The sequence below is a fragment of the Gnatocerus cornutus genome, chromosome 6 (genome assembly GCF_029298725.1).
Source record: "Gnatocerus cornutus isolate USDA-ARS CGAHR chromosome 6, icGnaCorn1.1, whole genome shotgun sequence".
Lineage (NCBI taxonomy): Eukaryota > Metazoa > Arthropoda > Insecta > Coleoptera > Tenebrionidae > Gnatocerus > Gnatocerus cornutus.
The window spans coordinates 15963564-16249673 of NC_142238.1; the positions used below are offsets into that span (position 1 = coordinate 15963564).

At 31.7% G+C, this 286110-nt stretch overlaps 22 protein-coding genes and 1 pseudogene across 29 annotated transcripts in view; 8 read left to right on the plus strand and 15 right to left on the minus strand.

Moving 5' to 3' along the window:
* Positions 1-234: 234 nt before the first annotated feature.
* LOC148173399 (uncharacterized) lies at positions 235-743 on the minus strand. Its single transcript, XM_088039931.1, has 3 exons — positions 577-743; positions 421-531; positions 235-374 (listed from the first exon to the last, which is right to left on the minus strand). Exons 1-3 carry the CDS (start codon positions 629-631, stop codon positions 235-237), a joined length of 306 nt encoding a protein of 101 aa, XP_087896057.1. The 5' UTR covers positions 632-743.
* A 27288-nt stretch (positions 744-28031) lies between these two features.
* On the plus strand, positions 28032-46851 carry LOC148173400 (uncharacterized). 6 transcript variants are annotated; one of them, XM_088038946.1, is made up of 5 exons: positions 28032-28190; positions 42039-42170; positions 45804-45989; positions 46202-46394; positions 46468-46851. In XM_088038946.1, the coding sequence occupies exons 2-4, from the start codon at positions 42077-42079 to the stop codon at positions 46360-46362; spliced, it is 441 nt and encodes a 146-aa protein (XP_087895072.1). In that variant the 5' UTR covers positions 28032-28190; positions 42039-42076; the 3' UTR covers positions 46363-46394; positions 46468-46851. The 6 variants fall into 6 exon arrangements, with proteins under 6 accessions (XP_087895072.1, XP_087895071.1, XP_087895073.1 ...); XM_088038945.1 differs by having other exon boundaries at positions 46478-46851; XM_088038947.1 differs by having other exon boundaries at positions 46202-46368; positions 46478-46851.
* Positions 46852-48408: 1557 nt separating this feature from the next.
* LOC148173401 (mitochondrial import inner membrane translocase subunit Tim17-B-like) lies at positions 48409-49505 on the minus strand. Its single transcript, XM_088038767.1, has 3 exons — positions 49205-49505; positions 49001-49152; positions 48409-48952 (listed from the first exon to the last, which is right to left on the minus strand). The coding sequence occupies exons 2-3, from the start codon at positions 49142-49144 to the stop codon at positions 48599-48601; spliced, it is 498 nt and encodes a 165-aa protein (XP_087894893.1). The 5' UTR covers positions 49145-49152; positions 49205-49505; the 3' UTR covers positions 48409-48598.
* A 191-nt stretch (positions 49506-49696) lies between these two features.
* Positions 49697-50701, plus strand: LOC148173402 (uncharacterized). Its single transcript, XM_088038254.1, has 3 exons — positions 49697-49806; positions 49854-49943; positions 49990-50701. The coding sequence occupies exons 1-3, from the start codon at positions 49774-49776 to the stop codon at positions 50605-50607; spliced, it is 741 nt and encodes a 246-aa protein (XP_087894380.1). The 5' UTR covers positions 49697-49773; the 3' UTR covers positions 50608-50701.
* Positions 50702-50727: 26 nt separating this feature from the next.
* On the plus strand, positions 50728-52484 carry LOC148173403 (uncharacterized). The gene is made up of 3 exons (XM_088038253.1): positions 50728-50820; positions 50868-50951; positions 50998-52484. The coding sequence occupies exons 1-3, from the start codon at positions 50782-50784 to the stop codon at positions 52342-52344; spliced, it is 1470 nt and encodes a 489-aa protein (XP_087894379.1). The 5' UTR covers positions 50728-50781; the 3' UTR covers positions 52345-52484.
* On the minus strand, positions 52427-62847 carry Myo95E (Myosin 95E). The gene is made up of 17 exons (XM_088038255.1): positions 62364-62847; positions 62247-62317; positions 62021-62196; positions 61912-61975; positions 61841-61854; positions 58558-58642; positions 58253-58510; positions 58011-58207; positions 57757-57965; positions 57543-57707; positions 56801-57494; positions 53876-53962; positions 53586-53830; positions 53404-53539; positions 53207-53359; positions 52959-53149; positions 52427-52913 (listed from the first exon to the last, which is right to left on the minus strand). The coding sequence occupies exons 1-17, from the start codon at positions 62591-62593 to the stop codon at positions 52790-52792; spliced, it is 3099 nt and encodes a 1032-aa protein (XP_087894381.1). The 5' UTR covers positions 62594-62847; the 3' UTR covers positions 52427-52789.
* A 538-nt stretch (positions 62848-63385) lies between these two features.
* Positions 63386-66032, minus strand: insc (spindle orientation adaptor protein inscuteable). 2 transcript variants are annotated; one of them, XM_088038609.1, is made up of 5 exons: positions 65831-66032; positions 65048-65638; positions 64793-65002; positions 63651-64740; positions 63386-63594 (listed from the first exon to the last, which is right to left on the minus strand). In XM_088038609.1, the coding sequence occupies exons 1-5, from the start codon at positions 65878-65880 to the stop codon at positions 63463-63465; spliced, it is 2073 nt and encodes a 690-aa protein (XP_087894735.1). In that variant the 5' UTR covers positions 65881-66032; the 3' UTR covers positions 63386-63462. The 2 variants fall into 2 exon arrangements, with proteins under 2 accessions (XP_087894735.1, XP_087894733.1); XM_088038607.1 differs by lacking the exons at positions 65048-65638; positions 65831-66032 and having other exon boundaries at positions 64793-65018.
* Positions 66033-75607: 9575 nt separating this feature from the next.
* Positions 75608-81362, plus strand: LOC148173406 (myosin light chain kinase family member 4-like). Its single transcript, XM_088038610.1, has 7 exons — positions 75608-75797; positions 76038-76075; positions 76490-76580; positions 76627-76830; positions 76870-77211; positions 80018-80170; positions 80277-81362. The coding sequence occupies exons 2-7, from the start codon at positions 76042-76044 to the stop codon at positions 81187-81189; spliced, it is 1737 nt and encodes a 578-aa protein (XP_087894736.1). The 5' UTR covers positions 75608-75797; positions 76038-76041; the 3' UTR covers positions 81190-81362.
* A 2528-nt stretch (positions 81363-83890) lies between these two features.
* Positions 83891-84790, minus strand: RpS16 (ribosomal protein S16). The gene is made up of 5 exons (XM_088038847.1): positions 84704-84790; positions 84598-84642; positions 84413-84544; positions 84145-84259; positions 83891-84094 (listed from the first exon to the last, which is right to left on the minus strand). Exons 1-5 carry the CDS (start codon positions 84722-84724, stop codon positions 83949-83951), a joined length of 459 nt encoding a protein of 152 aa, XP_087894973.1. The 5' UTR covers positions 84725-84790; the 3' UTR covers positions 83891-83948.
* A 212-nt stretch (positions 84791-85002) lies between these two features.
* Positions 85003-87043, minus strand: Sqor (Sulfide quinone oxidoreductase). Its single transcript, XM_088038936.1, has 6 exons — positions 86765-87043; positions 86491-86567; positions 86116-86446; positions 85668-86075; positions 85439-85625; positions 85003-85389 (listed from the first exon to the last, which is right to left on the minus strand). Exons 2-6 carry the CDS (start codon positions 86553-86555, stop codon positions 85085-85087), a joined length of 1296 nt encoding a protein of 431 aa, XP_087895062.1. The 5' UTR covers positions 86556-86567; positions 86765-87043; the 3' UTR covers positions 85003-85084.
* Positions 87044-87058: 15 nt separating this feature from the next.
* CCT2 (chaperonin containing TCP1 subunit 2) lies at positions 87059-89067 on the plus strand. Its single transcript, XM_088038935.1, has 3 exons — positions 87059-87173; positions 87326-87635; positions 87686-89067. Exons 1-3 carry the CDS (start codon positions 87171-87173, stop codon positions 88975-88977), a joined length of 1605 nt encoding a protein of 534 aa, XP_087895061.1. The 5' UTR covers positions 87059-87170; the 3' UTR covers positions 88978-89067.
* Positions 89068-92388: 3321 nt separating this feature from the next.
* Positions 92389-96960, minus strand: LOC148173410 (venom acid phosphatase Acph-1-like). Its single transcript, XM_088039363.1, has 5 exons — positions 96734-96960; positions 96450-96689; positions 93264-93452; positions 92891-93217; positions 92389-92712 (listed from the first exon to the last, which is right to left on the minus strand). Exons 1-5 carry the CDS (start codon positions 96926-96928, stop codon positions 92527-92529), a joined length of 1137 nt encoding a protein of 378 aa, XP_087895489.1. The 5' UTR covers positions 96929-96960; the 3' UTR covers positions 92389-92526.
* A 17969-nt stretch (positions 96961-114929) lies between these two features.
* Positions 114930-116796, plus strand: LOC148173411 (beta-1,4-glucuronyltransferase 1). The gene is made up of 4 exons (XM_088038773.1): positions 114930-115210; positions 115331-116250; positions 116299-116452; positions 116508-116796. The coding sequence occupies exons 1-4, from the start codon at positions 115202-115204 to the stop codon at positions 116715-116717; spliced, it is 1293 nt and encodes a 430-aa protein (XP_087894899.1). The 5' UTR covers positions 114930-115201; the 3' UTR covers positions 116718-116796.
* A 4909-nt stretch (positions 116797-121705) lies between these two features.
* On the minus strand, positions 121706-122592 carry LOC148173412 (trypsin-7-like). The gene is made up of 4 exons (XM_088039873.1): positions 122547-122592; positions 122335-122497; positions 121902-122280; positions 121706-121852 (listed from the first exon to the last, which is right to left on the minus strand). The coding sequence occupies exons 1-4, from the start codon at positions 122590-122592 to the stop codon at positions 121706-121708; spliced, it is 735 nt and encodes a 244-aa protein (XP_087895999.1).
* A 3221-nt stretch (positions 122593-125813) lies between these two features.
* LOC148173413 (trypsin-4-like) lies at positions 125814-127865 on the minus strand. The gene is made up of 4 exons (XM_088040118.1): positions 127819-127865; positions 126591-126756; positions 126143-126539; positions 125814-126097 (listed from the first exon to the last, which is right to left on the minus strand). The coding sequence occupies exons 1-4, from the start codon at positions 127859-127861 to the stop codon at positions 125951-125953; spliced, it is 753 nt and encodes a 250-aa protein (XP_087896244.1). The 5' UTR covers positions 127862-127865; the 3' UTR covers positions 125814-125950.
* Positions 127866-129094: 1229 nt separating this feature from the next.
* Positions 129095-130001, minus strand: LOC148173414 (mite allergen Der p 3-like). Its single transcript, XM_088039874.1, has 4 exons — positions 129959-130001; positions 129741-129903; positions 129287-129692; positions 129095-129241 (listed from the first exon to the last, which is right to left on the minus strand). The coding sequence occupies exons 1-4, from the start codon at positions 129999-130001 to the stop codon at positions 129095-129097; spliced, it is 759 nt and encodes a 252-aa protein (XP_087896000.1).
* A 2114-nt stretch (positions 130002-132115) lies between these two features.
* On the minus strand, positions 132116-136886 carry LOC148173415 (uncharacterized). Its single transcript, XM_088039875.1, has 7 exons — positions 136844-136886; positions 136627-136789; positions 136172-136574; positions 133975-134106; positions 133162-133406; positions 132719-133112; positions 132116-132667 (listed from the first exon to the last, which is right to left on the minus strand). Exons 1-7 carry the CDS (start codon positions 136884-136886, stop codon positions 132521-132523), a joined length of 1527 nt encoding a protein of 508 aa, XP_087896001.1. The 3' UTR covers positions 132116-132520.
* A 99-nt stretch (positions 136887-136985) lies between these two features.
* Positions 136986-145337, minus strand: LOC148173416 (trypsin-7-like). 2 transcript variants are annotated; one of them, XM_088040116.1, is made up of 4 exons: positions 145207-145337; positions 141488-141656; positions 141030-141429; positions 140799-140973 (listed from the first exon to the last, which is right to left on the minus strand). In XM_088040116.1, the coding sequence occupies exons 1-4, from the start codon at positions 145250-145252 to the stop codon at positions 140830-140832; spliced, it is 759 nt and encodes a 252-aa protein (XP_087896242.1). In that variant the 5' UTR covers positions 145253-145337; the 3' UTR covers positions 140799-140829. The 2 variants fall into 2 exon arrangements, with proteins under 2 accessions (XP_087896243.1, XP_087896242.1); XM_088040117.1 differs by lacking the exons at positions 140799-140973; positions 141030-141429; positions 141488-141656 and adding exons at positions 136986-137566; positions 137609-137768.
* A 3355-nt stretch (positions 145338-148692) lies between these two features.
* LOC148173417 (trypsin-3-like) lies at positions 148693-152603 on the minus strand. The gene is made up of 3 exons (XM_088039877.1): positions 152567-152603; positions 149446-149677; positions 148693-149396 (listed from the first exon to the last, which is right to left on the minus strand). Exons 1-3 carry the CDS (start codon positions 152601-152603, stop codon positions 148853-148855), a joined length of 813 nt encoding a protein of 270 aa, XP_087896003.1. The 3' UTR covers positions 148693-148852.
* Positions 152604-152608: 5 nt separating this feature from the next.
* On the minus strand, positions 152609-158232 carry LOC148173418 (trypsin-1-like). Its single transcript, XM_088039878.1, has 5 exons — positions 158221-158232; positions 156655-156830; positions 156459-156600; positions 156295-156408; positions 152609-152902 (listed from the first exon to the last, which is right to left on the minus strand). The coding sequence occupies exons 1-5, from the start codon at positions 158230-158232 to the stop codon at positions 152609-152611; spliced, it is 738 nt and encodes a 245-aa protein (XP_087896004.1).
* A 1976-nt stretch (positions 158233-160208) lies between these two features.
* On the minus strand, positions 160209-161321 carry LOC148173419 (trypsin delta-like). The gene is made up of 6 exons (XM_088040115.1): positions 161211-161321; positions 160982-161162; positions 160803-160935; positions 160649-160756; positions 160444-160602; positions 160209-160395 (listed from the first exon to the last, which is right to left on the minus strand). The coding sequence occupies exons 1-6, from the start codon at positions 161257-161259 to the stop codon at positions 160249-160251; spliced, it is 777 nt and encodes a 258-aa protein (XP_087896241.1). The 5' UTR covers positions 161260-161321; the 3' UTR covers positions 160209-160248.
* A 31260-nt stretch (positions 161322-192581) lies between these two features.
* On the plus strand, positions 192582-193023 carry LOC148173420 (larval cuticle protein A2B pseudogene; annotated as a pseudogene).
* Positions 193024-208341: 15318 nt separating this feature from the next.
* The window catches only part of LOC148173421 (protein O-mannosyl-transferase TMTC1-like), a 256948-nt gene continuing 179179 nt past the window's right edge, over positions 208342-286110 (plus strand). The window contains exon 1 of the mRNA XM_088038718.1: positions 208342-208562. The gene's annotated coding sequence lies outside the window, so the exon portion shown is untranslated. The remainder of the gene's footprint in view (positions 208563-286110) is intronic.

Here is a 286110-nt window from a genome sequence, read left to right on the forward strand (position 1 = left end):
TAAACGTAAAGAAGAGATTAACTCGATTTAGCCTTCTTTTATTGAAAAACTATAAAACGGCTCGTTAAAGGGATGTAAAGCGCGGGTAATTACTAATTGCCATCTTTATAGTTCCACATTGCGCTTTTTTAGCGCATTATTTGAATGTCCCAGTTCTCACGCGTCCTTTTTTCTTAATCATTATTCTTAACTTTAACCGTTTTCTTTGTTTGTGTTCACGCAACATAACAGATTTTAATTCAGGTTCATTTTTATTAAATCCTCGAAATTACACAAATCTTCGTTGCACAAATAACAGGCGCCTTCAGGTGCGTAAAGTTGGCATTTCTGGATCCAGATGGTGATATTAGCAGTGCCCACACAAGTTTTGGTAACTTCGGAAAAACTATTAAAAATCCAAACGTTTAGAGGAATTAATACCTGAATTTCCGGCGGCCATGGAGGCACAAAGAGAATGCGGATCTTCACAGATTTCGATTTGAGTTTTGCAAGGATCACATTGTCGCTGGTAGCAGTATTTGACGGCGTGAACTAAAAATAACGTTACAAAAAGAAGGAAATTGAGAAAGCGCTCACGTTCTTGTGCCAAGAAGCAAAAAACTAAAGCTGATAAAATTGTCGAAGGATGCATGTTGGATAGTGACTGCTTTAAAGAAGGCTATATATAGGTTGTAACGATATGTAAATTGAAATTCCGCGGAATTCAATTGCCGCAATTGGGCATGTTATGGGTTTCCTAAAATCAATTGCGGTGAACCGATGCAACCTTAATTAAATTTTTATAATTTCGAGAAATGCGCGTTTAGTGTTAATTAAATAAACTTGGCTGTGTTTTCACAGCGGGCGACAATAAATTTGATTACATCTAGTTCTGCTGCAAAAAGTTAATTAACAAAATTTTTAATTTCAGAGCACAGCTAGAAGATTCATTGCGCACTCAGGTCGTAAATTAATGTTTTTCAAAACAAACAAAAGCAGGGGCGGGTGAAGGAGGGCCCCGCAAAGGCTCCTTTGGTATACTTAGCAAGCACGAGATGTTTCTTATGTGGGCCAAAAATTAAAACTATGGAGCCAAAATTGAAGATTTTCTGAAATTTGAAATAATCTAAAATTTCCAATAATTTTTGTCATCTTTAAAATTTTGTACGTTTAATAGGTTTAAGCTGCTTTTTATGTGAAGAAAAAAAAATTATAGACCCAAAATAAAAAAAATACCTAAAATTTTTGTATTGATATTTGAGTGCCATAAGTTAGCTTCAGTTGGTTTTTAATTTTGAAAAAATTCAAAATCATAGACACAAAATTGCCAATTTTAGAAAATTTTAAGTTTTCAAGAAGACGAAATTTCCATTAATTTTCTTCACTTTGATGTCTTGATGGTTTTTTGCTTAATATAAACACTTAATATGTTTCTCACTTGAGCAAAAATTAAAATTTTTGATCCTAAATTGCAGATTTTAGAAAATTTTATTAAAAAATACCTACAATTTTTTTATTTATTTTTCTGAGTACCATAACTCCAGTAAACCTCCAGTAAATCTATTTCTTTGAAATTTGGTGCAATTACTAAGCTTGAATTAGATTTTAATTTGGAAAAAATTCAAATTTATGGGCACAAAATTGACAATTTTAAAAAAATTTAAGTTTCAAGAACACAAAATTTCTACTATTATTCTTTACTTCAATATCTTTGGTAATTGTTGTTCTTTATCATCGAAATTTGGTATATTTAATAAGTTTGGTCTGTTTTTTATCTGAGCAAAAAATGAAAATTTTAGAAAATTTTGTTATTCTTTTTTTTTATTTTACTGTTTATTATTATTTTATTATTATTTATCCGCTATTGCTCCGGCATTTTAGGGTCTTCTTTTTTGATATTTGCCACACTTGATAAGCTAAAGTTATTTGTTAAATGAGCAAAAATTCAACAGTGTAAGCCTAAAATTATATATTTTTTAAAAAATAAAAATATTTGATAAATCAGTACCATAACATATTATTTCCATTTTTTTTCAAATTTACTGCAGTTAATAAGCAAAAATTACAAATTTTTAGGAAACTAGAATCTTAAAAAGGACCTTAAAAGGTTTCAAAAAATCCTTAAAAATTTCCATTAGTTAAATCCCAGAAAATTCTGTAGGATCTTAAAATGATCGAATTTAACTTTACAAAATATCAAAAAGTTATAAGATTCCGCAGAATGTCGACTCCCAGAAGATTCTTTAAAGATTGTTAGAAATTCGCGATGAAAAAAAAACAGAATATCACTAAATTCCAGAATAAAATTATATAGTATCCCATAGGATTTCAGGGAATCCTGGAGCATCCTAAAAATGCTAAACACTCCGAAAATTGTTAAGAATCAGATAATTTCAGATCAAGAATGTAAAAAATATCTAACCGAAATTTACAATTAATGGAGTTTAAAAAAAACAAATTAATAAAGCAAATCTAGAGAACTTAAACAAAACGAAGAAAGCCATCCAAATCGCGCTTAATCCGCCTCTGGACAAACCTAAACCGATGTCCCAACATTTTTAGATACTTTGATGTGTCTAAAACCTTCAGTGACAAACCCGCATTTACATTTTATGCCTTCCCTTGAAATACGAGGTCATAAATAGGTTGATGCCTCGTGTAAAACAAGCTCATCAAAATTAATATGACGGTGATAACCCGCCGATTTATCACCGCAGCGGAGGTCGTACAACGAATCGCTTTTTTTTGTTGCAAGAGCAGTGAAATGATTACCCAATTTCTCAGTGGGATGCAAATTCAGGAGGTGCTTGATACTCTTGATTAAATTGGATCTGGTTATCCTCAAGTGGCCCCGGACAAAGGTCTCCATCTAAATTGTTTCTCGTATTTCTCCGGTCGTCTTATATCGATGATCTCTCCAATTTCTGCTCTATGAAAGCTTGGGTAAAAAGAAGAGGACAATGCAGGGAATGTTAGATTTATTATCGCGTGTGGTGGTATCATTTAACTACCTAAAATTATATGGGTGGGATTTGAAGCAAATGGAGATAATTGGACGCTTTGTTCTGGATCGGAGACGTTATCTGAGAGACAAGCTATCCGGACATTAATCTCCAAGAGTTAGATACAGCTTACCTTGCTTGCGTGCAAATATGCAAATGCGAAGGAAAAATTTATAAGAGCGAAAAGGACATTTTTCTAACGGAAGTCTGGCAATTTGCAGATAACATCAATTATCAAAATCAAAATCATCGTAATTATTGGATCTGCCCGTGTAGCTCAACAATAATTAAAATTATATTCACGTAAAGAAAAACAAATAAATCTTCTTTTTTAAGGTCTGTAATTCTGACAAATTCTACGCCATTTTATCTAAATTTGGAGAGATTTCTAAATTAGACCTGAAATTCCAAAATTTTAGAACGTACTAGACAATTTTTGGGAATTTTTGTTCTGTAGTGAACCAAAAATTTGCAATTTATTTCATTCAATTTTTTAGTTCTGTGAATTTTAACGCCGAAGCAATCAAATTTGAGAAGGTTACTAATTTAGGCTTGTTTATTAACTAAGCCAAATTTCAAAATTCTAGAGCAAACGAGGCAATTTTTGGAAATTTTTATTTTGTAGTGAACCGAAAATCTGTAGATTTTTTAATAACTTTGGTGGCTCTGTAAATTTTAACGTCAAAACAATCAAATTTAGGGATGTTACTCGCTTTTTAATCGTACTAAATTGCAAAATTATAGATCGAAAGAGACAAATTTTGGAATTTTTAATTTTAAGGCTGAACCGAAAACTTTTGAAAAAATATGTTGAGGGCTGTAACTCTGGCAATTTCAACACCATATTAACTAAATTTGCGAAGGTTACTAATTTAGACTTGGTTATTAACTGTACCAAATTTCAAAATTCTAGAGGAAACGAGAAAATTTTTGGAAATTTTAATTCAGCAGTCAAACGAAAATTTGTAAAAATTTTAATTAAATTTTCTAGTTCTGTAAATGTTAACGTCAAAACAACAAAATTTGGAGAGGCTACTATTAATTGGGCCTAACTTCAAAATGATTGACCAAAAGACACAAATTTTAGATTTTTTTTATTTTAAGGCTGAACCAAAAACTTTTGAAAAAATATATTGAGGGCTGTAGCTCTGGCAGTTTCAACACCACTTTAACTAAATTTGCAAAGGTTACTAATTTAGACTTGTTTATTAAGTGAGCCAAATTTCAAAATTTTAGAGCGTACGAGACAATTTTTGGAAATTTTAATTCTGTTGTGAACCGAAAATTTCTAAAATTTAAATTTAATTTTCTAGCTTTGTTGAAAGTCAACGCCAAAACAATAAAATTTGGGAAGGTTACTATTAATTGGGGCAAATTTCAAAATTATAGACCAAAAGAGACAAATTTTGGAATTTTTTATTTTAAAGATATTTTTTTTGGTAATTTTTGGTAAGATTTGGTAATTTCAACGCCATTTTAACTAAATTTTAAGAGGTTACTAATTAAGACTTGGTTATTAACTGTACCAAATTTCAAAATTCTAGAGGAAACGAGAAAATTTTTGGAAATTTTAATTCAGCAGTGAAACGAAAATTTGTAAAAATTTTAATTAAATTTTCTAGTTCTGTAAATTTTAACGTCAAAACAACAAAATTTGGAGCGGCTACTATTAATTGGGCCTAACTTCAAAATGATTGACCAAAAAACACAAATTTTAGTTTTTTTTTATTTTAAGGCTGAACCAAAAACTTTTGAAAAAATATGTTGAGGGCTGTAGCTCTGGCAGTTTCAACACCACTTTAACCAAATTTGCAGAGGTTACTAATTTAGACTTGTTTATTAAGTGAGCCAAATTTCAAAATTTTAGAGCGTACGAGACAATTTTTGGAAATTTTAATTCTGTTGTGAACCGAAAATTTCTAAAAAATTTAATTTAATTTTCTTTTCTAGCTTTGTTGAATTTTAACGCTAAAACAATAAAATTTGGGAAGGTTACTATTAATTGGGCCAAATTTCAAAATTATAAACCAAAAGAGACAAATTTTGGAATTTTTTATTTGAAAGAAATTTTTTTGGTAATTTTTGGTAAGATTTGGTAATTTCAATGCCATTTTAACTAAATTTTGAGAGGTTACTAATTAAGACTTGGTTATTAACTGTACCAAATTTCAAAATTCTAGAGGAAACGAGACAATTTTTGTAAATGTTTATTCTAGAGTAAACTGAAAATTTACATTTTTTTTTTATTAAATCTTCTAGTTCTGGGAATTTTAACGCCAAAGGAATCAAATTTAGGCTACTAATTTAGACTCGCTTATTAATTGCAACATCAGTTATCAAAATCATCGTAATAATTGAACCTGCCCGTGTAGCTCATCAATATTCAAAATTATATCCACTTGGGCATAAAATAATTGATTTTGATTTATACAAGCTGATCACACCCATTATCGAAACTATGCCGATCACACAAACCGGAGCTCCACTTGTAATTAAACAATTCCGTTGTAAATCCTCCTGGATTAGTGCCAGCACGTCCCAACCCCCAAGACGAAAATTTGCAAAAAGTCCTCCAACAAAGTACGATGAATCCGTGCGCATTGTGGTGCAATTAAGGGCGCATTTGCATAAAACCATAAATATGTAGCAGCTGTGAGGCTACACTAGATCATCTTTACCATTAACATGGACGTGGAGGCGCTCAGGTGGAAACTTGATGCAATTTGATCAAAGACTAAATAAACTTCATGTTCTTAACAGTGTTATGAAAGTTGGGTCGAAATTTCATAAATCACCGAAGAGCTTTCGTGTAATTGGCGTTAATCCGGACTGTTTAACAGTGAGGGTAATTTCTTCGATGCCATCGGCCACTCATAAATTCCGGAGGTAAAACAATAATGAAAGAGCTATTTTTAGCACCGCGACTCGCATTAATCGTAATCAGAAATTGGCTGTAGCTAATACAATGCCCACCTAATTTACCTTCAAGGTCTCCACTATTGTGTGCCAGTTCTTGTTGTGGGAAGTCGTTGCCACACAACTAGACTAGAAAATTATGGGGGTTTATTAACTGCTAATTTGATGGCCGGTCTCGGGGCACTTTTCACGTCTCTTGCATAAACACATCTTCATTAGATTAGATTTACGTGGCAGTTCCGCATCTCACGAAGATTGATTTATTTAGAATGACTCGAATTTCTTCTTTACGGGAATTAACGATTCCTCGCATGAAAATTTAATGAAGACGCAACTTGTTCATAACAAAAACAAAAATTCATTTGCGGCTGATATAAGAAAAGCAAAGTTATTAAGGAGTTTCCGGGTGTTTTCTTTGCTCGTCAAAACGACACGAGGAATTCGGATTCCGTTGGAGCGAACAGGAGAAAATTATTACTTGCACAGTTGTTGGCGATTTTGTGGATTTTTACTACTAAAATCACAAGTTTGTCTGCCTCTTATTGGCTTTTGGATTTGTCTGTTTGATTACTTCGAGTTGCTTCAACGTTTTGATTAGACACTGGTGAGCGCATTGTTGCAAAGATGCTTGCCTACATTTTACAATGTAATCAACTTTCTTTAGTCTGAAAAAAATAAGAAAATTTAGATCATCTAAGAAAGATTACGCCGAATCTAAAGTAAATCTAAATAATAGAACTAAAAATATAAAAAAAAATGTTTTTTAATAAAAACAAATTGTCAAAAATATCCAAAAAGCTGGTTAATCGAAAGATGCTTGCAATAGGTAAAGAGAATCGAAAGAATCTTCTATCTTTAGCGCCTGTAATTCTGGCAATTTTAACGCTATTTTATATAAATTTGAGGGGGTTACTAAAGTAGACCTGTCTATTAATTGTGCCAAATTTCAAAATTCTAGAGCGTACGAAAAAATTTTTGGGAATTTTTATTATGAAATGAACCGAAAACCGTAAATTTCTTCATTAAATTCTCTAGTTATGGGAATTTTAACGCCAAAGTAATCAAATTTAGGGAGATTACTAATTTAGAGTTGCTTATTAATTGTACTAAATTGCAAAATTATAGACCAAAAAAGACAAGTTTTGGAATTTTTTAATTTAAGGCCAAAAACCAAAAACTTTTCGAAAAATATGTTGTGGCTGTGGCCCTGGCAATTTCAACGCTTTTTTAACGAAATTTGAGGAGGTTACTAATTTAAACTTGTTTATTAATTGTGCCAAATTTCAAAATTCTAGAGCGTACGGGACAATTTTTGAACAATTTTTATTTTGTAGTGAACCGAAAATTTGTAATTTTTCTCATTAAATCTTCTAGCCCTGGTAATTTTAACGCAAAGACAATCAAGCTTAGGCAAATTACTAATTTAAACTTGCCTATTAATTGTGCCAAATTACAAAATTATAGACCAAAAGATACAAATTTTCGATTTTTTTTATTTTAAGTATGAAGCAGAATCTTTTGAAAATAGATGTTAAGGCTTTAACTCTGGCAGTTTAACTTACAGGGATGTTACTAATTTAGATTTGTTTATTAACTGGGCCAAATTTCAAAATTCAAGAGCGTACGGGGCAATTTTTGGAAATTTTTATTCTGCAGTGAACCGAAACTTTGCATTTTTTTTCATTAAATTTTATAGCTTTGTGAATTTTAACGCCAAAACAATCACATTTGGGCAAAATACTAATTTAGACTTGCCGATTAATCGTGCCAAATTATAAAATTATAAACCGAAAGAAACAAATTTTGGAATTTTTTATTTTAAAAATAGATAAACCAAATTTTCTAACTAAATTTTGGGTCTCAACCGTACTTAAACCTCCCCTGTTCCTCTATTCTATTTTTCTTTCTTAATGCGCTTCCATTTTTATTCTTCTTTTTGCACCGTCTTGCAGTTCCCAGAGTTCATTTTTCTGAATTCTTTTTCTTCGCAATTCGCAATTCCTCTTTACCGCGAAATAAATCCACGTCCGCAACTGCAGACGCGCTTTCCGGCCAGTTCAAAAGCTCATTTTTTCTTTCCGCTGACTCAGTTAATTTATAAATTATGTAAATGCTCTCTCTATTATCAGATACACGTTTACACTGCAATAAATTTCCATTTTTTGTCGCGATATTATCTTCCCAGAATTTCGAGAAATCGTTTAAACATAATAAACAACTTTTTACATTATGCGTCTAATTTATAATCTGCGAAATCCAGTAGATTCGCGTAATTCCGCGCGCTGTGATTTATGCCGCGGTTGTAATCTTTTAATTATGGCTTTTTTAATGGTAAATAAGAGTGAGCAGTAACAATGCGAAAAACTGTAATCGCAAACATCGTATTAATTAAAAGCAACACTCTCACGGAACTGCGGCAATTACGGAATAATTGATCAGCATTGTCGAATCGGAAGTTTGAAATACAAGCCAAACAACGGTTTTAAAGCCACTTTTTCATCATAACGGTTAGTTTAAGTAACGTTAATTTGAGCCGAAAATGTTTTATTTAATTACGAAATTTTGCGTGCATTCCGCACATAAACTGCACAATTTTGGTGATTAATTAGAGTGAAATGTGAGGCTTTTAGTCAAATTAATACAATTAGTTTCATATTGAGAACAGAGGCGGATTAAGGTCGGATGAGACTTCTGAGGTCGATATCTTGCTTGTTTTTGAGCAAGCTCATTTTACGCAGAATTTGTAATGTTAAAGCTTTGTAATGTTCGAAATCGGAAATTTTGAAATTTTTATTTTAAGGCCAAACCAAAAACTTTAAAAAAAATTATTGCGGGCTGTAGCTCTGGCAATTTGAACGTCATTTTAACGAATTCTGGGAAGGTTACTAATTTAGACTTATTTATTCACTGGGCTAAATTTAAAAATTTTAGAAAGTACGAAACAATTTTTGGAAATTTTTATTCTGTAGCAAACCTAAAGTTTGTAAATTTGTCCTTAAAATATTCTAGCTTTGTCAAAACAATGAATTTTGGGGAGGTTACTAATTTAGACTTGATTATTAATCGTAATAAATTACAAAAGTATAGACCAGAACAGAATTTTGATTTTTTTTATTTTAAGGCTGAACCAAAAACTTTTGAAAAAATATGTGGAGTGCTGCAGCTCTTGTAATTTCAACCCCATTTTAACCAAATTTTGGAAGGTTACTAACTTAGACCTGTTGATTAACTGGGCTAAATTCCGAAATTTTAGAGGGTACGAGATATTTTTTGGAATTTTTCATTTTGTAGTGAACTAAAAATTTGTAATTTCTGTTATTAAATTTTCTAGTTCTGTGAATTTTAACTTCAAAATATCAAATTTAGGGAGGTTTCTATTTAGACTCGCACGTTATTCGTACTAAATTGCAAAATTATAGACCAAAAGAGACAAATTTTGAAATTTTTATTTTAAGGCCGAACCAAAAACTTTTGAAAAAATTTATTGCGGGCTGTAACTCTGGCAATTTGAACGTCCTTTTAACGAATTCTGGGAAGGTTACTAATTTAGACTTGTTTATTTACTGGGCTAAATTTAAAAATTTTAGAAAGTACGAGACAATTTTTGGAAATTTTTATTCTGTAGCGAACCTAAAGTTTGTAAATTTGTCCTTAAAATAGTCAAAACAATGAAATTTGGGGAGGTTACTAATTTAGACTTGATTATTAATCGTAATAAATTACAAAAGTATAGACCAGAACAGAATTTTGATTTTTTTTATTTTAAGGCTGAACCAAAAACTTTTGAAAAAATATGTGGAGTGCTGCAGCTCTTGTAATTTCAACCCCATTTTAACCAAATTTTGGAAGGTTAGTAACTTAGACCTGTTGATTAACTGGGCTAAATTCCGAAATTTTAGAGGGTACGAGATATTTTTTGGAATTTTTCATTTTGTAGTGAACTAAAAATTTGTAATTTCTGTTATTAAATTTTCTAGTTCTGTGAATTTTAACTTCAAAACATCAAATTTAGGGAGGTTTCTATTTAGACTCGCACGTTATTCGTACTAAATTGCAAAATTATAGACCAAAAGAGACAAATTTTGAAATTTTTATTTTAAGGCCGAACCAAAAACTTTTGAAAAAATTTATTGCGGGCTGTAACTCTGGCAATTTGAACGTCCTTTTAACGAATTCTGGGAAGGTTACTAATTTAGACTTGTTTATTTACTGGGCTAAATTTAAAAATTTTAGAAAGTACGAGACAATTTTTGGAAATTTTTATTCTGTAGCGAACCTAAAGTTTGTAAATTTGTCCTTAAAATATTCTAGCTCTGTCAAAACAATGAAATTTGGGGAGGTTACTAATTTAGACTTGATTATTAATCGTAATAAATTACAAAAGTATAGACCAGAACAGAATTTTGATTTTTTTTATTTTAAGGCTGAACCAAAAACTTTTGAAAAAATATGTGGAGTGCTGCAGCTCTTGTAATTTCAACCCCATTTTAACCAAATTTTGGAAGGTTAGTAACTTAGACCTGTTGATTAACTGGGCTAAATTCCGAAATTTTAGAGGGTACGAGATATTTTTTGGAATTTTTCATTTTGTAGTGAACTAAAAATTTGTAATTTCTGTTATTAAATTTTCTAGTTCTGTGAATTTTAACTTCAAAACATCAAATTTAGGGAGGTTTCTATTTAGACTCGCACGTTATTCGTACTAAATTGCAAAATTATAGACCAAAAGAGACAAATTTTGAAATTTTTATTTTAAGGCCGAACCAAAAACTTTTGAAAAAATTTATTGCGGGCTGTAACTCTGGCAATTTGAACGTCCTTTTAACGAATTCTGGGAAGGTTACTAATTTAGACTTGTTTATTTACTGGGCTAAATTTAAAAATTTTAGAAAGTACGAGACAATTTTTGGAAATTTTTATTCTGTAGCAAACCTAAAGTTTGTAAATTTGTCCTTAAAATATTCTAGCTCTGTCAAAACAATGAAATTTGGGGAGGTTACTAATTTAGACTTGATTATTAATCGTAATAAATTACAAAAGTATAGACCAGAACAGAATTTTGATTTTTTTTATTTTAAGGCTGAACCAAAAACTTTTGAAAAAATATGTGGAGTGCTGCAGCTCTTGTAATTTCAACCCCATTTTAACCAAATTTTGGAAGGTTACTAACTTAGACCTGTTGATTAACTGGGCTAAATTCCGAAATTTTAGAGGGTACGAGATATTTTTTGAAATTTTTCATTTTGTAGTGAACTAAAAATTTGTAATTTCTGTTATTAAATTTTCTAGTTCTGTGAATTTTAACTTCAAAACATCAAATTTAGGGAGGTTTCTATTTAGACTCGCACGTTATTCGTACTAAATTGCAAAATTATAGACCAAAAGAGACAAATTTTGAAATTTTTATTTTAAGGCCGCACCAAAAACTTTTGAAAAAATTTATTGCGGGCTGTAGCTCTGGCAATTTGAACGTTCTTTTAACGAATTCTGGGGAGGTTACTAATTTAGACTTGTTTATTCACTGGGCTAAATTTAAAAATTTTAGAAAGTACGAGACAATTTTTGGAAATTTTTATTCTGTAGCAAACCTAAAGTTTGTAAATTTGTCCTTAAAATATTCTAGCTCTGTCAAAACAATGAATTTTGGGGAGGTTACTAATTTAGACTTGATTATTAATCGTAATAAATTACAAAAGTATAGACCAGAACAGAATTTTGATTTTTTTTATTTTAAGGCTGAACCAAAAACTTTTGAAAAAATATGTGGAGTGCTGCAGCTCTTGTAATTTCAACCCCATTTTAACCAAATTTTGGAAGGTTAGTAACTTAGACCTGTTGATTAACTGGGCTAAATTCCGAAATTTTAGAGGGTACGAGATATTTTTTGGAATTTTTCATTTTGTAGTGAACTAAAAATTTGTAATTTCTTTTGTTAAATTTTCTAGTTCTGTGAATTTTAACTTCAAAACATCAAATTTAGGGAGGTTTCTATTTAGACTCGCACGTTATTCGAGACTACTAATTTACTAATTTACTAAGTTACTAATTTAGACTTGCTTATTCACTGGGCCAAATTTTAAAATTTTAGAAAGTACCAAAAAATTTTAGGAAATCTTTGTTCTGTGGTGAACCAAAAATTTATAATTTTTTTCTTAAAATCTTCTAGCTCTGTGAATTTTAACGTCAAAACAAACAAATTTTGGGAGGTTACTAATTTACACTCGCTTATTAATTGTGGCAAATTTCAAATTTCTAGACCAAAAGAGACAAATTTTGGAATTTGTTATTTTAAGGCTGAACCAAAAACTTTTGAAGAAATGTGTTGAAAGCTGTAGTTCTGGCAATTTCTACGCTATTTTAACTAAATTTAGGGAGGTTACTAATTTAGACCTATTTATTAACTGGGCCAAATTTCAAAATTTTAAAGCGTACGAGACAATTTTCGTTACTTTTTATTCTGTAGTGAAGCGAAAATTTGCAGTTTTTTTCATTAAATTTTCTAGCTCTGTAAATTTGGGAAAATTACTAATTAGACTCGCTTGTTAATCGTACTAAATTGCAAAATTATAGACCAAAAGAGACAAATTTTGAAATTTTTATTTTAAGGCCAAACCAAAAACTTTTGAAAAAATTTATTGCGGGCTGTAGCTCTGGCAATTTGAAAGTCCTTTTAACGAATTCTGGGGAGGTTACTAACTTAGACTTGTTTATTCACTGGGCTAAATTTAAAAATTTTAGAAAGTACGAGACAATTTTTGGAAATTTTTATTCTGTAGCGAACCTAAAGTTTGTAAATTTGTCCTTAAAATATTCTAGCTTTGTCAAAACAATGAAATTTGGGGAGGTTACTAATTTAGACTTGATTATTAATCGTAATAAATTACAAAAGTATAGACCAGAACAGAATTTTGACTTTTTTTATTTTAAGGCTGAACCAAAAACTTTTGAAAAAATATGTGGAGTGCTGCAGCTCTTGTAATTTCAACCCCATTTTAACCAAATTTTGGAAGGTTACTAACTTAGACCTGTTGATTAACTGGGCTAAATTCCGAAATTTTAGAGGGTACGAGATATTTTTTGGAATTTTTCATTTTGTAGTGAACTAAAAATTTGTAATTTCTTTTGTTAAATTTTCTAGTTCTGTGAATTTTAACTTCAGAACATCAGATTTAGGGAGGTTTCTATTTAGACTCGCACGTTATTCGTACTAAATTGCAAAATTATAGACCAAAAGAGACAAATTTTTATTTTAAGGCCGAACCAAAAACTTTTGAAAAAATTTATTGCGGGCTGTAGCTCTGGCAATTTGACCGTCATTTTAACGAATTCTGGGGAGGTTACTAATTTAGACTTGTTTATTCACTGGGCCAAATTTTAAAATTTTAGAAAGTACCAAAAAATTTTAGGAAATTTTTGTTCTGTGGTGAACCAAAAATTTGTAATTTTTTTCTTAAAATCTTCTAGCTCTGTGAATTTTAACGTCAAAACAAACAAATTTTGGGAGGTTACTAATTTACACTAGCTTATTAATTGTGGCAAATTTCAAATTTATAGACCAAAAGAGACAAATTTTGGAATTTGTTATTTTAAGGCTGAACCAAAAACTTTTGAAGAAATGTGTTGAAAGCTGTAGTTCTGGCAATTTCTACGCCATTTTAACTAAATTTTGGGAGGTTACTAATTTAGACCCATTTATTAACAGGGCCGAATTTCAAAATTTTAAAGAGTACGAGACAATTTTCGTTACTTTTTATTCTGTAGTGAAGCGAAAATTTGCAGTTTTTTTCATTAAATTTTCTAGCTCTGTAAATTTTAACGTCAAAACAATCAAATTTGGGAAAATTACTAATTAGACTCGCTTGTTAATCGTACTAAATTGCAAAATTATAGACCGAATAAGACGAAAATTTGAGAATTTTTTATTTAAAATTTTTTATTCATTAGTTTTGAGAAGCTTTGCAGCGTTCCAATTCTTTGAAGTTTCCTGACTCCGAATGTATATTTTTATTAATAAAATCTTCTAGACTTTTTTATTGTTTGAAATGGAAATGTGATTACAAAAGTCTCTTTGAGAGCTTTGATTCAAAAAGAAAATGCGCAACATAATAACTGCCAACATTCAGTTTGCACATATCCCATGTATGCATCCCGAATGTGTCTGTTGATTTGTGCTGCAAGCCATGCGACCTACATGTCCCTGAAAATCCAATTAGCAACGACATGTTGGCTAATTTTCAGTATATTGTTTCGGATGGAGGAGACAGTCCGGTTTTGCTATCATCACCTCATCAGCATTCCGGAAAAATAACTCGTAACGTTCGCCAGACGAGATTTCGCCACGGATAATGGATATACGATGTATAAGTTTTAATAGAGATGATGAGAAATAATGGGAGCGCATATTACGGACCCAAATAAAAAGAAACCGTTTTTGCCCTCCAACAAATCAAATAGAGCAAGAAACGTGACTGAGCGAGGTCTGGAGAAATTATTTAATCGTGATTTCAAGCGATTTATTATGTCTGCATGAGGGTCACTAAGAAATATCGCCAAGGAGGATTTATTTCGGGAAACGGATAGTCAAATTTGTCAAGATTACTTAGATAGAGTAATTAACATGGGAAATTTGATAGCAAATACCACCGACACTCCTAGTTCGTATCGATTGCGTGCTCGCTGTTAATAATCTAAATTAGACGTGAACAGCGGCTTCATAGAAAATTCCAAGAAAATCGCGGGAAAGTTGAGAGGATTTCCTCCTGAAAACGAAAACCAACAATGTGTTCTAGAACACCCCTCTTTCAAAAGAAGTCAAATTGTAAATCATCGTAGGTTGAATTACTTACATTTTGAAAATTTATGTTTCAATAATTGCATTTTTTTTTTTTAAATTTTGATGGTATAATTGGTTAAAATTCTATAATCGACAACAGAATATGTGCTACTCTAAAACCAAGTCAACTGGGTAAAAAATTCCAATAACCTAGTTGGCAAAATTTTATAACTACACTGCGCCGCTAAATTAACGCAAACTTTAAAAATTTTTTTTTTTAAATGGACAAATTTTTTCTACAAAATTAAGTGGGAATCGCTGTGATTTTTACCTCGAGTTTTACAGTTGGCCTCGACAGACTTCTTATCTAACGATTTTTTGTCACATTTGTGTTAAATCTGTTAAAGAAACTGTTTAGTTCTGAATGCATTGCAAAAGTTTAATATGCACTTTTGAATTGTCCTATAAATATTCCATCAAATTAAAATAATGGTAAGTTGGTGTGAATTGTCAATAATTTTTTTAAAGCCATTTTAAAATTAATAGACCAATTTTGCGTTAATTTTGCTGGGTAGTGATGTACATACAGTCCCGCTCAAAACTGTTTGCCCTCTAACATTTTTTTAAATACATAAGTCTAAAATAATTTATTTCTTCCGCTTTTGTTTGGCGGTTTTTGTTTTCATGTTTATATACCTCATTGATGCTAACAGCAATTTTTTTCTTTTTTTGATGTTTTAGAAAATATCAATTTTTTTATTTTTTAATGTACTTTTAGAAATTTTGAAAAAGTTATCGTTTCACATATTTTCACAATCCATCAGTCTATAAATGTAAATACGAAAGTGTTGATTGACGATTACCGTTTTTTTTTAAATCATGAAGGTGTTTGACAACAGAACTTCTTTAATTTGTGGTTGCGAAAGTTTATTGTTCTTGAAGTTTTTCTCAAAAAATTAGTGACAGTTTTGTACAGAAATGGTGAAGAAAGTTAAGTTAGATGTGGAAACGCGTCCAATGATTATCGCTTACCACAGAATCAGCAGAAATAACCTCGAAATCGCAAAAGAATTAATAATATTTTTAAGTGAGCAACTATTTTTGAGCGGCAGTGTAATTAAAATCTCTAGAATGTGCTCTCTTTTCTCAATAATTTCCAATTTGCTAAAGTTAATGTACGAATAGAAAGTAGAAAATTCCCCAATTTTCATAACTGTAACACAAAAATTACTAAAATTACAATGTCAGAACATTTTGCTTCCTCTTGAAAATTAAAATTTCCAAATATTGTGTTTTTTGCTCTACGATTTTGCAATTTGGTTGAATTAATACACGGCTCAAAAGTAGTAGTTTTCCCAAAGTTCATGCTGAAGCAATAAAACTACCGAAATTTTAATAGGATGTCGGAAATTTTTGCATCGTTTTTAAAATAAAATTTTTAAAGTTTTTGTCTTCCGTTCTAAACTTTTGTAATTTATTAAAATTACTACATAACTCATAGCTAGTAACTCAAAAAAATTGAGTCTTTTGCTCTACAGTTTTGCAATTTGCTATAGTTAATTGACGGCTCATAAGTTATATTTTCCCGAAATTTTATAGCCGTAGCACTAAAATTACCAAAAGTATTATAAAACTAGTTATGACATTTGATAACCACGTTATTGCAATTTCTTATCCATCTGCCTTGGTTTTAGAGTTGTAAGACATACATGCTTTCACATCTCTGCTTTTCACAGCAAACATACTGTTGTCGATTATAGAATTTAAACGGCTAAGCCATCAAAAGTTTTAAAAATGAGGAAAAATAAATTTTCATAATTTTCCAAAATAAAAGTAATTCAACCTACGACGATTTAAAATTTGACTTCTTTAAAAATAGAATAGAATACATTGTTGGTTCTCGTTTTTATAAGCAATTTTTTTCGAATAAAATTGTGTCCGCTAAAGGCTCAAATGACCTCACGCATCGTAAAATGGTGGATGCGCCGGGCAATTTTATTGTCCTTCGTGTTTATTTTTAGTTCGTTTTCCCAACCCCGCACTAGCGTCACAATTTGTTTTCAAATTAACAAATCATTATATGACTTCTAGAGTAGTTAATTCCCACTCGAATTCATGAAATTATCGCTTCTCCGCTTCCAAATTGCACTTATTCAAATTGGCATATCTGCAGAAACCACGCTGCTCCTCTAATTGAATGTAATCCCTAATTATTTCTGATAAAGTACAAACTTGGAACAGAAGGTCGCAAAAGTACCGCAGTAATTATTTAGGATTAGAGCAACCGTGCTCGGAAGAATTTCGGGAAGTTCTGTCAGAGTTGTCTAGAAGTAATAACGACTTATTTTGAAACACAAACAAGAGCTCACTTCGGTTCTTGCTCTCATTTGAATTTTAATTGAGGGCGCGAGTGTTCTCAAACTGTATTAAAGCTTGTTAGGTATTTAGTGCGTTGTATCGGAAAATTAAGTTTTTCACTTCGGTACAATGCTATAAATTAATACCTGTCACGTTTAAACGCTGCGAGATTTATTGTGATGGTGCTCTAATTAAAGGAAATATCGACCGAGGGAGATCATTTTCAAGAAGCTATTTTGGGGCGAAAACTGGGGTTAGTTTCATTGAATTATATATCGATCGAAAGAGCAGATCGAGATCTATCAACTGGCTAAATTTAAGATCGATAGGGCAAGTAGTTTAGGAGGGGCGATCAAAAAACCAACCAAAAATTTAGAATATTTACATTTTTGACATCTTTTAATTTTTTCTTTTGTGGATTTTTAGAAATTTTTTATTTATAGAAACAACTTAAAATCATTTTTTTTTAGAAAATTCTGTAAATTCGACAATTTCGACGCTAAAGCAATCAAATTTGGTAAAAATATTTATTAGAGGTTGCTTATTAAGTGCCCTAAATTACAGATTTTTAGACCAAGAAGTATGATTTTTAGAAAATTTTATTTTTAGAACAAACTCAAAATCTGTTGTTTTTATAAAATTTTTTAAATTTGTAAATTCAACAATTTCGTTGCTAAAGTTATGAAAATTGACAAAAATGTTTATTCAAGGCTGTTTATTAAGCGTTCTAAATTAGAGAACTTTAGAGCAAAAGGTACAATTTTTAGAAATTTTTTATTTATAGGACAAACTCAAAATTATTTTTTTTATAAAATTTTATAAATTTGACAATTTTGACGCTAAAGCAATACATTTTGGTGGAAATGTTTATTAAAAGTCACTTATTAAGTGTCCTAAATCACAGATTTTTAAAGCAAGCGATACGATTTTTAGATAATTTTTAATTTGAAGACGAACTCAAAATCTATTTTTGTTTGAAAAATTCTGTAAATTCGACAATTTCGACGCTAAAGCTATGAAATTTGGCATACATGTTTACTAAAAGCTGCTTATTAATGTCCTAAATTACTGATTTTTAGGGCAAGAGGAACAATTTTTAAAAAAAAATTATCTTAAGGACAAACTCAAAATTCTTTTTTTATAAAATTTTGTAAATTTGACAATTTCTACGCTAAAGCTATAAAATTTAACAGAAATGTTTATTAAAGGCTGCTTATTAAGTGTCCTAAATCACAGATTTTTAGAGCAAGAGGTACAATTTTTAGAAACTTTTCATTTATAGGATGAACTCAAAATATATTTTTTTTATAAAATTTTATAGATTTGACAATTTTGACGCTAAAGCAATACATTTTGGTGGAAATGTTTATTAAAAGTCACTTATTAAGTGTCCTAAATCACAGATTTTTAGAGCAAGCGATACGATTTTTAGATAATTTTTAATTTGAAGACGAACTCAAAATCTATTTTTGTTTGAAAAATTCTGTAAATTCGACAATTTCGACGCTAAAGCTATGAAATTTGGCATACATGTTTATTCAAAGCTGCTTATTAGTGTCCTAAATTACTGATTTTTAGGGCAAGAGGAACAATTTTTAAAAAAAAATTATTTTAAGGACAAACTCAAAATTCTTTTTTTATAAAATTTTGTAAATTTGACGCTAAAGCTATAAAATTTAACAGAAATGTTTATTAAAGGCTGCTTATTAAGTGTCCTAAATCACAGATTTTTAGAGCAAGAGGTACAATTTTTAGAAACTTTTCATTTATAGGATGAACTCAAAATATATATTTTTTTATAAAATTCTGTAAATTCAACAATTTTGACGTTAATACAATAAAATTTGTTAAAAATGTTTAATAAGGCCGCTTACTAAGTGTCCTAAATTGCAGACCTTCAGAACCATAGGTACGATTTTAGAAAATTTTTCATTTCTAGGACGAACACAAAATCTAATTTTTGTATATAAAAGTCTGTAAATTCGACACTTTTGACGCTCAAGCTATGAAATTTGGCATAAATGTTTACTAAAGGCTGCTTATTAAGTGTCCTAAATTACTGATATTTAGGGCAAAAGAAACAATTTTTAAAAAATTTTTATTTTCAAGACGAACTCAAAATCAATTTTGTTCTTATAAAATTTTCTATATTCGAGAATTTCGACGGTGATACAATGAAATTTAGTAGAAATGTTAATTAAAAGCTGTTTATTAAGTGTCCTAAATTACAGATTTTTAGGGCAAGAAGTACGATTTTTAGAAATTTTTCATTTTAAGGAAAAACTCAAAATAATTTTTTTTTTATAAAAATTTGTATATTCGACAATTTCTACGCTAAAGCTATGAAATTTGGCAGAAATGTTTACTAAAGGCTGCTTATTAAGTGTCCTAAACTACTGATTTTTAGGACAAGAGAAACATTTTTAAAAATTTTTTATTTTTAAGACGAACTCAAAATCAATTTTGTTCTTATAAAATTTTCTATATACGGGAATTTCGACGGTAATACAATGAAATTTGATAAAAATGTTAATTAAATGTTGCTTATTAAGTGTCCTGAATTACAGATTTTTAGGGCAAGAGGTACAATTTTTAAAAAATTTTCATTTTAAGGACAAACTCAAAATCATTTTTTTTATTAAATTTTGTAAATTCGACCATTTTTACGCTAAAGCTATGAAATTTGGCAGAAATGTTTATCAAAACCTACTTATTAAGTGTCCTAAATCACAGATTTTTAGAGTAAGAGGTACAATTTTTAGAAACTTTTTATTTTTAGGATAAACATTTTGAAATTGTTTATCGATTAAGTTAAGTTTCGGTCTTTATTTTAGACTCGGTCGGTATCTCGCTTATTTATGAAGCAATCTTAAAGTATTAGTGCTCATTTTACGCAGAAACCAAAAACGTGAGATTCGTTGAGATCGGCCTACAAATAACTGGATTATGAGCAATCAAAGTTTCGGATACTGGATTTTGAGTAGAAAATTTTTCAAAGCTCAATATATCCGAAACTAGGAAAAATTTTGAGAAACGCTTTTCACCATCGTTTTTCTCGGCTTATTCTACTTAAAATATTGTCCTCAAAAGTCCAAAATTCGATGGTTAATTTTTTGGGCAAAAAATTTTTGCGACTCAATCGTTGAAAAATTTTCAATTTTTCGTTTTTTGATCGCCCCTCGTAAAGTATTAGCCCTATAGATTTGAGATTTGTCCAGTTGATAGATCTCAAGCTGCTCTTTCGCTATATATAATTCAACAGCGTCTTGAAAATGACCCTAAAACCACCCCCTGAAAATCCAGTGCATTAAATCGACTTCCCAATAACTCACTATGTCTTAATCCCACGAGTAGTGTACAACTTGGACTTAAAAGTTCCTCGACTCTTTAAATATAATATTTTATGACTAGGAACAAAGTTCTTTTTTAGCGTTAATAAAAGACGTTGGCTTTTACAATAAATCTTGGAAACTAACGCCGAGTTTGCAGGATTTCGTTTCAATGCTTGTCTGGAGACCTGACCCTTCCGGGTGTCCACTCTATTCAGATTACAATTGATTTTTATAGGAGGAAACAGGTACATGGTTGGAGGACATTCAGGGCGATGTCGTATAATTAATGTAGTCTCACGGTCCATTTAGATTCAGTGAAACATCTAGTTTGCTTATCCTTTATCTAATCTCATTCTATGTGTGTATCAACAGGAATAATTTGCACAGGGGAATCAATAATAAGCACCGCTTGTCTAAGTCTACGCAATCGCTGGAGACGAATAAACAAAGCTTGAGAATTTTGCTTGTGGCTCGTTAACAGGGGCGGAAAAAAATGGAAAATTTTATTAATGAAATTGAAAAATTTTCAATATTTGTAGCTACTGTTCTAAAGGTCTGTAATTTAAGACGCTTAATAAACATATCTACCAAATTTTATTGTTTTAGCGTCGAAATTGTAGAATTTACAGACTTAAAAAAAATAGATTTTGAGTTCGTCCTGAAAATAAAAAAATTCCAAAATTTGTACCTATTGTTCTAAAAGTCTGTAATTTAGGACATTTGATAAGCTCCCTTTAATAAACATTTCCACCAAATTTCATTGCTTTGGCGTCGAAATTGTCGAATTTACAAATCTTAATTAATACTCCTACATTCAAAGGACAGTGGCTGAAGTTTTTGTGTGAAATTTGGTGGATACGCCGGGCAAGATTAATAGCAAACTTGCATAATTTATAATATTGGACGTGAATAATATACCTAATTTAAAATTGAGTTGTAGCTATACATTGTGTCAACTTTCCTAAAATTTCTTGCCCTAAAAATCGGTAAATTATGACACTTTATAGGCAGTCTTTAATAAACATTTCTACCGAGTTTTATTGCTTTAGTGTCAAAAAATTGGATTTTGTGTTCGTCCTAGAAATGAAAAATTTTCTAAAATCGTACCTATGGTTCTAATGGTCTACAATTTAGGACAATGAATAAGCGACCTTAATTAAATATTTTTAACAAATTTCATTGCATTAACGTCAAAATTCTTGAATTTACCGAATTTTATAAAAAAAAATATATTTTGAGTTCAACCTACAAATAAAAAGTTTTTAAAAATTGTACCTCTTGCTCTAAAAATCTGTGATTTAGGACACTTAATAAGCAGCCTTTAATAAACATTTCTGCCAAACATAGCTTTAGTGTAGAAATTGTCAAATTTACAAAATTTTATAAAAAAAATTGATTTTGAGTTTGTCCTTAAAATGAAAAATTTCTAAAAATCGTACCTCTTGCCCTAAAAATCTGTGATTTAGGACACTTAATAAGCAGCCTTTAATAAACATTTCTGCCAAACATAGCTTTAGCGTAGAAATTGTCAAATTTACAAAATTTTATAAAAAAAATTGATTTTGAGTTTGTCCTTAAAATGAAAAATTTCTAAAAATCGTACTTCTTGCCCTAAAAATCTGTGATTTAGGACACTTAATAAGCAGCCTTTAATAAAGATTTCTGCCAAACATAGCTTTAGCGTAGAAATTGTCAAATTTACAAAATTTTATAAAAAAAATTGATTTTGAGTTTGTCCTTAAAATGAAAAATTTCTAAAATTCGTACCTCTTGCCCTAAAAATCTGTAATTTAGAACACTTAATAAGCAGCTTTTAATTAACATTTATACCAAATTTCATTGCATTACCGTCGAAATTCTCAAATTTACAAAATTTTATAGGAAAAAATTGATTTTGAGTTTGTCTTAAAATTGAAATTTTTTTAAAAATTGTATCTCTTGCCCTAAAAATCTGTAATTTAGGACACTTAATAAGCAGCCTTTAGTAAACATTTATGCCAAATTTCATAGCTTTAGCGTCAAAATTTTCGAATTTACAGAATTTTTCAACCGAAAATAGATTTTGAGTTCGTCTTCAAATCAAAAATTTTCTAAAAATCGTATCGCTTCCTCTAAAAATCTGTGATTTAGGACACTTAATAAGCAACCTCTAATAAATATTTCTACCAAATTTCATTGTTTTAGCGTCGAAATTGTCGAATTTACAGAATTTTTTAACCGATAATAGATTTTGAGTTCGTCTTCAAATCAAAAATTATCTAAAAATTGTATCGCTTCCTCTAAAAGTCTGTTATTTAGGACACTTAATAAATGATTTTTAATAAACATTGCCACCAAATTTTATTGCTTTAGTGTCAAAATTGTCGAATTTATAAAATTTTATAAAAAAAAAACATTTTGAGTTTGTCCTATAAATAAAAAAATTATAAAAATTGTACCTTTTGCTCTAAAGGTCTGTAATTTAGAACGCCTAATAAACAGCCTTGAATAAACATTTCTGTCAAATTTCATAACTTTAGCAACGAAATTGTCGAATTTACAAATTTACAAAATTTTATAAAAACAACAGATTTTGAGTTCGTTCTAAAAATAAAAATTTCTAAAAATCAGACCTCTTGATCTGAAAATCTGTAATTTAGGGCACTTAATAAGCAACCTCTAACAAATATTTCTACCAAATTTCATTGCTTTAGCGTCGAAATTGTCGAATTTACAAAATTTTCTAAAAAAAAAATGATTCTAAGATGTTTCTATAAATGAAGAATTTCTAAAAATCTACAAAAGAAAAAATTAATAGATGTAAAAAATGTAAATGCTCTAAATTTTGAAGAAATGCGGACATAACCCAAAAAATTCAAGTATAAATGAAACGACTTAGAAAAAATCTCAAATTTTACAAGCTTGAATTCAAAAATTCGAAAATTATCGAGAAAAAAAATATACTGAAAAAAATCTATATCAGAATACTTTAAAAATACTTAGGAAGAGAATAATATGGAAAAAAATGTATAGAAAATTTATAGCATTTCTAGAGAAAATCTGACGATTTCAATTAAACTTAACAATCAAGACAAAAATCTAAATAAAAATCTAGAGTGAATCTAAAGTTTAAAAAATTCGAAAAAGGACAAGAAATTAAAAGAATCAATAAAAATATCAATAAAAGAGTCTAAAGACGATTTAGAAAAAACTTCCACCATAATAAGGTGTTCCTTTTTTAAAGGAGCCCATAATATAACCGCTCTTAAACCGCCCCTGCTCGTCGAGCACTTAATCCAATAGGTACAGCCGTCTAACTTTCTAAATCCTCTTGTCTTTATCCAGTAAGGCAAATCATATCTGCTTCCACTTACATTTTGCTACTAGTTATACGAGTAATTTAAGCATGAAATCTCATTCCCGGACATGAACATTAATGCATTTAAAGAGTTATTAGAAGTTTTTCGCTCTGGAGTTTCGAAAGTTTCTAAATAAAGGACTTGGGCTGTGTATTCTGTAATATCAATATTTGTTTTGTTGTGGCACATCAAAACTCCCGACACGACAGGATTTTTGGTGGGGACGTAATGAGAAGGTTAACCCACAAAGAGAATTGGAGACAAAGGTGAATTTCGCTTTTCTTTAGCTATTACGTGATGGGGATCTTTGAAAGAGCGACGGCTTGAGGATGGAAGACGGATATTACAAAAATTACACAATTGACAGCAGCCTAAAGTTATTTCTCACAATTTATCTCCTCTTAAGAGAAATTTCACGTGACGAGATATAAAAACTTTGACTCTAAAACCAGTTGCGGTTCCGGCTCCAATTAAACTAGTAATTTTCCAGACGTATTCCCAATGAAGCACAAAATGTAACAAAGTTACCACTTTACATGTGTAACGCCTTGGTTAAACTTTACACCTTACATGTCTTCGAATTTATGCGTTTAACTATGTTAAAACTTCACCCCTCGAATGTTATAATCTGCAGTTCTAGTTTGACCTTACACCAAACGCTTGAGGGTGGAAACTCGGATTATCCCTGTTTATTAATGTTTTTAGTCCTTTTACTCCACCACCGGCGAAAAGATCTCAATTTTATTCCATTTCCTACAAAATTATGAACCAAATTTTGATTAGCTTAGCTCAAATGTGGACTATTGTTTCCGCTGGTACGAAATGATGAAGAATTGAATAATTAACTTATGTTTAGCGTGCACTCCAGTGCTTCAGGGATATTTTCCCGCGTGCTTTCCCCTTTTTTTTCGTTCTTTAATTTATCACAACTATGTGTGCTTTCATTTCAGAATTCAAAAAAAAAACAAGAAAAATATGTAAATTGATACAGCAGACTGGTGAAATGTTCACGTTGCGTTGATAAGCACCAAATTAAAAAGTTTGGATCTCTGGAATTGGCTCAATGCTGTTTTATTTATTAACTTTTAAAATTGGTTTTGGTTTTTGTCGGTGGATAGATGGGCTGAAAGTGGGGCGTCAAAATGATTGTTTTTTTTGAATAAATTAGTCGTAAATATTGTTTTAGACAAATACAGTTTTTACGTTCGTCCAACAAATAAAAAATTGTACCATTTGTACCTGTTGTTCTAAAATTCTGCAATTTAAAACTCTCAATTAAAATTGCTGAGTAACAAGTATTTTTTATTGCTTTAGCGTTAAAATTGCCAAATTTACAAAATTTTATGGAAAAAAATGGATTTTGATCTTGTCCTACAAATAAAATATTTCTCAAACTTTTACCTATTGTTCTGAAAGCATGTAATTCAAGACACTTGTTAAGCGGCTTTTAATAAACATTTGCACTAATTTTTATTGTTAAAATTACAATTTTTTCCCAAACACCAAATTTTTACAAAAAATGCTGACGCGCGTTTCGATAGCAATGCTATCATCATCAACTCAGTTTAATCATCGCTCTGATGATGATAGCATTGCTATCGAAACGCGCGTCAGCATTTTTTGTAAAAATTTGGTGTTTGGGAAAAAATTGTAATTTTAATAATTTGTCAACACCAAGAATTGATCCAATAAATTTTCTTTAATTTTTATTGATTTAGCATCGAAATTGTCAAATTTACAGAATTTAAAAAAAAAGAAATGGATTTTGAGTTTGTCTTAAAAATAAAAAGATTCTAAAATTCGTACCTCTTGCTCTAAAAATCTGTAATTTATGACACTTAATAAGCAGCCTTTAATAAACGTTTTTACCAATTTTTATTGCTTTAGCATCAAAATTGTCGGCTTTATAGATTTTTTTAACCAAAAATTGGCTCTTGACTTCGTAACAAAAATAAAAAATTTCCAAAATTTGTACCTATAAAAATCTGTAATTTAGGACACTTAATAAGCAGCCTTTAGTAAACATTTATGCCAAATTTCATAGCCTTAGCGTCAAAATTGTCAAATTTACAGAATTTTTCAACCGAAAATAGATTTTGAGTTCGTCTTCAAATCAAAAATTTTCTAAAAATCGTATCGCTTTTTCTAAAAATCTGTGATTTAGGACTCTTAATAAATGACTTTTAATAAACATTTCCACCAAATTTTATTGCTTTAGTGTCAAAATTGTCGAATTTATAAAATTTTATAAAAAAAAATCATTTTGAGTTTGTCCTATAAATAAAAAAATTATAAAAATTGTACCTTTTGCTCTAAAGGTCTGTAATTTAGAACGCCAAATAAACAGCCTTGAATAAACATTTCTGTCAAATTTCATAACTTTACCAACGAAATTGTCGAATTTACAAATTTACAAAATTTTATAAAAACAACAGATTTTGAGTTCGTTCTAAAAATAAAAATTTCTAAAAATCAGACCTTTTGATCTGAAAATCTGTAATTTAGGGCACTTAATAAGCAACCTCTAATAAATATTTCTACCAAATCTCATTGTTTTAGCGTCGAAATTGTCGAATTTACAAAATTTTCTAAAAAAAAATTGATTTTAAGATGTTTCTATAAATGAAGAATTTCTAAAAATCTACAAAAGAAAAAATTAAAAGATGAAAAAATGTAAATGATCTAATAAGAGTAAGAATTGATCCAATAAATTTTCTTTAATTTTTATTGATTTAGCATCGAAATTGTCAAATTTACAGAATTTAAAAAAAAAAGAAATGGATTTTGAGTTCGTCTTAAAAATAAAAAGATTCTAAAATTCGTACCTCTTGCTCTAAAAATCTGTAATTTATGACACTTAATAAGCAGCCTTTAATAAACATTTTTACCAATCTTTATTGCTTTAGCATCAAAATTGTCGGCTTTACAGAATTTTTTAACCAAAAATTGGCTTTTGACTTCGTCCCACAAATGAAAAATTTGTACCTATAGTTCTAAAAGTCTGTAATTTAGAACACTTAATAAATGCCTCTTAGTAAGCTATTTCCATTAATTTTTATTGCTTTAGAGTAGAAACTGTCAAATTTACAGAATTTTATAAAAAAAAATTGATTTTGAGTTCGTCCTAAAAATGAAAAATTTCTAAAAATTGTACCTCTTGCTCTAAAAATCTGTAATTTATGACACTTAATAAGCAGCCTTTAATAAACATTTCTACTACATTTCATTGTTTTAACGTCTAAATTAACGAATTTACAGAATTTTTTAACTAAAAATTGGATTTTGAGTTTGTCCTACAAATGAAAAATTTCCAAAATTTGTACCTATAGTTCTAAAGGTCTGCAATTTAGGACACTTAATAAGCGGTCTTTAATAAACATTTTCACTAAATTTCATTGCTTTAGAGTAGAAATTGTCAAATTTACAGAACCTAATTAATACTCCTGCATTCAAAGGACAGTGGCTGAAGTTTTTGTGCAAAATTTGGTGGATGCGCCGGGCAAGATTAATAGCAATCTTGCATAATTTATAATATTGGACCTAAAATAATACAACTAATTTAAAATTGAGTTGTAGCTATACATTGTGCCAACTTTCGTAAAATTTTAATTTCCAGCCACAGACCTCTTTTCCGTTCTATTAAATTTTCATCGCGACTTCCTGAAAGCTCTAAATTAATGAGCCTGAATATGAACATATTCGAGCCATAAATTAAAGTCTAATAACGTGAAAAGGACGTTCCATTTCTTTAACTCGATTTAATTTAAATTCTACGTTTTCAGAATTCAAATAACTCAAATGAATGAGAAAGTTACAGGTGTCCGTGCCAAAACCTGAATTCGTTTTATTTACTTTTTCTTTATCATTTTTGTAGAGTTTTTCCGGTGAGACAACCAAACTGGTGATTGCGTCGGACTAATCAGCAAATTCATTATTCCCTCGGTTTATAATTTCAATCAGTTATTTTATTAAGGGAAGTTTTAATGAAGATAATTACACGGAGACGCTGCGATTGTAAAATTTAATTTAAATTCGAAAATGATAAGTTTGATGCGGGTTTGTCTTAACTATCTCGAACTAAAAAGTCGCTTCCCGCGGTTTTAATAAACAAAACAAGATGATTACGGCCATTTTGTGAAACTTGAGACTATAAAAAACCCACAAACGACTGTTGGAAGTTTAAAGTGCTAATCTGAAGCTGAGAGAGCTTTAAAATAAAGTCAGAGGAAATTTAATGAAAATGTGTGCTTTTATTTTTAGTGTATGGATGTTGAAATTGGTGTCTCATATTCAAATCATGAGAGATTAAAGCGCATGAGCTTTTAGTGGACATATGTAGATCTGTGGAAAAGAGAAAGAGCGAAAGTTGCGAGTGCTTTCGCGCTTGGGTTCAGTTAGCGCCAAGTTTTCGAAGAGAGCGCGTGTCTTTCGCGGGTGCTTAAACCTCCGAAGATCTTCCAGAAGTGGGTTTTACTCCAGCGAGTCGAGCGAGGTGAGTTTTGCAAAAAAAAATGATGGAAAACATGGAAACGTTCGAAATCATCAATTTTTTTGTACATTTCCATTTCGACAACAAAACAGAGCTATTTTGCTTGCAATACCGGAAGTGGCGTGAAATTTGCAATAACACAATGGAGCCGAAATTGAGTTGCGGCGCCAAATGTTACTACTTTTCCCCCATTTAATATTTCAATGTGTGCTTTTGTGGTTCCCCCATCCGGAAAAAAAACTTTTGTTTCAAAAGGGACCAACCGGATATAAACTTTTTACCGCAAAAATTCTGTGTAATATTCCCACGATGTTTCTTTCATTTTCGGGAACGCGCTTGGGATCTGCTTTTCGCATTATTAAAATTTCAGCGTCTGAGCTTAAAAGTTCTCGCCCCGAAAACTGTGTTTAATGAGACTGAATATGAACGTATTCAGAGCCATAAATCAAATTCTAGTAACATAGAAATAGCAAAATATACTCGTAGCTCCGGATTTTGTCCGCTCGGCTACGTTTCATTCCGTGGTACCTATTAAATATCTATTAAATATCTATTAAATATCTGGCAATATTACCTTGAAAGAGCTGGAGTCGGTCTAATTAAAATTCGATTCCACGAGCCTGCAAAAAATAGCCTGTGAAGGAAATACAATGTATTTTAATCGACCCACTGCCAATTTATATCCTGATTAAAATTCCGCGTCTATTCCGATGACAACATGAAAAACGTTCGAACTCGGCTTTTTTCTCATTGAGGGGCTATTTTTAGACAAGTAGATAAAAATATACAACTGCGACGCCGTTATTTTCCGCACGATATTACTTCCCTTGTTTGTTTGCGTTTGTTTTCTTTCAGAGGGACAAAAAGTGAAGTCGATTATGTTTCATGAACTAAGCGCCGATACAGTCGAGTCGGGTTATAACGAACGTTATAACAAATAAAATTTTATGAAAGCTGTTTGTTCCGTCTCACAATTGTACCGAATGCATAAACATGTTCAAATTAGTAAAGTTTCCAACTTTTTATTTTTCTAGCTTTAAAGCCTTCAGAATTGCAGTTTGCAGTTGTTAAAATTTCAAAAACCTGTCCTTCTCGCACTACAATTTTCTAATTTGGTGAAGTTGATAAACATGTTTTCAATAGTAAAATCCCCAAATTTTGTGACTATGGCATTAAAAATACCAGAAATACAAATTTTTATTTCAAATATGGAAAATTTTAGTACGTTTGCAAAGAAAAATTTCTAAAAACTGTCCCTTTACCACTACAATTTTCTAATTTGGTGGAGTATATAAACATGCCATTTCCATGTCGTTAAAATTACTAGAATTGTGGATTTTTGTCCTCAAGAATTCGAATTTTTCTGTTCGCTGCCAAAATAAAGAAATCTATATTCTTTTTTTTTTGTTTTCTATTTTCTAAATTGGCTGAGGCAATAAACATGTTCAAACTAATAAACTGCCGAAATTTTATTCCCATAGCGTTAAAATTACTAGAACTGTGAAATTTTATTTTCAAAAATTTGAAATTTTCTAATTTCATAGTTGTAATGACCATGTTCCTACTAGTAAAATCCTCAAATTTTATTGCATTAGCATTAAAATTACCAGAAATACTATTTTTTTTTCAAAAATTTGAAATTTTGTGTTTTTTTGCACTACAATTTTCTAATTGGGTGGAAGTAAAGATTATGTTTAGACTAATAAACTGCCAAAATTTTATCGCCATAACGTTAAAATTACTAGAATTGGGATTTTTATGCTCAAAAAAGATTTTTTGTTCCTTCAAAAATAAAAAAATTCTAAAAATTGTCTGTTTTGGTCTACAATTTTCTAATTTGGTGGAGATAATAAACATGCTTACACTAGTATAATACCTAAATTTTGTTGCTATGGCATTAGAATTACAAGAAATACAAATTTTTATTTCAAAAATTTGAAATTTTCTGTTTATTTAAATAATTAAAATTTCTAAAATCTGTCTCTTTGGCACTTCGATTTTCTAATTTGGTGGAGTTGATAATCATGTTTAAACTAATTAACTGCCGCGATTTCAATGCTTTCACGTTAAAATTACTAGAATTGTTGATTTTTATCCTCAAAAATTCGAAATTTTTGATTCGTTCACAAAATAAAAATTTCTAAATACCCTTTGACCTTACAATTTTCTAATGTGGCGAAGATAATAAACATGTTTACACTAGTAAAATCTCCAAATTTTGGTGCATTGGCGTTAAAACTACCAGAAATACAAATTTTTATTTCAAAAATTTGGAAATTCTGTTTGTTAAATAAAAATAAATAAAAATATTTTTTTTTAAAAACTGTCTTTTTAGCACTACAATTTTCTAATTTGGTTAAGTTAATAAATATGTTTTCACTAAAACAATCCTTAAATTTTGTAACTATGGCATTAAAATTACCCGAAATACAAATTTTTATTTCAAAAATTTAAAATTTTATCTTTGTTCTCAAAATAAAAATTTCTAAAAACTGTCCCTTTTGCCTACAATTTTCCTATTTGGTGGAATTAATAAACATGTTTAGACTAATAAACTGCCAAAATGTTATCGCCATAACGTTAAAATTACTAGAATTGAGATTTTTATGCTCAAAAAAGATTTTTTGTTCGTTCAGAAATAAAAAATTCTAAAAATTGTCTGTTTTGGTCTACAATTTTCTAGTTTGGTGGAGATAATAAACATGCTTGCACTAGTATAATACCTAAATTTTGTTGCTATGGCATTAGAATTACAAGAAATACAAATTTGTATTTCAAAAATTTGAAATTTTCTGTTTATTAAATAATTAAAATTTCTAAAATCTGTCTCTTTGGCACTACGATTTTCTAATTTAGTGGAGTTGATAATCATGTTTAAACTAATTAACTGCCGCGATTTCAATGCTTTCACGTTAAAATTACTAGAATTGTTGATTTTTATCCTCAAAAATTCGAAATTTTTGATTCGTTCACAAAATAAAAATTTCTAAATACCCTTTGACCTTACAATTTTCTAATGTGGCGAAGATAATAAACATGTTTACACTAGTAAAATCTCCAAATTTTGGTGCATTGGCGTTAAAACTACCAGAAATACAAATTTTTATTTCAAAAATTTGGAAATTCTGTTTGTTAAATAAAAATAAATAAAAATATTTTTTTTTAAAAACTGTCTTTTTAGCACTACAATTTTCTAATTTGGTTAAGTTAATAAATATGTTTTCACTAAAACAATCCTTAAATTTTGTAACTATGGCATTAAAATTACCCGAAATACAAATTTTTATTTCAAAAATTTAAAATTTTATCTTTGTTCTCAAAATAAAAATTTCTAAAAACTGTCCCTTTTGCCTACAATTTTCCTATTTGGTGGAGTTAATAAACATGTTTAGACTAATAAACTGCCAAAATGTTATCGCCATAACGTTAAAATTACTAGAATTGAGATTTTTATGCTCAAAAAAGATTTTTTGTTCGTTCAGAAATAAAAAATTCTAAAAATTGTCTGTTTTGGTCTACAATTTTCTAGTTTGGTGGAGATAATAAACATGCTTGCACTAGTATAATACCTAAATTTTGTTACTATGGCATTAGAATTACAAGAAATACATATTTTTATTTCAAAAATTTGAAATTTTCTGTTTATTTAAATAATTAAAATTTCTAAAATCTGTTTCTTTGGCACTACGATTTTCTAATTTGGTGGAGTTGATAATCATGTTTAAACTAATTAACTGCCGAGATTTCAATGCTTTCACGTTAAAATTACGAGAATTGTTGATTTTTATTCTCAAAAATTCGAAATTTTTGATTCGTTCACAAAATAAAAATTTCTAAAAACCCTTTAACCTTACAATTTTCTAATGTGGCGAAGATAATAAACATGTTTACACTAGTAAAATCTCCAAAAATTATTATTATTATTTCAAAAATTTGGAAATTCTGTTTGTTAAATAAAAATAAATAAAAATAATTTTTTTTAAAAACTGTTTTTTTAGCACTACAATTTTCTAATTTGGTTAAGTTAATAAACATGTTTTCACTAGAACAATCCATAAATTTTGTAACTATGGCATTAAAATTACCCGAAATACAAATTTTTATTTCATAAATTTAAAATTTTATCTTTGTTCTCAAAATAAAAATTTCAAAAAACTGTCCCTTTTGCACTACAATTTTCCTATTTGGTGGAGTTAATAAACATGTTTAAGCTAATAAACTGTCAAAATTTTATTGCCATGGCGTTAAAATTACTAGAATTGTGGATTTTATGCTCAAAAATTTGAAATTTTTTGTTTCTTCACAAAATCAAAAATTTTAAACACTGTCTTTATTTGTCTACAATTTTCTAATTTGGCGAAGATAATAAACAAGTTTACATTAGTAAAATCCACAAATTTTGTTGCTAAAACATTAACATTACAAGAAATACAAATTTTTATTTCAAAAATTTGAAATTTTCTGTTCAACACCAAAATAAAAATTTCTAAAAACTGTTTCTTTAACACTACAATTTTCCAACTTGGCAGAGGTAATAAACATGTTTATACTAGTCAAATCCCCGAATTTTGTTGCCATGACAATAAAATTATCAGAAATACAAATTTTTATTTCAAAAATTTGAAATTTTCTGTTTATTCACAAAATAAAAATTTCTAAAAACTGGCCTTTTAGCACTACAATTTTCTAATTTTGCGGAAGTAATAAACATGTTCACACTAGTAAAATCCGCAAATTTTGTTGCAATGACATTAAAATTACCAAAATTACAAAAAAATGTGCACAAAATAAAAATTCCTAAGAATATCTAACGATTTTTTATGATTTTTAAAGATATACAAAGAGTGTTTCTCTTTTGTCGTTTTCTTGCTTCCATCTTTTAAAACACATTCTTATCTAAAGGAGTTATATATTTATAGTTTCAGCGGAAGTTTAAGAATTTATAAGAATTTTTATAATCTCCAAGGTGCTTTAAGGACCTTAGAGAATCTTTAAGGATCTACATACATTTTAAAGAACGTTTAAGTATCTCACTAAACCTCTAACGACGTAAAATACCCATAAAAATCTTATAAAAGATTTCTAATAATTACCAAACACTTTCGAGTTATAAATATAAAATCTATTTTGGATGTCAATATGCACGTTTTGCGGCTTTTAGTTGTGGAGCTCAAATTCAGAAGAGAAAACAATTGGAAATTGGTACATGTCTACTTTTTCATTTTTTCAGGTAAACATAAAAACTTGTTCAATGTTTTAAGAAATTATAACGAATCAATAAAGGGGTCACATGGTTCGTTATAACCGGTTTCGACTGTACGTTTAATATATTCCGGGAGCGATTTTATGCATATGTAACGACGCAACAGTCTAAGTTTGACGGAGATTAATTTAAATGAGACACAAAATCGATGAGGTGCTGTAATTGTGTACTTTTAGGCTCACACGTTATTAATGTTCATCTGCAATCCGAACAGTACAAAATAAACACAACTGCGATAACTAGAACAAAACTACATACATTTAGCTCTAACTGCGGATTTAATAGAACTAGCTACGTTTATTGTATCTTTAATGGAGGAAGTTTTATCTTCAACACCATCGATGTAACCACACATTTTTTATCGCTCTTTTTTGTTGTCAGCTCGATTCAGTGTTCATCAGCGAATTTCCTTTGCCGCTATTATACCGAGTCAACGAGCACCAAATTATCTATCCAAACCGATATAAAGCACTGAGCGCTCCCATTTTAAAAATCGTGCAAACTCGAAGGAATTCTGTTAGTTTTCCTGAACAGATTAACGAAAGTTTTTGCTCGAATTTTCGAGATCTACACGGAAAACGACAGTGACATACAGATCCTATTAACTGTGAAAAACTTCGGACCAGGGCGACAAAACTTGGCTAACTCGTGATTGATTTAGGAACGAGTAACTTCATTGAAATCGCCCCCTAATTGAACACTACAAAAACAGTTTGTTTTTATTAGTGTTTTATTATTAACTCGTGCTTTTAGAGCGAGGCATTTAATATTGAAGGCATTAACTTTATCTCGTCTGGGATTATTAAATTTAATCCGGGAAAAATTTCAGTATGCGGGCTTACACTGTTTAAATTATCAATTCATGCGGCAAAGTAAACAAACATTGCGTTTAGACATTTTTCATTTAAATTCCACGACGACAAAACCGGCGGGATTAGTTCGGGAACAGTAAGAAAATAAGCGCTTTTGCTGATAAATCGATTGCTTGTCACGCTTGATTAATCTTATCGCGCAAAGCCACACATTCCAATTAAAAAAATATAATTGTGGGTTTTAGAGAGAATTAAACTGTTTGATCATCAATATTAGAACCGACGCTTTAAATTGTTGCGTTTTCAAATGTTGAATTTTCACCTGTTAAAAAATTCAATCGAAGCGGGTTCAATACTGCCAATTAATTAAATGCTTCACTTTCAATCACGCGCAATAAAAATTTAAATTAAACCATCAAAAGAGGAAAGTTTACACACGTGCAAATAAACTGATTAATTAATACCGAATTTTCTGACCGCTGAGGAAATCCAATTATGAGGAACTAGCTTGATACTACATTTTTAGCAATTTTCTCCAAAGTTGGAGATTTCTTGACTTTCTTGACTAAACAATTTTAAGATCTGTACAACTTTGCAAGCCACGGTTAACTTTATAAACACGAAAAAGAAGAAAAACAAGTTCATTTCAAGTAATCATAATTTAATCCAAACTTCCCCCCGTCAATCCCATTAAAAACAACAAAGTACAATCCAATCTTAGATTAAGTTGTTTTGACGACGAAATTTAGTTTAGTCAATACTTACAAATCCGTACATAAATTGCTTCATTTCCCGCAATGGAGAATCTAATTCTGTTCTGATTACTCTGAATTTTTTATTCTGAAGAATTTTTTTCATGTTTAGCTTCTTTTTTTAATTTCGACAAAAAATTGCTAAAGAAATACAAATTTTTATTTAAAATTTGAAATTTTCTGTTTATTTAAAAATAATTTTTTTTAAAATCTGTCCCTTTGGCACTATAATTTTCTAATTTGGTGGAGTTGATAAACATGTTTAGAGTAATTAACTGCCAAAATTTTATTGCCATAGCGTTAAAATTACGAGAATTGTAGATTTTTAGTCTCAAAAATTCCAATTTTTTGGTTCGATCACAAAATAAAAAATTCTAAAAACTGTCCTTTTTGCACTAAAATTTTCTAATTTGGCAGAGGTGATAAATAAAGCCACACTAGTAAAATCCTTAAATTTCGTTGCTAAAGCATTAAAATTACTATAAATACAAATTTTTATTTCAAAAATTTGAATTTTTCTGTTTGACACCAAAATACATTATTTTAAAAACTGTCCCTTTCGCACTATAAGTTTCTAATTTAATGAAGTGAATAAACATGTTCAAACTAAAAAATTGTCAAAATTCTATTGCCATAGCGTTAAAATTACTAGAATTGTAGATTTTTATTCTCAAAAATTCCAATTTTTTGGTTCGATCACAAAATAAAAAATTCTAAAAACTGTCCCTTTTGCACTAGAATTTTCTAATTTGGCAGAGGTAATAAATAAGCCCTCAGTAGTAAAATCTTTAAATTTTTTTGCATAAGTACAAATTTTTATTTCAAAAATGTGAAAATTTCTGTCTGTCACTAAAATAAAAATTTTTAAAATCTGTTCCTTTGGCACTATAATTTGGTGGAGTTAATAAACATGTTTAAAGTAATTAACTGCCAAAATTTTATTGCCGTAGCGCTAAAATTACTAGAATTGTGGATTTTTATTCTCAAAAATTCGAATTTTTTGATTTGATCACAACATAAAAAATTCTAAAAACTCCTTTTTGCACTACAATTTTCTAATTTGGCGGACGTAATAAATAAGTCCACACTAGTAAAATCCCTAAATTTCGTTGCTATAACATTAAAATTACCGTAAATACAAATTTTTATTTCAAAAATTTGAAATTATCTGTTTGTCACCGAAATAATTTTTTTTAAAACTGTCCCTTTTTCGCACAATTTTCTAATTTAGTGGAGTTAATAAACATGTTCAAACTAAAAAACTGTCAAAATTATATTGCCATAGCGTTAAAATTACTAGAATTGTATATTTTTATTCTCAAAAATTCCAATTTTTTGGTTCGATTACAAAATAAAAAATTCTAAAATCTGTCCCTTTTGCACTAGAATTTTCTAATTTGGCGGAGGTAATAAATAAGTCCACACTAGTAAAATCCCTAAATTTCGTTGCTATAACATTAAAATTACCATAAAAACAAATTTTTATTTAAAAAATGTGAAATTTTCCGTTTGTCACCAAAATATTTTTTTTTAAAACTGTCCCTTTTGCACTACAATTTTTTAATTTAATGAAGTGAATAAACATGTTCAAACTAAAAAACTGTCAAAATTATATTACCATAGCGTTAAAATTACTAGAATTGTAGATTTTTATTCTCAAAAATTCCAATTTTTTGGTTCGATCACAAAATAAAAATTCCAAAAACTATCCCTATGGACTACAATTTTCTAATTTGGCGGAGGGTAATAAATAAGCCCACAGTAGTAAAATCCTTAAATTTCGTTGCATAAATACAAATTTTTATTTCAAAAATGTGAAATTTTCTGTTTGACACCAAAATAAAAATTTCTGAAATCTGTCCCTTTGGCACTAAAATTTTCTAATTTGGTGGAGTTGATATTCATGTTCAAACTAATTAACTGCCGAATTTTTATTACCGTAGCGTTAGAATTACTAAAATTGTGGATTTTTCTTCTCAAAAAAATGTTTTGTTCGTTTGTAAAAAATTCTCTGTCTCTTTTGACCTAGAATTTTCTTATTTGGCGGAGATAATAAATATGTTTACGCTAGTAAACTCCCAAAATTTCATTGCATTGGCATTAAAATTACCAAAAATACAAATTTTTATTTTTAAACTGCTTAGAATCTGTGCTTACTAATTCTTTAAATTGTTTTGGATTCTCCAGCTATTTTATTTTTTTTTGCGTTATTCTGAGTTCTTCCGCCTTTGGGTTAATTTTTCTTTCTTCTAAATTGTCTTTTCGATTCTTACAGATTATTTACATTTGTAGGATTTTTCTGAATCGAATTCTTTGGTCCCTTTGACTTCTCTTGTTTCCTTTTTTCGATTTTTCCGGACTAGAATGGATTCTTTTTCCTTTTGCAGAGTTCTGATTCTTTCAGTTTTTTGCATTGTTTCTTCCAATTCTTTAGATTCTTTCGGCTTGTTTGAAGTTAATTGCTTAATTTTCCGCAATGTAGCCTTAAATAAGATTTCCAGGTTTTTTCCCCGACTGAAACTCTCTAGAGATAAGTGGATAGTGTAAAGTAACAAAAGCAGTCTTCCCTTAATTTGGGATAATGAAGGGTGTTTCTCAATTATCCTTTGTTCACATGATTTGTGCGTCCGTGTATTAAATGGCTTGGACGTGGAGAGGTAGAATCGATATAATTATCCCATTACTTGCAACTTCGCCCCATGGAATTTTACGATTAATGAGATGATAATTAAGGACAAATATTTAAAGGAGTTTCGTGCAACTCAAACATTTCTGTGTTAATTAAAACCGAGTATTGCATGAATAGCAGAACTCTGTTTCAAATACAAAACATTTCGTACTCGCATGATTTTCACAAGAATAATAGAATTTCATGGTTGGGAGCCCTGAAACTTCATATCACATTATCAAGTAAGCGAACATAAAAATGCGATTAAACCGAACCATCAACGATCTTTATTGCCTCATAAATAAACTAAACAAACTAAAGACACAACTTGCATAATTTTTGCCCGCTTCGGTTGCAAACTTCAAAGAAAAGTGGCGGTTTTGAGTCACAAAGTTAAATGGGGGACAAAGGCCTTTCATGTGGAGACAACGAAACGATATTTTTGATACAAAGGAGCTCGTGAGGTCACGAGAAAAATGATTAGATCATTGCGACTTTCATGGGAATTGGTGGATGCGCCGGGATAATTTTTCCTCAGTTGCTGTAGATTTTATAGTTCATTGAGTGTTTGGGTCAAAGAAACTTAAAAGATAACCGGAGGAATTGTCGAAAAACGACAGTAAATCAATATATTAAAATGCTGAGCACGCCCTTCAGCATGCAACGTTACACTAGACGTCTCCACTTTTACGAGAACGTTTTACGTTTACTCTAAGACAAGAGCGTCTTCATAAATGTTTTAGGATGGAAAACCGCATATTTACTTGACAGGAGGAACTATAACGCTGGCAGGGTTCCTCATTCATAATTCAGGTTTTCGGTAATGAAAAACATTTCCCTAAACGCTAAAATTTTCGTAACGATTTTTGCGTCTGGATCTGTATAATAATTGTTGTGAAAACTCTGAAAGTTTTGTTTTAAAAATCAATACTTCTCTAAATGCATTAGCGCCAGACTGCAGTCAAAAAAAATTGTTGCTTTGGCATTAAAATTACAAGAAATACAAATTTCCTCTTTAGCAATACAATTTTCTAATTTGGTGGAGTTCATAATTATGTTCAAAGTAATTGTGGATTATTATTTTCAAAAATTCTAAATTGTTTGTTCGTTCACCAATTTCTAAAACCTGTCTCTTTTGGCCTACAATTTTCTAATTCGGCGAAGATAATAAACATATAATGTATAAGTATAATCTATAAATTTTGTTGCTATGGCAGTAGAATTACAAAAAATACAAATTTTTATTTCTAAAATTTGAAATTTTCTGTTTATTTAAAAATTAATTTTCTAAAGTCTGTCCCTTTGGCACTATAATTTTTTAATTTGGTGGAGTTGATAAAAGTTCAAAATAATTAACTGTTAAAATTTTATGGCCATAGTGTTAAAATTACTAGAATTGTGGATTTTTATTCTCAAAAATTCGAAATTTTTTGTTCGTTCACGAAATAAAATTTTCTAAAATCTGTCTCTTTTGGTCTACAATTTTCTAATTTGGCAAAGATAATAAACATATTCGCACTACTATAATCCCCCCCAAATTTTGTTGCTATGGCATTAAAATTACAAAAAATACAAATTTTTATTTCAAAAATTCGAAATTTTTTGTTTGTTTACAAAATAAAACATTCTAAAATCTGTCTCTTCTGGTCTACAATTTTTTAACTTGGCGGTGGTAATAAACATGTTCACACTAATAAACCCCCTCAATTTTGTAGCTATGGCATTAAAATTACCCAAAATACAAATTTTTATTTCAAAAATTTGAAATTTTCTGTTCATTCAAAAAATAAAAATTTCTAAAACCTGTCTTATTGGCACTACAATTTTCTAATTTGGTAGAGATAGTAATCATGTTCAAACTCATTAACAGTCGAAATTTTATTGCTGTATTTATTTATTTAAAAATTTTTATTTAAAATTTGAAATTTTCTGTTTATTTAAAAATAATTTTTTTTAAAATCTGTCCCTTTGGCACTATAATTTTCTAATTTGGTGGAGTTGATAAACATGTTTAGAGTAATTAACTGCCAAAATTTTATTGCCATAGCGTTAAAATTACGAGAATTGTGGATTTTTAGTCTCAAAAATTCCAATTTTTTGGTTCGATCACAAAATAAAAAATTCTAAAAACTGATTTTATTGCTGTATTTATTTATTTAAACATTTTTATTTAAAATTTGAAATTTTCTGTTTATTTAAAAATATTTTTTTTTAAAATCTGTCCCTTTGGCACTATAATTTTCTAATTTGGTGGAGTTGATAAACATGTTTAGAGTAATTAACTGCCAAAATTTTATTGCCATAGCGTTAAAATTACGAGAATTGTGGATTTTTAGTCTCAAAAATTCCAATTTTTTGGTTCGATCACAAAATAAAAAATTCTAAAAACTGATTTTATTGCTGTATTTATTTATTTAAAAATTTTTATTTAAAATTTGAAATTTTCTGTTTATTTAAAAATAATTTTTTTTTAAAATCTGTCCCTTTGGCACTATAATTTTCTAATTTGGTGGAGTTGATAAACATGTTTAGAGTAATTAACTGCCAAAATTTTATTGCCATAGCGTTAAAATTACGAGAATTGTGGATTTTTAGTCTCAAAAATTCCAATTTTTTGGTTCGATCACAAAATAAAAAATTCTAAAAACTGTCCCTTTTGCACTACAATTTTCTAATTTGGCAGAGGTAATAAATAAAGCCACACTAGTAAAATCCTTAAATTTCGTTGCTAAAGCGTTAAAATTACTATAAATACAAATTTTTATTTCAAAAATTTGAATTTTTCTGTTTGTCACCAAAATACATTATTTTAAAAACTGTCCCTTTCGCACTATAAGTTTCTAATTTAATGAAGTAAATAAACATGTTCAAACTAAAAAATTGTCAAAATTCTATTGCCATAGCGTTAAAATTACTAGAATTGTAGATTTTTATTCTCAAAAATTCCAATTTTTTGGTTCGATCACAAAATAAAAAATTCTAAAAACTGTCCCTTTTGCACTAGAATTTTCTAATTTGGCAGAGGTAATAAATAAGGCCTCAGTAGTAAAATCTTTAAATTTTTTTGCATAAGTACAAATTTTTATTTCAAAAATGTGAAAATTTCTGTCTGTCACTAAAATAAAAATTTTTAAAATCTGTTCCTTTGGCACTATAATTTTCTAATTTGGTGGAGTTGATAAACATGTTTAAAGTAATTAACTGCCAAAATTTTATTGCCGTAGCGCTAAAATTACTATAATTGTGGATTTTTATTTTCAAAAATTCGAAATTTTGGTTTATGCACAAAATAAAAAATTCTAAAATTTGTTTTTTTTGGTCTACAGTTTTTAAAATTGTCGAAGGTAATAAACATGTTCATACTAGTAAAATCCTCAAATTTTGTTGCCATGGCATTAAAATTACCAGAAATACAAATTTTTGATAATTTCATAATTCAGGTTTTCGGTAATAAAAACATTTCCCTGAACGCTAAAATGTTGGTAACGATTTTTCCGTCTGGATCTGGATAATAATTGCTGTGGGGACTCTGAAAGTTTTTGTTTTGAAAATCGATACTTCTCTAAAAGCATTAGCGCCAGACTGCATTTAAAAGCTCTAAATCCACTTCGAAGTTCACGCAATCTCTCAAAAGGAAATATTTATTTATAATTCGCATTTTGTTTAGTGGTACGTCTGTGGGATTAGACTTCTTGAAGAAATGTCTTTCTGGGTCGAAATTGGTATTTTGATGAAGAGAGCGTGATTTAAGATTCTAAAACGGTAGCAAAGGATTCAATCGAGACTTGTTTGCAGTTCACACTTCGACACTTTCTCCTAAAAACCTTTTAACGCCCGTCTCGGAAATTCCGCGCGCGATTTATTATTGAGGACATTTGAGCATGTACACGACACGTAATCCCACAGGAACACCTTCCAGAACACACTCCAATTACCTAAAAACCGGCATCATTAATTCAGACCTGGCGTCGATAAATTCACGTGAAAAATTCAGCGTTAATTAGTCTCACAGTCCGTTTAAATTTATTCAGGTCTACCACCTGAAACAACTCCATCGTGAACAAAACTGTTATTTTACGAGAAGTATTTTCATTGTGTGGAGCCTTCATTAATAATTTTCCTGAAAACTCGATTTTTTAGGGTCAGAGCAACAAGCGGACAGAAAATCTCAAGTTTATCAGTTCAGTTCATCCATCAAGAAGATTTATGTTTTCGTACGCGTCATTAGTTATCGTGACGTCATGGAGTTTCTTCGGTGACGTCACAACTTGTTATCATATAGACGAGTTTGTTAATATTTTGATTGCAATGTGGTGTTTTTATTATTGTTTTGAAAGTAAAATTTCATTCTTTCAGATTCGGCCATGTGTAGACAAATGCTTTAATAAATCACGATGTCCAACCAAGCGGAAGGACGGTCCAGTGTGGCCTCTGCAGGTCATGTGGGCTCTCAGAACAAAAGACCAGTTATCCTAATCTATCCAACTGGTAAGTGCAAGGTGCGTCAAGTTTGAGCATCATACATCGCAAAAAAGTTTAAACATACTACATAATTCTAGAATAATTTCTGCTGCGAAAATTATGTCTACAATTCTGCACTTTGGTACAGATAATAAATACTTTTGAAATAGTAATTTACCCTAGTTTCATTGTCATAACTTAAAAACTAACAAAGATCCGAATTTTAATAGCAAAAAGTAGAAGATATTTGGTGCGTTCTAAAAAAAAATTTTTAAAATCAGTATTTTTTGTTCTAAAATTATGCCCTTTGGCACAGATAATGAACACTTTAAAGTAGTGATTTCACCAAATTTCATTGTCATAACTCAAAAACTAACAAAGATACGAATTTTAATAGCTAAAAGTTAAAAATATTTGGTTCATTCTAAAATAAAAATTTTTAAAATCTGTGTATTTTGTTCTAATTTTGCACTTTGGCACCGTTATTGAACAGTTTAGAAACAATAACCTCACCAAATTTAATTGTCATAACTCAAAAACTAACAAAGATACAAATTTTTATAACAAAAAGTTGAAAATGTTTGGTTCGGCTCAAAATAAAATTATCTAAAATCTCTATTTTTTGTTCTAAAATTTTACACTTTAACAGAGTTTTTGAACACGTTACAAATCGTAATTTCCCCAAGTTTCATTGTCATAACGTGAAAACTAACAAAGATACGAATTTTAATAGAGAAAAGTTGAAAATATATGGTCTGTTCTGAAATGAAGTTTTCTAAAATCTGTATTTTTTGTTCTAAAATTTTGCACTTTGGCACAGTTCATAAACACTTCAAAGTAGTAATCTAACCAAATTTCATTGTCATAACTCAAAAACTAACAAAGATACGAATTTTAATAGCTAAAAGTTAAAAATATTTGGTTCATTCTAAAATAAAAATTTTTAAAATCTGTGTATTTTGTTCTAATTTTGCACTTTGGCACCGTTATTGAACAGTTTAGAAACAATAACCTCACCAAATTTAATTGTCATAACTCAAAAACTAACAAAGATACAAATTTTTATAACAAAAAGTTGAAAATTTTTGGTTCGGCTCAAAATAAAATTATCTAAAATCTCTATTTTTTGTTCTAAAATTTTACACTTTAACAGAGTTTTTAAACACGTTACAAATCGTAATTTCCCCAAGTTTCATTGTCATATCGTGAAAACTAACAAAGATACGAATTTTACTAGAGAAAAGTTGAAAATATATGGTCTATTCTGAAATGAAGTTTTCTAAAATCTGTATTTTTTGTTCTAAAATTTTGCACTTTGGCACAGTTCATGAACACTTCAAAGTAGTAATCTAACCAAATTTCATTGTCATAACTCAAAAACTAACAAAGATACGAATTTTAATAGCTAAAAGTTAAAAATATTTGGTTCATTCTAAAATAAAAATTTTTAAAATCTGTGTATTTTGTTCTAATTTTGCACTTTGGCATCGTTATTGAACAGTTTAGAAACAATAACCGCACCAAATTTAATTGTCATAACTCAAAAACTAACAAAGATACAAATTTTTATAACAAAAAGTTGAAAATGTTTGGTTCGGCTCAAAATAAAATTATCTAAAATCTCCATTTTTTGTTCTAAAATTTTACACTTTAACAGAGTTTTTAAACACGTTACAAATCGTAATTTCCCCAAGTTTCATTGTCATAACGTGAAAACTAACAAAGATACGAATTTTAATAGAGAAAAGTTGAAAATATATGGTCTGTTCTGAAATGAAGTTTTCTAAAATCTGTATTTTTTGTTCTAAAATTTTGCACTTTGGTACAGTTCATGAACACTTCAAAGTAGTAATCTATCCAAATTTCATTGTCATAACTCAAAAACTAACAAAGATACGAATTTTAATAGCTAAAAGTTAAAAATATTTGGTTCATTCTAAAATAAAATTTTCTAAAATCTGTGTATTTTGTTCTAAAATTCTGCACTTTGACACCGTTATTGAACAGTTTAGAAACAATAATCTCACCAAATTTGATTGTCATAACTCAAAAAACTAACAAAGATACTAATTTTAATAGCAAAATGTTGAAAATATTTGGTTCGTTCTAAAATGAAATTTTCTAAAATCTGTATTTTTTGTTCTAAAATTTTCCACTTCGGTACAGTTAATAAACACTTTAGAATAAGTAACCTCACCTAATTTCATTGTCATATCTCCAAAACTAACAAAGATGCAAATTTTAATAGCAAAACGTTGAAAATATTTGGTCCGTTGTAAAAAGAAAATTTCTAAAATCTAGATTTTTGGTTCTAAAATTTTATATTTTGGCACAGTTATTGCTCACTTTAAAAATGGTTATTTCCTCAAGCTTCATTGTCATAACATAGAAAATTAACGAAGATACGAATTTTAATAGCAAAAAGTTGAAAATATTTGTTCCGTTCTAAAAAGAAAATTTCTAAAACCTGGAGTTTTTGTTCTAAAATTTTGCACTTTAGCACAGTTATTGAACACTTTAAAAGTCGTAACCTTACCAAATTTTATTGTCATATCTTAAAAACTAATAAAAATTCGAATTTTTATAACAAAAAATTGAAATTTTGTCCCAAAATCAAATTTTTTAAAATCTTTTTTTTTGTTTTAAAATTTTGCACTTTTACTCAATTAATAAACACTTTAGAAAAAGTAATCTCACCCAATTTTGTTGTCATAACACAAAAACTAACAGAGATATGAATTTTAATAACATAAAGTTAAAAATATTTGGCCCGTTCTAAAAAGAAAATTTCTAAAACCTGGAGTTTTTGTTCTAAAATTTTGCGCTGTAACATAGTTATTGAACACTTTAGAAGTAGTAATTTTCCTAAGTTTTATTGTCATAAATGAAAAACTAACGAAGATACGAATTTTAATACCAAAAAGTTAAAAATATTTAGTTCGTCCTGAAATGAAATTTTCTAAAATCTATATTTTTTGTTCTAAAATTTTGCACTTAGGAACAGTTATTGAACATTTTAGAAGTAGTAACTTCGCCAAATTTCATTGCAATAACTTAAAAACTAATGAAAATACGAATTTTTATTTTTTGTTTGCCCCAAAATAGAATTTACTAAAATCTGTATTTTTTGTTCTAAAATTTTGCACTTTGGCACAGGCAAAGAACGTAATCTCACTAAACTTTATAGCTATTACTCAAAAACTAAGAAAGATACGAATTTTATCAGCAAAAGTTGAAAATATTTGCTCCGTTCTAAAACGAAATTTTCTAAAATGTATATTTCTTGTTTTAAAATGTTGCACTTCGGCACAGTTAATGAACACTTTAGAAGTAATAACCTCTCCAAATTTCGTTGTCATAACTCATAAACTAACAAAGATACGAATTTTATTAAAAAAAGTCTAAAATATTTGGTTTTTGGTGTATTGCATAATCGTGTCATCAGTAAAATTAAGTAATACCAATTAAAGATGGACTACTTAAAAATGTTTAAACGTTTTATGCGATGTACGATCCTAAAAGTAGACGCACCAGGTAATTTAATTCGTAATTTCTTTGGTTGAAATGGTGGATGCGCCGGGTCAAACTAATTAAAAAGACGTCGCCGCAAATCTGCGAAAGCTGCTCTAACTATCTCAATGGTTTTTATCTCAATTATAGTTGCTCCAGAGACCGTCGTCGTCCCGATAATCTCCTGCATCTTGGGTTTTCCGCTGCTGGCCCTCCTAGTAATCTGTTGCTTGCGAAGAAGAGCGAAACTGGCCCGAGAACAAGCTCGCAGACGGAACTGTGATATTGAACACGGTACATTCTCTATTGTCAGGTTCAGCCCAATACACTATTTAGGTAACTAGTATACATCTTCTCTTTAGTTGCTTTCTCTCACCGATTCTTTCTCCTCTTTGTGTTTTCAGTTAACATTTTATTTACCCATTGACACGGATAGGTACTCGCACATCTCGCCCGATTCTAACGATACCTGTGTGGCCTTAAATTTCGTTAGAATCGATAAAACAACCAAAACATTCATTAAACTTTATCTAAACTATCGTTTTAAGCAGGGCGTTCCACAAGAGCTGTTTCCCTGAGGTCAGAAAGAGCAATGAGCAGAGGATTTCCATCATTAGAACTCGACACAGTCGTTGAAGAACGATCTGATCCGGAACCGGAAGCGACAGTGATTGAAATGATGACGCCTGACGGAGAACCTGATAGCTAGCATAAGGTTAAAGATGTGTGCAGTGCGGACAGGTGGGTACTTTTTCGATACTCAAGAAAGTTTCATCTGTCACTTTGAATTGCCGGTGCCATCAAACTAAAATAGAGTGTTTTAGGTCGCCTCTTTGGACTGCGCTAACGCACGCACATACGCTGGCTATTGAAACTAATAGCTGACCCGAGGATAATGACAATCCCGAAGAACCAGTTGTCCCGCAGATGATACCTTTGCCCTTCATTAAGGGCTATTAACATTCTAGTGATTTCGAGTTTTGCCTAACTGACTTTTGGATCACCAATTCCCATAGTACAAACTTTATCAGTGTACTCCGAAATTCAATGTTTATAAGTGTAGATATGTATATTCAAAGCTGTTTAGTTCCACACCCAGTGGAGCACTTTGTTTTATTTCGCATGAGTATACTAAAATTCCAAATGTAAGGTGCTTCATGTTTATGCTATCTTCACAGTATTAAATTGGTTTAGAATAGTTGGAACGTTGTCTTCATCCAGTGCCAATCACCCAGTTTTTGTATTTTCAGAAATAAAACTCTTTTACTGCTACGAGTACATCTTTTCTTGAAGAACAGAGGCTGAGATCTAAATCTTCTTCAGATTTACTCTGAAATTCTTCATCTATTCTCTTCGAGTTTCTATACTGGTTTCATGTGATTTATCTATAGAACATCTTCTCATCATTATCTTTTCTTTATGAGATATTTTTCCTGGTGTTCCCCGGATTGCTGAACATAAGGAAATAATAACATTTGAATTTTATTTTTTTCCTACTTTCCTGAACCTTCAAATAAAATTCGATTAATGGTGGATTGCACCTTAAGAAACTCGTAATTCGATGGCCACTTTTGAAATTGCGACATTTTTAAAAAAATCGAATTAAAAACGTAAAATTTCAAATTTCCCACTCGAAATTTCGAAGTTGGTGTTACTGAAAATTGGAGCGCTATCACGTGTAAAACTAATCTTACTTTTTTCGATTACTTGTGTGTTAATAGAGCTTTGGAAAGGCAAATTTGCAGTAAAAAGGTTAGTTTAGGCATAAAACGACGTTACACAGAGGCCGGTCTTCATTTTGCAGTCACACAACTTCCGATATTTCAGCGGGAAATTTGAAATTTTACTTTTTAATTCATTTTCATTTAAAAACCCTGCAATAACATAGAATTCTAAAAACAGCTTTCAGATTAAGAATTTTCTAGAGTGATTTGTGATTTAAAAGTTTCATTCGAGGGCAATTTTTGGGATCGAAAATTATTGCGAGGTTTTTTAACAAAATTAAATAAAAAACGTTAAATTTCAAATTTCCCACTCGAAAATTCCAAGTTGGTAGTTGGTATTACTGAAAATTACTGTCTTGTGATTGTGTGAACTAACCTTACTTTTTTCGTTTACTTGTGTGTGAATTGTGCTTTGGAAAGGCAAATTTACAGTAAAAAAGGTTAGTTTAGGCATAAAACGACTTTACACAGAGCAGATCTTCATTTTGCAGTCACACAACCTTGGAAATTGAAGCGGAAAATTTGAAATTTTACTATTTTAATTACCTAATTTTTTTTATTAATGCCGCAAAAACACAGAATTCTAAAAATAGCTCTCAGAATAAGAATTCTCTAGAGCACAATCCGCCATTAACCTAACTTAATTTAGCTCATTACTCTCGGTCCATTCATTAAAAAGTTAAGTTGGCAGCAGTGCCTAGCGAGTTTTATCGGTAACAGTTGGCAGCCCAAACAATTCGTCCTTGACGCAACTGCGATATGCGTAAAAGCTAACTGTCCTGCGTAAGATTGAAAAAACTTGTTAAATCTCTTTTAATATCAGAGCTTTGCAACAAATTTTTAATTAATTATTAATAACTACACTCAACTTTGATAGGTGTTAACCTCAAAACTCAACACATTACATTTTTCCCTAATTTTCTCCCTGAAGAATTGAAATCCTGATTTACACCCAAGAATTTTCCAATTTTTATTTTCTTTGTAATGTAATCTTTGTAATCCGCCTGCGTTGAAGAAATAAAATCAATAAATGTTATTCGTATTTTTCGTTTTATTGACTGAGCCGCGGCCGATAAATATAAGAAATAAATTTCGTATCGACTCCAATCAGTCCATCTTCATTTATACAATAAAAAAAAAAACAAGAAATACAATTAAAATAAAATAATCCTTAAATATGTATTTCCTAATCAACAATAATTTCTCTATATTTGGAAAGATCTATTGAAACGAGTACCCCCCAGAGTCTTGCTGCTTTAGCTGCGAGGGATCCTCCATCGGGGGCAACTGAGGCTGAAACTGTTCCGCCGACAACCTCGTGAATAAAATCCCAACCCCTTCTATTAAAGCTAGCAGAACCCCCCCAATAAACGCGCTCCCTGCCATAGCCGGTAATCCATTTCTCGCGGCTAGAATCCCCCCAGTTGCAGCTCCGCTTATGATGGAGTTCCAAGGATCTTCCTTCTTTCTGATGTGAATGAGAGCGCAATCAATTGTTGAAAACATTCCGCCCCAGACGGCGAAATTTCCGGCAATTATAGGAGATCTTTGTTTTATGGCTGCTAAACTACCAACCTACAACAAATGAGTTTAGTTTGAAGAGTTTAATGGTTTATGACGTACTAAACGTCTGTTGAAACCCGAAGGAGCGTTGCGAAAGCCTTTGATGCTCTGAAAGACGCCGCCCCCGATGAGGCCCATCGTGAAGGCGCCTCCACAATCGTCCACAATGCGCCAAGGACAGGGCTCTCTTGTGTATTCCTCCATCACCTAACCTAAAAATGGATTTTTCTTAGCAATCGATAAATTTTCCAACCACGAACTCACCTGGGGGAAATTGTTCGGAACAACAGAAATTTTCTTGCGGGAAACTCGTTTTTCCACGGGAAATTGGCGAAATTTATCCCGCACCGCTCACAGTTTGAAGGTCGAGATTAAATAACAAATAACACGCATCATGTCAGAATTTGCGACAACTTTGGAGTACCAACAAAGACTCCGTTTTACATGGGGGCCTCACAAATCGTCACCTCTTTTGATTCCAATGTGGGGTTTTTAAAATTCGAGTTACTAAGATTTTGAGGTTATCTTTGGCGCGAAATTCAAACCTGTAACTATGCGAACTAAAAATAAGTCCGAGTCTCTGTTGGTAATCCAAACTAACCACTTTGGATTACCAACAGAGACTCAGTTTTACATGGGGGCCCCACAAATCATCACCTCTTTTGATTCCACTGGGGGTTTTCAAATCCGAATTACTAACATTTTTAGGTTATGTTTGGCGCGAAATTCAAACCAGTAATTAAGCGAACTAAAAATAAGTCTGGCTCCCGAGTCACCTACAGTCTATTAATAAGTCTTTTCGTTTTATTTGCTGTACGTCGCATTAACTCAAAATGTCGGCCGTGGAGAATCAACCCCCAGAAAAGGTAATTTCGCGACGAAAATCCCCCCAATTCTAATTTTTGAACTTTAGCCCCAAAGCGACGCCTTAAAAGTCGCCGAGTATGAAGACCTCATCAAAAAGAACGCCGAAAGAATTGCGCAACTAGAAACCGAAGCCAAAGTACGTAAATTCCGTTCGTTCTGTAATAAAAAGTTCGTTTTTCCAGCAAAAAGACGAAGTCTTAGTCAGTTTGAAGTCGCGCGTTTCGGAGCTGGAAAAAGAAGTCGCTGAGGCTCAGAGGTTCAAAGCCCAACACGCTAAAGAAACCGAAGAAGTCGCTCTTTTGAAGGAAAAGTCCGAAAACACGCTCACTCGCGCCAAAGAGATCATTTTCGAAAAGCTTAAAATTGTTAAAAATCAGGAACTGCAAATCGAAGCTATGGGTCAGCAAGTTGAGTCTTTGAAGGATGTTGTCAGTATTACGAAGGATCTCTTGGAAATACGGAACATGGAATGTAAACAACTAACGGGCAAAATTCAGTGTATTGAAAATCGGCTTTTGGCCGAAAAAGAGCGGTACGACCTCACGCACAAGAAGTTGGAGAATATGATACGATACAACGGGGAGTTGAAGAGGGAATATGAAACACAACTCTGTTTATTCTCGGCTTTGAGGGAGAGGTACAGCGAGAAGGAGTTGGCGAAAGGAATCCTCGATGATCTTCCAGGTACTAGTGCTAGCGGAGAAACTAGTACCGAAGGCAATGCTAGCATTGATGCTCCTTCTAGCACTGAGACAACTCTTTCTAACGGACATGTCGATGAGACCGAAGAGAAAAAATAAGCCCAAGACCACAAGATATGTAAAAAAAGAATGTGGATAATGTCAACATTTTATACGTTGTGTAATTACGATTAAAACTTCTAAACCATTTAAACTTCCCGTAATTTCTAAAAATAAATCAATCCCGAGTCATCTGCAGTCTATTAATAAAGTTCCATTTTTCCACGTCTCAAAATGTCGGCTGTAGAGCATCGCCCCTCGAATTCAGAAAAGGTAAAAGACCCATTTGCCCCCAGGTTTTCTAAATATTTGAACTATAGACAGAGGGAAATGACGCCCCCGACCCTGAAGACCGTCTTAAAAAGAACATCGAAAGAATCACGCAATTAGAGACTGAAGCCAAAGTATGTAAATTTAGCGAGTTTGGTCTTAGGTAACTATTTTTTCCAGCAAAAAGACGATGTTTTAGCTAACCTAAACTCGCGCGTTGTCGAACTGGAAAAAGAACTCGCTGTGGCTCAACACGGTACGGAATCCGAGCAAATCGCCCTTTTGAAGGAAAAGTCTGCCAACCACCTTGCTAGAGCGAAAGAGATCATTTTCGAGAAAATTAAAGTTATCAAAAATAAAGAGTTACAAATTGAAGCTTTGAATCAGCAAGTGGAGTCTCTGAGGGATGTCGTCAGTATTACCAAAGATCTTCTAGAGATTCGCAACATGGAATGTCGACAACTGGACGAGAAAATTCAGTGCATGGAAAATAGGATTTTGGCGGAAAAAGCGCGTTTTAATCTCACGCACAAGAAGTTGGAGTATATGATGCAGTGTAACGAGGAATTGAAGAGGGAAAATGAGACGCAGCAGCTGCTTTTTTCGCCTTCGAAGGAGAAGTTGGGTGGAGGTGCCCTCGACAACAGTACTAGTGCTAGCGTTAATGCCATTACTAGCATTAGTGAGCAAGCTGATGCCACTACTAGTGCTAGTGAGAGCGTTGTTGCCAATACTAGTGAGTTTGTTGATGCCAGTACTACTACTAATAGGAGCGTTGATGTCAATAGTAGTGCTATCGGGAGGGCTGATGTCAGTACCATCAAGAGCGTTGATGTCACTACTATCGGGAACGTAGACATCAGTACTATCAAGAGCATTGATGCCACTACTAGCACTAGTAGGCCCGCTGATACCGTTACTATTGCTAGTGGGAGCGTTATTGCCATTACTAGTGCTAGCAGTGGATGTGCTGGTGCCATTACTAGTAGCAGTGGGAGCGTCGATACCAGTGCTAGTACCAATAAAAGCATTGATGTCATTACTAGTACTAGTGAGCAAGCTGATGATACTACTAGTGCTAGTGAGAGCGTTGATGTCAATACTAGTGCTATAGAGAGCGCTGATGTCAGTACCAACAGGAGCGTTGATGTCAATACTATCAAGAGTGTAGATGCCACTACTAGTACTACTAGGCCCGCAGATGCCATTACTAGTGCTAGTGGGAACGTTAATGCCATTACGAGTGCTAGCAGTGGATGTGCTGATGCTGTTACTGGTGGCAGTAGAAGCGTCGATACCAGTGCTAGTACTAATGAGAGCGTTGGTGCCCCTACTAGTGCTAGTGAGAGCGTTGTTGCCAATGCTAGTGGGTGTGTTGATGCCAGTCTTTGTACTAATACAAGCACTGATGCCAGTACTAGTACTAGTGGGGCCCCTGATGCCATTACTAGTGCTACTGGGGGCGTTGATACCGGCACTAGCGGTAACACAATTGATTCCAAGCGCGTGGAAGCGAACGAAAAATAAACGTGATAAAAATATAACTCGTTTATTAACATATTGCTATTGAATATAATATGTAGAACTTAGAAAAGAATGTAGATAATGTACACTATCAACATTTTATACATCGTGTAAACTAATGATGATTAAACGCATAAACTAATTCTAATCATATCTAATTAAAAAAAGTTTGTATACAAGACGTAGGAAGTTTCAACAAGAATCTTGGAATTTAACTATTCGAATTTTACATTTGCTCTTAATGGGGTTTATAATATTCAAGCTAATGATTGTTCTTAAGGTACTCCGCCAGAAAAATCTAAATCTAGCATTACAATTTTGGTCAACACCAGTTCAAACTTTCTGCAGAAAATGTAAAACCTGAAATCACCTTGGAGTCTATTGTGCAATGAGTATCTCTAATGGCAGTGATTAAAATGCTGGTCTCGAGGATATGTTTGGCAAAACGTCACACGTGCACTTCCATTTTATTGCCTTTGCGTAAAACTCGGATCTGACCAGGTTGCACTTCCGGTAACCCCATGCATTTGAAGGTAAAAGTGACGGTTTGAGAGCCGAAATTCGCCTCAAATCTGGAAAAAAGTTTAACACCGACTCGTGCCGAAAACGCGTCTTACTCTGTTGTTATGTTGACTTCTGGAGGTTTTCCTGTGGCGTTTTGGACGACCAGGAAGAGTTTCGTGACGATTTCGATGACATGGCCAGTTTGGAACACAAAATCGCCTTTTTTCTTACTCAAATCGCTCTGAAATAAGCAACCGGTGGCGTCGGAATTTGAACTGGAGGTTTCTGCGTTGGCTACCGACGACTGGGGACAAAACTAGCGCTAGCAGGTCTAAGGGGGCGCAAGCGAGAGCTCACTTACCGCTCTTACGTGAACTACAGCGACGTCGTCGAGGAATGGCGAGAGAGACATGCGGTAAATCTCAGTCGCAGGCACACGATATTTTATTTGTAAAGTACGTTGATCTAAGATTAACATGGATCTTGTCGACACCACCAGAAGAATTGGTACGAACTGGAAGCAACGTTTCAAAAGAAAACTAATGAGTTCACACTAACCTTGCCACTAGAACGAGCGATTTTGTTGATAATATCAGCAAATACTACATATTGGTCGTTGCTCTCTAAACTGATTTTTTTCCATTGAACATTCTGTCTTAACCGAACGTAATCTCCAAGAAAAGGGTGCGAAACACTGGAAAAATAACCTTCAGGTTTGGTTAATTTCCAACACGTTTTACCTTCTAGGATATGAGCATTTCCGGTCTTTGAAAATAAAACTAGCGGTCACTTTTTCTCTCATTCGATTTCTAGAAGTTTGGTCGAACTTGCGGCGGTACTTGTTACAACGCCATCGGTGGTGGATCTTCTTCAGCAAGTTGTTGCAGTCGGAGAGTCTGGGGGAACTCGATGGCCACTCTCTACAAATCGGGGAATCTGCGTCGGCTGGTAACAGTTTGGGCAAACGAAGAAGGTACCGCTTGCGCTGGAACCAAAAATGAAGACACTTCTTATTGGTATCTAGTCGTACCTTCCATTGGATGTAGTGCCTTTGGATGACTCTCGCGGCCCATTCGACTTGTTTGCGGTACTTCAGAGTCCGGTACTCCTGCTGGGCCTGAAATTTTTCCCGAGTTTTTATTTCGGTATTAAAGAAGAGCGATTTAAGCAGCTAGCGGTTACTGAACGTACCACTTGATATAAACACCAAGTTGGACAAAATGACAAGAAAACCAGGGGAAATTAGGCGAATTGACAAGAAAAAAGGAGAGGTGAGACGAAATCATGGGGAAATCAGGGAAAGTTTTACGAAATCACAAGGAAATAAGGGGAAGTTGGACGAAATTACAAGAAAATGAGGGAAAGTTGTACGAAATCACAAGACAATCAGAGGAATTTAAACGAAATGACAAAGAAAAAGGAGAGGTGAGACGAAATCAAAGGGAAATCAGGAGAAGTTTTACGAAATCACAAGAAAATAAGGGGAAGTTGAACGAAATCACAAAAAAATCAGGGGAATTTAGTCGAAATGACAAGGAAAAAGGAGAAGTGACACGAAATCATAGGAAAATCAGAGGAAGTTTTACGAAATCACAAGAAAAAAAGGAGAAATTGGACGAAATTTCAAGAAAATGAGGGAAAGTTGTACGAAATCACAAGGCAATCAGAGGAATTTAAACGAAATGACAAAGAAAAACGAGAGGTGAGACGAAATCAAAGATAAATCAGGAGAAGTTTTGCGAAATCACAAGAAAATAAGGAGAAGTTGTACGAAATCACAAGAAAATGAGGGGAATTTAATCGAAATAACAAGAAAAAAGGAGAGGTGAGACGAAATCATAGGGAAATCAGAGGAAGTTGAACTAAATCACAAGGAAATAAGGGGAATTTAGACGAAATCACAAAAATTAAGGAGAGGTTAGACGAAATCTCAATGGGATCAGGAGAAGTTTTAGGAAATCACAAATAAATGAGGGGAAATTGTACGGAATCACAAGAAAATCAGGGGAATTTAGTCGAAATGACAAGGAAAAAGGAGACGTAAGACAAAATCATTGGAAAATCAGGGAAAGTTTTACGAAATCACAAGAAAAAAAGAGGAAGTTGGACTAAATCACAAGGAAATGAAGGGAATTTAGACGAAATCACAAAAATTAATGAGAAATTGGACGAAATCTCAATGGGATCAGAAGAAGTTTTAAGAAATCACAAACAAATAAGGGGAAGTTGTACGAAATCAGAAGGAAATCAGGGGAATTTAGTCGAAATGACAAGGAAAAGGGAGAAGTGACACGAAATCATAGGAAAATCAGAGGAAGTTTTACGAAATCACAAGAAAAAAAGGAGAAATTGGACGAAATTTCAAGAAAATGAGGGAAAGTTGTACGAAATCACAAGGCAATCAGAGGAATTTAAACGAAATGACAAAGAAAAACGAGAGGTGAGACGAAATCAAAGATAAATCAGGAGAAGTTTTACGAAATCACAAGAAAATAAGGAGAAGTTGTACGAAATCACAAGAAAATCAGGGGAATTTAGTCGAAATGACAAGAAAAAAGGAAAGGTGAGACGAAATCATAGGGAAATCAGAGGAAGTTGAACTAAATCACAAGGAAATGAGGGGAATTTAAACGAAATCACAAAAATTAAGGAGAGGTTAGACGAAATCTCAATGGGATCAGGAGGAGTTTTAAGAAATCACAAATAAATAAGAGAAAATTGTACGGAATCACAAGAAAATCAGGGAAATTTAGTCGAAATGACAAGGAAAAAGGAGAGGTGAGACGAAATCATAGGAAAATCAGGAAAAGTTTTACGAAATCACATGAAAAAAAAGGGGAAGTTGGACTAAATAACAAGAAAATGAAGGGAATTTAGACGAAATCACAAAAATTAATGAGAAATTGGACGAAATCTCAATGGGATCAGAAGAAGTTTTAAGAAATCACAAACAAATAAGGGGAAGTTGAACGAAATCACAAGGAACTCAGGGGAATTTAGTCGAAATGACAAGGAAAAAGGAGAGGTGAGACGAAATCAAAGGGAAATCAGGAGAAGTTTGACGAAATCACAAAAAAATAAGGGGAAGTTGGACTAAATCACAAGGAAATGAGGGGAATTTAAACGAAATCACAAAAATTAAGGAGAGGTTGGACGAAACCTCAATGGAATCAGGAGAAGTTTTAGGAAATCACAAATAAATAAGGGGAAATTGTACGGAATCACAAGAAAATCAGGGGAATTTAGTCGAAATGACAAGGAAAAAAAAGAGGTGGGACGAAATCATGGGAAAATCAGGAGAAGTTTTACGAAATCACAAGAAAAAAAGGGAAAGTTGGACTAAATCACAAGGAAATGAGGGGAATTTAGACGAAATCACAAAAATTAAGGAGAAATTGGACGAAATCTCAATGGAATCAGGAGAAGTTTTAAGAAATCACAAACAAATAAAGGGAAGTTGTACGAAATCACAAGGAAATGAGGGGAATTTAGTCGAAATGACAAGGAAAAAGGAGAGGTGAGACGAAATCAAAGGGAAGTCAGGAGAAGTTATACGAAATCACAAGAAAATAAGGGGAAGTTGGACTAAATCGCAAGGAAATGAGGGGAATTTAGACGAAATCACCAAAATTAAGGAGAGTATGGGTTGAAATCAAAATGAGATCAGGAAAAGTTTTAGGAAATCCCAAAGAAATAAGGGGAAGTTTGACAAAAACGCAAGGAAATCAGGGAAATTTAGACGAAATGGCAAGAAAAAAGGAGTCTGGGCCTGAAATTTATCGCGAGTTTTTATTTCGGTATTAAAGAACGATTTAAGCAGCTAGCGGTTACTGAACGTACCACTCGATATAAACACCAAATGTGCCCACGCCCCTTAAAAGGAACCCCATATTCCAATTCCTGCGTCAAAATCGTGATTATGAAAGAATCTAACTTCTTCTGGCGCCAAACTTACCCGCCAGCTCCTCCACGCCGACGCTATGACCATCTGGCAGTGCCTCAACTTCTGGAATCTTCTCCGTTGCCGAAACCCCCTCCAATTCCTCTGTATCAAAAGAGCCAAATCGTGCAAGCGCACTCTTCTGAAATCCTCGAGTTCGAACACCGTCCGCGGACTTCGAACAAACAGTTTCGTCCTACCAAAAGTGAACTCCGCGCTTGGGATTGGCAGTGATCGTAGTAGCACCGAGACACCTTCAATAGGTGAGCCCCGCCATCTCGGCCAAGTGTTGCCGCAAATCATCTTGTATCGACAAAGAAACTGAGGATATGCTAATCGGTAACAGTACCCCGAGCGCCAGATTTGTACCGTTGGAATCAACCCCAAATACCGCACCTGGTGCTGGATCAACGCGAGCTCCAAGACCCGAGGCTGTTTGATTTCGTTCGGCTTCAAACACCGGATGTAGTGCATTTGGCGCGAGTTCAAGCTCTTCAGGAGGGAGTTCAAAGAGACTCGCAACTGTACGCCTTTGGAAACTGGCCTCTTGAAGCTGCAACGTTTGGGGTTGCCTTCAGGAAACAATAGTTTCATTAAGGGGTGATCGAAACGAAACATGGCGCGGGATACTTCTTTAGGTAAAGAGTCGCGGTTCTTCTCGATGAAGTCGCGGACGTGGTAAGTTACAGCCCCTGCATAATGACGTATTCTGCAATTGGAACTGTTGGATTTGGTCTGATTTTGGGGTTGTACTCACTGGAAGCTATACTGTGGCAGTGTGGCATCAGCTGCGAGACAATAGGAGTGACCGGCGCAACATTGCTCGACTCGCATCAAATAAGAAGAGTCGCATTGAACGTGGGGCTCCTCCAGGAGAGTCAAAATGCCGTGACTCTCGTGCTCCAACAATTGACAAATGATTCTAAAACGACACCTTAAAATCAGTTCCTGTTAATCGACAACCTACATACATATTATTAAAGAACTCGACTTTCGACCACTCCAATCCTTCTCGCAGGATCTCTTCCTGTTCTTCCTTCAGAGTGATGTTGGTGATGACCTGGTGCAACTTCTCGTTACAGAAATTAATGATGAGTTGCTCAAACGAGTTTTTTTCGAACGCCTCAAAACCGTACAAGTCCAAGACGCCGAGAACTTTCCGCTTCCCCAGGCGTTGGCCCTGGAAACCTTCTTTACACTGTGAAAAGGTAAAATTTAGTTGAACCTTCAAAATCTCATTGAGTTTGTTGATGAGCCAGGTGAAGAGTCGGCTGTACAAAGTTCTACAAAGAACGTCTCTAACTTTGGAAGCCTCGTAAGCGCTCAAGTCTGTTAAGATCCCATCTTCAATCTGGCGACTTGTTAGCGCTCTTTGTAACCATCTGTGCTCGGCACCCAGAAGCTCGCAGATCTCAAATAGTTCTGGAAAGTCACGTTGAGACAAGAAAATTGAAGAGTTGAGACTACCGTATTCATTGCTGATTGCACATCCTTCAGTACCATCAATGTTATTACAAGGCACAAACTGCAAGTTACCTAATTTCAAAACTATCGCGATTACTTGAAATATATCGACAATGTCTTCGACGGTGAAACCTAGAATTTCCAACGCGCTTTTGGTGTAGACGAAGAGTTTCTTGTCTTCATCGTCCGTCAGCGTTGGTTGATTAAGATTAGTTTGTAAAATACTGTAATAGCCGACGTTGCGTTGTAGTTTAAGACATTCTTAAAAAAAAAGGAATTAGATGAGTTTTATTATTCTTCAGTCTTACTTAATAAATGGATATCTGCACCAGAGAGCAACTGGTAGAAGATGTGAAAATTTCTGTCACCTGGTGATAAGCATGTTACTCTGGCCTAAAAGAAAAATGGGTTTAGAGGGGTACAGAACTGAGGGGAAACAACTTAGGAAATCAGGGGAAATCGTTAGAAAATCATAAAAAATCAGAGAAAATCAGAGAGTTAGACAAATTTACAAAAAAATCATGAGAATTTAGACGAAACGACAAGAAAAAAAGGAGAGATGCAACGAAATCACAAGAAAATCAGGGGAGTTTAGACGAACTGAAAAAGAAAAAGGAGAGGTAAGACGAAATTATAGAGAAATCAGGGGAAGTTTTACAAAATCACAAGAAAATAAGGGGAAGTTGGACGAAATCACAAGGAAATGAGGAGAATATAGACGAAATGACAAAAAAAAAGAGAGGTGAAACGAAATCATAGAGAAATCAGGGAAAAATTTACGAAATCACAAGAAAGTAAGGGGAAGTTGGACGAAATCGCAAGGAAATGAGGGGAATTTAGATGAAACCACAAAAATTAAGGAGAGATTGGACGAAATCACAATGAGTACAGGAGAAATTTTAGGAAATCACAAAGAAATAAGAGAAAGTTGGACAAAATCACGAGGAAATCAGGGGAATTTACACAAAATGACAAGGAAAAAGGAGAGGTGAGACGAAATCACAAGGAAATCAGCAGAATTTAGACAAAATGACAAGGAAAAAGAGGAAGTTGAACAAAATCACAAGAAACTGAGGGGAATTTAGACAAAATGATAAGGAAAAAGGAGAGGTGAGACGAAACCATCGGAAAATCAGGGGAAGTATTACGAAACCACAAGAAAATCAGGGGAATTTAGACGAAATGAAAAGAAAAAAGGAGAGATAAGACAAAATCATAGAGAAATCAGGGAAAGTTTTACAAAATCACAAGAAAATAAGGGAAAGTTGGACGAAATCACAAGGAAATGAGGAGAATATAAACGAAATGACAAAGAAAAAGAAGAGGTTAGACGAAATCATAGAGAAATCAGGGAAAAATTTACGAAATCACAAGGAAGTAAGGGGAAGTTGGGCGAACTCGCAAGGAAATGAGGGGAATTTAGATGAAAACACAAAAATTAAGGAGAGATTGGACGAAATCACAATGAGTACAGGAGAAATTTTAGGAAATCACAAAGAAATAAGAGAAAGTTGGACAAAATCACGAGGAAATCAGGGGAATTTACACAAAATGACAAGGAAAAAGGAGAGGTGAGACGAAATCACAAGGAAATCAGCAGAATTTAGACAAAATGACAAGGAAAAAGAGGAAGTTGAACAAAATCACAAGAAACTGAGGGGAATTTAGACAAAATGATAAGGAAAAAGGAGAGGTGAGACGAAACCATCGGAAAATCAGGGGAAGTATTACGAAACCACAAGAAAATCAGGGGAATTTAGACGAAATGAAAAGAAAAAAGGAGAGATAAGACAAAATCATAGAGAAATCAGGGAAAGTTTTACAAAATCACAAGAAAATAAGGGAAAGTTGGACGAAATCACAAGGAAATGAGAAGAATATAAACGAAATGACAAAGAAAAAGAAGAGGTTAGACGAAATCATAGAGAAATCAGGGAAAAATTTACGAAATCACAAGGAAGTAAGGGGAAGTTGGGCGAACTCGCAAGGAAATGAGGGGAATTTAGATGAAAACACAAAAATTAAGGAGAGATTGGACGAAATCACAATGAGTACAGGAGAAATTTTAGGAAATCACAAAGAAATAAGAGAAAGTTGGACAAAATCACGAGGAAATCAGGGGAATTTACACAAAATGACAAGGAAAAAGGAGAGGTGAGACGAAATCACAAGGAAATCAGCAGAATTTAGACAAAATGACAAGGAAAAAGAGGAAGTTGAACAAAATCACAAGAAACTGAGGGGAATTTAGACAAAATGATAAGGAAAAAGGAGAGGTGAGACGAAACCATCGGAAAATCAGGGGAAGTATTACGAAACCACAAGAAAATCAGGGGAATTTAGACGAAATGAAAAGAAAAAAGGAGAGATAAGACAAAATCATAGAGAAATCAGGGAAAGTTTTACAAAATCACAAGAAAATAAGGGAAAGTTGGACGAAATCACAAGGAAATGAGGAGAATATAAACGAAATGACAAAGAAAAAGGAGAGGTTAGACGAAATCATAGAGAAATCAGGGAAAAATTTACGAAATCACAAGGAAGTAAGGGGAAGTTGGGCGAACTCGCAAGGAAATGAGGGGAATTTAGATGAAAACACAAAAATTAAGGAGAGATTGGACGAAATCACAATGAGTACAGGAGAAATTTTAGGAAATCACAAAGAAATAAGAGAAAGTTGGACAAAATCACGAGGAAATCAGGGGAATTTACACAAAATGACAAGGAAAAAGGAGAGGTGAGACGAAATCACAAGGAAATCAGCAGAATTTAGACAAAATGACAAGGAAAAAGAGGAAGTTGAACAAAATCACAAGAAACTGAGGGGAATTTAGACAAAATGATAAGGAAAAAGGAGAGGTGAGACGAAACCATCGGAAAATCAGGGGAAGTATTACGAATCCACAAGAAAATCAGGGGAATTTAGACGAAATGAAAAGAAAAAAGGAGAGATAAGACAAAATCATAGAGAAATCAGGGAAAGTTTTACAAAATCACAAGAAAATAAGGGAAAGTTGGACGAAATCACAAGGAAATGAGGAGAATATAAACGAAATGACAAAGAAAAAGGAGAGGTTAGACGAAATCATAGAGAAATCAGGGAAAAATTTACGAAATCACAAGGAAGTAAGGGGAAGTTGGACGAAATCGCAAGGAAATGAGGGGAATTTAGATGAAACCACAAAAATTAAGGAGAGATTGGACGAAATCACAATGAATACAGGAGATATTTTAGGAAATCACAAAGAAATAAGAGGAAGTCGGACAAAATCACGAGGAAATCAGGGGCATTTACACAAAATGACAAGGAAAAAGGAAAGGTGAGACGAAATCTCAAAGAAATCAGCAGAATTTAGACAAAATGACAAGAAAAAAGGGGAAGTTGAACAAAATCACAAGGAACTGAGGGGAATTTATACAAAATGATAAGGAAAAAGGAGAGGTGAGACGAAACCATAGGAAAATTAGGAGAAGTTTTACGAAATCACAAAGAAATAAGGGAAAGTTGGACGAAATCACAAGGAAATCAGGGAAAGTCAGGTGTAGGTCATTTATGAGAAGTATTATCTCCTGGGAAACAACAGTGCATACCTTATCCAAAAAATCTTGCCAGCAAGAAAATTGTAATTAATTTTTGTACGCGCAAAACAAGAACTACTTACAATGGGTCAAGTGGCCACCCACAGGGTCCCCTTTGTAGTCAAACTCAATATCCAAGAACTTCCCCTACAAAGAAAAGTTACTTGGGAAAATAAAAAAAGGCGGTTTTACAAATCTAGACGCGTTATCATTTTTCATAGTTCTCGCATTCCCAAACGCCTCCAGCAAAGTGTTCGCTTGTACCAGCCTGTCTTTCATAAGTTTTACTTCCAAGATATCTCCAGAAACTAAGACTAGAAACTGTAGAACAATTCTTGCAGCTTCAGTTTTTCCAGCGCCGCTCTCACCTTCATTGTAATCAAACTAAGTTTATGTGAGACTTATGGGGGATACCGACCTGTGACGACAATGCATTGGTCCTCATTTCTATCATTCAACCATCGATAAGCCGACCCGGCGATCGCGTATCTAAAAAAACTAACCTCAAACTTGTCACACTAAAATGTTACATTACATATGTGGCGGCAATTGAAAGGGCCCCCTTTTCACATACGTCTCCACAAGATCAGTGGAATAAAGCGCTAGTTTTTTGTAAGGATTAACAGAGATGAGAACGTTTCCAATGTAGGTATAGATGTGATCTCGTTTGAACCTTTGCTGCAAATTTCCAATAAAAGTGTCTTCAGTCAAGGGCTCAAGAAGTACAGAATCCCAAGCTCCCACTTCCTGCTCCAAACTGAGCATCGCACCGCCCCTTGAAGTACTGCCGCCAGCGCGGCATCTAGTATTGCCACTTCTTTGCACTGTGCCCCAAAATTTCAACTAGTGAAGCGAATTTCAAAACGAAAACGCGAAAATGGAAAGGAGACCCAGGTGGTCCATTTTAAGGGGCTTTAATCAGATCTTTTCATTTTAATTAAGTTAGAAACTATTCGATAACTAGCACTTGACATTTGCCACATAAATGTCACGGTGACAGCTGAGAAGTGTCAATTAACTTGAATGAAGCTAGCGGCCTGCATTCAGCTCCCTAAATCCCCACCTCCACTTCCCAGTGATCTTCCAAACTAAAGTCCGTTTTTTTATTACAAATAACGGCTTTTCAGGCTGTGCCGAGTCTTTTCACTGCTTAATTCTTTGATTTTCGATCCAACAGGCTATAGAAGAGACGTTTTTAACGAAAAAACTGCGCAATTTTCAGAAATGTCACTAATTTGACATTTGTTTTCTCACCAGAAAATCTCCCTAGAAAACGTTGCCGGTTGTAAAGTAGGGGAAAATTATGGTTGCTTTATATTATTCTTCAAAAGTCGAAAAACTGAGAAACCATTCCTCATTTATTTTAAATACCGCCGTAGAGCTCCACAATTTTCACAAATTATGACCTTGAAATGCGGTATTCAAAATAAATCTGGAGTATTCGTCCAACTTTTGCGGTTGATATCTCGCTTATTTTTGGGAAAATTTGCGTTGTTTGAGGTGAAATAGAACCCAAAACCTTTTAAAATAAGAAAACTTTAAACTACCCAACACGAATTTAAAATCATAAAATAAGATTTATTCTGATAAAATTCTAGTAATAAATAAAATAACAATCAATAAATACAGGCATTCTATACGTAGCTCTCGTTTTGTGTTGAATAGGCCAGGAAGGAATCCAACAGCTTTGGCTCCACTAGCTCTTGTACATCTTCAACATTTATGACGTCCTTTCCGCACGCATCGGCTATTTTCCTCAAAGTAGCCTGTAAAGAAACAAGAAAATCGTAAACTGAGTAAAAAACCACCATCACGAACTTACCAATGTCGCCACCAACACAGCATCGTTGCAAAACCTCTCGTTCTTATCCCTACACATCCTGACTAGTTTCTGCACTCCTCCCAACTCCACAACTTGTGCAGCTGCTTCCTTCTCACCGCAAAGTCTCGACAATGCAATTATTGCCTTTTGCTGGAGCCTCTTCTCCACGTCTTCACCGACATTTCCAGTCTTTAAGAAGCACAGCAGTGCTGGAATCGTCCGAAGTCTTGATAACTGCTTTCGTGCCGCTTCCACGGACGTCATGTTGGCAACAAGAGTCGCCACTTGTTCCAAAAGATAGACGGAAACATGGGGCCCCCTTTTATTGACTGAATTCAAAAGAACCTCTATTGTCTTCAAGTGCACCATATACTTGATGCATTTGTAGTCCATCATCGATAGATTTGCAAGCGCAGCGGCGCAGAGAAGAATATTCTGGCAACACTTCGTCGACGAGAGAAATTTAGTCAACGATTTGACTAACTGGCGAGAATAATCCTGAAGACCTCTGATTGAATGGTTGTCTTCAATCCACGGAGCTGTGACTTGGGCGAGAAGAGCCACAGCTTCCGAGCGCTCAGGTTCTGGACGTGAAGAGTCTTCGTTGAGAGTCTCGGAGATTATCTGTACTCCTGAATACTTCTCGAACTGACGAACGGCAAAAGTTGTCGAACACATCGTGGAAAGAGCGCGGAGAAGAAGACTCTTCATCGAAGAACCTTCGCACTTTTCGCAGAGAATCAGAAGAATGGGAATGATGTCGCTTTTCGTGAAAATTTCGATGAGGTTTTCGTTCCGGAGGCACAAAGAAGTCACTCCGGTGGTCGTCGCCCGGAGATCTAACTCCGAGCATGGGTTTTCCAGTCTCTCCACCAGCTTCTTCACTTCTGATTCTAGGATTAGATGGAAGGAGGATTCCCACTGGGTGAAGAACGCCGGGATTAGACTCAGAAGAAGCTCCCCGGAGTTGGTTTTTCTTATGGCGTCGTATTGCTTCGATATCTTTGGTGTGACCTCGGAGTATTGTTTGAAGAAGTCTGTTATGTTTCCAGCGAGGCTTTGAGCTAAAGGTCCGATGTACTTCTTCTCGCTGTAAAAAAACAAAGTTAAAATACGATTTTCCAGGAGCTCAACATTCTTACCTATTTAGTTTCTTGTACTCTTCTTTAAGAAACTCGGAATGGGAGAGGATGGCTTCCAGTTTGGAAGTTGTGAGTGCGGCCATCTTCGCCACTTTCTGGTGGAGCTCTCCAGCGATGGATTTCACCTGGAGCGTGGTCATGCACTCTTGTTCGTAAAGACAGGCGACTTCCTGCATCCACTTCCGGACGGCTTCGTTTGGTGGGACACCCCTGTTAATTAAGTTAGTTGTGGTGTCATCCTCAGAGTGTTTTTACCTTTCTTGGTGAGCATTTCTGCGCAAGTACCGCATCTTGGTGACTACATTCTTGGGCGTGGACGTGTGTTTCGGTGACTCCAAGCCCCCTTTGAAGAGACATTCCAACTCGCTCTCGCAGTCACTCGACAAACTCCCATTGAAACTCTCATCTTCGCGCTTTTCCAAAACCGCCGGCGCGGTGTTGTTCAATTCACTCTTAACACCTTCAAACAGTGGTATCGTTCGCGCTCTTCTCAAAGCGTAACTCTCACTGTCCAACGATCGCGCTGCGTCTTGTGAATATTGATGATTAACGTCCTTCACGCATCTCTTAGCGTTGAATAAATTCCTGTTGACTTTCGGAGAGTTTTTCTTGTACAAACTCCGGGGAGAATCAGTGATTTTGATTTTGTCCGGAGTGACTTTTTCGTGGTAGTTGATCGAGAGATTTTCCGGTTTGTTTCCGGTGACCTTCTGGAGTTGTAATGGGGGTGTTTCTGTGTCGGAGAATCCGGAGTCTTGGCTACCGGGGCTTTCGGAGACTTGGCGGAATTCGAGGTTGTCGCTGGCCCACCACACTTTACTGGGACTTCGTTTAAACTCGCCCATGCTGAGGAATGATTAGAAATGAGTAAGGTTTCCGCGAATGAATCACTAATTGGATTGTGAGAAAATGATTCAGATGGTTATGAGTGTTTCTCAGGTGCAAAAATGACGAACAACCCTCGGTAAGGGAGGTTCCAGGTGTTCAGATTTACAATGAGGGTACCGTGTTACCCTTATGTCCCGCATTTCCCATCACCTTCCTCGTAACGGCTTCTTATTTAGGGCACGTAAAGTCGACCTTAACATTTCAGATTTATCACTAACGTTACTTAGCTAATTGCGGATTTGTGTCTGTCTTGTTTACAACGCGAAAAGAGCAATTTATGTAAATCCTCAATCTCTGTTATTATCCACTTCACCTATAATTATGTCTCATTTTTAAAAACGCGAATTCGACATTTCATTGAGCATAATAATTGCCGCGCTCGTCATTAAATAAACACTCCATCATTCGCGGTTAGATTCTCATCTTCACTTATTACATTTCTTCAACGTGAAATAAATCCAATTATGTTCTTTTGATCGACGTTTTTTCACCAGAGGCTGCTTCCTGAAAGAGGCTCTCTGATGATACGATTCGCAGTTACTCGATAACTCAAAGATAACGGAAAATGTGTCATTGCTTTTCTATTGAATGAAAAAATGTGCAGAAAAAATTACGTAAAAAGTGTTATTGTCCAGCAATGTCACCGCGGGTTATATAACTTTGATTTGACCACGTTGATGTCATGTCCATGGAACTTCTTTGTTTGTTCCAAATTAAATAAATACAAATAATCGTTGTGCAAGCAGATATCGGGCGCACGGAATTGCTAAACTGGGTTTAATCATCTGATAAGTTGGCAGTGTGGTATTTAAAAATGTTTGTGAAGTAAATGAGTCTATTTTCCTTTTGATAGAAGGAGTGTCGCGGTTGACACGTTTTTATCAACGAATTCTAGGATAATATAGACACGTTCAAAAATCTTGCCCTTATAAAACCATGATAAATGCTGAAAGTTTTTGGTTCGTGCTAAAATAAATTTTTGTAAAATCTGTATTTCTTGTTCTAAAATTTTGTACTTTGGCACAGTTAATGAATACTTTAGGGGTGGTAACCTCAACAAATTTTATTGCTATAACTTAAAAACTAACAAAAATACAAATTTTAATATCAATCAGTGGAAAATATTTGATTTGTCCCCAAATAAATGTTTCTAAACTTTTTATTTTTTGTTCTAAAATTTTGAAATTTGGCTTTAAAAATAGTAACCTCCCCAAATTTCATTGTCCTAACTTAAAAACAAACAAAAATACGAATTTTAATATCAAAAAGTTGTAAATATTTCTTTCGAGCCAAATTAAAATTTTCTAAAATCTGTATTTCTTGTTCTAAAATTTTGTATTTTGGCACACTTAATAAACACTTTAGAATTAATATCCTTATTAAATTTCATTGTCCTAACTCAAAAACCAACAAAAATACGAATTTTAATATCAAAAAGTTGAAAATATTTCTTTCGGCTCAAAATAAAATTTTGTAAAATCTGTATTTCTTTTTCTAAAATTTTGTACTTTGGCACAGTTAATAAACACTGTAAAACTAGTACCCTCACTAAATTTCATTGTCCTAACTTAAAAACTAACAAAAATTCAAATTTTAATATCAGAATGTTGGAAATATTTGGTCCGTCTCAAAAAAAAATTACTAAAATCTATGTTTTTTGTTCCAAAATTTTGAATTTTGGCACAATTAAGAAACCCTTTTGAGAAAGTAACTTCACCAAATTTTATTGTCCTAACTTAAAAACTAACAAAAATCCCAATTTTAATATCAGAATGTTGGAAATATTTGGTCCGTCTAAAAAAAAATTACTAAAATCTATGTTTTTTGTTCTAAAATTTTGAACTTTAGCACAATTAAGAAACCCTTTTGAGAAAGTAACTTCACCAAATTTCATTGTCCTAACTTAAAAACCAACAAAAATACGAATTTTAATATCAAAAAGTTGTAAATATATTTTCGAGCCAAATTAAAATTTTCTAAAATCTGTATTTCTTGTTCTAAAATTTTGTATTTTGGCACACTTAATAAACACTTTAGAATTAATATCCTTACCAAATTTCATTGTCCTAACTTAAAAACCAACAAAAATACGAATTTTAACATCAAAAAGTTGAAAATATTTCTTTCGGCTCAAAATAAAATTTTGTAAAATCTGTATTTCTTTTTCTAAAATTTTGTACTTTGGCACAGTTAATAAACACTGTAAAACTAGTACCCTCACTAAATTTCATTGTCCTAACTTAAAAACTAACAAAAATCCAAATTTTAATATCAGAATGTTGGAAATATTTAGTCCGTCTAAAAAAAAAATTACTAAAATCTATGTTTTTTGTTCTAAAATTTTGAACTTTAGCACAATTAAGAAACCCTTTTGAGAAAGTAACTTCACCAAATTTCATTGTCCTAACTTGAAAACCAACAAAAATACGAATTTTAATATCAAAAAGTTGTAAATATTTCTTTCGAGCCAAATTAAAATTTTCTAAAATCTGTATTTCTTGTTCTAAAATTTTGTATTTTGGCACACTTAATAAACACTTTAGAATTAATATCCTTACCAAATTTCATTGTCCTAACTTAAAAACCAACAAAAATACGAATTTTAACATCAAAAAGTTGAAAATATTTCTTTCGGCTCAAAATAAAATTTTTGTAAAATCTGTATTTCTTTTTCTAAAATTTTGTACTTTGGCACAGTTAATAAACACTGTAAAACTAGTACCCTCACCAAATTTCATGGTCCTAACTTAAAAACTAACAAAAATCCAAATTTTAATATCAGAATGTTGGAAATATTTAGTCCGTCTAAAAAAAAAATTACTAAAATCTATGTTTTTTGTTCTAAAATTTTGAACTTTAGCACAATTAAGAAACCCTTTTGAGAAAGTAACTTCACCAAATTTCATTGTCCTAACTTAAAAACCAACAAAAATACGAATTTTAATATCAAAAAGTTGTAAATATTTCTTTCGAGCCAAGTTAAAATTTTCTAAAATCTGTATTTCTTGTTCTAAAATTTTGTACTTAGGCACAGTTAATTCACACTTTAGAAAAAGAAACTTCACCAAATTTTATTGTCCTAACTTAAAAACTAACGAAGATACGAATTTTAATAATCAAAAGTTGGAAGTTTTTGGTTCGGCTTAAAATAAAATTTTCAAAATTCTTTATTTCTTGTTCTAAAATTTTGAACTTGGCACAGTTGATGAAAATTTTAGAAGTAGGAACCTCACCAAATTTCATTACCATAACTTAAGAACTAACAAAGATAAAAACTTTGATTAAAAAAAAAACAGAAAATGTTTGGTTCGCCCTAAAATAGAATTTTCTAGAATCTGTATTTCTTGTTCTTTAGAGCCAATTTTGTATGGATTGGTCTAAAATTTTCCTGACGTTTATGATTACATTTTCATTTTGTTATAGCCCATGTTTTTATTGCTCACAATATCTGACGCGCATATGATTAAATAAGCAAAGTGGTGCATTATCGTCCAGATGTAGGTCCACTCGAAATATTTTGGGAATACAAAGAGCCTGTTATGTTTAGGTACAAGAGGTCGTGACCACACCACCTCACTAGACTCTGTTCTCCTAACCAATAAACCAATAAACGATGTGATTCAATAACTAACCGAAGAACAAGTTCTATAAGTTTGACGTTGATTTTTCCATCGAAACAGATTAACGCAAACTGCTAAAATAAAAACTCGTTAAGCATCCAAGAATTTATCAATTACTTCCTCTTTCTTCCTTAATCTCTCCACAAATCAGCGCTGAACCTTGATGAAGCAGAGTGAAAAAACTCATAACTGATCCAACCGTAATTAATATTCTCCGAATGAGTCTCTTCTGACGTTGTTTATTATCAGATTCTTCGCACCCCGACAATAATAATAACCGATTAGAACGAACTTAACCGTCACCAGCAGCTGCGTTCTGAGATTGAAAGCTCCCATTGTCCACGTTCTGATTCCGCGACGCTACAAGATTCGTTTTCCATTCACGACGACTTCTTTTGGAGTTTGAAATTAATTCCGAAATTGATCCGAGTTCAACGCTCGTGTCTTCAAGAAGCGCATAGAAAATATTTATCTTCGATAACGACTTTCGTAATTAATAAAGGCGTGTTATCGTCCTGAGTCATTTTATAATCCAACTAAGAGTTTTGCCACCGCTGCTTTGCATTGACCACGCTGACACGTGCCGTTATGCTATTATGAACTGAAGAAGTCGACTGTATCACCGGAAGGATGTCACCCTTTGGTAACTTTACCAGAATCGGAGTTCCCTTCGGCCCATATGGTTCGGTAATTCGTACCGTTGGAGAGTCTTCGGTGGTGGCATATGGATGTGATGTACAGCTGCAACCACCAGACAGAGGGTGACTCGTGGCGCACACGTGCCCACCTGGTCATTATGACCCTCGTTTCCGCAAAAGAACCATGGAATTGTGTTTGGATTAATCATAACACTTTATGTGGAGTTAGCAAGAAGTGTTTCTCAAGACGGAAAAATGTGCCATTGGAGCGTTTAGTTGACCTGGAGGTCTTATTACAACCTTCCAAGAATTAGCAAAGTTATGATCAATCCCAAACTTATTTTATTATGTTTGTTTACACTTGAGGTTTTCTGGGAAATCTTTAATGAATCATCTCGGAATTTTCAAATTCTCTGATGATAACACAGCCTGCAAGTGTTACAAACACGCTTTTCCTTGATAACGATAACCCAAAACTGTCTAATTCAAACATTAGAGATAATAAAAGTCAAATAAAAATCAATCTGAAGCAGTTTACCGGACCATCAACCTCAAGGCCGCCGAAGACTTGGCAGACACAGAAAGTTAAGTTTATGCGGTGTAAAATTAAAATATTCTTTGTGTTTACGTGGAAGGAACAAAGAAAAATGATTAAGCGTCGCAGAAATCAGTGTAATTGAATGATTCGTCTCAGGTTGAATCACAGATTAATATTCATGAGAAAATTTTTATCGGCTGGGAAAACGTAATTGTATAGTTGCGTTCTTGAAGCAGTGATATGAACGAGTCATGTGTTATAAAAAATCAACAAAATTCGTCTCTTTGAACTCTTTTTTCGACGATTCGAAAGTGTAACCACAAATGCAAATTACCCCGATTTCCTTTTATGAATTAATATCCATAATTAGCACCCAAACAAATTAGAGAAACTAGTGCATTTAAGTATGATTAATAAAAAGTCTTAAGTGGTGCTTGAGACCGAAAGAAATTCAACTCACGTTTTCCGATGAGAATATCACCCTTTAGAACATTTTCCGTCACTATTATTATGCACTTCACAGCACAATTTCGTTTTGTACAACTTGAAGCACGTTCAAAATTTGTATTCGAAGCGGTCGCGCGTTGCTGCGATAACACTCTGGTGGGGCATCTTCGGCGGTGGGGACATTTACTGGTGTTCTATTGGCGGTCAGAGGGTTGTGATTTAAACGTGAGAAAGTTGGATTAGAGGAGTTGCTCACTTTGGGGAATTTTGGAAAGCAATGGAATTTTAATGACCGGATTTTCAGGTAAAAATGTGGTTGTAATAAAGTCTTGTTGTTAGTGGAGACACATTGTTTGGGGGTTAAGGGGATTAAAAGTGTCGAGACTTTGGGGGGTGGGAAGTTCAAGAGTTCTCAGGGTCTTAAATTATTATTATTTTTATTTTTGAGCAAATTTAAAATTCAATTTTTTTATTTTTAACGAACGTGATACTCAACATTTTCTAGTAAAGACTGTAAGTCGGACAGTTTTAATGTTAAAACCATGAAATTTGGTGCACTTATAACTTGAGAGTTGTCTATTAAGTACCCAAAATTTCAAAATTTTAGAACAAAAAATGTCCAATTTTGGAATATTTTTTTTGAGCATGAAGACAAATTTTAAATTTTTTTATTAAAAGGGTACTTCGGACAGTTTTAACGTTTAAGCACTGAAATTTATTGCACTTATAACTTGATAGATGTCTGTTGAGTGGCCAAAATTTCAACATTTTTTAACAAAAAATGTTCAATTTTGGAATTTTTTATTTTAAGTTGGATGAGAGAGTTCAAAATTTTCTATTAAATTCGACAAGTCCAATAGTTCTAACGTTAAAACTATAAAATTTGGTGCATCTGTTACTCGTGAGTCTGTGTCCAGTATTTTAAATTTAAAAGCGCTTAGAAAAAAATTCAATTTTTTATTTTCTGCAGAATTTAAAACTCAAAATTTTCTATTAAAAGCTGTAAGTTCGACAGTCTTAACGTTAGAGGACTGATATTTGGTGTACTAATAACTTGAAAGCTGCGCGTTGAATGGCTAAAATTTCAAAATTTTAAAACGGAAAATGTTAAATTTTGAGATTTTTTATTTTGAGCAGAACGACAAAATTCAAAATTTTTTATTAAAAGTTGTACATTCACCAATTATAACGTTTAAGCAATAAAATTTGGTGTACTAATAACTTGAGAATTGTTTATTGAGTGCCCAAAATTTCAAAGTTTTAGAGCAAAAGATGTCCAATTTTGGAATTTTTATTTTGAGCAGGAAAATAAAGTCAAAAATTTTCTACTAAATTCTACAAGTTTGACAGCTCTAACGTTAAAATTATGAAATCTGGTGGCTTTGTTTCGCGCAAGTCGGCATCCAGTATTTTAAAATAAAAAGCGCTTAAAAAAAAATTTAATTTTTGATTTTCAGATAAAATTAAAACTCAAAATTTTCTATTAAATACTATAAGTACGACAGTTTTAACGTATAAGCACTGAAATTTGGTGCACTTATAACTTAAAAGCTGTCTAGAGTAGCCAAAATTTGAAAATTTTAAAACGAAAAATGTCAAATTTTGAATTTTTTTTATTTGAGCAGGACGATTAAATTCAAATTTTTTTATTAAAAGCTGTAAGTCCTACAGTTTTAACGATTAAGCACTGAAATTTGGGGCACTTGTAACTTGGAAGTTGTTTATTGAGAACCCAAAATTTCAAAAGTTTAGAACCAAAAAATGTCCAATTTTGGAATTTTTTTCTTTGAGCATGAAGAAAAACTTCAATATTTTTATTAAAAGCTGTAAGTCCGACAGTTTTAATGGTTAAGCACTGAAACTTATAACTTGAAATCTGTCTATTAAGTGGCCAAAATTTCAAAATTTTAAAACGAAAAATGTTAAATTTTGAAATTTTTTATTTTGAGCAGAACGACAAAATTCAAAATTTTTTATTAAAAGTTGTACATTCACCAATTATAACGTTTAATCAATAAAATTTGGTGTACTAATAACTTGAGAATTGTTTATTGAGTGCCCAAAATTTCAAAGTTTTAGAGCAAAAGATGTGCAATTTTGGAATTTTTATTTTGAGCAGGAAAATAAAATCAAAATTTGTTTACTAAATTCTACAAGTTTGACAGCTCTAACGTTAAAATTATGAAATCTGGTGGCTTTGTTTCGCGCAAGTCGGCATCCAGTATTTTAAAATAAAAAGCGCTTAAAAAAAAATTTAATTTTTGATTTTCAGATAAAATTAAAACTCAAAATTTTCTATTAAATACTATAAGTACGACAGTTTTAACGTATAAGCACTGAAATTTGGTGCACTTATAACTTAAAAGCTGTCTAGAGTAGCCAAAATTTGAAAATTTTAAAACGAAAAATGTCAAATTTTGAATTTTTTTTATTTGAGCAGGACGATTAAATTCAAATTTTTTTATTAAAAGCTGTAAGTCCTACAGTTTTAACGATTAAGCACTGAAATTTGGGGCACTTGTAACTTGGAAGTTGTTTATTGAGAACCCAAAATTTCAAAAGTTTAGAACCAAAAAATGTCCAATTTTGGAATTTTTTTCTTTGAGCATGAAGACAAACTTCAATATTTTTATTAAAAGCTGTAAGTCCGACAGTTTTAATGGTTAAGCACTGAAACTTATAACTTGAAATCTGTCTATTAAGTGGCCAAAATTTCAAAATTTTAAAACGAAAAATGTTAAATTTTGAAATTTTTTATTTTGAGCAGAACGACAAAATTCAAAATTTTTTATTAAAAGTTGTACATTCACCAATTATAACGTTTAAGCAATAAAATTTGGTGTACTAATAACTTGAGAATTGTTTATTGAGTGCCTAAAATTTCAAAGTTTTAGAGCAAAAGATGTCCAATTTTGGAATTTTTATTTTGAGCAGGAAAATAAAGTCAGGAAAATAACTTGAGAATTGTTTATTGAGTGCCCAAAATTTCAAAGTTTTAGAGCAAAAGATTCCAATTTTGGAATTTTTATTTTGAGCAGGAAAATAAAGTCAAAAATTTTCTACTAAATTCTACAAGTTTGACAGTTCTAGCGTTAAAATTATGAAATTTGGTGGCTTTGTTTCGCGCAAGTCGGCATCCAGTATTTTAAAATAAAAAGCGCTTGAAAAAAATTTAATTTTTGATTTTCAGATAAAATTAAAACTCAAAATTTTCTATTAAATACTATAAGTACGACAGTTTTAACGTTTAAGCACTTAAATTTGGTGCACTTATAACTTAAAAGCTGTCTAGAGTAGCCAAAATTTGAAAATTTTAAAACGAAAAATGTCAAATTTTGATTTTTTTTATTTGAGCAGGACGATTAAATTCAATTTTTTTTATTAAAAGCTGTAAGTCCTACAGTTTTAACGATTAAGCACTGAAATTTGGGGCACTTGTAACTTGGAAGTTGTTTATTGAGAACCCAAAATTTCAAAAGTTTAGAACCAAAAAATGTCCAATTTTGGAATTTTTTTCTTTGAGCATGAAGACAAACTTCAATATTTTTATTAAAAGCTGTAAGTCCGACAGTTTTAATGGTTAAGCACTGAAACTTATAACTTGAAAGCTGTCTATTAAGTGGCCAAAATTTCAAAATTTGAAAACAAAAATGTCAAATTTTGAAATTTTTAATTTTTAGCAGCACGAAAATTTTCTATTAAGCTGTAAGTCTACCAGTTTGAATGTTTACGCAGTGAAATTTGGTGTACTAATAACTTGAGAGTTGTTTATTGAGCGCCCAAATTTTTAAAATTTCGAATTTTTTTATTTTGAGTACGAAGACAAAGTTCAAAATTTTCAACTAAATTCTACAAGTTCGACAGTTCTAACGTTAAAACTATAAAATTTGGTAGATTTGTTCTTCGAGAGTTTGTGTCCAGTATTTTAAATTAAAAAGCGCTTAGAAAAAATTTTTTTTTTTTATTTTTGGAAGAATTTATAGCTCAAAATTTTCTATTAATAGCTGTAAGTTCGACAGTCTTAACGTTAGAGGACTGATATTTGGTGTGGATTAAAAATTTTATCAAAAACTGACTTTACCAACGACTTGAAAGTTTTTTGGAAGACTTATTTAATAATTTTTTTAATTGTTGGAACAAATTCTATTTCGGAGAAAGCATTTCTGCTTTAGAATGACTGTACATTTTTTCCCCAAATTAATGAATTGTATGCAACTAAATATACACACAAACATATAGTTTGACTTTATCGCCCATCTAAAATTTCATCTGAAAAACTCTTGAGCATTTTAATTGAAAATATGGCAACTTTCGACGGCAAACTAAAAGGAGAAAGAAACACAGAATAAGAAACTATTTTCCAAAGCTTTTCAAAAAACTTAGGAAAGAAAATGAGCATGTTTCGGAAAACGGACAAGAAGAGACCGCAGTTATTTAAGTCAGTCAAAACTCTTTTATTTCCCTTCTTTCTGTGACCGACTTGTGCCAATTTCCCTCAATTCTGGCATATTTTTCCTTGCACCCATTAAATCCCCATTAAAACTTTCATCCAATTCGAAAACACTAAACACGCTAATAGTGATAGACCCCATTCCTTCCGGCACCGAGCGTCATCACTCCACCTCCAACAATTCTGTATTACTCAATTTTAAAGAAATATTTTCATCAGTGGCCCTGTCCACGTGACTTACAGAAGCTTCTCACTAGTCTGTTCTAATTTTGGCGAGCACCGACGTCGAGGCGTAGTCCACGTCGTATTCCAATTCACATTTCAATTTAATTCACTTTTCAATTCACATCAAATCTTCGCTCAATTCATGGAAAAAGAGAAATTGTAAGCCGAATTTGGCCGAGTTGAGAATTTCCAAAATCACGTAAGTAGCGTTCGATGTCTTTGTACTGACAATAATAGCTCGTTGTGGCGTGTTTTGTAATTGTTTCTATCATCGCGGTTTTGAAAAATTTGTTTTATTTTTGAAGGAACAAGGCTGTGTTCTTGATGGTTGGTATTTTTAGTACGAAATTCCGTAACAATGATGTTTGGCGCTGTTTACTTTTATTCAGAGCTTAGTTTTGATTTATTATAAACCGTTTTGATCAATGGATTTTTGCAGAGCCATGATTCACGTGGACGAAACTGATCCCATCGGTGGTAAGTCTCTTTTCCATTTTTAATCAAACCGAAAAAGACAATTGCGCACTTGCAACACCGCCACTTTTTTTCCTTTTTGTGCCCGGAGAGTACGCTGACTTTATCTTATTTCGAGGCAGAAAAGTTTGTTTATTTCCACCCAAAGCTCTTCACAGTTATCTTAACGCCACCAATAATAAACGAAAAATCCAATAATAACATCCTAAACTAATTGAATCTGGTAAAATGCGGAAGCCCACCTAGACCCACATTCTTTGGAAAAAATTCGGGGCAATCTCGAATTTGAGTCAGAACTAGATCGCGTTTTCCCAACACTCCAAATTGATTGTTTTGGTTTGGGGCTAACACCAAGTTCAGTTCGGCACCGCGCCAATTGGCATCTCATCAAACCATTCAAGATCGCGCGTTTTGCAGAAGTTCAACTGAGTTTCCCGCACAGAGACGTGCAGATCCAGAAAGGAGTGGACCCGAAGGACCTCTACGAACTCGAAGAAGAAGTCGGAAGGTAAAAACTCCTCATTTTGTACATTAACACTCCAGCGGGATTTCAGAGGGAAGTTTGGGACAGTGTTCAAATGCCGGGAGAAATCGACCGGATTGGCTCTCGCCGCGAAATTCGTGGCCGTTCCGAAGAAGGAAGACCGCAGGAACGTGGAGCGAGAAGTCGATATTATGAAGGCGCTCCAACACCCGAGGCTCATCCAGCTGTACGACGCCTTCGAGAACGGAAAGGTGATGTGTGTTATCTTGGAACTGTAAGTAACACTCTTCCGCTTTCCTCCACTCTGGTTTAGTATTGAAGGTGGTGAGCTCTTCGAGCGGGTCATCGACGATGACTTCGTTCTCACCGAGAAAGCCTGCACGATCTTCATGAGACAGATCTGTGAAGGAGTCAACTTCATTCATAAACAGAAGATTCTACATCTGGATATGAAGCCGGAAAACATTCTTTGCTTGACGAGGACTGGTAACAGAATTAAGATCATCGATTTTGGCTTGGCGCGACGTTTCGACCCTGATAAGAAGCTGCAGGTGCTTTTTGGCACCCCGGAGTTTGTAGCTCCGGAAGTGGTGAATTTTGACCAGATTGGGTACGGCACCGACATGTGGTCAGTCGGAGTCATCTGTTACGTCTTGTAAGCCAAATTTCTTATTTATTTGCGTCCTATTTTTACCGATCGTTTTTATTTTGAACAGGAAGACAAAGTTAAAAGTTGTAAGTCTACCAGTTTTAACGTTCAAGAAATGAAATTTGGTGTACTAATATCTTGAGAGTTGTCTATTGAGTAAAAATTTCAAAATTTTAAAACAAAAAATGTTTAATTTTGAAATTTTTTATTTTGAGTTGAAAGACAAAGTTCAAAATTTTCTACTAAATTCTACAAGTTCGAAAGTTTTAACGTTAAAACTATGAAATATAGTGGAATTGTTGCTCAAGAGTCTTCATCAAATATTTTAAATTAAAAAACGATAAGAAAAAAAATTATTATTTTTATTTTCAGATGAATTAAAAACTTTAATTAAAAAATTTTCCATTAAAAGATGTAAGTCCGACAATTTTAACGATTAAGCACTTAAATTTAGTGCACTTATAACTTGAAAGTTGTCTATTGAGTGGCCAAAATTTCAAATTTTTCTGATAAAAAATGGCAAATTTAGATTTTTTTTTGGGGCCACCAGTTTTAACGTTTAAACAATGAAATTTGGTGTACTAATAACTTGAAAGTTGTCTATTGAGTGCTTAAAATTTTAAAATTTTGGAGCACAAAATGTCCAGTTTTGGAATTTTTTATTTTGATTAGGAAGACAAAGTTCAAAATTTTCTACTAAATTTAACAAGCCGGACAGTTCTAACGTTAAAATTATAAAATTTGGTGGCTTTGTTCCTCGAAAGTCTGCATTCAGTGACTTAAAATAAAAAGTGCTTAGAAAAAAAATCAATTTTTGATTTTCAGATAAATTTAAAACTCATTTTTTTTATTAAAAGCTGTAAGTTCGACAGTTTTAACGTCAAAGCACTGAAATTTAGTGCACTTATAACTTGAAAGTTGTTTATTGAGTGGCCAAAATTTCAAATTTTTATGATAAAAAATGGCAAATTTTTTTTTTTTGGGCCACCAGTTTTAACGTTTAAACAATGAAATTTGGTGTACTAATAACTTGAGAGTTGTCTATTGAATGCTTAAAATTTTAAAATTTTGGAACACAAAATGTCTAGTTTTGGAATTTTTTATTTTGATTAGGAAGACAAAGTTCAAAATTTTCTACTAAATTTAACAAGCCGGACAGTTCTAACGTTAAAATTATAAAATTTGGTGGCTTTGTTCCTCGAAAGTCTGCATTCAGTGACTTAAAATAAAAAGTGCTTAGAAAAAAAATCAATTTTTGATTTTCAGATAAATTTAAAACTCATTTTTTTGATTAAAAGCTGTAAGTTCGACAGTTTTAACGTCAAAGCACTGAAATTTAGTGCACTTATAACTTGAAAGTTGTTTATTGAGTGGCCAAAATTTCAAATTTTTATGATAAAAAATGGCAAATTTTTTTTTTTTGGGCCACCAGTTTTAACGTTTAAACAATGAAATTTGGTGTACTAATAACTTGAGAGTTGTCTATTGAGTGCTCAAAATTGATTAGGATTAGGATTAACGATTAAGCACTGAAATTTGGTGCACTGATAACTTGAAAGTTGTCTATTAAATACTCAAAATTTCAAAATTTTAGAACAAAAAATGTCTAATTTTGTAATTTTTTTATTTTACATAGAATGTTCAAAATTTTCTACTAAATTCTACAAGTTTAACAGTTCTAACGTTAAAACTATAAAAGTTGGAGGATTTGTTACACTAGGGTCTGTGTCTAGTATTTTAAATTAAAAATTTTAAAATTTTGGAACACAAAATGTCCAGTTTTGGAATTTTTTATTTTGATTACGAAGACAAAGTTCAAAATTTTCAACTAAATTTAACAAGTCGGACTATTCTAACGTTAAAATTATAAAATTTGGTGGCTTTGTTCCTCGAAAGTCTGCATTCAGTGATTTAAAATAAAAAGTGCTTAGAAAAAAATTCAATTTTTGATTTTCAGATAAATTTAAAACTCAATTTTTTTTATTAAAAGCTGTAAGTTCGACAGTTTTAAAGTCAAAGCACTGAAATTTGGTGCACTAATAACTTGAAAGCTGTCTATTGGGGGGCCAAAATTTTAAAACTTTAAAACGAAAAATGTCAAATTTTGAGATTTTTTATTTTGAACAGGACGACAAAATTCAAAATTTTCTATTAAAAACTGTAAATCCACTAGTTTTAACGTTAAAGAAATGAAATTTGGTGTACTAATAACTTGAAAGTTGTCTGTTGAGTGCTCAAATTTTTAAAATTTTAGAACAAAATATGTCCAATTTTGGAATTTTTATTTTGAGCAGGAAGACAAAGTCTAAAATTTTCTACTAAATTCTACAAGTTCGAAAGTTTTAACGTTAAAACTATGAAATATAGTGGAAATGTTGCTCAAGAGTCTGTATCTAATTTTTAATAAAAAAACCTTAAGAAAAAAAATATATAATATTTTTATTTTCAGATGAATTTTAAACTCAAAATTTCTACTAAAAGCTGTAAGTCCGACAGTTCTAACGGTTAAGCACTGAAATTTGGTGCGCTTATAACTCGAAAGCTGTCTATTGAGTGGCCAAAATTTCAAAATTTTAAAACAAAAAAAGTCAAATTTTGAAATTTTTATTTTGAGCAGGACGACAAAATTCAAAATTTTCTGTTAAACTCGGCAGTTTTACAATTACAGTAAGAATTCAAAATTCTGATTTAGCATGTGGTCAATCGGAGTCATCTGTACGTCTTGCAAGCCAAATTTCTTATTTATTCGCGTCCTATTTTTACGCATGGTTTTCGGGCCAAGGAAACGAAATCACGGCCAATCTCTTTCCAGGCTTTCTGGGCTGTCTCCGTTCATGGGGCACACCGACGTGGAGACGATGGCCAACGTCACCATCGCCAAGTACGACTTCGACGACGAAGCCTTCGATGAAATCTCCGACATGGCTAAAGACTTCATCCAGAAGCTCCTCCAGAAGGACCCCCAGTAAGTCTCTTTCACAAAAAAGCATGCAAAACCCACTCTTGACTAACTTCTTGGGAGTTCGCATGCTTTCCCCCATTAATCCCTCTAACTAACTTTCTCCTTGCAGCCATCGAATGACTGCCGAAGACTGTTTGAATCACGAATGGCTGAAACGCAAAAAGATCGTTCCTCGTTCCCCATCCATGGACGTCACGAAAGACAATTTAAGACAGTTCGTAGAGCGATGGAACGAACATCCAAACTCTCCCTACGTGTTCGAAGTGACTTCTCATATGATATCCCCCACGTGCTCTGGAGGACACCAGTTGAGCGACTCTCTTCACTCACTGGTGGGAATGTCTCCTTCTCCTTGCGGATCTTTGGCTTCTTCTCCCGGCTCTGATAACGCCTTCGCTAGTTTCGACACCAACGAACTTATCCCACCGACGCTGGATCAGTTCAGAAGATCTTCAGATAGCACGTGCATTCTTAAAGGCCCCGACGTCACCGAACGAATCAATCTAGCTGAAGAGATCCGCAAGTTGTCCGACAAGCTCTTCCAATTATCAAACATATCGACCACAGTCACTAATAGCAGTTTCGACGAACTGACTCTTCCTTCGATTCCCATTATTAGAAAGGAGCTTCCGAACGGACTCCCACGCGACCACCCAGAAAGTCCAAACTGCGGAGTTCCATGGAGGCGCACAAAGTACCGACTGAACCACAAGAGCAGAGATGTGCCTCTAATCACGAGAAACTCAACTTTTTTCGAAGAACAATGCAAAATAATGGAAAAAGTGCACATTGAACACAGTCCCAGCCCTGGACCGGATGGCACTAAAACCTTGCTGCTGCGTTTGTTGGAACAGTGGGATGGGCCACATGGACCTGTGCGATCCAACATCAGACACGCGTCGGTTTCGGGGGAATGGAGCGAGAATGACTCCTTGGGCCAAAGATCCATCAGCTCTTTAAACAACTTCTTCCAGTCAAGAGCGACGAGTAAAAAGATCACCGCTTTTCACCACAATAAATAATCTCTTTAATATTGATACTAACGCTTGCATTTGTTTGACGAGTGAATAAGTCACTTCATTACTAGCTTTCTAGGCATTAAAAAGCATTTCTCATCTTTCAATTGGGACCAGCAAATCTCTTAAAACTAATGTATGTAAACGTCACTGTTAAATAAACGTTACACAAACACCAATTATACCTTTTTACGACTGCACCCCCTTAAATTTTCTTCACCTTTCTAGAGCACGATTGAGCGCATCTGAAGCCCTCCTGCACACTTGGCTCTCGTTGGAAACAGTCCATCCTGAGACGGAGCTGAGTAAATCAAAATTGAAAAGATATGTAATTAAAAAGCGTTGGATTAAAGCTGTCAACACCATCATAGCCTTGCATAGAATGGGGGCTAAAATTCACACCGAGCTTGTGTAGAGCTAAGACTCTTCAAGGAAACAATTCTAGTCAAAAGAGAATTCCTATTGTTTGGTTTATTTTATTCTTTAATGCTACTCACTTGTGTTATTTTTCTGTGATGTATAATAAACTCACCTTGTTTGAATAAGATTTTATTTATTATAAACAACTGTGTGGTTTCTGTTAGTTTTATAATAATAGGTTCTTGGCTCTGATTCTTATTTAGCGCGCAATTCTAAATACGTTGAAATAGCCTCTCAGATCGTAGAATTAGCTTCTCAGATTGTAAAATTAGCCACTCAGATTGTATAAATAGTCTATTCAGCCTCTCAAATCGTAGAAAAAGCCTCTCTAGCCTCTCAGATCGTAGAATTAGCCTCAGATCCTAGAAATGGTTTCTCAAATCGTATAAATTGTCTCTCAGATCGTAGAAATAGCCTGTCAGATCGTTAAAATAGCCTCTATATCCTCTCAGATCGTAGAAATAGCCTCTCAGATCATAATAATAGTCACTCAAATTGTAGAAATAGCCTCTCAGATTGTAGAATTAGCCTCTCAAGCCTCTCAGATCGTAGACATAGCTTCTCAGATCAAAGAAATAGCCTCGCAGATCGTATAAATAGCACCTCTACATTTTTAGATCGTAGAAGTAGCCCCTCAAATCCTAGAAATGGCATCCCAGATCGTAGAAATAGCTTCATAGATCTTAGAAATAGCCTCTCAGATCGTAGAATTAGCTTCTCAGATTGTAAAATTAGCCACTCAGATTGTATAAATAGCCTATTCAGCCTCTCAAATCGTAGAAAAAGCCTCTCTAGCCTCTCAGATCGTAGAATTAGCCTCAGATCCTAGAAATGGTTTCTCAAATCGTATAAATAGTCTCTCAGATCGTGGAAATAGCCTGTCAGATCGTTAAAATAGCCTCTATATCCTCTCAGATCGTAGAAATAGCCTCTCAGATCATAATAATAGTCACTCAAATTGTAGAAATAGCCTCTCAGATTGTAGAATTAGCCTCTCAAGCCTCTCAGATCGTAGACATAGCTTCTCAGATCAAAGAAATAGCCTCGCAGATCGTATAAATAGCACCTCTACATTTTTAGATCGTAGAAGTAGCCCCTCAAATCCTAGAAATGGCATCCCAGATCGTAGAAATAGCTTCATAGATCTTAGAAATAGCCTCTCAGATCGTAGAATTAGCTTCTCAGATTGTAAAATTGGCCACTCAGATTGTATAAATAGCCTATTCAGCCTCTCAAATCGTAGAAAAAGCCTCTCTAGCCTCTCAGATCGTAGAATTAGCCTCAGATCCTAGAAATGGTTTCTCAAATCGTATAAATAGTCTCTCAGATCGTAGAAATAGCCTGTCAGATCGTTAAAATAGCCTCTATAGCCTCTCAAATCGTAGAAATAGCCTCTCAGATCATAATAATAGTCACTCAAATTGTAGAAATAGCCTCTCAGATTGTAGAATTAGCCTCTCAAGCCTCTCAGATCGTAGACATAGCTTCTCAGATCAAAGAAATAGCCTTGCAGATCGTATAAATAGCACCTCTACCTTTTTAGATCGTAGAAGTAGCCCCTCAAATCCTAGAAATGGCATCTCAGATCGTAGAAATAGCTTCATAGATCTTAGAAATAGCCTCTCAGATCGTAGAATTAGCTTCTCAGATTGTAAAATTAGCCACTCAGATTGTATAAATAGCCTATTTAGCCTCTCAAATCGTAGAAAAAGCCTCTCTAGCCTCTCACTCAGATCGTAGAATTAGCCTCCCAAATCCTAAAAACAGCTTCTCAGATCCTAGAAGTCTCTTAGATCGTAGAAATAGCCTTCAGATAATAAAAATAGTCACTCAAATTGTAGAAATAGCCTCTCAGATTGTAGAATTAGCCTCTCAAGCCTCTCAGATCGTAGAAATAGGTTCTCAGATCAAAGAAATAGCCTCGCAGATCGTATAAATAGCCCCTCTACCTTTTCAGATCGTAGAAGTAGCCCGTCAGATCCTAGAAATGGCATCTCAGAGCGTAGAAATAAGCTTTCTAGCCTTTTAATCGTAGAAATAGCCCCTCTAGCCTCGCAGGTCGTAAATAGCTTCATAGATTATATTGTAGTCTCTCATATCATAGAATTAGCCTCTCAGATCGTTAAAATAGACTATCAGATTGTATAAATAGCCTCTCAAATCGTAAAATTAGTCTCTCAGATCCTAGAAATAGCCTCTCAGATCGTAGAAAAAGCCTCTTGGATCAGATATTCTCCGGCAATAGGAAATATTCCATGAAAATTAAAGGTTTTAGACTCTAAACTGACTCGTTTGAATTAAATTTTATTAGAAATAAGTATCTTCTTCCGATACAAAATTGTAACTTAACGGTATGATTTCTGGTATCTTGCGCGAGCTCCTGGACCGCCGAATTTCTTGGGTTCGCAACGACGAGGATCTGCTACCAACAAGGTGCGGTCGTATTGGATAAGAATATCCTTGAGCTCCTTCTTTGACGCCTCATCAACATCTATAGAAAAAACAGTTAATTTTTCTAACTCAATAAAAGTACCAACTCACATTTTTGATAATATGCAACCAAAGCCTTAGAAATAGCTTGTCTGATGGCGTAGATCTGTGAAACATGGCCTCCCCCGTTCACACGCACTCTGATGTCCACAGCAGAGAACTTGTCCTGAAGACAATACAATGAGAAAAGAACAAACTAAAGGTAAAAGTTTTGGAGTAATCAGTGTCAGTGCTGTTTCATTTCACATGTTTTCACATCAATTTCGGGATATTTACTCATCATTCTGTTTAGTACACAAAGACAAGTTTGTTAGTTTACCTTTCCAAGCAACAAGATGGGCTCTTGTAACTTGTCTTGCAACATTTTAGGTTCCACTTGGCTCAAGGGGCGTCCATTCACTCGCAAAATGCCTCTGCCACGCTTACAGTAAGCTACAGCGGTGGCTGATTTCTAAAAAACCACATTAACACGTGAAGAAATTGAGGTTAAGTATGAGATCTTACCTTGCGTCCGAAGACTTGCACAGAGTGGATGGGCTCCTTCTTTGTCTACGGATGAAAAAAAGTTACATTTTTTATATTGAATTTGGGCGAAATTAGTTTAATTTACCTTTTGCAAAGTCGGGTTCATGTTGTCACTGTGGATTCAACAAGAAAAGGAAGGAGATGGCGGAGATGACAGGTGACAGAACTAGGGGGATCAAAAGAGCAACTAACAGAGACGTTATCTCTTTATTTGGGGCTCCTTTCTATTATTCTTATTCTAATAAATCAAACAAGTAATAATCTCATATTGTACAATGATCAAATTCTAAAAGAAAAACAATAAATGTAGGATCATTTTTAATTACAGTACGTCCACACGGTAACTCAAAGCGCGGGATAAATTTAAATTAAAACCAGTTTAAAGACGATAAAACTTTTATTATAAATTTCTGTTACAAGCACCAAATAAAATATCAATATAATCAACAAGTATCACATTTCAATTCTACGAGAATTTAAAGTGCAGTAGTTTCCGGACGGTCGCGGGTCCATTCCACAGCCCATTCAGCATCAAATTCCAATACAGAGGCGGCATCATCATTTTCTTCATGATATACATGCTCCACAGCTCCTTCCCTTGGTTGAAAGGAAAAGTCTCCAACGGTGTTAAATTGTAATCAAATTCGGCCAAAATGCACCGGTCATAGCCTGTTACAAGCGGGCAAGAGGCGTATCCATCGTACTCCGCAGTGGCTTTCTCCCCTTTCATCACCGCCTGCATGTTTGTAAAAACGACTTGACACTGCGCGGCTACAAAAAAATATAATCAATGTAAAATCTAGGAAAAAAAAAAATAAACCTGCAGCTGCCGCGGTTTTTGAGTTAGGCGTGGAGCTGCAATCCCCAATCGCAAAAATATTGGGGAATCTGACACTCTGAAGAGTTAGTTTGTCGACGTCGACGAAACCGGCTTCGTTGGTTAAGTCGCGACAGTCGCGGAGGACTTCCGGGGCGCTCATCGGGGGCGTCACGTGAAGAAGAGAGTACTAAAAAAAAATGCAGAGGAGTTCCCACTCGTTTGATCTTACTTTATAAACTTTGAAGTCATTCGGTTGATCGAGATTGACGAAAATCGCTTCCTTTTTATCGGGTCGGACTTCAACCAAATTCGATCTTAAGTTCACTTGGATGTTGCGCTCTTCACAGATTTTCCAGAGGGCGTCGGCGTACTTTTTCACCCCGAAAATCACAGGGAGGGATGTGTTGTAAATTATTTGGGCTTTATCCCTTTTCCCCACTTTTCTGAGGTAGTGATCAGTGAGGTAACAGATTTTTTGAGGGGCTCCTGGACACTTCACCGGCGTGTTGGGGAAGGTGAAAATCGCATTACCCCCATCAAACTGTTTTAGGGCTCTATAAGTCGATTCTACGTAATTTGGGGAGTAGTTAGAGCACACTCCTGTGTCGCCACTAAGCCCAGCTTCCAAACCTGGAATCTGAGAGAAAGTAGTTGTAGTTGCAACCCGAAAAACTCACTTTATTGTAATCAGTTTGTAGCCCCACAGCTACGAGTAAGTAGTCGTATTTTATAACATCCCCTTTCGCAGTGGAAACTGCGTTTGTTGAAGGAGAAAACTGCGCCGCTGAGTCTTGCAACCAAATTGCGTTTTTGGGGAGAACATCAGCGGTGTTTTTCCTGGCTTCGGAAAGACTACAAGTCCCACCCCCCACGAGAGTGAAAAGGGGTTGGTAATAGTGTTTATCATTCGGTTCCAAAATTATCAGCTCTTTTTTGTTGAGGACTTTGCTGAGTTTGGCGGCAGTGGCGCAGCCACCAGTGCCTCCCCCAACAACCAAGACTTTACAACTGAAAAGGAATAATAAAATTTGGTAATAAGGGAGGATTCGTACCTATGTTGGGTCGCTTTGACTCCTGAGGTGGAAAAAGCTCTTGTGACTTGCGAAAAGGGGTTCATTTTGGGGTTTTACTGAAAATAAAGTTATTTGCAATATTAATAAACGATAAGCGAGGCTTGTTTGGCAATTAAGATAAAAAGTTGTTTATCAAAATTATTATCAAGTAATAATTTTACCTAAATTGATAATTTATTAAAGGAGAATTTGGAGCTTGAAGTAATATCATCACTTCTGAGTGGAGCTGCAATAAAAATAGGCTAAAACTTACTTGGATTTGGGCAGTGCACTTAATTGCAAAGCAAAAACTTGAGATTTTTGTAAAGAAAACCGATTACATATAACCTATAAATCTGTCATTGTGTTCTTTTGTTTATCGAGACTACTTGATACAAAAATTAATTGTTCGTGTTTTATGCAACCACAATCATTTCGATGTTGAAAATATAATCGACTGTCACTTTTAATTACAAAAACTAAAAACAAATCAAATTAAATTGCTGACGGAATATTTTTGAATAAAATTTCAGAGATTATGCAACCAACTGAACATCTGCGTAGTTGGCTACCCTGGCTAAAATCACTAAAACGTCATTTTTGACATTCGACGGTTTGTCTGAATCTCACGCGAACAAAAACCTTGCAAAACAGAAGAAAATCGAACTCCACAACACAAAATGGTACGTAATTTCTTCATTTCCTTTCCATAACCACAGTTTTTCTCACCACGCACTGTTTTTTCTCATAATCTCTCTAAAAACCGCATATCTAAACTCAGGTGTGTCATTGTCCCGGCAAACCCACGTGCCTCTCTTAATTTTCCCATTTCTAGGTGTCTTTGAATCCCGTCAGAGTCCTCAAGCATGAGGCCGAAGAAGAAAAAGCGGAAATCGCCCGTTTGTCAAGTTTCGTGGGGGCTATAGCCATAGGGGACCTCGTAAAAAGCACCCTTGGCCCCAAAGGAATGGACAAAATTCTGGTCTCTAGCGGCAGGAACGCCGGTCAGGTCGAAGTAACGAACGATGGGGCGACGATTCTGAAGGCTGTGGGGGTTGATAACCCCGCGGCGAAAGTCCTGGTTGACATGTCCAAGGTGCAGGATGACGAAGTGGGCGATGGGACTACGTCAGTGACAGTTTTTGGTAATTTAGATATACGATATTTTATTCTTGATTCTGATTGTTTGTTACAGCCTCTGAACTGTTGAAGGAGGCGGAACGGCTAATTGACCAGAAAATCCACCCCCAGACCATCATAGCGGGGTGGAGGAAGGCTGTGGATGTCGCCCGCAAAGCCCTCCGTGAAGCTTCTTTGGATAATAGCAACGATAACGAGAAGTTTCGCAACGACTTGATGAACATCGCTAGAACTACGTTGAGCTCGAAAATTCTGTCGCAGCACAAAGAGCATTTTGCGAAGTTAGCTGTTGATGCGGTGCTCCGGTTGAAAGGGTCCGGGGATTTGCAGGCTATTCAACTGATTAAGAAGACTGGAGGGACTCTGGAGGACTCGTTTTTGGATGAAGGGTTTCTCTTAGATAAGAAGCCAGGAGTTCACCAGCCAAAACGTGTGGAAAATGCTCGAATTTTGATCGCGAATACCCCCATGGACACCGATAAGATCAAAGTTTTTGGTTCTCATATCAAAGTCGACTCCATGGCGAAAATCGCGGAATTGGAAGCCGCCGAAAAGGAGAAAATGAAGGATAAAGTGAACAAAATCCTCAAACACAATGCGAGTGTCTTTATCAACAGACAGTTGATTTATAATTACCCGGAGCAGCTCTTCGCCGACGCCGGTGTTATGGCGATCGAACACGCAGATTTCGATGGGATTGAGCGTCTGGCTTTGGTCACTGGGGGCGAAATCGTCTCAACTTTTGATAATCCGAGTTTGGTCAAACTGGGCACTTGCGAGTTGATTGAGCAGGTGATGATCGGTGAAGACATCTTGCTCCGTTTCAGCGGGGTGCCTCTCGGTGAAGCTTGCACTGTGGTCATCCGAGGGGCCACCCAGCAGATTATCGATGAAGCGGACAGATCTCTCCATGACGCTCTTTGCGTGCTTGCGGCGACTGTTAAAGAAAGCCGCATTGTCTATGGAGGCGGCTGCAGCGAGACTCTCATGGCGGTGGCGGTGGGTAAAGCAGCGGCTAATACACCAGGAAAAGAAGCAGTGGCGATGGAAGCCTTCGCGAGAGCTTTATTGCAATTGCCGACAATTATTGCAGATAATGCTGGGTACGATTCTGCACAGTTGGTTAGCGAATTGAAGGCGGCACACAACAGTGGGAGTAGCACTGCTGGGTTGAACATGGAGGCTGGAGAAATTGGAGATATGAGGAATTTAGGCATTACTGAGTCGTTCGTTGTTAAGAGACAGGTGCTGTTGTCGGCGTCGGAGGCGGCGGAGATGATTTTAAGAGTTGATAATATTATCAAAGCGGCTCCGAGGAGGCGAGTTGAAGATAGAGGACATTGTTAGATGTAATCAGCCACTCAGTTTTACTAATTTCTATTAATTTGAATTGCATTTCTATGTATTGGTATTTCACAATAAACACACTTAACTTCACTTTAGTTGTCTTAATTTACCAGAAGGTTTCACCCAATAAACGTTCATTCTTAAAAAATTTGAAAAATAAAAATTCTAAAATTCGTTTCTTTTGCTCTAGAAATTTGTAATTTGGTTTAATCAATAAACATCTCATAAGAAGTAACTGTCAAATTTTGTTACTGTAGGCCTAAAACTGTCAGAATTAGAATTTTTATTTTTAAATTTTTGAAAAATAAAATATTTAAAATTAGTCTTTTTTGCTCTAGAAATTTGTAATCTGGTACGATTAATGAATATTTCAAAAAAAGTTACTTTGTTAAATTTTGTTACTGTAGCAATAAAACTTTGAGAATTAGATTTTTTTTCTATTTTAAAATTTTGGAAAAATAAAATTTCTAAAATTCGTCTCTTTTGCTCTAGAAATTTGTAATTTGGCACTATTAATAAACGTCTCTAAAGAAGTAGCTTTGCCGACTTTCGTTACTGTAGGCCTAAAACTTGCAGAATTACATGTTTTTTTAAATTTTAAGATTTCCAAAAATAAATTTCTAAAATTCGTCTCTTTTGCTCTTGAAATTTGTAATTTGGCACGATTAATAAACGTCTTTAAAGAAGTAACTTTGCCAAATTTCGTTACTGTAGGCCTAAAATTGGCAAAGTTAAATGTTTTTTTTTTTAATTTTTAAGATTTTTAAAAATTTAAATTTTAAAATTTGTCTTTTTTGTTCTAGACATTTGTAATTTAGCACGATTAATAAACGTCTCTAAAGAAGTAGCTTTGTCAAATCTTGTTACTGTAGGCCTAAAACTGGCAGAATTATATGTTTTTTTTTAATTTTTAGGATTTCCAAAAATAAATTTCTAAAATTCGTCTCTTTTGCTCTTGAAATTTGTAGTTTGGCACGATTAATAAAAAATGTCTTTACACAAGTAACTTTGCCAAGTTTCGTTACTGTAGGCCTAAAACTGGCAGAATTAGATGTTTTTTTTTTAATTTTTAAGATTTTCAAAAAATACATTTTTAAAATTGTATTGTTCTAGACATTTGTATTTTGACACGATTAAGAAACGTCCCTAAAGAAGTAACTTTACCAAATTTTGTTACTGTAGGCCTAAAACTGCCAGAATTAGAAATTTTTAAATGTTCAAATTTTTTAAAAATAAAATTTTTAAAATTTCTCATTTTTGCTCTAGAAATTTGTAGTTTGGCACGATTAATAAAGGTCCCTAAAGAAGTAACTTTGCCAAATTTTGTTACTGTAGGCTTAAAACTGGTAGAATTAGATGTTTTTTTTTTAATTTTAAAGATTTTTAAAAAATAAATTTTTAAAATTTGTCTCTTTTGTTCTAGAAATTTGTAATTAAGCACGATTAATAAACGTCCCTAAAAAAGTAATTTTGCCAAATTTCGCTAGTGTAGGCCTAAAACTGCCAGAATTAAGATTTTTTTAAACTTTCAAAATTTTGAAATATAAAATTTATAAAATTTGTTACTTTTGCTTTAGACATTTGTAATTTGGCACCATTAATAAAGGTCCCTAAAGAAGTAACTTTGCCAAATTTTGTTACTGTAGGCTTAAAACTGGCAGAATTAGATGTTTTTTTTTTAATTTTGAAGATTTAAAAAAAATAAATTTCTAAAATTCGTCTCTTTTGTTCTAGAAATCTGTAATTTAGCACGATTAATAAACGTCCCTAAAGAAGTAACTTTGCCAAATTTCGCTAGTGTAGGCCTAAAACTGTCAGAATTAAGATTTTTTTAAACTTTCAAAATTTTGAAATATAAAATTTATAAAATTTGTTATTTTAGCTTTAGAAATTTGTAATTTGGCACAATTAATAAAAACCTCAAAAAAAGTTACTTTGCGAAATTTCGTTACTGTAGGCCTAAAACTGCCAGAATTAGAAATTTTTAAATGTTCAAATTTTTTAAAAATAAAATTTTTAAAATTTCTCATTTTTGCTCTAGAAATTTGTAGTTTGGCACGATTAATAAAGGTCCCTAAAGAAGTAACTTTGCCAAATTTTGTTACTGTAGGCTTAAAACTGGTAGAATTAGATGTTTTTTTTTTTCATTTTAAAAATTTTTAAAAAATAAATTTTTAAAATTTGTCTCTTTTGTTCTAGAAATTTGTAATTAAGCACGATTAATAAACGTCCCTAAAGAAGTAACTTTACCAAATTTCGCTAGTGTAGGCCTAAAACTGCCAGAATTAAGATTTTTTTAAACTTTCAAAATTTTGAAATATAAAATTTATAAAATTTGTCACTTTTGCTTTAGACATTTGTAATTTGGCACGATTAATAAAGGTCCCTAAAGAAGTAACTTTGCCAAATTTTGTTACTGTAGGCTTAAAACTGGCAGAATTAGATGTTTTTTTTTTAATTTTAAAGATTTAAAAAAAATATATTTCTAAAATTCGTCTCTTTTGTTCTAGAAATCTGTAATTTAGCACGATTAATAAACGTCCCTAAAGAAGTAACTTTGCCAAATTTCGCTAGTGTAGGCCTAAAACTGCCAGAATTAAGATTTTTTAAACTTTCAAAATTTTGAAATATAATTTATAAAATTTGTTACTTTTGCTTTAGAAATTTGTAATTTAGCACAATTAATAAATACCTCAAAAAAAGTAATTTTGCGAAATTTCGTTACTGTAGGCCTAAAACTGCCAGAATTAGAAGTTTTTAAATGTTCAAATTTTTCAAAAATAAAATTTCTAAAATTCGTTTCTTCTGCTCTAGAAATTTGTACTTTGGCATGATCAATAAACATCTCATAAGAAGTAAATTTGCTAACTTTCGTTACTGTGGGTCTAATACTGCCAGAATTAGATTTCTTTTTAATTTTTAAATTTTTGAAAAAAAAAATTAATTTTCTGAAACTTGTTCCTTTTGCTCTAGAAATTTGTAATTTGGCACAATTAATAAACATCTCATAAGAAGTAACTTTGGCAAATTTCGTTACTGTAGGCCTAAAACTGCCAGAATAAGATTTTTTTTTAGTTTTCAAATTTAAAAAAAAAATAAATTTTTAAAACTTGTTCTTTTTGCTCTAGAAATTTGTAATTTGGTACAATTAATAAACATGTCAAAAAAAGTAACTTTGGCAAATTTCATTACTATAGGCCTAAAACTGCCAGAATTATATTTTTTTTAAATCTTCAAATTTTTGAAAAATAAACTTTTTAGAATTCGTTTTTTTGGTTTTAGAAATTTGTAATTTCATCAAAAAATAAGACAAAAGGAGCAACTTTGACAAGTATTTTTACAGTAGCATTAAAACTAACCGTTACATTAGAATAAAACACTTTTTAAAAGATTTTGAATAAAAAAATTAGATAAAAATAGAAATTTTTATTATAACTTCTAAAGTATTAACAATTTGTGTTAAAAACAGTTAAAATAAATATAATTTAAGCACATAAATGTGTAATACTCGGCTCCGTTCTTTGTACAATTTCAAGTTTCTGTCCGTTCTCATTTCAACTTATTTGTATCACCAAAAACCTCTTCACTCTTCCGATCGCAAGCTTCTTGTATACTAACAGTCGGAATAAAATCCTTCTGCAATTCAACAAATTGATCGAAAGGACACAACGCGTCGCATCCGGGAAGTTGCAGATCAACAGGTTCCGTCGCCTCGGTGTCATTCCTATACCTCAACTAAAAGAAACAAACAGACTTATCACTTATCAAATTGCCCAATGTTTATTCATTCATGACATGACTTATCGCCGCCACACGCTCACGTTCCAACTCGCATCCAAACAAACTGATAAGCAGTCGCACGTTTTAATCACTTTCTTCAATCGACCTCAATTGCGAAACCGCTCAAAATTACCTTAACGTAGAACTGGTCACTGGCGCGGTGGATTTCAAAGGAGATGGCACTTCCGTAAGGCGGCACGTGAGTCTTGTAAACGTCCAGAGCGTTCAACATGTAACCCAAAGTTGACTCGTGCCCGGAATACAAAAAGATTTTTTTGATAGAATCGCCCCGGATTTTCTGCTGGGAGTCTTCGACGATTTTCTTCAACATGTAACCTGCGTTGATTTGGCGCACTTTGAGGTCGTAGTTGTGGTAGCCGTAGACTTCAGCGGCGATGCTTTGGGTGGGTTCTGGGAAAATTTCGGAAGTCCAGTCGGGCATCACTAAGCCCATGTCGTTCTAAAAGGGAAAGTTAAACGGGGGTCTAAGCACAACGATTAGCTACTTCTGTTTTGAAGATGAAGAAAATGTCTTGCATGTCGGCAGGGGAGCGAATTTTCTTCCCGGATTTGTCCTGAATGAAACTGAAAGTTTCGTTATAGGGATTCAGGTAGCGCTCCTGGACTTCTTCGATGTTGTTCAGGTTGCCCAGCACTCCGACTTTATACGGGCATGATCCCGTAGGATGGAACAACTAAAAGGACGTTCAAAGAAATTTTAGTGTTAAAAAAATACGATTTATTCCCGAACACCTCTTGTCAAAATGAGAGTCCAGAATTCAAACCTCCAAATCATGAAATTCTTGAGACAGAAAGATTGTTTTTATGTTTAGGCTGATATTATGAAAGGGTGAACAACCTAATCACTAATAGTCCTTTCCAGTCACTAAAGAAAAATCCATTGCATAAAATGATCAGAGAATTAATTTAAGAGAATAATTTAATTAAAAATGTAAACAATTAAGTCTAGAAATATTTAGGAACAAAATTGTAATAATGGTTTTTAGCTAATGCCTCGTTTATTTATTAAGCAAACTCAACAAAATTAAGCTCATTTTAGGCAGAATGTCACGCTGAATTCAAAGGCGCAAGAATTTAGAATTTTCGTCAACAAATAACTGAGTTATGGCCGTTTGAATTTTTGGGTTGTCACCAGAGGGCCAAATTTTTGAAGGTTCAAAACAATTCGTGCTTAATATCTGGAAAACTATTACAGATATTGAGATGCGGTTTGCGCCATAGTTTTTCTCGCGATTTTTTACATAAGAAATAGTGTTTAGATTTTCCAAAAGTCGAAAGTTGCAATTTTTCGCAAAAATTTATGACTAAAACTATGCCAAATTTCTGAAATGGCTATCTCGCTTCTTTTTTGGAGTAAACTTGAATTATTATACATCATTTTATGCAGAATTTTCCGCAGAATTCAAATCTGGGATTGAAATTTAGGCCCGTCAACAGATAACTGAGTTATGGCCGATCAAAATTTCGGATAGTTGATTTTCATTTTTCTTCATTTTTACTAATTTTTAAATTTAAATATCTAGGAAACTATTAGAGATATTGAAATGCGGTTTGCACTATCGTTTTTTTCAGCTCATCTTACGTCAGAAAATGTTCTGAAATGCCCAAAATTCGATAAATAATTTTTTGCAAAAAAAAAATTGGTGAAAATTTTTCAATTTTTTATTTTTGGCTATAACTCAAACTATTTGTCAGATCGATCTCAAATTTGGCCAGTTGAAAGATTTTGAGCTCCTCTTTCAATTGATGTAGAACACAAATATGTTAAACGTCGTTTTCACCTTGAAAACATTGATTGAAAATTACCCCAAAATGACCTATTCAAAACAGTTTTTAGCCAATGCCTCGTTTATTTATTAAACAAACATCAACATCAAAATTAGGCTCATTTTAGGCAGAATATCACACTGAACTCAAAGGCGCGAAAATTTTAAATTTTCGTCAACAAATGTTATGGCCGTTTAAATTTTTGGGTTGTCGCCAGAGGACCAAATTTTTGAAGGTTCAAAACAATTCGTGCTTAATATCTGGAAAACTATTACAGATATTGAGATGCGGTTTGCGCCATCGCTTTTCTCGCGATTTTTTACATAAGAAATAGTGTTTAGATTTTCCAAAAGTCGAAAGTTGCAATTTTTCGCAAAAATTTATGACTAAAAGTATGCCAAATTTCTGAAATGGCTATCTCGCTTTTTTTGGAGTAAACTAGAATTATTATACATCATTTTATGCAGAATTTTCCGCAGAATTCAAATCTGGGATTGAAATTTAGGCCCATCAACAGATAACTGAGTTATGGCCAATTAAAGTTTCGGATAGTTGATTTTCATTTTTCTTCATTTTTACTAATTTTTAAATTTAAATATCTAGGAAATTATTAGAGATATTGAGATGCGGTTTGCACCATCGTTTTTCTCGGCTCATTTTACGTTAGAAAATGTTCTCAAAAGTCCAAAATTCGATAGTCGATTTTTTGCGAAAAAACAAATTGGTGAAAATTTTTCATTTTATTTTTATTTTTGGGCATAACTCCTAAACTATTTGTCCGTTCGATCTCAAATTCAGCCAATTAATAGATTTTAAGCTTCTCTTTCGATTGATGTAGAACACAAAGATATGAAACGTCGTTTTCACCTTGAAAACATTGATTGAAAATTACCCCAAAATGATCTTTTCAAAACAGTTTTTAGCCAATGCCTCGTTTATTTATTAAACAAACTCATCAAAATTAAACTCATTTTAGGCAGAATATTACGCTGAATTCAAAGGCGCAAGAGTTTTGAATTTTCGTAAACAAATGTTACGGTCGTTTGAATTTTTGGGTTGTCCCCAGAGGGCCAAATTTTTGAAGGTTTGAAACAATTCGTGCTCAATATCTCGAAAACTGTTACAGATATTGAGATGCGCTTTGCGCCATAGTTTTTTCGCGATTTTTACATAAGAAATAGTTTTTAGATTTTCCAAAAGTCGAAAGTTGCAGTTTTTCGAAAAAATTCATGACTAAAACTATGCCAAACTTCTGATGCTTATTTTTGGAGTAAACTTTCATTATTATACATCATTTTACGCAGATTTTTCCGCAGATTCCAAAAAGATAAAAGTTGTTAATATCGGTCAACAAGTAACTGAGTTATGAGCAATCAAAATTTTGAATATTGAATTTTCTAAGCTCAGTTTTTCCGAAACTACGAAAAAATTTGAGAAACGGTTTTGACCATTTTTCGTGTCATTTTACTAAAATTTGATGGTATTTTGTTTGGGCGAAAATAGCAGAATAAGAGTTTGAAATTTTGAGTTGTCGCCAGAGGGCCAAACATTTGAAGCTCCGGAAACGATTTTGCTCGATATCTCCGGAATTAAACCAAACATGAAAAACTCTTCTTGAAATCGTGTTTCTCGCGATTTTTTAAACAAGAAATTGTTCTTAGATTTCTTAAAAGTCGAAAGTTGGAGTTTTTTTGAGAAAATTCATTACTGAATCTATGGCAAAGTTTTGACATCTCTTCCTCTTTTCTCTACTCTCTTCTACCAGCGCCAAAGCGGACGGGTCGTTATTTGTTAGTTTTTAGTTTAATCATCGCTCTAAATGATGGTAGCATTGCTATTTGGTGTTTGGAAAAAAAAAGAATTTTTGATAATAAAAGGTGTGAGGTTTGATCGAGAGCACTCACGTCTTCCTCAGCGTCTGTTTTGTACGACACCGGAATGGGCTGCCAGTCCAAGTCTTTATTCCACTGTTGGAGTTCGCTGGGTGGAAAGAGCCCAGCGAGGACCAACTGGGCGCTCATTTTAGTCCTCGTCACGTCGGTGCTGCGCACATAGACGTAGTCTTCCAGGTAGACATCGCCCAAGAACTCCCCATAGAGGTTTCTAAGATACGTCCCTAGTTTGTACTCCCCGAGTTTACCTTCCTAGTACCAAAAATTACGTTCGAACGCTTCAGTGGGGTACTTACATTAGTGAGCCCTCCGAAACCAAAAGGGTAGAAACTCTCATTTTTGTTGGGGTCATTGGGGTAGAAAGAGTACGTCGTTCTAGCGCCGTGTCGGAAAATCACACTCACGAGGATGAGTTCCGTTTCCTCCGGAATAACCGCAGCACTGGCGATGCAGCAAACCGCGAAAGCGCTCAAAATCTTCATCGATGCCATTGTAGTCTGATGGATAGTAAGCGTCACCTAATTTGTTTTATATCATAGATTTCTCCCACCTTTTTCCGAATTGTATCGCCGCCGCTGCCCTTGAACTCTCTGTTTATCCAAATGTTGCAAGTCTGATTTATTTTCATACAGTATAAATAGAATGTTTTGACGATATTGTGCGTTGCACTTGTAATAATTCTTCTACAACTCGGGAAAACACGTTAATTGCAAAAAAAATTGATAAAATGAACGTAATGTTGCTATGGCAGCTGCTGATGTTTGTTAAGATCGTGTTTATCTAAAACTTGTTGAAATCTGTCGATTATTAGACGAGTGTTTATAACAATAAGATTTTAATCAATCTAAAACGGTTTTGTGTTTGTGGGTTATTTTAAGCTTCCGCTAGAATATCTGATGATCTTGGACCTTTTGGTGCTTGAAATAACAAATATCTTTATTTTGCCATTATTGGGGACTCTCCATAATTTATGGATTTCTTCCGCGTTTGCATGAATTCTGGGGAATTATAAATCCAATGTTTATTCATCAGTGCGCGATCGGATTTTAATGTGATTTGAATTAAAAAGATAATTTTTAAAAGCCGGGGAATTCTTAATACCAGTGATTATTCAATAACAATAAATGTGAGATGCGGTTCAATTTTTCATGAATTCTTTGTGAATTTAAAGTGTGAAATAGTTTACGTGTTATATTGATAGGAGAAGGCGATAATTGTCAAGAATGTCACAGCTCAAGTTATTTGGTTTAATGGAAATTTTAATGGTTCTACTAGTAATAGAAGTGAATAGCGCAAAGTGATTTTTTTCTAAAAAAAGTTCAAAATTTCTGTTGACTCTTTTGTTCAATACTTTTGAAATTTGACACACTTAGTAATCGAAGTGTAAGCTAGTAACTTTTTGAAATGTAATTGTTGTAGCGTCTAATTTTATTTATTTTTTTGAAAATTTTTGTTCTTTAGATGTCTCCTTCGATTTTGGATAATTTTTTTGTATTTTCTCTTTGATACTTGATAATTTCTAAAATCTGTATTTCTGGTTCTAAAATTTTGCACTCTAGCACAATTAAAACACACCTTACAAGTAGTAAATTCTTTAAATTTCATTGTCATAACTTAAAAACTAACAAAAATACGAATTTTAATAATAAAAAGTTGAAAATTTTTGGTTCGTTCTAAAATAAAGTTTTCTAAAATTTGTATTTTTTGTTCTAAAATTTTGCACTTTCACAGTTCACGAACATTTTAAAAAAAAGTACCTTCAGGAAATTTCATCTCCATAACTTCAAAGTTAACAAAATACAAATTAAAATATTTATGAAAAAGTTGAAAAAATTTGGTTCGTCCCAAAAAAAATATTCTAAAATCAGTATTTTTGTTTTAAAATTTTGCAATTCGGCACAATTAATAAACACTTTAAAGATAGTAACTTCAAAAAATTTCATTGTCATAATTTAAAAACTAACAAAGATACGAATATTAGTAACAAAAAATTGAAAATTTTTGGTTCGTCCTAAAATAAAATTTTCTAAAATTTGTCTTTTTTGTTCTAAAATTTTGCACTCTGGCACAATTAAAACACACCTTACAAATAGTAAATTCCCCAAATTTTATTGTCGTAACTTAAAAACTAACAAAAATACGAATTTTTATAATAAAAAGTTAAAAATTTTTGATTTGTCTTAAAATATATTTTTTTTAAATTTGTATTTTTTGTACTAAAATTTTGTACTTTAGCACAGTTAATGAACATTTTAGTAGTAGTAACCTCACCAAATTGCATTGTCATAACTCAAAAACTAACAAAAATAGGAATTTTAAAAACAAAAAGTCGAAAATTTTTGGTTTGTTTAAAAATATTTTTTTTAAATCTGTATTTCTTCTAAAATTTTGTACTTTGACACAGTTAATAAACCTCTTACAAGTAGTAAATTTTCCAAATTTCATAGTCATAACTTAAAAACTAAAAAAACTACGATTTTTTGACTTTTGTTCATTAAATTATTTCCATCGAAAATAGTGAAAAAATTCGACTCGTCCGGTTATCAGATTTCCAAGAAACCTGAAGTGAAGACGAAAAATATGTAGATTCCAATCTTATTATTTATAATGTAGAAAAATGTGGCCATTTCCCCCAAAGCTCCTCTTTTCACGTACGTCTGCATGAATACAAATGTCTTCTCCTGAATACAATTTAGCAAGCACAATACCTTATAACATCCCATTTCCATTAAGGTAAAGTCTACAACAATGAATATCCTAGAACACTGTAGATCAAGCAACTGTAATGGAAAAGATTGATAGCGATGAAGTTGTATCTACATTGCTGATTCACCAGTCAGAGATAATAGATCTACGTGCGAGAAATATGAGATTACAACTGAATTATGAAGACCGAAATTTCGCATTTTCAAGCGGCTTTCTCTTCCCCTGCAAAGCCGCAAATGAAATTCTTTCGAAAGCAATTAATCGCATGCAAGTCTCGCATTGCATCAGTTTAAGTAGCTCAGCGGCTCAATATTACCAACAATAAAAGAGTAAATTAAATTCGGCTCCAGCTGAAAGGAATTTAAATTTAAAAGAAGCGGGGCTACAAATGAGGCTAGCTTTAACTTCACACACAATCAAACTTGATTAGATGCGTCCTGCCTCCAAATACAAATCGTCCTTTCGCAGGAATTCATTCGACTATTTTAATTTCAAAGTCAAAATCACGGTTTACACAAAATTCGATTAGATTCCCTCAGGAGTTTACGATAGGGGTTTGTAGGTGTAATAAATTTCGGCTGGAATTAACCTGGAACTATACTGGACTCAACTATTTCCTTTTACGACATGAAAACTGCGGAAATTACAAAGTGGGATGTTTGAGATTAATTATTTAGAAAAGGAAAGTTTTTAATCCTTTTTGTCGTTGAGAAGTTTTAATTAATTGATTTCTCGACGATCATTTTTCTCCCTGTTTAATTTAACAAAACTTGATAATCAAACTGAGACCCGGTGTTATTAGGAAATTACCATACTCTAATTACTATTGACTCACTGAACACGGAATAACTTTTGTAATTAAGAGAAAAGTTTGCGAGGGATTAAAACTTTAACCTCAAAAACAATATATTAAGTGCTGTTACAAACGAAAAGATTACTTAACGAAACTCGTAAATGCCATAAACAGCCATTTGCTTGTTGTTTATGTAGATTAAACAACCACAGGTGTTTTATTTGGAATTTATTTTCTCGACACGAACCGCTAATGCGAATTGGCCACCGCTTGGTTTTTATTTGCTGCAGATTTTTATTTATTTTTAGAGGGGATGTCAGCGGTGGCTGCACCAAATTGAAAAAAACTTCAGGCTATTTTTAGAAAAAAATCCAGCGCATGCGGAAAATATTAGACCTTTTAAAATAAAAACTAATTGTAAAAAATCGAAATGTCATCGTGGAGGTTTTGATGCCCTAAACTGTGACCCTTTGAAATCCTGGTCACGGCAGCAAATGTAAAAGGAATCGAATTAAGCCCTTTTCTTGATGATTACGATGATGGTTATGGCAAGAGATGTTATGATGTTGGTTGAAATGCACCCAAATTGTACGTTGTGATTTTTGCCCAGAAAGAAGAAAGAAATATTTAGAATCAAATTCTAAATCTTTTATGTTGTGTAACCCCAAATTCGGAACTTTTTGGATTATTATTTGCTCATTTCGCATTGTTTCTCGTTCTGCGTGTGTGTTTTCACTCGCAATCGCCTTCTCTGGAATATCAGAGCATCGTGTGACTTGCAATGTTCCATCCGCAAAGTACATGAGGTTAAATTAACTTTGAGCAGAAAAAAAATAGAATTTGGTTTGGTCTCAAATGGAATTAAATCTGCAAATGGCTTTGCATGAGACAAACAGAATCGGACTTCGAAAGTCAAAATTAAATTAAATTCAATTAATCACGTGTACAGTCGTGGAAAATCGCCGTGTCAGAAAGACACTTGAAATTGACCATTAATTAGAATCAAATTTGATTAAATTTGAAATTGTACTACAATAGAGTTTTGGAAAGTTTCGCATTTTGTAGGAGTAAATGATAGAAGAGTACTCAGAAGGTATGGAGAAAATCATCGAAATTCAAATGGAAGACGATTAATCGATTTCTGTATGATGAACAACTTAGTCATAACAAACTCATTATGCAAACATAAAGTTATACATAAATGTACGAGAGAAGTGGAGAGCAGACAAGAAAAATCAATAATAGATTATACAATTCTAAGCAGAAAATTTAAAAATGAAGTCCAAGATACAAGAGTCATGAGAGGTTCGAAAATATACTCAGACTATTACTTGCTAGTGACAAAGATGAAAGTCAGAATTAAAACGAAAACAAACCAAAATGACAATAAACTACCAACACAAGGAACGGAAGGAATAAAGACATATAGACTACAAGACAAAGTAGAAAAAGAACTAGAACTACTAACAGGTTGCAAAGAAGAGGTGAGAACGATAGACGACCTGCGGAATTTAGGAAAAAACATATTATTAAGGAAGCAAAAACAACGTGTGGAACTATAAAAACAATCAACGGCAAGAAACAAACTAGTTGGTGGAATAAAAAAATAAAGAGAGAAGTTAAACTAAAGAAACAAGCTTACCTGAAAAACAGAACGACAGACAATTACAACAGATACAAACAACAAAGAGACAAGGCAAAAGCGACGGTACGAGAAAGAAAAGATAAAATTTGGACAGAAAATGGAAAAAGATAGTCATGGAAACCAGAAACTGTTTACAGAGTACTGAAGACTTTACGAAAAGGCGAGCAAAAGAGACAAACAAATAAAGGAGAAAGAAGTAGACTTCTTACTGAAGAAGCTCACATAATGAACAGATGGAGGGAACATTACGAAGAAATTCTGAAGGTAAACGACATACCTGAGCAAGTAGAATTGACCGAAAATCTACAAAAAAATATACAAGAGGAAAAACTAATAGAAGATATATCTCCAGAAGAATTAACAGCAGCAATAAAATTACTAAAGAGAGGTAAAACAGCCGGCCACGATCAAATAACTGCTGAAATGTTTAAAAATCTGGGAGCAAGAGGCATAAACACTCTATCAGTACTATTTAATAGAATGCTAGAAGAAAGCAGAATACCCAAAGATTGGGAAGTAGGAATTATAATACCAATTTACAAGAAAAGAGATAATAGAAACTGTAATCATTGCAGAGGCATAACAATTTTGGGTGTGGTTAGCAAAATTTATGAAAGAATATTAGATAATAGACTAAAAACAAGTATGGAAAAACAACTGGAAGAATCACAGTGCGCATTCAGAAAAGGAAGAGGAGTGCAAGACCATATTTTCACTATTAAACAACTCATCGAGAAGAAAAGTTTGATTGAGTTTGAAGAAAAGAGGAATACAAGAGAAATTATCTAGGGCTATAAAAAGCTTATACATTAACACCAGAAATTACATAAGAAATGGAAATTCCAAGTCAGAAGAATTTATAACAAGAGATGGACTACGGCAAGGGGGAGTTTTAAGCCCTACACTTTTTACTACGATGATGGACGACGTATTAAAAGAAATAAAAGTAAGAGTTAAGACGTTGGATGTGGGATACAAAAATATGCAAAAAATTAAGATCTTTGACTGCGTATTTGCAGACGATATAGTAATATTCGCAAAAAAATGAAAGTAAATTCCAAAATAATTTAGATGTTTGGAAGGCAGCACTGGAGAAAAGAAACCTGAAGATTAACACACAAAAAAGGAAAGTGATGGCAATTGGTAAAGACTCAAAAACCATATGTGTCACAATTAATGCCATGAAAATAGAACAAACAGAGACTACGAAGTACTTGGGAGTGAATATACAAGAAAAAGGAACTAACGAGGAAGAAATTAACGACTTGCCTGTGTCACTACCACTACCACTTGTCAAAAAACGAATGCACTGACACTCCCATCGCGAGGTCCATCGTTGTTCAAATCCCGTCACCCAGAAGGAAAAAATCCTACCTTGTGAGATCCAACGTCGCCATCGTCTTCGTGCACAAACTCACTGCAAGAGAATTTTTTTATTAGAAATTTGAACTAACATTTTAAAGTTAGCAGTCAACTTACCCTTTAATCCTGATCTCGAAGCTGCATCGACAGGCTCCTACCACTGCATCCCCCTCTAGGAATCAGGAACCACTCACTCACTCACTTTGTTTTAAAAACGATTTTAATTTTATTTTTAAGACACTACAGAAACTGAACTGAACTATCTCCCGCACTAAAAATGTCGGCACTCGAAATTAATAATGAAATTAAAATAGGAGGAATAATAAGAAAAAAAAAGAACATTGAAATAGATAATGACCAAATTAGGAGCGTCGTAAAATGATGGAATGGAGGAAAATTTAATAAAAATAGTGCTCAGACGGGGAATGAATGGGTGGTTGGGCAAAGTGGCTCATCGAAGATTGAACAAATAAGACACCAGTTCGAGCTGAAAAGTGTAAAGTGGCAAGAAAAAATGAATGGAAATCAGGTGACTCTCCCCCCATTTTTAATAAGAAAAAAAAGAGAACATTGAAATAGATAAAATGACAAAATTAAGAATGTCGTCAAATAGTGGAGTAAAGAAAAATTTAATAAAAATAGTGTTTAGATGGGGAATGAATGGGTGGTTGGGCAGAGTGACTCATCGCAGATTGAACAAATAGGACACAAGTTGGTGTTGAAAAGTGTAAAGTGGCAAGAGAAAATTAATGGAATTCGGGTGACTCTCCCTTCATTTTTTAATAAGAAAATAAAGAGAACAATGAAATAGATAAAACGACAAAATGAGGTACGTCGTTAAATGGTGCAATGGAGGAAAATTTAATAAAAATAGTGTTCAGATGGAGAATGCATGGGTGGTTGGGCAGGGTGACTCATCGAAGATTGAACAAGTAGGACTCAAGTTGGAGTTGAAAACTGTAAAGTGGCAAGAGAAAATGAATGAAATTCGGGTGACTTTTCCCCCATTTTTAATAAGAAAAAAAAAGAACATTAAAAAAGATAAAATGACAAAATTAAGAATGTCGTAAAATGGAAGAGGAATGAAGGAAAATTTAATAAAAATAGTATTCAGATGGGGAATGAATGGGTGTTTGGGCAGATTGATTCATCGAAGATTGAACAAGTAGGACTCAAGTTGGAGTTGAAAAGTGTAAAGTGGCAAGAGAAAATGAATGAAATTGGAGAGACTTTTCCCTCAATTTTTAATAAGAAAAAAAAAGAACATTAAAATAGATAAAATGACAAAATTAAGAATGTCGTAAAATAGTGGAATGAAGGAAAATTTAATAAAAATAGTGTTCAGATGGGGAATGAATGGGTGGTTGGGCAGAGTGACTCATCGAAGATTGAACAACTAGGACGCAAGTTGGAGTTGAAAAGTGTAAAGTGGCAAGAGAAAATGAATGAAAATCGGGTGACTTTTCCCCCATTTTTAATAAGAAAATAAAGAGAACATTGAAATAGATAAAATGACAAAATTAAGAATGTCGTAAAATGGAAGAGGAATGAAGGAAAATTTAATAAAAATAGTGTTCAGATGGGGAATGAATGGGTGGTTGGGCGGAGTGACTCATCGAAGACTGAACAACTAGGACGCAAGTTTGAGTTGAAAAGTGTAAAGTGGCAAGAAAAAATGAATGGAATTCGGGTGACTCTCCCTTCGTTTTTTAATAAGAAAATAAAGAGAACATTGAAATAGATAAAATGACAAAATGAGGAACGTCGTAAAATGGTGGATTGAAGGAAAATTTAATAAAAATAGTGTTCAGATGGGGAATGAATGGGTGATTGGGCAGAGTAACTCATCGAAGATGGAACAACTAGGACGCAAGTTGGAGTTGAAAAGTGTAAAGTGGCAAGAAAAAATGAATGAAATTCGGGTGTTTCTCCCCCCATTTTTGGTCTCAAAATACACCCCTTTCGCGAACACAGACACCGTAGGGGATCTTGGTGGATTCAAAATGAACTCGGCTCCCAGAAGTCCACCATGTTCAACGAAACAAAGTTTATCCCGTGAGTGAGCATCTTGACCAAGGTGTCCCGTAAAGTGTGTCCACCCTTCTAGCAAAACTAACCGGACATTTACTTTCAAACCAACTCCTAGCTAACCGCCTTGAAAAATAAATTACACAAAATGATTCTAAACCTATTCTGAACGCTATGGTAAATTTTGATTCGAAGGGCAGTTGTGCTTTCAAACGACAGCTAGCTCCCGTCTCCCGTCTTTACAATGTCCTCGTCCCCCTCAACATGATGTTCGTTCATCGCGCGCCCACATACTAAGGTCTGTCGGCTACCAATTGTCCAGTCGAGGCCAGTTTTTCGGTGGTGCCAAATGAATACTGTCCAACCAGTGTTGGAGAAATGAAAGCAAAATACCTCAATAGTTCCGTTCCAACCATTATGGTATAACACAATCCGAGCCTGGGGTATTGAATGACTAACATTGGCCCTGTTTCTAGGTTAGCATGTGATGCGACCGGAATTCTACTTCGGCTTTCTAACTAAGTCCCCCCGCCTTAAGGTTCATCCACCCCCTCTAAAGTCAAATCGGGGAGATATGCAGATACAGCTTCAACTAAATGCGCTCTGAGAGTTTAGAGCTGCAAATGAAGTCATTCGTACCCGACGTCTGCTGGTCGGTATCGGATTGACACCGTCGCATCATTAGCTCACACAAACTGAACACCTTTAGAAGACTCTGTAACTGCCGTAACTTGACAAACTAATGTGTCGGCTACAGAACATGCATGGATGTTTCCATAGACGCACGCAAAAGGTACCTAACTTCCTAAATTTGTGTGCCTACGTGGATGAACGTGGGTCCCCTTACTAGTGTTGGTATGCTTAAGTGTACAGCAGCAAGTGTAGTGATGTTAAATTATGTGCAGAATACAGAACATGCATGGATGTTTCCATAAACTCACGCAAAATGTGTGTGTATCTAATTCCCCAATTTTGTCCACCTACTTGTTTCCCCTTGGTTGTGTTGGTATAAAAGAACTGGACAGACTTTTCCAGTATTAAAAAGAAAGGAAATAGAAGTTCATTGTTGTGTTGGTATAAAAGAATTGGACAGAATTTTCCAGTATTAAGAAAGAGAGTTCATTGTTGTGTTGGTATAAAAGAACTGAACAGAGTTTTCCAGTATTAAAAAGAGAGGAAATGGAAGTTCATTGTTGTGTTGGTATAAAAGAATTGGACAGACGTTTCTAGTATTAAGAAAGAGAGGAAATAGAAGTTGATGGTTGTGTTGGTATAAAAGAACTGGACAGACTTTTCCAGTATTAAAAAGAAAGGAATTAGAAGTTCATTGTTGTGTTGGTGTAAAAGAACTAAACAGACTTTTCCAGTATTAAGAAAGAGAGGAAATAGAAGTTCATTGTTGTGTTGGTATAAAAGAACTAAACAGACTTTTCCAATATTAAGAAAGAGAGGAAATAGAAGTTGACGGTTGTGTTGGTATAAAAGAACTGGACAGATTTTTCCAGTATTAAAAAGAAAGGAAATAGAAGTTCATTGTTGTGTTGGTGTAAAAGAACTAAACAGACTTTTCCAGTATTAAGAAAGAGAGGAAATAGAAGTTCATTGTTGTGTTGGTATAAAAGAACAACAGAGTTTTCCAGTATTAAAAAGAGAGGAAATGGAAGTTCATTGTTGTGTTGGTATAAAAGAATTGGACAGACGTTTCTAGTATTAAGAAAGAGAGGAAATAAAAGTTCATTGTTGTGTTGGTGTAAAAAAACTAAACAGACTTTTCCAGTATTAAGAAAGAGAGGAAATAGAAGTTCATTGTTGTGTTGGTATAAAAGAACTGAACAGAGTTTTCCAGTATTAAAACGAGAGGAAATGGAAGTTCATTGTTGTGTTGGTATAAAAGAATTGGACAGACGTTTCTAGTATTAAGAAAGAGAGGAAATAGAAGTTCATGGTTGTGTTGGTATAAAAGAACTGGACAGACTTTTCCAGTATTAAAAAGAAAGGAAATAGAAGTTCATTGTTGTGTTGGTGTAAAAGAACTAAACAGACTTTTCCAGTATTAAGAAAGAGAGGAAATAGAAGTTCATTGTTTTGTTGGTATAAAAGAACTAAACAGACTTTTCCAATACTAAGAAAGAGAGGAAATAGAAGTTGATGGTTGTGTTGGTATAAAAGAACTGGACAGACTTTTCCAGTATTAAAAAGAAAGGAAATAGAAGTTCATTGTTGTGTTGGTGTAAAAGAACTAAACAGACTTTTCCAGTATTAAGAAAGAGAGGAAATAGAAGTTCATTGTTGTGTTGGTATAAAAGAATTGGACAGACTTTTCCAGTATTAAAAAGAAAGGAAATAGAAGTTCATTGTTGTGTTGGTATAAAAGAATTGGACAGAATTTTCCAGTATTAAGAAAGAGAGTTCATTGTTGTGTTGGTATAAAAGAACTGAACAGAGTTTTCCAGTATTAAAAAGAGAGGAAATGGAAGTTCATTGTTGTGTTGGTATAAAAGAATTGGACAGACGTTTCTAGTATTAAGAAAGAGAGGAAATAGAAGTTGATGGTTGTGTTGGTATAAAAGAACTGGACAGACTTTTCCAGTATAAAAAGAAAGGAATTAGAAGTTCATTGTTGTGTTGGTGTAAAAGAACTAAACAGACTTTTCCAGTATTAAGAAAGAGAGGAAATAGAAGTTCATTGTTGTGTTGGTATAAAAGAACTAAACAGACTTTTCCAATATTAAGAAAGAGAGGAAATAGAAGTTGACGGTTGTGTTGGTATAAAAGAACTGGACAGATTTTTCCAGTATTAAAAAGAAAGGAAATAGAAGTTCATTGTTGTGTTGGTGTAAAAGAACTAAACAGACTTTTCCAATACTAAGAAAGAGAGGAAATAGAAGTTGATGGTTGTGTTGGTATAAATGAACTGGACAGACTTTTCCAGTATTAAAAAGAAAGGAAATAGAAGTTCATTGTTGTGTTGGTATAAAAGAATTGGACAGAATTTTCCAGTATTAAGAAAGAGAGTTCATTGTTGTGTTGGTATAAAAGAACTGAACAGAGTTTTCCAGTATTAAAAAGAGAGGAAATGGAAGTTCATTGTTGTGTTGGTATAAAAGAATTGGACAGACGTTTCTAGTATTAAGAAAGAGAGGAAATAGAAGTTCATGGTTGTGTTGGTATAAAAGAACTGGACAGATTTTTCCAGTATTAAAAAGAAAGGAAATAGAAGTTCATTGTTGTGTTGGAGTAAAAGAACTAAACAGACTTTTCCAGTATTAAGAAAGAGAGGAAATAGAAGTTCATTGTTGTGTTGGTATAAAAGAACTAAACAGACATTTCCAATACTAAGAAAGAGAGGAAATAGAAGTTGATGGTTGTGTTGGTATAAAAGAACTGGACAGATTTTTCCAGTATTAAAAAGAAAGGAAATAGAAGTTCATTGTTGTGTTGGTGTAAAAGAACTGGACAGATTTTTCCAGTATTAAAAAGAAAGGAAATAGAAGTTCATTGTTGTGTTGGTGTAAAAGAACTAAACAGACTTTTCCAGTATTAAGAAAGAGAGGAAATAGAAGTTCATTGTTGTGTTGGTATAAAAGAACTAAACAGACATTTCCAATACTAAGAAAGAGAGGAAATAGAAGTTGATGGTTGTGTTGGTATAAAAGAACTGGACAGACTTTTCCAGTATTAAAAAGAAAGGAAATAGAAGTTCATTGTTGTGTTGGTATAAAAAAATTGGACAGAATTTTCCAGTATTAAGAAAGAGAGTTCATTGTTGTGTTGGTATAAAAGAACTGAACAGAGTTTTCCAGTATTAAAAAGAGAGGAAATTGAAGTTTAGGTGGCAAAACGCAAAAGAGTCATAGAAAGGAGGAATTTCATTTCAATAGACATGAGACTAAGAAAAAGTATAAAAAAGATAAAATTGGTAAATAAGGAAATGATGCAAAAATGCAACAAGAACAGTGAAGTAGAAAGATGCAACCAAACTGTCTTACCCTAATCCTTCGTCTTACATTTTTCAAGATGTTCCAGGATTTCGAGTGAAAATTCCGAAGTTAGGATGATATCTGCAACAAATAAATACGTATTAATTAAAAGGATCGAATATTTAGGTACAAACAATACACGCTTACTTTTAAACCACCGTACAAGTCCTACCTTTAAGTCCTGGAAATCAGTAAAACACACTAAAAATTAATAAAGTCCGTAGCACGTCTTTCTCACTTAAAATTCAGAGCACAACTAAATAAATGATGGCTTTACAAGCGTTATTAGATAACTATTATTTAACTCTTTTTTTTTTGAAAACAAATCATTCCGAATCTTGTAACTGACCTTCCTTTTCACTAATTAGGAACAATGCAGCTCCAATCAATTACGTATTCTGCGTTAAAAAACAAGACTAAAACGTACGGAGAATTGCTATATTTTAAAGACGGCAATTCGTTATTATTTCGCCTCTCGTTTTCAAAAGTCGGAAATGTTGAAACTAATCAATCAGAAATTTACCGAAAAATACGACACAATTTTTGTTAAAACTGTTTCCTTACAATAAAAACTTGTGGTGTTTAGCCTGCTTTCCAATAATCAGATTTAATAATAACACATTAAACAAGTTTTCGAATTTTTAAAGGACGTCGATTTTAAACGAAACTCCAAACACGCGTAAAAAATTAATAATGAAGCGTTGATTTCACTATGCAAAAAAATTTAAACATTTGATTATCGCTGGGAAGCAAATGATTTTGATTCTCATCAGGATTTTTAGCGAAAAGCAAATTTCAACAAAGGTTTATTAGTGTGATCTTTCTTTTGTTTAATTGGACTTGAAATCGACCAGAATATTCGCGAATTTATAAGTGTTCTTATTCAACTTTTTTTCTGTCAAAAAAAAAAACCTAATTGTTGTCGATGGTTCGGTAACGCTCAACTTGTCTGCCCTCCAACTAATTACATAATTGCAGAAAGAAATTAATACGTAGGACCTAAAAGAATTTCAGCACGGTGGCGTGAGACCACTATGGAAATTTTCACGAAAAATACCAACTAAAAAAAGAACAGAATTTCTAGTAACACTTCAGTGAAATGAATCTTACCCATTCGCACGATTATAAAGTTGAGTCTTGAAATAAATTTAAAATTGCAAGATTAATATTGGGCGACTAATTTTAAAAAAAATGTTTCCGTCTAAATAAAAAATTTTCATCATATCCAACAGTTAAACGCAGATCCTAGATAAACATTTGAATGAAAAAAAAGTTTAAATGTATCTAACGTCCTTTAAAACTCGATTATTACTAAGCATAAACACTCTGTATAGTAAACTGCTTTTGTTAATAGAAACGAGTCAAAAAAAACACAATCAAACGCGCCTAACGATTCTCTGAATTAAAAATTCTCCAAAATGTCTATAAATGAATATAGGTTAGTATTTTACCTTACAAAATATTTTCTCAGAACAGCACTCTGTAGCACACATCTCTGAAACGACCGTCTTTATCAAAAGTCGAAACACAACTGTTTTCATTAATATGTGATTTCCTAATTGCTTATAACAAAAACTATTACTTTTTTCTTGAGCGAACAAAAAGTACCTAATCAGGTGGCGCTATTACCATGCCATAACCAAGGGTAATGAATGACAACGATTTTTCAGAAGGTCAAGTTCCAAAATAAATCCAAATATACGATGGGTAGACAAAACAGATTTTGCAATTTTACATTAGTTTGAAAATTTTCAATCTAATAATGAAAGAGTAGCAACAATAGTGCTAGAAAAACCATAGAGAAAACCGCATATTTCTTATCTGTCATAGGTCCACAAAATTGATTTACATTCTAATTTAAACAATCAAGTTTTAGTGGAAAAACACGACTTAAAAGTCGTAATTCCTCAAATTTCACTAAAATTACGAGAGTTATCAATTTTAGTGAAGCATTTGGGCATTAAAAATAAAAATTTCTATTTATGTCTTTTGATTTACAATTTTGCAATTTGGCAGAGTTAATATTTGATTAAAAACTAGTAATTTCCCGAAATTTCATAACTGTAGCACTAAAATTACCTTAGTAGTACTTTACCTTGCAAGATATTTTCTCAGGGCAGCACGAAACGACCGTCTTTACCAAAAGTCGAAACACAACTGATTCTAATAATGAGATTTATTATGTAATTTCATAATTGCTAACTACCCTTTTCTTGAGCGAACAAAAAATAATCAGGTTTTCGCGTTTTCAATAGACATTTCATTTCAAGATTTGCGGAAAATACCATTTCGGCAATATTAAAACCAATCAATTAGAAAATTTACCAAAAAACGCAATGCAGTTTTTGTCAAAACTGTTCCCTTACATTAAAAACTTGTATTTAGACTGCTTGCAATAATCAGATTTAATTGCAGATTAAACCAAATTTCGAATTTTTAAAACGAAATTCCGAACACGCCTAAATAATAAATAATGAAGCACTGATTTCTATGCCACAAAATTTAATCATTTAATTTTCGCTGAGACGCTGATTTTGATTCCTTGTGCAATAAGATGTGCAATAAGTCTTGAAGATGCAATAAGACGTCTGGGTCACATCAGGATTTTTAGGGAATTTGTCATATATCCTCCAGAAAGAAAATCAATCAAGGCATATTATTTCAACAAAGGTTTATTAGTGTGGCGTTTTTTTCATATAATTGGACTTGAAATTGAGCACAATAAGAGCGAAGTTATGAGTATTGCTATCTAACTACTTTTTTTGCCAAAAAAACGAATTGTTCGTCGATGGTGCGGTACTGCTCAACTTGCCTAACCTTCAACTAATTACGTAATTGAAGGATAAAGTGAATACATGAGACCTAAGTGAATTTCACCACGGTGGCGTGAGACGACTATGGAAATTTTTACAAAAGATCCAAGCAAAGAAAATGGAATTTCTAGTGTAGAACACGATTATAAAGTTGATTTGCATATGTGCTTTCAAATAAAATTTAATTCGCAAAATTAATATTGGGTGGCTAATTTTAAGAAATGTTTTCGACTAAATGAAAAATTTCCAAAATTCTTTGAGCAACCTTCTAATTTTGTTCATTGTATTTAACAGTCAAACTCAGAACAAAGAAGTAAGAATAAAACAGTTTAAATGTATCTAACTTCCTTTAAATTCCGATTATTACTAAGCACAAATACTATGTATATTAAATTGCTTTTGTCAACGCCAACGAACTGAAAAAATAGACGATCAAACGCGCCTAACGTTTCGCTGAATTGAAAACTGTTGAATAATATAGGGTAGTACTTTACCTTGCAAGATATTTTCTCAGAGCAACACTCTGTAGCACAAATCACCAAAACGACCTTCTTTATCAAAAGGCGAAACACAACTGATTCCAATAATGAGATTAGTATGTAATTTCCTAATTGCTTATACAGGGTGTTATGGAGATGAGTACACAAAATTAAACTGGTAAGAGAACTCACCATATACAACAATTTTTCTTAATAAAAAAAATTCCGACACATAGAGATGCACCATATCCGTGTATTCCATGTTGGTATAAACCATTTTGTACCACCTTTTGCACTGAAACGATCTGATAACTTTGACACTATGAAAATTCACAACAAACTGAGCGTTTTTAATTAAATTACTGCTGATCAGGCGTTTTTATGACAAAAAGTTGTGATAAGGTTTAAGTCAAAAAATCTCCTCGTTGCGGAAATGAATGTGAATTTGTTTAGAGATATCGAACGGCTGGCCAAATTAAGGGCGGAAAAAGGTGAAAATCAAAATGCGTTTACGGAAAAAATTATCTAGAAAAGTTGAAGGTCTTGATGCGTTCTAACTGGTTAAATTTTGTGTATTTAATTTTATAACCTATTATGATTTTTTTTAATAAAATTTTCCCAAAATTCCCAAAATGTTTTACTTTATGTTAAACTTAATAGTTCTAAACACCACCGCAAATTAGTTTAGAATGGCCATTAATAAAAAAGTGTTTTACAAGCGGACTGATAACGCAGTTTTTTTATGCTTTTTTGTTCTTTAATTTTATAGCAATTCAATGGTAGGTAGGCGAAGATATCTAAAGAAATCAAACAACGAATCTAAAAAATGAAAATTCAATAAACCAAAAACAAAATTAAAAAATGCACTAAATTAAACTGGCGTAAGATCTTGATGAAACTACGTTTTTTTCTTCGGTTTTCTAAAAGTCTCAAGTATTTTCCAAAAAAAAATGTGACATTTTAAGTGTTGCTCGTATGCACATTTCCATACGCAGCAACGTGGCACGGAGCTTGTCTGCAAAAACGCGGTGCACAAAAAACTTATCTGTTGAATTCACTTTCCTTCTCTCGTTTAAATTAATTTAGAGAAGTTTTTTTAAGAGAAACCAAAAATTTTCAATATTTTTTTATAAAAATTCGTATTTTTATTAGTTTTAAAGCTAGAAGAATAAAATTTAAGGAAGTTACTACTCCTAAAGTGTTTAGCAACTATGCCAAAGTGCAAAATTTTTGATCCTGAGTGATAGATCTTACGCACGTTTTACGAGCTCGTTAAATTAACTTTACGTCTAGTGCCTAAAATAAAGCTATTTCGCACGTAGAACAAACAAGATTTTTTCTAGAATCCCCTCGAAATAACTGCATTTTACATGTCAAAATTGAAAAAATTAGTCCCATTACTATATAGAAGCTTCTTTACGTGTTGCCATCAATTTAAAATTATCAAAAATTATTATAAAATAATAATAATAATCAATAATAATTGAATTTTTTATTATACCTGTATCATAATCCTAAATTAAAACACGGAAAAGCGTGCAAAAAGGGGTCTTTAAAACACTAAAGCTTTAAAGTCGTCTAGGTAACAAGAAATCGTGAAATGTCAGGACCAATTTTTATTTATAATATAAACATGAAAATTACAGTTACTATTGTTTGAAATTTCCAAGCCCGCCGCTTTAAGCTGGTTACTGTTGTTTGTTGTTTCTAAATCATAACTAGAAGAAGTTTTTTCATTTTCATTCTTCTGTTGGACGTCCATAGCTTTTGAAGAAGTTGATTTAGCAACCGATGTGATCAGAACAGCAGCAATGCGTTTGGAAACAACTATTTTGTTTAAAGTGGATTCTTCAATGTAGCCACTAGCCACACTCGAAGATTTCCATCTCACCTGACGTTTCAACTTATCGATGCCACCACTGTTTGCCATAATCGTATGAAGTTAGTCGGAAAACATGACCAGTATATTTCTTGTTCTGCATGTTTTGCTAGCCTTTTAATATCTTCACTCATTTTCTGAACGGATTTTTACAAACGTGAAAAAATGTGCTTAACAACGTAAACAAACAATTGCTTGCTAACCGTCTCTACGAAAACGATTCACAAACAACCTTTGATAATTTTATTGGGTGAATTCACAATTTTTCAATGCTCCTTAAGGATTGTAAATGGATAGGTATAATAAAAAATAGCGTATAACACTCGTTTATAAGCGCCTTTAAAACACTTACGACGTTTAACGCACTCCGCTGACGCGTCGTGCTCTTAAACTCGTCGTGCGTGTTTTAAAGGCTTGCTTATAAACTTGTATTATAATATACTATTTGTTTTCATTTTCACCAACAAAATTAGTTTTAAATCAATTATGTAGCTGGTCACTCATAAGCCCTAAATTAATCCCATAAATAATTAATTCACTTTGAAGTTTTGGCAGGCGCCTGTGACAAACCCCGTCTTCTGTGGATTTAGAAGCTTCATCAAAATTTCTAGAGATCATCTAAAGTTTATATACAACAATAATTCTTTTTTTTTGTGTTTTAGATCAATCTTTTGGATTAATTTTTAAAAGTTTTTCCACACCGTCACTTCCTATTCATCCTGAAGTTAAGAAATCTTAGCAAATTCATCGGCAAAGTTCAAATCTGGCGACTGACATTTAACATGAATCGATAACGACGCCGACGCAGGCGCACGTCGACGACCGGCGCCTTTAGACATTTATACACTGTCCCTCTAATTACATCGTGTTGTTTTATTTTCCTATCATCCGACTATTTACTACTTTTAGTGTAGATTATTTTCGGCCTCGTGATTAATCGCGCATAACTCATCTCTAGAGGAAAATTAATGAAATTAAATGATTCCGAACCGTAAAATGCCTTCCACTGTCTAATTAAATTAAAACGAAATGTGATTGATCAAAACTGAGATTGCGATAACTTCCAAGACGTCACCCAAATGATTCAGGTGAGTGAATTATTAAGTATTGGGTGGTGGCTCAAATTCTGTTGCAATGTCTGGCGATAACGAGTCTCCAGTGGGTTCAAAATGTAAAATTATCGATTTGTTTAAAACGTGTTGTTTTAGGGATGTCGAATATGGAATATCAGCATTCTAGCCGTTGTGGTTCTTTCGATCTACAACATTCTTCTTACTCTGAAGTTGATGTACAACCCCGAGTGCCCCAAGCACCCCCCGTTAAAAGTCGCTCCCAAACCCCCGAAGTGTGACCCCCCACGTCAAATCTACCCGAAAAATGACCCCATTTTTAAGCTGGATTTGAAGCAAGGCCGATGGGACAACCGGCTGCAGTACAAACTCTTCGACAACATTATGGTTGGGGAAGGTTTCGCCGCACTGAGCGACTTCCATAAAACCTGCTTGGCTACTCAGAGTTCTCTGGACAAACTCGCATCTCTTGTGGAAGTTAGTGCCAATTGGGGTGGCCCCATCTCGTTGGCAACCTTCGCCGCGAGCGATGAAGAGATGAACGCCCTCCTTTTGTACATACTTTTCCTCAGAGAATGCAACGCCAAAATTCGGGAACAAGTCAGTTTTCACTTTGCGTTTCCTAAGGACCACAGACCAAAAACCATCAATATAGACCTAGAGAAACTAGCGGAAATGAACTGCGGGAATCCCTTGAGTGTTTTGCAGCAGCTGGTGCGCCAGGTTTTGAAAGGCAGCACCAAGTGGAGGACGAAGTTGGCGTACCCGCAGAACCATTTGAGGAACCTCGCGCGCAAGAACTGTCAGAGCAAATTTGTCTTCCTCACCGACGTAGATATCATTCCAAGTAAACGCATGGCGGAGAAACTCGACGTTTTTCTGGAGCACGCGAGGTGTAATGGGCTCTGCGCTTACGTTATCCCGACCTATGAGATTGACGAGAGGGTGAGATTCCCGCCGAATAAGACTGAGCTAGTCAGATTAGCCAATAAGGGCCTAGCGAGACCGTTTCATCACAAAGTTTTTATCTATAACCAATTTGCTACGAATTTTACCAAGTGAGTTGAACGCTTAGTGGTGGTTTGGGTTGATGAGAATGTTTATAGATGGCAGAGTTCGCTGGATGTGGTGCAGGAAGTACACATTAGCCATCCCGTCACGAATTTCGAGTTTCTTTACGAACCGTTTTACGTTGCGCCGGATTCGGTTCCGCCACATGATGAGAGATTTGTCGGCTACGGATACACCAGAAATAGCCAGGTAAAACGACCAAATGGTGGATGCGCCGGGTTTTTATATTTTCTGGCGTTTTTAGGTGTACGAAATGTTTGTCGCCGGGTACGAGTTTCTGGTTCTTTCGCCGATATTCACTTGTCATTGGGGGTTGCAAGTGAAGAAGACACGTCCGCCGTGGAGGGAACACCAGAATAATCTCAACAGGAAGCATTTCGATGGCTTCAAGAGGGAAATTTTTGCTAAATACGATAAGGACCCGCTTAATATGATGGCGGGACGAAAGAATTAACTTCTTTGTTTGTATCACAGGTTTTGGTATTGCAAGCAACTTCGTATTTTGTTTACAATAAAACTCTTTGAACTTTGAACGTTATTTTTCTGTTTATTTGGCTTTTGCAATGTGGGAAAGTTTAATAAGGGTGATGAAAACAATATCTTAACTTGACAGTTAGCGACAGTGGTAACTAAATGGGCAATTGCGATCGATATCTCCTATATTTTTGGTGTAAATATGTTCATTTTACGCAGAATTTTGCGCAAATTCTAAATCTGGGATTGAAATTTGATCCGACAACTAACTGAGTTATGGCCGATCAAAGTTTCAAAAAGTTGATTTTTATTTTTCCTCATTTTTAAAGTTAAACTATTTGAGATGTTGAGATGCGGTTCGCGCCATTCTTTTTCTCGGCTTATTCTAAATGTCCTCAAGAGCCCAAAATTGATGAAAATCAGCGAGAAATCGTCGTTTTGCATCGAAATAAGCCGATTTCTCTAAGAATTTTGATGATTTTATGCAGATTTCTGCTGTTTTCTTGCAATTTAGCCGTTGAATCTTGATAAAATTGATGATTTTGTAGATTTAGAGCTTTTCATTGCGAATTCAAGCCAGAAAACGGCAAAAATCAGCGAGAAATCGCCGTTTTGCATCAAAATAGGAGGATTTTTTTAAAAAATTTGATGATTTCGTGCAGGTTTCTGCTGTTTTCTTGCAATTCAGTCGTTGAATTTTGATGAAAATTGATGGTTTTGTAGATTTCGAGCTCTTCATTGCGAATTTAAGCCAGAAAACGGCGAAAATCGGCAAAAAATCGTCGTTTCGCATCGAAATAAGCAGATTTCTCAACGAATTTTGATGATTTCGTGCAGATTTCTGCTGTTTTCTTGCATTCAGCCGTCTAATCTTGATAAAAATTGATGGTTTTGTAGATTTTGAACTCTTTTTTGCAAATTCAAGCCAGAAAACGGCAAAAATCAGCGAGAAATCGTCGTTTCGCATCGAAATAAGCGGATTTCTCTAAGAATTTTGATGATTTTATGCAGATTTCTGCTGTTTTCTTGCATTCAGCCGTCTAATCTTGATAAAAATTGATGGTTTTGTAGATTTTAAACTCTTTTTTGCAAATTCAAGCCAGAAAACGGGGAAAATCAGCGAAAAATCGTCGTTTTGCATCGTGATAAGCGGATTTCTCTCAGAAATTTGATGATTTCGTGCAGATTTCTGCTGTTTTCTTGCATTCAGCCGTCGAATCTTGATAAAAATTGATGGTTTTGTAGATTTTGAACTCTATTTTGCAAATTCACGCCAGAAAACGGCGAAAATCAACGAAAAATCGTCGCTTTGCATCGTGATAAGCGGATTTCTCTCAGAAATTTGATGATTTCGTGCAGATTTCTGCTGTTTTCTTGCATTCAGCCGTCGAATCTTGATAAAAATTGATGGTTTTGTAGATTTTGAACTCTTTTTTGCAAATTCACGCCAGAAAACGGCGAAAATCAACGAAAAATCGTCGTTTTGCATCGTGATAAGCGGATTTCTCTCAGAAATTTGATGATTTCATGCAGATTTCTGCTGTTTTCTTGCATTCAGCCGTCGAATCTTGATAAAAATTGATGGTTTTGTAGATTTTGAACTCTATTTTGCAAATTCACGCCAGAAAACGGCGAAAATCAACGAAAAATCGTCGCTTTGCATCGTGATAAGCGGATTTCTCTCAGAAATTTGATGATTTCGTGCAGATTTCTGCTGTTTTCTTGCATTCAGCCGTCGAATCTTGATAAAAATTGATGGTTTTGTAGATTTTGAACTCTTTTTTGCAAATTCAAGCCAGAAAACGGCGAAAATCAGCGAGAAATCGTCGTTTTGCATCGTGATAGGCGGATTTCTCTCAGAAATTTGATGATTTCGTGCAGATTTCTGTTGTTTTCTTGCATTCAGCCGTCGAATCTTGATAAAAATTGATGGTTTTGTAGATTTTGAACTCTTTTTTGCAAATTCAAGCCAGAAAACGGGGAAAATCAGCGAAAAATCGTCGTTTTGCATCGTGATAAGCGGATTTCTCTCAGAAATTTGATGATTTCGTGCAGATTTCTGCTGTTTTCTTGCATTCAGCCGTCGAATCTTGATAAAAATTGATGGTTTTGTAGCTTTTGAACTCTTTTTTGCAAATTCAAGCCAGAAAACGGGGAAAATCAGCGAAAAATCGTCGCTTTGCATCGTGATAAGCGGATTTCTCTCAGAAATTTGATGATTTCATGCAGATTTCTGCTGTTTTCTTGCATTCAGTCGTCGAATCTTGATAAAAATTGATGGTTTTGTAGATTTTGAACTCTTTTTTGCAAATTCACGCCAGAAAACGGCGAAAATCAACGAAAAATCGTCGCTTTGCATCGTGATAAGCGGATTTCTCTCAGAAATTTGATGATTTCATGCAGATTTCTGCTGTTTTCTTGCATTCAGCCGTCGAATCTTGATAAAAATTGATGGTTTTGTAGATTTTGAACTCTTTTTTGCAAATTCAAGCCAGAAAACGGCGAAAATCAGCGAGAAATCGTCGTTTCGCATCGAAATAAGCGGATTTCTCTAAGAATTTTGATGATTTTATGCAGATTTCTGCTGTTTTCTTGCATTCAGCCGTCTAATCTTGATAAAAATTCATGGTTTTGTAGATTTTAAACTCTTTTTTGCAAATTCAAGCCAGAAAACGGGGAAAATCAGCGAAAAATCGTCGTTTTGCATCGTGATAAGCGGATTTCTCTCAGAAATTTGATGATTTCGTGCAGATTTCTGCTGTTTTCTTGCATTCAACCGTCGAATTTTGATAAAAATTGATGGTTTTGTAGATTTCGAACTCTTTTTTGCAAATTCAAGCCAGAAAACAAGGAAAATCAGCGAAAAATCGTCGTTTTGCATCGTGATAAGCGGATTTCTCTTAGAAATTTGATGATTTCGTGCAGATTTCTGTTGTTTTCTTGCATTCAGCCGTCGAATCTTGATAAAAATTGATGGTTTTGTAGATTTTGAACTCTTTTTTGCAAATTCAAGCCAGAAAACGGGGAAAATCAGCGAGAAATCGTCCTTTTGCATCGAAATAAGCGAATTTTTTAAAGAAATTTGATGATTTCGTGCAGATTTCTGCTGTTTTCTTGCAATTCAGTCGTTGAATCTAGATAAAAATTGATGGTTTCGTCGATTTCGAGCTCGTCTTTGCAAATTCAAGCCAGAAAACGGCGAAAATCAGCGAGAAATTGTCGTTTTGCATCGAAATAAGCAAATTTCTCTAACAATTTTGATGATTTCGTGCAGATTTTTGCTGTTTTTCTAGCATTCAGCAATCGAATCTTGATAAAAATTGATGGTTTTGTAGATTTCGAGCTCTTCTTTGCTTATTCAAGCCAGAAAACGACAAAAGTCAGCGAGGAATCGTCGTTTTGCATCGAAATAAGCGAATTTCTCTAAGAATTTTGATCATTTCGTGCAGATTTTTGCTGCTTTTTGGCAATTCAGCCGTTGAATCTTGATAAAAATTGATGGTTTTGTAGATTTTGAGCTCTTCTTTGCAAATTCAAGCTAGAAAACGGCGAAAATCGGCAAAAAATCGTCGTTTTGCATCGAAATAAGCAGATTTCTCAACGAATTTTGATGATTTCGTGCAGATTTCTGCTGTTTTCTTGCATTCAGCCGTCGAATCTTGATAAAAATTGATGGTTTTGTAGATTTTGAACTCTTTTTTGCAAATTCAAGCCAGAAAACGGCGAAAATCAGCGAGAAATCGTCGTTTTGCATCGAAATAAGCGGATTTCTCTAAGAATTTTGCTGATTTCGTGCAGATTTTTGCTGCTTTCTTGCAGTTCGGCCGTTGAAAATTGATAAAAATTGATGGTTTTTTTAGATTACGAGCTCTTCTTTGCGAATTCTAGCCAGAAAACGGCGAAAATCAGCAAGAAATCGTCGTTTTGCATTGAAATAAGCGGATTTCTCTCAGAAATTTGATGGTTTTGTGCAGATTTCTGCTGTTTTCTTGCAATTTAGCATCAGACAGTCGATTTTTCGCAAAAAAAATTCCAACTCAATCAATGAAAATTTTTGTTTTGGACATAACGCGTAAACTATTTGTCCGATTGATCTTAAATTTGGCGCTCCTATTTCGACTGATTTAAACATAAAGGTATCAAACGTAGTTTTCAGCTTGAAAACAGTGATTGAAAATCATCCCAAAATGATCTCTTCAAAACAGTTTTTTGGCCAATGCCTCGTTTATTTATTAAGCAAATTAAACAAATTTCGGCTCATTTTACACAGAATGTCGTGCTGAATCCAAAACTACAAGAATTTTTAATTTTTGCCAACAAATAACTGAATTATGCTCGTTTGAATATTTGGGTTCGAAACAATTCGTGCTCGATATCTCGGAAACCATTACAGGTATTGAGATATCGTTTGCGCCATCGTTTTTTCGCGATTTTTTACATAAAAAATAGTTCTTAGATTTTCCTAAAATCGAAAATTGCATTATGACAAAAACTGAGGAGTTATTTTCAAAACTCAATAAATCCAATTTAGACTGACAATGAGTTTAATGTGAAATTGGGATTATTTTGCTTAAATCTAACAATGTGTATTTTTTATTTAGTGAAAAACCTTATACTAGAAAATTGTGCCTTATGCCAAAATAGTTCAAGTAAATTTGAAGAAACTTGAACAAATTATAGTTTTTTCTAATCTCTTGTCAAAATTTATTAAATGGATTTATTTTTTATCTCGTTTTTTTTGAAGTTATTATAGCTCAATTTACTCAGGATTTTGCGCAAATTCTAAATCTGGGCTTGAAATTTACATCCCATAACAAATAATAATAATAGCCGATCGAAGTTAAATTTAATATGAGGCAGGTAGATATTTTATTTTTTAAATTTTTATTAAGAACATTATTAAATTTTTGCACATTACTTATTATCCTAAAGTGCTGACTATTTTTTAAAAATAAAAAAAACGAAGTTTTATTTTTTTATTATACCTGCAATAAAGTCTCTATATTTAGCTACATCAGTATACACCCCCGGATAACGTGGTTTCGCGCATCCACTTCCAAAAGACACAATTCCAATTTGAGTATTATTAAGCACCAAGGGACCACCAGAATCGCCCTATAAAATTTCACACCAAAAGTCACACAAATTGTATGTAATTAAATACCTGACACGCGTCTTGTCCCGGCTCATACGCACACAGCATTCGTTCTTCAACAAAATTAGAAGGATATTGCTTCTTACATTTATCTCCATTAATAACTGTTACTGTAACAGCTTGTAATTTTGAGGAAGGTTTACCACCTTCTTTTGTAGATCCCCAACCACTTACTGTAGCTTCTTGATTAGTGAGATTTCTTACAGTTTGCGATGGTAAAGATACAGTTCTTGCAGTTGACCCCAATTTTATTTTGTTGTTGAGTTGCAAAACGGCGATGTCAAAGTCATGTGTCGTCTTATTGTAACTCTGGTGCGGGAAACATTGTTTAACATTGATTTTTTTGTGGTTGGAACCTAATCCTACACTTAGACTTTTTGAAGGTGCTCTGGAAATATAATTTATATATCAATATATGAAATTTTTTGTCGATGGTTGGTACCCATCTACACAATGAGCAGCTGTGAGGACATGTTGAGGAGTTATGATTGAGCCTCCACAAATGAATGAATCGAAGAGATAAAGGGAAACTTGGTAAGGGACTTTTTCTATGCTTGTACTTTTTCCACCTACGATTTTATCATCAACGGGTGCCTCAGTTGCACCTAATGAGAAACGTATCAATATTGGGTTGAAAAACAACAATAATTTTACCGTGCACGGAGAGGACGGAAGTTAAAACCAAGAACAAAAATAACATGGTGACTACTTGGTTTTACCTCAAAAACTCTTTATATACTGTTGGGTTACGTCAAAAAGTATAAAGTAAAATAGGGTTTTATGGCAAACATAAAAAATATCTACTAGACAGTAAAATTCCGCGAAGAATTTTAATAAGTTTGTAACTTACATAACGAGTTTACAGAGGGGTGCGATTTTGAAGCCCAACGCTGATTTAGGGAGCAAAATTATTTAGTAAACCTAAACCTTTAATTAGTTGACAGGGTTTAACAGATGAGATTAATGAGTACATTAAATTAAACTGGTAGATCTGGTTAAAACAAACAAATTTTTCTTTTGCGGGTTTCCAAAATTAAAGCTCAGTTTCGAAATATTAGGCGGCACAACCACTGTGACCTTCTAAAAGATGGTGACTTTCGGGAATTTTTTTAAAGAAAACTACTGCATGAAACGTTTTCAAATTTGGAGGATACATTTTTAAATAAATAATAAAAAAAAATTGAAATTTTTAGATCAAAATATTTAATTTTGCCCGACTTATTAAGTATCTTCCAAGTCACTAGAAAAAAGCCCTTCCACTGCTGCAGAGATTGCGGGCTTCACCATTGTTGAAATAAAAAAAAATAAAATGATTAAACTAGAAAATATTTCTAGTGAGATGAACCACAATAGTAGAAAAATTTTGAAATTTGATAAAATGTCAAAAAAAAGTCAAAATCCCTCAAAAATTTGATGATTTTTGGCTCGCCAGAATCACTTTTTTATACGATCGAAAAACTGGGGGTTCATCGTACAAAGCAAGATATACAAAATAAAACACAAAACATTTTTAAGACAATCGGATGATTTGTCTTTGAGTTACAACAGCAGCAAATTTGAAAAATGTGGTTGCGAGAAAAACGCGTTTAAAGATTAGTTTATTATAGTTAATAGCTGTAACAGTTTATTATGCTAATAGCTACAACTCAAAAACTATTGAAAACATGTTTTTGAAATTTTTAAAGGTTATAGACTATCGAAATATGCAAAAAAATACAAAACAATTTTTTCTAAATTTTACAGGGGTTGTACATACGAACGATATGAAGGTAAAAACTCGAAACTTAATTAAATTAATTAAACTCGAAAATAATTTAATTTCCTACAATTTTATTAGTACGATTAAAATCTTAAATTTAATTTTATGAATCTAAAGTCAACAAAGTTTGTAACATTTTAGAATGTTATTTTACTTTAAATTAAATGAACTACATACTTAAAAATGTTTATTATTTTCTACTGGCAGATGTGCGTATATCGTAGTTTACTTATCTTTTAAGTAAAATTTCACTTTTTGTGCACAATTATTATAGTTATTTATTATACAAGACGATAAAGGACCACTTTAACCATCGAGTGAAGATAGTTAATACACGAGTGGCGCAGCCACGAGTGGATTAACTTCACGAGATGGTTAAAGATCCTTTATCGTCGTGTATAATACACTATTTTTTTCTATAGCAGCTTTTAAAGAAAAACTAATTTATAGCTATTTATTTGAGAAGGATATTAAGTAATTCATAATGAACGAGGACGTTACTTGTTAACGTCCGAGTTTTTTATGAATTACTTAATATCCGTAGTAAATACAAAGCTTTATCGAAACATGGACGAGGGTGGCAATGTTACCACTCAACAGTTCTGCAAATTTCCAATTTTTGACGGAAGTTTTGAACGCGATGAAACAGCGAGAAAAGCATTTTCCAAGATATTTTATGTTAGAATTAATATAAATAAATGCAGATCTTCAGAATGTTTTTAATTTTGGTCTTTGGAGTTGCTTTCGTTTGCTTAAAAACGTTGAATATTATGGATTAATGGCAACTGTGCTAACATATTATGAGACGGTAACTATGCTATTATGAAACAGTAACTATGTTATTATGAATTATTTGTATTATCACTATTATGATGTACTTTACACGTAAGCATACAATGGTATTAGGTACATCTTAATGTTCATGTTTCGATAAAATTTATTAATTAAAAAAATGTATCATAATACCCAATGTTGGTTGTTTATTAAAAATCCCGAAAACTACCATGTGCGAGATCGAATATTAGAACTTCCAGCAGACGTAGAGAAAGAAGCTGCAACTGCTGTAATTTAACAACACTTTTCAAAGATGGAGAAGTAGAAAAAAATATCAGTGGTGTTAGCGAGAAAGTGCTCCTTGCACATTTTTCTCAAAAGTCTAAAAAAGTCAAACCTTCAAGTTTATGGTGTTATTACTCAATGTTAAAAAGCACATTGTTGGTAAATGAAAACTGCGACATTTCAAGGTAAGATGTTTTTAAAATAGTGTCAACGTAATGTCATAATAACTTTCAGATATTGCAAACTAATTTCACTACTAAAGAAGCAAAGTGAAATCCAAGATCTTTGAGCCAAATGAGAATATTAAATTTTTGATAGATGCGTCAGATGATGACTATTTATTAGCAAAGGCAGTAGATTTATTGGATAGGATAAAATGTAAAATTGGGTTTTAACTTAGGTTGTTGCTGTAATGGCTTTGCACGGGGCTTGCAGATCAGATGAATTGTACAAGTTACAAGTTTCCAACATTGAGGATCGACAGTCAGTAATTATTGTTTCACTTATTGACACTAAAACCAAGAAAGATCGATCGTTTTGTGTAACCGATAAAGAATGTGGAGTTAGTTTTTTGGAAATCGTACGAAAATATTCAAGTTTGCGTCCTAAAAACGTTCCTCACAAATTCTTCGTCAACTACAGACAGAAAAAGTGTCAGACTGAAGCATTTCGCCGCTCGGCCGCTATGATGTTAGCCAACAAGGGTGATGATCTCATCACCGGTAAAAGAATAGGCGGATGGAAATCATCCTCGGTAGCAGAAAACTACATAGAAGTAAAATTGCAGTTTCGAATCAGATTCTTTGCGAAGATTTAGTCACAAATTCAGACACCACTTCGTCATCTGTAGAGATAACCCACGACGAAATCATGAATGCAAGTTCTATTTCAAAAATATTAAACGTCTGAGGAAACGAGAATTGTACCATTAATGTTACCATTACTTTAAATTAATGTAAAAATTAAATAAATAAAATTTAAAACACTTTATCTACCCTTGATGTTAAAGTAGCACTTTATCTACTCTTGATGTTAAAACGCAAGTTAGCCTTGCATTTTTTGAGAAATAAAGCACACTTTAAAAGCTACTATAGAAAAAACAATTTTTCTTTGTTGTGGAAATTTATTTGTTTTTTAAATTCAACATTAAAGAATTTTTGAAAAGAAAGCACAAAAAGGAAATTATTGGATAAGCAAGAGAGAAACCACTAATGAGTCGATTCAGGCAAAAGTACAAAAATTATGATTTCATCGCATAGTTAATAAAGTCAAGATATTTAGATACATCTGTATACACTCCCGGATAACCTGGTCTAGCACATCCATATCCAAAAGACACAATTCCAATTTGAGTATGATTAATTACCAAGGGACCACCAGAATCACCCTAGAAAACTTCATACCAAAAGTCACACACTATGTAATTAAATACCTGACACGAGTCTTTTCCTGGCTTATATGCACAAATCATGTAGTCTTCAATATAATTATCATATTTCTTCGTACATTGGTCTTCATTAACAACTGTTACTGTAACAGCTTGTAATGTTTGGGAAATAATTCCATTTTCTTTTGTATCTCCCCAACCGCTGACTAAAGCTTGTTGACCAGTGGGATAAGCGAAATATTTCGGTGGTAAAGATAGAGGTTTTGCAGTTAGAATGTGGTGTTTATATACATCATTGAAGAGTTCCAAAACGGAAATGTCAGATTCAAATGTATTTGGATTGTAATATGGGTACTGAAAAAGTTTTTTAACCATTGTTACTGGCCCATAGGAGCCAGGAGTGTTGGAGGCAAATCCTACAGAGAGACTATATTTAGTTGTTCTGGAAATATACATGAATAAACGAAGTTTCAGTTGGAGGTTGATTTTGTACCCATCTGTGCAATGAGCTGCAGTGAGGACATGTTTACCGGATATGAGTGAGCCTCCGCAAATAAATGAACTGAATAATAAAAGAGAAACTTGGTAAGGGATGGTTATTATGCTTATGTCTGATCCACCTACGATTTTATCATCAAGGGGTACTTCTGTTGTTGCTCCTGATAAGAAACACAAATATTTCGTTAAAAAAGCGATAATTTTTAGTGAAGTGCATTTTTACGTTTTTCTCATTTAGGAAAAGTTTTCTAACTTATCTTGCAGCAAACCCTTCAATTAGTTAGGGCGTTGGAATATAAGTCAAATTTGGATAAAAATTTCTATGTGGTTATATCTTAACAACTTAAATCGATATTTTGTAACCGTGGTCATTATCAACAAAAATTAAAAATTACAAACAACACTTTTAGATACAATTTATGTTGTGCAATCGTAACATTTTTAGTGGTCATGACTTTCAGTTTGAAGTTTTGTTACTGTTACGTAAAAATCCAGGGACATAAAATTATACGATCATGTAAAAAACCTTAGAAATTTGCAAGGGCAGAGGTTTTTCGTCGATTAACAAATGTTAACAGAATATCAAAACGTTCAGAATCCTGAATATTGACCAACAACTACACCAACTGGCATTTTAATTTTATTATCAAAAATAGTATTGACTTGAAATTCATAATTTTGCTAATTTTAGAGATACAGCTATGAAATTTAGAGAAATTACTAGTTTAGAATCTTTTATTAACTCTGCCAAATTGTAACATTGTAGATCTAAGGACACAAATTTTAGAAATTTTTATTTGCAAAGCGAAGAAGAAATATGAGAAATCTTTCTTTCAAAATTCGTAATTTTGGTAATTTAAGTGCTACAGTTATGAAATTTGGGAAAATTACTAGTTTTTATTCGTTTATTAACTTCGCCAAATTGCAAAATTGTAGATCAAAAGACACAAATTTTAGAAATTTTAATTTTTAAGCAGAAGTTTATTTTTATAATCAAAAATAGTATTGACTTGAAAGTCCCACAAAAAGAAAAAATTTATACGGTTACCATTACTGTTCAAAAAGCGATCATAGAGACGATTAGTGCAAGAAGGTGCTAGTTAATTTACAAAAAGTATTTTTGAAAGTGGAAAAATTCCAAACACAATGTTTCAAAATATTAAAAAATTAAAAAACACTTTTCTGCACTAATGGCTTAAATTGAGTATTAACTATAATTTTACCATACACGGAGATCACCGAAGTTAAAACTAGAAATAAAAACATAGTTACTGCGGGTTTTACTTCTAAACGACCTCTTTATATACCGTCAGGTGACGTCAAAATGTGTTTTTCGACTTGGGTCAAAGAAACCTTAAATCGTTAAAATCTAGCTTTAAATAGAATTTTATGACAAATATAAAAAATACTAAAAAATTAAATTAATATTAGAGTTATTAAATTTTATATATTCATGAGTAAGGAAACATTCAGTTTTTCTATTCTGTATTACTATACACCTGTTCTAAAACGTGTGAGCTAGAGAAGGTGGCGACAGCAATGCAGATAAATAATTAAAAAACAAATCGTTTCAATTTAATAGTCAGTTCAGAAAACTTTAATTTGTTAACAAGAATGTAATGGTATAGCTGACAAATGACAGTTCTCTTATTTTAGGTATCAGCAAATTAAAACATTTTCAAGAATATCTTTAAATTTTGAGCAAGGCTAAAATATAAAAATCCTTTCCTAATATTCGTAATTTTGGCAATTATAGTGCTGCAGCTATGAAAGTTGGAGAAATTACTGGTTTTTTATCGTATTTTGACTCTGTTAAGTTGAAAAATTGTAGATCAAAAAACATAAATTTTAGAAAGTTTTATTTTTAAGACGAACCAGAAACAAGATATCCTACCCTAAAAATGGTAACTTTTGTAATTTTAGGGGCACAGCGATGAAATTTTAGGAAAGTACTAACTTTTAATAGCTTATTAACTTTACTAAATTGTAATATTGTCAAAAAACACAAATTTCAGAAATTTTTATTTACAAGCCGAAATAATGAGTAATCCTCCCTTAAAATTCGCAATTTTGGTAATTTTAGTACTACAGCTATGAAATTAAGAGAAATTACTTAGTTTTAATTGTTTATTAACTCTGCCACATTGCAACATTGTGTATCAAAAAACACAAATTTTAGAAATTGTTATCTACAAGAAGAGGCTGAAAAATAAATAATCCTCCCTTAAAATTTGCAATTTTAGTAATTTTAGTGCTACAGCTATGAAATTAAAGAAAATTACTTATTTTTAATTGTTTATTAACTCTGATAAATTGCAACATCTTGATCAAAAGACACAAATTTTAGAAAATTTTGTTTTTAAGCAGAACTTTAGATGTCCAACAAATGTTACTAAAATTCATAACTCTGGCAATTTTAAACAATATCTTTAAATTTTGAGCTGATCGAACTATGACGATATGAAGATAGAAACTAGAAACTTGAATACTGGTAATAATTTATTTTCCAACAATTTTATTAATATCGTCTAAAAATTCAGAAACTTTCGTGTATACTCCTGGAAAATCCGTTCGCGCACATCCATATCCCGAAGACACAATCCCAGCTAGTACCCCATCAATTACCAAGGGACCACCAGAATCACCCTACAAAACTCAACACCAAAGGTCACAAAAACTCTAAGTACCTACCTGACACGAATCCTTTGAAGGTTCATAAGCACAAATCATTCGTTCTGTAATAATGCGAACACCAAATTTATTCTCATATAGTTGACTACATTCCTTCGTATCAATAATCGATACTTGAACCACCCGCAAGCTTTCCGAATGTCTTAAGCTACCTTCTGTTAAAACTCCCCAACCAGTGACTGTTCCAACTGCATTCACAGAATATTTAAAGTCTTTCGGAGGTAAAAGTATAGTTTTTGCTGGTGCTAGAATTATGGCTTCTTTGAGTTCCAGAACAGCGATATCATTATCGAAGTTAGTTTTGTTGTATTTGCTGTGTTGGATGTACCGTTTAATTTTGATTTTTTGACCACCTTGGTTGGTGGTGTTGGAGGCCACTCGCACACTGAGCTTGCCTACAGATTGTCTAAAAAATTAATTCATATTGATGGATGAAACTTTATGGTGGCTTTACCTATCAGTGCAATGAGCAGCTGTGATTACATGTAGGTGGGTTATGATCGAACCTCCACAAATGAAAATATCATGAGCATGAAGGGAAGCTTGATAAGGGTATTCTTCAATGGTTGTGGATTGTCCACCGATAATTTTACCACCAACTGGTATTTCCGGTGTTCCTAACAAACGAAAATTAGTTTTACGTGTAGTACAATGTCTTTACCTCAATTTTACCAGAAATTGAAAGTACGAGAGTTAGAACTAGGAATGGAAGCATGGTGGCTATCAAAATGCGATTATTTATTGTCAGGTTTGTACAGAGTTGAATAAACTTTATCGTTAAAAATTTGATACAAATAAAAATAGATTAGTTTATGTTAATTTATTAAAAAAATGCAATGTTTTTATTTTTGATTATACGTATGAACTTTTAAGTCTCCTTGCAATTAAAATAACCAATTCAATCGTGCACTGTATATTTTAGAAAACTGTATCGGGTGTGAAATAAACGTTGCAAAAAAAAGCGAAAACATAAAAATAATGTAGCAGAAAGACTAATTTTATTAATGCTTGTAACATTTTGAACAAATTAAGTTATATTTTAATTTTAGTCAACAAATTATGGCCGTTTGAGTTTTTGAAGGTTCGAAACAATTCGTGCTCGATATCTCAGAAACTATTACAGATGTTAAAATGCGGTTTGCGCCATCGTTATTCTCGCGATTTTTTACATAAGAAATAGTTCTTAGCTTTTTTAAAAGTCAAAATTTGCAGTTTTTTGCGAATGTCAAACTTCTGATATCCATATCTCGCTTATTTTTTGGAGTAAACCTAACTTATTATACATCAGTGCATTTAGAATTTTCCGCACATTCCAAATGTGGGATTTAATTTTAAATCCGAATCTACCAAATGACAGGTCCGAATGGAAAATATTGGAAATTTTTGACTGGTTTTAAAAATAAAAATTTTTAAAATCCGTCGCTGTTGGCTAAAAATTGTGAAATTTGGAACAGACAATAGACAAGCAATGATAGTAACTTTTGCAAATTTCATTGCTCTAACATCAAAATTACTAAAAGTACAGGTCCGAATATTATATTCCATATTTTTGGCCCGTTTAGCAAATGAAAATTTCTAAAGTCCGTCCCCGTTGCTCAAAAAATTTGAGATTTAGGATAGACAATAAACAAGTCAAAAATAGTAATCTATTCAAATTTTATTGCACTACCTTTAAAACTACCAAAATTACACGTCCGAATGAAAAATATTGGAAATTTTAGATTCGTCTTAAAAGTAAAAATTTCTAAAATCCGTCTCTGTTGCTCAACAAAATTGAGATTTGATACATATAACAAACAAGTCAAAAATAGTAATCTCTCTAAATTTTATTACCCTAGGATTAAAACTGCAAAAATTACATTGAATGAAAAATATTAGAAATTATTGGCTCGTCTTGAAAATAAAATTTCTAAAATCCGCCCTTGTTGCTCAAAAAAATTGAAATTTAAAAAAAGCAATAGACAAATTAAAAACAGTTATCTCTTCAAATTTCAGTGCTTTAGCATCAAAATTATTAAAATTACAGTCTGAATGGAAAAGAATTGGATATTTATGGCTCATCTTGAAAATAAAACTTTCTAAAATCCGTCTATGTTGCACAAAAAATTTGAAATTTGGAACATGTAATAAGCAAGTCGAAAGGAGTAACCTCTCCAAATTTCAATGCTTTAGCATCAAAATTATTTAAATTACAGGCCCGAATAGAAAGTATTGGATATTTTTGCCTTCTTTTGCAAATGAAAATTTGAGATTTGGGGCAAGTTAAAAATTGTAATCTCTTAAAATTTAATTGTTCTATATTAAAAACTACCAAAATTACAAGTTCGAAGAACATTCCGTTCCTAGAACATAGTGTAGAAATAATTTTATCGATCGATCGTTTTAGAAATTCGTAATGTCTAAATGTTGCTTTAATAATTTTAAGTGTATGGCAGTATAATATTAATTCATGATAATTCTAAAAGCCAAAATCTATGGAACCATGTGAGATTCTACAAATTATAAAAACTGAGATTCCATTCTTTATAATGATGTATTACAGTAAAAAATGAAAACAACAGTTTGAGTTATGCATTAAGTTTTTTTTAAAAAGTGAAGTTGGTTTCTGAAAATTTTCTGGAAAATCAGTTTTTCTGAGATATCTTGGCAAAATCGACGATTTCTATAGTTCGCCGTATTTGCACGAGTTGCATTCGCTGTACGCAAAAAATTAATAAAACATTTCTGTTAGAAAGTTTAATTCTAAACATTTTTAATTACATTTATTTTTGCTCTAAATTAATTGATTTGAAAGATTAACGAAGAAAATTTTTTTTATTTTAATTGTTGAAACTCCCACGTTACGTGAGAGAATTTTTTTGTCTAATTCCTGATGCCTTAAGGATTCTTTCTGCCAAGTTTCAAAACTTTAATAATTTGTTAAGATTTGAAACCTAATTTCCCTGAACTATAAATATTAAGCAAAACAAAAACCAAGTTCAGATTTGCTAGTTGTCACGCCTTCTTTGTGAAAATTATTTGAAATTATCGAATATGACTACTTGAAAAGTTGCAAATTGAAAAAGTAAATTTTAATTATTTTGTACCGACTTTATTGCATTTTTTTTCGGGTTGATTCTTTAGAAGTGTCCTTTCAATGACAAACGAAATTTTGTCGGGTCTTCACAATTTTTTTATAAATAAAAAATGAATTGTAACTTTTATAAACAAACTTTGAAACCCAACAATGAAGTATCACTTTTTTATCATTTTTGTGATAAAGTCTGCATATTTAGCCACATCTGTATACACTCCCGGATAATCAGGCCTCGCGCACCCTTTTCCAGTAGACACAATTCCAATTTGGACATTATTATACACCAAAGGACCCCCAGAATCGCCCTACAAAACTCCACAATAAAAATCACTTCAATTCTTATTATTATTAAATACCTGACAAGCGTCACTTCCTGCATAATAGGCACATATCATTCGCTGTTTAACAAAATCTTCATATTTCTTCTTACATTCATCTCTGTTAACAACTGTTACCAAAACAAGATGTAAGTCTTCAGAAGGTGCTGAGCCACCTTCTACTTTAGCCCCCCAACCTGTCACTGTAGCAAGTTGATTGGTCGGTTCTCTGAAAGACTGCGATGGTAAAGGGACAATCCTTGCAGTTGCGCCTAGTTTTATATCATTTTTGAGTTTCAAAACGGAGATGTCGAAGTCAGAAGAAAACCTTCTGTAACGTTTGTGCTGGAAATATCGTTCGATGGTGATTTTTTGACCGCCTTTGTTAGGTTTGTTCGAGCCCACTCGCACACTCAGACGGTTTGCACGTGTTCTAGAAGTACCTTTAGATAGAATTTGATATTGATATGATGGTGTTGTACAAGTATGTGCAATGAGCAGCTGTGAGCACATGTTGGGGAGTTATGATTGAGCCTCCACAACGGAATTTGTTGTAAAGATGAAGGGACACTTGGTAAGGGGCAGTTTCTATGCTTATGGCAGTTCCACCAACGATTTTACCATCGATGGGTGGCTCGGTTGCACCATATTCTAAAAACTTGAAAGTTATAACTAGGAATAAAAACATGCTGACTGGTTTTACCTCGAAAATAGACTCTTTATATACCTGTGTTTATGTCAAAAAAACTTTATCGATGACTAAGTTTAAAATAAATTAGAATTTTGACAAAATATAGTAAACAAATAAAAATGCGACTAATAAATTTAAAATTCTAATGGAGCAAAACCTCTCTGGAAAACCGCTTATTTAAATCCTGCTGATTACTGGAATTGTCCTTCATAAATCGGTAAATTTGTTCTTTTAGCTCTGGAGATGTATAATAAAAAGACATTTTTCGAATGACAAAAATATTGCGAAACTTGTCTACTTTCTCCAATAAAACAGTAAAAAGTTGGTAAAAATATAAAAGCTCTGACTCCAAACTCCAACTTTCATTATTTGCATTTTAATTTAAAAATAAAGTTGTCTAGACTGGAAATTAATAAATGGTAAATTCGTAAAGCACACACAAGTTGCGTGGTATTAAAAGAAGTTGTTTTAAGAACAGTGAACCGTGAAATTACATTTTTATTGAACTTATTTTCTAGAAATTTAATAACAACTAATTTTAAATTGCTAATAATTTATTTTTACACGAAAATCTGAACACATTTAATTTTTACAAGCTGGTTACATTCTTAATAAAGTCTCTAAATTCCGACACTCTTGAGTACACCCCTGGATACTTCGCTTCTGCACATCCATAGCCCCACGAGACTATTCCAGTAAGTAGACCATTGACCACCAACGGACCGCCAGAGTCGCCCTAAAAAAACGCAAAATCTTTTAATACAACAATGTACAAAGTAATCGTTTTGTGTAGAATTTTGCGCAGATTCTAAATCTGGGCCCAAAATTTAGGTACGACAACAAATGACTGAGTAAAGGGCGTTTGAATTTTAGGGTTGTTGCCAGAAGGCCAAATTTTTGAAGGTTCGAAACAATCCGTGCTTAATATGTCGGAAACTATTTGAAATTTTGAGAAACCGTTTGCGCCATCGCTTTTTTCGCGATTTTTTACATAAAAAATAATTTTTAGATTATTCAAAAGTCAAAAATTGCAGTTTTTCGGGAAAATTTATGACGAAAACTATGTCAAACTTCTGATATCGAGTTCTCACTTATTTTTTAGAGTAAACTTGAGTTATTATACATCAGTGAACGCAGAATTTTCCGCAGATTCTAAATCTTAAATTGAAATTTAAACTTTCGGATAGTTGATTTTCATTTTTCCTAATTTTCAAATCTAAATATCTCGAAAACTATTAGAGATATTGAGATGCGGTTAGCGCGATCGTTTTTGTCGGCTCATTTTACGTTAGAAAAAGTTTTCAAAAGCCTAAAAATTGATAGTCGATTTTTCGCGAAAAAAAATTCCGACTCAAACGATGAAAATTTTTCAATTTTTTTATTTTTGGCCAAAATTCCTAAACTATTTGTCTGATCGATCTCAAATTTGGCCAGTGGATAGATTTTGAGCTTTTCTTTCGATTGATGTCTAATATAAAGTAGTAAACGTCGTTTTCACCTTGAAATCAGTGATTGAAAATCACCCCAAAACGACCTCTTCAAAACAGTTTTTGGCCAATGCCCCGTTTGTTTATGAAGCAAACTCAATAAATTTTGGCTCATTTTACGCAGAATATTACGCTGAATCCAAAACCGCAAAAATTTTTTAATTTTAGTCATCAAATAACTGAGTTGTGGCCGTTTGAATTTTTGGGTTGTCGCCAGAAGACCAAATTTTTGAAGGTTCGAAACAATTCGTGCTGAATATCTCCGAAACTATTATAGATATTGAGATGCGGTTTACGCTATCGTTTTTTTGCAATTTTTTGCATAAAAAATAGTTCTTAGATTTTGCAAAAGTCAAAAATTGCAATTTTTCGCGAAACTAAAACTTCTGATATCAATATGTTGCTTATGTTTTGGAGTACACTTGCGTTATTATTGCTCATTTTACACCGATTTTCATGTAGATTCCCAAAAGATAAAAACTGTTAAGATCGGTCAACAAGTAACTGAGTTATGATCAATGCAAATTTCGGATATTGAATTTTTAGTTGGAAAATTTTCAAAATACAGGGTGTCCCAGAACTCGCGCCCCAGAGAGAAAGGGCTTATGGAGGCAACAATTCTGAACCAAAATTTTGAAAGCATAATTTTTGAACTCAAAAAATAACTGAGGTAAGACAATAAAACTGTAGCCAATCCTGAAGCTGAACAGAATTTGAAAATTGGTAACTATGGACACATACTATCATCCATTGGTCAGTTAAGCATTAGACTCTCGTTGCCTAGGAAATTGGGGTGGCCTTTTACTCTACTTCTCGAATAAGCTTTCGGGATTGGTTGTTAACTTTTTATAAATTCTCGAATACTATTAAACTTAGTCAATTTTTGTTTTGAAATTTACCATCTGTATTGCTGTCGGCACCCTCCCTTGCTCTCTGGGGTGCGAGTTCTGAGGCACCCTGTATCTGCATACCTACGAAAAATTTTGAAAAACGTTTTTACCATCGTTTTTCTCGGTTTATTTTACTTAAGAATCCGTTCTCAATTGTCAAGCATTCGATGGTCAATTTTTTGGCAAAAATAACAGAATAAGAGGCATTCGAAATTTTGAATTGTCGCTAAAGGGCCAAAATTTTGCTCGATATCTCCGGATTTAAGACAAATATAAAAAAACTCTTTTCGAAATCGTTTTTTTCGTGATTTTTTAGTCAAAACTTCGTTCTTAGATTTTCCAAAAACCGAAAATTTAAAAAATCTTGACTAAAACTCTCCGGTCGCTAATTTTTGCCAGATTTGCACTCAGATTTTCAACATACCTGACACGAATCTTTCCCTCCTTCTGCTTCCCTCGCACACACCATCCGCGTAGTAATAACAGCGAAATCTTGGTACGCCTCTTTACACTCCTCGTTGCTAATCGCCGGAATTTCAACAACCTGCAATTTGCCGGAAATTTGCCCATTTTCACTCGTAACACCCCATCCGGTCACTGTCACAATAGTCCCAGGAGAAAATCTGAAATTACTGGGAGCCAAACCAATGGGCATTGCAGCTGGTCCTAGTCTGATAGAATTAAAGAGTTGTAAGATGGAGATATCGTAATCCATGGTAGCCATGTCGAATTGGGAATTCTGGAAGAATTTCTGAACGGAGATTTCTTGCCCACTTTCTTCGGTGGTGTTGGAGGCGACGCGCACACTAAGAGAGGTTTCGGATTGTCTGCAAATTCGTGTTATTTAAGAGAGTTTTGATTTGGTGGTGGTGTTTATACCCATCGGTGCAATGGGCCGCTGTGACGACGAAAATCGGGCTGATGATGGAGCCGCCGCAGAAGAAGTGGCCGTATAATTGAACGGAGACTTGATAGGGGTACTGTTCTATGGTCGCGGGTTTTCCTCCAACGATTTTTCCTTCAAAAGGGGGCTTTGGGGCACCTAGTTCAGTCAAAACAATGAGAAAAATTTAGGTTTTTTTCAGTCAACACTTACCGTACACGGAGAGCAAGAGAGTTAGAACTAGAAATGGTACCATGGTGACTACTGATTAGTCTCAAAAAAAATTCTTTATATACAGTTTTTCGTACTTATCGTGAACAATTAGGGGTAAACAACAATGAGAACAATAAAAAACCTTGAATAAAAATCCTTTATTTGAACAATTAGGCTATTGATTTCTTGATGACCCCGTCAATGAAGCCTCTAAAAGCCGACACCTTTGTGTACACGCCTGGATGATTCTCGGCTCCACAGTATTCAAAACCCCATGAAGTTATTCCAAGAAGAACTCCATCGAGGGCGTACGGTCCTCCAGAGTCCCCGTCACAGGTGTCTCTTTCTCCTTCACTAAAACCGGCGCAAAACATGTTTTCTGTAACTTGCCCATTGTAATTCTGACAGTTTTTGTTGGTGATGGTCGGTAGGGTAACTTTTTGGAGCTCTAGAGGAATAGCGCCTCCGGTGGACAGGCGCCCCCATCCTGTCGCAACTCCAAATTGGTTAGGTTTAACCGGCGAATTTTCGGGTGGAAGTTGAATGGTTTTAACACTTCGATTGATCACAAAAGGGGTGGTTAGTTTTAAGAGAGCGATGTCGTAGTCGTAGCTACCATCTTCGTACTTAGGGTGGTTCATAATGGAGGCTACTTCTCGGATTTGACCGCCTTGATTGACGTAGGTTGAACCGGCTCGGACTAACATGTATTCAGGTCTGAAGCTGAAGACAGGCGTTGGTAGTTTTGAGTTATTTTTTACTTACTTAAATGTGCAATGGGCTGCTGTGAGAACGATTTGGGGGTGAATTAGGGAGCCCCCACAGTAGTGGCTGTCGATGTAGATCAGAGAGACTTGGTATGGGTAGTCTTCGATGGTGGTGTCGTGTCCTCCAACGATTCGAGAAAAGTTTTTTCCGCCAGTCTCTGTCGGGATGAAAATAGCTGTCAATTATAAAGATAAAATATTTTTGGTCTCTTAATCAATTCCACGGAGTTTTGTATTTATTCTTCAAACTTTAGTTGTTTTGTTCTGTACTCTTATTGACTGTGCTAAATTGTAGAATTTTAGATCAAGAGACAGACATTTTAGAAAATTGTTTTTATTAAAACTCGAAACTAAGAAACTTTTAAGGTTACAATGTTCAAATTTTGCAGTTTCATTATTTCAACACTCTAAATAACTGTGCTAAATTACAAAATTTTTAGAACAAAAAAATACAAATTTTAGAATTTTTTGTTTCGCAGACGGTCTAGAAATGTCCAAAAGTTTATGTTAAAACTTGTAACTCTGAAAGTTTTAACGTTACAACATTCAAAGTTGGTACTTTTACTATTTTTAATACTTATATTAACTGTTTTGAATAACAAAATTTTAGAACAAAAAACAGCAATTTTAGAAATTTTATTTTATGAACGAATTTAAAATTTCCAAAATTTTCTATTACAACTTGAAACAGAAAGTTTTAACGTTACAACTTTTAAATTTCCCAGATTAACTACTATACTTTTATTAACTGCGCTAAATTACCAATTTTTAGAATAAGAAACAGAAATTTTAGAAATTGTTATTTTACGGAGTCTAGAAATGTCGAAATTTTTTTTTAAAACTCGTAACTCTAAAAGTTTTATGTTACAATATTCAAATTTGGCACTTTTACTATTTTTGATATTCTTATTAACTGTGTTGAATGACACAATTTTAGAACAAGAAACAGAAAATTTAGAAATTTTTATTTTACGGACTGACTTAAAATTTTCAAAACTTTCTATTGATACTCGTAGCTCTGGAAGTTTTTACGTTACAACATTCAAATTTGGCAGTTTTACTACTTTTGACACTCTTAGAAACTGTGCTAAATTACAGAATTTTAGAACAAGAAGCAAAAATTTTAGAAATTTTTATTTTATGGACAGTTAAAAGTTTATATTAAAATTTGTAACTCGGGAAGTTTTAACGTTACAACATTCAAGTTTGGTAGTTTTACCAGTTTTGACACTTTTACTAACTGTGCTAAATTACAGAATTTTAAAACAAAAAATACAGATTTTAGAAATTTTTATTTTACGGAAGGATTAAAAATGTCTATAAGTTTATATTAAAACTTGTAACTTTAGAAGTTTTAATGTTACAATCTTCAAATTTGGCGGTTTTACTATTTTTGGTACTCTCATTAACATTGATAAATTACAAAATTTTGTAACAAAAAATACAAATTTTAGATATTTTTATTTTGCGGACGGATTAGAAATGTCAAAAAGTTTCTATTAAAACTCGTAATTCTAAAAGTTTTAAGGTTACAACATTCAAATTTGGCAATTTTATTATTTTTGACACTCTTAGTGACTGTGCTAAATTACAGAATTTTAGAACAAAAAATACAAATTTAAGAAATTTTTATTTGACGGAGAGACTTGAAATTTCCAAAAGATCTATAAAACTTGTAACTCTAAAAGTTTTAACATTACAATGTTGTAAATTTGGCAATTTTTTACTTTTAATACTCTTATTAACTGTGTTAAATAACAAAATTTTAGAACAAGAAACAAAAATTTTAGAAATTTTTATTTTGCGGACTAACTAGAAATGTCTTAAAAGTTTATATTAAAACTTGCAACTCAGGAAGTTTTAATGTTACAACATTCAAATTTAGCAGTTTTATTATCCTTGATACTTTTAGTAACTGTGCTAGATTACAGAATTATAGAACAAATAATAAAAATTTTAGAAATTTTAGAAATTTTTATTTTACGTAAGGATAATTTTACGTAAATGTCTAAAAGTTTAATATACACTTGTAACTCTGGAAGTTTTAATATGACAACCTTCAAATTTGGCAGTTTTACTATTTTTGATACTCTTATTAACTGTGTTAGATAACAGAATTTTAGAACAAAAAGCAGAAATTTTAGAAATTTTTATTTTATGGATAGACTAGAAATGTCCAAAAGTTTCTATTAAAACTTGTAACTCGGAAAGTTTTAACGTTACAACATTAAAATTTGGCAATTTTACTACTTTTGACACTCTTAGTAACTGTGCTAAATTACAGATTTTAGAAGAAGCAGAAATTTTAGAAATTTGTATTTTATGGACAGACTAGAAATGTCTAAAAGTTTATATTAAAACTCGCAACTCGGAAAGTTTTAATGTTACAACATTCAAATTTAGCAGTTTTATTATTTTCGATATTTTTAGTAACTGTGCTAGATTACAGAATTTTAGAACAAAAAATAAAAATTTTAGAAATTTTAGAAATTTTTATTTTACGTAAGGACTAGAAATAACTAAAAGTGTATATTAAAACTTGTAACTCTGGAAGTTTTAATATGACAACTCTCAAATTTGGCAGTTTTACTATTTTTGGTACTCTTATTAACTGTGTTAAATAACAAAATTTTAGAACAAAAAACAGAAATTTTAGGAATTTTTATTTTATGGACGGATTAGAAATGTCTAAAATTTTATATTAAAACTCGTAACTTTGAAAGTTACAAGATTACAATATTCAAATTCCTCACTTTTATTATCTTTGACCCTTTTATTAACTGTGTTAAATAACAAAATTTTAGAAGAAAAACAGGAATTTTAGAAATTTTTATTTTATGGACGGACTAGAAATATCCAAAAATTTCTATTAATATTTGTAACTCTGAAAGTTTTAACGGTTCAACATTCAAATTTGGCAGTTTTGGTATTTTTTATACTCTTATCAACTGAGTTAAATGACTGAATTTTAAAACAAGAAATACACATTTTAGAAATTTTTATTGAACGAACGAACTTGAAATGTTCAAAAGCTTCTATTTCTACTCGAAATTTTGGAAGTTTTAATGTTAGAACATTAAAATTTGGCAGTTTTATTACTTTTGACACTCTTATTAACTGTGCTTAATTACAGAATTTCCGAACAATAAACAGATTAAAAATTTAGGATATAGCAAATAAAACACGTATTATCTTGTAACAATTTATTCTTCCAACAAATCAATTAATAATTCCATCAATGTAGTTTCGGAAATATTGAACTTTCGTGTAGACTCCAGGACTTTGTGAGGCCCCACACCCTTCCCCCCAGGACGTGATTCCAATAAGAACCCCATTATAAACCAAAGGTCCTCCTGAATCTCCCTAAAAAAAAAAAAACGTGAAACTTCTCTTGGCGACTATTTTATTACACTCAGTACCTGACAAGTGTCCTTCTGTCCAGTGACGTACCCAGCACAAATCATCCTCTCAGTTAGACTAGACCCATACACATACCCACACGTCTCTGCATCCAGCGTCGGCAGCTCAACTTCTTGCAACTCCAAAGGCAAAACACCATCCTGCGACAACCTTCCCCAGCCTGTCGCTATTCCCACTAAATCACCATCGACATCACCATCATTCTGTTGTGGTAGACTGATAGCCCCCACAGTAGACCCAAAAGTCAAAGTTTCTGACAACTGCAAAATCGAAATATCGTAGTCATAAGTATCGCTGTTAAACTGTGAGTGTGGGATAATTTTTGCGACTTGTCTAAACTGTCCTCCACTATTGACGACGGTAGAGCCAGCGCGGACGAACAAGTCTTCGGCTGCAAGACTGGAAAGATTTGGTTAGTGAACAGCACCAGGAAGCGCGTAAGAGAAATTTTACTTACCCGTTGGTACAATGGGCGGCGGTTAAAATGTAAGTTGGGGAAATGACAGAACCGCCACAATAATGACTGTCGATATAGATAATTGAGACTTGATAAGGGTGTTGTTCGATAGTGGTTGCGCGACCGCCGACAATGCGGGGGCCTAGTTTAGCGGCGGTGCCATATGTGTCTGCAAGGGGCGATTTTTAAGTAGAAAGGGGAAAAATGCGACGAAATCGAGTGCTGTTGAAGATTCTAGTAATTATTGTTTTAATAATTAGACACTTTATTTTTTTTGAATTGTACTAACTTGGCCAAACGAAATTATAGAGTTTCCAATTTAAACATTTACGTTTTCATTATGAAACTTATTTAGCCACCACTATACATTTTAAATGTTTAAATAAATGTCACGTAACAATTTGGAGTCTGGAAATAGGATATTTCAAGTTAATAAAACATAACATGTATTGTGCATTTTGCAGTTATTTCTAGTGGTTTCAATTTTAATTTTTAAGATATTTAAATTATGTAGCCCATAAAGTTTATTCCTAGTGTTTAGTACACGTTGGCACTAAATAAAAATAGATAAAATATTGTATTGTTGATTTTACTTCTGTGAACACGCAATAAAAATATAGAACTCAATGATAATTCAGAAGAAATCTACACGGAGATTATCTACATCCTTTTATAATTCTGCGAATTTTTAATCAGCAATTGAAGTGATATTGATGGCTCTCTCATTGTCAGTTCCTGCATTATCTAATCGGATTAGTCTGCTCTCTATATTATATCAATAAAATATCTTCATTTTCATCAATTCCAAGAAGCTCAGACAAAACAGGAAGAGCATAATTTTAGTTGATAAAAATGATATTTTCTTGGAGTACTTGTTTTGTTTTGATTCTATAATTTTTATAAAGAATTTAAGACTTATGTCTTTTGTTAGTAGAATTATTTTATTATGCATTTTAGCATGTACAGGATGTAGAATTATTTTGGAACATTTTAATTTTACATGTAAAATTAGTTGTTGAAAAAAATTCGAAAATGCCGAGCTGCATTTCTTCTCTTATAATTTTATTGATTGTAATTTAATGTGGATGCAATTAGTGCCGTTCTAAAGCCAATAGTAAACGGTCTTACTCTGATTTTTTGCAAAATTTTGTTAAAATTGGATTTTGAGATACGAATTTTTAAAATGCAGTTTGTGAAACAATTTTTAGAATGCCGAGCTTACATTTCGACTCTTATATTTTCATCGAAATTGATTCAATCTTAATATGATTAGTGCCGTTTTAAAGTCAATAGTTAAAGGTCTTGCTCTGCTTTTTTTCAATTTTTTTCGAAAATTGGATTTTGAGTTTAAAATTTTTAAAATCCAATTTTTGAAAAAGTATTAAAAATGTCGAGCTACATATCGTCTCTTACATTTTTAATGATTAAATTTAAATTTACTTAGCGCTTTTTTGAAGCAAAGAGTAAAAGGCATTACTCTGATTTTTTTCAAAATTTTGCTAAAACTAGATTTTGAGTTACGAATTTTTAAAATGCCGCTCTTGAAAAAGTATTTAGAATGCCAAGCTATATTTCATCTCGTATATTTTCAACGATAGTTTTTCAATCTTAATAAGATTAGTGCTGTTTTAAAGCCAATAGTAAAGGGTCTTACTCTCATTTTTTTCAAATTTTTCTTAACACTATATTTCGAGTTTCGAATTTTTAAAATCCAGTTTTAGTAAAAGTACCCAAAATTCCGAGCTACATTTCATTTCTTATAGTTGCAATACTGGCTACTTAATTTTAATATAATTAGCGCCTTTTTAAAGCTAATAGTAAAGGACCTTACATTGATTTTTTCAAAATGTTTCTAAGACTGGATTTGGAGTTCGAATTTTTAAAATGCAGTTTGTGAAACAATTTTTAGAATGCCGAGCTACATTTTATCTCATATTTTCAACGAAATTGATTCAATCTTAATGTGATTAGTGCCGTTTTGAAGTCAATAGTAAAAGGTCTTACTCTGATTTTTTCCAATTTTTCTCTAAAATTGGATTTTGAGTTTAAAATTTTTAAAATCCAATTTTTGAAAAAATACCGTAAATGTCGAGTTACTTTTCGTCTCCTACATTTTTAATGATAGAGATTGAATTTCAAATTATTCAGCGCCTTTTTGAAGCCAAAAGTAAAGGACATTACTCTGATTTTTTTCAAAATTTTGCTAAAACTAGATTTTGAGTTACGAATTTTTAAAATGCCGCTCTTGAAAAAGTATTTAGAATGCCAAGCTACATTTCATCTCGTATATTTTCAACGATAGTTTTTCAATCTTAATAAGATTAGTGCTGTTTTAAAGCCAATAGTAAAGGGTCTTACTCTCATTTTTTTCAATTTTTTCTTAACATTCTATTTCGAGTTTCGAATTTTTAAAATCCAGTTTTAGTAAAAGTACCAAAAATTCCGAGCATCATTTCATCTGTTATAGATGCAATACTGGCTACTCAATTTTTATATAATTAGTGCCTTTTTAAAGCTAATGGTAAAGGACCTTACACTAATTTTTTCAAAATTTTTCTATAACTGGATTTTTAGTTACGAATTTTTTAAAAAACTATTTCTGAAAATGTGTCTGTTATATTGTTATTGATAGTGATTCAATCCTAATATGATTAGTGCCGTTTTGAAGCCAATTATTAAGAGACTTACTATAATTTTTTTCAAAATTTTCCTAAAACTGGATTTTGAGTTACAAATTTTTAAAATACAATTTTTGAAAAAATATTTAGATTAATGAGCTACATTTCGTCTTTTATATTTTCAACAATATTGATTTAATATTAATATGATTAGTGCCGTTTTGAAGCCAATAGTAAACAGTTTTACTCCGTTTTTTTTCACATTTTTTTATAAAATTGGATTTCGAGTTTTGAATTTTTAAAATGCCGAGCTACTTTTCATCTCTTATAGTTGCTATACTGGTTATTTAATTTTAATATAATTAGCGCCTTTTGGAAGCCAATAGTGAAGGATCTTATTCTAATTTTTTTTCAAAAATTTTCTAAAATCGGATTTTGACGAATTTTTAAAATGCCATTTTTAAAAAAATATTTAGAATGCCGAATTCGTCTTGTATATTTTTAACGAAATTGATTAAATCTTAATATGAATAGTGCCGTTAAGTGATAGCAGTCTAATATAGTAATAGCAGTTTCTACGTGCTCTAAAATAATTTGGGAAGAGTGTATAAAAATGTTCTAAAATCCATTCTAAACCAGACGTAAAAATTAGGATAATCTACTTCTAAAAGCCAATGTTGGCTTCCCTAGAAATATAAAAGAGATTAGTTCTAGCCTTAGCGGTATGAAACACAATAAAAGTAAATAAAGCAATTTAGATATTGCCGAGTTTTTTCAATTAGGACAATCAGAACTGACGACAATGTCAACAACCATTTTATCGATAAAAATTGTGATCATTGTCACCATCTCAGCTCGATATAAGTTATTGACATTCTTCGTGTGGAAATATAGCAGGAAATGGTTTAATTGATTGAAAAACACAATTTCCATATTACAACATTCGATTTTTCTGTTTTACCTCTGTAATAACTACAATTCGGTTACAAACGCTCTATTTCCCAATATAAAGCGTCAAGTCAAATAAAATTACCCAAAGGTCAATTTCATTGTATTTTTGAGAGCTGCTATCCTTTAAACATACTTCAATTTTCTACTTACTGGCAACAAGAATGACGGTAAATAAAAGAAGCGAGCGGGCCGTCATCCTGAATTTTTCAAACTAGCACTGCACTGGGGTAATCAATATTGTCTGTATAATGCACTAAAAGAATACTATTCAACTGATTGATATCGACTTATCATATCTATATAGAGCTGCTTAATCTTAGCTAAATTACCCAATTATTTGATATAACTGTTCGCTAAATTTCAGATATTTTTTTGTACTTAGTGAGTCTAATAAAGTTGAGAGTTTTATTGGGGCTTTGGAACAAAGCGATATGAGAACTTTAGTTCTGAGAAGAAGAGTAAAACGAAAACTTGCGTGTAAAGTCGAGGAATTTGTGGCATTTCGCAATCTTCTGTTTAAAGGAGAGGTCAACAAAATCTTCCAAGAAACGAGAAGTTTTATCTTACACCACTAAAATAAATTACAAGTTCTACAATTTCTAATACTAATTAATTGTAGTAAATCAAAAAAATTTATAATGTTGGACATTTGTATCAAAAAGGAACCAGAAATTTCCAAAATTTTCTATTAAATTTTGTAACTTGGGTAGTTTTGATGTTACAATATTCAGATTTGGCAGTTGTACAACATCTAACACTGTTATTAATTGTGCAATTTCAGAATTTTAAAGTAAGAAACAACAATTTTAGAAATTTTTATCAAAGACGAATCAGAATTTTCAATTAAAATTTGTATCTCTGGTAGTTTTAATGTTACAACATTAAAATTTGGAAATTTTACTGCTTTAGGTAGTCTTGTTGGATGAGCAAAATTACGAAATTTTGGAACAAGAGACAGAAAGTTTAGAAATTTTTATTTAAAGAGCGAACTAAAAATGTTCAAAAGTTTAAAAAAATAAACGTAACTCTGACAGTTTTCATCTTAGATAATTTAAATTTAGCAATTTTACTATTTTTCATACTTTAATTATGTATGCTAAAATTGAGAATTTTAAAACAAGAAACAACAATTTTAGAAATTTTTATGTAAAGAGCGAACTAGAAATGTTGAAAAGTTTCTAGTAAATTTGGTAACTCTCAAAGTTTTAATTTAAAATAATTCGAATATGGCATATTAATTATTTTTAACATTTTAATTAATTGTGCTAAATTTCAAAATTTTGAACGAGAAACAACAATTTTAGAAATTTTTATATGAAGAGCAAACCAAAAATGTCCAACGTTTCTATTCAAACCCGTAACTCTGGAAGTTTAAACGTTACAACATTCAAATTTGGCAGTTTTATTATTTTTAACATTCTTATTAACAATATTTCCACTTTTTTTTCTTAAATTTTGTAACTTTGACAATTTTAAATATAAACTCTTAAAATTAAATTGCAAAATTTTAGAGCAATAAATTAGAGTTTTTAGAAATTTTCATTTTGAAGACATCAAGATTTTTATCTTTTTATTTAATGAATTTTGTAACTTTGGCAATTTTAATCGTAAACTTGTAAAATTTAAAGGTTTTACTACTTTGGACTTGATTATCAACTGTGTTAAATTACAAAATTTTAAAACAAAAATTAGAGTTTTTAGAAATTTTTGTTTTGGAAACGCACCAAAATTACAAACTTTTTTTAATCTTAAATAGTTCAAATTTGGCATATTTACTATTTTTAACACTTTAAGTAATTGTGCTAAATTTCAAAATTTTAGAATAAGAAACAACAATTTTGGAAATTTTTATGTGAAGAGTAAACCAGAAATGTCCAAACGGTTCTATTCAAATCTGTAACTTTGGAAGTTTTAACGTTACAACATTCCAATTTGGCAGTTTTATTATTTTTAACATTCTTATTAACTGTATTAACTGACAGAATGTTAGAACTAGAAACTGAAATTTTAGAAATTCTTATTTTACGGACGGACTACAAATGTCCAAAAGTTTTTATTAATACTCGTAACTCTAGAAATTTAATTGTTACAACATTCAAATTTGGCAGTTATACTATTTGTGGTATTCTTATTAACTGTGTTAAATTACAGAATTTTACAACAAGAAACAAAGTTTTTAGAAATTTTTATTTTACGGATGGATACGCAATGCCCAAAAGTTTCTATTAATACTCGTAACTCTAGAAGTTTATCCGTTACAACACTCAAATTTGGCAGTTTTACTATTTTTGATACTCTTATTAACTGTGTTAAATTACAAAATTTTAGAACAAGAAACAAAAATTTTAGAAATTTTATTTAAAGTACGAATGTCCAAAAAATTCTAATAAATCTCGTAACTCTGAAAGTTTCAATCATAAAACATTTAAATTTGTGAAATTTACTATTTCTAACACAGTAATTAATTTTGTTAAATTTCAAAATTTTAGAACAAGAAACAACAACATTAGAAATTTTTATCAGAGACGAATCAGAATCTTCTAAAATCTTCTATTAAAGTATGTAGCTCAGGTAGTTTTAATGTTCCAACATTCAAATTTGTAGGTTTTACTGTTTTTGAGAGTTTTATTAAATGAGCAAAATTACAAAATTTTAGAACAAGAAACAGAAAATTTAGAAATTTTTATTTAGAGAGCGAACTATAAATGTTCGAAAGTCTCTCAAAACCCTCGTAGCTCTGAAAGTTTTAATCATAAAACAATGAAATTTGTCAAATTTACTATTTCTAACAAATTAATTAATTTTGTTACATTTCAAAATTTTACAACAAGAAACAACAATTTTAAAAATTTTTATCAAAGACGAATCAGAATCTTCTAAAATCTTCTATTAAAGTATGTAGCTCAGGTAGTTTTAATGTTCCAACATTCAAATTTGTAGGTTATACTGGTTTTGAGTGTTTTATTAAATGAGCAAAATTACAAAATTTTAAAACAAGAAACAGAAAATTTAGAAATTTTTATTTAGAGAGCGAACTAGAAATGTTCGAAAGTCTCTCAAAACCCTCGTAGCTCTGAAAGTTGTAATCATAAAACAATGAAATTTAGCCGTTTTACTACTTTTTACACCCTTATTAATTGTGTTTAATTACTGAACTGAAAATTTTGGAAATTTTTATTTAAAGTACAAAAGAATGTCTAAAAATTTCTAGTAAATTTTATAACTCTGAAAGTTTTAATTTTAAAACATTCAGATTTAGCAAATTTACTACCTGTAACAGTTTTATTATTTGTGCTCAATTTCAGAATTTTAGAACAAGAAACAAGTGTAGAAATTTTTATTTAAAGAGCGAACTCGAAATGTCCAAAAGTTTCTAGTAAATCTCTTAACTCTGAAATTTTCAATCTTAATACATTCAAATTTGGTAGATATACTATTTCTAAGGCGTTAATTAATTGCGCTAAATTGCTGAATTTGTTGGAAATTGTTATCAAAGACACCAAAATTTTCTGTTAAAATTTCAAAGCAGATTGTTTGTTTATTTTTGTAACCCATTTTTTTAATCTTTTGATTTTATTGAATTTATCGCTCGCTACAAACCAATTGCTCAAATATCGTTGCTTAAATAGCCCACAATTAAACTTTGTCGCTTCATTTCAGACCCAGCTGTATACATTTTAATAATTTCGGTGAAATTGCTCAATTATTGGTTACAATCACTTGCGAAATTTCGTAATTAGGTGTTCCTTATCAGACTTGTGTGAACAAAGCCGTTTTAAAACTGGTTTATTATCAGTCAGTTATTTATAATTGCTGTAATATCGTTGGTGAAGCGCGCCACTTCTGTATAAACCCCAACGCGGTTTTTCTCTGCACATTCGTATCCCCAGGAAGTGATCCCGACAAGAACCCCATTGACCACGAAAGGTCCTCCAGAGTCTCCCTGACACGTGTCTTCACCCCCTTTCGCAGTCCCGGCGCAAAACATATTTCTTGTAATTTTACCATTGTACAGTTCGCATTTCGCGCGATTTATTATGGGTAATCTAACGTGTTGAAGCTCCATTGGAAGCACCCCATTGTGATGGAGGCGCCCCCATCCCGTCGCTACTCCTATTAAATTATCTTTGATTGGATTATCTTGACGTGGTAAAGATATGGTTTGGATAGTCGCCCCAATTCTAAAGGGAGATTCTAATTTTAAAATGGAGATGTCGTAATCGTGGGTTTCTTCGTCGTATTTTGAGTCTTTTGGGTAAATTTTAATGACTTGTCTGACTTGGCCCCCTTGGTTAACGAACGTGGAGCCTCCTCGCACCAAAAGCAATCTCGGTTCGTACCTAAAAAAAATAGTAAAGCGTCTGTTAGTTTAGCATAATTTGGTGTTACTCTAAAGTACAGTGTGCTGCTGTCAGGACGAATCGAGGGTGGATTAGAGAACCCCCGCAGAAGTGGCTATCGATGTAGATGATTGACACTTGATAGGGGAATTCCTCGATGATAGTGGCGGCACCCCCAACGATGCGAGGGGAGGCTAGAAAATTGTTCGTTGATAATAAAATTAGAGGAAATGAACAAAAACGTAAGAAAATTAGGTGAATTTTACCCTCAGTAGTGTTATCTTATCGCCCACTCCCAGCGCTTCCGAATGTGGTTTTTGTTAGCGCTTTATCTATTTGCTTACCTTGAACCTTATTGTGACATTTTTTTGGTATTTTTTGTAGCAATGAGTTTTGTTTTGTTTATCTTTCAAAATGCGGACGCGATACTGAATTGGTTGCTTAATGAAGATAATGATTTTATTGAAAAGTGTCGGTAAGTGGGTGTTGTTGTATTGATAAAAATTAGATCAGATTTATTTTGGTTTGGCGAGGATTTCGTTTAAATTTTTATGTAATTAGTTTAATCCCACTAGTCTAGTCTTGTATCTCATTTTGTGCTTCTAAATTTCGTTCTATGAAATGTAACATGTCAAAAAATTGGATTTTTGAAGCTTGACATTTTTGGAACACGACGTCTGATATTATTTTCCGTAAAAACGCACTTTTTTGGTAAAAAGAAAGCGTTTTTAGATTTTCCAAAAGTCGAAAGTTGGAGTTTTTCGGAAAAATTCATGGCTAAAACTATGCCAAACTTCCGATATCGAAAATTTGAATGTTTTAAGATTAAAACTTTCAGAGTTACAAAATTTACTAGAAATTTTTAGACATTCCTAGTTTGTACTTTAAATAAAAATTTCCAAAATTTTTGTTTTTTGATCTAGAGTTCTGTAATTTAACACAATTAATAAGAGTGTAAAAAGTAGTAAAATGGCCAATACTTATTGTTGTAAGATTAAAAATTTTAGAGTTACAAGAGTTTTGAGAAACTTTCGAACATTTCTAGTTCGTTCTCTAAATAAAAATTTCTAAATTTTCTGTTTCTTGTTCTAAAATGTTGTAATTTTGCTTATTTATTAAAACTCTAAAAAAACAATAAAACCTACAAATTTTAATGTTGTAACATTAAAACTACCTGAGCTACATACTTGATTAGAAGATTTTAGAACATTCTGATTCGTCTTTGATAAAAATTTCTAAAGTTGTTGATTCTTGTTCTAAAATTTTGAAATTTAACAAAATTAATTATTGTGTTAGAAATAGTAAATTTCACAAATTTGAATGTTTTATGATTGAAACTTTCAGAGTTACGAGATTTATTAGAATTTTTTGGACATTTCTAATTCGTACCTTAAATAAAATTTCTAAAATTTTTGTTTCTTGTTCTAAAATTTTGTAATTTAACACAGTTAATAAGAGTATCAAAAATAATAAAACTGCCAAATTTGAATGTTGTAACAATTAAACTTCTAGAGTTACGAGTATTAATAAAAACTTTTGGACATTTGTAGTCCGTCCGTAAAATAAGAATTTCTAAAATTTCAGTTTCTTGTTCTAACATTCTGTCATTTAATACAGTTAATAAGAATGTTAAAAATAATAAAACTGCTAAATTGGAATGTTGTAACGTTAAAACTTCCAGAGTTACAGATTTGAATAGAACTGTTTAAATATTTCTGGTTTGCTCTTCACATAAAAATTTCCAAAATTGTTGTTTCTTGTTCTAAAATTTTGAAATTTAGCACAATTACTTAAAGTGTTAAAAATAGTAAATATGCCAAATTTGAACTATTTAAGATTAAAAAAAATAGTAATTTTGGTGCGTCTTCAAAACAAAAATTTCTAAAAACTCTATTTTTTGTTTTAAAATTTTGTAATTTAGCACAGTTGATAATCAAGTCCAAAGTAGTAAAACCGTTAAATTTTACAAGGTAAAGATTTTGGTACGTCTTCAAAATAAAAATTTCTAAAAATTTTATTTGTTGTTCTAAAATTTGGTAATTTGGCACAATAATTAATTAAATCAAAAGTGGCAGAATTTCCAAATTTACAAAATTACGATTGAAATTGCCAAAGTTACGAAATTTAACTAAAAGATGTGGAAATTTTGTTGCGTCTTCAAAATAACAATTTCTAAAAACTCTATTTATTGTTTTAAAATTTTGTAATTTGGCACAGTCAATAATTAAGTCAAAAGTAGCAAAATCTTTAATTTTTACAAGTATACGATTGAAATTGCCAAAGTTACAAAATTTATTAAATAAAAAGATAAAAATTTTGATGCTTTCAAACTAAAAATTTCTAAAAACTCTAATTATTGCTCTAAAATTTTGCAAATTTAGCTCAATCGATAATCAAGTCAAAAGTAGTAAAGCCCTCAAATTTTACGAGTTTACTATTAAAATTGTTAAAGTTACAAAATTTAAGAAAAAAAGTGGAAATTTTGGTGCGTCTTCAAAATGAAAATTTCTAAAAACTCTATTTATTGTTCTAAAATTTTGTAATTTTTTAGTCGATAATCAAGTCAAAAGTAGCAAACTTTCTAAATTTTACAAGTTTATGATTGAAATTGCCAAAGTTACAAAATCTAATAAAAATGGTGGCAATTTTGAGGCGCCTTCAAGATCAAAATTTCTAAAAATTCAATTTTTTGTCGTAAAATTTTGTAAATTAGTACAGACGATAATTACGTTTAAACTAATAAAACGTCAAACTTTTAATAATTACTATTAAAGTTGACAAAGTTAGGGAATTTAATTAAAAAATAATAGAAATTTTAGTGCGTTTTCCATATGACAATTTCTAAAAAAAAATTTTTGTTAAACTTAAATTAAATCTCGAAAACGCAGAATTGGAACTAGCAAAAAAAATTGAGATCTTGTTGTCTCTGGTTCTATTAAATGTTCCCCCAGATTTGTCTTTCTATTCGGACAAGAACAAGGAAATAAAAAAATAAAAACACACGCGCACTTCTTACACTTTATTCGTTTTCCTTTAAGACATTCCTAACTAATTTTACTCCGTCACTGCGAATAAAATCAAGTTTTAAACAAAATTTCCGATTTAATAAATTATGAAAGAGTGAAGTTTTGATAAATTAACTCCGTGCAACACAGCAATTAACTAATTACTCCGAGTTAGCCCTAACAGTTTTGACAAAAACTGCATCTTAATTATATTCTGATTTTGTTCCTAATCCACTTTCGCAACTTTGCAACGCGCGAGTAGACGCCAGGATAATCCTTATTAGCACATCCATATCCCCACGACACAATCCCGACTTGTTTACCACGCGCAATTAACGGTCCTCCGGAGTCTCCTTGACAAGAATCACACTCTCCTTTCTTGCACCCCGCGCAGAGCATTCGCGGTGTTATTTTTCCGAGGGATTTATACCGTTTTCTGCAGGAAATTTGGTCGTGGATGACTAAAGACACTTGGAGGAGCCGAGGCGAAGTGTTTTGCGTCTAGAAAAAAATTAGTTTTTGCATAGGGTTAAAACTACCAATAATCGGCATCATTAGCAGATTTCTCAACTTCAAAACGCTTATAAAATTGAATTTTTGTTCTACGCCTGTATGATTGTTGTCATTTTTCTCAGAAAAACTTGAATTTGTTGTAAATCTTCAGAATTCAGAAGACAGCATTAAGTTAATTATGGGTACTTTTTGACCAATAGTTGGCACCATTTGAAAACACTCTAGGGAATTACCAAAATTGGAAAATCGTAAATTGATATAATAATAGTTATTATTCTAACAATTATTTATTGTCAAAGACTTTTGTCTTAGTTTTTTCTTTTTGGCTCAGAATAGCACATTTGCTTTCTGCTTCTTTTCTCTCTTAATTTCCTTTGTCTTTTTCGACTCTTAGACAATTTTGTTTTTTGTTTTCTTTTCCAAGTGGATTTTTTTATATTATGTGGTAGTAACCTTACTTTGGTATGAAATATGAAGATGTTACTGAGGAGAAATGGATTTTGACAGAATGTTACTTATCTTTTTATCATACTTTTTTTGAGAAGTACACCTCACCATTTCAAATTAGATACAAACAGTCTTAAATAAATGTTAAATGTTAATTTGGAGATTTTGCTGTTTTTGACTTAATTATTAACTGAGAAAAATTACACAATTTTAGAACAAAAAATAGATTTTTTAGTAATTTTTATTTTACCCACCAAAATTTCCTTGTTTTTTGTATTAAATTTCGTAACTTTTTTAATTTCAATCGTAAATTTGTAAAATTTTGAGGTTTTCCTAACAGTGATTTGGTTATTGACTGCCAAATTACAAAATTTTAGAACAAAAAAATTTTTTTTTAATTTTTATTTTGACAACGCACCAAAATTTCCACTTTTTTAATAAAATTTTGTAACATTGTCAATTTAAATGGTAAATTTTTAAAATTTATAGGTTTTACACTTTTAATTTGATTATCAAGTGTGACAAATTCAAAAATTTTAAAACAAAAAATTGAGTTTTTAGAAAAATTTATTTTGAAGACGCACCAAAATTTCCACTTTTTTTAATTAAATTCCGTAACTTTCGACATTTTTCGTAATTGTAATCGCAAAACATTTGAAGATTTTACTACTTTTGACTTAATTATTAATTGTGCCAATTTACAAAATTTTAGAACCAAAAAAAGAATTTTTAGAAACTTTTATTTTGAAGATGTAGGTACCAAAATCTTCACCTTTTTTTATTAATTTTTTTAACTTTGGCATTTTTAATTGTAAATTTGTAAAATTTAGAGGTTTTACTAACTGTGATTTGGTTATTGACTGCCAAATTACAAAATTTTAGAACAAAAAAGACTTTTTTAGAAATTTTTATTTTGACGCCACACAAAAATTTCCATTTTTATGAAATTTCGTAACATTGTCAATTTCAAAAGTAAATTTTTAAAATTTGGAAGTTTAGAACAAAAAATTGAGATTTTAAAAATTTTCATTTTGAAGACGCACCAAAATTTCCACTTTTTTTAATTAAATTCCGTAACTTTCGACATTTTTCGTAATTGTAATCGCAAAACATTTGAAGATTTTACTACTTTTGACTTAATTATTAATTGTGCCAATTTACAAAATTTTAGAACCAAAAAAAAAAATTTTTAGAAACTTATTTTGAAGATGTAGGTACCAAAATCTTCACTTTTTTTTATTAATTTTTTTAACTTTGGCATTTTTAATTGTAAATTTGTAAAATTTAGAGGTTTTACTAACTGTGATTTGGTTATTGACTGCCAAATTACAAAATTTTAGAACAAAAAAGACTTTTTTAGAAATTTTTATTTTGACGACACACCAAAATTTCCATTTTTATGAAATTTCGTAACATTGTCAATTTCAAAAGTAAATTTTTAAAATTTGGAAGTTTAAAACAAAAAATTGAGATTTTAGAAATTTTCATTTTGAAGACGCACCAAAATTTCCACTTTTTTTAATTAAATTCCGTAACTTTGACATTTTTCGTAATTGTAATCGCAAAACATTTGAAGATTTTACTACTTTTGACTTAATTATTAATTGTGCCAATTTACAAAATTTTAGAACCAAAAAAAAAAATTTTTAGAAACTTATTTTGAAGATGTAGGTACCAAAATCTTCACTTTTTTTTATTAATTTTTTTAACTTTGGCATTTTTAATTGTAAATTTGTAAAATTTAGAGGTTTTACTAACTGTGATTTGGTTATTGACTGCCAAATTACAAAATTTTAGAACAAAAAAGACTTTTTTTAGAAATTTTTATTTTGACGACACACCAAAATTTCCACTTTTATGAAATTTCGTAACATTGTCAATTTCAAAAGTAAATTTTTAAAATTTGGAAGTTTAGAACAAAAAATTGAGATTTTAGAAATTTTCATTTTGAAGATGCACGAGAATTCCCACTTTTTTTTTATTAAATTTTGTAACTTTGGCAATTTCAATCGTAATCTTGTAAAATTTTGAGGTTTTACTACTATAGATTTCATTATTGACTTTATCAAATTACAACCGTTTAGAACAAAAAATAAAGTTTTCAAAAATTTTCGTTTTGAAAACGTTCCAGAATTTTTACTTTTTATTTATTATTTTTCGCAACTTTGACAATTTTTGAAGATTTCACTACTTTTAACTTGATTATCGACTGTGCCAAATTACAAAATTTTAGAACAAATAATGGTGATTTTAGAAATTTTCATTTCGAGGAGACACCAAAATTTCGACTTTTTATTGTCTTTGAATATATCTGTTTACAGTTTGCTTTAGAAGTCCATTTATTTATTGATTTTTTGCCAATAATCGGCACCGCTCTCAACTAATAGTGGGCACCATTTTAAAACACTAGGAAATTACCAAAATTGCAAAATTGTAAATTGGTATATAATAATAGTTATTTTTAAAAAGATATTTTTTAGGCAACTTAAACTGAAATTGGAATTTTTAAGCCTCAAAAGCGCCCTAAAAGTAAGTCGTTTCTGGTCGCAATCATTTTTGGCCGATCTATGGTGTCGCCATTTATCCATACTTTTGCATATATTAAGATTCCGCTATTACCCCTAATTTTATAATTATTTGGGTAAAATCAACACATGCTAAAACTGCAAATGCAAATAAAGAAAATATGGAACTTTTATGGAAAAAGACTCGGCCAAAAAAAATACTTTTTGGCCTTGGTACACAAATAACTTTTTTTCTAGCTGTCGTCTTACTTCTTATTGGTGTCTTAAAGTACCAAAGGACTTCAAAAAAAGTAAGATTACCGCTTAGAATATTCGGCAGGCTTTTACAATACACCCAACTCTTATTTTCGAAACGTATCGCGGGCGCCGCTCATTAGTAGTTTTACCCTAATAGAGAGAACTACCCACATTGGTGCACCCCCAGCCGCTCGCTGTTGCGGAGGCTGCATCTGGGAGGTTTTCCCCGAATTCCGGTAACGCAACAGGCAGAATGTTCGCACCAAACACTAAACTTTCGCAGAGCTACGAAACAGTGTGAATAAAAATGTGTTGGGGGTCAGTAAAAATGATACTTTGAGTATGGCAATGTCGTTGTCGTAACCATAAACTTGCGTAAAGTTCTCGTGGGTTATGTTGCCGCAAACGAGGCGAGTCGCTCCTCCTTTGCTGTGGAAATGACTGCCCGCGCGAATTTTTAATGATCCGATCGATTCGCTGAAATTATTTGATGAGAACGAGGTGGATTTTCGTGGGGAGGTTTAGTTTTACCCTTCTAAGCAGTGGGCTGCTGTTAATATAAAGTCTTGATGTATAATAGAACCACCACAAATGTGACCTCTGCTATTCTGTAATGATACTTGGTAAGGGAAAGAGCGGATGTTTGCAGGGGTTCCTCCAATAATGCGCCCATCGAGCAACGGGGCCGCTAAAATTATTATACTTATCTGAAAATGGTGTTAGTTGATGCAACACACAATACACGTGTTATCAAAGAAATCACTTAAAACGATTGTTCTTATCAGAGACATCTTCACTTTGATCAAAGTCCGATTTAGATTATTATTGAATCGGGACTAAAAATACTTACAGCTCAAAACACTTTCACTGAGGAAACAGATCAGCAAAATTTGAAACAAAGCCATTTTGAAGGAGTTCGTTTCACCGACTAGTGTAAGAGTCTCTAGAACTTGAAGAATTATGATTGTACATAATAAATAATATGGGATTAAAATAATCGCTCGTATTTGTTTTGTTCGCAAAATAGTAGGAAAATAGAGAGAATTGCGGTTTACACCTAAAATTACGTGCAATTCTTGGACTTAACAACAGTCAAGTTAATAAATTATAGTAAAATTTTGTTTACGTTTGGCTGATTTATGGATATTATAAATTTATTGTGTGGCGTCAGCAGACATTGTCTCGTGGAAAAACAGTAAGGAAAAAGCAAATACAGAATTTTAATAACAAAGAATTCATAAATTAAAAAAAATAAAGCTTTTAGAAGTTTGTATTTTTAAGACAGATCAATTTCTACTATTTTATATTAAATTTCGTAACTTTGTTTACCTGCTTTTGACTTGATTGTCGACTGTGGCAAATTACAAAATTTTAAAACAAAAAATGGAGTTTTTCTTGGAAATTTTCTTATGGAAAACGCACAAAAATTTCTATTATTTTTTAATTAAATTCTGTAACTTTGCCAATTTTAATAGTAATAATTATAATTTTCACGTTTTACTAGATTAAGCGTGATTATCGACTGTAAAATTTTACGGCAAAAAATTGAATTTTTAGAAATTTTCGTCTTGAAGACGTCTTGGCACCAAAACTGCCATCATTTTTATTAAATTTTGAAACTTTGCCAATTTTAATCGTAAACTTGTAAAATTTGGAGGTTTTACTACTTTTGATTTAATTACATATTGACTAATAAATTATAAAATTTTAGAGCAAAAATAGAATTTTTTTTTAGATATTTTTGTTTTGAAGACGTACCAAAATTTTTATCTTTTTTTTCTTAAATTTAGTAACTTTGGCAATTTCAATCGTATACTTGTAAAATTTGAAGGTTTTGCTACTTTTGACTTGATTATTGACTATGCCAAATTACAACATTTTATGACAATAAATAAAGTTTTTAGAAATTTTTATTTTGAAGACGCATCAAAATTTCCACATTTTTTAATTAATTTTCGTAACTTTGGCAATTTCAATTGTAATTTTGTAAAATTTGGAAATTCTGCTACTTTTGATTTAACTAATAATTGTGCCAAATTACAAAATTTTAGAACAACAATAAAAATTTTAGTACCTATGTTTATTTTGAAAACGTACCAAAATCTTCATCTTTTTTTTATTAAATTTCCTAACTCTGACAATTTCAATCGTAAACTTGTAAAATTTGAAAGTTTTGTTACTTTTGATTTGATTATTGACTGTGCCAAATTATAAAATTTTAGAACCAAAAATAGAATTTTTTGAAATTTTATTTTTGATGACGCTCCTACTTCTTCACCCTTCTTTAATAAATTCCGTAACTTTGGCAATTTCAATTGTAATTTCGTCAAATTTGACATTTTGCTACTTTTAACTTGATTATTGACTGAGCGAGCAAAATTGCAAAATTTTAGATAAAAAAAAAGTTTTTAGAAATTTTTATTTTGAAGACGCATCAAAATTTCCACATTTTTTAATTAATTTTCGTAACTTTGGCAATTTCAATCGTAATTTTGTAAAATTTGTAAATTCTGCTACTTTTGATTTAACTAATAATTGTGCCAAATTACAAAATTTTAGAACAACAATAAAAATTTTAGTACCTATGCTTATTTTGAAAACGTACCAAAATCTTTATCTTTTTTTTATTAAATTTCCTAACTCTGACAATTTCAATCGTAAACTTGTAAAATTTGAAAGTTTTGTTACTTTTGATTTGATTATTGACTGTGCCAAATTATAAAATTTTAGAACCAAAAATAGAATTTTTTGAAATTTTATTTTTGATGACGCTCCTACTTCTTCACCCTTCTTTAATAAATTCCGTAACTTTGGCAATTTCAATTGTAATTTCGTCAAATTTGACATTTTGCTACTTTTAACTTGATTATTGACTGAGCGAGCAAAATTGCAAAATTTTAGATAAAAAAAAAGTTTTTAGAAATTTTTATTTTGAAGACGCATCAAAATTTCCACATTTTTTAATTAATTTTCGTAACTTTGGCAATTTCAATCGTAATTTTGTAAAATTTGGAAATTCTGCTACTTTTGATTTAACTAATAATTGTGCCAAATTACAAAATTTTAGAACAACAATAAAAATTTTAGTATGTTTATTTTGAAGACGTACCAAAATCTTCATCTTTTTTTTATTAAATTTCCTAACTCTGACAATTTCAATCGTAAACTTGTAAAATTTGAAAATTTTGTTACTTTTGATTTGATTATTGACTGTGCCAAATTATAAAATTTTAGAACCAAAAATAGAATTTTTATTTTTGATGACGCTCCTACTTCTTCACCCTTCTTTAATAAATTCCGTAACTTTGGCAATTTCAATTGTAATTTCGTCAAATTTGACATTTTGCTACTTTTAACTTGATTATTGACTGAGCGAGCAAAATTGCAAAATGTTAGATAAAAAAACAGAGTTTTTAGACATTTTTATTTTGAAGACGCCCCAAAATTTCCACTTTTTATTGTCTTTGAATGTTTCTTAGATTCATTGGAGTTTGTTGACATTTTTCTTAGAATTCTATTTATTTATTTATTTATTTCTTAAGTTTTTCTTCTCCCATTGTAAATTTTATTTATATTTTTTAAATCGTTTTGAGGTTTGCAGCTTCATTTCGTCCTATTTTTTCAGATTTTTTTGTGTTAGATTTCCAATTTTTCCGTGAACCGTGTAGTTTTTCTCTGTATTTGTCATGATTCCCTTCTTATTTTTGGTGCAAATTTTTACCATATTTCTCTTTACTTTTCTCTAATTTTGTGTTTTTTTTATTATCTACGCCGCCCTCGCTTATTTAAATCTCATACTGTTAGGCAGTCAAACATGAATCAAATTCGATCAACAAGCGAACTGTCTAATTAAAATTTGTTGCACCAAAAACGTAAATATTCGTCGAAAACCACAAATTTGCAACTTTCCATTGGCACACTCGACAACTAATTGATGTTTGACAGCCAAATACTCGATGTATGAGATCGTTTTAAATCGCACGCTCATTGAAACAGGTGTGCCAGATATTGTTTCCAAATCTCTAAAAATAGCAGAGCACGAGAACCATTTTATGGATTTTCAAGAGTTTTCACAAAAAAAAAAATTAAAAGTACAATTTTTATTTGGTGATTGCTACAGATTTCTTATATTCCTGAATTCTCCTTGATCCAATCCCTGACAGAAGCCACGCTCGTGTAAACTCCTGGATACTGAGCAAGACCGCACCCCATCCCCCAGGACACGATTCCCACAAGAACGCCATCCTTGGTCAAAGGGCCACCGGAATCGCCCTAAAAATTTCATTGAACTACTCTTGTTTCTACTTTGGTTTGATTTACCGAGCAGGCGTCTTTTCCTCCTTCGGCGACGCCAGCACACACCATTGTGTCATCAACGGTGACGTCTTCAACGTCGGCGTAGTCAGCGGCACATTCTGCATGATCAACGATGTTGACATCAACACTGTATAGGAGATTAGGGGTGAGAATGTCCCAATCCTGAGAAAAATAGTCGAAACTGGGCTAAATATGGGGTGGAACTCACCGAAGTGACGCCCCATCCTGTTACTCTGACTGTATCGCCAGCTGCTGGATCTTCATCGGTGAGAGGAACCGCTTGGATTTTGTCGGAGAAAGTGAGGGGTTCTTGCAACTAAAAGAATTTTAACACTATGATGGGAGTTTGGAGGCTAACTTACGATGATGAGAGCGACGTCGTAACCCAGATCGGTGTAGTTTTCGTGGACGATGGTCCTGTTGACTGCAGAACGGGTACCATTCTGAAGGAGGTCTTCAGTTCCAGAAACTACTTCGTAGAACAACGAAATGAGACTGTAATAAAATTGTTAGACGAAATTTTTTACTATGCAAACTTTACCCGTCGATACAGTGCGCAGCGGTTAGAATGGTGTCTTCGGAAATAATAGAACCTCCACAGTTATGGATGCTGAAGGCCTCCAAAGAGACTTGCCAAGGGTTCTCCTCGATGGTTGTTGTATTTCCGCCGATTATCCTACCATCGGGTTGGTGGCGCTTCTGTTTTTTGGGCACCGCGTTTCCTGAATAATAAAATGGAAAATCCCCACAAATTTTATTTTTTAATTTACCTGAAACCAGGGCTGCCACAAGCAGGAGGACAATGGTGTAACGCAACATTTTTACTAGCTGGGTGACGTGGAGGAGGTATTTATAGTGGGCGCAAGGATCGATAAGGAAGACTTTTATCGAAATTTTGAGTGGTGTCGCAATTTTTGTCTACTTTTCAAGTAGAGACTAGATAAATGTCGCGGTTTTGAAAAAATTGGGTTAAGAGTCTATCTCTAGATAAAGTTAGATATTTTTAGATCTCTAGGGTGCTCACAATCAAAAAAAGAGGCGGATTAAGGTCGGTTGAGGCCTTCAATGAATAACAATTTCTTAAGATTGTTTTCTCGGTTCGGTTGGAATTTTCTGAGTTTTCTCCAGACCATTTTGATTTTCGTTGGAATCTATAGATTTACTTTTATTTTTGACTCCATTTAAAATCGATTTTATTTATTTTTTTTGAATAGTGTAAATTTTCTCTTATTCTTTCTGCAGTTTCTGAACTTTATGATGTTTTGAGTTCTCTAGATTTTTTAGTTTTTTTTTCAATCTTTCAATTTTAGATTTTCTCTAGTTTCTCTGTGTTTAAATCTTTATTTCTCTGGAATTTGGAGACTTTACTATTATCGACGAATTTACCAACTGGGCTAATTTTCAAATTTTACCAAAATTTCCACATTTTTTTTATTAAATTTCGTAACTTTGTCAATTTCAATAGTAAACTCGTAAAAAATTTTACGTTTAAAATTTTTTTAGGTTTTACTACTTTTGAATTAATAACTGACTGTGGCAAATTACAAAATTTTAGAACAAAAAATGTTTTTTTTAAAAATTTTTATTTTAGAAGCGCACCAAAATTTCCTCATTTTTTTATTAAATTTCTTAACTTTGTCAATTTCATTCATAAATTCTTAAAATTTGGAGGTTTTACTACTTTTGATTTGGTTATCGACTGTGCCAAGTTACAAAAATTTAGAACAATAAATAGATTTTTCAGAAATTTTTATTTTGAGGACGCACACAATTTTTGCAATTTTGTATTAAATTCCGTAACTTTGTCAATTTCAATCGTAAACTTCTAAAATCTGGAGGTTTTACTACTTTTGACTTGATTATTTACTGAGCAAAATTACAAAATTTTGAAACAAAAAATAGAGAGTTTAAAATTTTTTATTTTGAAGCCGCACTAAAATTTCCACGTTTTCTTTATTAAATTTCGTAACATTGTCAATTTTATCGTAAATTCATAAAATTTGGAGGTTTTACTACTTTATCGACTGTGCTAAATTTTAAAATTTTGAAACAAAAAATAGGAATTTTAGAAATTTTTATTTTTGAAGGAGTTCGTTTCACCGATTAGTGTAAGAGTCTCTAGAACTTGAAGAATTATGATTGTACATAATAAATAATATGGGATTAAAATAATCGCTCGTATTTACTACGTACTATTTACTACGTACTTTTACTACTTTGGACTTGATTATCTACTTAGCCAAATTACAAAACTTTTTAGCAAAAAATAGATTTTTTTGAAATTTTTATTTTGAAGACTCACCAAAATTTTCACTTTTTTTTACTAAATTTTGTAACATTGTTAATTTCAATAGTAAACTCGTAAAAATTTGGAGGTTTTACTACTTTTGAATTAATCATCGACTGTGCTAAATTTTAAAATTTTGAAACAAAAAATAGGAATTTTAGAAATTTTCATTTTGAAGGCGTACTTAAATTTCCACATTTTTGTATTAAATTCCGTAACTTTGTCAATTTCAGTAGTAAACTCGTAAAGTTTAGAGGTTTTACTACTTTTGAATTTATAATTGAGTGTGCCAATTTTAGAACAAAAATAGATTTTTAAGAAATTTCCACGATTTTTTAATTAAATTTTGTAATTTTGTCAATTCCAATCGTAAACTCCTAAAATTTGGTAACTTCACAACCTTTGACTATTATCGATTGTGCTAAATTACAAAATTTAGAAACAAAAAATAGAGATTTGAGAAATTTTAATTTTGAAGACGCACCAAAATTTCCTCATTTTTTTTATTAAATTTCTTAACTTTGTCAATTTCATTCATAAATTCTTAAAATTTGAAGGTTTTACTACTTTTGATTTGGTTATCGACTGTGCCAAATTACAAAAATTTAGAACAAAAAATAGATTTTTTCAGAAATTTTTATTTTGGGGACGCACACAATTTTTACATTTCTGTATTAAATTCCGTAACTTTGTCAATTTCAATCGTAAACTTCTAAAATCTGGACGTTTTACTACTTTTGACTTCATTATTTACTGAGCAAAATTACAAAATTTTGAAACAAAAAATAGAGAGTTTAAAATTTTTTTATTTTGAAGCCGCACTAAAATTTCCACGTTTTCTTTATTAAATTTCGTAACTTTGTCAATTTTATCGTAAACTCATAAAATTTGGAGGTTTTACTACTTTGGACTTGATTATCTACTTAGCCAAATTACAAAATTTTTTAACAAAAAATAGATTTTTTGAAATTTTTATTTTGAAGTCACCAAAATTTTCACTTTTTTTTTATTAAATTTCGTAACATTGTTAATTTCAATAGTAAACTCGTAAAAATTTGGAGGTTTTACTACTTTTGAATTAATAATCGACTGTGCTAAATTTTAAAATTTTGAAACAAAAAATAGGAATTTTAGAAATTTTTATTTTGAAGGCGTACTTAAATTTCCACATTTTTGTATTAATATCCGTAACTTTGTCAATTTCAGTAGTAAACTCGTAAAGTTTAGAGGTTTTACTACTTTTGAATTTATAATTGAGTGTGCCAATTTTAGAACAAAAATAGATTTTTAAGAAATTTCCACGATTTTTTAATTAAATTTTGTAATTTTGTCAATTCCAATCGTAAACTCGTAAAATTTGGTAACTTCACAACCTTTGACTATTATCGATTGTGCTAAATTACAAAATTTTGGAACAAAAAATAGAGATTTGAGAAATTTTAATTTTGAAGACGCACCAAAATTTCCTCATTTTTTTTATTAAATTTCTTAACTTTGTCAATTTCATTCATAAATTCTTAAAATTTGGAGGTTTTACTACTTTTGATTTGGTTATCGACTGTGCCAAATTACAAAAATTTAGAACAAAAAATAGATTTTTTCAGAAATTTTTATTTTGGGGACGCACACAATTTTTACATTTCTGTATTAAATTCCGTAACTTTGTCAATTTCAATCGTAAACTTCTAAAATCTGGACGTTTTACTACTTTTGACTTCATTATTTACTGAGCAAAATTACAAAATTTTGAAACAAAAAATAGAGAGTTTAAAATTTTTTTATTTTGAAGCCGCACTAAAATTTCCACGTTTTCTTTATTAAATTTCGTAACTTTGTCAATTTTATCGTAAATTCATAAAATTTGGAGGTTTTACTACTTTGGACTTGATTATCTACTTAGCCAAATTACAAAATTTTATAACAAAAAATACATTTTTTAGAAATTTTTATTTTGAAGACTCACCAAAATGTTCATTTTTTTTTTATATTAAATTTCGTAACATTGTTAATTTCATTTTTAGTAGAAAACTCGTAAAAATTTGGAGCTTTTACTACTTTTGAATTAATAATCGACTGTGCTAAATTTTAAAATTTTGAAACGAAAAATAGGGATTTTAGAAATTTTTATTTTGAAGGCTCACTTAAATTTCCACATTTTTGTATTAAATTCCGTAACTTTGTCAATTTCAATAGTAAACTCGTGAAGTTTAGAGGTTTTACTACTTTTGAATTAATAATCGACTGTGCCAATTTTAGAACAAAAATAGATTTTAAAGAAATTTCCACGATTTTTTAATTAAATTTTGTAATTTTGTCAATTCCAATCGTAAACTTGTAAAATTTGGAGATTTTACTACTTTTGACTTGATTATCGATTGTGGCAAATTACAAAATTTTGGAACAAAAAGTAGAATTTTTAGAAAAATCAAAGTTTCTTCCGTTTTTATTAAATTTCGTAGTTTTGGCAATTTAAATCATAAATTATAATTTTTTTAATTTGTTTTCAAATTCTCTTTAGATTTCCCTTTACATTGTCCAGATTTTCTTCAGGTTTATCTTACATTATCGAATTTTTTTAAAATTTTTCTTAGTTTTTGTCAGATTGCCTTTGGAAATTTTCAGAACAATTTCCTGAAATGTTTTTTAGATTCTCTATACACCGTTCTCTCCGAATAATAATGAATTTGAAAATAACTTTCTCTCTTGAGCTGAGTATTTATTTATAAAGCTCGCTCTGCATTGAGGGAAAAATTCCAGCAACCCCAATGAACGCCATTATCGTAACCAAGTCGTATCTTTTTCATGTTTAGTGATATAACCCGCTCTGAAATAAGCGTTTAACCCGATCTCGGCCATTTTTCCATGTATATTACAGCACATTTTAAAGTGTGAAATCCTCATACAAGCTCGTAACTTCCTGCTCTTCCCTGACACTTCCTCGCTCGTTCGTATCTACCTCAAGCTGAACTTTTTTATGAAAGACATTAAAACTTGCATCATTTCCTTAACAGAATTAAAAGCGCCGCATCCTAAAGACTTTATAATGGCAGATACAAAGTATCAAGACGATATGAACGAGGTGACAGTGACGAAATGGCAACTTGGCGCTTTTCAGGGGTTAGACAAATATAATATAAATGGGATTAGCAATGCTTTGTGAGTCAAATCTTCCTGTCTACACGAACAGCGTGAGAACCGCCATCTGCCGACGAATTTTCGAACGACAATAACTCAACGTCTAGAGAACATCTGGCCAACAGGAAGAGTTCACTTCATAAGTCACCGGTCCTGCATATTATATCACGTTTTTCGCATTTAAGTAAATCCTGCAATATTTTGTTCTTTTACTGTAATAAGGAAATTTCGACGCGTGAAACATTACAAAGACGCGTGCGTCTATTACCGGAGACACCGAGAAGTAAAAATTGCAGAAAAATTTCAGAAGAATGAGGAAGTAATTATGAATGATTACTCGGCGCGTTTTACAAAAAAAGGTTCATCGTCTTAATGGACCACGAAAGGTTAGGAGGAATTTCACCGGGAAAATTCTCACAAATTTTCATTTCGGGTTGAATATTATTGTCTTAATGAAGATTTATGAGCGGCAATTGCGAGTTTTGTAAAGTTGAACGTTGCGCCTGGTTTAGTTTCCGATATTTAATTACGAGCAGTTGTAGTTCCCGAAAAAAATCCACTGGTAATTTCGAATATTTACGAGCCGAAAAATTGGGATTGTAATTCACAAAGCGGATCCTGAAAACTAATCGGTCAGCGCAAACGAAAATTAACGCAGTTATCGGCGGAATTATTTTGCTATTTTTACATTTTGATGGGGTTTTAATGAGAAAAATATTACTCTTTGAATTTGAATTTATTTGTCTGAAGTTGCTTCCGATGTCCGAATTTTAGAAATAAATAGAGTTTAATAGAAAATAAAGTTTATAGAATTTTTTTTTAAAAACGTCCAAAATGTATATTTTTATTAAATTTCGCAACTGTATATTTCAGTCGTAAACTTTAAAAAATTTGGAGATTTTACCACTTTTGACTTGATTATATAGACTGTGCCAAATTACAAAATTTTAGAGCAAAAAATAGATTTTTTAGAAATTTTAATTTTGGGGACACTCTTAGAATTTGGACGTTTTACTACTTTTGATCTAAATATCGACTGTGAGAAATTACAAAATTTTAGAACAAAAAAATTGAGATTTTAGAAATTTTCAGTTTGGAGATGCATCAAAATTTCCACATTTTTGTATTAAATACCGTAAGTTTAGAAATTCCAATCGTAAACTCGTGAAATTTGGTGATTTTACTACTTCTGACTTTATCATTGGCTGTGCTAAATTACAAAATTTTAGATCAAAAAATAGAGTTTTTAGAAATATTATTTTGGGGATGCATCAAAATTTACACAAATTTGTATTAAATTTCGTTACTTTGACAATGTCAATCGTAAACTCTTAAAACTTAAAAGTTTGACTACTTTTGATTTGATTATCGACTGTGCTAAATAACAAAAAATTGAGTTTTTATAAATTTTTATTTTGAAGACACGCTAAAATTTCTAACACTTTTTTATAAAATTTCGAAACTTTGGCAATTCCAATCGTAAACTCGTGAAATTTAGTGATTTTACTAATTTTGACTTTATCATTGACTGTGCTAAATAACAAAAGTTTAGATAAAAAAATAGAGTTTTTAGAATTTCTTATTTTGGGATGCGCCACAATTTCCACATTTTTGTATTAAATTCCGTAACTTTGGCAATTTTAATTGTAAACTCTTAAAATTTGATTATTTCACTACATTTGACTTTATTGTTGACTGTGCCAAATTACAAAATATTAGAACAAGAAGTAGAGTTTTTAGAAATTTTCATTTTGGGAATGCACCAAAATTTCCACATTTTTGTATTAAATTCCATAACTTTGGAAATTCCAATCATAAACTCCTGAAATTTGGTGATTTTACTACTTTTAACTTGATTATCAACTGTACCAAATTACAAAATTTGAGAACAAAAAATAGAGTTTTTAGAAATTTTATTTTGGGGATGCACCACAATTTCCACATTTTTGTATTAAATTCCGTAACTTTGGCAATTTTAATTGTAAACTTATAAAATGTAGTGATTTTACTACTTTGGACTTTATTATTGGCTGTGCCAAATTGCAAAATTTTAGAACAAGAAATAGGGTTTATGGAAATTTTCATTTTGTGATATGAACCAAAATTTCCACATTTTTGTATTAAATTTCATAACTTCGGAAATTCCAATCATAAACTTCTGAAATTTAGTGATTTTACTATTTTTAACTTGATTATCAACTGTACTAAATTACAAAATTTTAGAACAAAAAAATAGAGTTTTTAGAAATTTTAATTTTGGGGATGCACCAAACTTTTCACATTACTATATACAGTTTGGGGAATTGACACCCGATGCATGGAATTAAATTTAATAGAAAGTGGGGGACACCGAGCGAGAAAGAGATTCTTGCATTCTTTCATTCTCACACACATCAAGAAACATGAATTTTCGGTGAGTCCAAGACCGATTAATGGACAAATAGATGAGCGCAACAAAGAAAACCATAATTGCCATTGGAGCGAGGAAGATAAAAATAATTTACCCCCATCAGCGCGAATGCATGCGTCGTGGCATTGTTTTATCATTTTTGGCAAGACGAGGTGTTAACATGATTGCTCCTTTAGTAATTCTTCGCTATTAGAGGGATTTGGTCCTTCGAATGCAAAATGCAACAATTTTATTTTTTTATGAGTAATGATAGGCATTGTATTTCTCAATGAATTTGAGTTACAATTTTCGAGAACTTTGTCGCTAGGATGCATTGAGGGGAGTAATGCCACCCACTGACACTACTCCTCTCCCACTTCTTATTAAAATTGTTCCCATTCATCGGGTATCAATTCCCCAAACTGTATATAAAACGTGTACAGGCGGAACGCTTCTAATACCGGCGAACGAGTTACGTAGTTTTGCGCGAGTACCTTCATTCACCGATTTTTTCTCGACACTTTCGCCGAGCTTTCCCAAACGTACACTTTCCCGAGATTCCGGTGGTTGTGGTTTGGTCCTTTTCCGATTTTTGCTTTTCGCGTGAGAGACTTTTGAAAGTCGTTTTCGTTCGTCCGCCTTTGCTGACGTGGTAGATGTTTCAAAATGCTATAATGTTCGTGGGGACAAAACCATAACCATTAAGTCGAGAGACTCAGTTATAAACATCTCAAAAGGGTCTGATTTTTTGTACACACAACATGTACGGTAGCGGCTTTTTTTCTCGGCACTTATTTAAATCGGTTCGAGCAACGAAGGAAACATTAGCGGAGATTGATTTATTAATCGAATTCGACTTATTTTTAATACAGGATTTCTTTGACCATCAAGGTGTGTTTTGGGTATGTATGCGTAACTTACACATGAAAATCTTTAAGCATATTTCAAAACTTCAATTTACAAGCGCGAATTCATTGTTTAATCACAGATTATCATTTGATAGACAAACATTTCTTGATACTCTGTATAAAAAGTTTGCATAAATACCAAGTATCTAAGAGGCTATTTTTAAGGATACTTATGCGAAAGTACAACAGATAAATGAAATGAACGTGACGATTATCGAATTTTATTACGACTCCGCCGATTTTTAATCGTTGATATTAGAGAGACTAAAAATGCGGGAAATCTACACAAAAGGAGTAAAAAATTAGAAAATTTCAGAATCTGCTAATTTACTGGTTTAATGCTTTTGTATAGTGAGTACTGCAATTAAGCCATGAAATCACTATTTGGTACCTGCTGTAACTTGACAGCGAAGCTTCAAGCTACTACTGTATTTTTTACCTCTTTTCTTGGGATCTGAAGTGGTAAACAAACTGGACCGCCGCTTTCGGGTGACGAAGACTTTATTACTTCAAGCATAATCAAAGAAACGAACGTGTAATCAATTTCGTTTTTTTAAATTTTAATCCATTCCCGACCTACTACAACAAAGTCGTACTTTATTAACTCTCGAAACCGTAGCGTATCATTTTTCATTAATTTTTCACATATTGGGATATTTCTCGAAACAGTTACCGATGGAAATTTTATTCCAAGCGTGTGATTTTGGTACGGGGAGAAGTTACAAAAAAAACATATCTACAAATAAATCCTAACTTATTCTGTTCTGACGATATAAATAAAATATTCTTTATAATTTAATTCTTAATTCTAAATCGACATCACTGCATTCCTGTTCACACAACTAAAACAACGACCATCACACAGCGATAGTCGCGATAAACAAATATGAACTGGACGAAAACAATAAATTAACAAGGGATTAAGAAGTCCTGATGGTCGTTTTATTGTAGTTTAACAAAAAAAGAAAAGGGAACCGTTCATCATAAATAGGTACCCCAAAACGCAAGTACCATTTACGACTCGGCCAACTTATAATCGTTCTAAAGCAGTAAATAGATATTAGACGAGACTAAAAGTGCAAGTGTGTATGACTTAATAAGGTACTTATTACACAAAAAGAGTACATCATCTGAGTTAGTTTTGTTATTTATGAGTATTTATAAGTACCGACATCCACTCCACACCCTTTGTCACCAGAAAAAAAAAACGACCTTCAGACATGGATAGTCGGGTGGCACATTTTACCGATGTTTTTCATCAATAACAAAATCTGCTATTCGGTAAATTGGTACTATTGTGTAGTGAGTTTTAAAGTAATGCCGACAACTGTTCAAGCGGAGATAAGAAGGAGGTATATGAGAATTGGATAAATAAGAGTGACTTTGCTGTTCGCAATTTTGCATACGCTACGCTTCGCCTTGCTACTACAATTTAATTGCTCGACAAAAAATAGCACTTTTCTGCCGTCTAAAAAAATCTATTTTTTCAAACGTCAAAAATTTGACAGTTTTCACGACCGAACTATTCTATTCTATACTATTCTCGCTTCTTTTGCCCTTTTGCCGACGAGTTTCCAAACTAACAAAGTGGCGGGTTTTCGTCCTCTTCGGCCGTTTGATTTTCGCAAAATCAATTTTTAAATATCGCGGTACGTCGGTCGTCGCGGGGACAAAACCATAACCATAATGTGGAGAGAGTCATAAAGATATATCACCGTTCCAAAAAAGGGTCTGATTTTTTGTATACATAACAAGTACGGTAGCTGCTTTTTTTCTCGGCACTTATTTCAATCGGTCCGAGCAACGAAGAAAACATCGGCGGAGATTGATTTATTAATCGAGTTCGGCTTATTTCTAATACAGAATCTTTTTGACCGTCAAGGCATGTATGTGTATCTTACACTTGAACATCTGAAAGCATGTTTCGAAACTCCTCTTTACAAGCGCGAATTAATTGTTCATTTGATGAACAAACATTTGTCGACACTCTGTATAAAAAATTTGCATAGATAGCAAGTATCTAACGAGGTCTTTTTTGAAATTTCGACTATCAAAAAATAGATTGCCGTGATTTTATCGAAAGTCAAGGCAGATCTCCACGGTCCACACCCATCCTCACCTGAAAAAAACGACCATCAGACAAGCGACTGGTGAATTTTACCGAATTTGCTAATTTACCGGTTTAATGCTTTTGTGAAGTGAGTACTCTAATTAAGCCATAAAATCACTATTTGGTACCTGCTGTAACTGTAACTTGACAGCGGAGCTTCAAGTGTTGCCCGAGTATTATGACCAGTATTTTTTACCTCTTTTCTTGGGATTTGAAGTGGTATAAACAAACTTGACCGCCCTTTCTCGGTGACGAAGACTTTATTACTTAAAGCATAATCAAAGAACCGAACCTGTAGTGAATTTCGTTTTTCTAAATTTTAATCCATTCCCGACCCACTACAACAAAGTCGTACTTTATTATCTCTGCAAACCGTAGCGTATCGAGACAAATACGATTTTTCATTAATTTTTCGCATATTGGGATATTTCTCGAAACAGTTACCGATGGAAATTTTATTGCAAGCGTGTGATTTTGGTACGAGGAGAAGTTACAAAAAAAAAATCTTCAAATGAATCCTAACTTATTCTGTTCCGATGATATAAAAAAATATTCTTCATTGTATAATAATGAATGAACGGATAAACAACTCGAAGAAAACAAAAAATTTTCAAGGAGCCTGTTCGGCGCTTATTTTTAATATGTAGTACACAATTTGATATGTTTTCAATGTCAAGTAGCAAGCTATTTTTTTCAAAGTGTCAATTCCGACTAAATATCAACAAACAGATTTGCACAATCTTATCGAAAGTCAAAGCAGACGTAAAAAGGATACTATATACTTACAGTTAACAAAATTTCAACAGATAAATTAAATTGATGCGACGAGTTCAAATTTTGGTGAACATTTACGATTCGATCAAATTTTTAATCGTTGTAAGACAGCAGATATTAGAGGGATTAAACAAATTAAGCGAATTTTACCGATGTCTTTAAAAATGAGAAAATTTTAGAATCTGCTATTTGGTGTTTTGTTCTATTGGGTAGTGACTACCCCAATTAAGCCATAAAATCATTATTTGGTACCGACAACTAGAAGTTCATAGCCGAGCTTCGAATGTTGTTCGATTCTTTCGCGGGGTCTGTAGTAATTTGAGAGGAACTGATGGAATTAATGATGTACGATCGAATAAAATAATGTTCATTACGAATGAACTGATAAACAAATATGAACTCCAAGAAAACAATAAAATAACAAGAGATAAAGAATGCTAAACCTATATAAAAAATGATCGGACGTCCTGATAGTCGTTTTATTGTAGTTTAAAAAAAACAGAATCGTTGAACATAAATACCCCAAAACTAAGTACTATTTACGACTCGGCCGATTTTTAATCGTTCTAAAGCAGTAGATATTAGGGAGACTAAAAATGTAAACCATCACACTACATGATTCTTAATTAGTTTTGTTATTTACGACAAGTATCGAGATCACTCCACACCCTTTCTCACCAGAAAAAACTGACCATCCTGATGGTCGTTTTATTGTAGTTCAACAAAAAAAAAACAGAACCCTTGAACAAACCCCAAACCGTACATCTACAATTACACGATGTTTATACAAAATGTTTAAATACATAAAATATAGTTTACAGTAGCGGCTTCTTTTCTTCGAAAGAAACTCCACTTATTACAATCAGTCCGAGCTCTGAAAAAAACATAATTTGACATTAATTAATTACGAAACCGTACTCTCAATTTACAAGAAAATACGATTTTTCATGCATGTTTCGGATACAATTATTTGCTTTGGGTGTGCTAAATGAGTTCTTTAGGTCCTTATTTCGGTAAAAAAAATGAATATTTTGGAAGGTACAGGCGATTTCTGAGTTGGTGTCCTCTAAACCATAAAATGGAGCTGCTGTAAATCAGTAATAATCACATCCTATTTGCCCTTTTCTTTTGTGAATGTGGTACGGGTACGACTTTCGACTAATCTTCGTTCATAACTTTCATCTTCGTTCATAACTTATGATAACAGGCGTTGGAAAAGGAAAACAATAAACTACCAAACGGTATCGATAATAGAACAAAACTTATCCAAAAAAGGTTGTCAAGAATAACAGAATTCGCCTTCTGCCTACATTTTCATTTAAACATAGAAATAAAATAATACAAAATAAATAGAATATTGAAGTAGCAATGATGTTATCGGGGATAATTGAAGTTACAAAATTTGTTCAATTTTTTGCTGTCGGTTTTGCGTTTCAGAAGCTGTGGGACCTGTCATGGGTTCCAACCATTTTATGACTTAGCGGACACTAACTTAGAAATCGCCTTAATTACTGTGGAATTCTATGAATTGAACTGTCGTCATAAACAAAAATTATCAACAGTACTGTTAAATTTTTAATAGCGAACTCCGTTGGTTATTTTTTTTAAACCTTTCAGTCTGTTTTTTTTCTAAAATTTTCAGAAAATTCTTCATTTTGCCATGCGTAGTTATTTGTATCAGAGTTTCAAAAATCAAAAAACACAAAATATGAAGTTATTTTAAAACTTTCTTTGCTAAATGTTAAATGACAAAATACAATTAAAATTTTACAAAATGGCCCTCGGAATTCTGTAAAACTCGCCTTTTTTGTTTCTTAATCTAACAAATAAACAATTTCAAATTAATATGCAACGCCACGGAAAAGCGAGGTCCACGAAAAAAGCGAGTCTACAGAATTCCGAGGGCCACCTAGTTCTTGTATTAAATTTCGTACCTTTGTCAATTTTAATCGTAAACTCTTAAAACTTGAAAGTTTTACTACTTTTGATTTGATTATCGACTGTGTCAAATTACAAAATTTTAGAACAAAAAAATTGAGATTTTAAAAATTTTCAGTTTGGAGATGCATCAAAATTTCCATTTTTGTATTAAATTCCGTAACTTTGGAAATTCCAATCGTAAACTCGTGAAATTTGACGATTTCACTACTTTTGATTTTCTTATTGAGTGTGCTAAATTACAAAATTTTAGAACCAAAAACTGAGTTATTATAAATTTTCATTTTGAAGACGCGCCAAAATTTCCAACACTTTTTTATAAAATTTCAAAACTTTGGCAATTCCAATCGTAAACTCGTGAAATTTAGTGATTTTACTAATTTTGACTTTATCATTGACTGTGCTAAATTACAAAAGTTTAGATAAAAAAATAGAGTTTTTAGAATTTCTTATTTTGGGATGCACCACAATTTCCACATTTTTGTATTAAATTCCGTAACTTTGGCAATTTTAATTGTAAACTTTTAAAACTTGATTATTTCACTACTCTTGACTTTATTGTTGACTGTGCCAAATTACAAAATTTTAGAACAAGAAGAAGAGTTTTTAGAAATTTTCATTTTGGGAATGCACCAAAATTTCCACATTTTTGTATTAAATTCCATAACTTTGGAAATTCCAATCATAAACTGCTGAAATTTGGTGATTTTACTACTTTTAACTTGATTATCAACTGTACCAAATTACAAAATTTGAGAACAAAAAATAACTATTTTAGAATTTTTATTTTGGGGATGCACCACAATTTCCACATTTTTGTATTAAAATCCGTAACTTTGGCAATTTTAATTGTAAACTTATAAAATTTAGGGATTTTACTACTTTGGACTTTATTATTGGCTGTGCCAAATTGCAAAATTTTAGAACAAGAAATAGGGTTTGGAAATTTTCATTTTGTGATATGAACCAAAATTTCCACATTTTTGTATTAAATTTCATTAAACTTCGGAAATTCCAATCATAAACTTCTGAAATTTAGGAATTTTACTATTTTTAACTTGATTATCAACTGTACTAAATTACAAAATTTTAGAACAAAAAAATAGAGTTTTTAGAAATTTTAATTGTGGGGATGCACCAAACTTTTCACATTCTTGTATTAAATTTCGTACCTTTGTCAATTTTAATCGTAAACTCTTAAAACTTGAAAGTTTTACTACTTTTGATTTGATTATCGACTGTGTCAAATTACAAAATTTTAGAACAAAAAAATTGAGATTTTAAAAATTTTCAGTTTGGAGATGCATCAAAATTTCCATTTTTGTATTAAATTCCGTAACTTTGGAAATTCCAATCGTAAACTCGTGAAATTTGACGATTTCACTACTTTTGATTTTCTTATTGACTGTGTTAAATTACAAAAGTTTAGATAAAAAAAATAGAGTTTTTAGAATTTCTTATTTTGGGATGCGCCACAATTTCCACATTTTTGTATTAAATTCCGTAACTTTGGCAATTTTAATTGTAAACTTTTAAAACTTGATTATTTCACTACTTTTGACTTTATTGTTGACTGTGCCAAATTACAAAATATTAGAACAAGAAGTAGAGTTTTTAGAAATTTTCATTTTGGGAATGCACCAAAATTTCCACATTTTTGTATTAAATTCCATAACTTTGGAAATTCCAATCATAAACTCCTGAAATTTGGTGATTTTACTACTTTTAACTTGATTATCAACTGTACCAAATTACAAAATTTGAGAACAAAAAATAGAGTTTTTAGAAATTTTATTTTGGGGATGCACCACAATTTCCACATTTTTGTATTAAATTCCGTAACTTTGGCAATTTTAATTGTAAACTTATAAAATTTAGGGATTTTACTACTTTGGACTTTATTATTGGCTGTGCCAAATTGCAAAATTTTAGAACAAGAAATAGGGTTTGGAAATTTTCATTTTGTGATATGAACCAAAATTTCCACATTTTTGTATTAAATTTCATTAAACTTCGGAAATTCCAATCATAAACTTCTGAAATTTAGGAATTTTACTATTTTTAACTTAATTATCAACTGTACTAAATTACAAAATTTTAGAACAAAAAAATAGAGTTTTTAGAAATTTTAATTTTGGGGATGCACCAAACTTTTCACATTCTTGTATTAAATTTCGTACCTTTGTCAATTTTAATCGTAAACTCTTAAAACTTGAAAGTTTTACTACTTTTGATTTGATTATCGACTGTGTCAAATTACAAAATTTTAGAACAAAAAAATTGAGATTTTAAAAATTTTCAGTTTGGAGATGCATCAAAATTTCCATTTTTGTATTAAATTCCGTAACTTTGGAAATTCCAATCGTAAACTCGTGAAATTTGACGATTTCACTACTTTTGATTTTCTTATTGACTGTGCTAAATTACAAAATTTTAGAACCAAAAACTGAGTTATAAATTTTCATTTTGAAGACGCGCCAAAATTTCCAACATTTTTTTATAAAATTTCGTAACTTTGGCAATTCCAATCGTAAACTTCTAAAATTTCTAGATTTTACTACTTTTTATATACTTATCGATTGAGCCAAATTACAAAATTTTAGAGTAAAACATAAAGTTTTTAGAAATTTTCATGTTAGGGTTGCACCAAAATTCCCACATTTTTGTATTAAATTCCGTAACTTTGCCAATTTCAATCGTAAATTCGTAAAATTTGAAGATTTTACCACTTTTGACTTGATTATCGACAATGCCAAGTTACAAAATTTTAGAAGAAAAAATAGAGTTTTTAGAAATTAGTAAACACTAATCAGTCAGCGCAAACAAAAATGAATTTTTACATTTTGAGACAGTTCTAATGAGAAAAATAAAACTCGAATTTGTATTTATTTATCCGGAGTTGCTTCCGATGTCCCAATAACTCGTAAATGCACAAAGAGTGCACTTCACTTCAATACCCAATGGATCACGATTAGCTTTTCAAGAACTTAAAATTTATCGAGCTGTCCTAGTTCCAAAGAATTATCGAGGATTGTCACTTAAACCAGTACAGGCCTTGAGTCTTAATCAGATTCGTTTTTTCCGCACTTAGGAAGCTCATTTTGCTGCGGCAAACTTTATAAAATTAATCAGCAAACTTGCAGATATGAAAAAAATTTAATCATGGTACTGCTATTTCATCGTTGGCCTGTACATTTCCTGTCTTGAGCAAATAAACTTTTATTAACTCTGAAGTTTGCGTGACACAGGATTCTGAAATATTGACTGTAAATATGAAGAGACACTGTTGTAATTGGATGTCGTCTGTCGTTCCACCCACATAAATTTCGTGTAATGACAAGCAAATATCCAAACACGATGGGACTCGCGGATTACGCAGTTGCGATATTTTTGAGACGAACTGTATGAATTAGTTAATTAATTAAGGGAAGCATGTGAACAGGGATGGATTTTAAAAAGAATCCACAAAAAAGAAATTTTTGACTTCAGCAGGATTTGAAAGGGAAAAGTGAGAGGCCTGCAGTGGATATATGTCAATTTTATCAACAGATGGCTCCACAACTAAATGTCAAGTTTGAACAAACATTTAGACATCATTTTTAGACAATCTAAGAACGAATGTTGAGCGAATCAAGAGAAGTCAAAAAAAAAGAGAATCGGCAAAATTACCGAGAAAACCTGAGAAAAATAAAAAAAAAATTAACACAAATTTTAAGAATTGTAAGAAGAAAAGCAGAAAAAAATCGAAGGCCTAGTCTAAAAAGATTTCTATATTTTTTCATTTCATTTAATTTTTTCACATTTTTTACGTTTTATCTTCGTCATAGTTCTAAAATTTTCTATTTTTATTAAATTTTTCTTAAATTTTGGGATTTTATTTATTCTCAGAACGTCTCCAAGAAATTTTTTGAAATTTTGTTTTACATCTTCAAAACAAAATTAGAAATTACCATTTTTTATTAAAATTCGTATCTTTGAGAGTTTTTAAGTTATGACAATGAAATTTAGGGCGGGTACTACTTCTAAAGTGTTCTTTAACTATGCCAAAGTGCCAAATTTTAGAACAAAAAATACAGATTTTAGAAAATTTTATTTTAAGACGACCTCGAAGTTTTAATTTTTTTATTAGTAAAATTCGTACTTTCGTTAGATTTTGAGTAATGACAATAAAATTCGGGGACGTTACTACTTATGAAGCGTTCTTTAACTGTACCAAATTGCTAAATTTTAGGACACAAAATACAGATTTTAAAAATTTTTGTTTTAGAACGACCCAACCATTTTCAGCTTTTTATTATTAAAATTCGTATTTTTGTTAGTTTTTAAGTTAAGACTATGAAATTTAGTGAGGTTACTACTTTTAAAGTGTTTATTAAATTTGAGAACAAGAAATCCAGATTTTAGAAAATTTGATTTTAGAACGAACGAAAAATTTTCGATTTTCTATTATTAAAATGTGGATTTTTGTTAGTTATTGAGTTATGAGAATAAAATTTGGGGAATTTACTACTTGTAAAGTGTTTATTAACTGTGTCAAGATGCAAAATTTTAGAAAATTTTAGAAAATTTTATTTTAGGACAAACCAAAAATTTTCGATCTTCTATTATTAAATTTCGTATTTTTCTTATTTTTTAATTTATGGCAATAAAATTTGAAAAATTTACTACTTGTGGGGTGTTAATTAACTGTGCCAAAATGCAAAATTTTAGAAAAAAAATACAGATTTTAGAAAATTTTATTTTAGGACGACCCAAAAATTTTCAACTTTCTATTATTAAAATTCGAATTTTTGTTAGATTTTAAGTTGTAACTATTAAATTAGGTAAGGGGACTACTTCCGCAGTGTTTATTAACTGCGCTAAAATGCAAAATTTTAGAACAAGAAATCTAGATTTTAGAAAATTATATTTTTAAACGAAACAAAAATTTTCTATTATTAAAGTTCGTATATTTGTTAGTTTATAACTTATAACAATAAAATTTGTGGAGGTTACTATTTTTAAACCGTTTTTTAACCGCGCCAAAATGCAAATTTTTTTAACAAAAAATACAGATTTTAGAAAATTTTATTTTAGAACGACCCAAAAATTTTCAGTTTTTTATTAATAAAATTCATATTTTTGTTAGTTTTTGAGTTACGACAATGAAATTTGAGCAGGATACCATTTCTAAAGCGTTCTTTAGCTGCGCCAAAATGCAAAATTTTTTAACAAAAAATACAGATTTTAGAAAATTTCAGTTTAGAACGACCCAAAAATTTTCAGATTTTTATTACTAAAATTCATATTTTGGTTAGTTTTTAAGATATAACTTTGAGATTTGGGTTAGGTGTTACTTCTAAAGTGTTCTTTAACTGCGCCAAAGTGCAAAATTTTAGAACAAAAACTACGTATAAAAAGTTATTCGAATCCCTGAAACACAATGGTTAGAAAAGTGCAAAGAAAGTCGATAATTAACGGTGAATAGGCACCTGAGGGGGTTAAAATGTGGATTATAAGCTAATATGGCAGATTTATGGATGTTGCTTGAAAAAATAATAAATTTAGCTGAATCCAATACGCGATAATCGCGCGATAAATTTATGGATGTTGGCGACCATGAAAAAGGCTTTGGAAAAATCACTTATCGCCGTTTGAACAGAACAATATTTAGGGTCTTTGTCGTATTTATCTTTCAATGTTTTTTCACCAGAGAGTTATCTTGATTTGTCGTATTTATTGTGTTGAGTAAATTTTTTCCTCTATTATTATAAAATAAACGGGTAATTTTCCGATAAGAAACTTTTGAGGAAATTCCAAGAAAGTTCGATTTCTTCGCCTTGTGCCCTCTTGGCGACGTGTTTGTTGAACAACTTGGTAAATTTATTAACAGTACAGTGGGCTTAGCAGCGAAATCTCTTGTTATTTACGAGTGGATTTTCAAGCTTATAATGGAAAATGTATGGCAATTTATAACAGAACAGCGCCCAAGTAAAACATATTTAATTACCTGTATAGTGTAATTTGTGTAGGTTGTGGTTCCATACATTGGATGAATATTTACATCTGCGCCCTTCGCATGCACTCTACTAAATACCTATCCTCCGGACCGGAAGCTGGAACCGACCACCAAACTGTTGAACTTAATGAATAGTTGGGACATTATCAGTGAAACTGAAACTAATTTCCGTTGTGTACACGCTTGTGTCACTGAACTGCACAACAAGGCTATTAAAATTAATTGCAAGCGCGGGGAAGAAAACCCAGGATTATTATCGCCATACTTGCTAAGATGGCCCATCATAAATTTCACTTAAACTTAAATTAACTGGAATAAATGGATCTGTGTACTGAGATTTCGCCACTTTCTTTAAAAATTTTATAAGCATGCTGCCGCTGCGATCTGATTTATTACGACTTGAAACTGATCTGATGCAAATCGCAGCCTTAGCCCTGACACAGACATTTTTATAATTAACATATTCGTGGCCAATTACCGCTGCGGGCTCAACCTAATTCTCGGTTTTAATTTTCATCGAACTAAACGTTCTGCAGTGTAATTATATTTTCATGCAGGTTCAGTGAACTGCAGAAATTATATCTTTGCATGTGCCAATTTCATTGGAAATTTATTTCACCACCGACCGCGTGGAAAACTTCAGTGTGGGACTAGAAGACATGAAAGAATCCACTTTCTATTTTTTTTTATTATTTTTTATGCCCTGTAGATTTTTCGCAGTCTCTAGATTTTCTTGAACTGTCTTGAATTCTTTATATTATTCTTGGACATTTTATATTTTGTAAGTTCGTCTAAATTCTTTGTAGATTCTTTTTTTGAGCTCTCCAGAGCCTCTTGCTGTTAATTTCCTAAATTTTTTGTAGATGCATTTTTGACTTTTTGTGTACATTTTTTATTAGTTTATCTTTTTATAAAATGTGTAAGTTTTTTTAGATTTTTTGAATTCTCCAGATTTTCTTTAGATTTTTCTTAGATTCTCTAATATGTCGGTAATTTGTTAAAACTTTTTTTTGTTGTTTTTCAATTGTCTTAAATTTTCTTGATTTTCATTGATGACTAAGACTATGGTAAAGTTCTGATATCGATATCTCGCTTATTTTTTGCAGTGATCTTGCGTCATTACATCATTTTACGCAGAATTTTTCGCAAATTTCAAATCTGTGGTTAAAATTTAGATCCAATGACAACTAACTGAGTTATGACCGATCAAAGTTCCGAATAGTTGATTTTTATTTTTCCTAATATTTAAAGCTAAATATCTAGGAAACTATTACATATATTGAGATGCGGTTTCCGCCTTCTTCTTTTCCGCGATTTTTTACATAAAAAATAGTTTTTAGATTTTTTAAAAGTCAAAAGTAGCAGTTTTTCGCGAAAAGTCATGACTAAAACTATGCCAAATTTCTATCGATATCTGGCATATTTTTTGGAGTAAACTTGAGTTATTATATTTGTATGCAGAATTTTACGCAGATTCTAAATCTTGGATTGAAATTCAGATCCGACAACAAATATTATATTTATTATTATATGTATATATAATTTTTTCTAATTTTCAAATCTAAATATCTCGAAAACTATTAGAGAAATTGAGATTAAGTTTGCGCCATTGTTTTTCTCGGCTCATTCTACGTTTGAAAATGTTCTCAAAAGCCCAAAATTTATAGTCGATTTTTTGCGAAAAAAAATTCCGACCCAAACGATGAAAATTTTTCAATTTTTTTATTTTTGGTCATAACTTGTAAACTATTCGTCCGATCGATCTCAAATTTAGCTAGTAGATAGATTTTGAGCTCTTCTTTCGCCTGATGTTTAACACAGAGGTATTAAACGTCGCTTTCACCTTGAAAACAGTGATTGAAAATTTTTTTCAAAACAGTTTTTGACCAATGCCACGTTTATTTATGAAGCAAACTTAACAAAATTAAGCTCATTTTACGCAGAATTTTCCTTAGATTCCAAATGTGGGATTTAAATTCATATCCGACAACAAATAACTGAGTTATGGCCGATCAAAATTTCGAATAGTTGATTTTCATTTTTTCCTAAATTTTCCAAGTTTTTAATTAAATATCTCGGAAACAATTAGAGATATTGAGATGAGGTTTGCGGCATCGTTTTTTTCGGCTCATTCTACGTTTGAAAATGTTCTCAAAAGCCCAAAATTCGATAGTCGATTTTTCGCGAAAAAAAATTCGGACTCAAACGATAAAAATTTTTCATTTTTTTTTTATTTTTGATCATAACTTGTAAACTATTCGTCCGATCGATCTCAAATTTAGCTAGTTGATAGATTTTAAGCTCTTCTTTCGCCTGAACACAGAGGTATTAAACGTCGTTTTCGCCTTAAAAACAGTGATTGAAACTTTTTTTCAAAATAGTTTTTGGCCAATGTCTCGTTTATTTATGAAGCAAAATTAACAAAATTAAGCTCATTTTACGCAGAATTTTCCGTAGATTCCAAATGTGGGATTTAAATTCATATCCGACAACAAATAACTGAGTTATGGCCGATCAAAATTTCGAATAGTTGATTTTCATTTTTTCCTAAATTTTCCAAATTTTTAATTAAATATCTCGGAAACAATTAGAGATATTGAGATGAGGTTTGCGGCATCGTTTTTTTCGGCTCATTCTACGTTTGAAAATGTTCTCAAAAGCCCAAAATTCGATAGTCGATTTTTCGCGAAAAAAAATTCGGACTCAAACGATGAAAATTTTTCAATTTTTTTTATTTTTGGTCATAACTTGTAAACTATTCGTCCGATCGATCTCAAATTTAGCTAGTTGATAGATTTTAAGCCCTTCTTTCGCCTGATGTTAAACACAGAGGTATTAAACGTCGTTTTCGCCTTAAAAACAGTGATGAAATGAAACTTTTTCAAAATAGTTTTTGGCCAATGCCTCGTCTATTTATGAAGCAAAATTAAGCTCATTTTACGCAGAATGTCCCATTGAATCCAAAGCTTTAAAAATTTTTAATTTTCGTCAACAAATAACTGAGTTATGGTCGTTTAAATGTTTGGATTGTCGCCAGAGGGTAAAATTTTTGAAGGTTCGAAACAATTCGTGCTCAATATCTCGAAAACTATTACAGATATTAAGATGCGGTTTTCTCCATCGTTTTTCTCGCAATTTTTTACATAAAAACAGTTCCTAGTTTTTCCAAAAGTGGAAAGTTTGAGTTTTTCGCAAAAATTTATGTCTAAACCGATGCTGAAGTTCTGATATCGACATTTCGCTTATTTTTTGGACTTTTTGAATGCTTAAATTTATTTGGTGTCTCAAGAATCCTTTTATGATTACTCGACACTCTTAAAGTTTTAAAAAAAATTAAAAGTCTTTTTTAAGTTTTCTTTAAATCTATCACATCATCTGATTTTTTAGATTCACTTTCGATTCTTTTTAGATTTTGCAAATTGTCTTTGCCTTGCCTTTGACTTCACATTAAATTATCTTCGAGTTTTTTTAGATTTCTTTGATTAACTGACCTTTTCTTTGTTTTTTAAATTCTTTTCTAAATTCTTTGTTTTTTTGATTCATTTCAGATTTTTCTAGGTTTTTCGATTTTCTTAAATTTTGACTACATTTTCGAAATTATCTTTACATATTTCGTTTATTTTTAATTGATTAAATTAATTTTTCAAGATACTTTTTTCATTTCTTCTTTTCTCTTCTGAATTTTCGATTTTTTTTTCTTTTTGGATTTTCCAACATCTGGATCTTTTATTTTTAAATATTAAAAGACAAAAATTGATTACGAAAAAATACTTTTTCAAAATCTGCACAAAACGAATTAGTCACAATCATGGAATTTAAATTGCTGTGTCTAAGTTTCCATTGCAGAAGTCGACTCATTTCTCCTCTCTTCACGTGGTTTTCCTTATTAAAATCATGTATTAAGTACATTGGAAAAACTAAAAATGTTTTCCGCGATTTCTTTCTTATTGTGTTTCCCGAAATTCAATTACGCTGATGCGTTGTCGGAGGAAAGTTTGTGTTGTCCGTGTCAGGTGGCAAAATAAGGTGTGAAGTGTGCTGCAACATTTTCGAACTGTTTTGAAATTTATCCGAGCCACTTCCTGCGATATCATCTGAAATTCAAAAACTTTATAATGAGTTGGGAGTTTTATCAGAAATCGATAACAATATATTACTTAAAGCATCATATTTTTCAGCGCAAAGTTTGGTGCTCGTCCAAATTCCATCATTAAAAGAGTGTTGATCACCGAGTTAAAACAGTAAAGTTTCCAGGTGTTTTCTCCGGAAGGAAACCACATATGATGTAAGCCATTTTGCGGGTTACGGAGGCTAACATCAATTTTCTTCTCGAATCTGTCTATAACTCAGCGCTACATTATTGTAGGCGAGGGAATCCGCTGTAATTGATCACGCATTCAGAACAGCCTCTCGGGATTGCATGTTTTAGGGAAATGACATTTTAATGGGAATACAAAACATACGGGAAGTGAACATTATATGCATGAAAAGTTCCCAAATCAAATTTTTCGTGCGCAAACTTTTTTAAATATTCACCCCATTTCAGCGTTTAAATTGCGATCGTTGGCTCTGTCTTACTGCAGATTTTCGCTGTTTGTGGACCCGCAGATTTTTCGGCTCGACATAAACAAAATGAGGCTAAAAGCGCTCATAAATTTGAACTAAGTTAGTTTGGATGCTCACCAGCGATGAAAAGAAATTTCGTTTCCTGCCGCGATCTTTAAGCGGTGGAGGAATCGCTCAAGAGATAATGGAGTTTTGCTGTTTAAGCTAAGTAAATCGACAAATTAACCGAAATTTATAAACAATGAAAGTTTATTAGCAAAAGCTATACATATACATAAAATTAGTAATTTTTACACTAACAATAACAAAAAAACATAATTAAAAATACAATAAATATGAAAGATACAGCGGATAATAAATAAAACATAACAAATTTAAAAAATAAAAAACAAACAAATTACAAACTACGATGGCATTATGATCGAACCAGTAAATTCATCAGCCAATTTATTTACATCACGTTATGTTATTATTCCACTGAAATTCATCAATTGAAACATTTCTTTTCATAGTTTTTATAGTTTGGTACCTCAGAAACAAACGGGTTTTTCTCCATAAATTATAGTTTAGAGAAAATTAACAAAACAGGTATTCTAAAAAATCACGGTGGTGTTATTAATGTCTTTTCAAATATGCAATTTAAGAGCGAATTGGGAGTTATTGATGACTATTTACTTTAAATCGTGCGTAATAGTCGTAACCTTTGATCCAAAAATTATTTTTTGGGGATATTTTTACACTTGGTTCCTTATGCTTCTAAGAAAAATTTGATTATCTAGACTTAAGTTCTACTTAGTAATAGAAATTTTCAAAAAAATTATAAATGTTTTCACAAAAAATGTTATTAGAAATAATGGCTAACAAAGATATATTAAAATTAACCAAAATTCAGCAACTTCTATGGACTATTTAATCTTAAAAAAAAACTCCCACAAATTTCGTTTTTGTGACACCAAAAATGTCGAAATTAAAGCGCGTTCAAGTTTTTTTGTAATTTTATTTAGCTGTTCGAAATAAAAATTTCTACAAATTGTCTTTTTCGCTCTAAATTTTTGTTAATCGGCAATGTAAATATCAAGTCAAGAGTGATAATCTCTACAAATTTCGTTAAAATTACATAAAAAATAAAGAAATTACAGTTAAATTACAATTAAAAATTGGTGGCATTTTTTTGACTTTAAAACGAAAATTTCTAAAAATTCGACTTTTTGATCAAAATTTTTGCAAATTAGTGATATTACTAAATCAAATAAATGAAAAAACATGCATAAATTTGGTTCCTGTCGCAGTAAAAATAACGAAATTACAGTGTTGAAAAAAATTTACATCGAAATAAAAATTTCTAAATATTTTCCTTTTTGGTCAATTTTTTTTTAATCGGTACTCTTCATAAGACAGTCAAGACTTATAAACTCCACAAATTTGGTTATAGTGGCGTTAAAAATGGAGAACTTACTAGCCTAGAAATTTTTGGTAAAATTTTTTTTTTGGTCGAAAAACAAATTTTTCTTTGCTCATCGAAATAATTTTTTTTAAAAATTCTCTTTTTCGGTCTAAATTTTTCTACATCGACACTCTTAATAAGGCAGTCGAAAGTGATAATCTTCACAAATGTCCTTAAAATCGCATAAAAAGTAAAGAAATTGCAGGATCTTAAAAAAAAATGGTGGCATTTTTTTGGTCTTAAAACGAAAATTCCTAAAAATTCGACTTTTTGATCAAAAGTTTTGCAAATTAGTGATATTACTAAAACAAACAAACGAAACCACATGCATAAATTTCGTTCCTGTCGCAGTAAAAATAACGAAATTTCAGTGATAAAAAAAAATTACATTTTCACAGTTGTCCAAATAAAAATTTCTAAATATTCTCATTTTTGGCTAAATTTTTCTAAATCGGTACTTTTAATAAGACAATCAAGACTTACAAACTCCACAAATTTAGTTATAGTGGCATTAAAAACGAACTTACTGGTCGTTAAAAATTTTTGGTAACATTTTTTTTGGTTAAAACATAAATTTTTCTTTGCTCCTCGAAATCAAAATTTCTAAAAATTCTCTTTTTTGGTCAAAATTTTTCTATATCGGCACTCTTAATAAGGCAGTCGAGAGTGATAATCTCCACAAATGTCGTTAAAATCGTATAAAAAAAATGAAGAAATTGCAGGATTTAAAAAAAAAACTGGCGGCTTTTTTTTTGGTCTTAAAACGAAAATTTTTAAAAATTCGACTTTTTGATCTAAATTTTTGTAAATTGGTGATATTACCGAAACAAACAAACGTAACGACATCCACCAAATTTTGTTCCTGTCGCAATAAAAATAACGAAATTACAGTGTTAAAAAAGATTGACATTTTCACAGTTATCCAAATAAAAATTTCTAAATATTCTTTTTTTTTGTCTAAATTTTTCCAAATCGGTACTTTTAATAAGACGGTCAAGACTTATAAACTCTACAAATTTGGTTATTGTGGCATTAAAAATAAAGAACTTACAGGTCGTTAATTTTTGTTCACATTTTTTTTGGGTCAAAAAACAAAAATTTTTCTTTGCTCCTCGAAATAAAAACTTCTAAAAATTCTCATTTCGCTTTAAATTTTTGTAAATCGGGACTGTAAATAAGACAGTCAAGAGTGATAATCTCCACAAATGTCGTTAAAATCGCATAAAAAAATAAAGAAATTATTTTCTAATTTCTAAAAATTCGACTTTTTGATCTAAACTTTTGTAAATTAGTGATATTACTAAAACAAACAAACGAAACCACATGCATAAATTTCGTTCCTGTCGCAGTAAAAATAACGAAATTTCAGTGTTAAAAAAAATTTAAATTTTCACAGTTGTCCAAATAAAAATTTCTAAATATTCTCCTTTTTGGTCTAAATTTTTCTAAATCGGTACTCTTAATAAGACAGTCAAGACTTACAAACTCCACAAATTTAGTTATAGTGGCATTAAAAATGAACTTACAGGTCGTTAAAAATTTTTGGTCACATTTTCTTTGGTCAAAAAACATAAATTTTTCTTAGCTTCTCGAAATAAAAATTTCTAAATATTCTCTTTTTTGTCTAAATTTTTCTAAATCGACCCTTTAATAAGGCAGTCGAGAGTGATCTTCACAAAGATCGTTAAAATCGCAAAAAGAAATCTTAAAGGATCTTAAAAAAAATTGTTAGCATTTTTTAGTCTTACAACGAAAATTTTAATGGAATGTTCCAAAACACGGATTTTTTTATTTAGTATCCCGAAATAATATACTTGCGTCTATCATCAATTTGAGTAAGTTTGGATTAGTTGAGTAACAAAATCACCTCGAAATGCAGACCTGTAAAGAATTGGTTCTTTATGCTTCTAACATGATGTGGTACTTAGTTCCTTAGAGAAACCTAAAATCGTTTGTTTTTCATCTAATGGGAATTATTTTTCTCTGTTTTGAAGAAGATGTAAAGAGTAATAAAAACATTATTTTACTTAGTAGTAACTTTTGCATCACATTTATCTTTTAGTGACCGTACTTACAATACTGAAAACATCGTACCACACTACACTACTACTACATCAAATTCATAAACAGACTTAATTTAATTTGGTGAAAAAGTCCCAAGGTGATGGGAATTTTCGGTAGCGTGAACTACTTCCGGAACACTTGCTCCAAAAGCTCATGCTAAGCTCTCCGAAATAATTAATTACAGGCTGAGCAATTCAGAATTGACGTACGAGAAAAGGTATAGTAAATATGTAATGAAAGTCCTCCGGCTCACATCGGAGATAAGAGACAGCTTTGTCTCGAAGAGTTACACTGTTTCAAAGTCCCCTGTCATTGCAACAAAGCTTGTTAGTTTTCAGACAATACTTTTGAATTATTAATGAGAGCAAGGTAATTATAAAGCTCTCGCAGCCGAGGAGTCCCACCCCAGTTGTGTTTTTGTCTTGTAAGTAATGAATTTTGTAAATTCCTTTATCCGAGAAGTGCCGATGCGCTTGTTAACATTGCAAGTATCTGTTTTGACACACAGAAGTCGACCTAGTTAACAAGCTGCAACAATAATTTAGTAGTAGACGAGCGCCCTAATTAGCTGATAAAATATACATTAGCAAAAAGTCGAAAATTGCTTCGTCGAAGTGCAGTCTCTGATTCGATCAAAGCCATGAATTCACCTGGAAAAGACATTATTGGCACGTGTTGGCATTGCATAAAAAACTCGTCCAGCAAACCTTAACTAAGGTAATGTCGGTCATTTGATTACGTAGTGTCAAAACACGTTTCATTACGATTACAGTTACTTTGTTTTCATGTCTTTGAGTCACACGTTGGATTTTTCCAAGCGGGTTGTATTGCATTTACAGTGAAATTGGTACATGCAAAGGAATAATTTCTGCAGTTCACTGAACCTAGCAAGATTTTACAGAAAATGTGGAAAGTTTAGACAGGATTCATAGCGAATTTCAAAAAGATATCGTGAGGATTTCAGTTAATCTTAAAGATATCTAAAGAAAATAGAAAAAATCTAAAGATAAAAATATACTGAAAATTCAAAGAATCTAAATCAAATAAAAAGAATTTAGAAGTTTTCAGAGAATCTAGAAAACTAAAGAAATTTGAGAGACCATAAAGGAAATCAAAGAAAAATGTGAAAAATCTGAAACGAGTCGAAGAAATTTGAAAGAATTTAGAAAATCTAGAGAAACTAGGAAAAAATTCAGTTAGTCATAAACAATTCTAAAGAAAATTCAAAGTGAAATTAGAGACAAAACAAAGAAAATTTGTAAAATCTAAGGAAAAACGAAAATGAATCTGCAAAATCCAAGAAAATCTGGGATTTCTACAGAAACTTTAAAGCATTTAATTAAAACATAGAAGAAATCTTAAGAGTATCTAGAAACTTTAGAAACTTTAAGAATGTCGAGAAACTGTATCTTGAGATAATCTAAGAAGAGTTTAAAGAGAGAAAATGTGTTTCAGTTCCAAGGAATCTAAAGAGAATTAAAAAGAATCCAAAATAATCCAAAGAATGTAAAACATCTAAAGAAAATTTAGAACAAAATCTCAAAAGATTCTAGATAAAAAAAATTAGAGAATCTAGCCAAAATACACAGAAAGAATTTCAGTTAATATTGAATATATCTAAAAAAATGTCAAGATAAAAATATAAGAAAAACACATAGAATCTAAATCTAAGAGAAATTTAGACGAAATCTTAAGAGAATCCAAAAAATTTAAGAATGTCGAGAGACCATAACAAGAATAGAAAAATGTTAAGAAAACTTGAGAAATCTATTTGGAATCTGAAACAAATTAAAGAAATTGAAGATAATTTAGAAAATCTAGAAAAAAAAAGAATTTCAGAGCCCAAATGTGGAGAAAAATATGCAAAATTAAAAGTAAATTTATAGAGAAATCTGTTGAATTAAGAGAATTTAAGAAGAAGCTAAACAAAACTAAAGACTAAAAATAATCTAAAAAGGATTTTCAAGAATTATTAAAACAATCTAAAGAGAACTTCAAAAATCTAGAGAAAGCACAAAAAGGGGCTAAAAAGTTGAAACAAAATTGAGACTGAATCTAGAGATACTATTAATTATTATTATTTAAACAAAAATAAAGAAAAAATTTGTACCCAAATTTAAAATCAATATTTAAAAATTTTGATTTAAATATTTGTCTAAAAATTTTGCAAAAAATACAATAAAAAACCTACAGATTTTTGAAGGACTTAAAAATAATTTTAAAAAATGTAGAGAAAATGTATACACAATTTAGGAAAAATTGAAAAAAATTAACTTAATAATAACACTAAAAAATCTTTGCCCAAAAAAACGACTATCGAATTTTGAATGTCTGAAAGCGGAATCTATCAAAAAAACTGATAAAAAATTATTTCAAAAACTGAATTTTTCTATTTATCGCAATTCCGGAAATATAGAGCAGCGATATTTGCAAAACTTAAAAATTTTGGCCTTCCGGCGACTACGTGAAATTTCAAACGCCTCTAATTCAGTTTTTTGTTGACGTACAGGAAAAATAAACACAGTTTTGGATTAAGCGTAAGATTCTGCGTAAAATGAACCCCCATAACATTTTCTTAACAAATAAACTAGATTTTGACCAAAATAGATTTTCAGGGGGTGTTTTTGGGGTCTATTTCAAGAAGTTTTCTCGGGGCGAAAACAACTTTTAATACCTTTGAGTTTATATCGATTGAAAAAACAGCTCGATGTCTATCAACTGGCCAAATCTCAGGTCGATAGAGCAAGTAGGTTACGAGGGGCAATTAAAAAACAAAAAAAATTTTCATCGATAGAATCGCAAAATTTTTTTGTCCAAAAAATTAACCGGCGAATTTTTTACTTTTGTGGACGGATTCTAAAGTAAAATGACCCGAGAAAAACGATGGTAAAAACCGTTTCTCAAAATTTTAGGTAGTTTCCGAGGTATTGAGCTTTGAAAAATTTCCAATTGAAAATCCAATATCAGAAACTTTGATCGCTCATAACTCAGACATTTGTTGACCTTAACAACTCTTACCTTTTTGGAATCTGCGTGAAAATCTGCTTGAAATGAGGTAAATATTACAAGTTTACTTCAAAAAATAAAACTCCAACTTTCGAGTTTTGGAAAATCTAAGAACGGTTGGCTAGATAGCTAAAAAATTGCAAGGAGTGGCAATAAAAAATTCAAAATTTTTTGCCTATAAATCCCCCCTTAAATTTTTGATTTCTGAAAGCAATTGAATTTTATAAATTCTTTCTTGTTAACTCTTTAAAACCTCGATTGTGACACCGCAATGACCCACATCCCAACGAGATTTTTTATTTAAATCAGATATGTAAATCCGCATAAAAGTTAGTCGTTACGCAAGAACCCCGCATAATTTGGTGATTGTTCTAATGTTTGACGCTTAATTAATAATTATCCACGCAGTCTTGGAAATTTCGCTATGATGTTTTCCACCCGAATTTCCATAAACGACAAACAGCCTGAATTAAGAACGTGAGGTCACGGAAATTTTAATAAGTTTCAATAAGTATTTTAATTTGGCTTTTACGGAGAAGTTTTTAATGCTGTTTAAAACTTTGTGTCTCCTTTCTTTGTTGTAGCCAAATATGCCTCGAATTCTGTTGATGGTAATGGACACAAATTTAAAGTAACCCGAGTAAAAAAGCGATTAAATTTTTACGAGTTTGGGACAGCACGATATTGTTTGCATGTTGCTTGTGATTGAGGGTAGAGAAATAAAAAGGTTGTCGATGAATTGTGGTTTTCCTGGGAAATAAATAAACGGAGTAGTTTCTTAAATAAGATTTTGTTCTGGGGCATTGGAAATTACAGCGCGGAAGAACCTATTTCCCAAATGTGTTGTTAAGCGACCCAATTTGTTCGCGGGAACAACTGAGGCCCTTATTAATTAAAAAATTTCCAACGTGATTCCGAGTTAAATTTTCGCGGCGTATTATAGTAATTACGGAAATGGCGGTATAATTTTCGGCAATAATTCCTAATTATCTCGTCGATGTCGTTTCGAGGAAAGTTTCCGCCGCGATCGATCTACTTGGAAATTTTATTGGCAGCTTGCAAGTTTGAAAGTTTATCGCAAACAGAGTAGATTGCTTACCAAAAAGCTGGTTGTAGGTATCTTCCCTTAAGCCCTCCTTGATGATCGCCTAAGCTTCTTCGAAATAATTTCGATATCGAGCAACTTAAAATAGCATCAACTTTTTCGGGATTAGAAGTCCCCCTGAAATTAATTTCAATTTATGACTGCATCCTGTTATCTCAGACTCGATTGTTATTGCGAGGAATTTCATTCAGATTCTAGAAATGCGAAACATTTCGACTATTGGTAATTCCGTAAAATGAAAATCTCGACCTCGTCTCTCAACACCCACAAGCTACAGGTTAACTGAACCACTTTTCCAACAAACTGGTCCTCAGACTCATTACTGACTTTAACAAAGACATTGAGCAACCTCAAGAGTATAAAAACCCGCAAACTCCCATCGAAAATCATAATTCACTCTAACCCAACACAAGCAACATGTACAAGGTAAACACAGCACAACTTAATCTCAACGCTAATCCAACTTACTTAGTTTGTAGTTCTTGCCGTTTTGGTCGCCGCCGCCAATGCTGGTCTCATCGGAGCTCCAGTTGCCGCCCCCGTGGCTGTGGCTGCTGATGAGTACGATCCTCATCCTCAGTACTCTTTTGGGTACGACGTCCAAGACGCATTGACCGGCGATTCGAAGAACCAAGTTGAAACGCGCGATGGAGATGTTGTCCAAGGAAGTTATTCTTTGGTTGATCCTGATGGTACCAGACGTACTGTTCAGTACACCGCTGATCCTATCAATGGATTTAATGCTGTTGTACACAAGGAGCCTTTGGTAGCTAAGGCTGTGGTTGCCCATGCCCCTGTTTTGCGCGCCGCCCCTGTTGTGCATGCCGCCCCCGTTGCTCACGCTTATGCCCACTACTGAAACAGTACAAACGTTATTTATTTATTTGAAAAATAAAGTCAATAGTTGATGGATTTTTCTAGTTTGTTTCATTACCTTCAAAGTGTGGTTCCTAAAAATTTAACGAATTTCGAGAAGTTTTTAAATTTGGGGGGTTACAAATTTTGGGTTTCTGGGTTCGGAAATTTTGGGTCAAACAAGAGAAATTTTGGATTTGTTCATAGTTTAAAAAAATATTACAGGCTTATTGTTTAGGTTTTTTGGAAGATTACTTATTTACTTATGGCTATTTGGCTCTAGCTATAATAACGCCACAGCAATCAAATTTTGAGAGTTTACTAACGTAGGATTACCTATTAACCGTACAAAAGTGCAAAATTATAGATTAGAAGAGACCAAATACTCTTATACAGGGTCCGGCAACACTTGTGTCCACCCCCAAAATCGTCTTTAATTATAAAGATAAAGTTTTGAAAATTTGTATACGCTCATAGTTGTCAAAGCTCTAGAAGCTGACGCAAAAATTTGTTTTTTATCACTGATAGTTGTGCCGTCGCGACGCCTCAAAAATGTAATTTTTAATTAATTGTGAGGGTTTGTGATATCAATCCCTAATTTAATTTTTTTTCAATATAAATATGTTAAAAATATCTAAGTTGTTATTTTAGATTCAATGCAAATTGTCTTCAAAATTTGAGAAAAAAATGCTGTTTTATCAAGTTAGTTTCCAATTTCATTACGTCAAAGTTGGGAACTACGTTTACACCCATCTGTCAGCATCTTGTGTCACAAATGACATCTATCCTTTGGCTCGCTTTAGATTGTAACAAAAGTCTTGCATGGTGAAATTGTCGCTTTGTCGATGTTAATGCCCGTGTTAATCAAAATTAACCTTTATAAGATAGAATGAAGTGACTTGTGAAATTTTGGTGTAAACGTAGTTTGCCGCCTGTCAGAATTTTGAAAACTAACTTGATAAAACAACGTTTTTTTCGCAAATTTTAAACACAATTTGCATTTGATTTAAAATAAAAACTGAGATATTTCTTTCACAGTTATATTGAAAAAAAATTGAATTCGCGAATATTTCCGCAAAAACTCAAAAATCGCTAAAATTACACTTCTTAGGCGTCGCGACGCTAACCAAACCGTGATAAAAAAACAAATTTTTGTGTCAGCTTCTAGAGCTCTGTCAACTATGAACGTATGCACATTTTCAAAATTGTAACTTTAAAATTAAAGACGATTTTGGGGGTGGACACAGTTGCCGGACCCTCTATATTTTAAGGATGAAGCGAAAACTTCTAAAAACCAGTTAAAGGATTGTAATTTTGGTAATTTTAAGGTCACAGCAATCAAATTTGGGAAAATTGCTAACTTTAAATTTCTTATTATCAGTGCCAAATTTCAAAATTATTGATTAAACAGACAAATTTTAGAATTTTTTATTTCGCTAATGATTAGAAAATTTTCAAAATTGTGTATTGAAGCTTGTAACTGTAGTAATTTTAACGCCACAGCAATCAAATTTGAGGTCTTTAGTAGTTTTGCGTTGCGTATTAGCTGCACCAAATTTCAAAATTGTAGAACAACAAACTCGGATTTTAGAAATTTTCATTTTTAGCACAAGCTCAAAAGTTTCAAAGTTTTATAAAAAAAATTGTATTTTTGGTTTTTTCGCTACCACAGCGATGAAATTTAGGGACGTCGCTAGACTTGGCTGATTTATTAACTGTACTAAATTTCAAAACTGTAAAACAACAGATTCGAATTTTAGAAATTTTGATATTTACAACAAGCTCAAAAGCTTCAAAATTCTATGAAAAGAATTGTATCTTTGGTTGTGTTGGTACCACATTGATCAAATTTAAGGATGTTACTAATTTTGGCTTATTTATTAACTGCGTTACATTTCAAAACTGTTAGATTTTAGAAATTTTCATTTTTAGGACGAGCTCAAAAGTTTCAAATTCTACAAAAAAAATTGTATCTTTGGTTGTATTGGTATCACAGCAATGAAATTTGGGGATGTTGCTAGTCGTGGCCTATTTATTAACTGTACCAAATTTCAAAACTGTGGAACAACAGATTCGGATTTTAGAAATTTTGATTTTTAGGACAAGCTCAAAAGTTTCAAAATTCTACGAAAAAAATTGTATGTTTGGTTGTATTGGTAACACAGCAATGAAATTTGGGGATGTTGCTAGTCTTGGCTCATTTATTAATTGTACCAAATTTCAAGACTGTACAACAACAAAGAGTTTAGAAATTTTTATTTTTAAGACGAGCTCAAAAGTTTTAAAGTTCTACGAAAAAAATTCGATCTTTGGTTTTGTTTTTCTCGTTTATTTAGTGCCGAATATTCTTCAAAGTGTAGTTTGAACCAATAATAGAATAACAGATGAAACAAGCGTAATTTTAAATTATTTATTCTGGGGATAAACTGAAATTTTCGAAAAAATGTTATTACAGCGTATAACTTTCGTAATTTGAACGTCAGAGTTATTTCTAGCAGCGAATAAAAGCCCGCGCTGTGGTTATAAAGGAAGTGATGATCGCCCTAAAATTCGCATCTCCTCCCCAAACGGGGCGTTATTTAGTTGAAAAGGGACCGCAACAAGCCAGCATCATATGTGAAATACAATTTCTTTTTGAGAAGTTGTTTGTTTATGTCTTCTTGCCGGGACGTGACATAAATACGCCGCCTCCGCCAGAGACAAACCATGAAAGGAACATTTCTTTAATCACGAAATCTTTCCATTCCGTCGTGTGTCAAATTAGCGCTTGCGGAAAATTTCGTAAATGTTTCAAAGGAATTTCGCAACCATGAAGAGGACGTCTAATTGCTAATAGAATTTTCAAAGGCGTTTACATTACCGAACTGATGTTTAATTCTCTTTATGCTTAATTCTTTCAGAGGAGCAGAGAAACAAACAAAACGAAAATATGCGACGGGATTTCGGCAATTTTTGTCGTGCCTTCAGATTCGTTTTTCAGTTGATGAAACCCCAATAACAACAGGCAAATTTCGAGTGGGACCCTGTAAATAGCGTTCACTGCAATATTCATGATTTTCTTTCCTCTTGAAATTCCGGCTGGTTTGGCGCCTCCTCAATTACCATTCAATCATCTCGGCACGAAACAATAATTCGTCGAAACGAGCAAGGTGGAAATTGGCACCAGAAAGCTTATACGTTTTTTACGTGAGTCGGCAAAGTGGTGCGTGAGTCCAAAAGACTTATTTGTGCTTCAAGTGAAGGAAGATTGCGGCGTCCTGATTCTCAGCGGCGACGAATTTTAAATTAAAGATATCTCCAAGGGATCGATGCCACACACCTGCTACAAAGACCATCCGAACTAAATTTACATGTTTCCAATAATAGTAAATCACGTCGCATCGCACTCCTTACGTTATCTTTATGCCGGAGAGCCACTTGTGGGTTTATACAGTCTCTCTCTTTGTAAATGAAAGCTCTTTAAAGCTCGCGTTACCAGATAACGCTCTTGATAAAATTTCGCCGACTCTGGCTAAAAATACTACGCGTTCGCACTACAACTAACTTCTAATTTAAATTAACAAACAGGGAACTTGTTGACTTTATCATCGGAGCGAAATTCTACGCTTAGATTTATATCAACCGTTTACAATTACCGAATTTACATTCTGCTACATAAACCACATGCGAGTGTAGATCGTTATCTCGTGTCCATTTATTGTCCTTCTTGGGCTTATCGCTTCTGCACACTACACCAAACTACGTGTGCTCATTAAACTACGACGCTGTCGAAACTAATTAATTGGCAAAGATTAAAAACCATCTCTTATGAATAAACATTTTTTATCTTTGGTTGTGTTGGTGCTACTGTGGGAGAAGTTGCTACTTCTAGTCGACTTATTAACTGTACTAAATTTCAAAATTTTGGTGGAACAGAATCAGATTTTAGCAAATTTTAGCAAAAACATCTATAAAAAAATTGTATAATTGATTGTGTTGGTGCCAAAGCGTTGAAATTTGGGGAGGTTGCTACCCCTAACTCATTTATTAACTGTACTAAATTTCAAAATTGTACAGAACAGATACGGATTTCAAACACTTTTATTTTTAGGGTACAAAAGATTCAACAATGTGAAAAAAAATTGTATCTTTGGTTGTGTTGGTACCACTGCGATAAAATTTAACGACGTTACTATTCATGACATTTTCATTAACTGTAACAAATTTTGAAATTGTAATACAATAAACCTACATTTTAGAAATTTTGATTTTTAGATCGGGCTCACAAGTTTCAAAATTCTATGAAAACAGTTGTATCTTTGATTATGTTGGTACCATTGCGATGAAATTTTAGGACGTTACTACTCATGACTTTTGTATTAACTGTACCAAATTTCAAAATTGTAGTACAACAAACTTAAATTTTAGCAATTTTGATTTTTCAACTGAGCTTACAAGTTTCAAAATTCTATGAAAAAAATTGTATCTTTGGTTGTGTTGGTACCACTGCGATGAAATTTGGAAATGCTGCTATTCTCGACTTGTTCATTAATTGTTCTAAATCTCAAAATTGTGGAACAATAAACTCGGAATTTAGAAATTTTTATTTTTAGGACTAGCTTAAAAGTATCAAAATTTTACAAAAATATTTTTATTTTTAGATGTGTTGGTAGCACTGCGATGAAAATTGAGGATGTTGCTACTATTGACTAATTTATTAACTGTACCAAATTTTAAAATTGTAAAACAACACACTCGCGTTTTTAAAATTTTTGTTTTCAGGACAAACTTAAAAGATTCAAAATTATATGGAAAAAAATTGTATCATTGCTTGTGTTGGTACCCCAGCAATGAAATTTGAGGATGTTACTATTCTTGGCTCATTTATTAATTGAACCAAATTTCAAAATTGAGGAGCAACGGACTTAGATTTTAGAATTTTTTATTTTTAGAACGAGCACAAAACTATCAGAATTTTACGAAAAAAATTGTTACTTTGGTTGCATTGGTATCACAGCGACGAAACTAAGGGATGTTACTACTCTTGACTCGTTTATTAATTGTACCAAATTTCAAGATTGTGAAACAACACACTTAGATTTTAGAAATTTTCATTTTTAGGACAAGCTCAAAAGTTTCAAAATTCTTCGAAAAAATTGTATCTTTGGTTGTGTTGGTACCACTGCGATAAAATTTAACGACGTTACTATTCATGATATTTTCATTAACTGTAACAAATTTTAAAATTGTAATACAATAAACCTAAATTTTAGAAATTTTGATTTTTAGATCGGGCTCACAAGTTTCAAAATTCTATGAAAACAATTGTATCTTTGATTAAGTTGGTACCATTGCGATGAAATTTTAGGACGTTACTACTCATGACTTTTGTATTAACTGTACCAAATTTCAAAATTGTAGTACAACAAACCTAAATTTTAGAAATTTTGATTTTTAGACCGAGCTCACAATAAGTTTCAAAATTAAAAAAAAAAATTGTATCTTAGGTTGTGTTGGTACCACTGCGATGAACTTTAAGAACATTACTACTCATGACTTTTGTATTAACTGTACCAAATTTCAAAATGGTAGTACAACAAACTTAAATTTTAGCAATTTTGATTTTTCAACTGAGCTTACAAGTTTCAAAATTTTATGAAAAAAATTGTATCTTTGGTTGTGTTGGTACCACTGCGATGAAATTTGGAAATGCTGCTATTCTTGACTTGTTCATGAACTGTTCTAAATCTCAAAATTGTGGAACAATAAACTTGGAATTTAGAAATTTTTATTTTTAGGACTAGCTCAAAAGTTTCCAAATTTTACAAAAATATTTTTATTTTTAGATGTGTTGGTAGCACTGCGATGAAAATTGAGGATGTTGCTACTATTGACTAATTTATTAACTGTACCAGATTTTAAAATTGTAAAACAACACACTCGAATTTTTAAAATTTTTGTTTTCAGGTCAAACTTAAAAGTTTCAAAATTATATGAAAAAAAAATTGTATCTTTGCTTGTGTTGGTACCCCAGCAATGAAATTTGAGGATGTTACTATTCTTGGCTCATTTATTAATTGTACCAAATTTCAAAATTGAGGAGCAACGGACTTGGATTTTAGAATTTTTTATTTTTAGAACGAGCACAAAACTATCAGAATTTTACGAAAAAAATTGTTACTTTGGTTGCGTTGGTATCACAGCGACGAAACTAAGGAATGTCACTACTCTTGACTCGTTTATTAACTGTACCAAATTTCAAGATTGTGAAACAACACACTTAGATTTTAGAAATTTTTATTTTTAGGACAAGCTCAAAATTTCAAAATTCTTCGAAAAAATTGTATCTTTGGTTGTATTGGTGCCATAGGGTTGAGATTTGGACACGTTGCCACTCTTGACTTATTAATTAACTGTACGAAAATTCAAAATTGTGCTACGTGTGCTTATCAAGTTACGTCGAGTTGACGCTGCCGAAACTAATTAATTTTCAGGAATTAAAAATTATCTCTTATGAATAACCATTTCCTCGTCCGCCGAAGCCTTCTTTGCACCACTTTATGTCATCTCACGCCCGTCTTCCGCTCTGATTCTAAATAATGAATTATCCTCGCAAATTGAGACATCATGTTTTAACAGTACAAATTATAATAATTCCGCTCCCTCGGGAAATCTTGATGTAAATTATGGAAACATGTGCTGTGGTATGAATCCCTTGAGCAAGTCATCCTTTACAGGTAATGAAGTACGTAGTTTCGCAGGTATTTACCAGTTTTGCGTTAAAGGAGAGATCCACGAGATGAATAATATTAACGACTGTTGTTAACTTTCCTTGGGAATTAATTAGGAGAGGGCTGGAGACTTTTTAAATTAATTATGAATGAAGTATTCACATTAAATTTGAGAACTCAAACTCGTTCCATAAAAAAATAACAACAGTAAAACCTTAAGCTTTTTAAAGTAAAACAAAATAATTAATGAAGCTGCTGCTTTTATGTCGGTAAGATAAGGCCAGACGCGACGGGATGACTAAATTCATCATTAAATCCAAACAAAACGAGCCACTAAAACTAGAAAATGCGCTATACATTATTCAAAAGCCATGAGAAGAAAGAAACAGTTTTCTGCACCCTTTCCTTCATTTTTAACCCTATTGGAAATTATAAATTTACTCAAATTACGACCAGCTTGTCTTTTACAAAAGCTTTTATTCCACTGTGGCTCGAAAGCTTGACATCCACCACGAAAACTGCTCTTTTTGTTACGATAATAGTAATATAAATGTTAAGTGCTTTGATGTTTTTGACTCGGAATACGACCTCACATGGAGACAAAAGCCCCCGACATCAACCCCGAATTAAAATTTCGTCGCCGTAAAATATCCTAATTTCAGAGAAATTAAATTATTACATGCAAGGGAGATTTAAACGTTGCGAAATTAAACAGATGAACCCTCGTAAAGTCTTTATTTATCCAAACAAATCTTTATGATATTTTAAATGGTAATCTTGAATTTCACATTCAACGCGCTGCTTGTTTTTTCTTTGCGATTTTTACGGTTAAAGGGTGTTTTCTCGTTTTTTTTTCATTAGAAAAAGAAGCATAAAGGGATGATTTTATGCCGGGGAGATAAAGATTATGGTTCCCTTTGGCTTAATTTTAACTGTGATGGTTTTTATATTGGCGCAACTAAATAAAAAAGACACATCTGTGAAATGCATGGGATTTTACGACTAATCATAAAAGTAAACTTTTTGAGTTTCGAAGGTTAGATCTGCGAGCCAAAAAATGTAGCACTACAAGTTTCTGAGATTTTATAAGATTTAGTTAAACAAAAATCTTATTTTGAAGCTGTATACTCGGAAATTAGAACAATTTGCGTCACCGTTCTTATCGAATCCTTAATAACAAAAATTTAAATTTTTGAAATTGGCACAGCTGGTCAATAAGAAGTTCAAAGTTACTAATATTTCCAAAATTAATTGATGTGGCGTACAAATTATTAAAGTCAAGTACCCCTAATCAAAAATTTCAAAATTTTTGTTCCTTGATGTATCTTTTTGACATTTGGCACGACTTTTAAGCAATTCAAAGTTTCCAACCTCCTTAAATTTGATTAATGTGGTGTTAAAATTACCAGAGTTATAGCTGCTAATATATTTTTCAAAAATTTTTGGTTCACCCTTAAAATAAAAAATTTCAAAATTGTTTTTTTTACCTTAAATAATTTGTTTTTAAGTTTTTGGTTCATCCTCAAATAAAAATTAAAAATTTGTCTCTTTTAGTCGATAATTTTGTAATTTTGCAGTGTTACTAAGCAGATCTAAATTAATAACTTGCTTAAATTTTATTGCTGTGGCGTAAAAATTACCAAAGTTACAACCTTTAACGAAAGTAAAATTTTCAGATTACCTACTCTTAAAATAAAAAATTCTAAAATTTGTCTCTTCTTGTCGATAATTTTGCAATTTCGCCATATTAATAAGCAAATCTAAATTAGTAACTTCTCGAAATTTTATTGTTGTGGCGTTAAAATTTCCAAAAGTTACAACCTTTAATAAAAAAAAATGGGAATTTTTGGAATATCCCTAAGATAAAAAATTCTAAAATTTGTTTTGTTTGATCAAAAACTTTAAAATTTGACACTACTAATAAGGAGTCCACAGCTAAAAATCTCCCTTAATTTGATTGCTATTGTGTTCAAATTACCAGAATTACAGCCCTGAATATATTTTTTCAAAAGTTTTTGATTCATCCTCAAAATAATTTTTTTTTAAATTTGTATTTTTTTGTCGATAATTTTCCAATTTCGCAGTGTTAATGAGCAAATCTAAATTATTAATAACCCTGAATTTTATTGATATATTGATGTGAGGTTAAAATTTCTAAAGTTACAATCTGTAATAAAAATGTTTATAAATTTATAAAAAGAATCTAAAATTTATTTTGTTTGATCAAAAACTTAGAAATTTGTCACAGCTAATAAGAAATTCTTAGCTAGTAACATTCCTAAATTTAATTGCCAAAAGATTAAAATAACCAGATTAATAGCACACTTTTCAAATTTTAGGTTCAACCTCAACATTGTATTTTCCAAATGATTCTGACCCGTTGTGGTCCCTTTCCAACTAAATAACACCCCGTTTGTGAGAAAACGCGAATTTTAGCGCCATTCCGACTTCGTTTACAGCCACAGCGCCCGATTTTATTCGCATCCAGAAAACTAAACAAAAATACAAATATCTGCGTCAGCGATCAAAATTTTTCAAATCCAATTTGTAAATATTTGCATGCGTATTGTTCACTTGTCCAAATATTATTAAAGACAAACAAAGAACCCGCCACAAAGCATTTGTTTCCCTTAATATGTCATTGATTTATCCCCTCGTTTTATATTTTCACCCTCAACTAACAATCAACATTTGGACGTAATCAAAGAACCAGAAAAACTAATTAGCAAACTAAAGCTAAATAGAGTTCCCTCGAAAGGCTGGAACAATTGGAAAGGTCGTATCGTAGGCGTCAATATCGACTCCTTTATTCTTCAAACGATCATTGTTAAGTTTAATTACAACAAAGTGAATTTGGACAATAGTAAAGAGAATCAAGGCCCGTGCGTGAATTACCAAATTTTGCTCACAGCGCCTTTATTGTCCTTATTAACTCGTTTCGGTTTGGAAATTTAATTTGATTAGTTATTATATTAAGTGTAGACAAAGCTCGTTTTTCTAGAAACTGCTACATTCCAACGCCTCACATCACAAAGCTCTAGAGCTAGTGTAACAGGAGCTTGCTGTTAACTAGGGCGTTAGTCAACAACCGCCAGCTTTATGTTTCTAATAAACCACGCAAATTTTATGTGGCGAGCAAGGATTTACACGAAAGTGGCGGCCAACACATATGAAACTGGGGTTTTAATTTTTACCACCGACGACGGTAATAAAATTACCTAGGTCACAGCTAAACGAAAAAAGATGTCACCGCACCTTAAAACATCTATTTTCCACAGTGAAATTCCACGATTTAATTGCAATTTCATTATTAAAACGATAATTATTACAATGACTAAACAAATACACGCATGATTAAATAAATCAATAAGTTTGTCGGTTTGTTAAGGGTAGAATGAATATGCGCTACTTTTTTGGTTACGAAAATAAATACTTTGAATTTGAATAAAGTTATGACCGTTTCACATTACATGTTTTGGAATGCAATAAAGGGCTTTAATAATAATTTGAATACTGAATTATAACAATGATGAAATGTTATCCAAACGAATTACGACAACACAATTAATACCGCTATTGTATTTTGTTTAGGTAATTGTTCAGCCATTTGCGCTGAAAACAAACTGAATATATTTTATTATACCTGCCTAATATCGTCCAAATCATTTAATTCTATATGTTTTTAGTTGGAATCATTTTAATTCGGTGTGACGCTCTTGCGATTATCAAAGTCAATACAATTTAAATTTTTATATTTATTATTTATTCATAACAAGTACTTCTAACAGTTATTTATAGGACAAGCGCCGAAAAGACCTCATAGCGAAACGAGGGGTGGTACAATTTTGAAATTTGGTGCACTTAATAAATAAGGCAAGAATAGCAACATCCTCAAATTTTATCGCTGTTGTACCAACACAACCAAAGATACAATTTTTTTTGCAGAATTTTAAAACTTTTGAGCTTGTTCTAAAAATAAAAATTTCTAAAATCTAAGTTTGTTGTTCTACAATTTTCAAATTTGGTACAATTAATGAATGAACCAAGAGTAGCAATATCTCTAAATTTCATTACTGTGGTACCAACACAACCAAAGATACAATTTTTTTTAGTAGAAATTTAGAACTATTGAGCTCGCCACACGAATTAACACGATTGATACTAATGCAGTGATACCAATCAATAAAATAAAACTAACTAATCTAAACGTTAAAATAATAAGCCCGGCATTCGTAGCTACAAATTGGTTCAATAAAATCCATTTTAAGAAAAGAACTTTAAACATTGCAGAATATGTGCGCGCCGGAAGCAGACTAATCTAAAACTAGTTAAAAATTTATTCACAATTACTGTCCGAGTATAACAAGTTACGAGTACACATGTGAAAATTCGTTATCATTGGAACTCCTCCAAACTCTCCCGATTTAAAAATGTCCTTCCAGTGCAAAACCCCCGACCCTTGGAGACGGGGGCTTTGTTCACGTCTAACCTCTGTTTATTTAAAAAAATCCACAACGATGTTCGACTCCGCCAAGCGTGAAAACCGTTCCTCAAAGTTTATGAATTTACAAACAAATGATCAAATCCTGCTCGCTAAGGTAACACTCCTTTGTGCAGAAATTTACCAGCACTCGCTAAAAATTTGAATGATCTGCTGGTATCACGCGTTCATTTTTCCTGCTGTGTGATATTTTCCACGCCAGTAATCCCGCTGTAGCCAATTTCCTGAAGTGGCGTTTATCTCCGAAATAACCCGAAAATTATGTGGGTTTAGCTGGAGCAATTGATTGTTTTATCGGGACAGAATAGCGGCGTGTCCTTTTTATGCAGAATAAATTCAGCAACGGCAGTATGCATGATTACACCCCAATACAAGCACGTGTAGTTTGGGGTGTGTCGGATCGTTTGAAGGGAAACGAGCCTGCGCGAATCTATCAACAAGATAACTTATAGTTGGAACATCGTCCTTTACATGTAACAGACGGTTACTGTCACGGAAAGGATAAATCAGGACGACAAAAAACGACTTTTTCTGATTGTTTAAAATTTATTTTATTCGCGTGTTTTCGATATGTATTGTCGAATGAATTTGTGCATTAATAACATGACCGCAGTAGTAATATTCTCAACACGACATATTGCATGCTAATCCGGAGATATTAATAGATAATGATAATAAGACGACCATAAAAACGTAATTAAAAGAATTAGAAGTTTATTAATGGCTCGACGTCAAAAAGAGATAAACATCACTAAAAGTACCAAACAAATCCGACCAAACCTGTCTGATTCGCATTTACGAATTTAATTATTCAACCTGTGGAGTTGCTTTTAGGTGTCAAAACTTTTTATCATTTTCTGTCCACTGCGTCATTATGAGATGAATTTTTCAAAAGATAAAATGGGATGAAACCGTGCTGAATTTTTGTTGATTTGTTTTCATTTCATTTTAAGCCTGACCACGGAACAATGGTCTTTTGCTTTTAACAGACATGGGAGGATAATGCATTTGGCTGCAGCAATTTTCGCTTTATGACCAACATTTTTCGTGCTTATCTGGGATTCAGTCAAAATTTCTGTCATCAATTAACAGAAAGATAATTTTCAGTTTTTTCTCGGTTTTTCTTCAAAAAGTTTTTCTGAATGGTTCTATAGACTTATTTGCACGTCTTTATGAATGATTCTAGAATTCTCTGTTTATACGAATTTTAATATAATTTTTTTGTAATTTCCAGTTTGTTTCTAAAATAGAGATTTCTAAAATCATAAAGTCTGTTGCTCCACATTTTTGAAATTTATTACTGTTAGTAAATGAGCCAAAGGTAGCTTCATCTTTAATTTTTATCGCAGTGGTACCAATACAACCAAAGATACAATTTTTTTCATAGAATTTTGAAACTTTCGAGCTCATTTTAAAAATAAAAACTTGTAAAATTTGTTTCTGTTGTTTCACAATTTTAAAATTTGTTACGGGTTATAAATGAGTCAAGAATAGCAACTTGCTCAAATTTAATTGCTATGGTACTAACACAATTAAAGCCATACTTTTTTTAAAGAGTTTTGAAACTTTTAAGCTCGATATATATAGAAATAAGAATTTCTAAATTTCGAGTCTGTACTTTCACATTGAAATTATTTGGGACAGTTAATAAACAAGTCAAGGCCAGTAACATCCTAAAATTTCATTGGAGTGGTACCAACACGACCAAAGATATAATATTTTTCATAAAATTTTGAAATTTTTAGGCTCGTTTTAAAAAATAAAATTTCTTAAATTTTAGTCTCTTGTTTTACGAATTTAAAATTTCGTACAGTTAATGAGTAAATAAGGAATAGCAACGTCCTCAAATTGCATCGCAGTGGTGCCAACACAACGAAAGATACAATATTTATCGTAGAATTTTGAAACATTTGAGTTCGTCCTAAAAATAAAAATTTTTAAATTTAGAGTCTGTTGTTGCACAATTTAGAAATTTGGTACAGTTAATAAAAAGGTCATGAATAGTAACGTCCTTAAATTTCATCGCAGTGGTACCAACACAACCAAAGATACAATTTTTTTCATGAAATTTTAAAAATTTTAAGCTCGTTCTAAAAAACAAAATTTCTTAAATTTTACGAATTTGAAATTTCGTACAGTTAATGAGTAAATTAGGAATAGCAACGTCCTTAAATTGCATCGCAGTGCTGCCAACACAATATTTATCGTAGAATTTTGAAACTTTTGAGCTCGTTCTAAAAATAAAAAATTTTAAATTTAGAGTCTGTTGTTCCACAATTTAAAAATTTAGTACAGTTAATAAAAAGGTCATGAATAGTAACGTCCTCAAATTTCATTGCAGTGGTACCAACACAACCAAAGATACAATATTTTTCATAGGATTTTGAAATTTTTAGGCTCGTTCTTAAAGACAAAATTTCTTAAATTTTAGTCTCTTGTTTTACGAATTTAAAATTTCGTACAGTTAATGAGTTAATTAGGAATAGCAACGTCCTCAAGTTGCATCGCAGTGGTGCCAACACATCGAAAGATACAATATTTGTCGTAGAACTTTGAAACTTTTGAGCTCGTCCTAAAAATAAAAATTTTTAAATTTAGAGTCTGTTGTTGCACAATTTAGAAATTTGGTACAGTTAACAAAAAGGTCATGAATAGTAACGTCCTTAAATTTCATCGCAGTGGTACCAACACAACCAAAGATACAATATTTTCATAGAATTTTAAAATTTTTAAGCTCGTTCTAAAAAACAAAATTTCTTAAATTTTAGTCTCTTGTTTTACGAATTTGAAATTTCGTACAGTTAATGAGTAAATTAGGAATAGCAACGTCCTTAAATTGCATCGCAGTGTTGCCAACACAACGAAAGATACAATATTTATCGTAGAATTTTGAAACTTTTGAGCTCGTCCTAAAAATAAAAATTTTTAGATTTAGAATCTGTTGTTCCACAATTTAGAAATTTATTAGACTTAATAAAAAGATCATGAATAGTAACGTCCACAAATTTTATCGCAGGGGTACCAACACAATCAAAGATACATTTTTTTTTCATAGAATTTTAAAACTTTTTGGCTAGTTATAAAAACAAAATTTCTAATATTTTAGTCTCTTTTTCCACAATTTTGAAATTTAGTACAGTTAATAAAAAGGTCATGAATAGTAACGTCCTCAAATTTCATTGCAGTGGTACCAACACAACCAAAGATACAATATTTGTCGTAGAATTTTGAAACTTTGAGTTCGTCCTAAAAATGAAAATTTTTAAATTTAAAGTCTGTTGTTCCACAATTTAGAAATTTGGCAAAGTTAATAAATGAGCCAAATATAGCAACATGCCCAAATTTTATTGCTGTGATACCAACACAACGATGAATAAATAATAAATAATAATTGTTTTTCGTAAAATTTTGAAACTGTTGAGTTCGTTCCAAAAAAAAAAATTATAAAATCTAAGTCTGTTGTTTCACAATTTTGAAATTTGGTACAGTTAATAAATAGGTCAGGAGTAACAATGTCCTTAAATTTGATCGCAGTAGTGCCAACACAACTAAAGATACAATTTTTTTAATAGAATTTTGTCTTAATTATTATAATAAATAAAAATTCTTATAATCCGAGTTTGTTGTTCCTTAATTTGTGCCTTTTTGTAAATCCGCCTTTGACTCAAGACCATTTTAAAACCAGCTGTGCCGCATTGAACGCTCAAAAACTTGCAGCTAAAAAGTCTCCTGGCGGCGCAGCCACCATTTGTGTCGCTCAAACCGATATGTCTTTCAAAACTAGGTTACTTTTCAATATTAAATTTCCAAAATTCCGCAAGTTGTCATCTCGCGATTCCGCCTCTCTACTTTGATCGTCCTTTTGGTGTTTTCGGCAACTCGTATCCGAACCTCATCCCCGGACATTACCCGCGAAACAACGAGCTGTTTTACCTTTCATTGCGCCATCCTCCCGTAATGAAATAACCAATTCGCCATTACCTCGACCGCTGCTCATCCCCCAAAGAAATGCATCATAAACCTAGGATCGCGCAGACGGTGATGACCCATAAAGAGGGTGAGCTGGTGCAGTTCTCACTTCCGCCACAGCAGCGTGGCGAGCGCGGGCATTTGAGGGTTTGAGGGTAGCAGTCGATAGCGCGAATCCTTCGTATCCAGTCGCGCTGTGTCTCTCCGGCAGTGAGGTCCTGACACCACCTGATTGCCGTGTTGTGCATGGAAACGTGCCATCCCGAATACTAATCATCCGATAACATCTCGTAATTATTCCGTATGTTTCTAGTTACACCCTGCAGAAGAGCCGACACGCTTCCTGCAAGTTGCGCATTGCTGGTAAGTAACACCCTGTTTTCAACTTTATCGCTATCGTTATCTCTTTCGGGGCTCGTTTATCTTTTACGGATTTATTTGGGCACAAGTGATCTTTTCTGTATTAACGCAAAAATTTCATTTCTTATCCCGGAACTCCCGAGAAAAAAACATTTCTCACGTGGCTAAGGCACCGAAAGCAATTTACGTATTATAAGTCCACGTCAAACTTTTTGCTCTAATTAAAACTTTTAAAAGCGTGCATTACTCTAATTAGGACAGCCGGATCCTTTGACCACCGTGGAAAATTAAAATAAAGGACTTACACGAAAACCTCACTAGCCGAATTAAAACACGACGGAATTAAACATGTTTCTAAAAATTTGTGATCGGAAAAACAGAAAAACTTTCTTGCAACTACGGGAATGTTGGCCAGAATTTAATTAATTAACAGAGCGTTCCTTAACACCACGAAGAAGTTGCGAGATTTAAAAATGTTGTCAATAACATGTTGTAATTACAGAGAAGGGAAATTAGGATCAACAGCGCGCTAATTTCATTACTTATTTTAATTTTAATGTAATTTTTGCGGATGCGCCCTCGCTGTTGTTTTAATCGTAACGGAGTTTATTCTAATTAGAAAACATTGCTAGACAATTAAGTGAGAATCGAAACTTCAATGACAACGTTGTTAGTTCAAATTTAATTATAAATTAGCAGAAAATTGTAAATTATTCAGTTTTTCGAATGCTCGTCAACAAAATACCAACTCGCTCTTGTTTGCTTGTTTGATTTCTATTAACTACATCTATGTATATTAATATTTTAGTAAGCTTCAAAGCTCGAACTGTAAACAGTTTAATTGCAGTTATGCTTTTCAATTAATTGGTCGCAGACAACGAACTCAAAACATATCAAAACGGCGAACTAATTTAAATTATATGCAAAATGGAGCAAACATCGATGTTAAAATTGATAATTTTGAATTTACGTTGGATAAACCAATCGGGGAAATTCGCAAGAAAATTGTTGGAAACTTAACTTTGTTCTTAGAAAGCTTCTTTATAATTGCCTCTTAAAATAAGCAGCTTACTATTTTATTATTCTGACTGTTATGTTGAAAAAAGAGTTTTGAAAAAAGTGTGGATCTCCACAGAATTATACACGTCTTAAAAACTGTTTAACTTCATATATTATTCAAAAATGGTCTAAAACATCGTATAACGTACTTATTATTTATTAAACCTCAAAGTATAAGGCCAACATTGATAAATAATATAACTAGGAAAAAATAATATATTCTAAAACAAGTTGCAGAATGACCTATATTCCGGCAGGAGGTCGACATTCGAACACGAGTTGCGACGCGGCGAGTGCTCGAATTAGTCTCAGGAACGAGTTTTAGAAACTGTTTTCTATTTCTATTTTTTCTATTCCTCTTCGTCTTTTATTTTGAATTTTTCTTTAATCGAGTTGGCATTTAACCTTCACGTTTTAAGACACAAGTGCGTAAAGTGACAATAGAGTGTGTAATACTCGAGCAACTGTAAGTTGTTGACACATGTGACAATTCTTTGACAACTTCACTTGCAATTTTCGAATTTACCAGTAGATGGCGCCACCAATAAAAGTTTTGTTGTGGTATGCAACGTTGAAAATTTTTCTTAATTAACAAATAATAGTTTGATGTATAATTTTTTTTCATTTTTTTATTCTGTTTATAGTTTTTTAGCTTTCTTAAAATTTCTTGCTGCTTACAACATTTTATCTAGATTCTTATAGATTGTTTAGATAATTTTTATATTTTTTACGTTTTCTGTATTATGTAGAAAAAATTGTGTAGATAACTCGTCAAAAAGTGTCTTTCTTGCACTGGTCTGACGTCTCGTGTGTTTACATTTCCAATCGTGCAAAATCTGGCACTTTGCGGACTTATTATGTAAAATTCTCTCTAATTGCTTTTCTTAAGACCCCCAGAGCCTCGTGCTGTGGATTTTTTATTTTCTTTAAATTTGATTTTAATTTTCCTTAGATTTTTTAGATCTTTGCATAGTCACAATTTCTCGATACATTTTTGTCAATTATTTTTCTACTCGCAAAATTTTCAAGATTTATTTATTTTGGATTTTTCTGAAATTTCACATTTTTTTAGATTCCTTTTATAGTTTCTCTTTTTAATTTTTTTTATTCTTTTAACATTTTAGCTAGACACTCCTGAGATTCTTTAGATAGTCTAAATTATCTTTAGATTTTTTACATTTTCTTTAGTATGTAGCAAAAATAGTGTGCATAACTTCTACATTCCCACTCGTGCGCGAAATTGTCTTTTGCGGACTTGGTATACAAATATTTATTTCAGTTTCGTCTAGCTTCTCTTAGATTCTCACAAATTTAGATTTTCTAAATTTTCTCTAATCTGTGGATGACTTTTGTTTAGAGTTTTCTTCGAGTTTCAAAACTTTCTTAAATTGTCTAAATTCTTTTGAAGAATTCTCTATTTTTAGACTCTTAGAGCCTCGCGCTGTTTTTTATTTTCTCTAAATTTACTTTTTTTTATTTTTTTGGATTCCTGCAAAAGTCACAATTTCTCATTAGATTTTCGTGAATTTTTTAGTTTTGGTTTCTTCAATTTCTCAGAATTCTCAAGATTTAATTTAGATTTTTCTTAGATTCTCTTTAACAACTTTTTACAAAATGTCGATTTTTTTCACACTTTTTAGATACTTTTTATAGTGTTTCTACTATCTTGTTTTTTTTGTATTTTCTAACATTTTATCTAGACTCTTCTGAGATTCTCTAGATAGTCTGAATAACAATATCTTTATTATGAAGCAAAAATAGTGTGCAGAACTCGCCAAAACCTTTGTCGCTCTGATTTCGCGCCACTTGCGTCTACATTCCTGCTCGCTCGAAATTTCCCACTTTTCTCGCTTGTTCCGCAAAACCCAATTAAACATACAATGACGTCACTCTTTTTTGGACAAATTCGTTCGATTGTGATTACGTTTCCACTCCTGTATTACCGTCAAAACTTCCACAACTTTGTTCGTTGAAATCATGTAGCTTGTTAGTTCTAATTTGCAAATTAATGCTACAATTCCACACCAAACATGTATTTTAATGTCTAAATAATGCTAAAGCAACTTCAATAATCTATTGTGTGAATTCGGGAAACTTACCAGCTTTGAGAATCTGGAATTTATGCAAAATGTTGTGATTCAAATCCCGTGTATTTCACACTTGTTTTTCAGAAATCCTGTTGTCTGTATAAATACAATCAATAAACCTGGCGCTGTTAATAATTCCTCCAATTTCAGCAGCTCGTAATTGATGTTTGATCGTTTTTCACTGCAACTAGACCAAAATACATTAAAAAGCTCCGGAGGAATGTTAAGTCTTTCCGGTGAAATAGCGGCTAATTCGTTTCTGCGGTATCTGCAAGTTGTGTTGATTTTATGGAAGCTGTGTTTTATAGTAAACAAAAAATAAGTAGAGTTAATGGAGGAATTGGGGATTTGTGTAATGTGGGCAGTGGCGTGGGGAACTTGTTTCAAGTTTTTATGGGAGGAAATGGAGCGAATTTATTTAGTTATAAAACAATTAATTGTTCGAACTACGAAAAATCAATAAGTTCGGCCCTGGGGCTATTATAATAGCCAAACTTTTCGAGTTATCAGTCATTACTCTTTCGCTCGTAATTACCATAAGTGGCCGTTTATAAAATCTATTATGGTCCGTTCCCTAATTTTCGTAATGTATTTTGCATGTGGGCCGTGTTAACCTAATCCCAAAATCCACTCTAATTCAGTTTCCGATCAAATTGAACCGACGTAAGAAATTTTGGCCAGGAAATACAATTTTGCGGGTTTTGTTGAAATCTATATTGTACTCCATAAACCCAAGATGAAGAGTTTTCGGGGGATAAATCATAAGCGAACTGTTTTTTTTTCCGGTTCCACAATTCCGAACTATAAATGGAAAGTAACACAATTCATACTGAAACGTGATGGAAGCAATTATTTTTTTCCATAGACAACATGTGAAGTACACGTGGCGGTTGAGCATTGTGTTAAATATTGAAACGTGAATTCAATTCAATCCATCATTTATTCGTTCCGAAAATAAACTTGTTGGCTAGACGATTTAAAATTCAATGGCGTGTTTGTAATCTTGTTTTAACCAATCTGACAATACTGATTAAGCTTTCGGGTAAACAAATTAAGAATTTCATTAGAAATTCCGCAATTTGCAACATGACAACATGAATTGTTGATAATTTTAATGTTTGACGTGTTCTACATGGGAGCATGAAATATGCACTGGCTGTAATTAAGAAAATGAGGGAATGACATGTTCGTAGTACAAGACTTCCGGGGGAAAAATCCGGGGTTTGTATAAGCGTTGTGGCTTTGGCATTTACGGACCAAACTAATTAATTACTAATCCGGAAAATGTCACCTGCCCTTTTTCATTCTCGAATCGGTTAACCGGCTGCAACAGAGTTAAATTAGTTTCGGGTAAACAAAATTTGATACATGGGTTCGTTTTGGAGGCAACATTGTTAAAATTGCTAATGTACAACTAAATTTCGAGTTTATGTGGGCAGAATTGAGTCTACGTGTTTTTTATTAATTTTAACAGAAAATGATTTATCGTTGCGAACTCGAATACTAAAATAATGCGACACTGATTTTATTTTATGGACAAATAGATAAACAGTTCGTCAATCTGAATCAATGTAATATTTTAATTATTTTTTAATTGAAATTTGATCACGCTTTTATAAGCAGAATTTTGTTTTAGCGATTTTGTTGAAAATATCGCTAAATAATAAATGTGGTGTAATAAGCGAAAATGTTACTTTATCATTGGGTTTTATTAAACAGAGTGGAATACTCATTTTTCGAAGAATTACCTTTATTGGAGCTAAATTTCCGTAATCTTTTTCAATCAAATAGGATATTAAGGAAAATTAAGTCTAATTTCATGATCAAAAGTTTTTCGATTTGCTTTAATATCACAGAATTTTTTATTGATTTAAGGACAAACTTTGAAAATGATGGAGGCGCTGGGACAGTTCAAGAAACTTTTACTTTGATAACGAAAGTTTCTAGTTTTTGTAGTTCTATAATTTTGATATTTTGTAGAGTTAATAAGCAAACCATACTTATTAATAACCCCAAATCTCATTGCGGTAATGCCAAAACTACAATAATTAGAAATTTTAATCAAAAATGTGAGAAATTTTACTTAGTCTTAAAAATAAAAAATTTCTAAAATTAGTCTGTCTTGTTATATAATTTTAAAAACTGGCAGAGTTAATAAACTATTCAAAAATATCAATCTCCCAAAATTTTATCGTGATAACGCCACAACTGCCATAATTACAAATTTAAATAAAAATATGGGAAAATTATTGATCCAAGAAATGGTGGAGGCGCCAGGACAGTGAAAGAAACTTTTACTTTGTAAATGAATTGTAGTTACTATAATTTTGGGGATTAAGCATAGTTGATTAGCGAACTATAATTAGTAATCACTCCAAATTTTATTGCGGTAATGCTAAAACTACAATAATTAGAAATTTTAATCAAAAATGTGAGAAATTTACTTTGTCTTAAAAATAAAAATTTCTAAAATTAGTCTGTCTTGTCATATAATTTTTGAATTTGCCAGAGTTAATAAACTACTTAAAAATAGCAATCTCCCAAAATTTCATCGAGATATTGCTAAAACTGCCATAATTACAAATTTTAATAAAAAATGTAGAAAAATTTACTTTGTCTTTAAAATAAATATTTTTGAAAGTTGTGTCTTATTTTATTATGTTGAAATTTGACAGAGTTAATAAGCAAATCCAAAATAACAGTTTTCCAAAATTTCAACATCATACTACTATTAGTGTCAAAATTACAAATTTTAATAAAAAATATAAAAAAGTTTAATTTGTTTAAAAATGAAAATTAGTAAAATTTGTTTCTTTTGTTTTATGATGTTAACATTTGGCAGAGTAAATAAACAATTCCAAAATAGCATTTTCTCAAAATTTCATCGAGATAATGCTAAAATTGCCATTATTACAAATTTTAATAAGAAATGTGGACAAATGTAAGGTATTTTGTCTTAAAAATAAAAATTTTGAAAATTTGTTGCATTTGTTTCACAATGTTGACATTTGTTATAGTTAATAAGCAATTCAAAAATAGCAGTCTCCTAAAATTTTATCAAGATTGTGCTAAAATTACCATAATTACAAATTTTAATAAAACATGTAGAAAAATTTACTTTGTATTAAAAATGAAAATTTTTGAAATTTGTATCTTTTGTTTCATTATGTTGACATTTGGCAGAGTTAATGAGCTAATCCAAAATAGCAATTTCCCAGAATTTCAACATCAGAATGCTATAAGTGTCAAAATTACAAATTTTAATAAAAAATATAAAAAAGTTTAATTTGTTTAAAAATGAAAATTTGTAAAATTTGTTTCCTTTATTTTATGATGTTAACATTTGGCAGAGTAAATAAACAATTCAAAAATAGCAATTTCTCAAAATTTCATCGGGATAATGCTAAAATTGCCATTATTACAAATTTTAATAAGAAATGTGGACAAATGTAAGGTATTTTGTCTTAAAAATAAAAATTTTGAAAATTTGTTGCTTTTGTTTCACAATGTTGACATTTGTTATAGTTAATAAGCAATTCAAAAATAGCAGTCTCCTAAAATTTTATCAAGATTGTGCTAAAATTACCATAATTACAAATTTTAATAAAACATGTAGAAAAATTTACTTTGTATTAAAAATGAAAATTTTTGAAATTTGTATCTTTTGTTTCATTATGTTGACATTTGGCAGAGTTAATGAGCTAATCCAAAATAGCAATTTCCCAGAATTTCAACATCAGAATGCTATAAGTGTCAAAGTTACAAATTTTAATAAAAAATATAAAAAAGTTTAATTTGTTTAAAAATGAAAATTTGTAAAATTTGTTTCCTTTGTTTTATGATGTTAACATTTGGCAGAGTAAATAAACAATTCAAAAATAGCAATTTCTCAAAATTTCATCGGGATAATGCTAAAATTGCCATTATTACAAATTTTAATAAGAAATGTGGACAAATGTAAGGTATTTTGTCTTAAAAATAAAAATTTTGAAAATTTGTTGCTTTTGTTTCACAATGTTGACATTTGTTATAGTTAATAAGCAATTCAAAAATAGCAGTCTCCTAAAATTTTATCAAGATTGTGCTAAAATTACCATAATTACAAATTTTAATAAAACATGTAGAAAAATTTACTTTGTATTAAAAATGAAAATTTTTGAAATTTGTATCTTTTGTTTCATTATGTTGACATTTGGCAGAGTTAATGAGCTAATCCAAAATAGCAATTTCCCAGAATTTCAACATCAGAATGCTATAAGTGTCAAAATTACAAATTTTAATAAAAAATATAAAAAAGTTTAATTTGTTTAAAAATGAAAATTTGTAAAATTTGTTTCCTTTATTTTATGATGTTAACATTTGGCAGAGTAAATAAACAATTCAAAAATAGCAATTTCTCAAAATTTCATCGGGATAATGCTAAAATTGCCATTATTACAAATTTTAATAAGAAATGTGGACAAATGTAAGGTATTTTGTCTTAAAAATAAAAATTTTGAAAATTTGTTGCTTTTGTTTCACAATGTTGACATTTGTTATAGTTAATAAGCAATTCAAAAATAGCAGTCTCCTAAAATTTTATCAAGATTGTGCTAAAATTACCATAATTACAAATTTTAATAAAACATGTAGAAAAATTTACTTTGTATTAAAAATGAAAATTTTTGAAATTTGTATCTTTTGTTTCATTATGTTGACATTTGGCAGAGTTAATGAGCTAATCCAAAATAGCAATTTCCCAGAATTTCAACATCAGAATGCTATAAGTGTCAAAGTTACAAATTTTAATAAAAAATATAAAAAAGTTTAATTTGTTTAAAAATGAAAATTTGTAAAATTTGTTTCCTTTGTTTTATGATGTTAACATTTGGCAGAGTAAATAAACAATTCAAAAATAGCAATTTCTCAAAATTTCATCGGGATAATGCTAAAATTGCCATTATTACAAATTTTAATAAGAAATGTGGACAAATGTAAGGTATTTTGTCTTAAAAATAAAAATTTTGAAAATTTGTTGCTTTTGTTTCTCAATGTTGACATTTGTTATAGTTAATAAGCAATTCAAAAATAGCAGTCTCCTAAAATTTTATCAAGATTGTGCTAAAATTACCATAATTACAAATTTTAATAAAACATGTAGAAAAATTTACTTTGTATTAAAAATGAAAATTTTTGAAATTTGTATCTTTTGTTTCATTATGTTGACATTTGGCAGAGTTAATGAGCTAATCCAAAATAGCAATTTCCCAGAATTTCAACATCAGAATGCTATAAGTGTCAAAGTTACAAATTTTAATAAAAAATATAAAAAAGTTTAATTTGTTTAAAAATGAAAATTTGTAAAATTTGTTTCCTTTGTTTTATGATGTTAACATTTGGCAGAGTAAATAAACAATTCAAAAATAGCAATTTCTCAAAATTTCATCGGGATAATGCTAAAATTGCCATTATTACAAATTTTAATAAGAAATGTGGACAAATGTAAGGTATTTTGTCTTAAAAATAAAAATTTTGAAAATTTGTTGCTTTTGTTTCTCAATGTTGACATTTGTTATAGTTAATAAGCAATTCAAAAATAGCAGTCTCCTAAAATTTTATCAAGATTGTGCTAAAATTACCATAATTACAAATTTTAATAAAACATGTAGAAAAATTTACTTTGTATTAAAAATGAAAATTTTTGAAATTTGTATCTTTTGTTTCATTATGTTGACATTTGGCAGAGTTAATGAGCTAATCCAAAATAGCAATTTCCCAGAATTTCAACATCAGAATGCTATAAGTGTCAAAGTTACAAATTTTAATAAAAAATATAAAAAAGTTTAATTTGTTTAAAAATGAAAATTTGTAAAATTTGTTTCCTTTGTTTTATGATGTTAACATTTGGCAGAGTAAATAAACAATTCAAAAATAGTAATTTCTCAAAATTTCATCGGGATAATGCTAAAATTGCTATTATTACAAATTTTAATAAGAAATGTGGACAAATGTAAGGTATTTTGTCTTAAAAATAAAAATTTTGAAAATTTGTTGCTTTTGTTTCACAATGTTGACATTTGTTATAGTTAATATGCAATTCAAAAATAGCAGTCTCCTAAAATTTCATCAAGATTGTGCTAAAATTACCATAATTACAAATTTTAATAAAACATGTAGAAAAATTTACTTTGTATTAAAAATGAAAATTTTTGAAATTTGTATCTTTTGTTTCATTATGTTGACATTTGGCAGAGTTAATGAGCTAATCCAAAATAGCAATTTCCCAGAATTTCAACATCAGAATGCTATAAGTGTCAAAATTACAAATTTTAATAAAAAATGGAAAAAAGATTAATTTGTTTAAAAATAAAAATTTGTAAAATCTGTTTCTTTTGTTTTTTAATGTCGACATTTAGCACAGTTAATAAGCAATTCAAAAATAACTATGTCTCAAAATTTTAACGAAATATTGCTAAAACTGCCATAATTACAAATTTTAATAAAAAATGTAGAAAAATTTACGTTTTAAAAATATATTTTTTTTTAATTGTGTTTTTTGTTTCATTATGTTGACATTTGGCAAAGTCAATAAGCAACTCAAAAATAGCAATTTCCCAAAATTTCGTCGTGATAACGCTAAAACTGCCATAATTATAAATTTAAATAAAAATAAGAGACTTATTGATCGAAGAAATGGTGGAGGCGCCGGGCGATAAAATATGCCAACAATAATTTCTAAGCAGTTTGTAACATTTGATTCGTGATTTAGCAAACTCATTGAATGTTATTGTTGTGCCACTCTCTTCAGCTTAAGACCATAAAAAGTTTAATTATCTAAGTGTCTCAAACTTGGCTAAAACTTTATTTGTAAAGAAAATTAAACGCTTTCTGCTCTGCGATCCTCGTTTGTCCCTGACAACAAACTTTATGAAACGAACAAATAAAATCATTTAAAGAAATTGTCTGGTTAATTTAACCCACCGCGAATGTGAATTTCTCTCTAGCAGGGCGAATCCAAATCAAAACATAAAAATAAAAACAGCTGGCAGAAACTGATCATGAAAGTTTGAGAGACCTTTTAGAGTCCAAAGTCTCATTTAGACAAGTATTACAAACACTAAAGTACGATAAAGTGATGATGTATAGCGGCAGTCGAGAGCAACTCTTAAGATTGTGTTTAATATTCAAACGGCGTTTTAGGGTGCGAGTTGAAAAAGTCGACAGCTATTTTCTCGGCTTCTAATCTAGTGAGGGGTCATTGCTTGGTCGGAGGGATAATTTGCTCAAACGCTCCGATAGATTATATTGTGCGATTAACAAAAGTCTTCAAAGCGACGGACTCATTATTGCCTCAATTAACTGCGTTAAGCTCCGGAGGAAATCATGCCGAAAAAGAGCACTTATTTGACTACAAAAACGATCAGAAAGAATGGGTTTTCTGCCGGTGCAGCAACCTTTGCACTGCCATGATAAATGGACTTTTTCTTACAGGCCTTTGATGCAAACCCAACAGTTTCTTATTTGAACAAAATTAGATATTCGCAAGGTATCTCGACCTCAGTTTTAATTAATTTTTTAGGTGGCAGAAATGGTGAATGCGCCGGAAAAATAAAACGAAAAATCTCTCAAGAAAATGATTTTTTTATCTGGAAAACCGCAGTTTGTATAGAGGGACGGTGCAAGGAGAGCAAGAAAATCCTTTTTCCTCTGTTAAACTTACCACTTTATCGTAATCTAACTCCTTTTTGCTGTTACCATAACGCATTTGCATCTTTCTATGTCACCTATAAACGAATATTTATCTCGGGGCAAAAACCTAAAAACTCGACTAGACGTCGCGTCTTTTGTCGAGATTAACTCGAACTAAAAAAAGCTTTATAATACAAGTTTTTACTCTAAATAACTTGAGAAAGGTCTGCTATCGTTCTCTACCTATTATTTGATAATATCTCGAACGATACAGATTCTTGGTTCGTGGAATAAAACGATAACACAGCATTTTTATTCGCACAAAAATTCTAAAATCGATCCCACTCGCTTAATGGTTTTTAATTTTGGCACAGTTAATAATTGACTCATTTATAGTATTTTCCATAAGTTTTATTGTCATTGCGTGAAAATTGCCAAAATTACAGTGTTTACAAAAAGAATCAAAAATTTTAGATTCATCGTCAAAATAAAAATTTCTAAAATCGATACCTCTCTCTTGATGGTTTTGAGTTTTTGTACAGTTAATAACTAATTTATGTATATTATTTTCCTTAAATTTTATTGTTGTTTTATTAAAATTGTAAAAATCACAACTTTTAAAAAAAAAAACAAACATTTTAGGATCATCGTCAAAATAAAAATTTCTAAAATTGAACCTACCCGTTAGATAGTTTTGAATTTTTGCCCAGTGAATAACCGACTAATTTAGAGTATTTTTTTCAGATTTTATTGTCACGGCGTTAAAAATGCCAAAGTTACAGAATTTCCAAAAAAAAAATCAAAAACTTTAGTTTCAACGTGAAAATTATAATTTTTATAATCCATTATTACACTCGCTTGATGGTTGTTAGTTTTCGCACAGTTAAAAACTAACTCAATTAGAGTATTCTTCTTGAATTTCATTGTTATGGCGTTAAAATTGCCAAAATTACACAATTTCTAAAAAAAATCATCGGTGAAATAAAAAAAAATCTAAAATCGATCCCATTTCATATTTTGTTCAGGTTCACGCTGTATAATTATTTCCATCAACTTATTTTTTTAAAAGCGCAATATGTTCTCGTGTGCCCAAGCTTCATCCTGCAGAATTATAAAATCTATGAAATTTAATTTTATCTTGGCAACAGAATTGTTTAAGAAAATTCAAAAACAATTTCTAAAATTGAACCTACCCGTTAGATAGTTTTGAATTTTTGCCCAGTGAATAACCGACTAATTTAGAGTATTTTTTTCAGATTTTATTGTCACGGCGTTAAAAATGCCAAAGTTACAGAATTTCCAAAAAAAAATCAAAAATTTTAGTTTCAACGTGAAAATTATAATTTTTATAATCCATTATTACACTCGCTTGATGGTTGTTAGTTTTCGCACAGTTAAAAACTAACTCAATTAGAGTATTCTTCTTGAATTTCATTGTTATGGCGTTAAAATTGCCAAAATTACACAATTTCTAAAAAAAATCATCGGTGAAATAAAAAAAAATCTAAAATCGATCCCATTTCATATTTTGTTCAGGTTCACGCTGTATAATTATTTCCATCAACTTATTTTTTTAAAAGCGCAATATGTTCTCATGTGCCCAAGCTTCATCCTGCAGAATTATAAAATCTATGAAATTTAATTTTATCTTGGCAACAGAATTGTTTAAGAAAATTCAAAAACAATTTCGTGTGCTGCGTAATGGAAGAAGGTTCCGCCCGTGTTGTTTATATCACATTCCGTGGTAATTAGGCCTTGTTGCCGCCGTCTGGTGCGGAAGAACTAACTTAACGCATTTGAATGAAGTTTGACAGAAACACCCAAACTTAAGCAGTTATGCCCGAGGACTCCCGTTCAACAGGCTAAACGCAAAGTCTTATGACCATCAAATAGAAGCGCTCTGACCATAAAGTGACGCAGGATTTATACGTTGTGTTGTAGCAAAACTATTTTAGCTGATACGTCTGCAATTAAGTCCGAAGTGCGATGTAAAACTTAGCCACTCCAGCCGGAATTCTTCGGGGAATGCATAAAGAACCAACGTAGATTTTATTCTTTTTTCCGTACTGTTTCAAAGCTTAAAAACATGGAAAGTTTGTAGAATGTGAAAGGAAATGTTACGGTGATGTCACTAAGTGCAATGTCAACAACTTGCTTCTGTCTTTACGAGAAAATAAAGAAGCGAAATCCGCTTTTAAAATATGGTGAAATAAAGTCGTGCGATCGCTTTTGTCTACATTGTTCATATTCATAACAGCGCAACTGGATGCAATACATGACGAAACATTTTGGGGACAAATCCGATTTTAATCCAGATAAAGTGGAGTTTTACCAACGGGAGTAAAAACGCCCTTTTTCGTACAGTACGTAATATTCGCCACAGGTGGCATATTGATTTTTATTACCATCTGGAATTTGAGCTAGTGAAAAGGCGGATGCTAAAAGAATACCATTTAGATCTGTTATCATGACAAGATGAAGAGCATCAAATATATTTCGCTGATGTAAGAACTTATTTTTGTGCGGGCGCTGAATTCGATTTTCTTCCGCAAATTTATGCTATTCGCGTTTTTCACGGGGATTACTGGTTTGTAAAGCCGCAGTCTGCAAGTAGTATAAAATTTAAAGTTTCTACAAAATTTCACGGGATCAGCCCCTGCCACTTGTCTGTCAAAAAATGGAATACGCTCTTAGCATACAAAGTGAATCCTAAAGTTCCTCCATCAGCTCGAAATAGATTATTTATTGCTGCGTCTTTCAACCCTACTCAATTACAAAATGCAACAATTGCTCCTAAAATCTATCAAAATAAATTGTTTGTAAGCTGCTTTGCTCTGGTCACTGTAAGTATTTCCGTGTTGAAAAATCCCGCGCCCCTGCATGTCGTTAGGAAAACAGATTTTCCCTTTTGTGATTTACCACGTAAGCGCATTAAAGGTAAGCTTTTTAACCCCTCATTGGAACATCTATCTCTTTTAATCCAGTAGTTTGTTAGTGATATTGACTTAAATGAAAGTCGTATCCTGAGAAATCCGTTTGTTATTGAAAGAACGTAAATTCGCCCGAAACCATCCTAGATTTGCGGTTTATGACTTTCGCCGCACTCGTAAATAAAATTAAATCTTCATCGATTTCCCTATTCCGTCTAGCAACTAGTTCAGTGATAACGCCTTGGCGATAAGACAACACCTCGTCTGAAAAACGATAAGAGCGATAAATTCACGTTTTTATCGCCCGCTTTTTAAAACGGATATTGAAAATGTGCAAAGTCATTCGAATTCGCCATGCATCGCACCATCGTACGCAAAAATCGCTGTAATGGAAAAATTCATAGATATTCTAACTCGGTGCGCAGGACAGTAAATCAAGTAAATGTGGAGATAGAAATTACCGACGATCGATGCATGATTTTAATAAATGATACGAGATTTGTATGCGAAAATGGCTGAGCAGCAAGTCGCCTGGAAACCAAAATTTCTGGGAATCAAAATGCTGGGTTATCTTTTTATTACAAGAACCAAGAATCTGTATCATTTGAGATATTATCAAATAATAGGTTGAGAACGATAGCAAGACCTTTCTTAAGTTATTTTGAGAAAACATTTGTATTATAAAGCTTTTTTAGTTTGGCTTAATCTCGACAATAACTCTAGTCGCTTGAATTTGATATTAACTGTGCAAAAATTCAAAACCATCAAGCAAGCCCTCTTGCCCTCGATTTTAGATTTTTTTGACTTTCACGATGATACTAAAACTTTCGATTTTTTAGAAAGATTGTAATTTTAGCAATTTTAAGACAATGAAATTAAAAATAAATAAATAAATGAGTTAATTATTAACTGTGTATTAACTGTCAATTCAAAACCATCAAGCAAGTAGGATCAATTTTTTAAATTTTTATTTTGATCATGATTTTAAAACGTTTGATAATTTTTTAAAACACTGTAGTTTTGGCAATTTTACCGCAATTATAAGGAAATTCAGGAAGAATACTACAAGTATGTTAATTATAAATTAAGCGAGTGGAATGGATTTTAGATTTTTTTATTTAGACGATAGTCCTAAAATTTTTGTTTTTTTTTAGAAATAATGTAATTTTGGCAATTTTAACGCCATTAAAATGAAATATAAGGAGAATACACGAAATAAGTTAGTTATTGAGTGTGCGAAAATTTAAAACGATCAAGCGAGTGAGATCAATTTTGTAAATTTTTATTTTTACGATGATCCTAAAATTTTTGACTTTTTTTAGAAAGACTGTAATTATGGCAATTTTAACGCAATGACAATGAAATTTGAAAAAGACGCTTTAAATGATTTAGTTATTAACTGTAAAAATATTCAAAACCATCAGCGGCGAGTGGGGTCAATTTTATAAAATTTTATTTTAACGGTGAACTTAAAATTTTTGTTTTTTTTTAGAAAAACTGTAATTTTAAGAGAATATCAATGAAATTTAAAGAAAATACTATTAAATTAGTTATTAACTGTACAAAAACTCAAAATCATCAAGCGAGAGGGATCGATTTGAAAAAAAATTTAATTTAGCCATAATCCTAAAATTTTAGTTTTTTTTAGAAACACTGTAAAGAAATTTAAAAATACTACTAATAATATGTTAGTTATTAACTGTGCCAAAATTCAAAACCATCAAAGGAGTGGGATCGATTTTAGATTTTTTTTTAATTTTGACGAGGGTCCTAAAATTTTTGTTTTTTTAGAAATCTTGTAATTTTAGCAATTTTAACGCCATAAATGAAATTGAAGGAGAATACTCGTAATGAGATAGTTATTGACTGTGGGAAAATTCAAAACCATCAAGCAAGAGGGATCGATTTTAATTTTTTTGTTATTTTAACGAAGATACTAAAAGTTTTGTTTTTTAGAAAAACTGTAATTGTGGCAATTTTAACGACATAACAGTGAAATTTAAGGAAAAGACTCTAAGTGAGGAAGTTATCGACATTAGAAATGGAATCAATTTAAAAAAAAATATATTTTGACGATAGTAGGACTAAAATTTTTGAATTCTTTAGAAACACTGTAATTTTGGCTATTTTAACGCAATTGTACAAGCAAGTTCAGATTAACAATCTCTCCAAATTTGATGACTGCTGCGTTAAAATTCCCAGAGTTACAAGCTTTAATATTTTTTATTACATCATTTGCGGTTCATCAGAATAAAAATTTTCAAAATTTGTCTTGTTTACCCAACTATTTTGTAATTTGGCATAGTTAATAAGCAGTTTTAAGTTACAAACTTCCTCAAATTTGGTTATTGTGGCGTTAAAATTACCAGAATTACAGCAACATATTTTTTCACAAAATTTTTGGTTTATTCTCAAAATAAAAAAATTCAGAATTGGTTTCTTTTTGTCGATTTGCTTTCAACTTTCAACAAACTACTTTTTTGTTGTTTTAGCTTATTGAATAGGCAGTAGTAATGCAGAATAATTTTTAACGAAAGCACTTGCCTCACTAATTAAAAAGTCGACTTATATGCAAACCCGCTCTTCACTCATATCGTGCAAATTCTAGAGCATTTAGAACCACTTGAAGTTAATTTAAATTTCTGCTAGACTCCTTCATTACCCTCCACTGTGTAGTTAGCAAACCTCAGGGTCAATGGTCGTTCAAACAAGTCGGAATGTAGGCGTAATACCTCATCCCTGATAATAGAGCCCGCATCATTAATTTTTAAGACAAATGTAAACGTTGTGGAACGCATGATCCGCATATTGTCCGTCGTTGTTTAAATTTCAATTTGTTCTCTGTGATGACATTTCCCGCTAATTTGGTTCCCTTTGTGTACCCAAAAATTCATTTGTCATAAAAAGCACGCACTTCTTTGTATCTGACTTAACAAACTCCGCGACCATTGTGAGCCCCCGAGGTACGCAAACAACATTGAAATTCTTTGTTCGTTATTGTCGAATTTTCATCGATTCGACGCGAGTATGAGACCCAATTTGTAATCGTTGAATAATTTATCGGGGGAAAAAAATCCCTGGACCCTGAGCAAGATCCCAATTTCTCTAATTTTATATCAGGAAATTCATTATAAGTTTCCCGGTTATTACTCAACTATGTTGGTCAAGCTTAGACCGAAAATTCCCCAGGCATTGCTGATATCTCTCCATGTTCCAATTAAAAGCGGAACACGACTAATTCTAACTCTCGCTGTACGACAGCTTTATTTCAGGCGAAACTTTCTTGTTTGGATTTTATAATTCTGGCGAGGATCGCCCCACAAAAAACGAATGAAACTTTCGCGGCTAAATTAACGTTATTGAACATCTTTCAAATTTCTCAAAAAAACAGTTTAAAGTTCTCCGTTTCTTCACCATTGCGTGCGCTTCTAAACATGTAAATGAGGTAATTAAACATCTGCAGGTCTTCCACGTTAACACTCCCACACAAAGAATATTAAGTTTTTGCAGGGAACATAAAATTCCGTTCTTTATCACTTCTTCATGGTAATGACAACTCTGCCGTTTAACCCTTGATCTAATTAGTTGAAACTCAGTTCTTTAATGAATGATAAAAAAAGAGACTTAGAATGTGGAGACACACTCTGTGCATTACCATAAAACGTCATTTAGTGTTATTATTCTAGTTCAACTTAATATGAAAGAACGGCGTAGTTTCGATGAAAAACGACGTCTCTTAGGTTCTCCATTACCTGTAGCTTTGGAGAAAATATGAGGCAAATGCTTCTATTAAGACGGAATCAAATGTTCCTGGAATAAAGCGAGACACGTGGAAATATTACGGTATCAATAAAGCTTTTTTCCAGGGATTTTGTCGTGCTTCCAGGCAAAATAAACATGTCACTATTTTTAAGACCCGCTCCTTCCTATAAATTTAATTTAAATTAGCCCAAAAAGCCGACGTCTATTAAATATGAATTAGTCCGCCAAGCTATAATGGCTATAGTGGTTACTAAAATTACATGTAAGCCATTACACCATCACTGTAAACTCCCCCAACAGTAATTATGTTATCATAAATCAGCTTACGCTAATTTTATTGACCAGACTGTGGATAGGTATTAACGAACTAATTTCAAGTGTATTGTAAACCCGCATTGAAACTTGCTAAACTGAAACGGAAACCTAGAGATATAACGATCGAAAACAGTTTACTTCAGCAAGTTTATAATTTTATATGAATTCGAAGGATAGCAAGCAATTAAGTTCCGGGCTTGTTGTCCTCAAGACTATTCGATTTCAAATTTCTCGCTCGGAGCTCTACTTGCGATTAATTTTCTACAAATAACGCTAGTTACAAATTCAAACCTTAGACACAATAATTGTAATGTAGTTTTTTTGAAATAAAGGCATTTTTGAAGCTTTGTCTCTTCGGTTTTATAAAAAATAATTCTCGAGGGGCAAAATTTTATTAAGGGGTGTAAATCTGGTAGTTTTAATGCCACAGACATAAAATTTAGCGAGCTTGCAAAACTAGAGCTGCTTATTAACTGACTAATTTAAAAATTATACACAGACCAGAACATACAAAATTTGACAGTTTAATTTAGATCTTGAATCAAAAACAGAGCGATTTTTTAATAAGAGTAACTCTGGTAATTTTAACACCACAGCAATCAATTTTTAGTACGAAACTAATTTGTATATTCGATAATAAACTGTCTAAAATTGAAAAATTATGAAACGTACGAGACTAATTTTAGAATTTTTGAAAAATTTAGCATGTGAATAAGAAACTTTTTTTAATAAAACGCATGCAACTTTCGCGATTTTAACACAAACGCCATCAAATTTGAAGAATTTACTTATTTAAACTTGTTTACTAAGCGAAGGAAATTTAAAAAAGATAGACCAAAAACAAATTTTGAAATTTTTTCATGTTGAGGATAGACCAAAAATTTTGTGGAAAAATATGTTAAGGGCTGTAACTCTGCTAATTTCAACGCCACAACAACCAAATTTGGAGAAATTTGTAATTTACAACTGCTTATAACCAGTGCTAAATTGCACAATTGTCGACCAATTGAGACAAATTTTAGAATTTTTTATTCATAAGAACCAAAAATTTCTAAAACAAATTGCTTGTAATTTTTGTAATTTTAATGTTACAGTAATAAAATTTGGAAAGATTGCTAACTTTGGAATAGTTACTAACTGGGCTAAATTTTAAAGACAGGGAGCAAAAACGATTGATTTTTTGATATTTTCATTTTTTTGAATGAACCTAAAACTCCAAATTTTTTTTTAAAGGCTCGAACTACGGGAATTTTTACGGCAGAGCAATCAAATTTTAATAAGTTACTAATTTGTATTTAATAAATAACTGTAGAAAATTATAGTCCAAAAAAACAATTTTGGCATTTTTTGATTTTGAGAATAAACAAAAAAAATTGTGGAAGAATATGTTAAGAGCTGTAACTCTGGTAATTTCAACGCTTTAACAACCAAATTTAGCGCAGTGTGTAATTTACAACTGTTTATTAACTGTGCGAAATTGCAAAGTTGTAAGGCAAACAAGACAAATTTTGAAATTTTTCATTCTGAAGATAAATCGAAAATGATAAAAAAACTATTAAGGCTTGCAACTCAAGTACTTGTAAGGCAACAGCAACCAAATTTGGAATGTCTTCTAACTTGAACTTGTTTAATAAGTGTGCTAAATTTCAAAATTTAACACAGACCACAAGGGACACAATTGTTTTTTTTTGTTTTAAGGACGACCAAAAATTCCTAAAAAAATAATATTAAAGCTTGTAACTTGGGAAATTTTAACGCCATGACCAGGAAATTTAAGGATTTTTTAATTTATACTGGCTTATTAATTGTACTTAATTGCAAAATTATAGCGCTAAACTAAAAAAATATTAATTTTTATTTTTTTTTTGTTTAAATTTTGTAAGCAGATATCTAAAAATTTTGACGTGTAAAAACGCTGTTTTGTACACCACTGAAAAGTCCATCAGAAATATTGTTTCCCACAAAACTGCAGTAAATCAGTGCATTTAATTACAAAATATTTGATTGAACCCGGCGCATCCACCATTTTCGCTATAGCAAAATTCGTTCTCTAAGAATCTCGCTTGGCTCGTACCCAAATTTATTTGATTTTCCTTACCGGTATGGTCACTTTTGCCGCCCCCAAGTCATAAGGCGGCCAGCCCTAAACCAACACCCTCCTAATAACCGAATAAATTTTCCAATTTTCTTCACCTATATAAACAATGATTTGGGCAAACCCATATTGATTGCCGTGGTGATAATAGGTGCGTTCAATTCGTTTTCTTTCCGGCAGTTCTTTTATTATTCACGTCGATTTAGTTAGTGCTAAGTAATTCGTGTACGATTAAATGTTATAACTGAGGAAGTAATTAGAGTTTGTGTTGTTTACTTTTGAGTTAAATAATTTATTAGATGTTGTCTTGTATTTTTCTGGTTGTTGGTTAAATTAGAGTGGGGCTTCGGTAAATATAGTGAGAAGAGTTTGAACAACTCCCAGATATTGACTTTTGGTATGAAATATTCAAAGTGATGGCTTAGGGGTTTTTTCTTGGGACAATGGCTTTGGTAGGCGCCGGAAGTTCCAGGTCGAAACTAGGTTAATTAATTGTTAAGGCCCTGTAATGATTATGGTCAGGGTCAATCAAATGCTGACTAGGCGAGTTTCAGTAGTAAATTGAAATAGGTTGAGTTTGTAGTGTTAGTATCGAACCAATAAAAAGCTTAGTTAGAATATGGCTTAATCGGATAAGTGATGGGTGTTCTTAGAGCTCGTTAATATCCGTCGGGGTCGGAAATAAATACTTTTTCCTAATGGTCCATTTAGCGAAGTAAATCTGCGAATTAAAATTTCATTCTGCCAGTGCGATTTATCAGCGAAGAAAGAGACACCTGTTTCTCGTCATACATAACTCCGATCCTCCAAGAGATTAAAAAACGCCATCTCTAAATAATTGAAAAATAAATCATCACAACGGATCGCTTTCCCTCTGATTGAAACCGATTATTGAAATGATATATGACAATCCATCTGGCAGAATGAAATGAAAACGTTTTGTTTGTCGTGCACCATAAAAGCAATTGTACCGAAATTACAAAGGATAAAGCACCACCTCGCCACGCACAAAATCCGACTTATCAAACAAAAAATCAATACTTCGAACTCATGGGTTTGGCCATCGGCACAAAGCTGATTTCTCGGAAAATATGCAAAGGTAATTTCTTACGTGAAACGATATCGGCAAACGCACAAATTTACCGATTTAATCGATGCCCCAAAAGCCGGGTTCAAACACCCACACTACCGGAAATAATGATCCGGTATGTTGAGATAGGTTTCGCCAAGATACTTTCTTTGCGGATTATCCTCCGTCAAGGATTCTCCATTGTCACATCAAAGAGAGGAGCTTATAGTTGTACATAACTTTGATCAGGATCAAATAAACGGACGACGCGAACTAAATATTTCGAGCTTTGCTTTAATTGCAAGATGGGACCGTTTTTCATTAAAATTATAATGATGCACGTCTCATTTCAATGTGATTAAAACAACAACGGATGCGGGCGTTTTGTTTAATTGTTGCATGGTTTTTGATTTATCGCTGTTGCAGATGAGCACATGTTTAAACAAATGAGGTCAAACCATGGAATTTTCTATCAATAATTTCAATTTTTATTTAGGTTTTTGTTTTTCTTTGAACGGAGATGAAATTTAATTTTATGCAAAAACTGCCATTTTCATACAATTTCTATTATTTATATTTCAAAAACTCGTGCACAATAGAGGAGTCATTCAAAACAATTTTTATTTGAGGTTTAAAACAAAAATATCGCTTTTATTGCATTTTTTTTTAGAAAATTAAATGCACAATTTGTTATATTATTTTTAAAAATGCTAAATTTTATTTACGCTAAAACCGCATTTGTTTAGAATGCGTTAATAGACCTAATGCATCATTAATACATAGATAAAATAGCTTAAGATTAGAAAAAAATCAAAGAATCGTGTTTAATATATGCAAGATTTGAAAAAAATATATTACAAGGCTTGTAACCCTTGTAATTTTAATGTTACAGTAATAAAATTTGGGGAGGTTCATAATTTAGCCTAGGTTACTAACTGGGCTAAATTTCAAAGGTATAAAACAAAAACAACCTTTTTGAGAATTTTTTATAATTAGGATAAACCGAAAATTGCGATTTTTTTATTATTGTAATGTTGGTAATTTTACCGCCAAAACAATCAAATTTTACGAATCGAGACCTGATTTTTAACTGGGCCAAATTTTAAAAATTTTAACTAAAAGCGACTGATTTTATAAATTTTTATTTTTTGAATGAACCAAAATTTGTGATTTTTTTATATTAAAGGTTGTAATTCTCGTAATTTTAACGCCATGACAATAAAATTTTGGGAAGTTACTAATTTATGATTGATAACGAATTGTGTGCCAAAATGCGGCATACAAAACTAATTTTGAAATTTTTAAAAAATTTGGAAAATAAAGAAAAATAGTTTTTTAATTAATGGCGTGTATCTTTTGCAATTTTAACGCCAGAGTAGTTAAATTTGCAGAATTTACGTATTTAAACCTGCTTGTTAACTGCACTAAATTTCAAAAATTTGGAGCCAAAGCGACCTATTTCAAAAATTTTTATTTTTTGGATGAACCGAAAATTGCGTTTTTTATTAAAGACTGTAATTTTTGTAATTTTAACGCTATTACAGCAATAGCTATTTGTGTACCAAGGCCAAAAAGTGGTTCTTTTTTGGCCGAGCCTTTTTTTAATGGCCGAGGCGCTAGCCGAGGCCAGAAAGAAGGCGAGGGCAAAATGTCACTTTTTGGCCGTGTTACACACAAGATTTTTTAGGCGCCATCATTATATTTACAAGTTAATTAATTTTTATTTATGATTTATTGATTTAATCAATTATAACAACTGAATAATTGTAAATATTTATAAATCCTTCAGAAAAGTTCATATTTTCCTTATTTACATTTGCAGTTTCAGCACGTGTAGCTTCACAATTTGTATGAATTAGGTTTAATGTGTTTTTTAATGTTGTTGCAGCAGCACTGCTAGACATGTTCATTTTCAATAATTCAACACGTCTTTGTTGCACTTTACAGCAGTTTGTCGATTTGATTTTACCCAAATAATTATAAAATTGAGGGTAATATCGGTATCTTGACGTAATATGCAAAACTATGGATAGATGGTGCCACCATAGATCGGCCGAAAATGTTTGCGACCAGAAAAGACTCACTTTTAGGCCGCTTTTAAGGCCTAAAAACTTCATTTTCAGTTTAAATCGCCTAAAAAAATTTTTTGAACTTACTAACTTATAATTGGTAATTAACTGTGTGAAATTGCAAAATTATAGGTCATACAAGACTAATTTTAATTTTTTTGAAAAATTTTCAAAATAAACAAATTTTTTTTTAGTTAAGAGCGTGTAACTCTTGCAATTTTAACGCAGGAACAATCAAATTTTTAGAATTTACTTATTTGTTGTTGTTTATTAGGTGTGTAAAATTTTAAAATTATAGAGGAAAAGAAACAAATTTTGTAATTTTTTATTTTGACGAAGAACCAAAGAGTTGTAGAAAGAATATGCTAAAGAGCTTTTAATTCTAGCAGTTTTAACGCCACGACCACCAAATTTGAGTAGGTTGGTAACTCAAAGCTTCTTATTAACTGTGTCAAATTACAAAATTGTAGGGCAAACACAACAAATTTTGAAAATTTTTATTCTGAAGATGAACCGCAACAAAATATGAAAGCTTGTAACTCTGGGAATTTTAATGCAACAGTAATCAAATTTGGAGAGGTTATTACTGTGCTAGTATAAAATTATGTACTTATAACAGATTATCGCGGTTTTCTATTACCAAAAAATGTGAGGTGTGTGTGATCTAACTTGCTGCTCGTGTTGTTTATTGCGCCACAAACTCTAAACTTCGAAAAAGAGAGATATGTGATTACAGTTTTACACCTCAAACACCCTGTATACATAAATTAAACCAAATTTATACTACAACACAACACATACTAGCCGCGGGGATTCCAATATTGAATTTCCAATTTCATGTTGATTATCGTTTTGATGAAGATTCGATAAATATTAGATAGAAGTATTTTACACTTTGTTTGATAATGTTGCAACACTACCAAAGGAGATCTTGCAATCTATTACAAACTCAACCATTTTAATCAATCTTGTGCTTTAGGGACAATATAGGTTCTCAAACCAGAACGTTAATTTGAAGAGGCCGGCCGTTAAAATTTGTGACACATAAAATACAAAGTAGTTTAATATTGAACAGAGAGGATTAAATTTAAATAGTAAATAGAAGAGAGGGAGATTGACGGTTGGAATAGAGTTGTTATTTTTCGTCGTAACAGAACAATACTAATAAATCTAAGTGAAATCCATTAGGCGTGATAATTTATTTATTAAGTCAAAATATTACAATCAACTCCGGCAAGCAATTACCACTCTCCGAATATAATACCACCACTGAACAATAAACTCACGTAACTTTTTAAATCAACACAGCACGCAAACACATCTTCAAGATAAACATCAGAGGCAATTTTTATTACAAGCATGTTGGTAGTTGGAAATGACGTCGTTCTAATAATAAACGTAGTACATTCACAAAGTTATCGTCCGACTCTGTAACTTTGCGCATCGTGGAAATTTTAATGGGTTAACAGCCCAGTTGGCAGCAAACACTAGCAGCTGGGAAGCAAATAAAAAAAGCATCCTCTCTCGTGGAAATGAAAAGCAAACAGTATTTGCAAATGCAAGCCAGCTAATATTGATAGTGTGCCCAAACTGTGGTGGAGTCGAAACCAAACATAGATAATGCATTTCAGTAAGCAGATAGTATCGTTTGAAGTCACGCGATCGTGTTCTGCACATATCTTAATGTTAATAAATCATGTTAACAGCAGCGAAACAAAGATTCCAGATGTCCTACTCCACGAGATTACAACGAGTCGTAAAAATGATTGCTGGAGATATGGGGCATATTCTCGAATTACATACACTAGCGTCGTAAAAATGATTGGCTTGGTTGTAAAATTTTCATTTAGTGACAGGGAAACTATCAGATTCCATACGCACGGTCGAGGGAAATTTATGAGGGGATGTACCGTTAAACGTTGAATACATTATATTAGCATCGCCGCAAATATTTCACTTTCTAATAGCAAACTATAAGTAACGCCGAAAGGGAGGTTGTGAAATTACCACAATGTTTGCTCGAACGGAAGTAGATAATCACTCAAAGATAATATCCCGTAGCCTCAAACTCAACTTCTGAAAACAGCAGTTTTTTGTAAACAAGCTCTTCAAGATTTCTTCATTTCAATAAATTTGAATTTTATAGAGTACAACTAAAATTTACAACACAATCTACATTTTTGGCCTCCAATGAGGATATTCTGATTTGAAAGCACGACCCGGATAATTTTGAAAGTTTTGGAAATTTTGGAAAATAAACACTTTTTTTTTAATTAAGAGCGTGTTAATCTCGAAATTATAGACTTGATTGTTTTCTAACACGTTTAATAGATTTCAAAATTTTAGACGAAAAGAAACAAATTTTGAGAAAACACTTATAGAAAGAATGAACTAATTAATACAGGGTCTGGCAACACTTGTGTCCACCCCCAAAATCGTCTTTAATTTTAAAGATAAAATTTTGAAAATTTGCATACACTCATAGTTGACAAAGCTCTAGAAGTCGACGCAAAAATTTATTTTTTATCACTCATAGTTTTGGCGTCGCGACGCCTTAAAAGTGTATTTTTTAGCTAATTGTGAAGTTTTATGAAATGAACCTCTAATTTAATTTTTTTTCAATATAAATGTGTTAAAAATATCTCAGTTGACATTTTAGATTTAATGTAAATTGTATTCAAAATTTGAGGAAAAAATGCTGTTTAATCAAGTTAGTTTCCAATTTTATTACGTCAAAATTGGGAACTACGTTTACACCCATCTGTCAACATCTTGTGTCACAAATGACATCTATTCTTTGGTTCGTTTTAGAAGGTAACAAAAGTCTTATTGGCGAAATTGTCGCTTTGTCGATGTTAATTAACGATTTCTAGTGTCCAGAACGTGCCAATCAAAATTCACCTTCATATGAGTGAATGAAGTGACTTGTGAAATTTTGGTGTAAACGTTGTTTGTCACTGCACCGTCAAAATGTTGAAAACTAACTTGATAAAACAGCTTTTTTTCGCAAATTTTAAACACCATTTGAAGTAGATTTAAAACAAAAACTCAAATATTTGTATTACAGTTATGTTGAAAAAAAATTGAATTGCTAATATTACCGCAAAAACCCAAAAATCGCTAAAAATTAAACTTTTTAGGCGTCGCGACGCCAAAGAAACCGTGATATCAAAACAAATTTTTGTGTCAGCTTCTAGAGCCTAGTCAACTATCAGCGTATGCAAATTTTCAAAATTTTATCTTTAAAATTAAAGACGATTTTAGGGGTGGACACAAGTGTCGCCGGACCCTGTATATGGAGAGATTACCAACAGAGACCTGATTAATAACGAAATTAAATTTCAAAAGTTTGGAGCAAAAGCGACTGTTTGCATAAATTTTCATTTTTTTAGATGAACCAAAAATTGCAATTTTTTATATTAAGGGCTATAATTCTGGTAATTTTAACGCCACAACAATAATATTTTAGAAAATCACTAATTTATAATTGATAATTATTTTCGTGAATTTGCAAAATTATAGAGCATACGAAACTAATTTTAAAATTTTTGAAAAATTGGAAAATGAAATTTTTTTTTTTAATTAAATGTAATTAATTAAATTTGCAGGATTTACTTCTTTAGAGTTCCTTAATAAGCGTGTTAGATTTCTAAGTTTTTGTCAAAAAAAGACAAATTTTGGAATTTTTTTATTTTGTAGATGAACCAAACACTTGTATAAAGAATGTGTTATTGGCCGTAACTCTAGTAGTTTTAACGCAACGGCCCTAAAATTTAGAGAGACTACGAATTGAGACCTAAATATTAACTGAACCAAATTTCAAAAATTTTGACCAGAAGCGACAGATTTCATAAATTTTTATTTTTTTAGATGAACTGAAAATGCTATTTTTTATATTAAGGGCTGTAATTCTGGTAATTTTAACGCCATAAAAATCAAATACTGAAAAGTTACTAATTTTTTGTGATTGATAATGAAATGTGTGAAATCCAAATTTATAGGACATACGAAACTAATTTTGAAATTTTTGAAAAACCTGAAAAAGGAACAATTTTTTGTAATTAAATGATTGTAACTCTCGCAATGTTAACGCAAAGGTAATTAAATTTGCAGGATTCACTTCTTCAGACTTGTTTGATAAGCCTGTCAGACATTAAAGTTTTAGTCAAAAAAAAAACAAATTTTGGAAAATTTTTATTTTGAAGATGAATCAAACACTTGTAGAAAGAATGTGTTATCGGCTGTAACTCTAGTAGTTTTAATGCAACGGCCCTAAAAGTTTGAAAGATTACGAATTAAAACCTAATTAACTGGACAACAAAAGGTTTTGACCAAAAATGAACCAAAAATTGCGAATTTTTTATATTAAGGGCTGTAATTCTGGTAATTCTAACGCCATAACAATCAAATTTTGGGAAGTTACTAATTTATGATTAGTTATAACTTGAGGAAATTTCCAAAATTGTAGAACATACGAAATTATTTTGAAAGTTTTGAAAAATTTAGAAAATAAAGAATTTTTTTTTAATTATTTGCGTGTAACTCGCAAACTTAACGCGAAATTTGCAGAATTTACGTATTTCGACTTGGACGACATTTCAAAAATATAGAGCAAAAGCGACCGACTTCTAAAAAAAAAAATTTTTTTTGGATGAACCGGAAATTGCGTTTTTTTTTAGTAAAGACTGTAATTCAGGCAAACTCTTGCAATTTGAACGCAAAAGCAATTAAATTGTCAGAATTTACTTAGTTAGTAGACAAGTTAGGCGTGTAAAATTTTAAAATTATAGAGGAAAAGGAACAAATTTGAATTTTATGAGCTATAACTAAAATTAACAACACAATCTCCATTTTTGACCTCCAATGACGAACCTCTGATTTGAAAGCACGGAACCGACTGCAAATACCCGCCCCCTTTTTTGTTGCCTTTGTTAGCTCAGACCGCCGAATAAATTAAGGTAAATGTTTAGAGAGGTATCAAAGAAGTTGGGAGTTTTCTCCATCTAACGTCGTGGTTGAAATCGATTCTAAGTTATGGAGAACAAAGAAGTTTAAACTTCGAGATAGTCGGCGAGTGAGATATCAGGAGCCGAGTTCGATTTAGAGACATACTTGAAACCATAAAAAATGTAAGAAATGTGCAGCTTTGAGCTTTACTGAAAAGCGAATAATATATTCAGTGCATGGCGGCGGGACTACCACAAATTCTCTCTAGAAAATATCGACAACATCTAAAAGACACGCTAAAAATTCGATAAAACATGCAGAAGAGGGTCAATTGAACTGAACAACAATTTTCAGTTGCATCAATAAATAAACGCAAAGACATTCTTCAAAAGTCGAAGTAATTTAGCCGCAGCTGCAGTTGCGGTTCCAATTAAAATTTAATTTCGAATGTGTGTGCACTGCACTTCGAGAGTTACTAGTAAGTTTAACTAAATACACAACACAGTAATTAAAAATATTTGGAGTGTGAATAACTAAAAATTTAGTTTTCGCCCGGCGCATCCACCATTTGAAAGTTTCCAATGCGCCAAAGTGGTGGCAAGCCTCTGACAATAACTTGAGTTGAAATGCATCATCCAAAACTTCGCAGAGTTCGTTTTATTTAAGATTTATTTTATTTATTTAAGAGCTTGGCGCAGCGTCTTCTGCTTGAAATTTTGGTTCTGCAAGAGTTTATCTGAGGGTTTTGGTTTTCTCGTCAGTCAACAAATAACTATGATTTTACTAATAAAATAAATATTAATTAGACGCGTTTAAAATTTTGGGTTGTCGCTCGATATTATCGAAATTAAGGCAAAGATTAAAGAACTCTTTTTGAAATCGTTTTTTCGCAATTTTTCAGGTATGAAATCGTTTGTAGATCTTCCAAAAGTCAAAAGTTTGCGTTTCTCGCGAAAATTCATGACTAAAATTCTGGCAAAGTTCTGATATCGATATATCGCTTATTTTTGGAGTAAATTTGCGTTATCCACATCAGGTCATCAGATTTTCACGTAGATTTCAAAAAGGCTAGATTTGTTACAATCGGTCAAGAAATAACTGGGTTATGAGCGATCAAAGTTTTGGATATTGGATTTTTAGTCGTAAAATTTTCAAAGCTTGATATTTCCGAAACTACGAAAGATTTTAAGAAACGGTTTTCACCATCATTTTTTTTGGTTCATTTTACTTTAGAATAAGTCCTCAAAAATGGAAAATTCGATAGTCGATTTTTTAGGCAAATAAATTTTGCGAGTCGAACGATAATTTTTTTTTGTTTTTTTGATCGTCCCTTGTAAACCACTTGCCTTGTCAACCTGATATTTGTTCAGTTGATAGATCTCGAGTTGTTCTTTCGATCGATATATAATTTAATAATACTAAATGCAGTTTTCGCCCCAAAACAACGTCTTGAAAATGACATTGAATTTTGAGTAGAAAAATTTTCGAAGCTCAATGTCGTCGAAAGTACAAGATATTTTGAGAAACGGTTTTTACCATTGCTTTTTTCGGGTCATTTTATTTCATAATCCGCTTTCAAAAGTCAAAAATTCCATGGTCAATTTTTGGGCAAAAAAATTTTGCGAGTCAAACTATAGGTATAACTTTTTTAAAATTTTTTGCCTTTTGTAAACTACTTGCCTTATCAATCTGAGATTTGGTCAGTTGATAGATCTCGAGCTGCTCTTTCGATCGATATACAGGGTGTTAGGTAACGTTACGGCCATAGACTAATGGGTAATTAAGCAAGGCAAACTGTCTTGGAATCCGCAATTAATTTTATTTTTTTCGTTTTAGTTAAAAAGCTACAAGGCTTTAAAGTTGACCAATAGAATGGCTTCAAATAATTTTTCAATTTTACAGAAATCCAAGTGGCTTTCGGACCAAACGAATAATTTGTCACTTTCCCGTCACATTTGAGGTTTTAAATCAGTGGCGTCAATAAAAGGGAAAACAATAACGCAATTTTATTCAAAAAACAGACAATAAAACACTACAATAGATGTTCAAAATGGCCACCATCTTGTTGAACACATAATTGTAAACGACGCAACAATGTTTCCTTTATTGTACCCAACACATTTTCGTTTTGATGAACTTGATTTGTGATGTCCACAAAAATGGAACAAGTACGCCACTGATAAAAATAAGAACTGTCAGTTTGACATCAAACAAAAAAATTCCTTCAGTAACTCTGATTCAAATTTTTGTAACCTTATGCAAATTGTTCCCTGATTGGTCACATTCAAAGCCTTCCAGCTCTTAAACGGTTCAAGAAAACCCGAAAAAAACTTCGAAACATTACTTTTCACAGCTGCCTCCATCACCCCTTTTTCTATGGCCGTAACGTTACCTAACACCCTGTATAATTCGATAATACTAAATAAAGTTTTTGTGCCGAAGAAGCGTCTTGAAAATTGTTGCCTAAAACCACTCTCTTGGGTTTGTAGGCTCATTTTACGCAGAATTTTGCGCTGAATCCAAAACCACTCTTGTTTTTCTCCTCGTCTGTCAACAAATAACTGAATTAAAGCCATTTGAAATTTTGGATTGTCGTCAGAGAGCCAAAATTTTGAAGCTCCGGAAACGATTTTGCTCGATATTTTTGGAATTTAAACAAACATACAGAAACCTGTGTTGAAATCGTTTTACTCGCAATTTCTTAGCTTAGAAGTCGGGGTTAAATAGTTTTAATTCAAAATTTTCATTTTTTTAATGTAAAATTTTCTATTAAATTTTGTAATTTTAGCAATTTTAACGTCAAAGTAATAAAATTTGGGAAATTTTTTATTTTAGGCACGCTTAAACTTAAAGTTTTCTAAATTTCACCATTTTTGAACATGAAGTTAATTTTTTTGATTACTTAATGTAAAACACTAGTTTAGTTTATGTGTGTCTTAACAACCACGAATGGCATCATAAAAAGGTGTTTTTAAACGTGTATCTTACAACATTTTGTCTACGATTGTTCTTAACTTATGATTTACATCGAGATAAAAGGTAGAAAACGTAAAGTTTGTCATTTGATTTGACAGTAATAACAAAATTTTGAATAAAAATAAGCTCTAAAAACGTGGACTTGTTAAGAAATCGCAGATAGAAACTAAAAATTTTCCCGGCGCATCCACCATTATAAATTTTCCCTTTCCGAATACCAGCGCCAAAGTGGTGGTAAGACTCTGACAATAACTTCAAGTTGAATTGCATCAGACTGTCCGCAACATCCAAAACTTCTCAGAGTTCGCTTCATTTCGCGTCAACGCCCTGAAAATCCGAACAATCGCCATTATCGCCTCATATCCATGAAATCACGCCGTCATAGTCCATTTCTTGTTCGATAGTGAATGTCAGCAAGAAATGTTCATTAGCTAAGTTACGCAGTAACCGTTAAATAAAACAGCTGTTGTGCGTCGTTCTAATACAGAGAATGACGCGGCAACTGCTGTGGTAACGAGGGGGCTCGGACGAAACAAGAACTTCCTTTACAAGCGACGCTAATCTGTGAATTTGAAACGATGTGAAAATTCTGACCCGTATTTATCATGTCTTTGTCAACATTCATCCAAATGGTCTCTCAAGTGTTTACTGACGTCTTCTCCGGCGTGACAATAAGACGTCGGATGGAAGGAACATGTGTTTTCGCTCTTTCAAGTTGTAAATCATACGTGGGTTTAAACCGGAGAGAAAGGAGCGGAAGGTGGTATTCTTCGCCGGAATTTTATTGGATGAATTGCTGGCAGGAAGAGAACGACAGTTTCTATGTGAAAACTTACTGTCAAAGGAATAAAAATGAAAGATCACGTTTCGGACGAAATATAAAGTTAAAACGATTAGCAGTAAAGTTGAGAAGTGATAAAAGTTCGCGACATTGGGATTAGAAGGGCAAGAATGGTGACTGGTAAACGGCTGCAGTCGAGTGTGAAAAGTGGCAAACAAAACAAATAAAAAAATTCGTACATTTCCCTCTATTTATTATACTGCACCCGCAACTCAATGTAATTTACTATGACAATTGTGGATGAACGAGTAAAGTTTAGAAGGAGCCGTTTCTAAAGTTCCATTGCGAAACTCTGTTTATTTGGTGTTGGATGCGCCGTCTGAAATTTAAATATATCTAAAGGTCGCGTTGATGGCTCAGGTCGCCGCATTTAAAGCTTCGACAAGAACATTATAAAAGTCCTTTTAAGTTTTCACCTCGCTGAAAGCGACACCTTCCTGAATGGGCCGCTATGGAGGGGATTTATGATCGGCTTTTGGTTTCAGCATGAAATCCTCAAGTGCCTCTATATAAAGTATCTCATTTGACTTTTCCCCGATTTGCGACTTTATGTGCTCTACACAATTTAGAGCTCGAAATAAACTCTCGTAATCATCATTACTCACGTCTAAACTGGATCATGAAAAAAGCCGCATAAATGTAAACATTCGCTAACGTAAATGCATATGACTAAACAAAATAATTTCCTTTTCGGAATATAACCGGAAAAAAGTGTTTTAATGAAAAGTATGCAAATTCGACGCTCGACTCGAGCCATATACTTTTTAGGAGAGTACTTAAGCAGCCAAACAATGTACACCAAATATAAAAACAGTTTCTCCTTTATTTCTGGTTGGAAATGTTAATTCGCTGCATTAAAACTTCAGCTGGATTGTAAAACGGGTGTAATGGAGGCACCGATGCGAGAAGTTATAATTGATTTTGAAAAATTTAGCAGCGGGTCATATTTTTTGTTTGGCTCATAAATATTTATTAATACCAATCCAACGATGGCAAGTATAAAGAAACCCTTTTCGAAATCGTTTTTCATAAACTATTTGTCCGATCGATCTGAGATTTGGATAGTTGATAAACCTTGAGTTGCTCTTTCGGATATATAATTCAATAATATTAATCTCAGTTTTCGTACCGCAACAGCGTCTTGAAATGACCTTAAAATCACCCTCCCTCTCGTTTATTTGTTAAGAAAATTTGAGTTATATAGATTTATTTACCGCAGAATTTTGCGCTGAATTTAAAAATATACTTTTTTTTTTTTTGTACGTGAATAAACAACTGAATTTTGAAATTGAAATTTTGGGTTGTCGCCAGAGGGTCAAAATTTTGGAGGTTCGAAAACGATTTTGCTCGATCTCTCCGTAATTATGGCAAATATTAAACAACTTTTTTCGGAATCGTTTTTCTCGCATTTTTTTTACCTTAGACATCAATCTTAGATAGTTCGAATTAAATTTTTGTATTTTTTCAACGTAGAAGTAGCTGCCTTTCAGTATCTAATTGGCACTCATTTTACGCAGAATTTTGTGTAGAATCTAAAAATGCAAGATTCGTTAAGATTGTTCTAGAAATAACTGATTTTGAGTTGGAAAAAATTTCAAAGCTCGATATCTCCGAAACTAAAAAAAATTTCGAGATTTTTCTTGGCTCATTCAACTTTAGAATAAACCCTGAAAAGTCAAAAATTTGATGCTCGATTTTTAGTGCAAAAAAAATTTGCGACTCAATCGATGAAAAAATTTCAATTTTTCGTTTTTTGATCGCCCCTCGTAAATTTTTTGCCTGATCAATCTGAGATTTGGACAGTTGATAAATCTCGAGTTGTTCTTTCGATCGATATATAATTCGATAATACTAAATGAAGTTTTTGTGCCGAAGAAGCGTCTTGAAAATGAGCCTAAAACCATTCTCTTGGGTTTGTAGGCTCATTTTGCGCAGAATTTTGCGCTGAATCCAAAACCACTCTTGTTTTTCTCCTCGTATGTCAACAAATAACGAATTAAAGCCATTTGAAATTTTGGATTGTCGTCAGAGAGCCAAAATTTTGAAGCTCCGGAAACGATTTTGCTCGATATTTTTGGAATTAAAACAAATATAAAGAAACCTGTGTTGAAATCGTTTTTCTCGCAATTTCTTAGCTTAGAAGTTGGGGTTAAATAGTTTTAATTCAAAATTTTCATTTTTTTAATGTAAAATTTTCTATTAAATTTTGTAATTTTAGCAATTTTAACGTCAAAGTAATAACATTTGGGAAATTTATAATTTTAGGCACGCTTAAACTTAAAGTTTTCTAAATTTCACCATTTTTGAACAAGAAGTTAATTTTTTTGATTACTTAATTTAAAACACTAGTTAATGTGTGTCTTAACAACCACGAATGGCATCATAAAAAGGTATTTTTAAACGTGTATCTTACACCATTTTGTCTACGAATGTTTCGTTTTTTGATCGCCCCTCGTAAACTTTTTGCCTGATCAATCTGAGATTTGGATAGTTGATAAATCTTGAGCTGCTCTTTCGATCGATATATAATTCAATAATATTAAACGCTGTTTTAGCCTCGAAACGGCGCCAGCGTCTTGAAAATGATCCAAAAATCATCCTTTGAAAATGCAATTTGGTCCATATTTCGTTTTTTTGTTAAGGAAATTGCTATATGGGCTCATTTTACGCAGAATTTTGCACTGAATCCAAAACTTGTTTTTCTCGTCAGTCAACAAATAACGAAATTAGAGGCGTTTGAAATTTTAGGGCCAAAACGATTTTGCTCGATCTTTCCGGAATTAAAGCAAATATGAATAACTTTTTTTCGAAAATGTTTTTCTCGCGATTTTTGAGCTTAATCCAATGTAGGGGAAACCAGGGTAATGGGAGCCTACTAAAGGAAAATGTTGATAAAAACAACCATTTGTTAACATTCTTATAATTTTTAATTAGGAACTCTTACATTAATTATTTAAGTATATTTCAATCACAAATATAATAAATTACAGTCATATGTTGAAATCCAATAACGATTTTACAAAAAAAAGTCAATCGCTCCCATTACCCGACACATGCGGGTAATGAGAGCCCACTTAACGTTTTTTGGGAAATTGGGCCATAATATTTACTCTGGCCCGAAAATTCAACTAAACAAACTTTAAATGAGATCTTAGTTATTAATGCGATGAACTATTTGTAACACAAATAAAAAATAAATATAAAATATAACTTCATGCTTACCTTGGCGCTGGCAATCGGCAGTTTTTTATAAGCGAAAAACACACAACCCTTCTTCGTGACTCGTGTTCATTGGGCGAAGTTTAACGATGGTTGACGGAAGCGACCGAGTGCTTACGATCGCGCAAATGCCTACTTTTCCTTGTATTACTATCGCTCCTATTACCCGATGGCTCCTATTACCCTGCGTTCCTCTACACTAAATAAAAAATAGTTTCTCCTCTATTTCTGGTTGAAAATGTTAATCCGCTGCAGTAAAACTTCAGCTAAATTGTAAAACGGTTGCAATGGAGGCACCGATGCGAGAAGTTATAATTGATTTTGAAAAATTCAGTAGCGGGTCATATTTTTTGTTCGGCTCATAAATATTTATTAATACCAATCCAACGATGCCTCTCAATTACACAATCGGAAAAATCCGCCATTCTGCTGCTACCTTCACTCATATTGACAGCTAATTACCTCGCGATAATACCGAATCAATATTAGTGCTAGTTGAGTGTTCTGTACAATTACAGAATTAGTACCTGCTAATAAGATAAACAAAGTCTCGGAAGACCTGTAAGTGGATGAAACCGAGGAAATACCGAGGGAAAACTCAAATATTTCAAGTTTGCCGGCTTTAATTTAAAGTTGACCTTCGCGACTGCTTTTTGCAACATCAAAGAGAATATTTGCGGATCTCAAAGCAGCAAGCAACTCTGCTTTAAAACTACTATTTTTCTCTGTTCTCTTCAAGTTAAAATAATCATCGGTGACGACTTCAAATATACCTTCAGAATATTGTTGCATGCTCCCAAAGGAATCCACGCTCTGAGTTTCGAGAAACAACAATTTATGTGGATTGAGCTGTCTAGACTTTGTGGCGGACTTTGCACAAATTATGATTTATGCAACGAAAGTCGGAGTTTTTAACCACTGTTTATTAGAACCGACTTGCAACCAAAAAATAAACAAGCTAATCTATTTGTCGTTCTGTTTCCAGTCATGAATATTACAAAGTTTCTTTAATCCGGTAATGGTTTCGTGTTATTCATATTCATAAATTCACTGATATTGAGTATTCTTTTTTATACGAGAAGATAAAAAGTCTTGTTGGCTCAGGATACATAAATTATACAATTGAAGCAGCAGTTTCGTTCTACTGAATGTTTAACCATATTTGCGCAAATTTTCAACAATAGAAGCGGATTCAACGGAGGCATCCCAAAACAACAAATTATGATTATGAATCTGAGGTGGACTGGATGCGATACACGTAAATTAGCATTTCTGACTCTTTAGTGTTTTAATGGAATATTTGAGTTCTTATTTTAAATTTTGGTGCTTCAAGAGCGTATTTGACTGTTTTTTTTTTAAATTAAATTTTGCTTCAAGGAAATATTTTTTAGTTCAAATTTTGTCGACTCATGAGCTTATCTGACTGTTTTTTGATCGAGTTTTGCCGCTTCAATGGCTTATCTGACCCTCTGTTGTATGAAATTCTGTTGCTTTAAGAAATTATCTGAATATTTTTTGTATCAAGTTTTGTTGCATCATGAGCTTATCAGCGCGTTTTCTGCTGTAAATTTTGGCGCATTAATGGCTTTAATTTTTTTTTAATATTCTGCTACTTCAAGGAATTATCTACTTTCTTATGCTCTAAATTTTGACGATTTAGGAGCTTTTTTAGAATTATTTAGAATTTTTTATTTGCAGAACAACCTCAAAATTACAAAATTTTTGGTAATATTTTGCAAATTTGACAGATTTACGCTAAAGCAATAAATTTTAGAAAAATTATTTCTAAATAAGCGCTTATTATGTGTACAAGTTTCTAAAATTTTAGTACAAAAAGTACGAATTTTAGAAATTTTTATGTGGAGGGCAAATTTATCTTTAATTTTTTTTTATTAAATTCTGTAATTTCAGCAGTTTTAACGTTAAAGTAATAAAATTTGTGGAATATATTAGTTTATTAAGTTTGCCAATTTACATCATTTTTAAACAAGAAGTTAATTTTTTAGAATTTTTATTAAATTGCGAAATTTTACGTTTTATTTCGTAAATTCTACAGTTTTAACGCTAAGGCAATGAAATTTGGTAAAATTATCACTAAATAAGCGCTTATTGTGTGTACTAAATTCCACATTTTTTTTAGAACAAAAATTACGAATTTTAGAAATTTTCATGTCGAGAACGAATTAATCTTTAACATTTTCTGACTGTCTTCTGCTTCAATTTCTGTCGCTTCAAGAGCCCAGTCAGATGAGTTTTCATCATCAAATCCAACCAACTCAAGAGACTACCTGACTGTCTTCCACTTTAAATTCAAGCGCTTGGAGAGCAGATCTTGCCGTATTTTGCTTTAAACTCTTTTAGTAAATTCCGCTCTCATAGAAGAGTTCTTTACTGCACTTTCCCGAAATAACCGTTGCGTGTTTCACGGGAAAAGAATAAATTAAATTAGTAGGAGAGAGTGTAAATTAATTTAGAAAACGAGGAATTTGCTCGTGTGGCTTTAAGCCCTTTTGCACCGTAATCCAATGATGTTGTAATTTTCCAATTGAGCTCCAACGCGTTTTTCTTTCCGATCATAAATAATTTTCCCACAGCTATTGTTTTTTTTTGGCAAGGTAAATAGGCACGTTTTTGTGCAAGAAAATATTACCGACATCCTTGCAAAATGCGTGTTTATCTTAAATAAGAAATCAGCCGTTGTTCAAGCAACATTGTCGCAGTAACGAAATGAACTAAGCTAAAAATAATACAATTGTATTGTTGGTATCGTTCTAAATTTCGTTTTGTTCCTTTTGATGGCGTTAACAATGACCAGAAAACACAATCTGGATGTTTATTTACTCGTAAAATATTCCAGGGTCGCGTTTTGTTTTGTTGCACCCATAAATTTGCATTAAATATCCAGAATGCACCTACTTGGAACTCTCAAGGGTTCCAGAAATTGACGTGTGAAGAATATTTAGAGGTCCTGTGGGATTGCGTTCTTTGTAGAAGAGTTAATTTTGAACGGGAGGGGACGCTTGAATTATTTAGTGGAATTCAGGAGGGTCGATTTTCTTTTGTGGACGCTTGGGGTGACTAACGGAGGGCAGGTAATAACATTAAAAACTACGAAATGGATCCATTCAATTACGTGTTATTATTAAAAATTCCATTACGGAAATGAAGAAGGCAATTTGTTGATCGAAAAGTTGTTATTTTAAAATTGTTTTATTAATTTGTACCGCTTACTCTGAAATTTTTGAAATTTAGGACAGTGAATTGCCAACCCAAGAGTAGTATGTTCGCTAAATTTCAATAGTCTAGCAGCAAAATTGCGAAAATTACAGATGCGAATACAAAATGTTGAAACTTTTTTGCTCGCTCTATGAACGAAAATTTCTGAAATTCGTCTCCGTTGCTGTAAAATTTTGAAATTTGGTTCAATCAAGTAGCTGCTCAATAAGAGCAAATTTTCAAAATTTTATTACTCTAGGATCAATATTACTAAAATTGCAGGTGTGAATACACAATACTAGAAATTTTTGGCCCCCGCTATATAAAGAAAAATTTCTAAAATTGGTCCCCGTTGATCTAAAATTAGGAATTTAAAACTTTGAATTAGCGGCCTAAACATAGCTTGTTTTCTAAATTTTATTAATCTAGCAGCAAAATTCCGAAAATTACAGATGCGAATACAAAATGTTGAAACTTTTTTGCTCGCTTTATGAACGAAAATTTCTGAAATTCGTCTCCGTTGCTGTAAAATTTTGAAATTTGGTTCAATCAAGTAGCTGCTCAATAAGAGCAAATTTTCAAAATTTTATTACTCTAGGATCAATATTACTAAAATTGCAGGTGTGAATACACAATACTAGAAATTTTTGGCCCCCGCCATATAAAGAAAAATTTCTAAAATTGGTCCCCGTTGATCTAAAATTAGGAATTTGAAACTTTGAATTAGCGGCCTAAACATAGCTTGTTTTATAAATTTTATTAATCTAGCAGCAAAATTCCGAAAATTACAGATGCGAATACAAAATGATGAAAGTTTTTGGCTCGCTTTATGAACGAAAATTTCTAAAATTCGTCTCCGTTGCTGTAAAATTTTGAAATTTGGTTCAATCAAGTAGCTGCTCAATAAGAGCAAATTTTCAAAATTTTATTACTCTAGGATCAATATTACTAAAATTGCAGGTGTGAATACACAATACTAGAAATTTTTGGCCCCCGCCATATAAAGAAAAATTTCTAAAATTGGTCCCCGTTGATCTAAAACTAGGAATTTGAAACTTTGAATTAGCGGCCTAAACATAGCTTGTTTTCTAAATTTTATTAATCTAGCAGCAAAATTCCGAAAATTACAGATGCGAATACAAAATGATGAAAGTTTTTGGCTCGCTCTATGAACGAAAATTTCTAAAATTCGTCTCCGTTGCTCTAATATTTTGAAATTTGGTACAATTAAGTAGGAGCTCAAAAACAGCAAATTTCCGAAATTTCATTACTCTAGGATCAATGTTACTAAAAGTGCAGGTGGGACTACACAATACTGGAAATTTTGACCCTTTCTACAAAATAAAAAAAATCAAAATTGATCCCCGTTGATCTAAAATTTGGAAATTTAGAACAGCAAAACAATAGCTTTAAGAAAGCATATTCCTAAAATTTCATCACTGTAGCATCAAAATTGCGAAAATTACAGGTGCGAATACACAATCCTGGAAATTCTTGACCCGTTCTATAAATAAAAATTTCTAAAATTGAATTCCGTAGATCCAAAATTTTGAAAATTGAGATTTTGAATTAGCGACTTAAAATTTTTTATTACTTTAGCGTTAAAATTACGAAAATTACAGGTGCGAATGCAAAATGTTAAAAATTTTTGCTTCGTTCTATGAAAGAAAATTTGTAAAATTTGTATCCGTTGCTGGAAAATTTTGATATTTGGCTCAATTGAGTAACAGCTTAAAAGTAGCAAATTCTCTCAATTTTGCTAGTATAGCAGTAAAATTACAAAAATTACATAAAATTGGAAAACTTGGTCAAATTAGTTGGAACGTGTGGGGTTTAGTTTGAATGCAAATTTGATACTTGAAATCGAGTCGATGAATTAAACATAAAGTTGTCTCCTCAAACTGAGAAGTATGTGCGTTGTTTTTGCTCTATTTTGTCGAATGAAACATCATTAAGCATCCAAACCTGCCGAGTGCAAAATTACAACATGTTAATGAGTACTTCATCTGTATAAACGCACAGTAAATCTTCTTTTAATATATTCGCGTTCGCAAACTTCCTCCACGCCATTAAGACGTTAGAGTTTTTTAACGTGAAACTTTCACATCTGCTTTGCATTCGACTGTCGAGCGGTTTTTTATGGATGAAGTTGTCAACTCTAAATGCATTTACAATTGGAAACAATTCCAGAAACACGACATCCTTAACAACCAAGTTTCTTTTGTGCGTACCGTCGTAAATTGCGAAAATAACAGCTTGTAACCTGCATAAATTTCAAAACTCACGGTCTTTGTGTCTTGCGAAATTTCCAAAACAACCGCTAAATAATAAAATGACTGCGAAATTAATTTGGATGAGGTTGCGCGTCTGCTTATAATTAAATATACCTTCGTCAAAATCTAACTTAATTAGATGCAATTAAGGTAATTTCTAAATTCACTCAAATTGTGGATCTGTTTCAAAAACTCATCGTTTTAATGTATAATAAAATTCTAAAATTTGGCTTCTTTGGTCAAAAATTTTGTATTTTGGCACAGTTAAAAAACAAGTTAAAAATAGTGACTTCTCCAAATTTCAAAGTTTTAAATCCAAAAATACAAAAATTAAAAATTTTAATCAAAAATTTTTTATTTGCTTTTAACATAAAAATCTCTAAAATTTGTCTTTTTTGCTCAAAAATTCACAAGTAAAACACAAGTTATAAAAAGTCACGCGTTTAAATTTCATACTTCCAAGGCTGAAAGTACAAAAATTACAGATTTTAACAAAATATATTACAAAATTTTGACTCGCCCTCAAACTAAAACATTCTAAAAATTGTTTTTTGGCTCTACAATTCTGTACTTTAGCACACGTAAAAAACAAGTTATAAAGAGTAACTCCTAAAAATTTTATAGTTCCAGAGCTTAAAGTACAAAAATTACAAAATTTAATAAAAAATGATGAACATTTTTGACTCAAAATAAAAAATTCTAAAATTTGTCTTCTTTGTTCAAAAATTCTGTACTCTGGCACAGTCAAAAAGCAAGTTAAAAAAATTAAATCCTCTAAATTTTATAGTTCTGGGGCTAAATGTATAAAAAATACAGATTTTTAACAAAATATATTACAAAATTTTGACTCGCCCTCAAACTGAAAAATTCTAAAATTTGTCATTTTTACTTTACATTTCTGTACTTTTGCACACTTAAAAAACAAGTTATAAAATATAACTTCTAAAAATTTCATAGTTCTAGAGCTAAAAATACAAAAACTACAGAATTTAATACAAAATGTTGAAAATTTTTGACTCGCTCTCAAAATAAAAATTTCTAAAATTTGTTTTTTTTTGCTCAAAAATTCTGTTCTTTGGCGCACGTAAAACACAACTAATAAAGAGTGACTCGTGTAAATTTCATACTTCTAAGGCTAAAAGTACGAAAATTATATACTTTAACAAAAAATATTGTAAAATTTTGACTCGCCCTCAAACTGAAAAATTTTACAATTTGTCTTTTTTGATTTACAATTCTGCACTTTGGCACACTTAAAATACAAGCTATAAAGAGTTACTTCTAAAAATGTCAATGTTCTAGGGCTAAAAGTACGAAAATTACAGAATTTAATACAAAATGTTGAAAATTTTTGACTCGCTCTCAAAATAAAAATTTCTATAATTAGTTTTTTTTTTGCTCAAAAATTGTGTACTTTGGAACACGTAAAATACAACTTATAGAGAGTGACTCGTTTAAATTTCATACTTCTAGGGCTAAAAGTACGAAAATTACATACTTTACAAAAAATATTGAAAAAGTTTGACTCGTCCCCAAACTGAAAAATTTTAAAATTTGTCTTTTTTGCTTTACAATTCTGCACTTTGGCACACTTAAAATACGAGTTATAAAGAGGTACCTCTAAAAATTTCAATGTTCTAGGGCTAAAAGTACGAAAATTACAGAATTTAATACAAAATGTTGAAAATTTTTGACTCGCTCTCAAAATAAAAATTCCTATAATTTCTTTTTTTTTGCTCAAAAATTGTGTACTTTGGAACACGTGAAACACAACTTATAAAGAGTGACTCGTTTAAATTTCATACTTCTAGGGCCAAAAGTACGAAAATTACATACTTTACAAAAAATATTGCAAAATTTTGACTCGTCCTCAAACTGAAAAATTTTAAAATTTGTCTTTTTTGCTTTACAATTCTGCACTTTGGCACACTTAAAATACGAGTTATAAAGAGGTACCTCTAAAAATTTCAATGTTCTAGGGCTAAAAGTACGAAAATTACAGAATTTAATACAAAATGTTGAAAATTTTTGACTCGCTCTCAAAATAAAAATTCCTATAATTTCTTTTTTTTTGCTCAAAAATTGTGTACTTTGGAACACGTGAAACACAACTTATAAAGAGTGACTCGTTTAAATTTCATACTTCTAGGGCCAAAAGTACGAAAATTACATACTTTACAAAAAATATTGCAAAATTTTGACTCGTCCTCAAACTGAAAAATTTTAAAATTTGTCTTTTTTGCTTTACAATTCTGCACTTTGCCACACTTAAAATACAAGTTATAAAGAGTTACTTCTAAAAATTTCAAAGTTCTAGGGCTAAAAGTACGAAAATTACAGAATTTAATACAAAATGTTGAAAATTTTTGACTCGCTCTCAAAATAAAAATTTCTATAATTTGTTTTTTTTTTGCTCAAAAATTGTGTACTTTGGAACACGTGAAACACAACTTATAAAGAGTGACTCGTTTAAATTTCATACTTCTAGGGCTAAAAGTACGAAAATTACATACTTTACAAAAAATATTGCAAAATTTTGACTCGTCCTCAAACTGAAAAATTTTAAAATTTGTCTTTTTTGCTTTACAATTCTGCACTTTGGCACACTTAAAATACGAGTTATAAAGAGGTACTTCTAAAAATTTCATAATTCTAGGGCTAAAAGTACGAAAATTACAGAATTTAATACAAAATGTTGAAAATTTTTGACTCACTATCAAAAGAATTTTTTTTTAAATTTGTCATCTTTGTGCAAAAATTCTGTACTTTGTCACAGTTAAAAACAAGGTTTTAAAAACTAACTGCTCTAAATTTTATAGGTCTGAGGCTAAAAGTACAAAAATTACATATTTCAACGAAAAAAACTCACGGTATTTGTGTCTTGCGAAATTTCCAAAACAACCGCTAAATAATAAAATGACTGCGAAATTAATTTGGATGAGGTTGCACGACTGCCCATAATTAAATATACGTTCGTCAAAATCTAACTTAATTAGACGGAAGTAGGGTAATTTCTAAATTCACTAAAATTGTGGATCCGTTTCAAAAACTCATCGTTTTAATGTGGCGGTTAATCGCGACACGAAATTTTAAATTCAATGCCTTTCGAACACAAAATTGATTCTAGTTAAGCAGAATTTATGAATAGATAGCGTATATTAAAAAAGTTTCCGTCACTTCCACTGAAGCCAATTTTGCCTCAAAATACAAGCACCAATATCAAGGCCTAAAAGTTCCCCGTCGATATTGGGAATAAACTTCCAAATGTATTCATTTCGGACGGAAAGAGATGCGGAGCTGTGATGAAAAAACGAAGAAACGAAGGTAATTAATGAGTTGTTTCTATCAAAGTTTTCTAGGAACAAAGATTCTTACTTAAACTTTTGTCCCGAGACATCACAGATTTTTTTAATAAACGAGCTCGAAACCGGATTTTGTTGCTATTGAACCGAAAACCTTCTTAACTTGACTACGATCTCTAAGAGATGCATCTGAATATTTATTGCATCATATTTTCATACAAAGGCACTGCACTTGTGCATCGATTTTGCAATATCGTCGAGCACAACGAAATAATCCTCTAAGCTCTTCTATGTGACATTGCAACCTTTTCCAAGCGCTCTTATTTTCGTGAGTAAGAGGTTGTTAGCAGATAATTGCAAGCACTCCAAATGATGATATTTCTTCTTAAGATGAAACAAATCAGCGACGACGGACTGCACATAATTGCAATCAAATTCACCCAACTCATTTCACATTTTATTAGATTTCTTTCGATTTACATTTTGCTGGTAAAGTTGGGCTGGAACCGCATAAACACTGAATACATTGGAATTACGCACGTCTCCGGGTTCGTGTAACTAGTCACTAACTAACCCGATCTGGTTAGACATCATTGTATAAATTGCAGTGGTCTCACCACTTAAACTTTGCTTCCTGCCGTTTGCTGGTTAACCAGATTCGACTAAATACCTGTGTCTTGTACAAGTTCCAACAGTCGCAGCAAGATTGACTGTATCATGTTCAACTTCTCAGAAATTCTGGCAAAGGTGTTCAGGGATAATCAAGGAAAAGTTGAGTGCATGGTAAAACTTCACCTGTTTAATAGCGAAATTGCAAACATTCCCGAGACTCTTGTCTTGTTTATAAAGTTGGAATTTTATTTTTGTAATCAGTTTAAAATCAGAACTGGTGGGTGAAAGTATGACTGCTTACATAAAATGTTTCTGGAAACCAATCATGCTTTTAGTTTAAGTTTGTTTTCGCCGCGTACGTTCCCAAGTTTTCACACTAGTGCTGGCGATGTTTTTCTGAATTGGAATCAATTTGATATTGACTTTTTGTAGAGACGTTGTTTAGAACAACAGGCAGAGATTGGAAGTGGAATCTATGTAGCAACCACGTTCAAGAAATGTGATTATAGGCAGGAAAAAATTTAATTTGAGGAAGTTTGAACTATCAAAATGTGAAGAGAGTTTAGAACAGTAAAATGTTGTTAATTAATTTTAGCAACAAGTTTTCACGCCATTTTTTAGTTTAGAAATCGTTTTTAGGTTTTCCAAAAGTCAAAAGTTAGAGATTTTCGAAAAAATTCATGACTAAAACAATGCCAAAGAGGTCGATATCTGCCTTATGTTTGGAGTAAAATAGAGTTGTTATAACTCGTTTTACGTAGAATTTTGCGCAGATTCCAAATCTGGGCTCGAAATTCACATACGACGACAAATAACTGACTTATAAATTAGTAAAAAATATTGCGCAAGTTACTGATTCGCCCCCAAAATAAAAAATTCTAAAATTTGTCTTCTTTGCTCAAAAATTTTGTGCTTTGGCACAGTTGAAAAACAAGTTGAGAATAGTAACTCCTCCACATTTCAAAATTTTAAGGTTGAAAATACAAAAATTTCGATCAAAAATGTTGCAAATTTTTGACTCGTTATCAAAACACAAAATTGTAAAATTTGGTTTTTGGGCTCAAAAATTTTGTACTTTGGCACAGTTAAAAAACAAGTTAAAAATAGTGACTTCTCCAAGTTTCAAAGTTTTAAGGCCAAAAATACAAAAATTAAAAATTTTAATCAAAAATTTTTGATTTGCTTTTAACATAAAAATCTCTAAAATTTGTTTTTTTGGCTCTACAATTCTGTACATTGGCACACGTAAAAAACAAGTTATAAAGAGTAACTTCTAAAAATTTTATAGTTCTAGGGCTTAAAGTAGAAAAATTACAAAATTTAATAAAAAATGATGAACATTTTTGACTCACACCCAAAATAAAAAATTCTAAAATTTGTCTTCTTTGTCTTCTTTGTATTCTGGCACAATTAAAAAGCAAGTTATAAAAATTAAATCCTCTAAATTTTATAGTTCTGGGGCTAAATGTACAAAAAATACAGATTTTTAACAAAATATATTACAAAATTTTGACTCGCCCTCAAACTGAAAAATTCTAAAATTTGTCATTTTTACTTTACATTTCTGTACTTTTGCACACTTAAAAAACAAGTTATAAAATATAACTTCTAAAAATTTCATAGTTCTAGAGCTAAAAATACAAAAATTACAGAATTTAATACAAAATGTTTAAAATTTTTGACTCGCTCTCAAAATAAAAAATTCTAAAATTTGTCTTCTTTGCTCAAAAATTTTGTGCTTTGGCACAGTTGAAAAACAAGTTGAGAATAGTAACTCTTCCAAATTTCAAAATTTTAAGGTTGAAAATACAAAAATTTCAATCAAAAATGTTGCAAATTTTTGACTCGTTATCAAAACACAAAATTGTAAAATTTGGCTTTTGGACTCAAAAATTCTGTACTTTGGCACACTTAAAACACAAGCTATAAAAAGTAACTTGTCCAAATTTCATGGCTATAGGGCTAAAAGTAGGAAAATTACAGACTTTAACAAAAAATATTGCAAAATTTTAACTCACAAACTGAAAAATTCTAAAATTTGTCTTTTTGGCTTTTCAGTTCTGTACTTAAACACACTTGAAAAACAAGTTATAAAAAATAACACATAAAAATTTCATTAGATGGAATTAGGGTAATTTTTAAATTCACTCAAATTGTGGAACCGTTTCAAAAACTCATCATTTTAATGTATAATAAAATTCTAAAATTTCGCTTCTTTGCTCAAAAATTTTGTACTTTGGCACAATTAAAAAACAAGTTAAAATTAGTGACTTCTCCAAATTTCAAAGTTTTAAGGCCAAAAATACAAAAATTAAAAATTTTAATCAAAAATTTTTGATTTGCTTTTAACATAAAAATCTCTAAAGTTTGTTTTTTTTGCTTTACAATTCTGTACTTTGGCACAAGTTATAAAGAGTAACTTCTAAAAATTTTATAGTTCTAGGGCTTAAAGTAGAAAAATTACAAAATTTAATAAAAAATGATGAACATTTTTGACTCACACCCAAAATAAAAAATTCTAAAATTTGTCTTCTTTGTTCAAAAACTCTGTACTTTGGCACTAAATTTTATAGTTCTGTGGCCAAATGTACAAAAAATACAGATTTTTAACAAAATATACTACAAAATTTTGACTCGCCTTCAAACTGAAAAATTCTAAAATTTGTCATTTTTACTTTACATTTCTGTACTTTGCCCACTTAAAAAACAAGTTATAAAGTATAACTTCTAAAAATTTCATAGTTCTAGAGCTAAAAATACAAAAATTACAGAATTTAATACAAAATGTTGAAAATTTTTGACTCGCTCTCAAAATAAATTCTAAAATTTGTCTTCTTTGCTCAAAAATTTTGTGCTTTGGCACAGTTGAAAAACAAGTTGAGAATAGTAACTCCCCAAAATTTCAAAATTTTAAGGTTGAAAATACAAAAATTTCAATCAAAAATGTTGCAAATTTTTGACTCGTTATCAAAACACAAATTGTAAAATTTGTTTTTTGGGCTCAAAAATTCTGTACTCTGGCACACTTAAAACACAAGCTATAAAGAGTAACTTGTCCAAATTTCATGGCTCTAGGGCTAAAAGTAGGAAGATTACAAACTTTAACAAAAAATATTGCAAAATTTTAACTCGCCCTCAAACTGAAAAATTCTAAAATTTGTCTTTTTGGCTTTTCAGTTCTGTACTTAAACACACTTGAAAAACAAGTTATAAAAAGTAACACACAAAAATTTCATAGTTCTCGGGCTAAAAGTACGAAAATTACAAAATTTAATAAAAAATGTTGAAAATTTTTGACACACTCTCAAAATAAATTCTAAAATTTGTCTTTTTTGTTCAAAAATTCTGTAAAATTTCATAGTTCTGGAGCTAAAAATACGAAGAATACATAATTTAATAATAGTTTCAAAGCTTTGACAGATAGAAAGAGACGTTCTCTTTTCAAATTCTACATATTCTGTAGATCCACCTCTATTAATTAAATGAGATTTCTTAGAAACCTTTGATTTTTAAAATTTTAAAATTTTTAAAATGCTCCAAAACTGCGATTTAGAGAATAATAATTAATTAATATTATTTCAAACAATACTTTATTTTTACAATACTTAATTTTTTCAATTCAAATTAGGATCTGACATCTTTGCAATCTTCGAATTAATTTTGCAATTTGTTTTTTTATGTTTTTCTATTTCCAAGCAATCTTTCTCTAGTTTCTATATGAAGAATTCTTCTCTTATTCCTCTTGCATTATTTTATAGCTTTCCGTGTTTTCAAGCTAAGTAATTAGTTTTTAGAACATTTAGCTCTTTGGTGTACAAGCCTTGGTATTGCCTGGGAATAACTAAAACCTAAATTTTTGATTGTTTGAAACTTCCAAGTTACATCTTTACATTTTCTGGTTTAGCGGCATTGTAAAATTCTTGAAAACCTGTCCGTTAATTGTTGTTTTAGCCCCTTTTGCCTTCACGTCTCGTTTGAACTCTGCAAACCGCTTTATCCACAACACCAGTTGCGGTTAATCCGTCTAAACCCGGGAATCAATACTCGTAATATATTTGCAGTAATAAGCGTTCTGCCCACTACACCTCCCTTTTTGTCAGCGTAAACCCGCCATCCGTGTTCCATTCGTCGCTGACGATGTAGATTTGAATTTGGCTGTCAACTAGATTGCGGTCCATTTGTCAGTTTTCGTACTAGAATACATATATACTCGATTATAGCGGGTCCTATCGCCGTCGGCTTCACCTGTACAAATCCCAACCGCATTCAAATTCAATTTGTTGATTAACGCAAGCACGTCACTTCAACGTTGCTAGAATAGATCATCAACAGCAGAGTCGCGCGATAAATTCGCTCCAGCACTGCAATTAATTATGCATCAAAATTAATTCCATTAACGGAATCCTCTAATTGTTGCACGTCTTCGATTCGGTGGCAAATATTTCAAAGAAATTTTTGACCGCACCTGAAATTAGTTGTGATCATAGTTGAATATCGTGGATAAATAATTCATTTCTACACTACATAAAATGATTAATAATTTGACAAAGTTTTTTTATAACCAATAGATATATAAGCATTAGAATCCAGTATTAATATACAGTAATAATAAAAATTCTAAAAAAAACATATATTTGGTTGTGTTGGTACCATAACGATGAAATTTGAGGATCTTACAACTCTTGGCTCATTTATTAACTGCACCAAATTTCAAATGTGTGAAACAACAGATTTAGATTTTAGAAATTTCGATTTTTAAACCAAACTAACAAGTTTCAAAATTTTATGAAAAACGTTGTATTTTTTGTTGTGTCGGTATCATAGCGGTAAAATTTGAAAATGTTACTATTCTTGACTCATTTATTAACTGTACCTAATTTCAAAATTTTAAAACAACACACTTGGATTTTTGAAATTTTTGTTTTCAAGACAAGCTCAAAAGTTTCAAAATTATATGAAAAAAATGTATCTTTGGTTGTGTGTTGGTACTACAGCGATAAAATTTGGGGATGTTACTACTCTTGACTCATTTATTAACCGCACAAATTTTCAAAATTCGAAAACACCAGACGCAAAATTTAGAAATTTTTTATTTTAGAACGAGTTCAAAAGTATCAAAATTCTACGGAAAAAATTGTATCTTTGGTTGTGTTGGTATCATTGCGATGAAAATTAAGGACGTTGCTTCTACTGACTCACTTATTAGTTGTACCAAATTTCAAAATCCTGAAATAACTTACTCAAAATTTAGAAATTTTTCATTTTCCAATGTACTAAATTATATGTAAAACATTGTATCTTTGGTTGTATTGGTACCATAGCGATGCAATCTGGGAATGTTACTATTCTTTGCTCATTTATTATATGTACAAAAACTAAAAATTGAGAAACAACTAACTCAAATTTTAAAAATTTTTATTTTTAGGACAATCTCAAAAATTTCAAAATACTAAAAAAAATGTATCTTTGGTTTTGTTGGTACCACAACGATGAAATTTGGGGATGTTACTACTCTTGACTCATTTATTAACTGCGCCAAGTTTCAAAATCCTAAAACAATAGACTCAAAATGTAAAAATTTTTCATTTTAGAACGAGCACAAGTATCAAAATTCTACAGAAAAAAATTGTATCTTTAGTTGTGTTGGTCTCACAACGATGAAATTTGGGGTTGTTACTACTACTCTTGACTCATTGATTAATTGCACAAAGTTTCAAAATTCAGAAACACCAGATGCAAAATTTAAAAATTTTTCATTTTCGAACCAGTACAAAAGTATCAAAATTCTGCGGAAAAAATTATATCTTTGGTTGTGTTGGTACCACTGCGATGCAATGTGGGGATGTTACTATTCTTTGTTCATTTATTATCTGTACAAAAACTAGAGATTGTGAAACAACTAACTGTAATTTTTGAAATTCTTATTTTTCGGACAAACTCAAAAGTTTCAAAATACTAAAAAAAATATATCTTTGGTTGTTTTGGTACCACAGCAATGAAATTTGGGGATGTTACTTACTCTTGACTCATTTATTGACTGCACCAAGTTTCAAAATTCTAAAACAACAGACTCAAAATTTAGAAATTTAGAAAATTTTCATTTTAGACTGAGCTCAAAAGTATCAAAATTTTACGGAAAAAATTGTATCTTTGGTTGTGTTGGGGTACCACTGCGATGAAACTTAAGGACGTTGCTTCTACTGACTCACTTACTAACTGTACAAAATTTCAAAATTGTGGATTGATAGACTTATATTTTATAAATTTTTATTTTTAGACCGAACTCACAAGTTTCAAAAATCTATGCAAAACATTGTATGTTTGGTTGTATTGGTACCACAGCGATGTAATTTAGGGATGTTACTATTCTTTTATTATCTGTACATAAACAAGAGATTGTGAAACAACTAACTCCAATTTGAGAAATTCTTATTTTTCGAACAAACTCAAAAGTTTCAAAATACTAAAAAAAATATATCTTTGGTTTTGTTGGTACCACTGCAATAAAAATTAAGGACGTTGCTTCTACTGACTCATTTATTAGCTGTACCAAAGTTCAAAATTGTGAAACGATAGACTTATATTTTAGAAATTCTGATTTTTAGACCGAACTCACAATTTCAAAATTATATGAAAAAAAAATTGTATCTTTGGTTGTCTAGGTACTACAGCTATGAAGTTTGGGGATGTTACTACTCTTAACTCATTTATCAACTGCACCAAGTGTCAAAATTTAGAAACAACAGACTCAAAATTTAAAAAATTTTCATTTTAGAACTAGCTCAAAAGTATCCAAATTCTACGGAAAAAATTGTATCTTTGGTGGTGTTGGTGCCATTGCGATGAAAATTAAGGACGTTGTTTTTACTGACTCACTTATTAACTGTACCAAATTTCAAAATTGTAAAACAACAAACTCAAAATTTTGAATTTTTTATTTTAGAACGCGCTCAAATGCATCAAAAATCTACGGAAAAAATTGTATCTTTGGTTGTGTTGATACTACTGCGATGAAAATTAAGGACGTTGCTTTCACCGATTCACTTATAAATTGTACCAAAGGTCAAAATTGTAAAACAACAGACTCAGAATTTAGAAATTTTTTATTTTAGAACGAGCTGAACAGCATCAAAATTCTACGGAAAAAATTGTATCTTTGGTTGTGTTGGTACAATTGCGTCCAAAAATAATGCACCATGGTATGAATATAATATGCACCCAACAATACATTTTACCCCTAGAACTTTTGGGTTGGTCTGCTTAAGATCTGAGCGGTCAGTTTTTGTACAAGGGTGCGTCAGACAACCAAATTTTATTTATAACTAAGTTGAAAACTCATGCAGATTGAGTCGGCTAAACAACATGATTTGAAGACCATTGAAAGAAATTTTGAATCAATGTTTGAATTTTTAAGCAAAATGACCTCATTTCCACTATAAGTTGATTGCGATTAAATTAATCACGCATTGAATTAAGTTTGATTGCTGACATGGATGGATGATGGAATCAAATATTAATTTTAATTAAAGATGTAATTTTTAACTTCTAATTTATTTCTTAAAATTCATTTTTCTTCACATAATACACTTTCATTGCTAAAAAAGTAAATTTTAGAACAATTGATTTTTAATTCTGATCAATAGTAAGTAACTAAGTATAGGCCGGTTTAATGCAATAATTGAAATTAAATTAAACATGCAACTTACTTATGTCACTTTAACATAATGTTAAATATTTCATTTCATTCTAAATTGTTAGAGTAACAGTATCACTTTAGCAGGAAATTGTATAAAGGCACATTTAACAATCCTAGTGCTGTTAAAAATTTAGCAACAATACTAGTGTTGGTAATTTTGCTAAACTGTTTACATGTTTTACTGATTATGACCAAACTAGCATTTATAATTTTTGAAGCGTCAATTTATACATTTTCTCGAGTTTTAGTTTTTCAAACATAGTTTTTCAGATGTAAAAACCCCAATAACGTTATTTGGTTTTGTAAAAATCTTTGATAAAAATTAAGGATTTAATTTTGTTTCGGTAAACCGGGTGTAAAGTCCGTTTTTTTATTAAATAAACCACCAACACCGCACTCTCCCAGCACTGTACAACCGGCAACATCGTCGATAGTGACTTTTTGGTCATAAAATCAAATAGGTTAGCTGCCTAATTGACAATTTGATTACACAAAACGGCCTTCCAGGCTGTGCCGAGTCTATTAAATCCTGATTTGCAATCCAACAGGCTGTAAAAGAAACACGTTTTTGACGGAAACACTGCCCAATTTTCAGAAATGTCAAAAAATTGACAAATATTTTCCCACCAAAAATCTTCCTAGGCAACATTGTCGGGTGTAATGCAGGGGAAAATTGCGGTGTTGGTGGTGATTTTTTAAACAGACTTTATAATTTTTTTAATTATTTGTCTCTAGCTATAAAATATAGTTTTTTTTTAACTTTGCCATAAAAATACATTTTCTGTCATTGTTTGGGACCTAAGAAACTCAAATTTTCTTAATTTTTTTTCACTACTGTTTCACTGTTTCCACCAAACTTACCGCAAGACCCTATAAACATAATCACCCTCAAGGGGTGTGTCTTGTCTGATGACCAGAATTGATCCCCAATAAATTACAGCCTTCTTGTTGATTCAAATTTACTGGAATTGGGGAAAAAATATTTGGAAATAAAGTTTCAGGACATACAGACAAATATAGTAGATTACTCAACGTGTGAAGTTGAGTTTAGTTTTAATCTAATGTGGACTTGTAATAATAGAGTTGACACAAATACAAATATAATTGTCAATTTTGACATGCATGTCAAATCACTTGCTCTCATTGTTTTGTAATTTTTTCACTTACTAGTTAGTAGAAACATAAGTTAATTACGAGTAAAAAAAATGAAGAAAATTTGAGTTTCTTACGTCTCAAACAATGACAGAAAATGTATTTTTATGTCAAAGTTGAAAAAACAATATTTTTTAGCTAGAGACAAATAATTAAAAAAAACATACACCCGGTTTACAAAAACAAAATTAAATCTTTAATTTGGATCAAAGATTTTTGCAAAACCAAATAACGTTATTGGGGTTTTTACATCAGAAAAACTAAAACTCCAGAAAATGTATAAATTGATGCTTCAAAAATTATAAATGCTAGTTGACATGTAAACAGCTTGGCAAAATCAAGAGATTGCGAAAAGACGCATTTACCAACACTAGTATTGTTGCCAAATTTTTAACAGCACTAGGGTTGTTAAATGTGCTTTTGTACAATCTACTGCTAAAGTGATACTGTTACTCTAACAATTTAGAATGAAATGAAATATTTAACATTATGTTAAAGTGACATAAATAAGTTGCCAGTTTAATTTAATTTCAATTAAATTATTGCGTTAAACCGGCCTATACTTAGTTACTTACTATTGATCAGAATTAAATATCGATTGTTCTAAAATTTACTTTTTTAGCAATGAAAGTGAATTGTATGAAGAAAAATGAACGTTAGAATAAACAATAATTCAGCAATCAAACTTAATTAAATGTGTGATTAATTTAATTGCAATCAACTTATAGTGGGATCGGGGTCATTGATTAAGAATACAAACATAAATTTAAAATTTCTTTCAATGTTCTTCATACCATGTTGTTTATTCAACTCAATCTTCAAGAGTTGTCGAGTAAGTTGTAAATAAAATTTGGATGTCTGACGCACCCCTGTACAAAAACTGACCGCTCAAATCTCAAGCAGACCAACCCAAAAGTTCTAGGGGTAAAATGTATTGTTGGGTGCATATTCTGTTCATACCATGGTGCATTATTTTTGGACGCAATTGTACTGTCAAAAAGTTTTGTGTTCCTGGCAGAAATTGCCATATGGCAGACCATTTCAAAATGTGCGAAATGTTGAGGTTTTCTTGGTGTTTCCCACGTGGTTGTGAAAGAAAATGATGAGGTAAAACCAAACTTTTCTGACAGTGCAGCTTTCGATCTTATATTTGAAAGCATTTTGATACTGATTAGCCAAGTGCGAATTACTATTCTCATAAGAGGCACTTGGGTCAAGCAGCGATTGGGGACACCACTTGTGCTCGTCATGAAACCTTAAAAAAAGCTTGTTTGGTCAAATTAGTTTATGACTGAATTGAATGTCAAAAGTGAAAATACATGCTTGCAAAAATACACCGGTGTACTGCAGTTTGCTTGCTGACCAATGTATTCAAACTTCGCGCCAAAAGGCGAACCGTTTTGACGTCATCAACATGGAAACGCGATTAGTGGACTCGCTCAGACCTATAGATTTAGGGACTTTGCGATAAACTTAGATGTTAGTTTTATTTTATTTTTAGAGTTTCAAAATTCTATGTAAAACATTGTAAAATATTATAACAACTTATGATTGTTACTCTGTGGTGTTATGAATCCCCGCTGACAGCTCCCAGTCCAATCTAAATTTGCAATTTATAATCAAGTGCCAAACCGTGACGTAACGGTTAGCTTTAGTTCGATATAGCTTCCAATCTGCATGGAATAGATTAAGCAATCTTGGAGCAGACTATGACAAACTAGAGAAGTTTGATATTATCTCGGATTGTTGCGGAGCTAGTCCTTGCAGACTGACAGTTTGGAAATGACCAGGAAATAGAGTTTGTCTATCATCAATTCTGAGACGGTAATGCCTTAGCTGGTGCAGAGACGCGTTCTTAAAAAAAGTCGCCGGTAATAAATTCGGAGAAAATGAGTTGTTCTAGACGTTCGTCTGACTCGGTTTGCTTACCAAAGTGCCACTGTAAATCTCTGTCTTGTCGAGGAAACGCACGCGATATTGCGGTGCGTGGAGGACTGAATGTTAAAACGTTGAAAGCGAAAACCAACAAATTTTATTCGGATCGGAAAAAATAATAAGTCAATGAGCTTTTCCCCACGTAATTTCACCACGAAACATTTGTGTGATTTCTATGCCCAGTCATTTCGCCATTTCTGTGTTTGGTGGCGGCAATTTTGAGGTCATTACCTTTGTTATTGACTTTCCGCTGTCAGATTGGGGGTTTCATTCTACAGTTCCATTTAGCAGTAGCGCCAACCTAATAATTCCATTCGTTGGATAGTTGTTGTGGTGTTGTAAATAAAAAAGCAATTAGTGAATAATCAGCAGGGTCGGGGCAATTTATCGTCGGCTGTATTATGTTTGTGTCAGCTGTCGAACCGCCGTTCCTGAATTGATCCCATCAAAGTTTAACTGATTGCTTAATTAAACACCCTTGCCAATAACGACGCCTATTTATTTATTAACTAAATCAAGTTACGCTCTACTCATTACACTAACAACCCAATTCGGCCGACACAATTTTTCCCCGCAAATCTTAGCCGGTAATAAATCGTTTCAACACTACAGAAAAACGAAAACTTCCACCTTCGTCCTATGAATTTAAAAAGCTCCATACAATGTTCTTGTTAATGAAAAGAAAGCACAACACCATTCTTCAGCGTTGGCGCTTTTTTAAATTAGTTTTTCGGCGGAGCTTAAAACAAAGCCGAGCTTATTATTAGCTTAGGATAAGATGTCAGCGTCAGGTGTTTTAATATGTGGTCGATTCTGAAGCCTGATTGTGGTTTCAGGACGACAAACTTAAATTCATTATCGCCTTCTGACACATGTCCTTAGTTTCAGCCGCTAAGTCCAGCTTGATCCTTGTCATTTCTCACTTGAAGCACGTTTACGAAGAGGCTAAAAATTTGTCAGCGGTGTTAGGTTTGACGCTTCGCCGAAAACTAAAGCTCTACGTGCCAGGGGATCCCGAATTTATACTTTTCAAACGTATTTAAATATCAGAAAGGAGCGAATTTATGTACTACAATGTTTAGCACAGAGATCTAAAACAGTCTGAAGAATGTTAGAAAAGTTGAGACTTGAAAGGAATTCGATCGATAGTTTGAACAATCTAGAGAATTTGGAACGTTTTAATATCATAATTCAAAAATCTTAAGAATCTCAAGACTTCAGGAGGGTCTTAAGGGTAAAGAGAAAGTTCTGGATCCACAGGATTTGATCATTTTAAGACCTCTAAAAGCTCTACTACTGTTATGATCTACATACTGTCGAATTATCCGTATTTTGGAGGTGTAGTCTTAAATAATCGTTGAAATTTCCTTAGAAATTCTAAAGTTTTCCCAAAGATTTTACTCAATAAGCGCCTGTAAATTAATTAATCCATCAAATTTTAGAGCCTCAGGGTTAAAACTGTCTGAATTTAATACAAAACTTTGAATGTTCGTCCTACAAATTTTTAAAATTATTTTATTTTGTTCCAGAGTTTTGTAATTTATATCTACACACAATAAAAGATTTTAAAATAGAGAGTTTTGAGGAAAATTCTTTTATTTCTAACAATCAATAAGCGTTTCTAAAGTAATAAATATATTACATTATCGTTAAAACTGTCAAAATAAATAAAAAATTGTAGAGTTTTGGGTTCGTCCTATGTACAATTTTACAATTTTTATTTTTTGTTTTCAAACTCTGTAATAAAGCAAAACCAATAAGCGGCTTTCAAATAATAAATTCCATAAACTTTATGCGTTAATGTTAAAACCGTTGGAATTACAGAATTTAATAGAAAATTGATTAAAAAATAGATGAGTTTGCCTTTTATATCAAAATGTTTATAGTAATAACTTCAAAAAATTCTATTGCATTAGTGTTAAAAATATCAAAATTAAAAAAATAATAGAAAATTTCGAGTTCATCCAGCAAATAAAATTTGCAATATTTGTTCCTAAATTCTGAAATTTTTTAATTAATAAGTAATGTAATAAATTCGCCAAAACTTAATGCTTTAACGTAAAAATTGTTGAATTAAAAAAATTAAATAGAAAATTTTAGAATTTTTAGTTAGTCTTTCAAAACAACAATTCTCAAATTTTTACTTTTCGTTTTAAAATTATATAATTTAGTGGAATTAATGAGCCACTTCTAAATAACAAATTCTCCAAATTTTGCTTAAGCGCAAAAACTGCTGGAATTACAGAATTTAATAAAAAAATTTGAAGATAAGTTTGTCATACAAATTTTCAAAATTCGTTCTTTTTGTTTTAAAGTTCTGTAATCTAGTACACACAATGAGCGCTAGTTTTGTAATAATTTTACCAAATTTCAACGCTATATCGTAAAAACTGGCAAATTTACAAAATTTAACGTGGGATTTTGCAATTTTGCTTGTTTGACAAATCAAAAATTCTAAAAAATTACCTTCTTGTGCAAATATAGTGTAATTAGCAAACTCAATAAGCGTGCCTAGAATACTAAATTCTACAAATTTTATTACTTTAGCGGTAAAAACGTTGAAATTACGGAAGTCAACAGAATATTTTGTAAAAAAGTTTCTCCTCCACGTAAATATTTCTAAAATTTGTACTTTTTGTTCTAAAATTCTGAATTTTAGTTGATATAATAAACGCCTGCTTGGTAGTGATTTCACCAAATTTCATTACCTTAGCGTCAAAACTGTCGAATTTATATAATATAATGTAAAATTTCGCAATTTTGAGTTCCTTCTGCAAATAAAAAATTCTAAAAAATTAACTTCTTGATCAAAAATAGTGATATTTAGCAAATCTAATAACCGTGCTTAAAATAATGAAATCCTCCAATTTTATTACTTAAATGTTAAAAATGTTGGAATTACAGAATTTAATAGAAAATAGAAAATCTTGCAAATAAATTCGTCTTGTACAAGAAAATTTCTAAAATTTGTACCTTTTGTTCTAAAATGCTGGAATTTAGTACACACAATAAGCGCTTACTTGGTAATAATTTCAAAAAATTTCATTGTTTTAGCGTTAAAACTGTCGAATTTACAAAATATAACGTAAAATTTCGCAATTTTGAGTTCGTTTTGAAAATGAAAAAATCTAAAAAATAAACTTTTTTTTCAAAAATAATGTAAATTAGCTAACTTAATAAGCGTGCCTAGAACAATCAATTCCACAAATTTTATTACTTCACTGTTAAAAATGCCGGATTTACAGAATTTAATAGAAAATTTCAAAGACGAATTCGGCCTCAACATAAAAAAATTCGTAGTTTTTATTCTAAAATACTAAAAGTCTTTTCTCTATTTTAAAGCAAACGGCGTAAATCTGATTTTTAAGCTGCTCAAATCATAAGTTAATCGGAACTGTTCCAAAAATTGACCTAGCAAAAATGGCGGATGCGCCGGTCTAAAAAAAATTAAATTTATTGTTGAAATGACTATAATGAATCATTATAATTTCAGTTGTGCCTTCCAAACATACAAAAGTTTGCTACCAATTTCCTGCTAAATTAAAATGAATGACCCAATAAATAATAATGAGTCCACATTGCAACCCTGTAATAATTTACAAATACAAAATTAGTCAGCACTGGCTGCATTATTTTATCGTCTAATGGTAATAATTGTGACAATAAAGACAATATTTCGATATTTTTTATGACAATAATTCCCAATAAAACAGGACAAAGCAACCACACAGTTTATCCGGCGCTTTTGCCCGGTAAATAGTAGTTTCAGATGATTAAATCGGTTTCAAGTGGATTTCACACCTGACGAGACGCAAAATCTGTTTCCGCTGGATTTTCCAGTTTCCTCCACAAAAGGTCATGTAGTAAATCTGTTTTTTTAATAGATCCGTGGAAATTTGCCACACACAACTATACCTTTATGATTGTTTATCTGCGTCCTAGCGTGAATGGATGACACTGCTGCGGTCAACTCCCGAGCCGCTCGTTTGTACTTCACTTTGAAGTATTTACAGCGCTTCCATGCTAACGAGAACGTTATAAATTTCGAGCCGCAAAAATACATAGCATGGAATTGAAATTTTCAGATGCAGGCATATTCGCAGTGTTGCGATACAATGTGGCGGTGGAACGGATAAAGCAACTTTTTGCTGGTGGTGACAAATTTATAACGAACTTTTTGGAACAAAGTTTGCAGGGAAAAAGTGTGCATTTTAAAATTTTTATTACTCGAGAAAGAAATGTTGTGTACAGTTAAAAGTTCGGAATTATAAGAGTGTGAGAAAGTGCTTTTCATTCGGATCTTCTGTCAAACTTTTAATTTTTGGTGTTTTTGCTATGAACTCTAATTTTGAAAAATATTTTTAGTGCTTTGAACTAAAATTCAAGAGTTTTTATCATGTGCCGCAGTTTTGACAGTTTTAAAAATTATTGAATGAAGTTTTGGTAATATTTTATTTTTGAGGCATTTATTGACTGCACTAAATTACAGAATTTTCAAACAAAAAGTAAAAATTTTAAAATTTATTTAAATAGACGAATTTAAATTCAAAAATTTTTCTTAAATTCTTAAGTAATTTTGCGTTGCTTACTGTAAGCTCTTTAGTTTTAATGTTAAAGCAATGAAGTTTGGTGAATTTATTACTTTAGAGGTGCTAACTAAATGTAGTAAATTTTAGAATTTTACAACAGAAAGTACAAATGTTGGAAAATATTTCTAAACTTTCTGCCAGTTTTAAGAATAATTGAATAAAATATTTAGAATTTATTACACTTAAAACAGTTATTGAGTGCACTTATTTACACACTTTGTGAACAAAAAGTAAAAAATATTAAAATTTTTTTTTTTCTTAAATTTGGTAAGTTGTCAGTATTGACAATAGAGCAATGAAATTTGGAGGATTTATTACTTAAAAGGTTCCAACTTAGTGTACAAAATTACAGAATTTTAGTCCAAAAACTAGAAATTTGGAAAAATGTTATTAGTGCGGTGATCTAGAATTTAAAATTTTCGATTATGTGTCGCAGTTTTGACAATTTTGAAGATAATTGAATAAAATTTTAGGAATTAATTTTTTTTGAAGCAGTTATTGAGTGTACTATATTACAGAATTTTTAAACGAAAAGTAAAAATTTTTTAAATTTATTTAGTTCGACGAACGTAAATTCAAATTTTTTTAATTTTGTAAGTTTGTCAGTTTTAACGATAGAGCAATGAAATTTGGTTTATTTCTATAAAGGTGCTTATCGAATGTACTAAATTAACAAACTTTAGAATAAAAAACAAATTAAAAAAAAATTTTGTTGTAGAACAAACTCAAATTCAAAATTTTCTAGTTAAGTTAGATCACATCTCACAGTTTCAATGTTAGAGAAATCAAATTTGAGGGATTTGTTACTTTAAAAGATCTAACTGAGTGTACTAAATTACAGAATTTTAGTACAAAAAATAAAAATTTTGAAAAATATTTTTGGTTTGGTGAACTAAAACTCAAAATTTATTATTATTGTCGCAGTTTTGACAATTTTAAACATAATTGAATGAAACTTTAAGTGTATATTACCTTTGATGCACTTATTAACTGCACTAAATTACAGAATTTTCAAATAAAAAGTAAAAAACTTAAAATTTATTTAAATGAACGAACCCTAATTCAATTTTTTTTTTTAAATTCTGTAAGTTTGTCAGAGTTGTTGATAAAGCAATGAAACTTGGTGAATTTATTGCTTTGGAGGTGCTTATTCTTGGTGCTAAATTACAAAAAATTGTATAAAAAAAGTAATTTTTTTGAAATTTTGACTAGCAGAACACACTTAAATTCAAAATTTTTTATTCAAATTAGATCAAATCTCGCAGTTTTAAAGCTAGAGAAATCAAATTTAAGGGATTTGTTACTTTAAACGTTCTAATTGAGTGTACTAACTTACAGAATTTTAGTACAAAAAATCAAAATTTTGAGAAATATTCTCAATGCGATGAACTAAAATTAAAAATTTTTGATTATTTGTCGCAGTTTTGACAGTTTTAAAGATAATTGAATGAAATTTTTGGTGAATATTACTTTTGATGCACTTATTGACTGCACTAAATTACAGAATTTTCAAATAAAAAGTAGAAAACTTAAAATTTATTTAAATGAACGAACTTAAATTCAATTTTTTTTTTAAATTTTGTAAGTTTGTCAGAGTTGTTGATAAAGCAATGAAACTTAGTGAATTTATTGCTTTGGAGGTGCTTATTCTTGGTGCTAAATTACAAAAAATTGTATAAAAAGAATCAATTTTTTGAAATTTTGACTAGCAGAACACACTTAAATTCAAAATTTTTTATTCAAATTAGATCAAATCTCGCAAGTTTTAAAGCTAGAGAAATCAAATTTAAGGGATTTGTTACTTTAAACGTTCTAATTGAGTGTACTAACTTACAGAATTTTAGTACAAAAAATCAAAATTTTGAAAAATATTCTCAATGCGATGAACTAAAATTAAAAATTTTTGATTATTTGTCGCAGTTTTGACAGTTTTAAAGATAACTGAATGAAATTTTTGGTGTATATTACTTTTGATGCACTTATTGACTGCACTAAATTACAGAATTTTCAAATAAAAAGTAGAAAACTTAAAATTTATTTAAATGAACGAACTTAAATTCAATTTTTTTTTTAAATTCTGTAAGTTTGTCAGAGTTGTTGATAAAGCAATGAAACTTGGTGAATTTATTGCTTTGGAGATGCTTATTCTTGGTGCTAAATTACAAAAAATTGTATAAAAAAATATTTTTTTTGAAATTTTGACTAGCAGAACACACTTAAATTCAAAATTTTTTATTCAAATTAGATCAAATCTCGCAGTTTTAAAGCTAGAGAAATCAAATTTAAGGGATTTGTTACTTTAAACGTTCTAATTGAGTGTACTAACTTACAGAATTTTAGTACAAAAAATCAAAATTTTGAGAAATATTCTCAGTGCGATTAACTAAAATTAAAAATTTTCGATTATGTGTCGCAGTTTTGACAATTTTAAACATAATTGAATGAAATTTTAGGTGTATATTACTTTTGATGCACTTATTGACTGCACTAAATTACAGAATTTTCAAATAAAAAGTAGAAAACTTAAAATTTATTTAAATGAACGAACTTAAATTCAATTTTTTTTTTAAATTCTGTAAATTTGTCAGAGTTGTTGATAAAGCAAAGAAACTTGGTGAATTTATTGCTTTGGAGGTGCTTATTCTTGGTGCTAAATTACAAAAAATTGTATAAAAAAATATTTTTTTTGAAATTTTGACTAGCAGAACACACTTAAATTCAAAATTTTTTATTCAAATTAGATCAAATCTCGCAGTTTTAAAGCTAAAGAAATCAAATTTAAGGGATTTGTTATTTTAAACGTTCTAATTGAGTGTACTAACTTACAGAATTTTAGTACAAAAAATCAAAATTTTGAAAAATATTCTCAATGCGATGAACTAAAATTAAAAATTTTTGATTATTTGTCGCAGTTTTGACAGTTTTAAAGATAATTGAATGAAATTTTAAGTGTATATTACTTTTGATGCACTTATTGACTGCACTAAATTACAGAATTTTCAAATAAAAAGTAGAAAACATAAAATTTATTTAAATGAACGATCTTAAATTCATTTTTTTTTTAAATTCTGTAAGTTTGTCAGAGTTGTTGATAAAGCAATGAAACTTGGTGAATTTATTGCTTTGGAGGTGCTTATTCTTGGTGCTAAATTACAAAAAATTGTATAAAAAGAATAAATTTTTTGAAATTTTGACTAGCAGAACACACTTAAATTCAAAATTTTTTATTCAAATTAGATCAAATCTCGCAGTTTTAAAGCTAGAGAAATCAAATTTAAGGGATTTGTTACTTTAAACGTTCTAATTTAGTGTACTAACTTACAGAATTTTAGTACAAAAAAATCAAAATTTTCAAAAATATTCTCAATGCGATGAACTAAAATTAAAAATTTTCGATTATTTGTCGCAGTTTTGACAGTTTTAAAGATAATTGAATGAAATTTTAAGTGTATATTATTTTTGATGCACTTATTGACTGCACTAAATAACAGAATTTTCAAATAAAAAGTAGAAAACTTCAAATTTATTTAAATGAACGAACTAAAATTCAATTTTTTTTTTAAATTCTGTAAGTTTGTCATAGTTGTTGATAAAGCAATGAAACTTGGTGAATTTATTGCTTTGGAGGTGCTTATTCTTGGTGCTAAATTACAAAAAATTATATAAAAAAAATAATTTTTTTGAAATTTTGACAAGCAGAACACACTTAAATTCAAAATTTTTTATTCAAATTAGATCAAATCTCGCAGTTCTAAGGCTAGAGAAATCAAATTTAAGGGATTTGTTACTTTAAACGTTCTAATTGAGTGTACTAACTTACAGAATTTTAGTACAAAAAATCAAAATTTTGAAAAATATTCTCAATGCGATGAACTAAAATTAAAAATTTTTGATTATTTGTCGCAGTTTTGACAGTTTTAAAGATAATTGAATGAAATTTTTGGTGTATATTACTTTTGATGCACTTATTGACTGCACTAAATTACAGAATTTTCAAATAAAAAGTAGAAAACTTAAAATTTATTTAAATGAACGAACTTAAATTCAATTTTTTTTTTTAAATTCTGTAAGTTTGTCAGAGTTGTTGATAAAGCAATGAAATTTAGTGATTTTATTGCTTTGGAGGTGCTTATTGTTGGTGCTAAATTACAAAAAATAGTATATAGTCTCACAGTTTTAAAGCTAGAGCATTAAAATTTAAGGGATTTGTTACTTTAAGGGTTCTAACTGAGTGAACTAAATTACAGCATTTTAGTAGAAAAAATAAAAATTTTAGACATTGTTTTATTGTGCGATAATCCAAACTTCAAAATTTTTTATTGTGTTGCAATTTTGATAGTTTTAAGGATAATTGAATAAAATTTTTGGTTGAAGCACTTATTGAGTGTACTAAATTAGAAAATTTTCAAACAAAATTTGGAAATTTATTTAGTTTAACGTAAATATTTAAATTCAAATTTTTTTTTAATTCTATAAGTTTGTCAGTGTTGAAGATAAAGCAATGAAATTTGGTGGAGGTATTACTTTTAGCTTATTGAGTGTACTAAATTAGAAAATTTTGGAATAAAAGCTAAGAATTTTTTGAAATTTTTGGTAGTAGAACAAACTTAAATTCAAAATTTTCTACTTAAATTAGATATAATTTCACAGTTTTAGAGCTAAAGCAATGAAATTTGGGGGATTTATTACTTGGAAGGTGGTAACTGAGCGCACCAAATTACAAAATTTTAGTACAAAAAGTTAGAATTTTAGAAAATATTTTCAGTATAGCATAGAATTGAAATTTTCAGATGCAGGCATATTCGCAGTGTTGCGGTGGAACGGATAAAGCAGCTTTTTGCTGGTGGTAACAAATTTATAACGAACTTTTTGGAACAAAGTTTGCAGGGAAAAAGTGTGCATTTTGAAATTTTTATTACTCGAGAAAGAAATGTTGTGTACAGTTAAAAGTTCGGAATTATAAGAGTGTGAGAAAGTGCTTTTCATTCGGATCATCTGTTCAACTTTTAATCTTTGGTTTCGAAGTCCAATTCCGGTAGTTATGCCCTGTGGTCAGATTTCCAGTCACGGACTTTCGCTGTTTTTGCTATGAACACTAATGTTGGAAAATCGCAGTTGAAAAGACTTGCCAAAGTTGCACCTTAATGAAGATATATTTTTATTGAACATATTAGTTCCAGAATTTTCCGATAAGAAAGTGGAAACCTCTTCAGAATAAACGATGGTTTATAGTAAACACGTGCACGGCACAATAACTCTAATAATTCGGGTTCTAATCCGGGATTCCCCAGAGAACTGAGCATTTAGACGATATTGTTATTTTAATTATTTCTGGTTCGGGAAGACACTCTCGAATACTAATACCCAGAGTAAACGTATCAATCAAAGACAAACATCTTTGTATTTATTTACTTAAAAAGCTTTTATGCACATAAAGCTACAGAAGAATCCTTTTATCAATACATATATTATTCATCCAGATACGTTCGTTCTGAATTTAAAACAGCCCCTAATAGCAACCGTTGTTTTCAAAAGTTCGCTTTGCTATCGTATGATAATGCAAGCTGCTTACACTGCGATCACGTTCTCCTGATGTGCAAAATAAGGCACGCAAAGGGTTTGTTCGTTACATATACTGTAATAATATTTAGCCAACCTTCTGAACTTACTTTTGCGCATATTATTTACATAAAGATGCGTTGGATTTTAAATTAAAGAACGTGAAAACGGAATAACCGACTGTCCCTGAAAATTCTAGGCGTTGATTTCAACGAAACAGGAGCGGTTATTTACTTAGAAAAGATAAATTTTCAGTCTCGGGAGACAACTGAAAACGACAAAAAGCAAATTTACTATTTATGAAAGTTGGAGGACTGTTGTGATTCACTTCCAAAACAAAGATATCAAGTTCGCAGGCAGAGAAATCGCAGAGAATAAATTATGATAATATTGACTAAACAAAATAAAATCGTAGTTTTTCAATTCTGTTATTTTAACAGTTTTAACGTCAAGGCAAAGAAATTAAATTTTAAAAATCCATAATTTTACGTTGCTTACTGTAAGTGCTATAGTTTTAATGTTAAAGCAATGAAGTTTGGTGGATTTAATACTTTAGAGGTGCTAAATAAATGTACTAATTTTTAGAATTTGAGTACAAAAAGTACCAATTTTGGAAAATATTTTTAGTGCGGTAAACAAATTTTCGATTATGATTCGCAGTTTTGGCAGTTTGAAAGATAATTGAATGAAATTTTTGGAATTTATTACTGTTAAAACAGCTATTGGTTGCACTAAATTACACATTTTTCTGACAAAAAATAAAAATTTTGGAAATTTATTTCGTAGGACAAACTTAAATTCAAAAAGTTTCTCAGTGTTGACGATACAACAATGAAATTTGGAGGATTTAATACTTAGGAGTTTCTAAGTGTAAGAAATTACAAAATTTTAGTCCAAAAAATAAAAACTTGGAAAAATGTTTGTAGTGCGGTAATCTAGAATTCAAAATTTTTTATTATGTGTCGCTGTTTTGACAGTTTTAAAGATAATCGAGACATTTTTAGGAATACATTACCTTTGAGACACTTATTGACTGCACTAAATTACAGAACTTTCAAATAAAAAATAAAAAATTTTAAAATTTATTTTTTTGGACAAACTTAAATAATTTTTTTTTTTAATGCTGTAAGTTTGACAGAGTTGTTGATAGAGCAATAAAATTCGGTGAATTTATTCTTTTGGAGATGCGTATTAATGGTGCTAAATTAAAAAAATATATAAGAAAAAATATAAAATTTTTGAAATTTTGAATAGCAGAACAGATTCAAATGCAAAACTTTTTATTCAAATTAGATTAAATCTCACAGTTTTAAAGCTAGAGCACTGAAATTGGGAAGATTTATTACCTTGAAAGTTCTAACTGAGTGTACTAAATTACAGAATTTTAATACAAAAAGTAAAAATTTTGGAAAATGTTTTTTGTGCGGTAATCTAAACTTCAAAATTTTTAATGCTGTGTTGCAGTTTTGACAGTTTTAAGGATAATTGCATGAAATCCTTGGAATTTATCACTTTTGAAGCATTTGTTGCGTGTACCAATAAATTACAAAATTTTCGAACAAGAAGTAAAAATTTTGGAAATTTATTTAGTTGCACGTAAATACTTAAATTCAAAAATTTTTCTTTAATTCTGTAAGTTTGTCAGTGTTAAAGATAAAGCAATGAAATTTAGTGGAGTTATTGCTTGAGGGTGCTTATTACGTGTGTTAAATTAAAAAAATTTAAAACAAAAAGTAAGAATTTTTAAAATTTTTAGTAGTAGGAACAAACTCAAATTCAAAATTTTCTAATTAAATTAGAATAAATCTCACAGTTTTAGAGCTAAAGCAATGAAATTTGGGGAATTTATTTCCTTAAAGGTGGGTTACTGAGTGTACCAAATTACAGAATTTTAGTACAAAATTTAAAAATTTTTAAAAATATTTTGGTGTAATAAACCAATATTCAAAATTTTCTATTTTGTTGTGCAGTTTTAGCAGTTTTACGATTATTGAAATGAAACCTTTGGAAATTTTTACCTTTGAAACAATTTTTCAGTGCACTAAATTACAGAATTTTTAAACAAAAAGTGATAATCTAAGAAATTTTTGTTAGGAGGAAATCAAAATCTTCTCTTAAATTCTGTAAGTTTGACAGTTTTTACGACAAAACCATGAAATTTGAGAATGTTTTCGAAAATTTTTTAATTTGGAGGTATATTTAAAGTCAGAAATGAAAATTTTAAAATTTTTCACGCTCAACACGACGACCTCAATTCGAAAATTCGCTTCAGTGCGAACATCTCATTTAACAGACCTATTAAACCAATTGAAGCAGAAAAAGTTCCGATTCGCGTTGCATTAGTTAGCATATTCTGAATCGAAGTTGCATCGGACCAAACTAATTGCAGTCTAATTGCGATAATCATCAGATTCTCTTCAAACGAATCTAAAATTACCCGTAAAAAGTTTCCCCGAACACAATAATAACGTGCGACACGCAACAAGTCCACCAATAAATGTTAATACATCTCTTGAAATGGATTTAATTTACTCCTTGATGTGACCGTAGAGAAGTCGTCGTTAGTTTTGCCATCAGAATTGATTACCTGTTTACAACTCAATTTCCCGGAAAAATTGCACTTTGTCCCCAGCATGCTGGTTTTAATATAACCAGAGGTTGGTACATGCACGAAATATTTATTAAAAAAACAAAGCCGCCGCAATGTAATTTTCAAACCATAGTTATATCGTGTTTTTCCGAGACGTAAATGACTGAAGTTCTGGGGAAAGAAATTCGAGCTTTCGAGGAACACGAGAATGCTGGCGAGGCAAGGATTCTGGAGACAAATCCTGCTCATTATTTCTTTGTAGGGACATTAAAGGCTCTCAGTCATCGGAAGTTTTTCAGTCAAAAATTGATCTTCGATTTGGACGGAGATTTTCGTTATTTATTAGCTTGTTTAATAATGGAAGTGACGCCACCTTTTTGTCTTCGTTGTTTTAGCTAAGAAATCGTTATTAGATTTTCCAAAAGTCGAAAGTTGGAATTTTTCGCGAAAAGTCATGACTATAACTATGCCAAACTTCTGATATCGATATTTCGCTTATTTTTGGAGTAAATTTGAGTTATTATACATCAGTGTACGCATAATTTTCCGCAGATTCCAAATCTGGAATTTAAATTCAGATCTGACAACAAATGACTGAGTTATGGCCGATCAAAATTTCGGATATTTGATATTTATTTTTCCTAATTTTTCCTAATGTTTCAATGAAAATATCTCGAAAACTATTAGAGATACTGAGATCGTTTTTCTCGGCTCATTTTACGTTAGAAACAAGTCTCAAAAACCCAAAATTCGATAGGCGAGACGACAAACCTGGCGACAAATCCTGCTCATTATTTCTTAGGGACATTAAAGACTCTCGTCATCGGAACTTTTTCAGTCTAAAATTCATCTTCGATTAGAACGGAGATTTTCGTTATTTATTAGCTTGTTTAACAATGGAAGTGACGGCACGTCACTCGTTATTAATTTCATAAATTCTTCTCGAAATGAGCTAGGTAATTGATTAACAGATAATTTAATTTAAAGTTCGCCGGCAAAGCTCATCTATTAAACACTTTCATAATTGGTGGAAATTAATTATTCGGTTCTATCAGAATAGTTCTGTTCCAAAACAAACAGTAATTTCTACAGTTCGTGCGAAATAAATGTCGGTGAGCAGACAGACGATTATTTACCCGAAAATATTTTGTTTGCTCCGAATAATTTGTCACCAAGATTAAGATATGAGTAAAAATTCTGACAAATTTACTCGTCGGAATTAAAGTTTCGCTACGCTAACGCAATGATTATTTCAGGCTTCAAGCCTTGAGGCAATTTATGTAGATTTCCCTTCTAAAATCAGTGTAGAAGAGAGAGAAGGTGGCAAGTTGGATATCTTTGAATTATATGGAAGGCTGAAGCTTCCACTAACTAACTAATAGCTAACGTTCTATGCAAGCATAATAGAATTATGATCCTTCAGTATTCCTGTAATTTAATTAAATACCCATATACCAAAATTTCCAAGTTCTAAATCATTTTATTTGTTTTCGTCAGGTACAATTAAGTCAACGGCGCGACATGTTCTCCGCAGATTCAACATGTCAAAGCGATTACTATGCACTGATCTTTATGTTAATTGATTAATTAGTCATTCCGACAATTTGGTCACGACTGATACGAGCCGAATTAATTAATTCCACATAATCAAAGCGACCAAATCTTGCAAACATCGCTCGCATTTTTCGAGGACTTCAATAAATCTTCCTTTTGACCTGTTTATATTTCTTTGTTGGAATTCTGTTTTGGTTGTCCGAACTGACCACAAACCTCTTTGTGAATAAATAATAGTTTAACCCAAATAAAGTCTATTAATAAATTGGCGCTGATCGAATTAGTAGGAATCACAACGCAAGAGAACAACAAAATGACCGTTTCCTCTGCTATTTCAAAACATAAAACGAACTGGAATAAACGGATTATAATAGAACGCTGAAATTCGAAATTTTAGTCGATTGATTGGGTAATCCGGTTTTAACTTCAATACGGACCTAACCAAATGTGGCGCAAAAATGGGAATAAAAATACAACTCGATTAAATGTGGTTTTAATACGTCGACAAGATATAATTACATAATAATAGTACAGTAGCGGCATTTAATTAACTTTGTGAATAAATTTACACAAATTAAGATAGAGGGCTTTGTGGAACAGTAAATGGAACACGTGAAAAGTGTGAAGTGATTTGCACATTGTTGTGATAGTTAATGATAGTGAGGTAAACATTATTCATTCCGAACAATTAAAGTTGCTACATTGTTCGAAAACACCATTGTAGGTCCTGCTAGAATAAGACAGGACGGGGGAGAAAAATATGCGGGGAAAGATACAGGGCGTTTGGGGGTTCAATTTAAAACGGACACTGATCGCAATAAAGTGAGTGTTTTAGTTCTCTGGTCGCTCTCATTCCGTTTTACAGTGGCGCCATCTATCGATGATAATACCGGCATTACTGTAAAACTGCTGTAAAGTGCAATAAAAACGTGTTGAATTATTGCGGATGAACATGTCTAGCAGTGAGAAAGTGCTGCTGCAACAACATCAAAGAGAACATCTCACAAATTATGAAACTACACATCATGCCAAAAATATAAACTTTTCGAAAGAATTCATAAATTTTACTATTATTCAGTTGATATCAATTATTATTATTAGATCAATAAATCGGAAATATTCAAAACAATTTGTGCTCAATATTCCGGAAACTCTAATTAACAAATCGAAAGAAATGGTTTTTGTTTTCGTTTTTTTCGCGAATTTTTTCCATAAAGAATAGTGCTTAGATTTTCCAAAAGTAGTTGCAGTTTTTCGGCGAACATTTATAACTAAAACTATGTCAAACTTCTGATATTGATATCTCGCTTATTTTTTAGAGAAAACTGAAGTTATTATCTCGGAAACTATTTGAGATATTGAGATGCGAATTTTTCGCAAAAATTTATGACTACAACTATGCGAAAGTTGTGACGATATCACTTTTATTTTTGAAGTAAAATAAAGTTATTATAACTCATTTTGCGCAGAATTTTACGTAAATTCTAGGATCTGCGCCCAAAATTTACCTATGTTATTTTCGGAAAACTGTGCTTAGTTTAGAATGTTTATAATTTGTGCAGCCTAAAATTAGATTTATGTATGCCGCCGTAGAGTAATTTAGTTGTAATTTCCCTCAAAGCCCACCTCATTAAAGAGTCGAAATTAGAATTTAAAAATATCGCAAACTTTAAATGTTTTATGTAAATCTTGGGCCTTAACGTCACTATGGGACACAATTTATCCGCCTAAATGAAATGAGATAATGCAATACAAAGACGTCAGGATAATAAAACGTCATCTCGTAGAACCGTATAATAAAATTTTTATTTTGTTTTGAATAATGAAATTCAGTTGGCTTTATAAGAGCGTTTGCAGCACCACAGGGAGGTGGCGGTAATTTCGGCGGACTCTGGAAATAACGAGCATTAATCTCTGATCCTTTTGATATAGTGGAAGTAGTTACTCCGACACTCTTTCGCAGCTTTTAAAATTCCTTTTGTTCCGTTCATTATCTATTCTCTCAACGTGGCCGAACGCTGTGTAAATTGGAAACCAAAGTCCGTAACCAGCAATTCTAAATAACTGTTCTGTGTAATTTGCCCGACTGCTGACTTCGTTCCACCATTCCCAGCTGCTGCCTGCGACGCAGGCGACACTCCTATTGTTACCCTGAAATTCACACCCGCAAGGATTCGTCCTATTATTTTTTGCTTTTTTTGCACAGTGAAATTATGCCGGCGGTAAATGTAGATGACGTTAATAGCTCTCGAACTGCGATGTGGGAACTCCTGCAAATAATTTTATTATTGCAGAATTTCCCCGTCGAAATCCGGTGCGTCAAGTTTGAAACATATGCCATAATTTTGTGCTAATTTGTGCTGCAATTCTTAAATTCTGTGTTCTTTTTATTTTCGAATTATTCAAGAAACAAAAATGATGCTCAAACTAAGCATCATATGTCATCAAAATGAATCAAACTAGTCTTATAATTTTGTGCTAATTTGTGCTGCAATTTTTTAATTTTGTGCTCGTTTCGTCTCTGAATTATTTCAAAAAACGTGCAGGAAATAGAAGACAATCAAAAATACAGATTTCAACGAATTCTCTTTAAAGAAGCGTCGAGTTTGAGCATCATGCATAAGAAAATAAGTATTAGGTATTTTTGACCCTCGATAATAATAAACAAATTGATCACATCATTTTATAATTAATTTTAATTTATGTACAAATTAATTTGGCGATTGTCTAAATCCGATTTAAATCCTTGGAAACATAGATGATTCAAATACAGTAGAATTTCGTTCATTTGTTTAATAGTTTGTTGTAAACAAAATAAAAACATAATTAAATGAATGTACATTGAATATGGTGCGTCATCAAACTGAAGATTATTCTTTTATTCAATACCAATAAATGCAAAATAATTATATTTAAATTCATATTTCAATAATATATATATCGTGTGATTCATTAAATTTCCATTCTGGGTAGGCCGTGTATTTTCGACGTGCGTTGACTTCTTGTTCGATAACTAGCAAATCTCGCAAATATTAAGTGGAAACTACTGTAATGGTGTTAGTTACGACATGATTTTTTTTCTCAAAGCCAACTGCGAATGGAAATTTAATGAATCACACAATATTTTTTATAAGTCAAGAATGGCAACAACCCCAACATTTATTCCAGTGGTGCTAACACAACCAAAGATACAAATTTTTTCATAGAATTTTAAAACTTTTGAGCTCGTTTTGAAAATAAAAATTTCCAAACTCCGAGTCTCTTCTTCCACGATTTTGAAATTTGGTACAAATAATAAGTGAGTCAGTAAAAGCAACATCGTTAATTTTCATTGCAGTGGTACCAACACAACGAAAAATACAATTTTTTTGTAGAATTTTGATACTTTTGAGCTCGTTTTAAAATGAAAAATTTCTAAATTTTGGGTCTGTTGTTTCAGAATTTTGAAATTTGGTGCAGTTAATAAATGAGTCAAGAGTAATAATGTCCCCAAATTTCATCGTTGTGATAGCAACACAACCAAAGATACAATTTTTTTTAGTATATTTTAAACTTTTGAGTTTATCCTGAAAATAAAAATTTCTAAAATCAAAGCCTGTCGTTCCACAATTTTGAAAATTGGTACGGTTAATAAATGAATCAAAAGAAGCAACATCCTCAATTTTCATCGCAGTAGTACCAACACAACCAAAAATACAGTTTTTTTCGTAAAATTTTGATACTTTTGAGCTTGGTCTAAAATGAAAAATTTCTAAATGTTGAGTCTGTTTTTCAAAATTTTGAAATTTGCTGCAGTTTATATATCTGCAAATTTCATCGTCATGGTACCAACACAACCAAAGATGCAATTTTTTTAGTATTTTGATACTATAATTCAAATAAATTTAATAATCAATTAAATTTTGATGCTCAGCTCAAGTTTGAGCATCATTTTTGTTTCTTGAAAAACTCGTAAGCGAAAAGAGCACAGAATTTAAGAATCTCAGCACAAATTATGGCACATTTACAAACTTGACGCCCCTGCCTAAATCGCTTTATTTTGATTTCGACCATTTATGGGTGATTATGAGTGATTATGAGTTTTTTCTTATTTCGCGCCATCCAGACGCCGTTTTCGTCGCAACTTCGCCGGGACAGAATTGATTCAACAGTAACTGAATTATAAAGCTCGGCTCGCTGCACCTCGGGACTCAACTTCCGGCGGCAATCAGCGAAACCGGATGCTTGCCCAGCATCCGCGATAAATTTATAATCGGCTGAAATGGCTCAGTGCAATGTTTGTGTGCACATGTAAGTGAGTCGGAATTTGTGTTCCATAATCTATACATTGGTGGCTGATTCATGACACGAGGACAGAGGTGTTGTCAATATCGACTAGTTAACCGAGTATGGCGTGTGCACTGATAATAGGATATGTTCCCAGTAATGGATAGACATGATTACACAGTAAAGTATTTTAGTGCTTTGTGAATGGCCATTTCGGTACGGATAATCATTATGGATGTATTTACCATTGGGATACTCTGGCAGTTTGGTGTTTGCTGCCCATTCGGACACTTAACACTGGAACGCAATCATTTAAATTACGCAACCAAAAACCAGAGTTTCGAGCCCCTCTTGAATAACTTAACACTTTTTCTTCATCAAAACTTGTAATCTTGTCTCTTGCGCAAACTCTACAATAAATTCAACATTTATTGATTATTGTACTCATATTATATTAACGATGTAAAGCAGCTCGAATCTGATGCTCAAATCCATGTGGAATTTCCTACGACATACTGCTAGGAAATAATTACACGCTTATAAGCAAATTATTTAGATAAACGCCGATTAAATTTTACATTGACGCTGTTAGAATTCCTCGAAAGAAACTCCTGTCCTCTGCCACGTGTTGAATTTACAAGACACTGACGTGCATCTTTGGGTGCACGGGAGCAGTCGTGCGTTATTTAAACGCTTATTTCAAATTTAATTTCGGGCTGCTTTTCTGTAAGAAATCCCAGGAAATTTATTGCGCTGTTTGCGATATTTGTTCGATTGTAGTTGTGTGGAACGCAATAAAAATTGTCTGAAGGTAGCAGAAAGTAATAAAGTAGAGACAAAAAATGGGGACGGGTTCAATTTTTAATGTTGACGCTTCATAAATTTCATAAATGGCGAGACTGTGAAGACTAATTTATTTTCAACGTAAAACAGAAAACTGATGGGTTTTGTACTTATTTGTGTTTGTGCTATTTTGGGAAATTTGGGGATCTAACCCAGAGGCGGATTTAAAGGACGACGCATCGAGGAAATGATAAAAAATACAAGGAATTTTAAAAAAAATTAACGACCGCTGACAGATACTAAGGAAAAAATATTGGGAGAGTTTAATTTCTAGAGAAGATTTTTCCAAAAAATGTTCTGAGAATTAAGACACCTCCAGCAAAAATCCAAAGAGAATTCAAAGGATCTACACAGAGTTCGAAGAAAATCTAAGAAGAATCTTGAAAATTTATGCAAATCCCGGAGAATCTAGCGAAAATATAAAAAGAATTTAAGAAATCTAAAGTGAACTTTATGACAATTTTAAAAACAAATCTGTGGGTTTTAAAACAAGTCTATGTAAATAAGACAAAAAAATAAAAAAAAAGATAGGCTTGAAAAAATAAAAAAAATGTTAAAAATTTTTAAAATCCAATAAAAAGATAAGAATCAAAAAGTCCAAAAAGAATTAAAAACAACAAAATCAGGCGATTTCTAAAAATCTGCAATTTATTACAATTTTCAAGAAGAAAGTCACTAAATTTCATTGGTTTAACCTTAAATTGTCGAAATTTAATAGTTTAATGGATTTTTTTAATGTGTACTACTTGTTCTAAAATTTTGTAATTTAGCTCATTGAATTAACGTCTCCAAGGTAATATATTTCTTAAATTTCAGTCCGGCAACGTTTAAACTGTCGAAATTAAAAAAAATATAGAAAATTCCTAAAAATAAAAAATTCTAAAATTTTAATTACTTGTTATAAAATTTTGTAAGTTAACATACTCAATTAACGTTTTCAAGATAATATATTTTCCAAATTTTAATGCTTTAACGTTAAAACTGTCCAAATTAAAAAATATTAGTGAAAATTTCGGAATTTTAAGTTTGTTATTCAAATAAAAAATTCTAAAATTTTTACTACTTGTTCTAAAATTCTGGAATTTAGCACATTTAATTATCGTTTCTTAAATAATGCATTTTTCAAATTTTAATACTCGAACGTAAAAACTGTCGAATTTAAAAAATCAAATAAAAATTTTGGAATTTCGAGTTTGTCCTACAAATAAAAAAATCTAAAATGTTTACTACTTGCTCTAAATTTCTGTAATTGATGACTTAATTAACCGCATATGAAAACTTAAAAAAACAATCAGGAAAAAATATAAAGAATCGAAAGAAGACATACGCCAAAGAATTGTAAGAACATTTTTGAAAAATTTCGAGTAGATATATCAGAAAATCTACAAACTTTAGATAGAAAAAACCTAAAAATTAAAGTTAAAAACATCAAAATCAGTGAATTTGGCTTGGCAAAATAAAAAAATGAAACCTGACTGTCTAAAAATCTCTCAATCTGAGAATTTGAAATCGTAATGAAATGACAGTTAGCAAATCTAACTTGGAGATCCGAAAAAGTGTCGGTGATTCTTATAAACAAGCAAATTTAAGATTCTCTAAACTCTACTTGAAGATTTGAGTTTTCAGCTCAAACTAAACTGAAATCTGAAAAAAAACCTAAAATTTTCCATTGTCATTTTAAATTTTTTTAATTTTCTATACCTATGTTAATAAAAAACGTATCAAAAATTAAAACGCTTTTAAGTTACATTCTTTATCGTTTTTTCTCAATGTATTTATTTAGTTTTAGTGTAAAACCGCTTTTCAAAAGTAGAGTTTTGCACCTGAATATCCTCGCTCCAATCGGTCACAATTCATTCAGAAAAAACCCTTCCCAGATAGATTGAAAAACGCGGATGAAATATGTGGCTGAAGGATTATATCAGTAATAAATAACTTTGACAAGGAATTATGAGTTTGGGGATATACAAAGAGCGCCCGTGTTTAATTTAACGTGTTTTGCATTGATGGGGTCGTAGATAAATAGAGAACACACACTGGGATAAGAGAATACCGCGAAAATTCCCCTGTCTTTAATTGGAGCCGATGTTTGTTACTGGATGACAAATTGAGTAAAGTGTTCTTTGTTTAAAGTTTGGCAGCATGAGGGTAATTCCTCGGACAAATAGAAAATATGTTCGTGTTGGCAGAGTTTTCTTTGACGTGACTTCCATTTAACCGCACAATTCATGTCTATCAATACCATGAAAAATTGCTCGTACTCAACAATTTCTTCCTGAAAAGAATCTTTGCTTGCTTATTTCGTTGATTTGGTTTGATGGGTGCGTATTTAATCTTATAAAGTCTGCTTGAATATGCATGGACGACATTAATCATTGCGCTGTAATTGATTTTTCGCCGTTTTATGTAAAATGCATGCCTTGACTGCAATATTTAAGAATTCAAGAGGTTTTTTCTTCGCTGAAATTACGCTCTTAGAAAAAGCTTAATAACTAATAACAAGCTCGTAAGTTTAAGTAGACTTTAAAGAGGCTGAGATTTAATATAAATTCTTGCTGTGGTTAAAATACGAACTTGACAATAAGCTTATTTAAAGCTCCCTTACCACCGCTCTAATATCACTGGACATTTCAATAGGGAAAAATATTGGTTTCAAGTCACGAACTCCTCCGGAAGACCAGAGATGACAGACTTTGGGATTATATTTAGGTCTTAAATTGGGTCAAAGTGGGAACGAAAAACTCCCGAATCTTTTCGAGACAGTCCATGTCCCGGTTCTTGTAAAGCCAGCCCACTTGAGGTTTCGGGAAATCGTCGGGCTACAAATTGCTTGTAAAAAGTCATTCTGCTGACTTACGTTCTTCCACAAATGTTCCATGGCTTAATTGAAATTGACCCGGAGACGGAATAAATTTTTGATCACAGCG

What these genes read in the sequence shown, in the direction of transcription:
- LOC148173410 (XM_088039363.1), bottom strand. Translation starts at nt 96,928, where the DNA reads ATGGCATCGATGAAGATTTTGAGCGCTTTCGCGGTTTGCTGCATCGCC. An exon ending in GTTTCGGAGGGCTCACTAAT is followed by an intron (nt 96,690 to 96,733) that starts GTAAGTACCCCA and finishes TTTTGGTACTAG; the next exon opens with GAAGGTAAACTCGGGGAGTA. An exon ending in TCTTCATCTTCAAAACAGAA is followed by an intron (nt 93,218 to 93,263) that starts GTAGCTAATCGT and finishes TTTCCCTTTTAG; the next exon opens with AACGACATGGGCTTAGTGAT.
- CCT2 (XM_088038935.1), top strand. An exon ending in TACGTCAGTGACAGTTTTTG is followed by an intron (nt 87,636 to 87,685) that starts GTAATTTAGATA and finishes TGTTTGTTACAG; the next exon opens with CCTCTGAACTGTTGAAGGAG.
- LOC148173400 (XM_088038946.1), top strand. Translation starts at nt 42,077, where the DNA reads ATGTCCAACCAAGCGGAAGGACGGTCCAGTGTGGCCTCTGCAGGTCAT. An exon ending in TATCCTAATCTATCCAACTG is followed by an intron (nt 42,171 to 45,803) that starts GTAAGTGCAAGG and finishes TCTCAATTATAG; the next exon opens with TTGCTCCAGAGACCGTCGTC. An exon ending in CAGCCCAATACACTATTTAG is followed by an intron (nt 45,990 to 46,201) that starts GTAACTAGTATA and finishes TATCGTTTTAAG; the next exon opens with CAGGGCGTTCCACAAGAGCT.
- LOC148173413 (XM_088040118.1), bottom strand. Translation starts at nt 127,861, where the DNA reads ATGTTTTTATTTCTAGTTTTAACTTCGGTGATCTCCGTGTATG. An exon ending in GCAGCTCATTGCACAGATGG is followed by an intron (nt 126,540 to 126,590) that starts GTACAAAATCAA and finishes GTATATTTCCAG; the next exon opens with AACAACTAAATATAGTCTCT. An exon ending in CAGGAAAAGACTCGTGTCAG is followed by an intron (nt 126,098 to 126,142) that starts GTATTTAATTAC and finishes GAAGTTTTCTAG; the next exon opens with GGTGATTCTGGTGGTCCCTT.
- LOC148173403 (XM_088038253.1), top strand. Translation starts at nt 50,782, where the DNA reads ATGTCGGCTGTAGAGCATCGCCCCTCGAATTCAGAAAAG. An exon ending in GCCCCTCGAATTCAGAAAAG is followed by an intron (nt 50,821 to 50,867) that starts GTAAAAGACCCA and finishes TTTGAACTATAG; the next exon opens with ACAGAGGGAAATGACGCCCC. An exon ending in AATTAGAGACTGAAGCCAAA is followed by an intron (nt 50,952 to 50,997) that starts GTATGTAAATTT and finishes TATTTTTTCCAG; the next exon opens with CAAAAAGACGATGTTTTAGC.
- LOC148173415 (XM_088039875.1), bottom strand. Translation starts at nt 136,886, where the DNA reads ATGGTACCATTTCTAGTTCTAACTCTCTTGCTCTCCGTGTACG. An exon ending in TTAGAGACTTTATTAAGAAT is followed by an intron (nt 133,407 to 133,974) that starts GTAACCAGCTTG and finishes ACATAAACACAG; the next exon opens with GTATATAAAGAGTCTATTTT. An exon ending in GCTGCTCATTGCACATACTT is followed by an intron (nt 133,113 to 133,161) that starts GTACAACACCAT and finishes AGGTACTTCTAG; the next exon opens with AACACGTGCAAACCGTCTGA.
- LOC148173402 (XM_088038254.1), top strand. Translation starts at nt 49,774, where the DNA reads ATGTCGGCCGTGGAGAATCAACCCCCAGAAAAG. An exon ending in AGAATCAACCCCCAGAAAAG is followed by an intron (nt 49,807 to 49,853) that starts GTAATTTCGCGA and finishes TTTGAACTTTAG; the next exon opens with CCCCAAAGCGACGCCTTAAA. An exon ending in AACTAGAAACCGAAGCCAAA is followed by an intron (nt 49,944 to 49,989) that starts GTACGTAAATTC and finishes TCGTTTTTCCAG; the next exon opens with CAAAAAGACGAAGTCTTAGT.
- LOC148173419 (XM_088040115.1), bottom strand. Translation starts at nt 161,259, where the DNA reads ATGTTGCGTTACACCATTGTCCTCCTGCTTGTGGCAGCCCTGGTTTCA. An exon ending in CAGGATGGGGCGTCACTTCG is followed by an intron (nt 160,603 to 160,648) that starts GTGAGTTCCACC and finishes TATTTTTCTCAG; the next exon opens with GATTGGGACATTCTCACCCC. An exon ending in GAGGAAAAGACGCCTGCTCG is followed by an intron (nt 160,396 to 160,443) that starts GTAAATCAAACC and finishes TGAAATTTTTAG; the next exon opens with GGCGATTCCGGTGGCCCTTT.
- LOC148173412 (XM_088039873.1), bottom strand. Translation starts at nt 122,592, where the DNA reads ATGTTATTTTTGTTCTTGGTTTTAACTTCCGTCCTCTCCGTGCACG. An exon ending in GCTGCTCATTGTGTAGATGG is followed by an intron (nt 122,281 to 122,334) that starts GTACCAACCATC and finishes TTATATTTCCAG; the next exon opens with AGCACCTTCAAAAAGTCTAA. An exon ending in CGGGACAAGACGCGTGTCAG is followed by an intron (nt 121,853 to 121,901) that starts GTATTTAATTAC and finishes GAAATTTTATAG; the next exon opens with GGCGATTCTGGTGGTCCCTT.
- LOC148173399 (XM_088039931.1), bottom strand. Translation starts at nt 631, where the DNA reads ATGCATCCTTCGACAATTTTATCAGCTTTAGTTTTTTGCTTCTTGGCA. An exon ending in TTGCTTCTTGGCACAAGAAC is followed by an intron (nt 532 to 576) that starts GTGAGCGCTTTC and finishes CGTTATTTTTAG; the next exon opens with TTCACGCCGTCAAATACTGC. An exon ending in CATGGCCGCCGGAAATTCAG is followed by an intron (nt 375 to 420) that starts GTATTAATTCCT and finishes GTTTTTCCGAAG; the next exon opens with TTACCAAAACTTGTGTGGGC.
- Sqor (XM_088038936.1), bottom strand. Translation starts at nt 86,555, where the DNA reads ATGAACCCCTTTTCGCAAGTCACAAGAGCTTTTTCCACCTCAGGAGTC. An exon ending in GTCAAAGCGACCCAACATAG is followed by an intron (nt 86,447 to 86,490) that starts GTACGAATCCTC and finishes ATTCCTTTTCAG; the next exon opens with TTGTAAAGTCTTGGTTGTTG. An exon ending in TACAAACTGATTACAATAAA is followed by an intron (nt 86,076 to 86,115) that starts GTGAGTTTTTCG and finishes ACTTTCTCTCAG; the next exon opens with ATTCCAGGTTTGGAAGCTGG.
- LOC148173401 (XM_088038767.1), bottom strand. Translation starts at nt 49,144, where the DNA reads ATGGAGGAATACACAAGAGAGCCCTGTCCTTGGCGCATTGTGGACGAT. An exon ending in CGGGTTTCAACAGACGTTTA is followed by an intron (nt 48,953 to 49,000) that starts GTACGTCATAAA and finishes CATTTGTTGTAG; the next exon opens with GTTGGTAGTTTAGCAGCCAT.
- RpS16 (XM_088038847.1), bottom strand. Translation starts at nt 84,724, where the DNA reads ATGAACCCGACTTTGCAAAAG. An exon ending in CCATCTTGTTGCTTGGAAAG is followed by an intron (nt 84,260 to 84,412) that starts GTAAACTAACAA and finishes TATTGTCTTCAG; the next exon opens with GACAAGTTCTCTGCTGTGGA. An exon ending in GGTTGCATATTATCAAAAAT is followed by an intron (nt 84,095 to 84,144) that starts GTGAGTTGGTAC and finishes TTTTTTCTATAG; the next exon opens with ATGTTGATGAGGCGTCAAAG.
- LOC148173416 (XM_088040117.1), bottom strand. Translation starts at nt 145,252, where the DNA reads ATGACGGCCCGCTCGCTTCTTTTATTTACCGTCATTCTTGTTGCCA. An exon ending in TACCGTCATTCTTGTTGCCA is followed by an intron (nt 137,769 to 145,206) that starts GTAAGTAGAAAA and finishes TCATCCCGACAG; the next exon opens with AGACTGGCGGAAAAAACTTT. An exon ending in GCAGCCCATTGCACATTTAA is followed by an intron (nt 137,567 to 137,608) that starts GTAAGTAAAAAA and finishes GCCTGTCTTCAG; the next exon opens with CTTCAGACCTGAATACATGT.
- LOC148173414 (XM_088039874.1), bottom strand. Translation starts at nt 130,001, where the DNA reads ATGCTTCCATTCCTAGTTCTAACTCTCGTACTTTCAATTTCTG. An exon ending in TCTCGTACTTTCAATTTCTG is followed by an intron (nt 129,904 to 129,958) that starts GTAAAATTGAGG and finishes TTCGTTTGTTAG; the next exon opens with GAACACCGGAAATACCAGTT. An exon ending in GCTGCTCATTGCACTGATAG is followed by an intron (nt 129,693 to 129,740) that starts GTAAAGCCACCA and finishes TTAATTTTTTAG; the next exon opens with ACAATCTGTAGGCAAGCTCA.
- LOC148173406 (XM_088038610.1), top strand. Translation starts at nt 76,042, where the DNA reads ATGATTCACGTGGACGAAACTGATCCCATCGGTG. An exon ending in CGAAACTGATCCCATCGGTG is followed by an intron (nt 76,076 to 76,489) that starts GTAAGTCTCTTT and finishes CGCGTTTTGCAG; the next exon opens with AAGTTCAACTGAGTTTCCCG. An exon ending in ATGTGTGTTATCTTGGAACT is followed by an intron (nt 76,831 to 76,869) that starts GTAAGTAACACT and finishes ACTCTGGTTTAG; the next exon opens with TATTGAAGGTGGTGAGCTCT.
- insc (XM_088038609.1), bottom strand. Translation starts at nt 65,880, where the DNA reads ATGTTAAGGTCGACTTTACGTGCCCTAAATAAGAAGCCGTTACGAGGA. An exon ending in AGAAATGCTCACCAAGAAAG is followed by an intron (nt 65,003 to 65,047) that starts GTAAAAACACTC and finishes CTTAATTAACAG; the next exon opens with GGGTGTCCCACCAAACGAAG. An exon ending in CTGTGTTGGTGGCGACATTG is followed by an intron (nt 63,595 to 63,650) that starts GTAAGTTCGTGA and finishes GTTTCTTTACAG; the next exon opens with GCTACTTTGAGGAAAATAGC.
- LOC148173417 (XM_088039877.1), bottom strand. Translation starts at nt 152,603, where the DNA reads ATGCAGTTTTTGTCAAAACTGTTAGGGCTAACTCGGA. An exon ending in ACTGTTAGGGCTAACTCGGA is followed by an intron (nt 149,678 to 152,566) that starts GTAATTAGTTAA and finishes GTGGGCGATAAG; the next exon opens with ATAACACTACTGAGGGTAAA. An exon ending in GCAGCACACTGTACTTTAGA is followed by an intron (nt 149,397 to 149,445) that starts GTAACACCAAAT and finishes TATTTTTTTTAG; the next exon opens with GTACGAACCGAGATTGCTTT.
- Myo95E (XM_088038255.1), bottom strand. Translation starts at nt 62,593, where the DNA reads ATGCTCAGTTTGGAGCAGGAAGTGGGAGCTTGGGATTCTGTACTTCTT. An exon ending in CCAATGCATTGTCGTCACAG is followed by an intron (nt 62,197 to 62,246) that starts GTCGGTATCCCC and finishes ATTACAATGAAG; the next exon opens with GTGAGAGCGGCGCTGGAAAA. An exon ending in TCGCTCGTTCTAGTGGCAAG is followed by an intron (nt 53,360 to 53,403) that starts GTTAGTGTGAAC and finishes CGTTGCTTCCAG; the next exon opens with TTCGTACCAATTCTTCTGGT.
- LOC148173411 (XM_088038773.1), top strand. An exon ending in TTTGCTACGAATTTTACCAA is followed by an intron (nt 116,251 to 116,298) that starts GTGAGTTGAACG and finishes GAATGTTTATAG; the next exon opens with ATGGCAGAGTTCGCTGGATG. An exon ending in GATACACCAGAAATAGCCAG is followed by an intron (nt 116,453 to 116,507) that starts GTAAAACGACCA and finishes TGGCGTTTTTAG; the next exon opens with GTGTACGAAATGTTTGTCGC.
- LOC148173418 (XM_088039878.1), bottom strand. An exon ending in GCAGCCCACTGCTTAGAAGG is followed by an intron (nt 156,601 to 156,654) that starts GTAAAACTAAAC and finishes AAATAATTTCAG; the next exon opens with CGAATCGATCGGATCATTAA. An exon ending in ACGACATTGCCATACTCAAA is followed by an intron (nt 156,409 to 156,458) that starts GTATCATTTTTA and finishes ACTGTTTCGTAG; the next exon opens with CTCTGCGAAAGTTTAGTGTT.